At 35.9% G+C, this 288,358-nt stretch overlaps 6 protein-coding genes across 13 annotated transcripts; 3 read left to right on the forward strand and 3 right to left on the reverse strand.

The window, feature by feature from the left end:
- The first annotated feature begins 265 nt into the window (after nucleotides 1-265).
- LOC142340938 (uncharacterized) lies at nucleotides 266-1,546 on the forward strand. The gene has a single exon (XM_075391717.1). It carries the CDS (start codon nucleotides 294-296, stop codon nucleotides 1,467-1,469), a length of 1,176 nt encoding a protein of 391 aa, XP_075247832.1. The 5' UTR covers nucleotides 266-293; the 3' UTR covers nucleotides 1,470-1,546.
- Nucleotides 1,547-4,763: 3,217 nt separating this feature from the next.
- Nucleotides 4,764-29,008, forward strand: LOC142341624 (F-box only protein 8-like). The gene is made up of 5 exons (XM_075392718.1): nucleotides 4,764-5,421; nucleotides 14,282-14,417; nucleotides 21,493-21,611; nucleotides 27,863-28,047; nucleotides 28,420-29,008. The coding sequence occupies exons 1-5, from the start codon at nucleotides 5,027-5,029 to the stop codon at nucleotides 28,713-28,715; spliced, it is 1,131 nt and encodes a 376-aa protein (XP_075248833.1). The 5' UTR covers nucleotides 4,764-5,026; the 3' UTR covers nucleotides 28,716-29,008.
- An 8,626-nt stretch (nucleotides 29,009-37,634) lies between these two features.
- On the forward strand, nucleotides 37,635-39,630 carry LOC142340939 (lysosomal proton-coupled steroid conjugate and bile acid symporter SLC46A3-like). Of its 2 annotated transcripts, none has more exons than XM_075391718.1 (2): nucleotides 37,635-37,824; nucleotides 38,106-39,630. In XM_075391718.1, the coding sequence occupies exon 2, from the start codon at nucleotides 38,154-38,156 to the stop codon at nucleotides 39,615-39,617; it is 1,464 nt and encodes a 487-aa protein (XP_075247833.1). In that variant the 5' UTR covers nucleotides 37,635-37,824; nucleotides 38,106-38,153; the 3' UTR covers nucleotides 39,618-39,630. The 2 variants fall into 2 exon arrangements, with proteins under 2 accessions (XP_075247833.1, XP_075247835.1); XM_075391720.1 differs by having other exon boundaries at nucleotides 37,635-37,786.
- Nucleotides 39,631-57,404: 17,774 nt separating this feature from the next.
- LOC142341625 (T-complex protein 11-like protein 1) lies at nucleotides 57,405-100,828 on the reverse strand. The gene is made up of 12 exons (XM_075392719.1): nucleotides 100,660-100,828; nucleotides 99,771-99,936; nucleotides 98,855-99,037; nucleotides 98,334-98,523; nucleotides 90,504-90,624; nucleotides 89,936-90,162; nucleotides 77,023-77,159; nucleotides 61,536-61,673; nucleotides 61,234-61,358; nucleotides 58,272-58,447; nucleotides 58,040-58,200; nucleotides 57,405-57,743 (listed from the first exon to the last, which is right to left on the reverse strand). The coding sequence occupies exons 1-12, from the start codon at nucleotides 100,717-100,719 to the stop codon at nucleotides 57,538-57,540; spliced, it is 1,890 nt and encodes a 629-aa protein (XP_075248834.1). The 5' UTR covers nucleotides 100,720-100,828; the 3' UTR covers nucleotides 57,405-57,537.
- An 8,982-nt stretch (nucleotides 100,829-109,810) lies between these two features.
- Nucleotides 109,811-185,672, reverse strand: LOC142341626 (sodium/potassium/calcium exchanger 2-like). 7 transcript variants are annotated; one of them, XM_075392727.1, is made up of 7 exons: nucleotides 185,421-185,672; nucleotides 167,510-167,713; nucleotides 163,688-163,847; nucleotides 162,688-163,455; nucleotides 160,818-160,982; nucleotides 142,807-143,040; nucleotides 109,811-111,765 (listed from the first exon to the last, which is right to left on the reverse strand). In XM_075392727.1, the coding sequence occupies exons 3-7, from the start codon at nucleotides 163,826-163,828 to the stop codon at nucleotides 111,568-111,570; spliced, it is 1,506 nt and encodes a 501-aa protein (XP_075248842.1). In that variant the 5' UTR covers nucleotides 163,829-163,847; nucleotides 167,510-167,713; nucleotides 185,421-185,672; the 3' UTR covers nucleotides 109,811-111,567. The 7 variants fall into 7 exon arrangements, with proteins under 7 accessions (XP_075248842.1, XP_075248835.1, XP_075248839.1 ...); XM_075392720.1 differs by lacking the exon at nucleotides 185,421-185,672 and adding an exon at nucleotides 173,767-174,669 and having other exon boundaries at nucleotides 167,510-169,005; XM_075392724.1 differs by lacking the exon at nucleotides 185,421-185,672 and adding an exon at nucleotides 173,658-173,756 and having other exon boundaries at nucleotides 167,510-169,005.
- Nucleotides 185,673-197,905: 12,233 nt separating this feature from the next.
- On the reverse strand, nucleotides 197,906-259,876 carry LOC142341627 (uncharacterized). Its single transcript, XM_075392728.1, has 13 exons — nucleotides 259,194-259,876; nucleotides 251,401-251,619; nucleotides 250,675-250,848; nucleotides 244,586-244,707; nucleotides 243,454-243,719; nucleotides 237,506-238,193; nucleotides 234,720-234,850; nucleotides 234,194-234,482; nucleotides 216,034-216,414; nucleotides 201,273-201,394; nucleotides 200,224-200,466; nucleotides 199,574-199,843; nucleotides 197,906-199,362 (listed from the first exon to the last, which is right to left on the reverse strand). Exons 1-13 carry the CDS (start codon nucleotides 259,259-259,261, stop codon nucleotides 199,177-199,179), a joined length of 3,159 nt encoding a protein of 1,052 aa, XP_075248843.1. The 5' UTR covers nucleotides 259,262-259,876; the 3' UTR covers nucleotides 197,906-199,176.
- Nucleotides 259,877-288,358: the final 28,482 nt, after the last annotated feature.

The following is a 288,358-nucleotide window of genomic DNA, read 5'->3' on the forward strand; positions in this document are numbered from 1 at the left end:
ACTAGTACAACTGTGCTTTTGAGAACATTGTCCGCAAGAACTTCATCAATTTGTTTTCAATTTGGCCAATTTATTCATTTTTGGCATTTTTGCCTATATTTGTATCTGCTATGTGCTCACAGGATTCTGCTAAACTGCAAGTTAGTTATTTTGTATATTTTTAGCAACGAAGAATTGGTTTTGAATACTTTGATTACTGCTGGTCAGATAGTGGATTATTCGTTTTGCATTCATTTCTTTGGATTGTTTTTCAGGACTTTGCCTGCTACGTTTTTTTTTGTTTCAAGGTTTGAATGTCGACAAAGAAGCGAGCTAGGTTACTTAGTGATTCGGAATCAGAAAATGGCGAAACGGATGCTCCTCCGGTATGGACTTCTCCAACTTCACGGAAAATGGCGGAATTGGGAGATGAGGAGGATTCCGATGATGACCTTGTGATTCATCGCCGCCGTGACACTACTACTCACAATGCAGAAGCCGAGGTTTCACCCGTCCCAGGAAATAATCCCAATGCAAATCATACAGAAGGAGGTAGACGGCAAACTGAGAGGTCAAATTCACCTGAGATATCTAGGCGAACAATCTCGGATGGGGTAGACAGAAATCAGGATGAAAACCCAGATGATGATTTGGAAGAAATATTTGCCGATGAAGAAGAACTAAATGCAGCAGTTGATATGAATGTAGGAGCCGAGGAGCTTCTAAATGCGGAACAAACCGATACTGCAGCTGCTGTGAAGAAAAAGCGCGTGATCAGAAAGCGACAGACCTTAAATGCTAAATTGATGATTGACAAAGACAGGGGGTTGCTAGCGCTCAATAGATCCTGCCGGAAAATTAAATTCAAAGGTAAGGGTTACGAGGAGCAGGATCTTGAAGCCCTACTGTGGAGTGTCGAACATTGGGCTCATAGTCTGTGTCCGCAAATGAAATTCGCAGATTTTCTCGAACAATCCGAACGCCTAGGCAAAAAGCAAGAAGTTAAAAATTTCATGCGTTCTGTCAGATCTGGTGAGTTAGAGTACGGCTTGCCCGATATTGACTCAGATCGTGAAAACAAAAAAGATGATAAAAAGAAACAAGATTTAGATTTTGATGATGTTTTGATGGAGGAAGAAGAGCTTATTCGCGAAATGTCAACGATGCAAGACGAGTCGTTCGCTAATGAAAATGAAGTTAATCATCGTTATAATGAAATTAGTCAAAATGATCCACAGGGATCGCAGAACAATTCAATGAATACAACCAATATTAACAGTTTCCACGCATCAAGATTAATCACCTCTACTCCCTATCCTAAACATCTATTGACAAACAATGAAGCTGTGAACGTCGAGAAGTCACCACTAAGTGACGAAATTGCCAGGAAAATTGAAGAAAAACGCCAGCTTGCCCTGGCTAAAAGAGCTCAGAGAGCTTCAATGCAGCCTCCACATGTACCTGAGGCCACCGTATCTGAAACTTCTTGAGAATCATTTTGTCATATTTTGTTTTTTGATCGTTTGAATTGACATTTCTCAATTTTTAATTGAGCTTTTATTTCGCATGGTTGTTCCGGCCTTACTTAGTGGGGGGAGGAAGTATATGCTCAACTGATTTTTTTGTTCAGTCAATTTTGGCTGATCCATATATTCATCGCAGGGAGTTGTGAGTGGTATCATTAGAAAAACCGTCGAACGTATAACGATTGAAATTATAACGATTTTTTATAATGAATTTCCTGTTTTTCGAGGCGTTATTGAGGTTTTAAGTTTTTTGAACATTTTATATTTGACGTGATTTTGTTTGCTTTTAGTGTCATACTTGTTCAATTTAAGATTTTTTTTGTATGAAATTGCTGTTTCATTATATTTTTCGCTAAATTTTGTAACTTTTAGGTGTTCTTTACATATGGTTAGTTTTAGTCTCATTGGGGAGTTCAAAATTCTATTGGAGCGCAATGATGTTTTTAAGCATCTACCGAATTTATTTATTTTCATGTCAATTATATCGACAAGTCATTTTCATATCAAAATTCCATGAAAGAAATCCCATTTATGTTCAAATCAGGCCCATAAAACATATTTTGTTTCTAGGGAAAAGCTCTCGGCTTTCATGGCTGCGGCCTTGTTTTTGTAAACTTTTAAGAAGTTTTGTCTTCGTTTGCTCTACTTTTAGTAATCTTATGACTGAGTCTCATTAATTAAACATGCAAATGGCTTCGCAAAGAGGACTAAGTGAACTTATCTTATGCTGTAAGTTGATAACTGATAGATGTTATCACCTTGTTTTAAGTGTTTTTGAGCTTTACTTTTTGGAACAATTATTTGTGAACTTCTATGTCAGTAGTACTGATGCCAGCTCGCATTTTATTTCTGTTAAAAAATAATTAATCTCTTTGGCGGTTTTATGTTTTAGCTACCAAATTCATGGCTTTGAAACTACGATTTTAAGAAATTTTTATGATTTTTGGATGATTGCTTATAATTTTGCTGCTTTTTTGAAGTTTTGTCCCAATATCACGATATGGACAGTTTCCATGGGCCTTTCAAAGACGATCGATTGAATTAATATAGATAAAAAATTCAGTGAATAGCTTATGGTTTGAATGGCTTCAAAGCTTCCTTCTTGCGATTTTTTTTGAATTTGTGGTTTTTTGTGTTTGTCCTTTTTGTAGTTGTAAGACGTTTGTGGTTAATGACAGGCCTCAATTGCATCCTGGCCTTCTGCAAAGATATTACTGAACTTAACTTATATTTATTGCTTTTCATTGAAATCCATTAGTTTCACTGGCTTTGATACCACGAACGTTTTAAAACTTCTGGGATTGTATTTTCATATTTGTTAATCTTCGGAAATGAAATTATCACATTATTGAGAGTTCACATTGTGTTGAAAGGAGGCTAAATTAAACACATCCAACAGTAAATGGCTTCGACACTTCTCTGGCATTTTTAATGGTATTTCTGGTTTTTGTTTGTATTTGTTGTTCTTTAGTAGTGTACGATCTATTCTGATTACTGACAGGTCCCACAAGCTTCCCATTGAGCAATTGAGATGTAAACGAGCATTTAAATGGCCCTCAATCGATAGCTGTTTTTTTTTTACTAAACTTGCTTTTATTTTTGTTTATAAATTTGAATATTTTTTGAACTTTGCCCCCTTTTTGTCAACTTGTAACGTAGTTGCATCAATGAGAGGTCCTATCCACTTTTTTGCAAGGTAAATTTTAAACTGTCTTTTAGTTTTTGAGTTAACTGTTTATGACTGAGGTTGTGCGTTTTCATAAAAATTGCCATTGGTCAATATTTTTTATGTCTTTTATCATTTTACCTTTGATAACAGGTCACATTGATTTTCAAATAAGACCCAAGGGAAAATATACAATGTTTAAATTTCATATTATTAACTAACTATTTAATATAAAATAAAATTAATATAATGTTTTTAATAAAAATATTTAATTTTTATTTAACTAAGTAAAAGTAACAGCTGAGGTAATATAAAATATTCAATTAATAGCTAATGATTTTAATGGCTTCTGTAGTTGGTGTTTTTGTAGCTTGTTTGTAATTGTTTGTGACTTATTTAGTATCTAAAAATTTAATGGCTTTTATCTTCATCCCCTGTTTTTTTCTCAACACATCTTCACTTTTTCTCAACTTGTTACCTTGTCGCATTTGTTTTCTATTTAAAACAAAAAGAAATTGTGTAGAACAGGTTTTATTGGATGGTATTTTGACTTTGCTACTCAGCGCTTTTAAACTTATATTTTGCCGTAGAGTTTTTGCCGTAAATAATGCTTTGGTTTTTGTTTATTATGTTGCCGCTAATCTATTAATGACAGGTCTCATGGGCGCTCTAATGCGTAATGGAATTATTTATATCATTTTGTAATAAATATCCGCCCTCATCTTCTCAGCCCGCTATTATAACGATCCTATTGTTTTTTATACTTTCGAACTTTTTCGCTCTACCCATTTTGCCACTTTTTCGACATTTTGCGTGAATCTTTTTGACTTCTCTAGGCTAGTTTCACTCTTCTGTCATTCTGTTCAAAGTCCTTTTAAACAGCAGCTGCTCAGCAAAGCAATTCAAAATGAAAAAAGTCAGTATAAAAAAATCAAAGTAAAAAAACGGTATAAACCCATAAAGCCCTTTTTTAGATGCCCGGTACTTGAACTTTGTTCTCATAAGTTTTAGTTACTATCTATAATGCTTATTGGTATTGATACTAGACCCTGTAGCCTCTCACTGAGAGACAAAAGTATGTTCAATTACGAAATGACATCAAAGTAAATCGCACATAAAAATGTTTTTATACAAAAATCAATTTTTGTTGATATTTTTTTTTCTTTCAATCCCAATAGAGTTATGGGAATCAACGGTGGCTATTTTCCGGCAATCTGCCGGGTATGTTATTTGTGTTTGTAACTCGTTTTGAAAAGTCAAACATCTATTTTTGAACATCTGTTCATTTGGTAGACAATTCAGTTCAAAATTTAAATGAGCAGGGTGGGAACATTGTGCAAACGCACATTACCGAGCCTCCTTGTTAGTTTTGAGATAGCGCTTTGAAATCACGGTTTGATGTTTAAAAATCAAGAGATACTTTTTGAATGCCTTTATTTTGAAGTAGAATTACGCTGTTTGTCTGTCTTGTCTTGGCTTGGTACGAAAATTGGTATACAATATGATTTGTAGCTTAGATGAACTGCAAAGCAACTAAATTTTTGCGCCTTCAAAACAGCTTCGAGCGTTGTTGGATATAAATACAGCACGTCGATTGCCGTGACGCGTACAATTTTACGTCGCACTGAATGATGTATTATTGTATAAATTGTAGCATTTGATTGATCGGATAAAAACATTGTACGTTTTAACCTTCGTTCGCGCTACTTGTTTTAGATCAATCAATGTTATAGTTTGTAACTATTTCGGAACATTATGCTGGCGTAATGTTGACTATTCTACAAATTTCACGATAGATTGATATCAATTCGAACTGAGATAAGTTCTGCCTTTCAATTAAGAAAATTAAGAAATTATGGGGCAGTTGCTAGTTACCCAGCAATCGGCGACTTTCCCACGACTGGCTGAGTTTGAATCCAACCGATCGAAGAGTGCAAAACGACGTTCCAAAGGATCCCGAAGGTCAAATGACAGTGACAGTGAGAACCAAGAAGAATCAATACAACGCCGCAAAATCGCCAACGCCTTCATGAACAATGAAACGTCTCTGGAAGCAATTCGAAGATCAAATCTAGCCTATCTGTCCAGAGGTCTCTTCAGGTCTTCAAGATCATTCCCGGATTTGGCTAAGCTACCGGCAGCTATAAGTCTGACTATTTTGTCTCATTTGAATGAAACAGATTTGTGTTTAGCTGCATGTGTCAATGAAGAGTGGAGGCAGCTCGCAGATGATGATTTGTTATGGCTCTCGTGAGTAGAAACTGATTTTGTAAATTTCTATAAAAATTTCATAACTAATGATTTTGTATGGTTAGCTATTGTTGTTGGCTTTGTCTTGATTTTAATCTCCACCGCGTAGTTTGAATGCGTTATTCTCTCATTGACAATTTTTGCTTTATCTCACTGAATAGCGCCAAGTCGGCTGTGTCAGTTATAACAACGACCGGGTATCATAAGAAAATTGCAGGGGCACCGGTTTCATTGAGATACGCAAAAGGTTTGGCTGCAGCCAGTGCTTGTCACTTGGATAGTTTCGTAGCAATTAGAAAACATCACTTAATACTTTTTTGAAAGCAATGAAAATCTGTTCTTGAAAAGATAGGACGCTTTTTTTCTTGGAACTATTAAGCATATATTAGGAAACAGATGCAATTACTGTAGAAGAGATCTATTTGTCGCAAAAGATGCCGAAATTATTTTTTTGCTGACATTACAAGGGAAAATAAAGTCTCACAATTATTATTTCCTTTTTTATTTTCTACTGGGAGACAAAAAAGCTTTCATTCAAAGATCATGTTTGAACAGGTTTTCTCACCAAATATAATTACATCATCACTTCTCTTCTGCGTGGAAAAGTGCAGAAGAAACAAGCATTTGGAACTAAGTGATGCGTCGCCTACATATTCTTATTTTCTAATTCTCGGGAAATTGGTGCCCAAATCAGCTCAAATTAAATAATATTTTTATTTTCTGTATTATCCAATATTCTTAAATAAAATTATTTTCATTTTCTTCAATATCCTCCACGTATGTTCAATGCTGCGAAAGCTATTGAAAACATTGTTTTTTAAATGACTGTCGAACAAAGTTTGCAGTAATTAATTGAGTCATTTCGGTCTTTTTTATTTGCTCTCAAATGAATTTTGTAGCAATTATATTAGTCCTGTGGTTTTTATGCGACTATTTGCTTGACTGATTTTTGGCCTGACTCTTTTAAGTTTTCGTCCTGAAAAACAGGATAAACGGTTAAAACTCGGAGGGCATAAGTAGCTCAGCAGCTCTCTTTGAGCCTTACTACTCTCTAAGTCTGCGATAAGCCGAAACTGCTTGGAGGAAACAATTTAATGGCGTGAAGGGCGGTTCTTAATCTTAAAACCTCGATCCCCCTCAATCTATTCGCTACTCCTACAATTTTGGTCTGACTGATTTTCCTTTCGATCATTAACTTCACGAGCTTATGCGATTTTTCTCTGCACGGAGTGCACTATGCATGCTTACAGATGTATGCATCACTTTTAATTGTTTTAGGCGTGCCTTTTGAAAAAATTTTCCGTTGACTTCGCGAGCGCTTATGCAAAAAGAAAGTTAGGATCTATTTTGTTTCGCCCCCCCCCCCTCCCCCCAGTGTTTTTTATGACCCCCAGTTACAAATTACAAATGTTATATAGCACGTCACTATGTAAGAAAATAGCACGTGCGCCTGGGGGTCATAAAAAATTTTTGCTCACTAAGCGGGGGGGGGGACAGAATAGATCCGATCAGCTTTTGCTCGATCAGCTTTAGAATTTTTTTACAGCCTAATTTATTTTGCAATAGATATTAACAGGAAAAAAACGTGCGACGCTTTCAATGATTATCGCATGGATAGGTAGTGTGATGCAACACTACTCTGCTAAGTTTGTCAGTCGCATCAGTCACTGGAATCGACATGCACGCTAAGAATGGCCTCAGTTTTGTTTTGGAAACGGTATGTTTTTATGAGTATAGGTCAATAAAAGTCTTTTTTTCACAATGCTTAAGTATGCTCTACGACTCTCTCGGATGGGAAAATTTAGCTTACGCGTTTTGACAATTGTACTAAATGTTATACCGACCTTGATATTTTCGTAGGAATATTACGAGTTGAAAAATTTCAGTTCGGAACTGTTGAATAAAAGAGAATATCGGCTGATAATTTTCAACGGAGTTTCAATAAGTATGTATTGACACAATAATAAATCACTAATTTTGGCATGAAATTCTTAGAATTTATTAATCTGAAATTTAACCAAATAAAGGGTTTTTTACGTGAACGTATTGAATGACCTCCGGAAACGTACTTTAGAAAATTCATTTTCCCCACCCGATAAATTTGTTTTTATTTGCTCCTGAACGAAGTTCATAGCAAACATTGTAAACATGCTGGTCTTTTTTATACAAGTTTTTCACTTAACCGTGTTCGCGCTTTTCTTCTAGAACTTTCTTTGATTTCTCAAGGGACTTTTTCACGCTTTCGTTCTTCATTTTTGAGTGATCTCTATTGCTCTCGCTCCGAAGTAAAGCTTGCTGCTAAAATAAAGTCGGCTGCAGCATAGCGGCGTGGTCAACTTTTCCGACCCGCCTGTCAATCGAGAGCAATTCTTCCGACATTAGTCGATTTATGTTTAGTAAAACTAAAAATCGCAGTTTATATGCTGCTGAATTTTAGCCCATTTTTCACACAATTGTTAGAGTATTACTTGTTACAATAGCTTATTGTATACTTGACCTTTTTGTATACTTAATAGTGATTTAACGGTTCTCCTTACAATTTTGTATTTAATAGTATTTGTTTTGATAAGATTGGGTTCGGGCACGCACTTTTTTAAGCACTAAAACTTAATTCGATTAATTTACTGCGCATATTTTTTTAAATATGCCTCTCAAACTGAAATTTAAGTGGCTGTTCTCAAAGCACAGGAAGACAGCATTTCTTATAGTTAGGTAAACTTTTAACTGGTTTTGAAGTGAACTTCTAAGAGTTGCCTAAGAGATTATTGGGTATATGTTAGCATATGAATCATAGCGACCCGAGGGGGGCTAAGATTCCTGTGCTAACTTATTTAACTTATTTTTATACCCTTCTTTCTTTAGACTCAGAAGTGTACTGTTCCGTATTAGGTGTAAAAATGTTCACTGAAAAGAAATGTTTTTAAAGCTGATTTGAACTGATCAACTCCATTCTGTTCTCTGATCCTCTTGGGGAGTTTGTTCCACAAGACAGTACCTTGGTAATCAAAAGAATCTCGTCCAAGTTTTGAAGACTTTTGGGGTACAACCAATACCACTCCATTTCGGTAAGTTTTTGCACGTTTTTCAAACACGTCTAAATAGTCTGGAATCAGATCTTTGTGAAAAAGGCTTTTGTAGACAAACAGAAGTATTTTAAAACGAATTCTCATGTAAATCGGCAGCCGGTTAAAGTCATGAAGGTGAATTGATACAGAGCACCAAGGATGTAGCCGCCGGTAAACAAATCTACATGCCCGATTTTGGACCTTCTGGAGAATGGACAATTTTTTCATGCCAAGTCCGTTAAGGATCGAATTGCAGTAGTCTAGGCGACTCATGATTAAGCATCTAACCAGCACTATGAGTGTTTCGAAATCAACAAAATTTGGAAGAGACTGGAGTATTCGGAGATAGTAAAAGCAGTTTTTGGCAACAGTTTTTACTTGCTTATCCATGTCAAGGTATTTCAGGGAGTTAGATAGCTTTACTTCGACGTTTCCGACTTTTATGGAGCTGATACTTGGCGCATTCTTTACGCTTGAAATGAGAATGGCTTCTGTTTTACTTTCGTTAACTTGTAGGCCAGCATTCGCAAACCAGTATAAAACTTTCTGAATGGTAAGTTCAACGGAATTTGCATTGAAGGTGTGTTTTGAAGAGCATTCAAAGTAGAGGAGGGTATCATCAGCATATAGTTGATAATTTTCTTTAATTATCTTTGAGTAGGTCACCCAACTGTGTAAGATAGACGCCGAAGAGCATAGGCCCAAGAATGGAACCCCGAAGTTCACCAGAATCGAGAAGTGCTGGTTTTGAGACTGAATCGTTGACTAAAACAAGTTGATTTTCTTCCCAAGAGATAAGACTGAAGCCACTTTATGGCTGTATACCTTATGCCAAAACGATCTTCACAAATATGTAAGAGGTTCAGGTAACTTCGTGGTTCAGGGTATCAAAAGCCGCTTGCAAGTCAAGAGCCACTGTAAAAACAAACGAACGTTTATCAAGCATCTTTCCTTTCGTGTGTTCATGAAAGTATGCAATAAGGCAGTTTCTGTGGAGAAAGTTGCACGGTAGGCGGATTGCTGATCATCTAGGAGTTAGTTCACATTAAAATAGCTTATAAATTGCTCAAATGCAAGACGTTCACGGACTTTGGATAAAAAGATTAGGTTACTAATAGGTCTATAATTTGATAGAATTTCAGGATCAAGACTTTCATTTTTCATCTTGGGAAACACTATCGCAATCTTAAAATCATCCGGAAAACTCCTAGTTCAAATGACGTATTGAAAAGTAGGATTAATGAAGGCATAAAAGATGCTGAGAAATCTTTAAACATTGTAGATGGAATTACGTCACGGTAGCTAGTCGATGCTGATGTTTTCGCTAGGGTCCTCGTTGACAGCTTTGATATTTGTAAACCGAGGCGAGACCTTGTTGCAGTCTACATAACCAAAGGGTACGAAGGGGGTTAAACTTTAATTAAAATTTGAAATTAAGAGTAGTTTTGCAAATTATTAAACGAGAAATTTTAGTCAATTTGTAATTTTTCTTGTTTTTCCTGTTTCCTTACTGCGAGTGGGCCGCTAAGTTATGGCGGCAAAACTTAGCATTCCACTTTTGCACGTGCCTCCAAGTTCTAGCGACCGAAAAATTTGTACCCTGGGTTCTCTAATATTACTAAGGTGCGGCTTTATTAACAAATAGAGACTTGTTGGTGGACACTTGATTTGGTACGAATATTGCGAAGGAAAAAAAGCACCACAAGACTACAGCAGTGACTAGTGTTTCACAAAGATTTTTGGTTCTCAGAGTTGCAACCGGCCGCGCTCCTTTGTAGGAGACGAATAGTGAAGCCTCTCTGAAGTGTAGACACTAATACAGCCTGCAATTATGATGGGAAAAGGGTTAGCATTTTATTCAAGTGGTTCGGTTCTGTAGTCTTCTGAATGGGTTCAAGAGTGAACGACAGTATGTTCACTTCGTTAATTTAAGGATATTGGTTGGTCACGGAAACCTTTAGTTGAGAACCTGGTATAGTTCTTAACCGAAGAGTCAACAACTAGTGTTCTTTCTGTTGGATTTGTAGTGTGTTTTGACCAAAATAAGAAGGCGCAAGCTCATTTAGCAACTTTAGACCTGCTTTTTTCCTTGCTCTCAAACGGAGTTCGGAGCAATTATATTAGTCCTGTTGGTCTTTTTTTAATGCGATTTTTTGCTTGACCGATTTTTCGTCTGACCCATATGACTTTTCGTTCTCAAAAACGGGATAAACAGGTAGCGCCCAGCGGGCATTAAGTTCTCTTCGAGCTTTTACGCTCACACCCCCAGTTCAAGGACTTTGTTCTTGAACTGGGAGAATGATTAAAATCGAATAAGAACATAGTTGAGCGCACTTGGGTACTACAGATACAATAGTTATAGTTGAACTTTTGTTCTGATGTTTGCTTCTTGAGATTAATTTTGGCGAAGTCGGAAGGAAAATTTAGTTTGTTTGAGCTCCTCTGATTTTCTTTTTTATAACTGCGAATCTGTGAGCTGAGCGGAGCTATATTGCGGTGTCATTTGTTTTTTTTACGACTCGAAGAGGAGTATTGGTTTTCTTACCGGAAGTAGTATTCGGTCAGACTTTGTTTTGACCTTAAAGCGAAAGAGTAAAATTGTCGTATGAACCTTTTTTTTTGTCGTCTCACTCTCTTTTTCGTTTTGCATTTGTCCCCACAGCAAAGCTAGAGAAGTCAAATTTTCTGGATTACTTGTTCCTCTCACTAACGGTGTTTGCGCTCGTGGTGTCATTTTCACTTTCTTTAGCCAGCGCTTTTAAGCCATTTGCGTGATTAGATTTTAATCATACGTGGCTTACCTCACTCAATAAAATGACTTTTGCGCTTTAAAACTCAAATTTAATTTCCGGTAGGTCAAAAGAACTCGTATGTGCAGTAGAGTTTACTAATGAGAGGCTCCAGTAGAATGAATTTTTACAAGCTTTATAAATTATCCCTGAATGTTTTTTACCTAGATTTTTGAGAGATGTCGATTTTTTTAAATTTAGATCTGTATCTGTTTCTATCTCTATTATATGGCACGCAAGTCTATTCTTTCGCAGCTATTCCGGCAATCTGGTGGCTATGTTTTAGCCTTAAAACCTCCAATCCCTTCAATTTTTTCTGTTTAACCCCATAGTTCCTCTGTTAGCACACTGAATTTTTGATTATTACTTTCTCAAATGAATGTTGAACTCCTGGTCTTTAATTGAACTTGAACTTTTTTAAGCAGTGATTTTTTTTAATGCGATTTTTCACTCGACCGATTTTTCGTCTGACCCATTGACTTTTTGTCCTCAAAAACGGGATAAACAGGTAGCGCCCAGCGGGCCGTAAGTGCTTTTAGAGATTTTCAGCTCACAACACCCCCCTCCACATCAACCCCCCCCCCTTTACCCCGATTCCAGCCCATGCACATCAATGAGGCCTTAAGTGCCCCGTACCGCTAAAGACCCACCTCACCGTTCCCCCCCCCCACTGCTGCGACCATCAGCCTCACGGTTCAACCTCCCGCTGCGCTCACCTCACGCACTTAACCGTAGATAGCTACTGACAACGCCAACCGCTCGCCGGTCGTATGAAAGCAATTCGTCCGACCTTAGTCGGCTATGTTTCAAATATTTCGGCACACATAGGGATTGAACGAAGAGCTTAACCTTTAGCCTAGTTATGATCAGTAGGCCTTTGAAGTTACTACCCCTCTCAGAAGTTTCTCCCTTCAGAAAATATACTATGAAGACTTGTAGCATTGTGAATAGCATAGACCTTCATCCTAAATGTTCAAATTCTATGGACTACTTTTTTGATGCTAGTCTTACATGCTTGGAATAGATGTTAATTTTTCTACCACGTCTTAGGTGGACTTTGTTCTTGAACTGGGAGAATGATTAAAATCGAAAAAGAACATAGTTGAGAGCACTTGGGTACTACAGATACAATAGTTTTTGTTGAACTTTTGTTCTGATGTTTGCTTCTTGAGATTAATTTTGGCGAAGTCGGAAGGAAAATTGTTTGTTTGAGCTTCTTTGATTTTCTTTTATATAGCTGCGAAGCTGTAAGCTGAGGGCAGCTATATAGCGGTGTCATTTTTTTACAACTCGAAGAGGAGTATTGGTTTTCTTAATTTTTTTCACTGGAAGTAGTATTCGGTCAGACGTCGCCATGACCTAAAAGCGAAAGATTGCCGTGTGAACTTTTTTTGTTTCGTCGTCTCACGCTTTTTCGTTTTGCATTTGTTCCCACAACAAAGCTGAAAAAGTCACATCTTAATGACTTTTCCTCTCACTAACGGCGTTTGTGCTCGTGGCGTCATTTTCACTTTCTTTAACCAAAGCTTTTAAGTCGTTTGCGTGATTAGATTTTGATCATACGTGGCTTACATCACTCAATAAAATGACTTTTGCGCTTTAAAACTTAAGTTTAATTTCCGGTAGTTTAATTTCCGGTAGGTCAAAGGAACTTGTATGTGCAGTAAAGTTCACTAATAAGAGGTTTTTGTGGAATGAATTTTAGCAAGCTTTTCTAATTTATCCCTGAATGTTTTTACCTAGATTTTTCAGCGGTGTCGATTTTTTTTTTCAATTTTGATCTGTATCTGTTTTTATCTTCGCAGCTATTCCGACAATCTGACGACTATGTTTTTAACCTTTAAACCTCCAATCCCTTCAATTTTTTCTGTTTTAAGCCCATATTTCCTCTGTTAGCACACTCTGAAAATTTTATTATTACTTTTTCAGATGAATGTTGACCTCCTGGTCTTTAATTGAACTAGAACTTTTTCAAGCATTGATTTCTGTTTTTGAACATGGGAAAATAACTTTTTAATAGCACGCTTATTTTTGTTTTTTGGTAAGCATGTGTAATATAATTTCGTTTATTTTGCCTTTCCCATATTGACTGTGCACCATTGTTTCATTGCTTGGTTCATAACTCACAATTGCTGAACAGGAACTGCTCAATGTGAAATGTAAGGTTTCAGGGGTGTTTCAAATGGGTGACGTTTAAAATGGACGACACCGACATTTTGTGCCAAATGGACGACAAAAATAATTAATACATGCAAACTTGTCCTAGTTGACGGGCCATTTGTGAAAGATTGGGGCGCGCTCACACGTTCGTTTGTGATAGATTGATATCAAGTCCCACGAGCCGCTGAGGGCATGGCCAGATTTGGTAAAATAAATAATTTTTCCTTGCTCCTTGTTTAAATTAGTCATTATGGATACTTGTGACTACTTTATGGATAAATGGTCAAAATTTCAATGTTTAGCGAGGATTAACATTGATGTCGTCCAATTGAAATAAAATTCAGTATCGTCCATTTGAAACGTCATCCTGTTGATCGGCCCCCTAATGTTGCTGTTTTTTTAGATGTTAAGATCGTTGGTAGTCTTAAATCGCCCCCATATTAATTTGTGGTTACTTGGACCAGGTAATTATATTCGGCATTTTTTGTGCAGTGTTTTCGAGAAGTGCCAGTTTCTCTGTGCTCTGATATCGTATGAATTGGTTGATGACTCTTTGAGTCGTTTGCGTAACATGGTTCTTGTTTCTATGTTTGTTACATTCCCATCGAGGTCAATTGAGGTTATTTTCGACCATCCACCGACCGAATTGTTCTTTACATTATAATACATTAGTGGCTGAGTGCTACCCAGCCCCAGCTGAAACTTAGATTGACTCGTTTACTTGAATTCTAGCTTTTTTTCGGTTGATTTTTATCTGAATATGCGTTCAGAATACGCATTCAGATGGCGCAAAATTTTCCAAAGCTAATTTTTCTAACACGTTTATAATTTTGGTCTTTCTATTAGGTTGTGTAAGTCCAGTTGGGGGTACACGAGTGCCTATGGCCGACCTCTGCACAAATTTTCACCATTAAAGAACGTCTTTCTACTGCTGGACGAAGCAACACTCACATTCAACTCCCATGTAGATGGACCCCACATGGTTAGTGCAATCAAATCTCAACTTACAAGGAACATTACATTTCTACATTGAAACCACCCCCAAAAGAGGTTGCTACTGCGTTATAGTCTCGATCATTTTTATTGCAATTATTTGTATTCATTTGTAAACTGTTGGTTACTAAAGAACAAATAATTAATTCAAATAACAAAAAGGTATATCCATATGAAATATAAACCAGGAGGATTCATTTTTTCATCATTATTTGGCGCTCTTCTTTTTCCTACAATTCAAATAATTTCATTTACATTGGGGTGCCTTCTTTTAGGATCTGTTCACACGTGTTTGGGAATTTTTATTGTCAATGAGAAGTCAAGTTAGAGTAGTGATTAATAGCCGCCCTCATCCCAGCCGGCTAATAAATTTTTCCTAAATTTTTTACGACTCGTAGGAGTATTAGTGGAGCGTCTTTTTATCGTAATTTTTGGAGTGTATTTGAAACAGGAATTAAAAGTCAACGCAGCATGTGAAAACTAAATGTTTAGGTCAAGCGGCTGAACGAATTGAAGAGCAGAGACGAGATTGCTTCTCTGTTGATGTCGTTTTTAGAGCGAGAAAAGTGTGAACAAATTTTCGCTAAACTTGCGTATTTTTCAAAGCAGTTATTTTAATTTTAACTCCAAATTTTCAGTCACAGATGTTCGATTCAATTCTCTAATCTAGTAATAGTAAGTTTGGAAGCTCAATTAACCTTCTGAAGTAAATATTGCACATTTAGATTCAATTGTCAGCTATTTTTACCATAGATTTAAGGTTTTTTAGCATTTTTTAGTTCATCTAATTTATAGCAATTGGGAATTTATGTGGTCGAAATAAGTTGTTCTGGAAGTTTTGGTGGTCTTTCAATTAGATTGGTATTTGTTTCGTTGGTTTTTTGAAGAAAATTAAGTAAGTTTGAGCAAATATTTGCCTTTTTTAATTTTGCCTATTTCGTCCAATTTTGTTTCTTGCTTTGGTTTTTAATTGTATCAAATCAGGTTTTAATTAGGAGCTATTCTATAGGTTTTGCTACTATGTAATGACACTTGAAGGTAGTTTTCACAAGGTAGTTTACTTCACTTGAAGGTAGTTTTCACTGAAATTATTTATAAACATTATTTGCCTGTTTTTTGTTTGCTTTTAATTGTTGTTTTATATTTCTCTGGTGAATTTTAAGTGAGTTACTGATATAGCAGATGTAATAAAATTTTTCTCGAATTGTTGGAAATTTGCGCTTTAGCAGTTTTTAAGAGAATTCTAATGGGAAATTTTATAGAAAACGTTATTCGATTTTTTCCTTTGTCATCTACTTTCTTGATTTTCTCTTTTGGAACCCATTTTGTTAGATTGTTTGTCAATTGGTAATAATTTGTCTATTGCCAATAGGTCTTTTGCCAATAGTGTTTTGAATTGCAACTTGAAGTAAATTTATCAGATACTATATCGGTTTTTGTCAGTTTCGCCGTTTTGTTCTTAACGTTTAATATGTTTAGAATATTTATGGGTAATTATTTGTATTCATTTGTAAACTGTGGGTTACTAAAGAACAAGTAATTAATTCAAATAACAAAAAGGTATATCCATATGAAATATAAACCAGGAGGATTCATTTTTTCATCATTATTTGGCGCTCTTCTTTTTCCTACAATTCAAATAATTTCATTTACATTGGGGTGCCTTCTTTTAGGATCTGTTCACACGTGTTTGGGAATTTTTATTGTCAATGAGAAGTCAAGTTAGAGTAGTGATTAATAGCCGCCCTCATCCCAGCCGGCTAATAAATTTTTCCTAAATTTTTTACGACTCGTAGGAGTATTAGTGGAGCGTCTTTTTATCGTAATTTTTGGAGTGTATTTGAAACAGGAATTAAAAGTCAACGCAGCATGTGAAAACTAATTGTTTAGGTCAAGCGGCTGAACGAATTGAAGAGCAGAGACGAGATTGCTTCTCTGTTGATGTCGTTTTTAGAGCGAGAAAAATGTGAACACATTTTCGCTAAACTTGCGTATTTTTCAAAGCAGTTATTTTAATTTTAACTCCAAATTTTCAGTCACAGATGTTCGATTCAATTCTCTAATCTAGTAATAGTAAGTTTGGAAGCTCAATTAACCTTCTGAAGTAAATATTGCACATTTAGATTCAATTGTCAGCTATTTTTACCATAGATTTAAGGTTTTTTAGCATTTTTTAGTACAAGCTGTTTTAAAATGCCCACTACTTGAACTTTGTTCTTATTATTCTTAGTTACCATCCCTAATGCTTATATAATGCTTCTACATAGCCCCTGTGTCCCCTCATTAAGAAACAGGTGTATGTCTAACTACAGAATGACATCAAATAGTTAAAACTTTACGCTATTTTTGTACAGAAGTATTTTTTTGTCCTTTCAATCCCAATCTGGGTTATGTGAATCAATAATGGCTTTTTCTGGCACACTGCCGGGTAAGGGTAAGTTTTTAGTCACACTGGAGTTGTAAAAGGGGCGAAAAGCGAGTTGTTTTATGAGTTTTTCTAACTGCTTTTAGAATGAGAAAACAGTATCTGAACAAGTTTTCCGTTTCTGAAAAAACTTTTTTGCACGTTTGTTGTTGTTCTGTATCTGTAATGAGAAGTGTAATAGACTTCCTACTTAAAGAGAGTTAGAAATATTGAATATTTTAGTTATTAGCTAATGTTTTTTTGATCATTTGTTTTCAAAAAATACCAGTTATGGTTTTGACCGTGGTTGTTTATTTGTTTTTGCTCTGTCTTTTTTGGAAAGGTCTTATTGGCTTTTTATCGAAACTAAGATATATCTATTTAATGGTTCCATTTTTTCGTTTGTGGTTTCTGAATTTGATCACCTTAATTTTGACCAAGTTTTGTGATGCTGCGTTTAATTTTTTTTACGCGATGCCCTGATTGTGTTTTTCGAAAATGTTTTGTATGTTTTGTGATGGTTTTGTTGTCTACAGATTTAAAGTGTTAAGTGTATAAATAACTGTTCTGCCACTTTTCGAAGTCATAGTGAAATTTGATTTTCGCCAAGTATCTTATTTGTTGTCTTTTTATACTGTCTTTCATTTCTGTTCTAAAATATTTGTTTTTAACCACTCTATTCCATTGTGTAAAAGTTGAAGTATTGCGCGGTTATTGGTTTTGGAAAAACTAGTTTTATTTTAAAAATGTTCTATGTAGTATGTGCTATGATGACTTTGAAATGAAAGGCAGTTTTTTTTGGTTTTATTCTGTGTAGGCTTGTTTGATTATTGAGGGTTGTTTTTATAATGAGGCTGAATTTTAGTTTTGAGTTTGCTCGATTTTTTGGACTGCAATTCAGGACTTGCTGTTTTTTTTAATATTACATCTCACATATTTTTCGTGACATTGATCTTTTAGAACATAATAGACATGTTAGCCCAGTGCGCACTAATTTTATTCGATTTCCTCCGCTTGCTTCAGTGGTTTTTAAGTGCTTAATGTGCTGAAGTTGCTGGGAAGGAATGCAGAAAAAGGTTAAAGGCTTTAAGAGATTTTAATCTCATTTAGTTATTTCTTTTGTCTTTTTAAAGTTTTTGTAAAATGGAACCTAGGTTAACGTGAGTCATGTTTCATAGAGTAGAGGTCTTTTGTAAGCTATCTTTTCTACTTAATGACTTTTTGTTGAGGTAAATTTATTATTATTGCCAACGTAAACGCCAATTTTAGGCGAATTTTTAGGCCAATTTTAGGCGGATGCTTTCTTAAAATTTTGCCATGGAATCTAAATTAACGTGCGAGGATTTTTGCAGCTATAGTATCTTTTCAGGTATGTTTTTAGTGAAATTATTTGCAATGCCAATGTCAACACAATAGTAGTGAAGTTTTTGGATGCTTTTTGAAAACTTTGCCCCTTTTTCGTTTATGGGCCAATAAAGCTTTTTCAAAGCTCGAGTTTAATAGGCAGCCTATCAGCTTCTGCCATCTTTAGTTGATTTTAGTAGCACCAATTTGATTTTGAGTACATTAGATTCACTAGTGTTATCTACTTTTTTAATTAATTTTTCAAATTCGTAACCGTTTTGCCTGTTTGTCGTTTTTGCCATTTGTATTTTATATGTCAAACCAGATTTCTGTCAGTCAATTTTGGCAGAATAGAATTGTTTTTATAAACACGTTTGAAGATTTAAGACAGTTTTTCAATGAATTTTGGTAGAATAGAATTGTTTTTGAATACAAGTTTGAATATTTTAGACATTTTTTTATTGAATATTATTTTCAAGTTAACTGAATTTTTGGTGTCATTTTCAAATTTTTGAGCTGTTGTAGTAAATAAAGTTTCTTCGAGATAAGTGCTTATTCATGAAGAGATTTTACTACTATTTCACTACTAGTTTTGGTTTCAAATATATGTAAACCAGAAAGGCCTAGTGAATCTATCAGCATTTTTGCTGTGTTTTTTAATAGCCGCACAGCGATAGCTGAGGCTATTATTGGCCTTCTCTTGGTTTTTTTTTTATTTCGTCGTCATGATTTTTGTTACGACCATATGACGTCACAGCCATTTTTTGTTCATTCGTTCATGCAATTTCAACTGAATTGCATGTGTGACGTCATTTTTCGCTCTTAGTGGAGCGAGTTTTTTTGTTCATGCGCGTGATTAAATTTTTGGTCACACTTGACTTACCTCACTCTCAAAAATGACTTCCTCACTTTGAAATTGACTTTTATTTACTTTAATTCAAAGAGATAAGGTCAAATGGGTGTGTATCACTCTAAATGAAGGTTATTTGAGATCAGCTAATAGAGGCAGCAATAACTTATACAGATTTTTAATCAAAATATAACAGATCAGCCTTCAATGAAAAGACGAATTTTTTTGGTCTGTCTTTTTTACTGTTTTTTTTAGACTGCCGATCTACGAATCTATTGCGGCTATTTTCTGGCAATCTGCCAGCTATGTTTAATTAAATATTGTTTATTGCCCCCCCCTCTAATACGTCAATATTGCCAAGCGAAGTCTTTGTAGATAACAAGTTTTTCGCTCTCTTTTAATTGTTTTTGATTGAAAGCTTCAACAGGCTTATTTCCATTTCTTTTTTTGGTTTTAAGATTGCAGAAACTGTTTGCTGCTCGGCTCGTTGATTTCAGCTTGTCTGGTGGTCATGTAGAAGAGTTTATAGTTCTAATTTTTCATTCAATTGTTTGAATCGTATTTTAGACTTGTTCTGGTTTGTTTTCAGCTAGTTCAACATGTTTTTTTTTTATTTTTTGTTAATGAGAATTTTTGTTAATGAGAAGTCATGTTATATTAGTGATTTTAGTCAGACTGGAGTAGTAAGGGGAGCGAAAAACTCTTCGTTATAAAGAATCTCTTTCACTCTCTCCTGAGGCTGAATTATTTCTAGTTGAAGTTCCATATATAGGAGTTCTTACTTGGACTTTATTTTTTCAACGTTCTGCAGTTTTTAGTTCTGACTACCTGTTGTTCCTACTTCAAGCTTGTTGCTTAATTTGAAAAATGACAGGTGTCATAGACTTTCTCGTTGAAACAAAACTCACGATTTCTTGTGGTTTCTGTTGGCAGCTAATTGTTTTACTTGTTTTGGAGATCAAAATTTGTTTTGAAAAAAAATAAAAAAAATACATCTGTTTGAGTTTTGGCCGTGCATGTTAATCTATTTGATTTTCAGTCTTTTGTTTTAACTTTTACCTGGTCTCATTGGCTTTTTCGATTGAGGCAAGATTGAATCTAATGAATTGGTCCAGTTCAAAGGTAACGCTTTGGACTTTGAAAGCATTAGTTTAAAAAAAACTTAAAATTTTGAGTTTTGTTGACGTCATTTTGTTTTGTTTGCTAATGCCTTGTTGTGTTTATAAACGTTTGATTATAATAAAGTGATTATAATAAAAAATTTAGTCTAAAAATAAATATTGTTTTAGTTACGTGCTTTAATGAATTTGATGCCACTTAATTTCAAGACTTTAATAAAGTTCGAATCAAGTTCTTAGTTGGTGCCCCTTTACTTCGCCTCGGATTTTTTTCGCAAATAAAATTGGTATTTTTTTAATCTACGGATAGTTTTTGTAAATGTTTTTAATTGCTCTCAAACGAAGTTTGTAGCAATTATATTAGTCCTGTCGGTCTTTTTTATGCGATTTTTCGCTTGACCAATTTTTCGTCTGACGCTTTTGACTTTTCGTCCTCAAAAACGGGATAAACAGGTAGCGCCCAGCGGGCATTATGTGCTCTTAGAGCTTTTCATGTCTGTTTCAGCTCAAACTGTCGTGGAGACTTATACTTATACTTATGGTGTGAGGGGCGGTTCTTAGAGGTTGACACCCCCCCCCCTTTGTCGACCCCCCCCCCCCCCCACTATTGACTCCACCCCCCCCACCGCGCTTTTGCCCCCCCCCACCCAGTGCTGCCCCCATCAGCCCCCGGTCCCCCCCCCCCCCCCCCCCCCCCCGTGGCTAGCTACTGACCAAGCCATTTTTCGCTTGACCGATTTTTCGTCTGACGCTTTTGACTTTTTGTCCCCAAAAACGGGATAAACAGGTAGCTCCGACCCCCACCCCCACTATTGCCTCCCCCCAACCGCGCTGTTGCCCCCCCTCCCAACCAGTGTTGCCCCCATCAGCCCCCGGTGCACCCCCCCCCCCCCCCCCCCGTGGCTAGCTACTGACCAAGCCAACCGCTCGCCGGTCGTTTGAGAGCAATTCGCCCGACGTTAGTCGGTTATGTTTACATTTCTTGTTAATTGTTTTGATTGACTTAAACAACACTTCGTTTGCAAAACTTTTCTGCGAAATGGGAAGAATTCTATAATTGTTTTTGTTGTTTCATTATGCTCTCTTGACTTAAAAGTTTTTGTTCTCTCGAGGCTGACAGTCAGGTCAGGTTAGCTTGTTTACTTGAGACTGTAATTCAGGGCAAACTGTTAAACTGGAGTAACATGTCTTGACAGTTAGAAGAAAAATTGACGGCTTCGTCATTTTTTCTAGTTTTCTGTAACTGATTCAATCCCAATGGTGGTCAGTGGGGTCAACGTTGGTAGTGGTGGCTATTGTTATTTTTGTTTACTATTCGTTGGGATATGGATGTTCGTGTGTGTTGCAGGGAATTGAGCAATTGATAGAGGGTGAGCTGTTGGAGAGGAGTGCGATTGAGATTGCCAAGTTCATCAATTCCACAGACAAGCTACGCTCCAAACGAGTCAGACAGTACCTCGAGTCAAGGTACCCTCCTTCTCTGCTACTCCATGTCATATTATTAATTGCTCTTAATCAAAGTTCGTGGCAATTATTTGGGGGTCCGATGGTCTTATTGTGACTCGAAGAGGAGTATTGTTAATTGCCTCTCAAACGAAGTTTGTAGCAATTATATTAGTCCTGTCCTCTTTTTATTATGCGCTTGACTGATTTTTTGTCTGACGCTTTTGAATTTTCGTCCTCAAAAACGGGATAAACTGTTAGCGCCCAGCGGGCATTAAGTGCTCTTAGAGCCTTTCAGCTCTGTTTCAGCTCAAACTGTTTTGGAGACATACTTATGGTGTGAAGGGCGGTTCTTAGAGGTTTAAGACACCCCCCACTGTTGACCTCTCCCCCCACTATTTTTCCCCACCCCACTGTTGCCCACCCCTCCCTCCCCATCAGCCCCCCGCCCGGTGAACCCCCCTCCCCCTTCCCTGTGGCTACGTTCGAACAACTGATCGCTAAAAACACGCAATTTTATACTAATTTTTACAATTTTTTTCAAGCTTTAAAATTTTTGTCATTTTTGAGTTCTTTCAGCCCTAGGTATCAAGGAACCTCCTCTAACGTTTTATAAAATGTTACTGCATAGTTTTTAGTGGTAGTGGAATGGTTTCAACATTTTAACATCACGAGTTTTAGCATTTTGACAAAACGTGCAAATGTTTTCGTTTTTTTGACCTTTATTGTTTATTAATCACGTCTTCCCAGACGCAGGGGCCAGAAAACGTCCTTGAGGATTTGACAATAGATTACTGAAAAAATTGATATCCCATGGAATAGCTTTCAATTTTTTAATATGACAAATTTTAGCGATTTTTTTGATAAAACTTGCATTTTTTTGCAAATTTTTGTCGGTTTATAGGTTTCTCTAGCCTCAAGAGTTTTTTGAATTTTTATTTTTTTTGGTTTCTCCAACCTCAAGAGCCACATAACCTCCTCTTTGGTTTGATGCGTAGCTTCTAGATGTAATGGAATGTTTCTTAAGATTTTTATATCAATTTTTAAAGATATTTGCAATATTTTCAAGTTTTTTGAATCTTTTTGAATTTTATCATTTTTCCGCCACCAGGGTCCTAGGGATCTCCTCTAATTTATTCAAGTTTTTTGAAAATTTTTGTCGGTTTTTAGGTTTGTCCAGCCTCAAGAGACGAGGAACCTCTTCTATGGTTTGACAATAGGTTACTGTATAGTTTCTGATTGTAATGGAATGTTCTTCAAGATTTTCAACAGCACGAATTTTAGATTTTTTTTCAATTTTTTTTGACATTTATTGTCCTTTATTCTGGTTTTTTAGACTTACAAATAATTTCCGTTAGATTTCGTAACTAAGTTACTGGAAAATGTTTTTTGGCCATGGAATAGTTTCCAACTTTTAATATCACAAATTTTAGCAGTTTTTTATGCAACTTGCAATTTTTTTGAAATTTTGTTCATTTTAGGTTTCTCAAAACTCAAGAGCCACATAACCTCTTCTAGGGTTTGATAATAGATGAATGAAAACTTCTAGATGTAATATAATGTTGTTCAAGATTTTAATAACAGAAATTTTTAAAAAATACTTGTAATTTTTTCAAGTTTTTTAATCTTTTTGAATTTTATCATTTTTCCGGCACCAGGGTCCTAGGGACCTCCTCCATGAATTGATGATAAGCTGTCGCATAGTTTCTAGAGCTAATGGAAGGGTTATTAGTTTTTTAATGAATCCAGCTCTAGCAATTTTTTAATTTTTTTTTGATGAAATTTCTGGCAGTTTTTTTGATGAAATTATTTCCATGTTCCAAGTTTATGGATCTTTATTAGCCAGTGAAACTATTTAAAGCTTGAAATAGGGATACCGGATAGTCTCTTGAGACAATGAAGAGGTTTTGAATATTTTAATATGCTGAATTTTTGCAAGATTTTGTTAAAAATTGCAATTGTTTTCAATTTTTTTTTCTTTTCTGAATTTAACAATCATTACTGGCCAAGGAAGCTTTTCAAATTTTGCAGATGGGTTAATTGACATAACTCCAGAGACAAAAATAGTTTTGAACTTTTTCATTGCGAAATCTAGAAGCTTTTCTTTTAAAATTTGCAATTTTTCGTAAATTTTTAAAGTATCAGTTTTTTTATCTATTTACTAACAAGGCTAGAAAACTAAAAGTGCAGAGTTGAATCAAGCTAAAGCTAGCATCACTAAACCCTGGCTGGCGACTGAAGAAGCCAACCGGTCGCCGGTCGTTTGAGAGCAATTCGCCCGACGTTAGTCGGTTGTGTTTTTCCTATTTATTATCACAACTCGAAGGAGCAATGGTTCTCTACAGGATTTTTTGACCCAAAAAAGAATATTGGTTTTCTACAGGTTTTTCAAAAGATTTTGGATTGTATTGGTGCTCTCTATAAGCTCTGTTCATAAATTTTGAAGTCAATTAGTAAATTATGGGGTTTTCAAGGTGTAAAATTTTTTTTAACTTTTGAAATTATTTTCAGATTTTAGTGGCTTTCGATTTTCAAATAGTTCGAGTGGCAATTTGACTGCTGTTTTTTACGATTTGATTTTTAATTAGTGTTGTTCAAGTTGATACATGATTTTTAATTAGTGTTGTTCAAGTTGATACATGTGTTCTAATGGCACGTATTGCATGAATCTTTCATTGGCCAGCTGATGACTTTGACGCTATTTTGAATACTCGATCTGGTTAAAAGTTTTCAAACGTTAACTGTTCTTAAAGTTCTGTTGTCACTAATTTTCTTCTTGCCTGCATTTCTTGTTCTTTGTCCAGGCTTGGTTTTGATAAAATTTGGTTTCTGCTTTCTAAAAATTGTCAATTTGAACATTTTGAGCATACATGTTTTGGTTTTGATGAGTTTGATACCAATAGCTTTATTAAAAGTGAATGCTTTTGCTTTTTATCTTCCTTTCTTAAAAAGTTTTTGGTTATATGTAGGGCCATATGTGTCGTTGAATTTCAAAGGCTCTTACTGTAATCAACTTAGGTGGCCAGGTGTTCAGTTTTTGAAGTTTTTGGACTGCACTTTGGGACGTGGCGATCGAAACTGGAAGTTTATTGTGTTCAGGGCAATTTTGTTAGGTTTTGATACCCTACCGCCTCCCTACCAAATTCAAAACATAAGGTAGCCTCAATCAAAGCCTGCGCCTCACCGAACGTTTGATGCTTCCCTGTTGTTATCTGTGAACCATACAAAGTCTCTGCTGTGATGACAATGTCATAGTCAAGTTTCTCTTGTCCGGAATAACGACTGAGACTTTGACCATACAAGGAAGCTCGGTAATGTGCGTTCGCACATAAAGTTCCGACCCTTTTGGCATAAATGTCTACCAAATGAACAACCGATAGTATTTCAAGTATTTTTCAATTAATTTTCAAAAAAATGTATGAACAAAACGATTGCCTCCAACGCAAATAACTCAGTGGAGTAAAAAAAGGTCGCATAAGATTGATGAGATTAGCCATTTTTAAGAAAGCAAGTAAAGACGAACAACAAAATCAAACAAAAACAACAAACATTAATTACATCCAAAATTTATGTCCGATTTAAAAAATATATTGACAAGGTCAAAATGGCGTCAGATAAAACTGAAACTTAAGATATTAAGTCTTGGTAACAATAAGACAAAAAGAACAGAAAACAGCAAAACTAAAAAAAAATGCGCTTATTTTTTTTAAAAACAGTTAATTTCAAAGTGATAAAAACCATTAGATAGCAATTGAAAACAACTAATATGTTTATGGTAACATGCGCTTCTATAGGAGGGCATTAAGGCTTGTCATCATTTATTTTTTATTAGGTTACAAAAAGAACAACAATAGAGAAAACAAACAAAAATTCAATAAAAATTTGCGAGAAAAGGTTTCCAAAGCGTAAAGCCATATTTTGGCCCTCAAAATATGTTCAATTGAGCCTTCGTCGAACGCTGAAAATGTGGATGTGGTATGCGAACTCTCATTATTGAGAATATGTAACAAGTAGACAAAAAAAAGAGAAAAAAGGGGCAAAATTAATTAATACTTTTGTGTTTTTCGAAAACAATTATTTCAAAGTCATCAAAGCCATTAGATATCAATTTTAAACATCCAACATTTTTATGATTACATACGTTTCTATAGGAGGGCATAAAGAGTTGTCGTTATTTAATTATGTAAGCGGTTACAAAAAGAACAACAAATAGAGACAACAAACAAAAATTCCAACAAAAATTCCGAGAAAACGCTTCGGAAGCTGTAAGACCATATTTTACCCCTTCACAATATGTTCGGTTGAGCTTTTCTTGAACCCCAATAAGAAAGAATAATGATGAGAATAATGAAAATAGGTAACAAGTGGACAAAAAAGTGAGCATAAAGAGGCAAAAATAAGTAAAGGTTTTGTTTTTTTTTTCAAAAATATTTTTCAAAGCCATGAAAACCATTAGCTAGAAAACGAAATAATTAAATAAGTTTCTTTTTTGTCCAAAGGAAGCCCTTGACACTTGTTATTTTTCTGAATCTGTCTTGCGTCTACAAAAAACACCAAATATAGACAAAAATCAAAAATTACATGACTCTTTTTTGCGAAAAACCCGTGTTGTAGCCAAGAAATTCATAACGAATTCTTTTAAAATAATGGATTTTGTACACTGTAACCTTCCCCTTAAAACAAGAATGTCGTATTAGACCAGTAATTAACAAGACTAGGTAAAAAAGATTAAAAAGATAAAAAAAAAGCGAAGTTAAATTGTTTTTTTTTTATTTTTGAAAACAATTCTTTTAAGTCATGAAGCCATCAGCTATCTACTCAATTCAGAATATTGGCTCATTTGTCTCCATAGAAAGCCAATGAAACCTGTAAAATCGAGGAAAATTCATATGAATAAAATGACAATTTAAAAACGACAGTTAAAGACATGGAAAAAATTCCTCGAGGAACGGGTGTCGCAGCCATGAAAACCATACTCTATGCCTTTAAATCCATCTCTATGTTCAATTGTGCCTTATTTTGAACGCCAATAATCTAAATTGTTCACTGTCAGAAATGTGATAATGTGACAAAACGAGAAATAAAAACTGAAAAATGAGCCAATGCCTAAAATCGAAAAATATTGTGAAATCTAGCAAAACCAGAAAACCAGAACTTAACCTGTAATACACGCAAAAAAATAAAAGTTAATTCATTGAAAAAGGGAAAGAAAAAACATTCTTTCTTTGCTGACACTAAGCTACAAGTTGACCAAATTCAGAGAAAGTTTGTGGCAAATTTCAACAAGCCGTTGTTTATTTAAAAAACAAACATTTTTAAAAGTCAAAACAACCACAATCTTTTGAGTAAAGAAACAAAATACAATAATTTGGAACTGCTTAGGTAGCCAATTGAACCTATCAACAGTGAGCTTTGGTTTGAATCGTTCCATTCTTTAATTAACCTTAAAAAAAATCAAATTTGTTTAAAAAATACCCGACTGATTACAACCCGAATTGTTTTTGGAATGTGACAGTCCAAGAATTAACCAACACTAGTCTTGCTATTGCTGTTCGTCCATTAGGAACACTCAATTGTTTCGAGTGGATTAGATATTGATAATTTGTTATTTAAAAGATCAAAAATAAATGATGCGTTTTTGATATGCGTTTTTGATAATCATAGAGTAAAGTTGGCAAAAAACGGCAAAACTTTAATTCCAGACTACTCTCAATGGAAGTCGAAGTAGAACTGGCTCTTTTTCTAGTTTACAAAGGTTGTGTTAGATGTTTTTGGGTGTGTACCTCCAGAAATTTTAATCAAATTGGACTGAAGTAGCTTACTTTGGGCAATTTTTTGTTGAAAAATAACGAATTTCGAAACAATTAGCCAAAAATTTTAAATAAGTAATCAACAAAATTTTATTGTCTCTAAAAATAAATCAACAGTACTATTGTTAACAATTTTTGCATGTTTTACCAATATTGACGAAATTTTAAGTAAAAATTCCGGAAAATGTGAATAAAAATCGGTCTAATATTCACAAATCGGTCTAATCTCACAAAAATTTAAACAACGATAACTAGCGTTAGAAAACAAAATTAAAAAAATCTTTCTAATGATACTACTCACAACTCTCTACGATTAATGTAGCGATCGGTCAAAATTGTCTGAACAAAAAAATACCCGTTTGATTATATAGTTCCTCTCCCCTAAAGAGGGGTCGGAACAATTAGGAAACTTTTGCTACGTATTGTAATTGTTGGCTTTTTATTGATGTTGTGATTGTGTTACAGACCAGATGTGCTGGGTTGCCTTATTTCCTTCCAGCACTTTCGAAACTCTTTCCTTCCCAATGCACTGCGGAACCTGTTCAAAAAGATAGAGGCACCCACGATCAGAGGAGACTTCCTGGAGACACTTCTAGACTGTTTTGCCAACCGGTTCTGTGAATGCAACCCAGAGGACCAGCTCTCTTCCGGTAATTACTATTCAAAAATACAAATGGTGAAAACTTGAATATTTAAAGTACCGTACAATTAGGTCAGTCAATTAGTACATTTTATTACGCTAATCAAAACTTGAACGAAATCTCAGTGAAGCTGTGGATTCATAATGCGGTTGATAAGCGATCCCGCATTTGCTTTAATATCTGAAAGTTTTATGGGTATTGCTACTTGTATAATAGATACCTCTTCTGATATCAAAACTTTTTCATCGATATTGCTGTTTTTGGTCAATTTTTTCGCGATGAAATTTGGAGGTAAATCTTCTACCGTTTTGCTCGTGAAACGAGATTTCCCACTGAATTTAATTCCATGAATCCTCTTAAGTATTTATTCTATTGTTACAGATGACGTTTATGTGCTCTGTTTCTCTCTGATACTCCTTTCTGTCGATATGCACAGTCCACACGTCAAGACCAAGATGTCGAAGCGAGAGTTCATCCGGAATGTGAGAGGGGCTATGACGTCACAGGAGGGCAGGAGTGGACACTACGACGAGATGGTGGGACACATGTACGATAACATCTACCTGATTGGACACATTGCTGCTTACTCGACCTCCTCCGAGGACAATTACAACATTAATAATCATAACCAGCCTCGTAATAACAACAACAACCAAAATCATCCTCATCCTAGATGATTGTCCGTGTTCAGGGTGCTTAGGTTCTCTCAAAACTCGCCTAAACTTTTATGTCTGTAATCTGAGATTCGGGGAAGAATTTCAACCCTTTTGAAGGGATAGCTCTATACGTAACGGAATTAGGAATCTGTTCGTGGATCGCTGAATTGTTTCAACTGTACCTTCGAATGCCGAATTCGGATAATCTTGAGCCTTTCCTGAGCATTAGTTAGAGTTTAATTTGTGTACATAAAATCTTATGAAATATAAATAAATGGAAAATAATTAATTCATTAATTTAATTTAGTCAGCTCTTCCCGTTTTTGAGCTTAAAGAGCAAGAGCAGTCGTTTGAAATGAGAAAAGAATTCAACTCTCCCCTACCCACTACGGTAAACAAACAATGTACCCGAAGCCAAATAATTTGGTATAATAACCAAGCCTTCATTGAAAAAAAAACTTGATGGTCGCTCTCTTGGGAGTCGCTGTTAATTTTTGGGAGTTATTAATGACTGCTTTTAAGTCAAATTTATAGCAACTATCTGGGTTCTGTAGGCCTTTTGCCTCACTTGTTTGACGTGCTCCGCAAATTTTTGCGTCACTGTGTTTTTTCGAGTGTCTTATCACGCTTGACTTCTTGATTTTTGCCTAGTATAAATAACTCTGATTCACAATTTTAAGTAGCTGAACTTCAGTGCCCGAAGACTTATCAAAGTTGGTTTCATCTTTTCACTTCAAATTTTACTATGGCTTACATATACCCTAACAACGTCATTTAAGGGACCTTTGCAAACCTATCGACCCCCTGTTGCTTGCCCCCACCCTGCAAAAGGAGTCAGTTTAAAAGACTGGTCAGTTTTTCTTTTGAGCGGTTTTCAATTTCTAATCATTCATGCATTCAGAATCTGGAGAGAAATGCTCTATGATTGGCAGCTGTTAACATTCAACAAAAGTGAGCTAAATGTAGTCTGAAAACTCGGACTGTTCCAACAAATTAATTCGGATTGCATTACGGTAATTGTTCTGTTGTTTCACGCCATTCTAAACCTCAAAATTCTAAGCATTTTCATTTTGATTGATGAATGAGAAACATGCCATAATCTTGGCATTCAATGTTGCTGGCAAATTTTTACCGTTACCAAATTGGTGGCAAGATTTTGGATGCAAATTAAATTCCTTAGCTCCTTTATGAGTCTTTAATAGCCGCAGAGAGATAGCTGGGGCTATTATTGTCCTCTTGTTTTTTAACAATCCAAAGTATTTTGATTGTATTGGTGTGCTGTCGTTTGACGACTCGAAGAGGAGTAATGGTGATTAACTGCTCTCAAACGAAGTTTGTAGCAATTATATTAGTCCTGTCGGTCTTTTTTATGCAATTTTTCGCTTGACCGACTTTTCGTCTCACGTTTTTGACTTTTCGTCCTCAAAAACCGGATAAACAGGTAACGCCCAGCGGGCATTAAGTGCTCTTAGAGCCCTTCCGCTGTTTCAGCTCACTGTTCTGGAGACTTATACTTATCGTGTGAAGGACGTTTCTTTGAAGACACCCCCACTATTGCCCCCACCCTCCCCCACCGCGCTGTTGCCCACCCCTCCCCATCAGCCCCCCGGTGCACCCCCCTTTCACAATTTTTAAGCTTCTTGAAAATTTTTGTTGTTTTTTGAGTTTTTTCAGCCATTGGTGTCAAGGAATCTCCTCTAGGGTTTTATAAAAGCTTACTGCATAGTTTCTAGTGGTAGTGGATTGGTTGAAACTTTTTAACATCACGAATTTTAGCATTTTTTTTACAAAACGTGCAAATTTTTTCAATTTTTTATGATTTGTTTTTCATTATCCACGTCTTTCCAGACTCAGGTGCCAGAAAAAGTCTATTAGGATTTGATAATAAATACTCAAAAAAATTTTATTTGCCATGGAATATCTTTTTGAATTTTTTTGAATGTTTATCATTTTCTGCGGCACCAAGGTCCTGGAGACCTCCTCCATGGTTTGATTATAAACTGCTGCATAGTTTCTAGAGTTTATGAAATGGTTATCAATATTTTAATAACTCCCGCTAGCAATTTTTTGATAAAGTTTTTTTTCAAATTTTGCGGGAAGTTTTTGTTCCAAGTTAATGGATCTTTATGAGCCAGTGAAACTATTTAAAGCTTGAAATAAGGATACTGGATAGTCTCTTGAGACAATGAACTGATTCTGAAGATTTAAATATCTTGAATTTTGGCAAGATTTTGTTAAAAATTGCATTTTTTGAATATTTGTCTTTTTCTGAGTTTAACTATCATTACTGGCCCACGAAGCTTTTCAAGTCTTTCAGATCGTTTACTTGACATAAATCCAGCGACAAAAAATAGTTATTAACTTTTTCGCTGCGAAATCTGGAAGCTTTTTTAAATGTTGCAATATTTTGCAAATTTTTAAACTATCAGTTTTTATTTACTAACAAGGCTAGAAAACTAAAAGATGCAAAGTCAAATCAAGCTATAGCTAGCCTCATTAAACCGTGGCTGAATACTGACGAAGCCAACCGCTCGCCAGTCGTTTCAGAGCCCTTTGCCCGACGTTAGTTGGTTATGTTCTATTTTTTTAGAGAAAATCGTTTACTTTATATTAGTGTGCAAGTCATGCCGCACGTGAGAAAAAGTTTTTAGGTCAATCTGCTGGAAAAAGTCAAAAGCAGAGAGAGAATCTAGAGTGGTTTTTGTTCATTCATTTTTCTGAGAGATGAAGAAGACTTTTTTGAAGCGGTTTTGTGTAATGTTCTGTGACTGGAGTTGCCTAGTGCACTGATCGAGCAGAAAAATTTAATAAAGGCTTCCCGGAGTAATACTCTAAGAGATAGCACTTGAACGTTTGCGGAGTATTGTAACTATTTCCGTTTTCCATTTCCACGGTTTTCTCTGTATGTAGCGTTCGTTACTCTTGTTTTTTTATATCAAAGTTCGGTCGGTTATTGAATTAAGATTACTTGTGTTGCTGGTTGTTTTGGCAATAATTGTTTATGTGGCGCAAATTGGGGTAAAATGTCAGATATTTGGGATAAAATCAAATATTTTCCTGGATATCATTTTTATCCTTTCTCATGTCATCTGTCCTCTGTTGTTTCAAAATGATTAGTAGATTTAATTATTAGGCTCGTTTTATTCATTGAATAGTTGCCTGGGGCATAAGGGAATGTACTTCAGGTCGGTTCCGGAGTCTTCCAGCTCCGTTTTTTTAAGATCTCACACATTTTTCAGCTTTGTCACGTTAGTGAGAAGTATAATTAGAGCGGGGTTTTTAATAACGTTGGACTATTAAAGGGACCGAAAACGCGAGTTGGCTTGAAGCATGATTTTCCCCAAGTACCCTTAAAGTGGAGTGAGAAGTTGCTAATTGAACAAATTTTTTGGTTTTTTAATTATGTTTTCACCGTTTCTTCTCTTGATTGCTTTTAATACGATACATATGTTTTAATGGTGCCTCTTTGCATATTATTGAACTTATCGATGGGCAGCAAATACTGTTTTTTTATAATTGTTTTTTACCAAGTAACATCAGTGAGGCATTGGTTGCTAATGAGGCATAAAGGAACCTAATGAAGTGTTTGTGTTTTCATGGCTAGCTGTTTTCATTGCTTTGACGCTATTTGTTTTCAAAATGTTCAAATGATTTTTTTTAGTATTTATTGTACGTTTTGTTGTCTCATCTTTTAAAATTAGAAACGGGTCTCAGATGTTGCAACAATGAAATATTTTTATCGATTTAATTGTTTTCAGTTAAAATCTCTATTTTTGTTCTATGACTTCCGTTGTTTGCAAAGAATTTTATCGAATTTTTAAGGTTTACGAGTTTTCTTGCTCAATTTGTCTGATCTCTTGTTCTCCTTATTGACAGGTCTCATCGGTCGCTAAGGATGCTTAAGTTATCGGAATTACTCGTTTCAAATCCGCCGAATTTTTGAGTTTTGCTAGTATTTGTTGTTATTGAGTTTATCGGTTCTCAATGAGTAAAATATGAATCTAAATAGTGGCTTGAGTTCATAGCAATCCTTTTCAATATTTTGACACCTGCTTTTGAAAAATTTAAAGTTGATGTTTTCCTTCTTGTTGTTGTTTTTCTTGTTTTCTAGTGGTCTGATGGCCTGGTCTCAAAAATAATAAATTATAATTAGTCGGGGTAGTTTTGGTCAAATTTTTGGCTCCAGGGTTTAGCTGACGTTTTCAGTCACTGCGATACCATTTGTTTTCGAAAGGCTCAAGTTAATTTGTGAATCTTGCCTTCATTTGTAGAATCTTGCTCTCATTTGAATTTTGCTCAGTTTTATGATTTGCTGTGGCTAAGAGTTTCTGCATTTATTTATGAAGTTTTCTTAGTTTGGCGCCACTGCTTTTTTTGCTTTGTCTGTCATTAATTCCTACATTGTTGTTTTTACTGATTGTAAGGACGCATAGTCAATTTTTTCAGAAATTGAATGTTTTTAGAGATTCATTAAACACTAAACCTTTTAAAACGAAATTTTCTACTTGTTTTATATTTTTTGTTCATATAGGGTCGGGATTTTATTTAGACTGTCTGATTTTGTTGTAAAAATATTAGTTGTCGGGTCATTACTTAATTCAATTCTTTGGATTGTAGTTCAGAACTTGTCCTGCTGTTTTCATCTCAAAATTTTTGATACAACCATATGACGTCACAATCTCTTTCAATCTGCGTTTTGTTCATTTGTTCATGCAATTTCGTTTGAACTGTTTGGGTGACGTCATTTTTAACTCTTTATGGAGCGATTTTTGTTTCATTCGTGTGATTAATTTTTCGGTCACGCGTGACTTACCTCTCTTAAAAATGACTTCCTGATTCTCAAATTGACTATTCTTTATTAATTCATGGAGATAAGGTCAAGTTGGTGTGCTTCATTCTGATTGAAGGTCATTTAAGAGTAACTAATAGAAGCAGGAATAAGTTATGCAGATTCATAATTAAAATAACATCTCAGCATTTAATGAAAAGAAATTTTTTCTTCAGTTAGTTTTACTTTCATTTTGAGACTGCAGATCTACGAAGCTATCGTGGCCATTTTCTGACAATCTGTCAACTGTTTTGATTATCTCGGACAGCTTGAAAAATTGTTCAACTTGGTAATTTTATTGAAACGTTGAATTATTTAATTAAAAAAATAATCTCGCTCAAAAATAGCCGCGATACACTAATTTCCCACGAAAACTTGAACCAATACAATGCTGCAGCGAGTGTCTTTGTTTACTCGCCTGAATACTTTTTGGTCACTCTGTACGCAGCTCACCCTCAAAATGATCTTTCCTCTCTTGAGAGACTTAAGCTTACCTCAATGCGATAATTGAAAGTTATTTGAAGGCTAAATAAAAATATCAAAATAAAGCAATCCAATAAAACGTCAAAAAAAATAGAGCCATCAAATAAAGACATAAAAATTTGAAAAACTTGAATGTGGTACATGCATGTAGAAACTTTGAGCCTCAATGCCGCACCACTGAAGAGAGCAGTTTGGTTACTGTTCTTCATCTTAAACTGCACGAGGTTACCGTGGTGATCTTAGCAGGAAAAAAATACCGAAAAGGAACAGTGTTCTTGAGCAGTAATGTTTAATGTTAACCCAGCGCATCGCATCGCTAAACTCGGCAATCCGTAAATTATTGTGTTAAAAAACCAAACCACGCCACGTTAAGCAAATTCAATTCAATTTTCACGGCTTTTTAAATCTCTGACGCTGCAGAAAACAATAGGTGCTCCCCTGAAGAGTGCAACTCAAATGTTTTTCCTTATTCGAAAATCGCTTAAAATATCATAGCCAAAAACTATGACAAAGAAGACGCAGTATCTTTGTCATAGTTTTTGGCTATGACAAAGATACTGGCTATGACAAAGATACTATGACAAAGAAGACGCAGTATTCTTTGTCATAGTTTCTTTATCAAAAACTATGACAAAGAAACTATGACAAAGAATTAGCGAAGATGAAACTAAAAACGATTTAATCCGTCAAAAAGAAAAACAACTTCTTTCAAGTTTTATGGAGTTAAACAGTGAAAAAGCCAGATGGAAATTCATTCAAGATCTTCGTAATAAAGAAAAGACTCAAGCAAGAATTCAATCTTTATTAAACAGTTTTGGTGATAAGATAACAAAGCCCATGGAAATCGCAAATCTTCTAAATTACAGATTTTCGACTCTAGGAGAGTTCATTGGCTTGCAACAAACTAACAACATTCCTCCTAAAACTGCTCCGAGAAAGTGTTTCAATTTCCGATATAACAACCAAGGAAACAAATGTGCTCATAGATTCATTGAATACAAGTAAACCAGTCGGTCCTTCAAAAATACCAGCTTGGGAAATAAAAGATGCTAAAGCAGCGGTAGCGGAACCACTATGTTATCTCTTTAATCAATTCATTACAGAAGGAAAATTTCCAGAAGATCTTAATTCTCAAAAGCTTGTGTAACTCCACTCTTCAAAAAAGGGAATCCCGAAGACCCACTCAATTATAGACCTATTTCTGTCACTTCTGCTTTGTCAAAAATTTTTGAAAAGGCGTTCAGTTCACAAATCACAAGTTTCCTAGAAAGGGAGCAATTATTGTCGGCCAGTCAATTTGGTTATAGAAAACAAATTTCAACAATTGATGCTATCCTGAAATCGACAGAACAAATAAGATTAGAACTCAACAAGAAAAAAAATGTTACAGGGGCGTTTTTAGATCTTTCAAAGGCTTTTGATTCTATAAACCACAAAATACTGTTACGGAGACTTGAAAATATAGGTTTTGATGAACATGTTACCAATTTAATAGAGAATTATTTGAGTAAAAGAACGCAAAGAGTTGTTCTGAATGGAATTGAATCGGACTGGATAAATTTGAAGAGAGGAGTTCCACAAGGTACTATTTTAGGACCTCTATTATTTAACATTTACGTCAACGATTCAGCAAAGATTGTTGAAGAGGATTGCACGGTTGTCCAGTACGCAGACGATACATTTCTTTTTACATCCGACACATGAAATATTGGCAAAAACAAAACTTGAACATAACATCTCAAAAATTATTGATTTTTTTGCAAAGTCCCAGTTAGTAGTGAACAAACAAAAAACAGAATATATTGTGTTCAGCACCAGGAAGAGGTTAACAAATACTGTTCTGAATGTTGACAATGAAAGAGTAGCAGAATCAAATAGTGTGAAGTATCTTGGCGTAATTATAGACAGCAAACTAAAATTTGATGGAGAAGTGAAAAAGACTCTTCAGAGAATGGCTTGTGGAATAAAAGTTTTGAATACACTAAGTAAAAGTTTACCAGAGAAAACGAAAGTCTTATTACTTAATGCAATAGTAATAAGTCATCTACATTATTCCGCTCTAATTCTAATAGGGTTGCAAAAGTCATTACTCACAACTTTAGAAAAACAATTGAATCGGGGAATAAAATCCTTATTTAGTAGGAGAAAATACGATCGGTCTACAGATCTCAAATTTCGCAACAAAATACTACCAGTTTCTTTTCTCTTGAAATATCGTTGCTCAAAATATTTTATTCGCTTACTCAGCAACGATCTTCCAGCATATAAAATTGAACCTCTCTACCATGAGAATAAAACAACATGACAGGTCAAAAAAAGTAACGTTCGATATAAGAAAGAACAATAAGTTTTTAACTGATTCTTTTATTGCACATGCCATTCCAATTTATATTTATAATTTATACCTTCTAATATTAGACTGAAAACAACATCGAAAGCTCCCTTAAAAAGAGAACTTAAAGAATATTTTTGCAAAGAATTTTTGAAGGACCCAAAAGTAACAGATATAAAAGATGACATTGAGAGCATTAGATTTTAATTTTTAATAGCCGCACAGCGATAGCTGGGGCTATTATTGGCCTTCTCTTGGTTTTTTTTATTTAGTCGTCATGATTTTTGTTACGACCATATGACGTCACAGCCACTTTTTGTTCATTCGTTCATGCAATTTCAACTGAATTGCATGTGTGACGTCATTTTTCGCTCTTAGTGGAGCGAGTTTTTTTGTTCATGCGCGTGATTAAATTTTTGGTCACACTTGACTTACCTCACTCTCAAAAATGACTTCCTCACTTTGAAATTGACTTTTATTTACTTTATTTCAAAGAGATAAGGTCAAATGGGTGTGTATCACTCTAAATGAAGGTTATTTGAGATCAGCTAATAGAGGCAGCAATAACTTATACAGATTTTTAATCAAAATATAACAGATCAGCCTTCAATGAAAAGACGAATTTTTTTGGTCTGTCTTTTTTACTGTTTTTTTAGACTGCCGATCTACGAATCTATTGCGGCTATTTTCTGGCAATCTGCCAGCTATGTTAATTTTTAATCTTCACGATGTACATATAAAATTGTGAAAACATTTTATGCTCGCATTTTAGGCCGTTTTTTTAATAATGTAAGGTCAAATTTTTAATTAAGTAATTTAATGATTTTATAATTTTACATAATGTTGTATTCTTAACTTTACATTGCCTCTTTTACCATTTGCTTTTTATACTTATGTGTACCAGAGGAAATTAACAATGTTCCTTTTTTGTATCATGCATTTTTTCGTTTAATTATAATGCGATGTGTTTTGATAGGTACCATTGTGTCTCAATATTATATAGACTTTCTATCCTGGAGCTAGGCTAATTTTTTTGTTTAGAGGAATAGGCTTGATTAGGCATTGATTTAGTCGGGTATAGTAAATAGTAAGTGTTTGGAAATTAATTGTAAAGTGCTGAGGAGTTCATTAATGATACGATAGCAAATATAATGTTTAAACTCGTAGAGTATGAGTCGAGTATCCTAAATTTTCTGAAACCTGTAAATAGCAAGTTAATTTCAAGTTTATTGGCGGGCGCTTCAATTGGGCTGCGAATGCATTCCCAAATTGTAGACTTGGTTTATAAGTTAAATTCGAGAACACATTGTAAGACTAAATTCGAGACTACATTTCAAATAGACCGAAGTTCAACAATCACTATCTCGAAATACTGAACAAACGTAAATTGAGCTTGCTTATCGTGAGCAAACGTGTTCACTGCTGAAGGTTGAATGGCTGTAATGTTAGGTGAGTTTGTAACAACACATGAAGACTAACACCAAACCGTAAGTTGTGCATGTCTAGTTATTTCTATCTGCTTTTGTAATTATTGGTGAAGGATCCCTAATTGAAGCCTCCCAAGTTCTATAATTCGATTAATGCAAATAGGCTAGTTGACAAAAATATTACCAAATACTGCTGGAGTCCAAGTTAAAAATAGTTGCTACAAGATTATTCCCCTAAGGAACACTTTGCATGGAAATCTTTACTGAAACATTGTAATTGCTTTTGTTTTCTATAGCTGTCAAGATCAACTTTGTTTAGCAAATTTCATTATTGATTTTAGAAAAATAGCGTTTCTCTCAATAGAAAAGTATTGACACATTTGTCAATTATGGCGGAAATTCTTGCAAACGCGAGGAGCTTTATCTCAGTTGAGGTATACATGATATTGATGTCCCTGGCCTCGAACATGAACTATCCATCACAACAAGGCTTGATATTTTCACGCGTCTGTCGAGACCACTACCCTGATGTCTACAATATTTCGGCCACATGCGACAACTTAACCGATTCCCAGGAACAAGACGTATCATCAATTGCTTCGTACTGGAATTTAGTTCTGAACCTTCTTTTCTATTCGCCTCAATTAATTGCGTTGATAGTTTGCGGCAATTTAAGTGATCGATATGAGCCCAAGCTTTTGCTTCCCTTCCCTTCTGTTCTTTGTTTACTTGCAACTGGAGTGTACTTATTCGAAGCGTTCGACGATGAATTGCCAATATGGCCGTATCTTATCGGAAACTTCTTACAAGGTGCTGGAGGTGGATATATTTGTAGTTTTATGTTGGGCTATAGTTACCTCAGTCTGAAATCTTCGGAAAGTAACAGAACTGCTAATATGGCGTTTGGAGAGACTGCTTCAATACTGGGAATTTTCCTAGGACTGATAATTTGCGGTCCCTTAATTGATCATGTTGGTTACACATCGGTATGGATTGTTAATGCAGCTTTGTATTCATTCTGTATTATTTACTCTGTTTTCTGGATACCATCATTGAGCGCAGCAAGAAATCGACATTGTTCAACTTATAGACGCTTTGAGAACGAGATTAATGAATCTGATTCTTGTTGTAGTACCACATTCAGCTTTGCTTCTGTTTTTTCGGGGCTTGAGTTTTGCTTCGGGTCAGCTCGTAATGTCAAATCTGCTATTGTAGTGGTGGGACTGGGTTATGTGATAATGATTTGTGATTTATCAGGTGTGGCCGATGGATCTGTTTCATATCTGTATACGAAAAGCGAACCGATTAACTTCAGCCAATCAGAGTACAGTTATTTTCTAGGATCAAAGTATTTAGCCGCGTGTATCGGATCAATGATAATTTTACCACTCTGTTCGAAGTTCTTAAACCTTTCCGACATTTCATTCGCTTTAATTGGAATTACCGTCAGAATGATTGTGGAAATTTACACAAGTTTGTGTAACTCGAAGCTGATGTTATTCTTGGTTCCTCTAATTGCGGTATTGGCTAATATCGTGGCGCCGAGTTGCAGGTCATTGATCAGCAAAACAGTTCCCAGTCATCAAATCAGTTCCGTGTTCTCTCTTGTCGCATTCTGTGAGTGCCTCATCAACATTGGAGGGTCCACACTCTTCAGTGCAATTTACCCATCTACTACAGAATGGTTCAGTGGGTTTTGTTACACGCTCATTGCTGCAATTCTCTTCACTGGCTTCTGTGTGTTGATCTGCATGAAACTTAAATTAACACGCGATCGTTTTGAGTCTTCAGGTGATTATACTATAAATTGTGATAATGAAGTTGTCGACGATTATGATCCAACGATGAATTAAATTTTGCAAATTATTTTTCCCATTTTGTGACAAAATTTCAGAAAACTGAAGGGGTCTTTCCCATAACAGCCCCGCTTCCCAGCTTAGTGGTCAGATAGCTATATCCCTACCCCCCCCCAAAAAAAAATGAACGGTGACAGTAACTTTGCACGTGCGTTTTTCAATCAATTTGATGGAATTAGGACAATTGATATATATCGCCAGTAAAATCCCCTTTAATCCTCTCAACCGAGTGAATTTTGTAACTTCAACATGCAAACTTCAAGCTGATAAGTTCCGTGTAGTGGAGCAAAACCCTAAGCACAAAATTTATCGCATTTTTTAAGAAATGTAATCAAAGGTAATGTTCTTTGAGGAACAAGGAAGATAGCGTTTTTAATACTGCAGCAACTTCAATTTTTTGTAAGAGGGAGTTACGAAACCAAATGGCCGGCTAAAACGTACCAGTAGCCCAATGACCAACTCCATTGCGCGGAAAGTTCAAAAATTTTCAGAGATCCTGAGTGGTCCCCAATCTTGGGTGGTAACCAATCCCGTTAATTTTGGTCCCCAATCAGCTTATTTGGGGAGGAACTAGCTCAGCTGGGATTTTGTTCTTCCCTGAATTTTGACTGATGGATATATTTCACGTAGATACGAGTCCGTTCTTTAAGAGGTCGAGCGTATTATACTTTTTAAATTGAAGCATTTTTTATAAATTTCTTTATTTCAAGGAGGTATCAGGGTTTAAAGCTTTCATAATTTGGCTTATTAATAGCAGCCTCATCAACTCCAATCGACATTCTTTACGCGCTCTCCTATTTTTACAGTCCAAAGAATTTGATTGTATTGGGGAGCTGTCGTTTTTTACGATCCAAAGAGGGTTTAGTGTTTTTAGGACTCGAAAAGCTGCATTGGAGAAGTGTTTTTTATCAATGATTTTGTTAGATTGGTTTTTAAGCGGGAGAAGCCCCAAGTGTTAACATTCATGGTGGTTTTACTGCTCCACAAAATTTGATATTACCTTTAAATGAAATTTTTGAGCTAGTTTAGTCATTCTCTGGTTTCAGGCGTTTGAGCAGTTTTGTATTCCTTTTGAAGCGTTCGCGTTCTATAGGGAGTAATTCATGCTGCAATCACAATGTCTGGTTGTTTTGGTGATCTTTTGATTTGAAAAAAGCCCGAATCAATTCAAGTCAATTTTTTGTCTATTCGATTTTACTTTAAAAAAATTTCTTGGTTATTAACATGAGATATTTTAATGTTTGATCAGCCAATTTTCATTCGACACATTTGTAATTTTTACCATGCTTTTTCTTGTGTTATCAGAAATGAACTGGAGAAAACTCTTTGCTAATTCAAAATGTGTTCTAAGAATCAACAACATAGGGGAAAGAAACACAGACGCACTAATGACCAGAGAATTTTGGATAGAATAAGGCGTTGGACCAACGGAGACCTTGAGGGACTGTGGAAGAATGCTGCGTCACTGAAATAGACAAAAAGAACAGTTGGATTTTTTCTGTTTGTACCCCCCTCCCCAGCTTAGTGGGTGCATATTATTTGCACCCCCAGACGCATGTGCCATATATTTTTTACATAAGGATTACTGTAATGGCACGTGCTCTGTAATTGGGGGTGCATAACGTACTGCGTAAAGATGTGAACAGTTAAAAATATTGAAGTTATTGTGCAGCGGGCCGAAGCTTTGTTTCCAAGGACAATTCGGGGGGGGGGGGGGGAGGGGGGAGGGGTGCAGCAAAAGTTTTGGCATATGAGGGCCTAGCACCAGTTGGCAAAACATTTTTCGAAGATTTGAAAGTTGCATAGAAAGGTACACGAAAATACTTTTATTCAGAGGCTTATCATTTTCCGGAGGAAAAAGTTTTCGAACAGTTAGTCTTTTCCAAAGTATACAGCAGCGGGCCTATCGGAAATGTTCCCCGCCCATTTGTTAAGGACAGTGCGATTCACTGCAACCGATCAATCCAAGCTGCGATGAAAGAACTAAGTTCGCGAAAAAAGGATGCAGAGAAGGTTTCTCTGAGTTTATTTCTCAAGCACTGCCCTTTGCAGTTCTTCATTAACAGCTCTTGAAAAGAGCGGTTGTCCGTCCCTTTACAGTAGGGGGAGTTTTTAGGAGGCTAACGGCAAAATGCTTGGTCACGGAAGCCAGAAGCTGTTGGACAATGTACAACTCTCTCTCTCTCAGCGTTTTGGGTGACCCAGAAGCAATTACTCTCAGCAAAAGATTTCGTATTAAACAATTTTAAAACTCTCGGGTAAATTAGGCATATTAAATGTTGATTTTCAAAACGCTTTCAATTCTTGAAAATTCAGTCATCTGCAAGCGGTTAACAAAAATTTACCATGTATAGCTGCGTTCAAAAATTTACTACTCACATAGCAGTCAACTTCTATTACAAATTTGTATCTAGCGAATCAGGTGTTCAGTAAGGCAACACAGGCCTTTTGGTGTTTTCGCTGGCGCGCTGGTCTGTATCGAAAAAGATCCATCATTTGGTGCGCAACCTGCATCAGCGTATATGGTATCGTGATGATGGGCTCATCGCAGGTTCTCAAGAACTACTTGTTGAAAGTTTGAAAATTTTGTGTGCTTCGCAACAGAACGTGGACTTCTGATCCGATACGACAAGTGCTAACTCTGGTGACCAATCGAGATAAAGAGCGTTGACAAGGAAATAAAACAAAATCCAGTCGCAGGATTACATGCTAGGAGCTGCCATTGGTTTCAGAATATGCTTCAAGTAATACCACGAAACGCATAGACCAAATTTCCAATGTCTTGGAAAAACTTTGTTACCTTCGATCCACAAAGTTCCTTGGGAATCCTACGTCTCTGTCTAGGGGCTCCAAAAATTGTGTATTATTAGCTTGATCTACAAATCCGACGGAAATTGTTCTGAAAAACTAAAGAAATTTGACGGTAGGTGGCAAACACATTCTGGGTATCCTTCTTAGTTTATCAGGTTTTCGCGTTTGCCATTTTCGGGACCAGTTTAAACCTGCTTTTGTTGGCTCCGTAATGTTGCTTGACGAGCTCGTTTCATGTGTCACTGTTCCCAGTCCAAAAGATGACAATATTTCCAGTAGAACTAGAACAGCCGCAATCAGAAAGTGCTTGACAAAAAGAAGTACTAATTGAAACAAATTTACGAGAGAAAAAGCGAGGCTTCCATTATTATCTCGGGAGCGTGGCTATCAGCACCACCAATACCCGCTTTAGGTCTTAATTTGACTCCAAATGATTTTCGAGTAAGCGCAAAGTACAGATTCGCTTTAGCCGCTCATAATTGAGAGAGGAAATGACCGTACTGCAAAATTGGCATCCTGGACATTTATGGTGACCAGGCTTTTTCATTTCATGGGCGGGGTGATGCAGTAGTCAAAATGTGCGATAGTTGTATCAGCTTCCTCCACGGCAAAAGTAAGTTCACGGTAGTACAAAAGAACCTTATACCAGACAGCAACTCACGCCCGTGCGACATCTATGTTCCACCTTGGCAAGCAATTGGACGGCTGCCTTTGATGTGACTATGATTTCATCGTTGCAGTCCAACTGAATTGTAAATGCTGCTTTGAAGGCTGGTCATGCTCTTGAAGCAGCAGAAGACCGGAAGTATGGCGTACATGAAAGCAATTGTACAGAGAGGTATTCTTTTTGAACCACTTTCAACATACTATTGCAGTTCTCGGTGGCTTCTTACTGACATTCAAGAAGACGCTGAAGAAAATTAATGTTGTTGGTGACAATAGCTGCTTTATTTCTGAAGGTCAACACTGAAATGGAAATGCAATGAGTAATTTGATCACCTAATGGGCGGGGGAGATTGAAATTAATTACCAAACTACAAGGTCAGCCTGATCATGTGCAGCATTGAAACCCGATTGCGTGGGTTGCAATTTCAAGATGTGTCAAAATGAAAAATTGACCTGTTCATGATTTGAACTGTTTATAACTTTGCGATTAACTAAGATTCCAGACAGAGATGTCTATCTAACGAGTTAACTTAATTTTTATTGTAAAAAATTAATGCTGGTGTAGCATGTGGTGTATGCCGGGAGTGGTAATTGATCAAACACACGTTATGTTTATGTCTTTTTTGGGGACAATTTATGATTTTTAAAAAAGTGAGTTCTTTTGGTTCTTTTTCCTCGACACGATTTGTTTTGGTTGTTTGGCCTATTATGTTGCTTGTCTTTTATCAAGCGAAAAGTACTGTGTTTCATGGTCAATTTAGTAGAATTCTTCTAGAGGCGGAAGTCCTGACGAATTACAGAAAATGTCGTAACCTGCTTCTAATTCTTCTGAAGTTTCAATTTTTTAAAGATTTAGTATAATGAAGTTAATAGTTTATGTAGCTTAGTACGTAGGAGATGGAGAGATAAATACCTTTTTACTTATTTAATCATTCGACTCCGATTAATCGCACTTCCTTAAATAAATTTTTGGTATTTAGAAGGTTTTCTGAGCGAGTCTTTTGCTGACGCGTTGCTCGGTCGCAATAATGACAGTTCTTGACGGCTTTATAATTATGATTAACGTGTTTCAAGTGATAGCAAATGGTTTTCTGACTTTCGCTCTATTTCTTTCCGTAAAATACTTTAATCAATTCTTTAGTTTTGCCATTGAGTTCGAACGCTGTTTCGATTTAAACCTATGTTTCTGCGTTATTCACTTGCAAATTCACCGAAACTTCATGTCAGATTTAAATATTGATGTTTATTCAGTTTTTCGTAGTTGTCTTATCCGCAATTAATGCGAATATATGCTTATTGAGCGGAAGGAAACAGTCTGTGAAAAGTTTCCGCGTTGTGCTGCTTTTGGATTTTGAAAGGAGAAACTTCCTGTTTTGGTATTTGTTCTCTACATTTTTACTGCTGAAATTATTTGGTGGGTATTTTATCTATATTACCTCAACCAAATTGTCTGCTTATGAACACTCTGAAATTTCCGATTGTCTATGCAATTTTAAAATAAAATTTTAAAATGCCAGTGGATCAATTCCCTATATTCGAGAAAACTGAATATTCAGCTACGCCCGTAAGATTATGTCCAGTTCAAACCCTACTTGCTCATCGCCAAAATACAATGGCTGTAGTCAATTGACAGAAAAATCGCATTTTGGGGTTGAGCATATTTACCGGCTAGGTTGATTCTTCGAAGGGCATGCTATTCGTTGTTTGAATTTTTGGCTACACAATCAGCATCAAGAAATTGCGTAACTTTTCTTTTTCAGCTGTGGCTGGATGTGTCACAAAATCAGTTTGATGATGTTTTAGGTATCAGTGTTATCGCTTGATTTTCGGTTGTGAGATACAAGAGTACTGAACGTAAATAAACCCTTTGATTTATTTTGTCACCTAATGAAAAAGCCAATCACTTGTAGCACCATTTGCTTGTCAGGCATTGTCGGTTTATTTTGTTCCCTAGTGCGGAAAAACAATTGGGTCAAAAAAACAAGCGAAGCGCACTAAAACGCCGAGCAACCGCCGAACGTCGGGAGAAATTGTAATCTGAGGCTTAGCATCGGAGGGGGGGGGGGGGGGTTCAAATGGACAGCGGAGTGTTGGCGGGGAGGGGGGACCGAGGAGGGGTCTTACTTTTAAGATTAAGAACCGTTCTTCTCACTAAATTGTCTCCTCAAAACAGTTTTGATGAATCGCATACTTAGAGACTAGTAAGGCTCATCCACTTGATGCTCTCCGCGCTTTACCTGTTTACCCGTTTTGAGGACAAAAAGTTAAAGGGGTCAAAAAATAGGTCGAGTAATATAATTTTTAATAACTTTTGGAACCAAAATATAATATAACAAGGATGCTCGTTGATGTGCGTTCGCACATGATGTTCCGACCCGAGCTCATCTACATGTTTGACATAATTGTCAACCTAATGATGAGATAATTAAAAATAGATGTTTACGAGTTTAAAAGAAATCGTTACACAACCAAACTACTAATTGAAATACACAACACCATGCCTCATTACAGAGCTCAGAAGATCTGCCATTAGAAAGACTACGAGAAAAAAAAACAAACGACAAAATATGCCAAAACATAAATTTTTTAGCGAATGTGCTAAAAGAAGAGAAAAAGAAACACAAATATTGACCACTCACAAAACTTATATAAAAACGCATATTGTCCAACAAACATAACATCAGTTATGACATGATATCAGTGGAAAATTGGTTTTAAATTACAATGAAGTGGATGGAACCTCTCAATGATGAGAATAAATTACAAGTTGACGAAAGGAACAAAAACTGAAAAGTATAAAAAGTCTTTGAAAACGAACAATATCATGAACTTTAAAACTATTCGCTATAAACTGACTGCATTGAGTAAAATCATTCAATTAATCCTTACTTAGAAGCCTATGAGACCAGTCAGCATTTCAAGACAACATGAAGAATTTCAGAAAATTTCATTAAAAAATTGAGCGAGAAAAGTCTCAAACCCAATAAAAGAGAAGTTTTTGGTAAAAAATTTTCTTTTTTCATATACTTTTTAATAGCAATGGCGTTGTTGTTTCCTTAACAACATGACTTCAAAAGTATAAAGAAATATAATAAAACCACGAAATTTTTGAGAAAACCAGTCAATAACGCCATTAAATTCAATGGCTTTCTGAACTTCCATTAGCGTACTTTTTGAACTTCCATTAAGTTATACCTCCTGAGAAAGAAATGATGTTTGTCAACCAAAAGTAATCAACGGGACATCACAATAAGTTTTATGATTATGGAAACAACAACAAATACATGCAAAAACCAGAAATTCATTAGAGAATGAAAAGAAGAAAGTTTCGAAGCCATTGAGATCATAATCGTTTCTCTGAAAACTTTATCTATGATCCATTGGACATCTTCTCTAAGCCAATGGGAACTATTAATGATGGGATAATGAGATAAGATGTCAAAAAGAACCAAAATTACAAAAATCCGAATTTTTCTTTGAAATTACGAAAACTCGTGGCATCAAAGTCATCAAACCAATAGTTAGTAGTTAAAATCAAGTATGCTACAAAAAGGAAAGGGTTCATGTCATTACTGCGATTTACTTATTCATCATGGAAATAGGTTTAATAGAGGTTAGCGTTCAAAAAAATTTTGAAATGTTAACAGCCACTCAATTCAAAAGCTCTCAGCAGAAGTCAATAAAAACGCAAAGTTGTTCCCCGATAAAAACATAAGGATGTTTGTCATTCTTAAGTCATCGAAAAGACATCACAATAAGTCTGATGATTATGAAAACAACAAAAAAAGCAGGCAAAACCCAAAAAATTTAGTAGAAAAGTGTAAGAAAGTGTCGAGGCCATTTGAATCATAAACTTTTCTCTGCGAACTTTATCTATGATCAAATGAAAGTCTTCTCTCAGCCACTGGGAAGTATCAATACTAGAATACTGTGAAAAAATGAAAAGTAACCAAAATTACAAAAAAAATATCCAAAATTTTTTTAAAAATTTATGAAAACTTGTGGCATCGAAGTCATAAAACCAATAGTTAGAAGATAAAACCGCTAACCAGATTCGTTTTAGATGCAGTAACAATGAAAGAGGTCCTGTTATTACTGAGATTGACTTACAGTTCACAAAAATAAGTCTAAATCTGGTTAATGTCCAAAAATTAAATTTGAAGTCTTAACAGCCACTAAATGCAAGAGCTTTCAAGAAAATCCAAAAAATACGCTACCTTATGCCGCGATGGGAAGAGTGGGATGTTTGTCATCAATATATTATCAATAAGACATCACAATAAGTCCTATGATTATGAAGACAATGACAAATAAAGGCAAAAACCAACAAAAATGCATCCAAATTTTCCAGAAGTGTCGAAGCCGTTTAAACAATAATCTTCATGAAAATAAGTTTAATATCGATTAAAAGTTCAAAAAAATTCGAAAATTGATTTTTAAAGTCTTAGCAGCCATTAGCTGTCCGCTCAAAGAACTATAGAGGTTTACTTAGTGCACAATAGGAAGTTGATGGCACTTTTAGATCGCGAATCTATGTCATAGGACTCCGAAAGTTTTGTGAAATCTCAAAAGAAAATGAAAATTTCATTAAAAATTTCGAAAACACATATTCGAAGACAAAAAAACTTGACTGATTTTGTTCATTGGGTATCAGTTGACCATAAATTAGGTTTGACCTTTACAGAACCTCGATATGAAATATGACTGGTCTCTAAGTGATTAAAAAACAATAAATAGTAAATTTTTTAATAGCCAACTGAGGCTTAGCTTCGGGTCGGGGGGCTTCAATTGGACATGGGAGTGTTGGCGGGGAGGGGGGGGGGGGGGTGACTGAGGAGGGGTCTTACTTTTTTAAGATTAAGAACCGTTCTTCTCACCATAAAATTCCTCCTCAAAACAGTTTTGATGAATCGCATACTTAGAGACTAGTAAAGCTCATCCACTTGATGCTCTCCGCGCTTTACCTGTTTACCCGTTTTGAGGAAAAAAATTTAAAGGGGTCAAAAAAATAGGTCGAGAAATATAATTTTTAATAACTTTTGGAACCAAAATATAATATAACAAGGATGCTCGTTGATGTGCGTTCGCACATGATGTTCCGACCCGAGCTCATCTACATTTTTGACATAACTGTCAACCTAATGATGAAAAATTAGAAATAGATGTTTGAGTTTAAAAGAAATCGTTACACAACCAAACTACTAATTGAAATACATAACACCACGCCTCATTACAGAGCTCAGAAGATCTGCCATTAGAAAGACTACGAGAAAAAAAAACAAACGACAAAATATGCAAAAACATAATTTTTTTAAGCGAATGTGCTAAAAGAAGAGAAAAAGAAACACAAATATTGACCACTCACAAAACTTATGTTTGTTGGACAATTTGTGTTTTTATATAAGTTTTGTGAGTGGTCAATATTTGTGTTTCTTTTTCTCTTCTTTTAGCACATTCGCTAAAAAAATTTATGTTTTTGCATATTTTGTCGTTTGTTTTTTTTCTCGTAGTCTTTCTAATGGCAGATCTTCTGAGCTCTGTAATGAGGCGTAGTGTTATGTATTTCAATTAGTAGTTTGGTTGTGTAACAATTTCTTTTAAACTCAAACATCTATTTCTAATTTTTCATCATGTGTTTTTATATAACATCAGTTATGACATGATATCAATGGAAAATTGGTTTCAAATTACAATGAACTGGATGGAACCTCTCAATGATGAGAATAAATTACAAGTTGACGAAAGGAACAAAAACTGAAAAGTATAAAAAGTCTTTGAAAACGAACAATATCATGAACTTTAAAACTATTCGCTATAAACTGACTGCATTGAGTAAAATCATTCAATTAATCCTTACTTAGAAGCCTATGAGACCAGTCAGCATTTCAAGACTACATGAAGAATTTCAGAAAATTTCATTAAAAAATTGAGCGAGAAGTCTCAAACCCAATAAAAGAGAAGTTTTTGGTAAAAAATTTTCTTTTTTCATATACTTTTTAATAGCAATGGCGTTGTTGTTTCCTTAACAACATGACTTCAAAAGTATAAAGAAATATAATAAAACCACGAAATTTTTGAGAAAACCAGTCAATAACGCCATTAAATTCAATGGCTTTCTGAACTTCCATTAGCGTACTTTTTGAACTTCCATTAAGTTATACCTCCTGAGAAAGAAATGATGTTTGTCAACCAAAAGTAATCAACGGGACATCACAATAAGTTTTATGATTATGGAAACAACAACAAATACATGCAAAAACCAGAAATTCATTAGAGAATGAAAACAAGAAAGTTTCGAAGCCATTGAGATCATAATCGTTTCTCTGAAAACTTTATCTATGATCCATTGGACATCTTCTCTAAGCCAATGGGAACTATTAATGATGGGATAATGAGATAAGATGTCAAAAAGAACCAAAATTACAAAAATCCGAATTTTTTTTGAAATTACGAAAACTCGTGGCATCAAAGTCATCAAACCAATAGTTAGTAGTTAAAATCAAGTATGCTACAAAAAGGAAAGGGTTCATGTCATTACTGCGATTTACCTATTCATCATGGAAATAGGTTTAATAGAGGTTAGCGTTCAAAAAAATTTTGAAATGTTAACAGCCACTCAATTCAAAAGCTCTCAGCAGAAGTCAATAAAAACGCAAAGTTGTTCCCCGATAAAAACATAAGGATGTTTGTCATTCTTAAGTCATCGAAAAGACATCACAATAAGTCTTATGATTATGAAAACAACAAAAAAACAGGCAAAACCCAAAAAATTTAGTAGAAAAGTGTAAGAAAGTGTCGAGAACATTTGAATCATAAACTTTTCTCTGCGAACTTTATCTATGATCAAATAAGTCTTCCCTAAGCCACTGGGAAGTATCAATATTAGAATACTGTGAAAAATTGAAAAGTAACCAAAATTACAAAAAAAATATATCCAAAAATTTTTTAAAAATTTATGAAAACTTGTGGCATCGAAGTCATAAAACCAATAATTAGAAGATAAAACCGCTAACCAGATTCGTTTTAGATGCAGTAACAATGAAAGAGGTCCTGTTATTACTGAGATTGACTTACAGTTCACAAAAATAAATCTAAATTTGGTTAATGTCCAAAAATTATATTTGAAGTCTTAACAGCCACTAAATGCAAGAGCTTTCAAGAAAATCCAAAAAACACGCTACCTTATGCCGCGATGGGAAGAGTGGGATGTTTGTCATCAATATATTATCAATACGACATCACAATAAGTCCTATGATTATGAAGACAACGACAAATAAAGGCAAAAACCAACAAAAATTCATCCAAAGTTTCCAGAAGTGTCGAAGCCGTTTAAACCATAATCTTTGACCTGAGACTTTATCTCTGATCAATTGGCCGTCTTCTCTAAGCCAATGGGAATTATCAATTTTAGGATAATGGGAAATTATTTCAAAAGGAATCAAAATTAAAAAATCAGAATTTTTTTTTGAAATATTGAAAACTCGTGTTATCGAAGTCCGAAAACTAATAGTTATCAGATAAAACCACCTACCAAATTAATTTTGGTTGCATTAAAAAGGAAGGTGGTCCTGTCATTGCAGAGAGTGACTTACTGTTCATGAAAATAAGTTTAATATCGATTAAAAGTTCAAAATAATTCGAAAATTGGTTTTTAAAGTCTTAGCAGCCATTAGCTGTCCACTCAAAGAACTATAGAGGTTTACTTAGTGCACAATAGGAAGTTGATGGCACTTTTAGATCGCGAATCTATGTCATAGGACTCCGAAAGTTTTGTGAAATCTCAAAAGAAAATGAAAATTTCATTAAAAATTTCGAAAACACATATTCGAAGACAAAAAAACTTGACTGATTTTGTTCATTGGGTATCAGTTGACCATAAATTAGGTTTGACCTTTACAGAACCTCGATATGAAATATGACTGGTCTCTAAGTGATTGAAAAACAATAATAAATAGGAAATTTTGTTAAAAAAACAGCTCTCAAATTGAATTCGACATTTTTTGATGGTAAACTTCCTCATTTTTAAATAATATTTCTATAGAAAGGCCTTAATTTGAACAAAAATTTCGCTAAAAGTGAACAAAATCATGCAAATATCACGTGTTCACACAAAATTTTAAACCTAGATAACTCATCGAAAAACACGAAATTAAAAAAATCTGAAATTTTGAATTCTGCGCTGGACGAGCTTTTTAATGATACCACTCACATTTCTCTACGATGAATATATCGATCGGCCAAAATTGACTGAACAAAAAAAACCCATTTGAGTATATAGTTCCTTCCCTCACAAAAGGGGTCGGAACAATAATAATTGCTAAAATATAATAAATGCAATCATTAAAAACGCAACTGGTACAAACTGCGGGGCAGTAAATTACCCTAGAGAACAGATACTCGTAATTGTTACTATTTTATTTAGGCGTCGGATTGAAAATTGTTCACAGCTGTTAATTAAAACTTGAATTTGATACACAGCTGTCTGATTGCTAGAAAATAATTGCTATAGCTTCCTTCGTTGACCTGCAGTCTCACAGGGCTCAGGCAAAAAAAAAATGAAGCGAAGAAGAGAATTTATAATTTTTTAAAGTGAGATGGGATAATTGGACTTAAGAGTTTGCATAATTGATGTATTGATTCTATGCGCGGCCCTTAAATTGCCTTCATTCAAAGTGAGATGTCCGTAGTTGACCATATCTCCTTTAATTAAATTAAACAAAATTTTGTTTTGAGAGTCTTGTGCGACCAACAAAACTCGCTACAAAAACTTAAAATTACGTCAACCAGGCAATGCAGTCGAAATTGCATGAGCGATTGAACAAAAACCGATTTGGAATTGAACAAACAATTTAGAATGGGGAAAAGGCTAGAAAAAACTTTTGTGTTGCAGAAACTTCTGACTGTGCAAGGGGTTCGAACCCGGTCAGGAATCCTCGAGGTCAGGATGAAAGTCGAGGACATTAACCTCTGCAGGGCCATCTACGGTCACTGCTCACAATCGTTTTTTTTAAATTTTAGCGGCAGACTTAATTTCTGAATGCGTGCAATTCAAATCCCTCAAAAAATAGAACGTCAACCGCAAAAAAATCACTCTAGAAGTGAAATTAAAATGTTCTGGAAGAAAACGGGCAAGCAAAAATTTTGCATACAAAAGACAGACGTTTACAATAATTGCTTCAAGCCTAAAATTTTACGGAGAAATGCTGTCCAAGAATTAATTAAAACTGGCTGCGGAACTCAGCTCATTCTATTTTAAGTTGAAAAACCAACTAAAATTCTTTAAGATGGGTAAAACTGACGAACTCAAATTAGACGGCCGGGCTAAAGATTCTTCAGAAAACCAGCCTCCAAAACTCAGATCTCCTAAACTCACTCCGTAACCCGAAAGGCACAATAGGAAACCACAAGGCACCATCGTAGGAATTGAATGGAATTTTAAGGTCTAAAACTGCAATTATTTAGATAAATTTATAACACAAAAATAACTTCTCATGACTTAACAGAATCTCAAAACATTTAACGATAGTGCTCTTTTGATATGATTGAATAAAATATCAAGATAACATTATCAGAAAAATTACTACAGAAATGGATTGAAACTCCAAATTAAAAAGTTATTTCAAAACAAAGCACAGTCACAAGAAATTGTTCAGAAGATAAATTGGTAAACTCTAAGACCTGCATTTTGATAGAAGTCAACAAAAGAATGAATCAAAAAAGCTGAAATCTTGATTTCAACGATCAAAATCGAGGAAAAAGAACTAAAAATTGTGCGCAAAAATTTACAAGATGCAAAAGCCCCCCTCCCCCCAAAAAAAAGAAGAATAAAGATTTAGCGGACTAAACAGCAACTTCAAAAGTTTGAAAAGGCCAACAATACAAAATTCAAATAGAACAAAATAATTATTTTTATTATTTTCAAGTGCATTTTTTGTCGCAAAAACAGTGAAAAGTCCAAAAAGCCAGCCATTAAAACTAACACATGAACGAAAAACATGCAAAAATGACAGCACACGGCATTTGCGGTTAGGTCAAAAAGCTGCCTGAAGGTCAATAATAGCAGGTCAGCTATCGCAGCTTTTAACCATAACAGAATGACATCGGGCGAATTCCTTTCAAACAACTTACAACAGTTGGCTTCTTCAGTAGCTAGCTTCCGCTTAGGGAGCCTAGTTTATCTCAATTGAGGGGTGAGGAGTGCTCATAGGAGAGAGGGGTTGAAAAGGTTCAGTTCGAGTGGGAGGAGTTCAAACTTTAAAAACCGCCCTTCACAGTTCGTTTAACCGCATACTTATGGACTAGTAAGGCTCTGAGAGAACTGCTCAAGCAACTTAATGCCCTGCGGGCTTAACCTGTTTTGGGGACAAAAAGTCAAAAGCGTCAGACGGGAATTGATGAGGTGAAGATGGCATTAAAAGACCGACAGGAGAAATATAATTACTACAAACTTCGTTTGAGAGCAATTTAATAGCAAAACAAAAAACTTTTAATTCAGCATTGCAATCTGGTTCTCCAAGGTAACGTTCAAGTTTAAATGCTTGAATGACGACTTGTTTTTAACACCAAGGTTAATAGACCCATAAATTGCCGAATTAAATGTTTGCGTTTTTCTATGTCCAGTACCCGAATCGACATTTTTAAAAAAGTTTATTATAGAATGAACAATTTTCGATTTAGCGCCATTGCTGTTAAGCATGCAAAATTAAGAATCTAACAAATGTAGGAAGCAGACCGAGGCAATATTGAGCCAAAAGAATTGCTCGACTTTACCGAATTAAAATACCTTGCGGGAAATTTTTCTGGCAGTCCACTGTGCTTGATGCTGTCAATTTTTCTTGCTTCAAGGAGGTATCTTTAAGCGGTCTGCTGTGCAATTTCTAACCTCAAAACAATATTTGCGGTGATCGTGATCGAAATTAAACTATCAAACCTTTGCACTGTCATTTGTGCATAAAATTTGGTACGGTAAGTTTTTAATGATTTTACCTTAACAATGAGAAATTGTTGTTTTGCTGGATTCTGTTTGTTGACGTTAAAATGGTTATAACTAATAATTATTTTCGATTAATTCAATTGACGCATATTTATAAAGACGGCTCGCGTAATTATGTTCGTGGCTAAGAAAGAACACACAAAAACATTAGCAAATTTATACAAGGAGAATGTGGCAATGTGGAGAGGAAAAACAACGGAGCGACTGGGGCTCTCATGCGTTTTCCCAGGCTTAATTTCCAGAAACAAAAACAAATTTTCAGGGAAAATTTTCTGTGTTTAAGGTATCTCGGCTTCTAGAAAGTTTCAGACGATCTTATGTTGCATTAGAAATCCCATGTAAAAAAGGTTGGTGCAGGCCCCGAGGGGCCTACACCGCCAGAACTTCATTTTCAAATATAAAATTCACTAGCTGATAATTGTCCATAACGTAGGAGTATTTAATTTTATGTTAGAATGAAGGGATATCTTCCGTGATGCGCTGGTCAAGTCATCAGTAAAAATGCTTTGACGTTTAGGGATGCTGTACAATCAGTTGGCTCTATACGGCAAGTATTTTTTCGTTTTTGTTTTACATAAAAGCTCTGAGGAGCGGGTTGATCGAAATGACTGATACGTGCATTTTATATACCCTAAGTATATGTGTGAGGAAAAGCTCCAACAACATTTTCTGTTTAAGATTGCGTATCAAGGAAAAACTGCTGCAGCCGTACACCAGGATTACAAAGTGTATAATGAATCTGATTTTGAACAGGCGTTTTGACATGCGTTTTGACGTGAGCATTCGTTTTGACATGCGTTTGCATTTTTTTGATTACGATTGTAACAGTCCTTTGAAGTTAATTTTTTCCGTATATGTTATTGACTGCGCTTCATCCGTTGAACATAACCGACTAACGTCGGGCGAATTGCTCTCAAACGACCGGCGAGCGGTTGGCTTCGTCAGTAGCTAGCAACGGTTTAAGGCTAGCTTTCGCTTGATTCGACTCTGCAACTTTTTGATTTATTTACTAACAAGGCTAGAAAACTAAAAGAAAAAAATGACATTTTAAAAATTTGCAAAATATAGCAAAATTTAAAGGAAAGTTTCCAGATTTCATTGTCCCAGGAGACTATCCAGTATCCCTATTTTAAGCTTTGAATAGTTTCACTGGCTCATAAAGATTCATAAACTTGGAACTTGATTTTTAATTTTGTCAAAAAATTGCTAAAGCTGGAGTCATTACAATATTGATAACCATTCCATTAACTCTAAAAACTATGCAGCAGCTTATTATCAAACCTTGGAGAAGGTCCCTAGGACCCTGATGCCGGAAAAAATTCAAAAACATAAAAAAATTGCAAATATTTTTTAAAAATTGCTTAAATTCGTAATATTAAAATCTTGAAAAACATTCCATTACATCAATAAACTACGCAGTAACATATAATCAAACTCCAGAGGAAATTCCAGGGCTCCTGAGGCTAGAAAAAACCTTGAAAAAATGACAAAATCTCAAAAAACTTAAATGCAATTTTTTTTAAAAAATGGATAAAACTTTTGATATTACAAAGCTGAAAATTAATCCAGGACCAACAAAAATTTTCCAGTAACTTATTATCCAACCATAACGGAACTTCTCTGACCCGTGGGGCTCAAAAAACCTAAATAATGACCATAAATGTCAAAAAAAATGGAAAAAGGCAAAAAAAATTGTCAAAAATTCTCAAATACGTGATGTTAAAATCTTCAAAAACATTCCATTACTGCATAGTTTAAACTCCAGAGGAAATTCCGTGGCTCCTGCGGCTAGAGAAACCTAAAAAACAGCCTAAAACCTAAAAAAAATTTCAAGCAAAAAATTGCTAAAATTTGTGACATTAAAATTTGAAAAACTAATGGCCAATAAAAAATTGTCAGTAACTTATTATCCAATCCCTTTTGGCTAAAAGGATTGGATAATTTCTGGCCCTTGTGTTTTCTAAAAATTGTGTTTTCTGGCCCCTGGTTCTGGAGAGACCTGAATAAGGAAAAATAAATGTCAAAAAAATAAATTTGTCAAAAAAATGCTAAAATTCGTAATGTCACAATGTTGAAACCATTCCATTGCCACTAGAAACAATGCAGTAACCTATAATTAAAACCTAGGGCTAATAAAAATGAAAAAATGTCATCAATTTTCAAGAAAAAATTGCAAAATAATATAAATTAGCGTGTTTTTAACGAGTGGTTGTTCGTCAGTAGCTAGAAACGAGGGGTGGGCAATAGGGGGGGGGGGGGGGGGGGGGGTCGGGGGGTCAACAAAGGAGGGGTCTTCAACCTCTAAGGATTGCCCTTCACACCATAAGTATAAGTCTTCAAAACAGTTTGAGCTGAAAGGCTCTAAGAGCACTAAATGCCCGCTCGGAGCTACCTGTTTATCCGGTCAGACGAAAAATTGGTCAAGCGAAAAATCGCATAAAAAAGACGGACAGGACTAATATAATTGCCACAAACTTCGTTTGAGAGCAATTAATCCCTTCAGGTAGACATTGGATAGTTAAGCGGTTTTAAGGTTGAGTGGAATTGTTTCTCAAGAGAAAGATCTCAAAAAATTGTTTGGGACCACCCGAAATTTCGATAAAAAAGAACCCAAAACAGCGGTTATTTCTGGAAAAAAGCTGTAATTTTTCAATTTCAAAAGGTTTCTCTAAATTTGATTTGCACGACTGAAAGGCTCTAAGAGCACTTAATGCCCGCTCGGAGCTACCTGTTTATCCCGTTTTTGGGGACAAAAAGTCAAAAGCGTCAGACGAAAAATCGGTCAAGCGAAAAATGGCAGAAAAAAGACCGACATGACTAATATAATTGCTACAAACTTCGTTTGAGAGCAATTAAAAACTCCCAAGAACCAAACAGAAATTTATTTTAAACACCTTTTGCATATTATAAAAGCTGAACATTATTTTGAAAAACTGTAATTAGAAAAAGTTTGGAATGTTTGCATGATGCTGATCTAATCTCTGTCCTTAATTACTTAATTACAAGCGATACTAAGCTATTGAAACAAAAACTGTATGTCTGCCTCAAATAGTGTTGTAATTGCCCGATAATGGGGCAAAGAGGCCATTTTTATGTATCACATTTTTTAATATTGAAATTGATTTGTAGTTTTCCTTTTTTGAAAAAAGTGGAGGGGGGGGGGGGGGGGGGTGTGGGTCACATTTAAATTAGGTATAGCAATTTTCTTGAATGAATTTTCGACCGCTAGCTGCTGCCACCATAACTCATTTTACAATCGTACTGATAAAGAGGATTTTTCAGTTCTGAGTAGTAACTACTGAATATCAAAACATTGGACCGTTAAAAATTTATTAAACATTTCACAATACTAACAAGACAACATTCGTTTATATTCAAGTCAATCTTTTCCAGCATTTCAAAAATTTGTTCAGATCATCATTAGAAGAGCAAAGAAACCTTGGCAGTCAGTCTATTGTCATCGTAAAGTCATCTATAATATTTGTGTAGTGAGGTCGGAATACTTCTCTGTTGTATGAAGAAACTTTTAGAAATTGAGCTGTAAAGCGAGAAAGTTCTTTCTGCACCGGCACCAGGGCAGCAGGCACAGCTGCTGGGTTTGAGTGGGTGGCCGAGTCGAGACATGCTTTCAGGTAACGCTGGATCCTTTTTTCTACAATAGAACAACGCTGTAATGAAGCAGGGCGTAGTATCAATGTGCATACAACTGTGGCTGCTGTCATATAACAGCAAAAAATTTGGCAAAAACAAGTAAAATAGATGTTTGAAGTTCCTCTCTATTATCGACCTCCCTGGCTTAATTATTTCCATTTACGTTCAAAGCTCTCGCAATTATAACAACCATGCTAAACTGAAGCGACACCTAGGTCAGAATCCATTGACCTATAGCTTTAATACGCTCGCTTGGGTTTTAACTTAATGGGACACGCCATATATCAATATTCTTACGCAATAGCTTTTTGACTGCATGATCACTGTCGGACAGTTGAGTGAGTTGAGTTTGCAGAAATTTGGCCTTCTCCTCTCCCTCAATCACCTTCAAATCAGTCTGCAAAAACTTTACCGTCTGCCACACAATACCCTCCAGTACGTCTTCCGGACTTTTCAATCTAAACTAAACAACGGTTAGCTCAAATAATCTCAAAACTCCAATGATAGAAAGATGTTGGTGTGAAATTACCCGGGTGACTGTGAGAGGACATCGTTGATGTTCTTCTTGATTGTCTCCACTAGCTGTTGTCTCGTGTCGTTTACTCCTAGACTGTTAAGAGATACCAGCAGTACAGATGCAGTCATCACCAGCGTCTTGTACTCGAAACTAAGATCCTTGAACTTGCCAACATCCAAAATACAAGTCTAAAATGAAACTCTAATCAGCTAACAATGCTCATGCCGTCGCTTTTCATTCGCACAACGATGAATTATTTAGTTCACAAAAATCCTTAAACGAAAAAAAAAATCCGTAAACCCGATTGCCGAAAAATAGCCTAGTGAACATAGCCTGCACGACAGCCGCCGTTGACTGCACTGACCAACTTTGGGATTGAAACAGTTAGGGAATGAAAAGACAAACTCACGACAGCCTAGTCTTTCAAAGTGCTCTAATTTGGTCTGCAGCTTTATTAGATTTGATATGGTAAATTCAGCCACTATATCGGAGGACAACCTTAATAGTAAGAGCAGTATACTCCAACAAAATTTGAACAAAACTGGCAGATTGTCAGAAATTAGCTATGATAACTTTGTATATTTGCAGTTCCAAAAACATACTACAAACGGAAAGAAAAAATTTCGTTAGTTATTAATTGAGATATTTTCGTTAAGAATTTGAATATTTTATTATATGTTGATTATAAATCTGAATGACTTATTGCTGAAATGACGCCACGAGAGCAAATAACGTTAGTGAGAGGAAGGAGTCACTCATAAAATTTGACCTTATCAGCTTTGCTGTGTGAAAAAATGTAAAACGAAAAAAGGGCGCCAGAGGACGAAACAAAAACTTAAGAGAACCGCAATATAGCCTCGCTCAGCTTACAGCTTTGAAGCTAAAAACTTCGGCTAAAAAGAGTGAGAAATGACGTCACGGGCACAAACGGGCTCAAACACCTCTCAGCTTTCATCTTCGCAGCTATAATAACACACTATTCGCCACCTAACTCCACAAAACAACTAATATTAAGGTTAGCAGGAACCGAGTAACTCAAATGCGACATTTAACAACGTTTGATTTGCTCTTAAATTTCAAAAAAAACTAAAATGACAAGAAATTTCAAAAACGCTTTAAAATGATAGAATTGAAATAAAACTTTAAAACCGATGAAAAAATGATTGATGTCAATAGCTTCAGAAAAATCTATCCGTTCCATGAATCTACCAATCAACCTTTATTCAATTTGCCGCTAAAACTGAAAAATTTGAAAAATTGAGAAACTGTAAAATTGAAAAATCACAAAACTTTTCAAAAAAACAAATCAGCAACAATTACTTAAATTGTTGGTGTTAGGGTAAGCCTATACCACAGACATACCTTAACATTAAAAAGACATTAAGAAGATACTGATAACAACTAACCCACAAAAAATAAAGACAACTTCATCAACTTTTTCAGCTTACATTTAGGCCTTCCTAGCTGCTTCAGCACTCTAATCACTTGCTAGAATACTAAAGCCAGCTAAGGGCCCCCTTGGCGTCACCTGTTTGTTCAGTTTTGAAAGCTCAAATTCATCAAAAAGCGTGTGAAAACATCTTACGAAAAAAAGAGAGCAACAACACAATCCATTTCTTGGATTCTAAAAAGCAGAGCGCTTAAATGATAGCCATTGAGAGGCTGACGGTGGCTATAATGAATCCATAAATTCTCTTAGGAATATTAAACTGCTCACAACATATCAGGCAAGCCATTATAGGTTCAGGTTCTTATATTCCCCTAATTTAAGAATTTTTTCATATTTCCCAATAAAAACTCTTTTGTACGCAAAAACTGCAATTCATTGGTTTCCGATAGTGCTTACGAGAAATAGGCGTCTTTTCGAAAATGTAAGTAAAGGCAATAAAACAAAACAATGGGAAATATCAACCAATTGCTGAAATAGTCTAAGAACGGCAAAATAACCCAAAAACCTCCAAATTTGCTTCAAAATCTTCCTTAAGAACAGACTTCACAATGCTGCCAAAAAACCTCAAAAATATTACTATGATCTCCTGATACCTTTTAAGCAAAAATATTAATTAAAACCAGAAGTCAGTGAGAAAATTCGCTCGCTCGGAGGACATTTTTTTACTCTTCAATTTCTCGGTCTCCCGAAAACAGGTGAAATCACTATAACTTATCTTTGACTGGTAAAAAATTTAGCGGGGAAAGTACTGCAATAGAATCCAAAGAATTGAATAAGCAATCTTTGAAAGTCAACATTTGATACAAAAACTACACCCATATAATCCAAATTACAAAAATAGGAGTGCAACAGCAGCCCGGTGAATATGGCGTGGCTGTTAAAGACCAGGAAAGAATTGAAAAGCATTGAAGGAATTGAAAGAATTGACATTCGTAGAAATATAAAATTATGGCAAGATCAATCCAGAACAAACTTTTTCACATAAGCGATATTTCATCAAAAAAATACTGCTCTAATTGTGCAAACGCAGTGATTGAAACATAACCGACTAAACGTCGGAAGAATTGCTCTCGAACGACTAGTGCCTGCTGCAGCCTGCTTCAGTTGGGGGGAGGGAGGCAGCCTAAATGGGACTAAGAAGTTCAATAGTGGTCTTCAAATAACCACATTAGAGGTTAACATATACCACTATTAAGATTTAAAGTAAAAAATGACACCAGTTTCGGCGCACTTTTCATTTGACTTTTAGTATTAAATTGCCGCCAATTGAGTTCAGCTGCATGAAATTGTGACTGAGAGAGAATTTTAGATCACGCGAAACGCAAAAAGTCAGGGGCGTAAAAGTCACTCGAAAAGTCAAAACGGTCAAGCAAAAATTTTGCATAAAAAAGACACACACGTTTACAATAATTGCTATGAACTTCGTTCAAGAGCAGTTAAAAAGATAAGTTTGGAAAAGAAGCCATTAATATTTAATGGAAGGTCAAAAACCATAAACTGATTAAGTCTAGCTTTGAATGTTACCTCAGGAAACTTTTCAACTGGCTGCCTCCAGTCTAGCAATTCCATGAATGCCTCGTGGAGAATCTCTCTTCCCGTCGGACCAGATGAACTGGAAGCGCTCGAGGGCCGAGAACCAGTCGAAGGACCTGTTATGAACACAGAAAGCTGAACAAAAGGTGTTATCTTCTCGTCAGAATATCTAAATGAACTTTACTAGACGCTGCTCTTTTTGGTGACATACTGAATCAAAAGTTTCATTTGTGTCACTGTCTTTGTCCAAAAAATGTCAGAATAAGTATCAACAAAAAAGACATTGCGAATACCTGTTGCAGATGAAGTAAGAGGCGATGGCGAACTGACTGTGATTGGATTGGCTGGGCTTTTATTTGACAATGAGGGATCGTTAATAAGTCTCTCCCTAGCATGGTATAGCCACTCTTTAGTGTACTGCAGCTTTTCGTCTAAACGGATGACAATTACTTTTAAAGGTTTGGAGCACGCAAAATTAATGAGGTGATCGTTGATAAACAGGAACTATATAATGACGTGAACTGTATCCTGTGAAAAATTATTGAACGAAGGAACGCAATCATACGATAAAAATCACCCACATCCCTGGTTCTTTTTAACTGTCTAACAGCAAACACTTATTTTTTTCTTCCGCTAACCAGCCTCTTGAGAAGAGCCATTTGACCTGATAGCGATCTTGCTGGTGATCTCTCTTTATAAGCTGTGGCCATTTCGAGCATATTTGCAGCTCACAAAAGCTGTTCAAGACAAACTTTTTGGTGATACCAAACAAGCTTACTGAAAAAGGTAGTAAACTAGTCCCCAGAATTTCGATTATATGTTTGGACTCAATCACCGGTAAGTTTAAATTGAAATATGTATCAGCTCCAATCACTTCAATTACTTTCGCCATAATAAAATTTAAATATCTTGTTTCCAAATGCTACATTTTGTTAAGGATAAAGCTTTCTCTACACAGCAGAAAGTTTTCAATAATTTGAAATTTACGGCAAAAATTAGGAAGAGGTCACTAGAAGGTTTCCGACGTTGATTTCATCAACACCAATAACGAGCTACTTAAATCTATCCAATAACACGCTTACAGTTTTTGTGGCCCCTAAAATTTAAAAGCAAGTGAAGTGAAAAAAACATCCAGAAACTTGAAAAAGTGCAAAATCTCTACAACTTTTGTGTTGATGCCGACATTACCTCATTACCGAATAAATGGTCCATTCAATACAAATTATTTAAAAAGAACAAAATGCTCGCAAAGTAGCCATATAACCAGTTTATCACGTTTGAAAGCTCAAGGTTATTTAAAAATGTTGCACATCTGACACACACAAAAAACTAAAAATTCACTGAAGAATTCTGTTCAATTACTTTGGACTGTTGGTTCATCCGTTGCTATCATTTTCTAATTTTGTGATGCTTCACCAAATTTCAGTTAATTGTAGGCAAAATCAGGCGGTATTACAACTTTTGTACAGGCAGCAGCTTTACAGTTATTGTCAAAAGCAGAAAAAATGTTTTGACCGAACTTCAAACTTTGTTGTCGTAATTGTCTCATTATGTAACCATTTCCTTGATCCTTATCCTAATTGTTGTTCTAAACTTATTAAATAGTTTTATGTGATATGTTTCAACGAACTCTGTGTGGAAGACCCTCAATGGAGGGATTTTAGAAACAGAGTTGATGAGATACCATATTGCTAAGACGTCACCCAAGAAGAACCTTATCATAGCCGATTCTCAACTCAAGGATTTGACATTTACCAACTTCAATATCGTTTCTATCCCTGGTGCCAGAGTCTGCCACGCGTTAGATTTCCTTACAGAGAGGAACGAATAGGACATTGTAGTTGTGCTTTTGGGAGCAAACGATCTGTTTACAAAGGCTCGAGAACCCTCACGCGCGCAGGCTCACAGCGTTGCCAAGGAACTAGACAAATTGGGACAGAGGTTAGCGGCACTATCCAGGAAGACCTATATTCTTGGACTACCTCATCGATTGGATTAACCAGAGAGAACCCAAGCGGTAAATTCTTTGTTAAACACCTTGCAGAAAGATTAAGCCTTAGACTACAGAGGTATATCCGAGAATATCTACTCCAATAGAACCCCTGGTTGTACTAGTTAAAGTCGCGAACCTGTACCCGCTCATGAGGACAAATTCTTGCAGGGAGACCAACTACACCTGTCGCAAATTGCTCCCAGCGGAATTGCTTCTATTCTGAAGAACAAGATCTTGCAGAAGAAGTATTGCCCGAGGACTGACAAAGAAGGGAATACAGCTGTGATCAACTGCAAGCTGACCTGTAGCTTCTCTTTCAGGAAAATTTCAACAGCACCTAATTAGGTACTATAGAACCTTACTTTCCAATATCCCCCAACATTTTTTATTTTACTCCAACGGCTCCTATTTAGGTACCACAGGAAAAAACTGACGACATGTTCGATGACGATAATGTTGACAGCATTGTGATTAATTGTGGATCGTGTTCGGAATCCTCCGGAACGCTTACCATAAGCCTATGGTGCAGCAGAACTGGCCTACGCAAACAGTGCCTTGCACCAAGTGCTTTACCTTATGTTTGCGGTGCACTGAAATGGTGTTGCTCTACCTGCTCCAAGCTGAATCTGTCTGAATACCTTTGTCTAATTTCCTCAAAACTCAGTGAACTTGACAAAATTGAGACTGATGTGACTGAAATTAAGCAATCGCTCAAACAAACCACAGATGCCGCCACCGAACCGGAACAACTGTCTAATCATATGATAATGCCCACGAATGGATCATATACCAGAGAATATTCCAGACCACTGTCTAATTATATGGTAATGACTACGATTGGATAGTATTCCGGAGCTGTAAAAACGTCCATGGCTCTGAATCCTGAAAAACGAATGTTTGAGAAAAGCAACAAACCCAGACGTGAGAGCACCAATTAAATAAGTAGCGATGCTTCAAGGAAGCGAAGACGAACTACCGTGACTGAAGTAGTGGTGTTGCAAGGGAAAAGAAATGACACTGTCTTTAAAGGAGTGAAACCCACTCCGAGGAAACCTCCCAGGAAACACTACTTTCTCAGTAGGGCTCCGCCCTCGATTGATAAACCAGCCTTGATGGATTTTTGCGACTCACAGAATGTTGATTCAATTGCTTGCCGCGAACCTCCAAGTTGGAACAAAAATTTTAAATCGTTTCATATCGTTTGTCCAGAAGAAAAAACGGATACGATAGAATGTGCAGATACATGGCCAGAGGACATCATCTTACGGCGATACTATCTGAATGAGGAAGCGAGGATAAGGCTGAATACGCTGAATGTAGAACAGTTGAGTAATACATGACTAAATAAAATTGTTGTAAACTGTGCTCTGTGGAATGCGAGATCCCTTTCTAATAAAGCAGAAAGAACAATTGATTATCTATACGGAAATTCGTTTTCGTTTTTCGCAATTACAAGCCGATAGAACACTAAGTCATGGTGGGGGAATAGCACTGTTTTACAAAACAAAACTTAAGGCTGTATTACTGTTTCATCAAATAACGGTGCACGCTGAAATGATGGGCGTTTTATTGAAGATCAAATTAAAATTTTATTCTTATTGGTTACAGGCCGCCAAGTGGATCGTTCACTCCGTTCATTGAAGACGTCGGTGACTTACTAGCCAAACACTGCGCAAAATAAGATGTCTGTTCTTGGAGATTTTAATATCCCCTTCAACAAAGATGCCTCGCACAGAAGAAAACTTGAATGAACGCTCAAAGAATTTGGATTGGTGAACCAGGTTTTTGAGCCTACTATAGTTTTGGGCAACGTTCTTGCTCTGGTCGTTGAACAGAAACTTGAATGAAGAGAAACATGTTCGGTGTAGAGTTCTTAAAAACTTTGTCTCAGATCATTACTGTCATTTTTTCCTTCACCACTGAGAAGTACATTCACAAAAGGAAAGCAAAAGTTTTCAAATGGGCAAAAGTAAACACAGACTTTTTTGTTTCGAAAAGTTTGAATCGGAGATTCTTTAACTTAACTTATACTCATCCGAGTCAGAAGAACTTTTAATTAATGATTTTTTTAATCAACTGGACTTTACGTTAGTGAAAGTTAGAGATCAGCAAGTCACCACAGGAAGTCATTTGCAATGTGAAGGCAAACCCAGGTATTTTGATAATGAATATCTGAAAATGAAAAGACGAAAAAGAGTATTAGAACAAAAACTGAGGAAGTACCTCACATCGGAAACTGAAGTGAAGTTTGAAAGCTGTCTGAGTGAGTACTACGAAACTTTAAACTTAAACCGATGCAACTTCTTATCTCAACGACTGAATGACTCGGCTAGCAAAATACGATATCTAACATTTGATGAAATTTTCAAAAGGAAAACTGCAGCACTCGCACAATTCAATGACGCTCAGAAATTGGCTGATAATTTCAACATTTTTTTCGCTGAAAAGGCTAAATCGGTATTTGCAACTTTGGGTCGAAAACGTAGAAACCAGTGACTACGAATGCATTTGTATGGGGAGAGTTTAACCCAGTAACTATTCTGGAAGTCAAACACACGTGCAGGCAAATTTCTAACTCAACAACCAATAATGACACAGTGCCAACCAATATTATCAAAGCCATGATATGCTCGTATCCAGAGTGTTTTGCCTCACTGATAAACAGCATTTTTTAAGAGGCATTTTTTCAACGTCTCTTAAGGAAGGCATAGTCAAGCCTCTCCACAAGAAGGGCGACGTTAATGAGATAAACAATTACAGACCAGTAACAAACGTAAAAACTGTCTCGAAATTGGCTGAGAAATTTATTCTGAAACAACTAATGTCTCATCTTACCATAAACTCTTTATTGCCTGTCCATCAATCGGCATACCGCACGGGCTATTCAACGGAGTCTGGAATTCTTTTCTGCTCTGAAATCATCGCAAAATTACTAAGTGAGGGTAAAATTGTGCTCCGGATAGCACTTGATTTGAGCTCAGCATTTGATACTGTCGATACTATCTCACTTTCAATTTTAAAACATTGCCTTGGAAAAAAAGGCACCGCACTAAAGTTTTTTTACTACATACCTGCATAACAGGAAAACACGTGTAGTAATTGAAGATGAATGGTCCAGAAGCATCACAACGCACACTGGCGTACCACAAGGTTCAATACTCGGACCTGTATTATTTACCGTTTATTTAATCCCGTTGTTTCATTTTTTGGATGGTTTGATCATTTACTATCACTTTTATGCAGACGATAGCCAGTTAATGTTCGATTTTAACAACAATCAATCTGAAATTAGCGAAACAGTTAGAAAAATCAGCTCACTCTTTGAGTCCTTGAAATTAAAAATTAACCAAGAAAAAACAGAGGTCATTTTCTTTAAAAGCAAGAGATCAACTTTTCGAGTTCCTTCTGAAATGGACGTTAATGACACTAAAGTGAAGGTTTGTGTGGAAATTCGACTACCAGGGATTACACTGGATGGTCATTTCAATTATTCAACTCAAGTGAATAAAGTTTGTAAACAATGTTAGATATGAAAGCATGTTAGATATGAAGAGCGGAAAGAACTTGCTATATGCTTTCTCTTGTCAGCTCTGGACTACTGCAATTCAATGTATATCAAACTTGATAAAGGCCTCCTACGAAAATTGCAAAGAATCCAGAATGCTGCAGCAAGGTTCGTATGTGGATACACAAGTTCCAAAAGCGCCACTGCTCTGGTTCCAAAACCAACTACATTGGTTACCCGTAGAGTTCAGAATATCATATAAGATCCTATGCATGATGCACAAGGTGGATAGCACAACAGCATTCTCGTACTTTTTGCAGTTTTTTTCACGAAACGTTATATCACATCCCAAAAGGAAGGAGTTATTGAGACTACCGAAATGCAAGAATAAAATAATAAAAAGAAGCTTTAGCTACCAAGGAGCGAAACAATGAAACGAGCTACCTGAATATCTACGACAGACCAAAGACTATTCGACTTTCAAAAATTGCCTGAAAACCCATTTGTTCTGCCAAGCTTTCTGAAACTGACAATGATCTCCAACAACGACCACTCTTGAGAACGGAAAGAGTAGTCAAGAGCCCTTTCATCATCATCATCATCATCTATATTCTTTAAGGTGTTTTCTGATTTTGGAACTTTTTTCTCTGGATAAATATTAAACTTGTGGAGATCTAACACGCTAACCGTAGAAATGCTATTGAATATGCTTTAATAAAGCTTTTCATTCAAAAGATTTGAGTTTGAACTCAATCAACGGTAGTTTTAAGGGAAAATGATAATCAATTGCAAGAATTTCACACCATTTTATAATAAAACCATATTATGTTTTCTTACAAAAACTACAAAAATTAAAGGTTAACAGAAACCTCTCCTTACAACAAAAAGTCAACAAAGAAAAACAAAAAATTTTGTAGCAAAAATTCCAGCAGAAACACACTAAAAATATGTTAATTGTAATTTTTATTAAACTTATTATTGTGTTGGCTAAATCTGCCCAATTTTCCGTCTTCAAGCTTATACTCTGAAGCTTATACTTGTCCCTAAAATTAAACGTCACCGGCAGACTGCCGGAAAATAGCCGCCCTTGACGCGCTTGATGCACATCGGGATTAAAAAAGAAAAGACAACTTGACCAATTTTCTTCTGTTTCTTTTTAGGGTCAACAACTTTCTTAATTTGGCGTGCAGTTTCAGATAGATTCTAAAGACATACTTAATTCAGCTTCTAAACTGACAGCTAATAAGCTTAATACCAATGTCAGCTAGCAAACACTAATGAACTTTGATAACCTAATTCTCAATGACTTAATGACCGTGCTTTATCGGTTTATCCCGTTTCTTTTGGTTTCGCTCTCATGACTTTGACTGTATTCACTACATTGAGTAATTCAATGCGCGAAAGAATTTAAAATCCATAAAGTTGAAAAAGTGACTGAAGTTCGTCAAAGTCAAACGTGAAAATCGTGACTTAAACGGAAAACGCGATCAAAAGGTAAAGCGAAATGAAAACAGGAGAGCTCATTCCTAAATAATAGCCATTGAGAGGGTGACGGCGGCTATTAAGCACAAACCGATTAATGTCGAAGAATATCTCTCGAACGACAGGCGGGTAGCAAGAACATGCCCCGGCGTGATTTGAACCATTAACCTCCCAATGCATTACCACATGCACTAACCTCTCGGCTATCCGCCCCATTCGTGCTATGCTGCAACCGATTTTAAATTAGCATCAAGCGTTACTTTGAAATGAGAGCAATAGCGATCACTCAAAAATGAAGAACGAAAGCGTGAAAAAGTTACTCTTGAGAAGCCAAAAAAATGTTCTAGAAGAAAAACGCAAGATGGTCAGTTGAAAAATTTACAAAAAAGACCAACATATTTACAATAATTGCTATGAACTTCGTTCAAGAGCAATTATACATAACCGACTAACGTCGGAGCGAATCGCTCTCAAACGAACGGCTAGCGGTTGGCTTCGTCATTAGCTAGCTACGGTTTAGTGAGAATAGCTTTAGCTTAATTGAAGGTTTGTGAGGTGAGCGCAGTGGGGGTCAGCATCTAAGACCCGCCACTCACATCATAAGTATAAGTCTCCAAAACAGTTTCTGTGAATTGCATACCTTGAGAATAGTGAGCTCAATAGCTCAAAGACAACTTAATGCCCGCTGCGCGCTACCTGTTTCTCCCGTTTTTTGAGGGCGAAAAGTCAAAAGCGTCCGAAGAAAAACGGTCAAGCGAAAAATCCCATAAAAAAGACCCAAAGGACTAATATAATTGCTACAAACTTTGTTTGCGAGCAATTAATTACTTCAGGTAGACATTGGATAATTGAACAGTTTCAAGGTTGAGTGGAATTGTTTTTCAAGAGAAAGACCACATCGTTTGGGACCACATGAGATTTTGATAAAAAGAACTCAAAACAGCTGTTATGTCTGGAAAAAACTTATTTTTCAATTTCATAAGGTTTCCCTAATTTTGATTTGCACGACTGAGGCAAGCCGGAACAACTGCTACAAAGTTTTTGTAAACTTCCAAGAGCCAAAAAAATTATTTTGCTCTCTGACCTTCAAATGCACCTTTTAGGAGCAAAAGCTGTAAAATAGCTCCAAACTAAAGATAGAACAGCAGCGAGAAGTTTAAAATGAGCAAAAATATTCAAAACATAACCGACTAACAACGGGCGAATTGCTCTCAAACGAGCGGTTGGCTCCGTCAGTGGCTAGCTGTAGCTTAATTGAAGGGGGCATGAGGTGAGCGCAGCTAGGGGGTACAACGGGGGGCAACGGTGGGAGGTCAGTTTTTGGCTGCACGGGGGCCTTGCAGCCTGAACGATGTGCAGAGGTCAGCGGTGATGATCTGGTGTGAGGGGGGGGGGGGGGGGTGCTGGTGAAGTGAGAGTGGGCTGATGTGGGGGTGTGTTTTGGGGGGTCTACCTCTAAGAACCGCCCTTCATACCATAAGTATAAGTCCCGAAAACAGTTTCTGTGAATCACATGCTTGGGGACTAGTGATCTGAAAGGCTCTCAGAGCACTTAATACCCGCTGGGCGCTACCTGTTTATCCCGTTTTTGAGGACAAAAAGTCAAATGGGTCAGACGAAAAATCGGTCCAGCAAAAAATCGCATTAAAAAACGACCAACAGGACTAATATAATTGCTACAAATTTTGTTTGAGGGCAATTAAAAAGCAGTTGCGAGAAGAAAGAAAGTTAAAACATAACCGACTAAAAGTCGGAAGAATTGCTCTCGAACGACTAGTGGGAGCTCTAATGATTTGCAGCCTGCTTCAGTTGAGGGGGGGGGGAGCTTAAATGGAACTAAGAAGTTCAATAGTGGGCTTCAAATAACCACATTTGAGGTTAACAATTAATATATACCACTATTATACCACTATTAATATTTAAAGTGAAAAATGGCACCAGTTTCGGCGCACTTTTCATTTCATTTGACTTTTAGTATTAAATTGCCGCCAATTGAGTTCAGCTGCTTGAAATTGTGATTGGGAGAGAATTTTAGATCACGCGAAACGCAAAAAGTCAAGGGCGTAAAAGTCACTCGAAAATTCAAAACTGTCAAGCGAAAATTTTGCATTAAAAAAGACACACGTTTACAATAATTGCTATGAACTTCGTTTAAGAGCAATTAAACATTAAAACAAATGCAAATGCTCCTCTACGCCTAAATCTTTTGTGTTGATGTTAGCATTACCAACACATCTACCGCATAAAAATTACATAACAAGGAAGGAATACTTGCATGCACACTGGCTATATGAATTACCGCCGTTAGTAAAGACCATTTTGTCAAAAGAAACCTGAACAAAAGCTCAAAATCTTTTGCAATCATTTGCTCAAATTCAAATACTGAACTTTCCACCTTGAAATGACGCCTGAACTGCAATTCCAACACACTTAGACCATAACTTAGACACCATGTTGTTACTTAACGCCCTTGGGTTTTACCTGTTTATCACTTTTCAAAGCTCTAAGTCATTGAAAAAATATGTAAACACATCTCACACAAAAAAGTCGGAACAGGTACCAATGTTTTTATGGGGGAACTTTTAACTTTCAAATCATTAACTAAATAAGACTTTGTTTCAAAGGTTTCCTTTCGTTAGTTACAAAAGTTAAGTGATCTTTTCTTAATTCGTAAACGCTCTATTAACGAGCCTCCATTTTATTTTTTTATAATGATCTGGTAATGCTAACTTAGCTTAGCGTATTTCGCATTAGCGTAGTTACCCGTCCTCCGGCTACTTGAGAGGAAATAACGCAGTAAAAAATTATCCAATGTGTTCTGAATTGAAATGCATCCTTTCCAATTAAAGATAGATAGCATAGTAGGCAAGCATGTTGTGATTTGTCAACATTGATACATTGTATAATATTCAAATTGAAACCATTGATAGCTTCTCAAGTACAAGGTTAACAAAATTGACTAATTTCTGGGCACAATTTGGTACTTTTTCTTTATATGAATCACAGAGAAAAAGCAATCAGGTCAGTAGTACTCTCTAATGAGAACCTAAATATTTAGGTCAAGTGCCTTCAAATGGACAATTTAATGTACTAATTATTAATGTACTACGTACGAATAGAATCAGTTTCCTAAGATAAATTTCGCTCTGCATTTTTTTTCCAAAATAAATCAAAAGAAAAACAACACTTCGGATAGATTTTGAGTGGGATTCCAATTATTAAACTCTGGAAAAAATAACCCGGAGATTGCAGGAAAAAGAACCGATTGAAAAATTGACCTTTCATTGGGACTAAAACAGACAGGGAAAAAACAGCAAAAGACGAACATAGACAGCCTATTGTCAAAATATTGGAGCGTTCTAATATATTATACATATATGAACTAATGAAAACATAGTACTGATACCAAATAGCTATTATCTTTGTAAACTGATGCAAAAAGTATTTTTCGCCCTGCGAAACTAGAAAGTAAGAAGCGTTCATTCATGGAATACAAATTCGGTTGAAAATCAATTCTGTAACAACCGAAATTAAACTTCGGAGAAAAGAAAAAAAAATTGACAATGCCATTGAATATTTTAACATTGTTTTCAACTTTTCTGACATTAAAACTTTAATTGTAAGAATCAATTTTCAGTTGATTTAGTATTCTGTGAACAATGTTTCTTGTGTGAATCTGTTTTTGACCCCTATTTGTTTAACACCCTATCATTTCACACCGATTTAATCCTTTCTTTAATTGGAACTATTAAAATCGGCCCGTGTGACTTGACATGAAAATATCACAATCAAACATTGGAACAAATTATTCGCCTAATTATGAGAAAACATGCTTGTAATGCCGAGTGGTTATTTGAGGGGTGAAATGATATGTTATTCTATACGGGGTTAAATGAATAGGGTTAGAAGAAGTAGAACCGTTTCTAGCAGATAATACTCCAATACCTTGTTAATGCAATCTCTCAAAGCAACAATAACTTTGTGCGAAATTTCAAATCTGAAGACAAGGATTCTCGATAATGTAGTCTTCAAAGAAAAGTACATGAGATAATTTCTGAGATAAGATTTGCAAGAAAAAAACTTCTAAGAATTTCACATCCCAAAACCTCCAAGCTTGCATAGATATGAAAACTAAACTAGTTCAATGTCATTTTTGAAATGAATTTACGCCACGAGACATCATGTAAACCATTTGGAAAATCTATCAAATGCACATACAATTGCATTAATGCAAGTATTAAAGAAGTCACTAAAAATTGAAAGCAAAAAAAATTAAAAGCAAAAAAGCCGACGTAAACCAAGTATGTTAAGCACATATTTGCTAGTTCACATAGTTCACATATTTGCTGAGCTATAAAATCACACGTATTATAAAAAGTAAACTTGAAATATGTAAAAATTTTTTGGAAAAATTTGGTCAGTTAATCTTTGTCAGCTGATAACTTTTCAGCAATCGGCGGGGCAATGTTTTAAAATAAAGTTGCACTGATTAACCATAGTATGGCGGCAGATCACCAATGCCGGCAAATTGTATAAGGCTCTTCCCGTACCTAACTCCAAGTGCGTTTCATTACTGGGCCAGTATAAATGCAATTCCTTATCATTACTGAATCATAGACTGATTCATGTCACTTTTTTGACTTGTCGACTTGCGTTCAGTCTGATTTTATAATGGTCAGACTTGGGCCAAGTGCAAAAATAAAGTTCCGTAGGGGGATCGAACCCACGATCGAAGCCATAGAGGTTTGTCCTCCTTTCTGCGTCATCATAACTGTTGAATGTTTGGCTTTTGCGCCGTTTATATACGCCAGAAGGAAGCAAATTTCAAGCGACAAAGCGAGCAAAATCTATTACATGAGAGATTTGCATTTACAATTACCCAGTACTGATTTACACTAGGAGTTCGGTACGAGTTCTCAATTTTTCAAACATACCGCTACGACAAGAATTAACAACTATCAAAAGTAGCTTAGTTGATCCGAAAAAAGAAAACATAAACCGACTAACGTCAGATGAATTGCTCTCGAACCACAAACGGCCCAGTTAAATTGAGAGGGCGTATTCTGCATGGGTGCAAAAAACTCGACAAGAGATGGGTTTGAACCCGCGACCTCCTTGGTGTCAGTCTGCCACATTAACCACTCAGCTACAACGGTTTTGCTACTCTCTCGATTGCAATAGCCATTATGCTTGCAACTTAATTTCGGAATGAGAGCAATTTAGCTCACGCAAAAATTAAGAAGTCAAGCGTGAAAAAGTCACTTGAGAGCACAAAATGTTCTAGAACAGCAGCGTCAAAAGCGAATTTCAAAGATTTTGTATCCAAGAAACAACTTTCAGGCAAACCAACACTACAGTTATTTTCAGTTACCAAAGTGAAGTTTACAAAGCGGCTTCGTTTAACGTATATGAGAACACTTTTGATTATCATTTTGGGCACAATGAGAACACTTCAAATTTCAAAAAAAACTAAAATAATCTAGTTTGAGTGAATCTGATTTTTCCTTTAACGTTTACATTGAAACAATAAAGAGGACACAAATTTTTCTATCTATTGGAGCATAAGCTATAAAAATCTTATTGATATACATAAAAGTTGGGAAATATCCAAGATGGGAAAGTCTAAAACAGATGAAAAATAGTCGAAGATAATTTAATACTGTTAAAAAAAATTAATTCGACAAAACTGGGAGACTGCGAATACCAGGAAAACCCCTCCAGAAAAACATCTTATTTTTGCAAGCGGCTTTAGAGGTATTCCTGGGCAAAATCTTGAATGTTTTGCTAAAATCAGCTTATTTGGGGTTCAAAATATCGGGTATTTTACTTAGGAACTGCAAAATTTGCGAAATTTAACAAATGGTCAAATTAATCAGGCAGTGAACAATTTACGGTTGCTTGATAATAAAACCAACAAAGTATTATAAACATAGCCGGCAAATTTCCAAAAACTAGCCGCCGTTGACCCGCTTGACACACATTTGGATTGAAACAAAAAAAAAGAAGTTAAGAGATAGAAATTGACAAAATTTTTCTAAGTGTCAAAGTGTTCTTATTTGGTGTGTAAATTCTAAAATTACACTTAATTCAGCTTCTAAACCGAACTCTATTAAGCATAATACTAATGCCAGCTTGCAATTGCTTTAATAAACTTTGATAACCTCATGCACTTAGAGTAAGACTTAATGACAGGGCTTTATCGGTTTATCCCGTTTCTTTTGATTTTGCTGTTTTGACTTTGACCGCATTCACTCCATTGCGTAATTCAATTCGCAAAAGAATTTAAAATCCATTTAGTGATAGGCAAGTCAGTAGTCAAGCGTGAAAAATCACGACTTCTGTAAAACGAAAAATATGATCAAAAGGTAAAGCGAATTAAAAAACAGGACAATTCCTGACCTACAATTCAAAGAATTTTCATTGACTTGACAAAAAACTAGACCTAGAATGGACTGTGACTATATTGAAAAAACCATTTAGAATAAAATCCTATCAAAAATCGAAAAAAAAAACAGTACAAATAAAAGCAAAAATGCATGCGAACAGAAAACCACTAGGAGAAAGCGAAAAATTGTCCATTCACTGTTTTCTCACTCTGCTTAAAAACTAGAATAAAAAATTTAACGACGCAAAACCCCCTTCCTTTTCGGCCCACTTCCTGTTTCCGCGTGACTAAAATCATCACTCCAATTTGAAATCAAAAATCATGAAAATGTGTGATTAGAGCTTAACATAGCCGCAAGATTTCCGGAAACGACTCGGGACAGAAAATTGACTACCGTAACTAACACAAATTGCCTATGCTAATCGAATTGTAACAGTAACAGGCAACATAACAATGGAAAAGTAACTGAAAAAAAAACTGATAAATAATCTGATAAAGAATTTCATTACAAAACAACTACTGGCAAAACCCTTTCGACACAGGCAGTGCTTTTTCAGTAAAGGAATACCAATTGCTCGAAAAAGTGAAAAAAAAAATTAAATAGAGAAAACCGAAAGGCAAAAAATTAAAAACAAGGTAGAAAGAAATATTTTCGACTAAACAATTGAAAATTATCCACAAAATGCCAATATGCTATTTCCCCACTAAGTATTTGGCAAATAAATTTTCATTACTGCTTCTGCTCAGGCACTTACCCGCCCGACACCTGTCATTAAACAATAAAAAATGCAAAGAATGAAAAAAAACCCAAAGAAAATTGTGTTAATTATCTCAATGAAAAGTGCCCTCTCTGACCTTCAATTGCAACTTTTAGGAGCAAAAGCTGTAAAATAGCTCGAAACTAAAGATAGAGCAATAGCAAGAAGTTTAAAATGAGCAAAAATATTTAAAACATAACCGACTAACATCGGGCGAATTGCTCTCAAACGAGCGGTTGGCTCCGTCAGTGGCTAGCTGTAGCTTAATTGAAGGGGGCATGAGGTGAGCGCAGCGGGGGGTACACCGTGGGCAACAGTGGGAGGTCAGTTTTTGGCTGAACGGGACCCTTGCAGCCTGAACGATGTGCAGCGGTGATGATGCGGTTTGGGGGGGGGGGGTGAAGTGAGAGTGGGCTGATGTGGGGGTGTGTTTTGGGGGGTCTATCTCCAAGAACCGCCCTTCACACCATAAGTATAAGTCTCCAAAACAGTTTCTGTGAATCACATACCTGGGGACTAGTGAGCTGAAAGGCTCTCAGAGCACTTATTACCCGCTGGGTGCTACCTGTTTATCCCGTTTTTGACGAAAAGTCAAATGGGTCAGACAAAAAATTCGTCAAGCGAAAAATTACATTAAAAAACGACCAACAGGACTAATATAATTGCTACAAACTTCGTTTGAGAGCAATTAAAAACTTAAAAAACAGACAAAAATAGACCAAAATTTGCGTAAACTTACTGAAGTGCCTTTAAAAAACTACTCAAAATCAACAACAATTGTATTTAAAGCCAACCAAAACCACTAGAGAAGCTTATTTGAACCACAGAACTCCCACAAATACTATAAAATATTGAACTAGAGTACAAATTGCTTAAAAACGTACAACGTGGCAAAATGGTAAAAAATAGCTCAAAATTGAACCTTAAACTATTATTTAATTAAGATAGTCAAAAAGCTTTCAAACGCACTATTACTAGTTTGGGTATGCGATGCAAACATCTTTGATAGAAAAATTGGAGTTTAAACTAAAAAACTGATTTGAAAATGCCACACGTGTTCAAAAAAATTTCGCTCGCTCAGCGAAAATTTTTTTGCACCTTCTTTTCTCGCTCTCTCTCTCTCTCAAAAATACAACGTGAACAGAAAACCACTCTCTCTTCTCTGTGCTCTTCAGCAATTTGACCTAAACACCTTGTTTTCACGCATTTCATCTATTTCAAATACTCCAACAAAATTACCGATCAAAAAAAAGACGCTCCACCAATACTCCTCTGCGATTCGTAAAAAAGACAGCGCCCCAATACAGTTAAAAATCTTCGAATTGTAAAAAAGGAGAGCGCCTAAATAATAGCCGTTGAGAGGCTGATGGCGGCTATTAATAAATTTAATTTAAAAAATCAAATTGTCAGACAATGAAATCTCTCAATAACTTTAATATGGCACGTCACCTCTTAACTTTCAAAAATGCATAGCCATTGTTGTGAGCATAACGCAATGAAAAAGGACAACATGGTGTGTATACATTCGCCATTTTTAAGGAAAAAATTTTCAAGCGGACATTATTAACCGTGCAGCTGTGCTGTTACCTTAACGAAGACAGAAACTATGTACTGCTGTAAATTAACATTATTGAGCGTATAATTGGAGTAAACCAACCTTTCTGAGTAGCTAGCAGTTTCTCGAATTTCTCTCTCTCATACTCGACTGAATGTTGCTGGAGTAGTGGTCTGGTCTGTGCAATTAGGAAGTTGGCCATGTCTAATTTCATAAGATCCAAAGTCTTCAATATCTCCCTAGAATGAAGCAAAAAGCAAATAAAAAACAATTTAGGCCAACTACATTCAGAACACATGTCAAAAAATAATCAAACGTTAAACAAACTAACCTCATTTGGAAAAAAAATCAAAAGAATTTTTAGTCACTTGAAATATCACAGCCAGCAGATAAGACATCCACAACTCCAATTGCGGCAAAGCTCTTAGGTGAAAACCGTATAGGCATACGAGGCAACCAATCAGGGGTTCATGAAACCAGGTAAATTAAGATACCATCAGGAAGTGACATGTAACTTCATTTAAAGGCTCTACAAGACACATGGCAGCGGACCATTTTTTCCAAAAATGGCTGACTTCAATATCAAATTAAAAAAGCTGATATATGATTAAAAATAAAGTTATCGAATACTTAAAGTCCAAAAAATAGTCGGCAGTTTGCAGAGATGTAGCTGCCATTGAGCCCTTTGACATTAGGATTGAAACAGAAACGATAAATTGACATCCTATTTTTTTCAAACTGTTGAAAACGTTATTTTTTAGTTAGACTTCAGCTTCGCAACTGAAGGCTGGTAACCTATGACACCAACACTAATCCAGATAGGAATTTGCTCCAAGGAACTTTGATAACCTAACGCTCTTCGACTAAATGATCGCGATTTATCGGTTTGTACAGTTTATCTGAGTTTGCTCTTTTGACCTACCCCGTATTCACCATACTTCGTAACATTGTTGAACGAAATCTAAATTTCATTCAAATGAAGAAGTGACTGAAGCAAATGAAGTAAAACGTCAAAACCGTGGCCTGTGAAAAAAAGAAAAACGTGAACGACGAAAGGTAAAGCATAATAAAAACCAACAAGACACGTCCTGAATTACAATTCAAAGAACTGAACAAACCAAAGACCTGACATTGAACCTCCCTAAACAGCCTTTGATAGTGAACAGAGCGTATACCAATAAACACAAACATGACGGCACAAATTTCAGAAAACTCACTGTTTCCCATTTTTCAAAACAATTTTTGTTAAAATGACTGGTTTAAAAGTCAAAACCCATTAGCTAATTGCTGGAAACTGAAACAGATTCAATCGTATCTCATTAGGAAGCGGATGAGACCTGTATATGCGGAGACCATGAGAGCAGAAACCAAATTGATAAACAAGAACAGTAAAAACCTGAAAATAGCCGTTTCAAAGTAAATGAGACGATAAGATGACAAACAGTCTCAAAGTAAATGAGACGATAAGATACAATCTGAAACCGTGAAAGAGCTTCGAAATTTTCAATCGGCAAGTTTATGATACGTGTGAGACATAAACCGACTAACGTCGGAAAAATTGCTCTCAAACGACAGGCGGTGCAATTTAATTCAGGTGGTAGCCTACATACATTTTTCTTTATGGGTGCAAAAAACCCGCCAGGGTGGGATTCGCCAATAACCTCTGGAGTCCTCGACAAAACCATTAACCACTCGCCTTTCAGGCGCCTGTGATTCCCTGCGCTACAATGGCGTCTATTTTAGCAACAAACTTAACTTCGGAGTGCGAGCAATTGAGATCACTCACAAAAGAAGACAAGCGTGAAAAATTCACTGGAGAAGTTGGTGAATGTTCTCGAACAAAAGCGCACAAACTGGCAATCAAATTCTTGCATAAAAAGGCACATTTACAATAATTGCTTCGAACTACGTTTGAGAGCAATTAAACTGTAAGTTGTGTTTAAACGAGCAGGGCCATATAACAGAAGCCGAAAAAAATAGTTGAAAATTGAAAGAACGGTTGAACAAAACATTGTTGAACAAAACTGCCAATCAATTTTTCAAAACTGCTGATCAACATTGTTGAACAGAACTGCTAATCACTTTTTCTTTAAACAACCATCCGTCTATTAAGTACACCGTAAATTCTATTTTGTTTTTACGTTGTTAGCTTTTCATTTGAAATCCGCAGATGATATGCAATGACCTGCAATTAAAATTTTAACATAAACCGACTAATGTCGGAAGAATTGCTCTAGAACGACAGGCGAGTGCAAAAACATTTTACCCCACCGGGATTCGAACCATTGACCTCCCGTTTTATAACCATATCCACTACCGACGGTGCTATTTGGCCCTTACTATTGCTCAACTTCAACCAACTTTATACTAGCAACAAGAGTGAGAGCTATACAGATCACTCAAAAATGAAGAAAGAAAGCGTGAAAAGTCACTTGAGAAGTCAGAGAATGTTCTAGAAGAAAAACACAAAATGGTCAAGTGAAAAGTTTGCATAAAAAAGACCAACACGTTTACAATATTTGCTATGGACTTCGTTGAAGAGAAATTAATCATTCTTATCAGGAAGAGTCGAGTCATTGAAGTTATATCAAACAAAAGCGGAGGACCCAATAAGGACCAATGAGGTAAACAATATTCACTGGCAACAACAGAGCAAATTTAAGTGTTGTTTCTCTTGACAGATAACATTTTTCTGATCTGATTTAAAGTTTTCGGTACCAAATTCTTTCGCGAAGTCTTTAGAAAACCAGTAGTTTTGTTGAAAATTAAAATATTTTTATTGTCTCAGCCAGAATATGTGTTGCATAGAATATGCTCCTTTTAACACATCATCCACATTGGACTAAAAATTGAAGCTCTTGAATATTGTTTTCCTAATTTTTCCGAACGTCAACAATTTTTCATATATTGGGCAAAATTTGGACATCAGTATTAAACTACTGAGCTTAACATTTGCACTTAAGGCATGTGCGCTAAATTAAGTTTAAGACATTTTCAGTGTCTGTGTTTAAGTTTCTGTGTGTAAACCATCGACTAAAAATTGTTTAAGTTTCTGTGTGAAAACCATCAACTAAAAATTGTTTGATCAAGAATCAGGCCTTTCTTAAGCGTCAGCAACTTCCCCTGCATCAGAAATTAGACTTTGACTCTATCCATGCGCTACATAATTAGACTGCGTGACTTTCACAGCAGTATCTCGAAGAAAAATGGGTTGCCATGAACGAATGAATAGCTGCGGAATAGACCTGCGTGCCGCATAATAGAGATAGAAATGGATACAGATACAAATTGAAAAGTTATCGACGCGGCCAAAAAAGCTTGTGTAGAAAAATTCAGCAATAAAATTAAAAAGCTTGGTAAAATTCATTCCTGAGAAGCCTTTTTAAGACCTTTATTACACATATGAGATCTTTTGACATTAAACTAATTCAAATTGAACTGAAGTTTAAAGTGTAAAAGACATTTTATTGAGTGAGTTAAGCCAATTATGATAAAAATCAAATCACGCAAACGATCTGTAAACGTTTGAGTGTGCGAGAGAGAGAGAGAGAGAAAAAAAAACGAGAGAGTGATAAATGACACCACGCGCGCAAACGACGAGTGACAGGAAGACAAACAAAAATTTGACTTTTCCAGCTTTGCTGTGTGAACAAATGTAAAACAAACAGACTTGAATCATCGACTTTCCCAAGACTGAATCGATTGTATTTCATCTCAAAACCATTATTCTTTGGCTCAAGATAGCTAACTACAAGATTGTAAAAATAAAACCCGTCCGTCGTAACGAGAAAAAATCAGCATTGACATCATCGAAGCCAGCAAACCACCAATTACGACGTCAACCAGAAATGATACAATTATTCAAGATAGCTTAAAAAATATTGCAAAAAGCCGAAAACTAGAAACAAAATTGAGAAATACGAGCCAATTTTGCACACGAAACTCATTGTTGGGCTCTCAAAAGCTCCGTAATATCACGTACAGAGGTTTCTATATTAAAACAGCATCGATGAAAAAAATTCTAAACAAAAAAACCAGACTACTAGCAAGAAAATTGAGCCAAATAGACAAAAAACTACTAAAAACGGTTATCTATATGCGCAATTCTGTTAGAAAAGAAGCGTTTTTCGAAGTCGAAAAGTCATTCACTGAACACATTATGTGATCAAAAACTTTTCTGGCTCAGAAAAAAGTTCACATGGGGTTTTTTTTACCGGAAGTACTATTCGTTCAGACGGAGTTCTGACCTAAAGGCGAAAGTGAGTAAAATTGCCAAGAAAAACAATACTCCTCTTCGAGTCGCAAAAAGAGCGTCGGACGACGAAACAAAAAAGCCAAGAGTACCGCAATAAAACTTCACTCAATTTACAGCTTCGCAGCTATAAACACAAACCGACTAATGTCGAAAGAATTCCTCTCGAACGACAAGCGGGTGAAAAAACAATTGACCACACCGGGATTCGAACCATTGACCTCCCAATCCCTAACCAGAAGCACTGCCCACTCGACTATCAGTCCCTTCCTGTTGCTATCCTACAACCGAGCTATTTTAGCAACCGTTTATTTTAGCAACAAGCTTTACTTCGGAGTGAGAGAAATAGAGATCACTCAAAAATGAAGCACGAAAGCGTTAAAAAGTCACTTCAGAAGTCAAAGAATGTTCTAGAAGAAAAGCGCAAAACGGTCACGAGAAAAATTTGCATAAAAAGACCAATACGTTTACAATAATTGCTATGAACTTCGTTCAAGAGCAATTAAATAGCATCAACGAGCTGCCTATGTTCGAAAAGGCAAAACAGTACAACGCCCAACGAAACGAAACGTATCCATGAAGACGAACAGCTGCGGTTAACACTATAGTTTTCTTCCCTGGCAAGAATAGATTTCACAACCTGCAGCGCGAGAGCTTGAAAATTATAACGCCTTGCGACAAGATTCATGGTTTACGAGAAATTCCTCTTCGAAGCCAAATTCACTGTGGGTTTTCTCAAAAAGTTAAATAACGAACAATTACAGCCACGAGTAAGATGAGGTGCATTTTGCAAAATCAAAAAAGGTTTCAGTAAACGTTTGTTTTAATTTAAATTTATAGATTCATTTAAAACTTTTCATTTAGAAAGCAAGTTTACATGTCTGGAAAGCATTTCAAATTAATCAGCCGTTCGTGTTTTGTCCCCTCTCGTCCGCAGCGGTTGGCTTCGTCCGCAGCTAGCCACGGTTTAGTGACCTCTGTGCCCTACCTCTTTATCCAGTTTCTGAAGACGAAAATCAAGTGCGTGTCAGACGGAAAATCGGTGAAGCAAAAAAATGCAAAAAGAGACAAACAGGTTTAATATATTTGCTACAAATTGCTTTTGAGAGCAATTAACAATGATTTCGTAAAAAGTGCCTGCTAGATCGTTTATGATTTTTAAATCATTTCTACTATCACTCATAAATCTACTATCAATCATTTCTGTTAATGAGGATCAGAGATGATGGTATTACGCCACATAACAGCAGTTCTCTAGCCTTGTTAATAAAAAATATATAAAAAAGAACTGAAGAAGGCAAAATCCAAAAAAAAAAATATTCAATTTCGCAGTAAAAAAAATTCAAAACCATTTTTTTTGTATCCAAAGTTCCGCAAAATGTTGCTAAAATTCAAGATATTAATTTATTAACAACCATTTCATTGTCTCAAGAGACTATGCGGTATCCCTGTTTCAAGCCTTAAATAGTGAAATTGTTTCACAGGCTCAAAGATCCATACACATGGAACAAAAAAATTTTCCAAAAATTTGAAAAGCTTAAATTTTATCCAAAAATTACGAAAACTGGAGTAAAAAAAAGTGTTGATCACTATCCTATTAACTCTGGAAACTATGCAGCAGCTTATTATCAGACCATGTAGGAGGTCCCAGAGCCTCTGGAGCCGGAAAAAAATTCAAAACCAGTAAAAAAAATGCAAATATTTTAAAAAAAAGTTGCTTAAATTCGTGATATTAAAATCTTGAAGAAGATTCCATTTTATCTATAAACTGTGCAGTAACATAATATTAAACCCTAGAGGACGTTCCATGACTCTTGAGGCTAAAGAAACCTAAAAAATGAAAAAAAAAATGACAAAAAGACAAAAACACTTAACAAAAATTGCAAGTTTTATAAAAAAAATACTAAAACTTGTGATATTAAAAAGTTGAAAATCAAGCCATGACCAAAAAAAATTTCCAGAAACTTAACGATAGTTTTCTGACCCTTGAGTTTCAAAAAACCTGAATAATGGCTATAAATGTCAAAAAACTGAAAAAAATGGCGAAAATTGTAGAAAAAGGCTACAATTCGTGATGTTAGAACCTTGCAAGAAATTCCATTTAAACTAGAAATTATGCAGTCACCTATAATGAAACCCTAGAGGGTTTTTTTTTTGGCTCTTGAGGCTGAAAAAAAAACCTAAAAAACGACAAAAAATTTTCAAAACTTGAAAAAAAGCAAGTTTTATCAAAAAATTGCTTAAATTTGTAACATTAAAAAGTTGAAAAACTATTCCATGGCCAACAAAAATTTGTCGGCAACTTATTATCAAACCTCTTAGGATGTTTTCCGGCACCTGGGCCTAGAAAGACCCGAATAAAGAAAAAAAAAGTCAAAATTTGAAAAAAAAACTGCAGATTTTGTCAAAAATTGCCGAAATTCGCGACGTTAAAATGATGAAACTATTCCACTACCACTAGATACTATGCAGTAACCTATTATTAAAACCTAGAGGAGATTCCTTGACACCTAGAGCTGATAAAAATCAAAAGTCAACGGGGGCTGATGGGGAGAGAGGGGGTGGTGGGGCAACACTGGGGTGGGGGGGCAACAGCGCAGTGGGGGGGGGGGGGGGGGGGGGGTCAACAGTTGGGGTGTCTTCAACCTCAAAGAACCGCCCTTTACACCATAAGTATAAGTATAAGTCTCTAAAACAGTAAGGGCTGAAACAGAGCTGAAAGGCTCTAAGAGCACTTAATGCCCGCTTGGCGATACCTGTTTATCCCGTTTTTGAGGACGAAAAGTCAAAAGCGTCAGACGAAAAATTGGTCAAGCGAAAAATCGCATTAAAAAACGACCAACAGGACTAATATAATTGCTACAAATTTTGTTTGAGAGCAATTAAAAAGCAGTTGCGAGAAGAAAGAAAGTTAAAACATAACCGACTAAAAGTCGGAAGAATTGCTCTCGAACGCCTAGTGGGAGCTCTAATGATTTGCAGCCTGCTTCAGTTGAGGGGGGGGGGGGGGGGGGGGGAGCTTAAATGGAACTAAGAAGTTCAATAGTGGGCTTCATTCGCTCTAACCATTGCAAGTATTCATTGCAAGTATTCGCTCTAAAAGGTAAAAGGTAAAAAGGTCGATACGGGGGGGCAATTTGATTTATGAGTGATTTAGCTGAGAAATGTTTTATGGGTGTCAGTCTGATACTTTAATCAGTAAGCTACAATGGCTTTGATTATCTTTCGCTCACATTCGCTTTTACATTATCAACAAACTTTTAAGATTAAACCGCCCTTCACACCGTGAAATTGCCTCCTCAAAACAGTTTCGGTGAGATACATACTGAGACTAGTACGGCTCAAGAGAGCTACTCAGACACTTAATGCCAATGAACTTATCAACATGAAAACCGAATTGAAAGAACTATCAGAACAATTACATCTGATGGTGAGACAGGCCATGAAACTACTACAAAAAAGCTACACAAGCTTCACAGCCGTACGGACATTTTCCGGGCAGACATGAAATAAGAAATTGTATCCCCGTCTAATCTTATCGCGGTAGATGAAACACGACTAAAACTCATTTCCTGATAGTTTTATGGCTCAAAGCGCCTCCAATATCAAAAGAGCCTTTATCCCTCGAGAACTGAAGCGCAAATTAACATACAGAATTTCTATTGCACGCAAGCCAACATACCTTTTATTGTTGAACAGGGAAGCTTTCAGAGGACGATTATGATATTCGGGTCATGGTCGGTCGTTGCTGTACATTAAAGACGACAATTTCCTTTACTTCCTCTATTAATTATGAAAGGGTCACCTTTGATAAATGCGCATAGCGACTTTCTTTACAAGTCTTGACAAATAATTAAAAAAGGCTCCCCTGCGCCAAATTATCTGTCTATTCTTTCTTAAAAGCAAAAACTGCGTTTCAGAGAATTGATGCTTCTAATAAAAAAAATCTCCGAGAGATTTAAAACTGTACAATAAGTGATTACCATAACCATAAAACTTTAAAACACCTTTAAAAACATACAAAAACTAATGGATGCCTTGGTAACTAGTCAGTCAATGATGGCTAAGTATCATAATTTAAAGTATCATAAGATTTGTTAAATATCACAAGCTTATTATAACTTTTATATTGGTATACACAATTGGAACCAATCTGACAGACCTGCGAATATTAGCCTCGAAATAGACTGCTGAAACCTGTAGCAAAAGGAGAAAACAGAACGAAATTCAAACAATAATGTCGAACGAAGCCCTGCAACTTATGATAATTTTAAGTGAACTATTGTGACATTAGTTCATGCTTAAAAGAAGCATTAGAAATGAGTGAACAAGTCTCCTTACATAGTAAAACGTAATTTACTTGCTTTTGTCGGGGTTTTTCATGGCCCATATTTCAATATCGACTGCTAATTTGTAGTCCTTTTATTGAACGAAATTACCAAAGTGCACTGGGTTTCGATGAAAAATTTATAAGTACACTACCTGACCATCTGATCAATGCCAGCCAAAACACAACCAAACTCTTCAAAAAGTTGAGAAGTTAAAACAAACAAACAAACTAAACAAAAATATACTCATTGTTAAAACTCTTGAAGTTTTTAACCCGACGGCAAAATTTGATCCCTTTAAATATACCTATGTCAAAAAATGTTCAAAACCAATTTTTGTCTCTGAAATCAGTTCAGTATTATATCTGCAAGACCTGAAAAAAACTCATTAGCCCTTGAAGATCAATTAACTCGAAAATGACCAAAATTTTTTAAAAAATGAAACCAATTGCAATTTTTAATAAAAAACGTTGCTAAAAATTGCGATATTAATAACTTCAGAATCATTTCTGTGTCTCTAAAGGCTATCCAGTAACCCAACGCCAAGCCTTAAAAAATTCAATGGCTCAACGATCGATATTGCAATAATTTTTAGAAAATCAAATTTCAAAAAATAGAAATGCCTTCTATTAATAAGATGAAAACCATTCCCGTGCCCCCTTTCAACTATGTTATAACATACTATCAAAATCTGGAGGAGATTAACTGGCTACGGAGGCAAGAAAAACTAAATTAAAAGACAAATATTTTCAAAAAAACTTTTCAAAAAAAAAGTTGCAAATTTTATCAAAAAATTTTTAAATTTCGATCTGCTAAATTGTTCAAAAAAAAAAATCCATTGACACTAACAACCATGCAGTAACTTTTTAAGAGACCGTGGAATAGGTTTTCTGGTTTTTGAGACTCGACAAATATCAAAAATTGACAAAAAATCAGGAAAACTTAAAAAAAAAATAGATTTTGTCCCAAAAACGCTAAAATTTGAGACATTTAAATGTTGAAAACCAATCCTTTGTTACTAGAAACTATGCAGTGCCCTATCATCAAACCTTAAAGGAGATTCCCTGGCCCCTGAGGCTTAAAAAACTCAAAAAATGACAAACATTGTCAAAAAACTTGAAAAAATTGCAAAAACTAGTATCATTTTGCGTGTTTGTGTTTGTAGTACCTAAACATATAGCTCATAAAATGGTCATAACAAGTAATTTTCTCTCGCAAAAGACCTTATCGTTTTTTAAAAACTTCGACATCAGACCAATAGAACAAAAAACTAAAAAAAAATTACAAAAGAAATATGAAAAATTGCACCATTTTGAGCCCAAAAACACCAAAAAAATGACCTTTTAACCTTATATTAAGGCCATCCCAGCAGCTGCACCACTCTAAGCACTTGACTACTAAAGCCCACGTTGGGCCTCTAATGAAAGTTACTGCCCGCTGGGCTTTACCTGTTTATCCCGTTTTGTAAGATCAAAGTCATTCAAAAATGTGTGAACAGATCTTAAAAAAACCACAGCGCCCCAATACAATTCTAACTCTTTGAATTGTAATAAAGCTAAACTACTATTGAAGCTAATCGGCTAGAATCATGTTTTTTATCAGCGTCTCCGATCCACAATAAATGATTTTGTTGCAGAGCAGTCTACAAACAAAATGGGGAACAGAATTATAAATGGGTTAAATAGCGCTACCCATCATAGAGCTATTCCTAAATGATGGGGAACGCATTTCTGATTTTCACGTCACGACACAAACATAGCATAATAAGTCCAGGCGTACAATTCAAAAAATTTTCATTGACAAAACAAAAACTAGACCTCGAAAGGACTATGAGTGAATTGGGAAAACAATTTACAACAAAAATCAGATCAAAAAATTTTTAAAACATAACCGACTAACGTCGGGCGAATTGCTCTCAAACGACCGGCGAGCGGTTGGCTTGGTCAGTAGCTAGCCACGGGGGGGGGGTGCACCGGGGGCTGATGGGGGCAGCACTGGGTGGGGGGGGGGCAAAAGCGCGGTGGGGGGTGGAGCCAATAGTGGGGGTGGGGGGGTCAACAAGGGGGGGGGGGTGTCAACCTCTAAGAACCGCCCCTCACACCATAAGTATAAGTATAAGTCTCCAAGACAGTTTGAGCTGAAACAGACCTGAAAGGCTCTAAGAGCACATAATGCCCGCTGGGCGCTACCTGTTTATCCCGTTTTTGAGGACGAAAAGTCAAAAGCGTCAGACGAAAAATTGGTCAAGCGAAAAATCGCATAAAAAAAAGACCGACAGGACTAATATAATTGCTACAAACTTCGTTTGAGAGCAATTAAAAACTTAAAATCAATGTCAAATGCCGCATGTGAAAAAAAAACACTACCGAGAAATATAAATTTTGTCCAAACAAAAAACTATGCCTAGAATGAACTATGAATGGCATGGGAAAACCATTTAGAAAGAAATCCGATCCAAACTATCAGAAAAACGGTAAAAATCAAAGTGAAACTGCCGCACGTGAACCACTAACAAGAAAGCGAATTTTTGTTCAAACACCGTTTTCTCATTCTAGTTTAAAATTGGAGTGCAAAAAAATTTCACGCCACAAAACCACTCCTGTTTCGGCGTGACCAAAATCACTAATCCAATTTGACTTCAAAAATCATGAAATGTGTGAACAGATCTTAATAAAAGACAGAGCCCCAATACAATTCAAATTCAATGAATTTTAAATACCAAGAGCACCGCACTATAGCTCCTCTCAGCTTACAGCTTCGCAGTTATAACACAATTTGCAATATTTTCCTCTGATTTAAAATATAAACCGATAAACATTAGACAAATTGCTCTCGAACGACATGTGGGGAAAATTATATCAGGGGGGGCTGTATAACCATGATAATTTTTTGTCTATTAGAAATTCCGGCCAAGGAAGTGTTCGAATCCCCAGCAACATGGATTGAAGCATCACCGACTCTGATAACGTGGTCTTGAGATAAATTATCTTACAATCGCTTTTGTTTTAGCAACAGACTTAATTTCTGAACAGGAGCAATTCAGGTCACGCAAAAATCAAGAATTCAAGCGTAAAAAAATCACAGGAAGTGAAATCGAAAAATGACGGTTAATTGAGAGCAATAAATGAAGGTTATTTGAGAGCAGCTAATAGAGGCAGCAATAACATACAGAATCGTAATAAAAAATTACATCTCAGCCTTCAATGAAAAGACTAATTCTTTGGTCTGTCTTTTTTACTGTTTTTTTGGGACTACAGATCTACAAAGCAATTGCGGCTATTTTCTATCAACCTGCCAGCTATGTTATGCAAGTTTTTTGCTTGACTGTTTAGTTCTAAAACAAAACGGTCAAGCAAAAATAAGAAAAATAGTTCCAATGTTTGCCATTTTCTGTCATGTTTCTTAAAAAAGATGATTCATAGCAATAAAACTGTAACTAATTGTTATCTAAAATTTACTCAAGTAGAAGGAGTCTTTTCAATACCCATTTGGGCCAGTAAAACAAAACAATCCTAAAAAAAACCGCAAAAATTAGCCCGAAAATCTGCAAAATACAGAAAAAACCTCCAAATTAGCATGAAATTCATATGAATTGCCAGAAACCTTCAAACCACTACCAAAACCAGCCTAAAACTAAAAGAAGATCATAACCAAACCTCTTGACCAAAAAAATGAAAAACAAATACTTTAAAATGCCTCACGTGAACAAAAAATTTTGCTCGCTCACAGAATTTTTGTCACACCTCAATTTCTCGCTCTCTAGAAAACAACGATATGAACAAAAAACCACTCTCTGTTCGCTCCATTCTTCATTTTGTTCAGCAACAAAATCACTCCAAATGTTTTCACGTGTTTCATTTCCCGCTTCAAAATTCACTCCAATAAAATTGATTAAAAAAAGGACTTCTCCAATACTCCTCTTCGAGTCGTAATAAAAAGACAGCGCCCCAATACAATTCAAATTCTTTGAATTGTAAAAAAAACCAAGAGGAGGCCCCAGCTCTTGAAAAAGAATAGCCCCAGCTCTTGCTGCGCGGCTATTAAAAATATACACACGTTTACAATAATTGTTTCAAACTTCGTGCCAGAGCAATTAAAGCAATTAATGGTAGCCAAAGTAGATGACAACAGTTAATTATCACAGTTTGTTATATAGCATGTTTTTATGTGAAAAATAGCATGTGCACTTGTGGTTGAATATTATAGAATGTATTATTTTTCGGGTGCAGGGGGATTATTTAGATTAACAAGAACATTGTGTAAGCTTTTTCAGTAAGCTTTTGTAAATATATAACAATTTACAGTTTATTCTTGTTGGCTTTCTCTACGCCTGAAACAATTGAATTTGATCTGCCAAACGCGCGTCAGTAATCATTTCACAGTCATTGTTACACTCAGTTTCCTCCTCGATTGAAATTCAATTGGTTAAGTTTACCTGAAGAGCAGGACAACATCAGTGGTCTTTCGCAGCTCTGCTATCCTTGCATCTCGGCAGGGTGCACACAGTTTAGCCATGACGTCAATGATGTAATTCGAATACTGGTAGAGGTCGAAGCTTTTGGTGTCAATCTGCTGCTTGATTAGATCCAGATCTATTTTCTCTCTAAACTGTTGGGCCATTCCAGCACAATTCTGGGGTTTCAAAAGGCTGTCCAACACTGTCTAAAGCAGAATCAGGACGGTGAACAATTGAATGAGCTCCAGTTCACTACTACTGTTCAACTTCTTTCATGTCGTCGTTATTCAGATACTTTTCAATTGAAAATGAATAAAATCATTTGCGCAAAGTAAACAAATCGCTTGGTTTGGTTGCAAGAGATTAGTTTTTATGCTACTGTCAGAAGCATCAAAGATGTCTACAATTTAAACGTAACGCCAGGTTAGTGATCATTGCAACCTAATTATTTACGGCTCAGCTTTAGTTTACTACAAAACTTATATTGCTGCTTGGGGGTTGCAACAAAGTTTTAACATTGAAGTCTGATTGCAATTGAAGATAAGACCTCTTTGATTTCCGCCAGAAGACCCAGAGCCTGTTCGTATGTGGGGTCTCCACTTTCTAGGTCATCTCTCAGCATGTCCCAGAAGGCTTTCTCCATCATGGCTTTGATCCTACCCTCCAAACTGAAAAAGAATGCCGACATTAAGTCTACTGGACACATACATTGCACTATTCCTTGTACCAGACTTATATACCAGTAAAAGCCAATAACCGCCTGGTTATGTTTTCTTTCACTAGAACATACAAAACAAAAACTGAGGTGAGTAGCATATTTCACGTTCAGTTGTAAAAAAAAATCAACATCATTAAAATTTCTCGAGCAGAAAAAATAACGATTTGATCAAGAATACCTAACAACAAAAATGGGTTCTGAATTCGATTTATATCGTTTTGAAAACCAACTTTACTCATTAAGGCCCTCTCAAGAAACAAAGCTTCATGATTACCCAGTTAACTCCTATTTAAATTATTTATATTTTGCGTTATCAAAAAAATTATCAAGTGCACTTGAAAAATTAATCAAACGATTGACCAAGAACCAATACACCAAAAATGAGGCCGATATAATAAATTCAGCAGCACATTATCAGAATTCGGCAAAAAAAGTACCACGTTGACATCGTGACGCATGATCCGATGGTCAACCTAAAATCAATGAAGAAAACTGATGAAGAAAAAGATACGGGTACAAGGCCGCATGAAAATCCGAAGACAAGAAGCAGCCAATAAACCCACTTTAAATTATTTCCGGTAACCTCAGCCTTTGATATTGAGAAAAAATCAGGCGAAAAACACGAAGAGACACAAAAAACTAGACAACGGAAAACTCCATTTTTCCAAAACAATAACGTTCAATTTATCCAAACCAATAATATGTGGAAAAGGGTAACATTATTTAATAAAGACAAGGAACAAGAACATATATTTCGCCAAACGAAAAAGTTTTTGAAAAAAGTTAAAAACACGTAACCTCATATTAGAACACGTAACATAAAACAATCAACAACAAATTTACACAGTTCGCAAACTGAAAAAATCAAATACTGCCTGTTTATTGCAGTTAGCGTGTCCTCGTCAGTAAATACAGCTATAAAATCAAACCACTAGAATACTAAGACTGCATTCGAAATCTGATCAGTTCTGTTATTATTGACAAAAGACGACACAAAATTACGGGAAAAAAACAGTCCAATGTATTTCTTAAAGACAAGTATCGAAGTCAAAAAGTTTCAGTTAGATCTACAGGCACTTAAACTGTTCCATTAAAAACAACTAGGGGTTGTTATTAACGAGACTGACATACAAGTCAAAAGAAAAACGATAAAGATGGGGAAATTAATTTTTGGGAAGATAAAAGAACTCAAAGCCATCAAAATCATAATCTGTTGATCTCAAGCAATATAAAACCTCATTGATGGCTCCCTAGAATGCCCACTGGTCCTCGGTTTCAAAATTTACTCTTAAATTTTGTTAATAAGTGTTTGTAAAAATACCACAAAAAGCCACAAATACCAAAAATTATCGACTGAATATAAAATTGCTTATGGACAATCAGAAAACCCAATGGTAGCTTTCATTAATGAGATTTAAGAGGAAAACAAAAAACCACAAATTACAAAGCGCAGAAATTCACTAACACTTCATGAAAAGTGTCACGAAGCCATGGAAACCATATACTATCAAATAACATAGCCGGAAGATTGCCGGAATAGCTGCGAAAGAATAGACCTGCGTGCCATATAATAGAGATAGAAACAGATGCAGATTTAAATTGAACAAAAATCGACGCCGCTCAAAAAAACTAGGCTAAAAAAATTTCAGCGATGAATTAATAAAGCTTGTTAAAATTCATTCCACAGAAACCTCTATTAGGGACCTTTACTGCACATATGAGTTCCTTTGACCTTAAACAAATTCAAATTAAACTTAAGTTTTATAGTGCGAAAGTCATTTTATTGAGTGAGGTAAGTCACGTATGATCAAAATCTAATAACTCAAATAACCTAAAAACTTTCGCTAAAGCGAGTGAGAAATGACGTCACGCGCGCAAATGCCGTTAGTGAGAGGAAGAAGTAATTCAGAAAATTTGACTTTCAGCTTTGCTGTGTGAACAAATGTAAAAAGAAAAAAGAGCGTCAGACGACGAAACAAAAAACATAGCAGGACAAGTCCTGACGTACAATTCAAAAACCACTACCGATAAACCGAACTTTTGTTCAAACACCATTTTCTCACTCTACTTTAAAATTAGAGCGAAAAAAATTCACGCCGCAAAACCACTCGCTTTTTCGCTCTACTTCCTGTTTTGGCGTGACAAAATCACTACTCCAATTTGACTTCAAAAACCATGAAAATGTGTGAACAGATCTTAAAAAAAAAGACAGCGCCCCAAAACAATTCAAGTTCTTTGAATTGTAAGAAACCAAGAGCACCGCAATATAGCTACGCTCAGCTTACAGCTTCGCAGCTATAAAAAACAATATAGAAGTTTACTTGGGCCTCCGTGGAGAGCTCAATTCATCCTCTCATTGACCCACTTTTGTGCTCAGACTTCAAAACAAACACAAAAGGCAAAATTTCAAAAAATAGTCACAATTTTACAAAACCCTAATAAAAGAATCAAACAAAATGAGATGCTCGAAAAAATTAGATAAATTCAAGTTATACCTTTTAAACAGACAATGGGATCTTTCCTAAATAAGACTAAAAGAAAAGGGCCTGTGGATCACGTGAAATCCTCAAAATTTCTCTAATCAAAAACACCAAATTGGGCATCCCCTTTTCAGCCTCATAGGGAGCTATCCCAACACTTATCGCAGATATGGGGTCACTTTTTCATCAACACAGTCAAATGAAAGTTGTTCCGCAAGGTTCTTTCTCAGGCCCTCTTCTTTATTCCTTATGCTACTATACGAACATTTATGAGACAGAACGTGAATTACCACTTAATGCAGATGATACGATTGTTTAGTTTGTTCACAAAAACAAAGTCAATCAGGAAGCTTTTGATTAAGAAATGAGCTCGCCACAAAAATGGCTTAACGGAGCAAAGCTTCGACTAAACGTCAATAGAACAGACCTCATGATTTTTGCACAAAACAACTTAGTGATCTGTTATCTCGAACTTTCAACGGATTATAAGTTGCCAGAGGGTTATGCCGAGAATTGGTGTTTCATATTAGATGATAGATTCTTTCTTTCCAAGCAAGATAGTCCAAGCTATTTAAAATGATGTTATTTCTTGCATACTGATGTGCTGCTATTTTTTGCATACTTAGTCCATACTATTAGACAATCCAATACAAAAGATTTGTTAGTTGAGTTAGCGAGAGTATTGATTCCCACTAAACTGGACAATTACAACTGTAACTCGTTTATTATGGGTTACCCAATATTTTAAGTTACGGCAGATAACAAACTGCATGCCGGTTAATTTTTCGACTATCACTTGGAACACTAACAGCAAGTTGTTTCTCAACGGTTGCACTGGTTATCTGTTCAAAAACAAAATAATATGTACCAAAATGAATTATCTGAGTTCACCGATATCTAGAAAAGAACAAGTGATAACATGATCTCAAAACCTTCACAACCTCCAAACTCCTGCTAAAAAGACTGAATTCAGAAAAATAGATAATTCAGCTATGCAATCCATTAGCACAATGGGAAAAACTGCCTTTTGAGAAGCTGATAAGTTTTTTGTTCTGACTAAATATAGTTCGCTCCCTTTTGGAATATATAAAAGTTGTTTAAACCAATCATAATGATAATAGTATTAACAAAAAACTTAAAAGAAGAGCGAAAAATCCATGAAAACAGAGTCAAAGCCATAAATATCATCTGCTGTCCATTAATCAGTTCAAAAAGAAGCATCTATGCATCATTAGAACAAATGTATCAGTTTTGAAACTATTTGCAGAAAAATAGCAGTCAATTGCCACACGCGAAAAGAAAATTCTCTCACCACTTTGTTGAAGTAAAAAACCTCTCTCAACCATCGAAGCACTTTCAAAAAAGAGTTACACTTCGCGACAACTCATTCATTTGCTTCCTTAACTATTCTGGCTAGACCCATCTCACTGCTTCAATTTGTTTTGTCATTTACGTTGAAAAAAAGCAAAGACCATAAAGAGATGGCTTGCCAATATAATCCACATTCTTTCTGTTGTAAAAACAACAAGGAGACTAATATCAAACTCCTCGCTATTCGGTCACGCCCTTAATGACAACATGAACTTGTCGCTTTAGTAACATATTGGGCAAAAAATATCCAAAACGGGTCGAAAATTACGCTAAATGTGAAGAAAATTACTGTAAAATGGCGAATGTTCACAAAAACTTTAAACCCTGATAACTCCTCGAAAGAGATAAATCTTGAAAAGAAAATTCTTTTTATTTTACAATTCTACGCTCGATGGTTTTTTTTAATGATACATCTCATGTCTTTTCATGTCAAATATATCGGTCGACCAAAATTCACTAAACCCAATTGAGCATATAGTTTCTTCCTCTACTATGTGGGATAGGAGCAAATAAAAATCGACGAAGACACGAGATGCACCACCTAATAGTTCGACAAAAAAATAAGGAGCAAATAAAAATCGACGAAGACACGAGATGCACCACCTAATAGTTCGACAAAAAATAATTGGGCATCCCCTTTTCAGCCTCATAGGGAGCTATCCCAACACTTATCGCAGATATGGGGTCACTTTTTCATCAACACAGTCAAATGAAAGTTGTTCCGCAAGGTTCTTTCTCAGGCCCTCTTCTTTATTCCTTATGCTACTATACGAACATTTATGAGACAGAACGTGAATTACCAATTAATGCAGATGATACGATTGTTTAGTTTGTTCACAAAAACAAAGTCAATCAGGAAGCTTTTGATTAAGAAATGAGCTCGCCACAAAAATGGCTTAACGGAGCAAAGCTTCGACTAAACGTCAATAGAACAGACCTCATGATTTTTGCACAAAACAACTTAGTGATCTGTTATCTCGAACTTTCAACGGATTATAAGTTGCCAGAGGGTTATGTCGAGAATTGGTGTTTCATATTAGATGATAGATTCTTTCTTTCCAAGCAAGATAGTCCAAGCTATTTAAAATGATGTTATTTCTTGCATACTGATGTGCTGCTATTTTTTGCATACTTAGTCCATACTATTAGACAATCCAATACAAAAGATTTGTTAGTTGAGTTAGCGAGAGTATTGATTCCCACTAAACTGGACAATTACAACTGTAACTCGTTTATTATGGGTTACCCAATATTTTAAGTTACGGCAGATAACAAACTGCATGCAGGTTAATTTTTCGACTATCACTTGGAACACTAACAGCAAGTTGTTTCTCAACGGTTGCACTGGTTATCTGTTCAAAAACAAAATAATATGTACCAAAATGAATTATCTGAGTTCACCGATATCTAGAAAAGAACAAGTGATAACATGATCTCAAAACCTTCACAACCTCCAAACTCCTGCTAAAAAGACTGAATTCAGAAAAATAGATAATTCAGCTATGCAATCCATTAGCACAATGGGAAAAACTGCCTTTTGAGAAGCTGATAAGTTTTTTGTTCTGACTAAATATAGTTCGCTCCCTTTTGGAATATATAAAAGTTGTTTAAACCAATCATAATGATAATAGTATTAACAAAAAACTTAAAAGAAGAGCGAAAAATCCATGAAAACAGAGTCAAAGCCATAAATATCATCTGCTGTCCATTAATCAGTTCAAAAAGAAGCATCTATGCATCATTAGAACAAATGTATCAGTTTTGAAACTATTTGCAGAAAAATAGCAGTCAATTGCCACACGCGAAAAGAAAATTCTCTCATCACTTTGTTGAAGTAAAAAACCTCTCTCAACCATCGAAGCACTTTCAAAAAAGAGTTACACTTCGCGACAACTCATTCATTTGCTTCCTTAACTATTCTGGCTAGACCCATCTCACTGCTTCAATTTGTTTTGTCATTTACGTTGAAAAAAAGCAAAGACCATAAAGAGATGGCTTGCCAATATAATCCACATTCTTTCTGTTGTAAAAACCACAAGGAGACTAATATCAAACTCCTCGCTATTCGGTCACGCCCTTAATGACAACATGAACTTGTCGCTTTAGTAACATATTGGGCAAAAAATATCCAAAACGGGTCGAAAATTACGCTAAATGTGAAGAAAATTACTGTAAAATGGCGAATGTTCACAAAAACTTTAAACCCTGATAACTCCTCGAAAGAGACAAATCTTGAAAAGAAAATTCTTTTTATTTTACAATTCTACGCTCGATGGTTTTTTTTAATGATACATCTCATGTCTTTTCATGTCAAATATATCGGTCGACCAAAATTCACTAAACCCAATTGAGCATATAGTTTCTTCCTCTACTATGTGGGATAGGAGCAAATAAAAATCGACGAAGACACGAGATGCACCACCTAATAGTTCGACAAAAAAATAAGGAGCAAATAAAAATCGACGAAGACACGAGATGCACCACCTAATAGTTCGACAAAAAATAATTCAACAAAAAAAATCAGTCGTTAAACATACCCTTAGCGCCAATCACGCTGACTGGGTGAACTAGCAACGGGCAAAAAATGTAAAAATTCATTGCATTGTGAAATTTTCCACAGAAATATTAACATACCCGGCAGATTGCCGGAAAATAGCCGCCGTTGACTCCAATAAGCATGATTGGGATTGAAAGAACAGAAGATATTGAAAAAAAAGATTTTTGTACAAAAACATTTTTCAAGTCCGATTTATTTTGATGGCATTTCGTAGTTGAACACAACGTACTTCTGTTTCTTAGAGAGAGGCTACAGGGGCTACTATCAATACCAATAAGCATTAGAGATGGTAACTAAGACTTATAGGAACGACGTTCAAATAGCGGGCATCTAAAATTGGGCTTTATGGGTTTATCCCGTTTCTACTTCTGACTTCAATTTTTTATACTGACTCTGTTCATTTTGAATTGCTTTGCTGAGCAACTAATGCTCAAAATCACTTTTAGCAGAATGAGAGAAGAGAGAAACTAGCCTAGAGAAGTCAAAAAGATATCACGCAAAATGTTGAAAAAGCGGCAAAATGAGGTAAAGCGAAACATTTTTTATTCGACGAAAACATAGTACAATTCAAAGAATTTTCATTGACTAAACAGAAAAACTAGACCAAGAACGGACTATGAGTGGATTGAGACAACCATTTTAAAAAAATCAGATCAAAAAATAAGAAAAAAACTGAAAATCAATGTCAAAATGCCGCATTTGAACAAAAAACCACTAGCGAGAAATGAAAATTTATTTCAAACAAAAAACTAGGCCTAGAATGAGCTGTGAATGGATTGGGAAAACCATTGAGAAAAAAATTCGATCCAAAAAATCGAAAAAACAGTAAAAATCAGAGTGAAACTGCCGCATGTGAACAAAAAACCACTACCGATAAACCGAACTTTTGTTCAAACACCATTTTCTCACTCTACTTTAAAATTAGAGCGAAAAAAATTCACGCCGCAAAACCACTCGCTTTTTCGCTCCATTTCCTGTTTCGGCGTGACCAAAATCACTACTCCAATTTGACTTCAAAAATCATGAAAATGTGTGAACAGATCTTAAAAAAAAAGACAGCGCCCCAATACAATTCAAATTCTTTGAATTGTAAAAAAAAGACAGCGCCCCAAAACAATTCAAATTCTTTGAATTGTAAAAATTCTTTGAATTGTAAAAATAGGAGCGTTATAATAGCCGGCTGAGAAGATGAGGTGGGCTATTAATAAACCAAGAGAATATCAAAAAAAGGATTAACTGATGTTAATAAACCTGTTAGGATCAATTTGTCTGGGACTGAGTTTGAAGTCCGAGTCAGTGGCAATGTCGTGTGCCAGTTTGTAATTGGATGCTGCCTCTGCTGCCCTCATCAGCTCCTCCAGCGATTGCTGGCCCCCAGGCGGTGACATACTGACAGGCGATTGTCCAAACCGAAGCGGGGACATCATTACATTGCCTGTTCCTAGACGAGAAAAAATATCGTTCACTCACCATTTATAGCTCATAAATTAATATAGCTACCATAAATGAGACATATTAACATATTAGGGATCGTAAAATTTTAAATCAAGGTTTGATTTATCACAATCTCATTTGTTCTAAATTTCAATTGCTCCCTCAATGAACTTCTGTGTTACTAGTTGTAACGGCATTTTCAATTCTTCCACGAGATATAACCAACAGATAAGCTTTCGCTTCTCGATAAGACAGATTGATTCTGCTTTCTTAAATCCGCATAGTACGCCGACCTGCTATCGACTGAAAGATCACTGAAAGAAGTATTTATTTCATACCTGGCGATCCAACAACTGGAACTGGCGAATGTTGAGAAGCACCTACATTGGCAGCACCCGGAAATAGTTGTACTCTAGGGGAGATGTTGCTTGGAGAATGTCCACCAGATGATGTGGCCTCGTATATCAAGGTTCCCGGATCTCCTTTCCTGGGTGACTGATTGACGTAGCGTGGAGAACGACCTACAATCATCCAATAGATATAAAACTTTATATCCTTATTGATCATTTTTTATGTCACGATTAACTCTATGATCTCTTTCCAAAGCAGGCGAGAACGGAAGGCTAGAATTAAAGGAGTGTATTGTGCATTAATTATCGAACATCTGCAAAAAAATCGATATCGAAACATTAATTGTGACAACTCCAACTCAGGAGCTGTATATTCAAAACGTATGCTTTTTGTTCAGTCAATACAGGCTGATCAAAATTGACCTGACATTCTACTTCCAATAATAGATATAATAAATTACGGGTTGAGCAATTTTTGTTCCGACAAGTTCTCGAGCGTCAAGAAGTGTCCATTATGTTGGCGCTATAGGAGAACATTTTTGGCTACAATTTCTGCTTTCAATACGATCTTCGGGTTTCACAACAATCTTTTTCACGCGCTTCTTTTCCTGCTTAAAATTCACTCAAACAAAATTCATGCAAAAACAAAAATACACTCCTCCGATAGTGTTCGTCGAGTCGTAAAAAGACAGTGTTGCAAAATTATTCAAATTCTTTGAATTGTGAATACCAAAGGTACCGAAATATATCCTCTCTCAGCTTGCAGCTATAATTAGACAAACCAATTTCCGATTCAGACTATCACATGCTCAGCTTATATATGTTGGCTTTCTCTTAACCAATAATCTTCAAGATGTATTGATAATTTATATCAATTTAGATCACTAAGATAATTTATATCAACCTGCAACAAAAAGGGGAGCCCTTGGGCTCTCTTGGGCTTTTCCCTCATCATCTTGCAAGTCGAACTGAATATCCCCCTTGTGCTTAGCTGATGATGATGCGGCTTCTTGGACAGCATCTGGACGGTCGTCAACTTCCGATAGGTCAAGAGGCTCGATTACGTCTTCCTGTACAACATACATAATTGTAATTGCGGCTGACAGTGAACAGCGTTCGATAAAACTTCAAAGGCAATCAGCAGCCAGTATTTCTGATGCTACCACGTGAATTTGTTTTACTTAAGGGTTTACGCAGGCTAATTTATCATAGGTTGAGTACATTCAGTTTATCTAAATCAATAAAGTTTTCTAATGTTAGTCAACGATAATTAAACTTCCTTATTCTTAGACTCAGTACAAACGAACAGACGGCTAGTTCCTGTTTGAACACCTGTCGCTCAGTTTGATCTTGATACACAATGCGAACTGCATACGTAGAGCTTTGCCCTGAGTTTCAAAATTTAATCAATTGGAGTAGCGTAAATAAACCATGTAGCTGAATTCTTAACACCTACTACATGCTATCATACAAATTTATTTTCTTAAATTCAACGAAATACTGAAATTTTTTGCGCAATTCATATCAGAAGTATTTTTTATCACGAATGCAGAATAGCCGATGTTACAGATAGCCATCCTCAACAAACTTTTTGGAAAAAGAGGACTTAAGCCCAGCAAAACAAAAAACACGTTTCCGAATTTTTGTCAAATAGTATTTGCTGTTAAACACAAAACTGTTCCATGAGACAACAAGAGTCCTCTGCGGTCCTATAAATCATTACAAAATATTCGATTCGCATAAAGGGAATCTCTTTCAAATGAAGTAACAGCTAATTTATCAACTAAATATACCTTTTCATTTGAGTTAGCTGCGTCCGCTCCTTTCGTTTCACTCTTGTTTGATTCGTCCATCCTCACTTTAATGGAATGAGCTCTACTCCCTGTCGAACGGATAATCAGGAAACTTGGTTTCTTTTCTCAAGAAATATTACCAATATTTACATCCATTTAACATATTCACAATCTAAAAAGAACAAATTAAGTCTAAGAATACAAAATTGTTAGAACATCAAATATTGCATACTTGAAAAAGCGCGCACAATTATAATAACAGCCTGCAGTTCACTGGGAAAAAAAGTATACATGGGTTGAATCAGGAAGAAAAATTTAACTAGAAACGTCCAGCATGATCTTAGCTTTCACTGGATTAGACCAAACAGCAGTAAACTGCATGCAAACTAGCTAAGAATCGCTTTTTCTTTTTAAAACCTTTCTGAGAAAGTATGCTCTTTCAAAAAGACCATACATAAATAATTCTAACCATCTTATAGAAAGTTCCAATTTCAAACTTCAGAACGAGCGGAAATATATTTACTGCAATACACAAGTAGTCTTTAAAAAACTTTTAATTCTAGAGAGAGGTAGCTAACGAAAGGAGATTGATCAAGTGAAGTCTTGATCGAGTATAGTGATCCAATTTCCAAAAGCTAAAGCAACGTGAAAATTATGAAAATGCGTGCGATAAAACAACCGTTAAACGTTCGAGTTTTATGTGGGAAACTAAACGAAGCTAGTGTTACGTTGGAAAATAGTCCCGATTGAACAACAGTGCGTCTGACAACCTATTTTTTAAAAGAAAAATGTAATATAGTCTTCGAATTCTAGTTAATTATGTTAAATGCTAGTTTAATATATTTATTGACAAGCATAACTAAGAGTCATTAAAAATTGCGTTAACTCGAAATTAAATCTGTAATTCCATCAATTGAAAAATTGATCAAAATAAGATAAAGTCAATTGCGGCGCAAGGTGCCGATATACGCCATCAGAACGAATAGTAAAAGGAACGGTAAAAAAACTGAAAGAAGAACGCTGGCGTCTAAATAAAAGCCATTCGGGTAACAGAAAGAAAAAATTAATTTCGTTGCTGTATAAAGATTTACATACAAACAACGTGGAAAAAAAACAAGATCATGGAGATCTTCTATTACAAATTGCATCCAAGAATTTTTCAGTTATTGCAAAACCACTCTTTTGAAAACCAATTAAGGACTTGAAAATGTGATTAATTCATAAAGGAACAGTTAATAAGGAAAATGTCTTACTTAGGAATGTCTTAAGGAAAGTCTTCTTCTATAGAAGAATTGCTTTAAGTGCGGAATAGCTGCAGCAACAAGACGCTGAAGCACCGTATTAAATAATTGGTGTTATGTTGTTGTTGTTGTAACTGATTAACTGAGACGTCGGCACAATGTCAATTTTGAAAGAAAACCGCATTGTTTTCTTAATTGCTTCTTGACATGATTGATATGAGCTGGAAAGCGGCCCTTTAACCTATTAAAGCCCCAGGATATTTACAAAGTGGCTCAGTTTTTATATCACTGACTGAAATGAATTTCTAAATTGGCGCGAACTAACTAAAGATCAAGCTGCAAAGTTTTTTTGAGGTGAAGCACCAGCTTCTACGTTTGTTTATCAACAAAAAGAATGACTTCAACACCTTTGCAAACTAATGGTAGGTAATAAATGTATATGAGAAACAAAAGAGGAAGTAAAATATTCTTGTTGTACACCACAATTCAGTTTACACCATTGCGAAGCGTCATTAACAAGAACTCGTTGGTTTCTGTTTCCTAAATAGGATCTGAACCCATTCAGACAATTTCCACTAATTCCATGTTTTTAATTATCTCTGGTAGTATTGAATGATTACTTGTATCAAAATCTTTTGTTAGATCCATGCTAAAACCTATTATAGTTCATAGTTCAAGAAGAGCATCGATTATACTATGCTTGTTTCTGAAACTGAATTGGTTTTCAGAGAAAAAAGAAAAACTTTCAAAGTAAAATTAGAATATGCTAGGTAGATGATGATATTATGAAACAAACAAGAATTTCAATAATCTTGACCTGACCAACGCAGCCCAGTAACCATTCTCGAAATTGAACGAAGTACATGACAAAACAAATAACTCTTGACAGTCATCACTGAATTTAGAAGATCAATTTAGGAAAAAGAATGAAAACATTAAAAAAGAGCAGCCCAGATAAGAATCAAACTATGTCTCGCTTTAAAGGTGCACTTAAACTATTTTGGCGACAGTGTTTTCTTCAACAAGCTCTGTTAAAATTCGGTATAAAATATAATTGTGATAATAAAAACATAAAAATGAAGTGAGGTTTTTCGAGCCCAAATTTTGAAAATGTTCAGTCTTCTAACACAGATAAATTTACAATACCAAGTACATTTTGCCCCAAAATAGCAAAAATATATATATACCATTTTGATCATCAAAAATTCAACAATTTGAACAACAGAAAAATACCAGGACGGAAAAATGACAAGTTTTGCATGAAAATTGAGGTCTTCAGATCTGCAGAGACAGGCAATATTTGATATAGAGCCCTTAGTCACGTAGAAAGCTGAAGTTTAACAGAAACATTCAGGAAAAATTAAGAAACAAAAATGGCACAAACAAATGGACAAATATAGGAACAAAAGGATAATTAGTGAACCATCAGTGAATCAGCGCACGTTCATGCGTCCCTAAACTAAGAAAACCAAAAAGTAGACCAGCTGTTGCCATTTCTTATGGTAGATATCAATTCGAATAGAACAAGAAATGGTTGAAAAATTCTATACAGTCTCTAGTTTATAAGAACTAACGAGAGACGATATCAAATTTACACAATAAAAGCTTTAGTTTCTAGCAATATTGAACTGCCACAAACTGATAGTTAAAAACTGAATTTAGTTGGACAAACACAGTTAAATTTTTTTGTCCTCACAGATTAACACAATGACAACAATGCCAAGAACCGTCGAAGTATCCATAAATATATCACGACGCAGAATCTCGTTATCCAAAGAACACAGGAGTACAGAAAAAACTAGCGCTAATTCGGCTGATTAACAGAGTCATTGAACGTAATTAGCGAGACAAAATTATTTTCACACATTTCATTAAGAACTTACTTTATCATTGTCTTATTTCTGTTGTTCTGCTTTTAAATCAGATATTCCCATTGTCAGACAAAAATCAACAAGGAGTCCCGTTAATGTGCAATTGCACATAGTGTTACAATCCCTCTCATCCGAAATCTTCTTTCAATTGTCTACCCATTTTACTGATGCAGAGATAGACTGTCTCTAAAAAAGTAGATCAAATTTTATTTAAACTTCGATAGATTCCTAAAATAAGAACAGACGTCTACACAAGAAAGGTTCATACCAATGAGATAAAATTCTATCATTTCACTCGAAGAAGCAATCGAGGAAACTGAACGACAGACATTAAATCATCTCTACCGCAATTCTTCAGGTAAATTTAGATTTATAAGCGAGTGCAGCTATTAATTAAAACGACCTCTGCACTCACATACTTATATAAACTGGGAATCCAAATTCGAATAGAGGTCACCCAAGATTGAAAATCAAAAACTAAGTCGTGAGTGACTCATGCCATGTTTGTTCTTGGAGCTCATCCAAAGTGTGTTCTAACAAATTATTTATCAAAACATAAAACCACGTGCAAAAAAAGAAAATCAGTCAAACCCCAATTTCTTACAAATTTTGATGTTAAAAGTTAAAAACTAAATACAATCTCAGAGAAAATTTCAAAACCTAATTGAACGTCCGAATCTAACAAAAAAGAACAGACGAGTGAAAACCAAATATGGACAAATTCTACAAATTTTTACAAAATTAAATGGCGTAAAAATTATATCTGTGATTAGCCATCAATTGAAAGAAAAATTTGGATTCAAATGGGAATCATAATCAACTTAAAAAGCATTTACTGAAAAGATAGATGGGCAAAACATAAAAAAGAACAAAATCTATAAAAAAAACTAATCAGAACAAATCTTATGTTTTTGAAATCATTTAGTATCCAATCAAAGAACCATTAACTATAATCCAGAGCAATCGACATGCATCTTTTTTTGCACTTCTGAAACTATTGAAACTTTTTGTTACTAAAGCTCTGAAAGAATTACATAAAAAGAAAATTAAACCAAGTCAAAATTTTGTAAAAATTTTTTTAGAAAAAAACGGAGATTCAAAGTATTAAATATGACAAACTAAAAAGAAGGATAATGTTCAGACTTTTAAGACCTCGTTAAAACAATCAGGCCGCTCATCATTGGGACTAAGCATCAATACAATATAAGAACAGTAAAAGAAAGCAAATTTTGAGGAAAATTAATTTTTATTAAAACAAATAGTTTTAAAGCCTGAACATTATTTAGGTTCTATTAGATTTCGGTGATACCTGTCAGTTTTGGGAGTAAAAAAAAAGACAACAAAAAGAACATAGATACAACAAAATTTGGTAGAATTTTTATGAAAAATTTTGGTGTCAAAGTCAATAAATTAATATCCTGAAAGGTGCTATTTTTATAGAAAGATTTTAGATTTGTATGTCAAAACTGTTTTAGATTCTGATAATGGTCTATAAGACGAAAACGTTCAGTGAAACTTTCGATCCACAAGTGTTCAAACGGATTTATTAGTTACCCAGAGACCACATCAGAGAACTGCATACAATCACCATTAAAACAAACGCATTGCATTCAATATATTTCACCAGAAAGTCAAAAGAGAAAAACCCAAAACAGCTGACAAATGGCCGCACAAAATATAAACAAAAAATGACCAAAACCAAAAAAATTACATCCAAATCAAAATTGCTTTACTCTAAAAAAACCACCAAGAGACAAAAAAATAGCCTCTTTATTGCTTCTAAACACCCCAAATATTCAAAAATGAAAAGATAACCGGGCATAAATTATCAAAAACAATTAAAAGAGACCAAAAATGTTAACACAATCAGTGCAAAAACTGAAATGTTCACCAATTTTAAACCTCGATACCTCCTCGAAAAAGACGAAAATTTGAAAAAGCTTTTTAATTTCACACACTAGGCTGGACGGGCTTTCTCGTGATACCACTTACAACTAACTCTCCGCGATAAATGCATCACTGGGCCAAAATTGACAGAATAAAAAAACATTTGAGCATATAGTTCCTCTCCCAACAAGTGGGTTCGGAATAACCAAGCGAAAAACACTCATCATCATCTTAACAATTAATATTATTTGCCATCATTGGTATTGACATAAAAAAACAACAAAACACACGAAGACGAGGAAAATTGGGCATATATGTAAATATGACCTGAAAATTACTGTAAATTGTTTACCGATCTTGGCGGCAACTTTGTAGCCTATTTTCCTCAATTATACTAAATTACAAAAGCTATGAAATGAAACAATACTTTTCAAGATTTCAAAATTCAGTTTTCCTCAAAACTGGAAAATGCAGAATATTTTGGGCTATAATCCCCCGATGGGCTATAATCCCCCGAGTGCCCAGCTAGCACTCGGGGGATTATAGCCCAACAAATTATTAATTTTCTCCTCGAGCATGGGTTATTCTTAAAGAGGAGGACAATAACTTGCATAGTTTAACGCTAAGGGCGAAAGCTCGCTCATAATTTCGATTATTGTGGAAAGAATCGAACTTATGATCATAACCTATTGAGGTAAGACGAATTGTTCTCGAACGACAGGTGGGTTGTAAGTTGCTTCAGCGAAGAGGGGAAGGTTTTAATTGTAGCTTCCTCAGGCGAGGGCAATAACTTGCTTCAAGTATTAGAGCTTAAGACCACTAAAAAATTAAAACAAGGAAACCAATTTTCGAACACTTTAGGAAACCCCCACCAACTCGGATTATTAACCCGAAGACCGGTTTTTAACTCTGAGTGCTTTTTCTTTGTCAATTGGACCTTAATAGGGATTCAAATACAACGGTAGTAATTATTTCGTCAATTTTGAGTCAATTTTTGTGTCAATAATATTTGTAACCTGTAATGCCAATGTCACTGAATTCAAAATTCAAAATATTTTTGTTACAACCGGAAAATAAACATTTCTTATTTGATTCAAGGAAAGAAATCGAAGTTTCATTTCACCCTATTATTTATATATCCCAAAAAATAATTATTAACCATAAACCGACTAACATCGGACAAATTGCTCTCGAACGACAGTTGGGACAATTTAATTCAAGGGCTGCTGTAGCCTAGATAAGTTTTTGTTTATGGGTGCAAAAACATCCGCTCAGGTTTGATTCAAACCCGCGACGTCCGGAGTTCTCGACAGAAGCATGAACGACTCGGCTATCAATTCCTTGTGATTAGGTTTTATTGGTTTTTCTTTAAAAAAAACTTTTAACAAACTTTACTTTGGAGTGAAAAAAAGAGGCGTGAAAAGGTCACACGAAGTCAAAGACTGTTCTAAAACAATGGGGCAAAAACGTTGAAAAGCAAAAAAAAAAAATTAAATAAAAAACACACGCATCCCTGTGTTTGACTTCTTGAGTGACCTTTTACACTAATTGATTTGAACTTTTTAAATATGCCACAGAGATTGGAAAAACAAAAGAGATTGGGTAAGAGACGGGTGGACGGCAGATAATTGGGAGTGGCAGGTATATATTTGGGGGAGATGTCCAAACCTCCCAAAATTCAAATTTCCCTTCAAAGCGTGAAGTTCTGCTTCCTTAGCAGCTTTGGTGATCCATATATTCAGAGACTACAAAGGCTCAAATAAAGCTAAATAGAGACCTGATGCCCACCCATGACCTTTACCAGTTTCTCAGGTCGAAAAGTCAAATCGTTCATGAGAGCAAAACACTATTCTAGAACAAACAAGGCGGCTCGGTAATGTGCGATCGCGCATAAGGTTCCGACCCCGCTCATCCACAATTTTGGCATAATTATCTACCAAACGAGGAACAGATGGAAAAACAGAAAAAATTCAAGTACTTTTCAAAAAAAAAACTGGTGTATGAACGAAAAGATAGCCTCCAAAGCAAATAACTCAGTGGCGTAAAAAATTATGCATTAGATTGATGAGATATGCCGATATTAAGAAAGCGAACGAAGACGAACGGCAAAATCAAACAACAACAACAAACATTAATTACATCAAAAAATTTATGTCCGTTTTAAAAAACAAAACTTAATAACAAAGTCAAAATAGCGTCAGATAAAACTGAAAATAGACAAAATGACTTGTAATTCACCAGAAAAAATGGTTATTCACCAGTTCATAATAAAGCTTGGTAACAATTAGACAAAAAAGAACAGAAACGTTAAAGTTAGAAAATTCGCTGAATTTAAAAAAAAAACAATTCATTTCAAAGTAATGAGAACCATTAAAAATCAACTAAAATATCCCATAGGTTTACAATTACCAATGCTTCTACAGAAATGAATTAAGAACTCTTGGTATTCAATTTTTTATGCAGTTACAAAAAGAACAACAAATAGACAACAAACTAAAAATCAAACAAAACTTGCCAGAAAATGCTTTGAAGCCTTAAAGCCACAATTTGGCCCCCAAAACATGTTCATTTGCACCTTCGTCGAACACCGATAATGTATTATGTGGCCGCTCATTAATGAAAATAAGCAACAATTAGACAAAAAGTGCAAAATTATGTAATACTTGTTTTTTTTCGAAAAAAATTTATTTCCCAAGACATAAAAGCCATTAATAACAAAATGAAAAATTTGAGTAGGTTCGTCCATTCTTCCAAAAGAAGCCCTTGAGACCCTCAATTATCAAGAATATGTCTTACGTCTACAAAAAGAACGTCAAATATGACAAAAACCAAATATTAATTTACGTTTTTTGTGAAAAACCTGTGTCGAAGCCAGTAAAGTCATAACGAATTCTTTAGAAACATTAGATTTTGTGACACCAATCCCTTTGGACACCTTCCGCTGACAAAAATAATGTCATCTTTAACCATTAATTAACGAGACCAGGTAACAAACAGACAACAAAAGGAACAAAATTGCGAAAATTAAATGTTTTTTTTTTTCATTTTGGAAAACAATTGTTTTCAAAGCCATTATCTATCTTCTAATATCAGAACATCGGCTTATCCACTCTTCCGGGAAAAGCCAATCAAGCAATCAACTAGATAAATGAATTTCTAGCTAATTAGGAAGCCAATAGGACCTGTCACTAGTGAGCTTTGATTTGAAATGTTCTGTTATTTAATTAATATAAAAAAGATCGATTTTTTTAATAAAAAACCGACTGACGACAATCCTAATTATTTTTGGACTGTAACGGTCCAAGATTGGTACAGAACTAGTCCTGCTAATGCTGATTGTCCATTAGGATTATTTTATATTTGGAATGTCATTGATATAGATATTTTGTTAGCTAAAAAATCAAAAATAAATGCTGCGTTTTTGATAATCAACGAATAAAGTTAGCAAACAACGGCAAATTTTTATTTACAGAGCACTCTCAACGGAAGTTGAAGTGGAATTAGCCCCCTTTTCAGTCTACAAAGATCGTGTTAGTGGTTTTTGGGTGTGCGCTTCCTGCAAAATTAATCAGAGTGGACTAAAGAAACCTATTTCGTGCTGTTTTTGATGAAAAAGTCTGAATTTTGTGAAATATTTAGCCGGAATTTGTGACAAAAAAATCATTGAAAATAGCCGACAATATTTTTTGTCTTTAAACGTAAAAACAACAACATTTTCTGGAAAAATTTTATTAAATTTTATCAAAATTGGCGAAATTTTAATCAAAAATTCCGAAAAAAGGTGAATGAAATCAACGGAATTCACTCTATTTTCTCGAAAGTTTAAACCTCGATATCTCCCTGTCAAAAACGAGAATCAAAAAAATCTTTTTAATTCAATATTCTACGCTGGACAAGCTTTCTAATGATACCAGTCTGAACTCTCTACGATGAATATATCGATCGGCCAAAATTGATTGAACAAAAAAAAACCCATTTGGGTATATAGTTCCCCCCCACTCAAGAGGGGTCGGAACAATGATCAAACGGGTCAAGCGACAATTTTGTATTAAAAACACACGACTGCAATAATTACTCCAAACTTTGTTGTTGGAGAGCAACTCTTTACCGCAAATTGGTGGCATTCTGAGGCAACAGGTGCTAGAAGACAGATTTTGACATAGTTTTATTATCAAAAATAGTTGTTTTCATTTCAAATTAATAAACATTCTATGGAAAGAAAATAAGAGAGATTTGGAATGGCACGGCGTTCAAATTGGATTTTAGTAATTACTGCTTTTTGTAATACTAGATCAGGTGCATCAAAACCAAAATACCCACGAAATTTATCCAGCAAGGTTATGTGAATAGCGTCATCAAATCAATCCAATTAGCGTGACGATTGCGCCTATAGCAGTTGTAAAAGCCATTTGAAGTCAGTAGTAAAAGGAATATTTGCATAGACTGATCAATATTAATTGGATTTTGGTCAATAACAGGTTGTCTTAGTATCTCTTTTATTTCGACTTCAAATAACACAACCTCAGTTCTCGCCTGATAGTTCACACCAATTCATTTCGATGAAGCACAAAACTTAATTAGAGATGGTTTGAGAACAATATCGGAGGAGCAAGGTCATTTAAACCGTAGATTGTACAATTATAACTAGCATCATTTGTGGTGAAGGACCTTTTGCGAAAGCCATATTTCCTAAACGCAATTAGAGGGGTTATTAGAGGGCTGCTAGGTAGTTCTTTTCGATCACGTCATCAGACAGAAATAAATCGGTAAGTGCTCTTTAAATGGTGAATATATTATGACTAGAACACACTAAAACATCGGTGCAAATTGAATTCTAACCAATGGACAAAAATTATTCAGGAAGGTCGCAAAATCAAAATAGGTTTTCAATCTCCGCAATCAATGATCCGCAAAATTTAAATTTTGAGGAGGTCGACGCGTCTATTTAATTAGAAGCAACAAGGCTTTTGAAAAATCTATTACGTTATCGTTAACCTCACAAAGGCAATCGGTGATTCAGAGCGAAAGAGGAGCAAACAGAGTCCATTGTAATGGAAGAGGGATAGGGAGCACACAATAGTAAAGCCAGAAAGCAAGGATCGCGATCTTCCTTTTGTCAGTATACTCACAGCACACACTTTAATGACCAATGCACTAAGACTGAACACAACAAAAATCCAGCACTGATATCGAGACTAAAAGATTGTTTTAAAAGAAACTGTGCGCCGTAAGCACTAATCAAATCAAATAAAAGCCCAGATTTCCATGCTTTGTCTGCTCAATTTTTCACTTTGATTTGAAAACTTGCTCAACCCAATTACATCCCACGTTGCTGATAATTAGCACTGACTTGCTAGAACAAAGAAGGACTCAAAACACTAGCTGCTTAAAGACAGAAGACATACATAAACAACATTCGAACACGCCATTTAGTGCATTAAAATAATTACTTAAGCAACAGCTAATTAATATTCACTGCTTGATATTGGTAGTTAGTTGAACTCCACAAAAAGGTTAGTTGCGTTCAAGATTCGGTTGGTACTGTGCACACGTCGAAATAGAGCAGAACAGTAGAACAAGCCACTTTTTGCGCTTCAAAATCTTCGATTTTTAAAAATATTTTTGGTCCAGATTGTTTTCAGCATTTTCTGCGTTCACAACTTATCCATTCTGAAGTTTGTGGCTGAATGGGATGCAATCATTGCAGTTTATACGGCATTATAGGTTTCAAAATAGCAAGTTTTGCATTTTTTATGTTCTATGATTCCTTAGAATTGAAGAAGCTCCGATGGTGAGAGAGAATCCGCAAAGAAAAGGTAACAGGAATCCCCAAAAATCTTCAAATACAGCCGAGACTGATTGATGGTTTATATTTGGATGTCTCCTCGGGGTACACAATGTGATTAACGCTAATCCAAGATACACGGCATCACGTCCTGGCCAATGAGAATGGCGAATACTAAGAAGACGACGTATAGAATCATCATGGCTATGCCCATGAACAAGTTCAGCCTCCATTGCATGACGAGGATGCAAATGAAGACTGCAATGAGCATCGCAAACAACATTAGAATGTAGCAGATGAGGCCCGTAGAGTCCACTGTAACCTGAAACATCATGCAACACATGTTTCCTTCGCAAGACAAGAGATAAAAGATACAAAAATGACTGGCGGAAAAAGCGTTTGTTTCAATGCCTTACCGCATATCAAGCGGTAAATAAGCGCTGAAAAAGAGATCATACTTTTTAGAGCAAACAGAAACTACAGAACTTAATTTAGGTTAGAGAGAGAGAGAGAGAGAGAGAGAGAGAGAGTGTGTGTGGGGGGGGGGGGGGAGGGGAGGGGTTAACTGAGGAGGAGTACAACTCTAAGTACCACCCTTCATATCACAAATTTGTCTTTTAAACCGCTCCGGCCGGTAAACCGTATACTTAAAAACTAGTGAGCTATAAAGCTCAACGATAACTCAATGCCCTCCGATCTCTGCCTGTTTATCTCGTTTTTGAGGACGAAAAGTCAAATGGTCAAGCAAAAAAATTGCATAAAAGAGACCACAGGACTACAATAAATGCCAAAAACTCTGTTTGAGAGCAATTGAAAAATTGCTTCCTTTCCGATGAACTGATATTTTAAGATCTAAAATTTAAAATTGTGCTAAAAGCGACAAAACAAATTTGTATTTTGTTTTAGAGGACTTTCCTTTCATGCGGTCAATTTGCTTTCATAATTTCAATGAGTCTGCTATTTGTCAACTGTTAGCTATATTTCAGAATTAGTCTTAGGATTTCAATCTTAGGATCTATTACGTTAAGCAAACTCAAAGGTGTTGAAGATTCGATATTCATTGTTTCAAAACTGAATGTTCCAATGTTACTCTTCCAAGAAACTCTTTTCACTGAGAATATTTTATTCTATTTCGGAACCTTGATTTCAGATGTGATTAGTTGAGGCCTTATGTGCAAACGCACATCATCAAGCTCCTTTGTTTCAAAAAAGCAAATTTAGGTAAACCAGCAACTAATAATCAAAAATGACAACAATTGGCTAAATTCAGCGCCCAATTATTTAGTGTAAAAGATTAATCAACAGGTATGCGGGATAAAATTTCAGTAATATCAGATTAAAAATGGTCAAATTTACGCAAAACAGGCACATCAATTATTTATCAAAACAGACCAAATTCAAAACTTCTCAAATTAAAGTAATATACACACATCAGGCTGTCCAATGATACCACTTACATGTTTGCGCAAAACATATTGATCGACCCAAAACGACGGAAAAATACCTTCCGAGTAGCTAATACAAGGTTGGGAAAAATTCAGTTAACAACAACAACTTTCATATATTGGTGACTTATTAGTTACCCACTGAGACGACATCCTTTACACATAGCCGTGGAGTTGCTAAAAAATAGCCACTGTTGACCCCACTGACAGACGCCAGGATTGAAACAGTTTAAGACACAGTTTAAAGAGAAAAAATTGAAGACAGCCTAAACGTGTCAAAAAATGTCACTTCACTTTAACAGCTTAAAGTTAAGCTATAGTTACTAATATACTTGAAACTACTATAAGAGTGATACTAAAACCAATTCGCAGTAAATTCTAAGGAAATTCGATAACTTAATGCAACAGAACTTGACAACGGATAATTTTTTTTTCTAATTTTCTTTTCAAAAAAACATTTTAATTTTGTTCGCAGGTTCATTAGAACAGATAAGCGAATTCATTCTCTAAATTGGGGGACAACAAGCTTACTACCAATACCAGCTAGCAGTATATTCTAAAGAACACTAATAGCTTTATGCAATAAGCCAAGCCCTTAAACAAAGTCAAGTCTCTAAGTTACGTCTTAGTTCCCGGGCTTTATTGGCTAATCACCGGCTTTATTGGCTAATCACGTTTGATTTTGCTCTTTAGAACTTGACCTTAGTCACATTATGCAATTGAATGAAATAAAGAAACTAAACTCTATTGAGTTGAAACAGTGAGTGAGGTAAGTCAGAAATCGAACGTGAAAGTCGTGACTTATCTAACACTAAAAAGGTAATCGAAAGATTAGACAGATTTAAATATAGCACGACAAAACCTGAAATATAGTTCAACAAGAATGCCATTGACAAACATTAGTCATGGAAATGATTACTGATTAATTCGGAAAAGCATTTGGAAAAAAGATTAAAAACCATGCTGAAAAAGTAAAAGCACAAGTCAAAATGCCGCACCTGAACAAAGAACCACTATCGAGAAAGTGAATTTGTGTTCAAACAACGTTTTAACACTACTTTCGAATTAGTGTGAAAAATGCACGCCGCAAAACCAATCGCTTTTTCGCTCTAAATCCTGTTTAGGCCTGAGCAAAATCACTAATCCAATTGGACCTCAAAAATTGCAATGTGTGAACAGATCTTGAAAAATAGCATAGCCAATGGACTCGAATCAAAGTAAAATTATTTTAAGATTCAGCCGCGCACTAACTAAACTAACAAACTTATTTACTTCAATAAACAATCAAATCGAAAAAAAAGAAACAAATTAGAAAGGAACAGCAGATTGTGATAACATTTTCGTAGAAATTTTTCACAAGTTACGCTTGCAAAAAACAATTTTTGATAACAGATTGCCTAAAACACTTAGCTTTTGTTCGATAAACCATATCTGATAGAAAAAAAATAACGAACGACCTATCTCGAAAAAGGAGAAGGACTGGGTAAAATGAAAAGAACCAAATCGAAAAATCTGTAATCTTTTTTATAACATTCTCCAAAAATTGCAATTTGTCAATAATTGTTCTCTAAAACGTGAAAAACTATTACTGCTTGTATATGGAGCACTCAAGCCAGACCCAAACGCATAGGAAACCACTTAAAGCAAGAGGAAATATAAATTACAAAAACTGCACAGCTGGTTAAATTACTTAATAAAAATCTAGTTTCAAGAAAATTGACTCTGTTTCATTTGGTAACAATACCACAAAGACAAATTTAAATAAACGATTGAATAATAAACAATTTAGTTCAATTAAAACGAATTCAAAGTAATATTAATCAAACCAATAGGTCACCACAACAAAAACACAAAGTTCAACCAAAAATACCATAGATATTTAGAAAACTGTAAAAAAAACCGTGAAAAAAAAACCGTCTCAAACAGCGAAATCAAAATATCTCAAGACTGCATCTTAAAACAGCTCAAGATTGAATTTTGAACCCTTATAAATGATGGTCAAGATGGTTAACTAAAGTAAAGTTACTTATTAATATAGATTAGGAAGATCACTTCACCAAAACAAGCTGAGTAAAAACTAAAAAACAACTCCTTCGAATTTTTTCACACCTACATTTCTCGATCTCTCTCTCTCAAAACTGAGGTAAGATCAGAAAATTACTTTCTTTTTGCTCTGCTCTCTTAAATTTTTCCACCGTTTAACGTTAACCAAGTGTTTTGACGTGCGGCATTTATTTTTACATGTTATTTCAAATACAATACAAAATTCGATTAATTGAAAAAATTATAGCCAGACAGATTTCAGAAACGACTCAAAGATTCGTCTCTTTCAGGAAACCTTCAATTAACCTTTTCAATTAACCGGCAACTTCAATTAACTGTTACAATTACCAAGTTTTTACTTCAAGTTTTGAAAGACAAACCGTTAAAAGAAAAACAGCCTAAAAACTAATTGAAAAAAAATTAAATTACTTCTGTATATACTAGAGGTACACAAACAGAAATCTAAGTCTTCTTTTCATTCAGAGAAACGCACCAAACTTCTCACAGAGCAATCGAAAAGCAATTTCATCCTCACAAACTATTCTTTTTTTGATAAAATTGAGTAACTACAAGAAATTGGCAAAAATCAATGTGGTTATTTTCTGAAAGAAACAGTGTTTTACTCAACTAAAAACTGATTCAACTCAAAATAATTGTTTGTACTCAATCGTTTCAGTTCTCACTGAATATAAAACAATAGTTCAGTTGCTTAAAACTTCGTAAAATAGCTGAAAATCCAAAAAAACCATAGAACTTTTATTACAGAAAGACTTGTATTACAGATTGCCGGAGATTATCCGCCATTGGTTCCCATAACCCCGATTGCGATTGGAAGAACAGAAAAAAATGATTTTCTTAAGTGATTTGAAGTGCAAACTATTTTGATCCCATTCCTTAGTTAGACATACTACTGCTTCTTAATAGGTGATACCGGGGCCATATCAAAACCAATAAACATTAGAGATGGTTAAAAAAACTTCTATGAAAAACTTTAAGTAGCGGGTATCTGAAATCAAATTTTATGGCAATTATCTTGTTTGTATTCTTGATGACTTCTAGAGACTCCGATTATTTTGAGATTGCTTTGCCTAGCGATTGCTGTTTAAAAGCGCTTCGAGCAGAATGAGTGAAAAATAAGAAAAAGCCAAAATACGTCGACAACAATTCAAGCAAGGTGTTAAAAAAGCTGAGATTTGATAGAGCAAAACAAATTTTCATTCGACAAAAATTAGGGCCGCTATACTTGTCGGCTGAGATGATCAGGGCGGCTATAAAACAACTTAACTAAAAGACATTGGAAAAAAACTAATAGAAAAAAGCCGCATGAAAAACAAAAAAAGCGTCGATTACAGAGAGCTTTTTCACAGATCAGTTTCTGGCTCTCTCAAAAAGAGTGGTATGAAGAAAAAACTCTTTTCGCTCCACTCTCAAAATTGTTAAAACACAAACCACAGCAAAATTTTTCAAGTTTCAACGTTTCAATACTCCTCTTCGTGTTGTCAGGAGTCAGCCCCCTAACACAATTCAAATTCTTTGAATTGTATAAAAGGATGGGTCCCTAAACAATATCCTTTGAGAGGCTGACGGCGGCTATGAACCAACTATAACTCATGTAAATAGGCATTGACCATCATTTTAAGCATTCAATTTTTCTGAACGCAGCACTTCATACAATCTATTAAATATATTCGATATCCTTTAAAAAGCTATTGAACTTCGAACTCACTTTTGCTGCCTTAAAGTGAGAATTCGCTTTCACTGGTCATAATTTCATCTCAAAGAACATAAAAAGGGAATAAATTAGACGTTTATAGTCTTTTCAATAATAAAATGATCTTTCCCTTAGCTCAGTTTAACAAATTCTAATAAATGTTTTTATATCAGATTGAAATATCGTCCTTATTTTTGAATTTGGAAGCTAAACACTGTAAACACAACAAAACAGCGGAGATTTGTTACATATTTAATAGAAAACAAACAATTACACCTGCTATATACCACAATACAATGACGTTACGCAAAGAAGGGATTCAAAACGAGTAAAGAATGAGGAAGAATAGTTCTCATTGTCATAACGAAAAGCATGAACAAATTTAAAGAGAATAGCACCAAAACAAACACAGAATAGCTCAGCACAAGAGAACGCATTGTGCAGCTCCTGTACAACATCAATCAATCAATCAAGGATGGATCAGTGCATTTGAAAACACCTTTGAGACTGTCGTGCACCTCAATTACGCAATTCACTATTGGTGAAATTGACCGCTGAACAACAAAAATTCTGCTGCGGTCTGTCACCGTTATTCCCAAAACAACAAACTCCTATTTCCGATGATATCGTGGGAAAGAAGGAACGTCCTCAATAAACAATTAAAAATTTTCAGCCAAATGTCGGGGCGAATTCGCTACATTAATTTACCTTTTGGAAGATCTTGTCAATTACAGTTCTACGAGATCCAAATTTAAACATACTCGGCAGATTGCCGGAAAATAGCCGCCGTTGATTCCAATAAGCATGATTGGGATAGAAAGAAAAGATATTGAAAAAAAAATTTTTTTGTACAAAAACATTTTTTGAGTCCGATTTATTTTGATGGCATTTCGTAGTTGAACATACTTCTGTTTCTTAGAGAGAGGCTAGAGGGGCTACTATCAATACCAATAAGCATTAGAGATGGTAACTAAGACTTATAGGAACGACGTTCAAATAGCGGGCATCTAAAATTGGGCTTTATGGGTTTATCCCGTTTCTATTTCTGACTTCAATTTTTTATACTGACTCTGTTCATTTTGAAGTGCTTTGCTGAGCAACTGATGATCAAATTCACTTCTAGGAGAATGAGAGAAGACAGAAACTAGCCTAGAGAAGTCAAAAAGATTTCACGCAAAATGTAGAAAAAGAGGCAAAATGGTAAAGCGAAAAAAAGTTCGACGAAGTAAAAAAAATAGGAGCGCTATAATAGCCGGCTGAGAAGATGAGGGCGGCTATTGATAAATTTTATCAAATTTTGGCAGAAAATCTAGGTTTAAAGTAGATTGAGACGAATTCTTTTGTTATAAAGTAGCCACAATAGCTTCACCTAATTCGAAAAAAGCTAACCGAATATTATTTATTTAAAACAGTAAAACAAACAACTGACTAACGTCAGGCGAATTGCTCTCAAACGACTGTCGAGTGGTTGCCTTTGCCAGTAAGTTGCTAGCTTCAGGGCTGAGCTTTAGGTTAATTGAACGGAGGTGGGGGCCTCCTCCGAGGCAGTTTGAGCGCGCTGGGTTATGCGTGAAGATGTGCAGGTGTTGGGATTGGGGGATGGAGAGACTCTGATACGGGGGACGGGTGAAGTTGGAGTGGGGGCTCTAAGAACCACCCTTCACCCACACCTTGAAATTATGATTTCTCGAAGAAACAGTTCCGGTGAATTTCATAATCAGAGTCGGGTATACCGAAAGGCTCTAAGAGCCCTGAATGCCTTCCCGAGGCTACCTTTTGAAGGAAAAGTCAAAAAGATCAGCCGAAAGATCAATTAAAGCAAAAAAATGCATTAAACAGACCACAAAACAATATAACAAAACAATGTAAAAATGAAACAAAGCTTGTTTGAGAGCAAGTAAACAACCACAAGCTCAGAACAACAGGTTTACCCATTGCTCAACATCAATTGAAGGATGAATACAAAAAATTGTTTTTGTTATTAAATGACTTGAAGTGCGAACTATTTTGATATCATTCGGTAGTTAGACATACGCCTGTTTCTTAATGAGGGGATAGAGCGGCCAGTATCAACACCAATCAGCATTAAAGATGGTAAAAATAGACTTCTGAGAACAAACTTCGAGTAGCGGTTACCTGAACAATATTTATGGGTTTTATCCCGTTTCTATTCTTGATGACTTTTGGAGACTCCGTTTATTTTTAAGATTGCTGTGCCTGGCAATTGCTGTTTAAAAAAGCTTTGAGCAGAACGAGCGAATAATTAAACTAGCCATGAGACGTCCAAAAAGTCACGCAAAATTAAATTTTTATTCGACAAAGTAAAAAAATAGGGCCGCTATAATAGCCGGTTGAGAAGATGGGGCGGTAATTAAACAGATAAACCAAAAGCAATCGAAAAAAACTGCTATAAAAAGCAGCAGGTGAACAAAAAAATTTGCTAGATTACAGAACACTGTTTCACAGATCAGTTTCCGGCTCCACCAAAAACAGCAGTGAGAAAAAACAACCGCTCCCTTTTCCCTCCACTTTCAATTGTTCAATACTGTTCAATACTTAAATCACTGTTCAATACTTAAATCACTCCAAATTTGTTCGCTCGTTTCATTTCCTGCCTTAAAAATTACTCAATAAAATTTATTTAAAAAAGACACTTCTCCAATGTTCCTTTTCGTGTCGTACAGAGTCAGTGCCCTAATTCAATTCAAATTCTTTCAATTGAACAAAGGAGGGCCCCAAATAATAATCTTTGAAAGTTTGACGGCAGCTATTAACCAACTATAACTCAAAGTAAACAGGCAATGTAAAAACTGCTGCGTTCTGTTACCGTTGTTCCCAAAACAATTAGCTCCAATTTCAGACAATATCTTGCGGCAAAGGAACGTCCTCAATAAACAATTCAAAATTTTCCAGCTAAATTTTGGGGTTGGATTCGCTATATTAATCTACTTTTCGAATTATCTCCACAATTACAGTTCTACGAGATACAAATTTAACAAACAGAAAATTTTCGCTGTCATTTACTTAGGCGGAAAAATAGATTTAATGTAAATTTAGTCACAATTCGCTTCAGCTAATTCGAAAAAAATTGACCGATTATTATTCATTTAAAACAGTAAAACAAAAACAACTGACTAACGCCAGGCGAATTGCTCTCAAACGACTGGCGAGCGGTTGACTTCGCCAGTAGCTAGCTTCGCGGCTTAGCTTTATATCAATTGAACGGTCGTGGGGGCTCATCCGAGGGGTTTGAGCGCACTGGGTTACGCGTGGAAAGATGTGCAGGTGTTGGTATTGGGGGTGAAGAGGGTCTGATGTGGGAGAGGGGTGAATTCGGAGTGGGGGCTCTAAGAACCGCTCTTCATACACTCAGAGTCGGGTACACCGAAAGGCTCTAAGAGCCCTATATGCCCTCCCCAGGCCTGTATCCCTTTTACCCATATCCAGTTAGTAGCTAAGGATTAGATTTTAAGGGCTCCGTTGATGTTAATGATAATGAGTAACTTCTTGGTTTATAGGTTGATTGCCCGCCAATTACAGTCAATCGTGATTTTCTTGCCCAGCAATTGAGTTACAACAGTTAATTGTGGATGTATACAGGAACTGCAAATTGATGCGATACGTAACGACATGAAAAACGAATGGTTATTGAAACTCAAAGTTAACACATACGAGTCAGGACAGATAACGGTTAAACCCCTTTCCAACTGCGCGGACCATTGGAGCAGAAAATTATCAACACACCCCTTGTGATGATCCAAATTTGTTTATTCTACTAATATACAACCAGAACTCGAGAGGCGCTAATTTAATTTAAAAGCGGCAATATGTTAAAATTACTCCTCGGAAGTTACAAAATGCCAAGACAGAAGAGCAGCACAGATCATTGAGTTGTCATAACCTTTAACATCATATCCTCTGTTAGTGTTGACACTAAATGTATCCTTTCTTTCATTATAAGCAAAATTCCTTGATCGGAGTATACAACATACCGGGTAGATTGCAGAGAAAATGATTAGATTTTGATACGTTTAGCAAGCTCTGACTAACAAGCAAGCTGTGAAATATGTTTAGCAAGCTGTGACTAACGGTAAATCGAAACAGAAGTTAATTCGACAAAAAAATGATAGCAGCCCAATTCCAGAAATGCAATCCACAGAACTGACTGAAAAAATAATAACTGTACCTGACCAGCAGCCCAATTGAACAATTTCAGCCAAACAATCTCACAAAACAGCGATGCTAATTTTGTTGAAATTAATATCCTCAAGGTCAAATTTTATCCAGTTAACCCCTACATTGAAAAACTAGAAAAATGACGAACACTTGCAAAAAAAATTCGCTTACAAATTTTAATTGCTGATAAATTTTGTGATGAAATTCTCCGCAACTATTTCATTGATTCTATTTTTTGTCAGTAGCCAACCTTCAAGCCATAAAACAGGTTTCACCGGCCCTTAAAGATTAATAAATTGAACAAATGACGAAAAAAAATTTAAAATGATATTGCAATTTTTTGGAAATGTGATACAAATACCTTCCAAAAAAATTTTGTTGTCTCGACATTATTCAGAAAATCATAGACAGGCCATAGAAGAGTTTCATCCATCTCAAAAAATTTTAAAAACGACCAAAAATTTCACTAAAATTGAAACCAAATGCAAAACATGTAACACAACAAAACAGACATAAAAACGAATAATGGCTCGCAAAAAAATTAAAAATTTCACAAATTGTGAAAACATTAATTTAATACTCATCTAACAAACATTAAAAAAAATGGCAAAAAATTGAAAAATGAACCATTTTGGGCCCAAAAACTTTTAAAAACAGACGTTTTCGCCTTGCATTTAGGCCATACCAGCAAGTTCAGCACTATTAAAACTTGAAAGACTACTAAAACTTGCTCAGGGCCTCTAATGTAACCTAATGTCCATTGGGCTGGGCGTTATCAGTTCATACCGTTTTGAAAGCTCAAAGTCATGAAAAATGTGTGAGATCATTAAACATAGCAGGATAAGTCCTGAAAAACAATCAAAACAATTAAAAGAAAAACTTAAAACAATCTGACCTAACCAGCAGGCCAATTGAACAGTGCCAGCCAAACAGATCAACAATCTCTTAAGCTTAGAGAAAAACAAAAAAATAAGCATTGCTAAAATTCTTGATGCATTGATGTTTTAAAAAGAATATATCCAGCCAACAAACTCAAAAAAGACCAAAAACGAGAAAACTGAACCATTTGGGCTCAGAACTACTAAAAATGACCTTTTCACCTTCAAGTTGAGCCCTCCCAGCAGCTTTAGCACTCTGAGCACTTGATAGACTACGAAAGCAAGCTAAGTGCCTCTAATGAAACTTAATACCCAGTGACAATTACCTGTTTATCTCGTTTTGAAAGCTCAAAGTGATGAAAACATTTTACACAAAAAACAGAGCACGAATACCAATCAAATTCTTTGGATTGCAAACAAATATGGCCAGCTATAATAGCCGGTTGAGAATACTATAAATTTTTCACTCATTACTTGAGGTCTTAATAGGTAATAAAACTACAACCAATTGTCATACAATCCTTCCAAAATACTCCGGGAAAAATTCTCAACATGCTTTACATCTTATTGTAAACAAATTCGAACTAATCGATCACAATATGCAAACGGAAAATAAACGTGTATCTTTCTTCAAACAATTTGAAATTGGTTAGCCATATGGAACTCGGGAACAATTGTTTCGCACACCCGCATGACATCTTCATTAAATAAAGTTTAGCAACGAATGAAAAATCATTCAATTTTTAATTTTTACAATTATTAAACCAACATTATCGCCGTAGGAACAAAATCTTCAATTGTATCATTCATAAAGTCAAACACTCAACCACTTAAACTAACATAATAGCTCATAACATGCTGTGACACGATGGTACTGAGTTTACTTCTGGCTCCAACGTGCATTTAATCAGTCTGCTGTAGCACGGCATCATATAAACAGCGGCCACAAAGAGGAGTAACAGGAGGAGTTAGGAATGAATTCCTTATATAAACTATTCTCAGATGCCTTTTACAGCCGCTTACGCTAATTAAAATATTCGTAATAGTCAAAATGATCACAAATAGTGAAAACTAAAGTTAACTATTTTAAGTATTAAATAGGACATTTCTTGCTCTCTCCAAGCAAATATGATGCAGTCGAAACAAAAGACCTGTTCTGCGATAAGAACACCGTGTTTCAATTCAACTGGAAAAGCAAATAGACAAAAAAATCTGATAAAGTAGACGTTCACAACACAGAGGACAATTTTTCTTTATAAAAACAGATTTTAATTAAAAGCAATGATAAAATGTTCTGCCTCATTAGCATTCACATTCAAGCGATTGAAAGGCATAAATTAGATGTACACAACGGCGCCAAAAGCTTCGCACAGAATGATTCGGGCTCAGTATCCAGTGACATGGGTGTTCAAAGAAGGACCTGCTTTTCGAAGAGAAGGAATGAGATTTCTCAGAAATTGACTCACACAAGCGTAAATTATGTTTTGGGCTGCTATACGATCAGATGGACGAATAGTTAGATGGCCAGAGGAACTAAAAGCTTTAGGTTACTTTGAAACCTTGAAAAAAGTAGGAACAAAAATTTGCATTTTCAGGACCTATTTTCAACAAGATAATGCTCCTGTGCATAAATTAAAGATTGCCAGCAATTTGCAATTTCTCCAGAGAAAACGAGTGGAAGGTACTGGAATCACCAGCCTATAGCCCGAACTTGTATTTTTGGCAGTGCGCAATATTTGGAACGAAAATTACGCAGGCATTAGAAACTTAAACAAACCATCTACTAGAATTTTCAAAAAGTACAAGGAGCAGTGACTCGTTTCCATAGAATTGATTAAAAATGAAAATTTTGTTTAAACGTCTTCTGACTTCTTTAAAAAAGTTCAGGTAAATGTAATTTTTTGAAACCATAGTTTACAAGACACTTTATTGGCATTCATTGGCTTTTTGTGAAGAATAACCACCATTCAACCTGTTTCAAAATGTCAACAATACGAAATTAAAATAATTCTGAAAAACAGCCTTTTCGAAACGATTCTAAACAAACAATAGATTGATTTCTGGCAGATAATTTGAAAATTCTAACCTCACTGAAATCATTGTTCAAAAAATTTGACGCAACAAAAAAAACATAGCCGGCAGAGTGCCAAAAACAGCCGCTGTTGACTCCCTTAGTCCCATCAGAATTGAAACAGAAAAAGGCAGAAAAACATACAAACTAACAGGCATTTATGGAAAAGTGCACAAGAAAAATTGATGGGCAAATTAAGTTAAATTACAAAACTATACAATTACGCTGCCAATGTCCACAAACTCGAGTTTATATACTTGATTTTGCCGGGCTTTTTCAAAACCCATGTTTTAGGATTAGAACTGTAAGCAAGTATGAAAACGCGTGAGACTAGGCTCATTTCGTTCAAATTTGTGAGTGACACTAAGCTAACTTTGCGAGTGACACTAAGCTAACAAGTGACACTAAGCTAACAAGTGACACTAAGCTATTATTATAATATCCAATTAAAAGAAAAAGCGTAATTGGTGATAAATTTCCGCAATGTCCCCCTCGCTACTAATTATGGAAGGGGACATGTAGTGGTTTTGAACTTACCTATAGCACTTTTCACAAAAACAATCAATTCTTTGAATTTGGCCTCAAGTAATTACAAAAAAAATTCACGCAAAAGATTTAAGCTAATTACATGGTCAAAAAAGTTTTGTTTCCACAAAATGCAAAATTTGAAAGTTGCATTTTCCCTCATTGGCCACGTATTGCTTTTATTTGGCTTCTCAACTGAAGGCTTCTCAATTAACTTGATACGACTCCCAGCTGAGAATTGCTCTAATGAACACTTATAACCTGATACACTTTTAATTAATGACCAGACATTATTGGTCTATCCATTTTCCTTTGATTTTGCGCTTCACCGCTTTCACTGTATTTAGTGACTTAATTTGAGTTAGGAGTTAGTGCTAAACCAGGAAATTAGGCTGAATACTAATAGCAGTTAGCAGTATACTCTAAGAGACTTTAATAACTTTGTCAGGGCTTTTAATGTCAAAAATGCCCGGCTTTATACAGTCCAACAGATCTAATCGAAAAACATACCCGGCAGATTGCCGGAAAATAGCCACCGTTGATTCCAATAAGCATGATTGGGATTGAAAGAATAGAAGATATCGAAAAAAAAAAGATTTTTGTTGTAAGTTGTAAGTTGCTTCAGCGAAGAGGGGAAGGTTTTAATTGTAGCTTCCTCAGGCGAGGGCAATAACTTGCTTCAAGTATTGGAGCTTAAGACCACTAAAAAATTATAAAAATATACCCGGCAGATTGCCGAAAAATAGCCGCCGTTGATTCCCATAACTCTATGGGGATTGAAAGAAAAGAATATCAAAAAAATTGATTTTTGTACTAAAAAAATTTTAAGTGCGATTTATTTTGATGTCATTTTGTAATTGAACATACTCCTGTCTATCAATGAGAGGCTACAGGGTCTAGTATCAATACCAATAAGCATTATAGATAGTAACTAAAACTTATGAGAACAAAGTTCAAGTACCGGGAATCTAAAAATGGGCTTTATGGGTTTATCCCGTTTCTATTTCTGATTTTGATTTTTTAATACTGATTCTCTTCATTTTGAATTGCTGAGCAGCTGCTGTTTAAAAGGACTTTGAGCAGAATGACCGAAGAGTGAAACTAGCCTACAGAAGTCAAAAAGATTTCACGCAAAATATCGAAAAAGCGGCAAAATGGTAAAGCGAAAAAAAGTTTGACGAAGTAAAAAAAAAACATAGCAGGACAAGTCCTGACGTACAATTCAAAGAATTTTCATTGACTAAACAGAAAAACTAGCCCTAAAATGGACTATGAGTGAATTGAGAAAACCATTTTTAAAAAATCAGAAAAAGGAAAAAAAAACAAAAAATCAATGTCAAAATGCCGCATTTGAACAAAAAACCACCAGCGAGAAATGGAAATTTATTTCAAACAAAAAACTAGGCCTAGAATGAGCTGTGAATGGATTGGGAAAACCACTTAGAAAAAAATCCAATCCAAAAAATCGAAAAAACAGTAAAAATCAGAGTGAAATTGCCGCATGTGAACAAAAAACCACTACCGAGAAACCGAATTTTTGCTCAAACACCATTTTCGCACTCTACTTTAAAATTAGAGCAAAAGAACTTTACGCCGCAAAACCCCTCGCTTTTTTGCTCCATTTCCTGTTTCGGCGTGACCAAAATCACTACTCCAATTTGACTTCAAAAATCATGAAAATGTGTGAACAGATCTTAAAAAAAAAGACAGCGCCCCAATACTATTCAAATCCTTTGAATTGTAATAGGAGCGCTATAAAAGCCGGCTGAGAAGATGAGGGCGGCTATTAATAAGAGAAAACTGACTTCTAGCAATGCACAGAGCCTTTTCTGAAAAGCAGAGAAGATGAGGCTTTTCTTAAAAATTAAAACGAAAATAGTTCTAAGGATCTTGTTAATAGAATAGAAACTTAAGAACGAAGAGCAAAAATGGGGCGCCATAATACCCAAAAATAGCCACCAAACTTGGTGTGCAGAATTGGCGATCTAATTTGTTGTAGAGCTTAAGTTAAAACTTGAAAAAACTAAACTGAGTTAAACTTCTTAACTGAAGACTATTTAACTACGAATGCCAGCAAGCAATCGAACTAATGAATTTTCATAACCTAATGCACTCTGACTTAATGACCAGGCTTTTCTGTAACCTTGAAAGTATTAACTATATTGGGTAATTAAGTGATTGAAAGAACTTGAATTCCATTCAATTGAAACAGTGAGTAAGATGAGCCAGAGGTAAAGCGTGAAAGTCGTGACTTGTTCAAAACAGAAAACGTGATCGAACGGCCAAAACAAATATTCAAAAGGAGAGCATCTGAACAATAGTCTTTAAGAGGCTGACGGCGGCTGTTAACAGAAATAAAAGTTTTGATTTGAAGATCGAAAACAACGACATTTTAGAATAATGGATTTTTTTTCAGAATGTATCAAGAAGTTGAAGGTTAAAAACCTAAACACAACCGACTTACGTCTGACGAACCATTCTCAAACGACTGCTGAGCAGTCCACTTCGGTGTGCATAAGGAGGGATGCGTGCTTTTAATAGAACTGCTCAGCTGCTTAATTTCTTCCGTGCTTTGACCCACTGGACTATATATTTGCTACAAACTTCACTTGAGAACAAGTGAAAAAAAAAAATCAAATTGACTGCATTAGCAAGCGGCCATATCGTTGAAAAGTCATACTGTGATATTCAAGCAAGTCATCACCTAGTGGCGGGGATAAATTTTCAAATTTCCGGTTTTTTCATTCCATCTCCTTTCCAATACCATGACCTCATATTTTTGACTCGGAGAAAGAGTATTCGGTGAATTAGACTCAGAAATGAGAAAGAATTTTGATAACGAAAAAAAAACACAATCACGTCGCTAATAAGGCAATCATTTCGCGCCCTTTAAAAAGCGACACAAAAGAAAGAAGAATTATCAAGGCCAGCAATTAATAAAATTAATAAAAAATATCCACATTGTATAAAACTAAATTATTATATAAACTTACTTGATCTAAACCTTACTATGATAACTCTCTTCTTAGTTTGCTTCTACCTTTTCTATCTTTTTAGAGGCGGCTGTGTAGGTGCTAGTGCCAAGTGCTATATTGTATGGAGACGAGTTATCGTTGCAATATCCTTTCTAATAAAGGCTTTTAATTGCAAGTTTTTGTTAAGTGCTATTCGGAGCGCGGGTTCGGTAAAAACGCTCTTTTTCTGTTACAAGTTTTCGATTCAAGTAATTTATTAAGCAACTGAACTGTACTGAGCAGAATCGTCTGTATGAATTTCAAGATAATAAATGCGTGCTGTTTGAATTTACAAAAGTCTTTTTCAACCAATCAAAATTTAGCATCGTCATATTACGGCTCTTCAGAAAAAGCGGAGGCGATGGGTTTCGAACCTTTAATCTTATGATTATAAACAGGGTTGTCTAGTGTGCTGTGCCAAGTGGGTCTTGATTAGTGGTATTGTCAAAGTCAAGGAATTTACTGGGTGAATTAGGTATAAATGAAAAGCAACATCAATAGTGGTTTGTTCTAAGTTTTTATTGATTATTCCAGATCAAAATGCTGAAAGTTTACTTTGTGTTTGCTCTTATTTGGCCTCTTGTTTTCTCATCTGATGTATGCGAAGAAATTGAGCTGGGGAACGCGACTGCTGTATGTTGTGAAAAGAATACTACATTCCGCGTTGGCCAAGTGGATGTGAGTTTCGTGCCATATCGGAGCCATATTTGTCCAGTTGGTGATGGAGGGATTGGTGATTTGTGTCCTCGATTCTTGCCAAGTCTTTCAATGATGTTCGTGTTGGTCGTGGCAGGCGTAGTACTCATGCAGTAGAAAAATAAAATCCTGCAGTTTTGTAGAAAAATAGATTCGTGCAGTAAAAAAAAATAACTAGATTAATTGATTTGTTGCTCGTGTCAGGTTCATCCTGAAGGCGCGTGTTCGTCCCCTGCAAACTTCATGAAGTTTTTGTCCGTCCTCGCTCCTCTTGACGACGAACACGCGCCGTGTAATTAGGTCCAGGTTGTGCGGTTGCCCTGGCCAGATGTATTCCACGATAAAGTAGCTGGAATAGATCAGGTTGTCCGATGCTACAATTTTCGTTAGCAGTGCCATTCTGTTATTCAAATTAAATGGAAGAGGGGGATCGGCTGCGAATAGAACAGGCATGACTGATTTTAAAATTGATTTTTTGGGAAGTGCGTTTTGTGACTTTGACTGATGTGGATCAACAGAGATCTATGCGAGTTATTAGGTGTAGTTGATTGGTTCCTCTTCTGGGTTCATTTGCATTTTTCCCAGGAAGATTAATGTAGTAGTGATCTGTCACGTGTGGCAGTTCCATTTGCTCCGCGTTGTGAGGGGAGTAAAGTAATGAAGTAAATCCCTCGGCATGGCAGTAAATGACAGTCACTAATGGAGTTTTCGCAAGTAATTCCCTCGGTATGGCAGTAATTGACAGTCACTAATGGAAGTTTTGGAGGAAAGTAAATTGAGAACAGTGTGATTGACTGCTCTATTGATAAAGTTATTCAGAATACTTTTTACTGCGAAGAGGTCAAACTTTAATAGCGGCGTTATTCATCGACTGTTGGATATTTTATCGAAGCTTTGCAAAAACGATTAATTGTAATAACGAAGAGACGGGATATTCTATTTTATCAAAGTATGGACACTAAAAGGTTCGTTAATTACTTATAACAATTTAGGATTTCATAAGCTAGCATTAATATTTTTTTTGTAATTTTAAACAGAATTATCGTGTTTAGAACGAAACGAGGCAGACAAGATTTGCTAATCCAAATGAACGAGTTCAAACATCAGTACTACGATCGGAAAAAATTAGTAAGTCTCGGATGGAAAGAAGTGGAAACAGTCGATGGGCGGGGTATAAATAGTTGGAACTCCTTAAAGAATAAGTTAACTATAGAAGGTAGAGGGGGACTGGTTGGAGAGAATGGTTGGCCAAAGGTACAATTGGCAATAAATAATGAAGAAATTGTGGGATTACAAGAAAGTTTAGTAGAAGGGTTCCGGGGCTGTAGAGATCAGGGCGATGTGTATAATTATGTTAGTGAATTAAAGTTGGAGAGTGGTGATAGCAGGTTGTATCAAGAAGTTGGGTCGTATGCTGGTTTGTGTAATTCAATAGGTTGGACGTTTTGTGTGGATGGTTTGATGAGTGGTGTTTTGCCTGATGGTTTTACTGGTGTAAGGAGAGATGCCATGGTACAATGGAATGAGTGGTGGACGGCGGCACATGTTGAGATTGGGGGTAATGATAGTGTTTCGAAAACGCCGTGTGGTGAGAAATTGTTTCTGATTTGTGGAAGTTATCAGACATCAAGGGATTTTAATAATGTTATGGGTACTCCGCAATATTTTATGGATTTAATTAAGAGGGGTCCTTCTGCAAGTGGTTTGGGAAAGGATGTTTGGTTTTTCATTCCGACGAAAGATAATGTGTTGTGCCAGCCTTCGTTGTGTGCGCATGCTGTTTTAACTTTTACAAAAGGTTTGTCGTTAGTGACGGGTTGGGAGGCGCGTGATCAATCGAATCAAGTTGTTGTTGATCGGACTTTGGGATCGTTTTCTTATGGTGTGCGTAAAGGTGCGGTAAAAAGAATTGTAATATCAAATAAAAATAAAAAGGCAGTGTTAGACTGGGCGAAAGAAAGAGAAGTATCAACTGGTGGTGCTAGTGATGTGACTGATCATGTGCAAAGTTTCGCTAATAGTGGTCTAATTTTAAAAACAAATAACAAACGAGGTAATCGAAGAAAATGGGGTGGGAAACGGGAAACGGAAACGCAATCGAACGAGAATATTGTGTATTCGTTTCTTCCTCCAAAGGATCCTTCAATGGAATAAGTGAGTTGTTCGACTTTAATTTACATTTTTTAAGGGTTGGAACTATACTGCCAGGTTTTTTTTTACTTTTTTTTTTGAGGTTTTATTATTTCAAGCCCGTGCCCTTTCAACGTATTTTGAAAGGATTATTTTTTGTTGATACTGGGCAATCGGTAAGGGTCCTGTCTGTGTTAGTTTGGTGTTGTTTTGAAAAAAAAAGGTGTTTCGTGAGTTTTTTGGGTCGTTGTTTTGCACAGTCGTATGTAGTGTAAGCAATTAATATTTTCAATCGCGTGCCCTTCGAAGTGATAACAAGGTGGGATGTTAATTTTTGTTGATAATGGTTGGGAATAGATTGGTTAATAATAGTTTGCTATGTGAGGGGTGCTTGCTCATTGTGCTCACGAGTTATGACTCACGAGTAATTTTTTTGGTCAGAAGTAAAAAAAATAAATTGGTAAGAAATTAAAAATAAGAAGAGGAGGCGTTACATTTGAATAATTTGCGGTGTTTATAAAATAAGTACTACATTAAATTAATTGCGACTCATGAGAGAAAAGATTAAAAAAAAATATTTCGAATAATAAAAAAATTAAAGAAGTTTATGCAAGTCTAAGTGAATACACGGATGCCAACAGGGTCAAACTCAATGGGGTCGTCATTGTCCATTTGAATAAAATCCCAGAATTGGTGGGTGAGTTGGGTGCCTTGGGATGAAGTAATGAAGTGGTAAATGTAGGTGTAGTATTCCCAGGTTGTGTAGAAAAAACATTTTTTCGTGAGAAGGCCTGTATGGGAGTGTGCCCAGATCACGATGGTTCCATTTTGTAATATGACATATTCATTGAAAAACATTCCCTGTATTGGATTCCTACTTTCACGCAAACAATGATGTTGTGGTTCGTGTGTAATTTTGGGGCGATGTCTTCTGGGCCGACGTAATTTCGGATTTGGTCCCAGATGCTTGTCATGATTTTTAAGAAAATTCAGAATTGCTAGGTTTTGAGATTTGGAAATATCAGGGAAAGAAAAAGTAAATATGGTTTTTAAAAAAAGAAATTACAGGTCAAATTCGCCTTCTAAAAATTCGTCTTTGGTGTTTTGTAAGAAATTCAAAAAGGTAAGAAAATTTGGATGATCTGGTTCCAAAGTGATTTTTTTGTCTTGATTATTATCCAAGAAGTTAATCCAGAAGCATAAGGTGTTGCAGGGGAATATGAAGTATTCAGAAAAGACTGCAAGTTTTATATCAAAATCAGTAAGAAAGTAAGCATAAAGTGGAAATTGGGTTGGAATTGGAGAGATGTAAGGAATGGTGTCTTCTGATTGGTCAATTGTGGTGAAAGTTGGGGTTGGTGGATAAGACATGAGATAAAATTTTTAATGGAATAGAAATGCAAATATTTGAGGAAATTTACATGGAGTCATCTGAGAATGGAATGGGTGATGGGGGAGAAATTGGAATATAATTTAATTCAGTTGAATTGTGGTCTGATGTAGGGTCAGGGCTGTCGGGACTTTCAGAAATGGTTGGTTGCGATGGTTCTACTGCAACTGGTTCTCCTTCTGAGTTAAGATAGAAATTCACATTAATATAATTATTTCCCGATTGTATGCATTGTAGAATTGTTTGCCATACGGCTGATGTCTCATTCACTGTAAGGGGGATAAAAGAAATTGAATAAATATTGTTGACAATATTGTCCTGTTGCATGTTAATACTAATTATTGCTTCACGATCTGTAAAAAAGGCAATGCTGTATTCAGTAATATAAGCTGGCTGGCCGTTGAATGTAGTGTTAATGCGCGGCTCAACTTTAATTCTGAAGTGATATACTGGATTCATTATAAAATGTTTGAAATAGTGCAAAAGGTAAAATTTTAGTTGTAGGAAAATTGTTTAAGTTGTTTGAAATAAATTCCAAGTTTCTATCCGCGAAGAAATTGTAATAGGTTGAGAGAATGAACAGTTAGCAATGAAGAGTGTTGCTGGTAGTTAGCAGGCAGAAGGTAGTTTGAATGATTGATAGTGTTGCGGGGGAAGTGGGGGAAATTTGACATTTTGATTAATTGGGATTGTGGGGAATTATCCCTGGTTGGATTGACTAGTGTTCCATTATAGGCTGTCATTGTGATTGATGGACAGTTCGCCTTCCGGGTTAATGGATTTCCTTCTTTTTCTCGCTTTGACAGATAATTGATAAGTTTCCTTTAGGAGTTGCATCTTATTACTCCGTTGTTTAGTGCGTCAGTATAAATTCTTTTTAAAAATAAATTCGTCGCTGGATAAAATGGTAGGGAGCAAATCCCCGCCTTTAACAATGGAGGTTTAGGGGGAATTGCTCTGTAATTTTTCCTTGTTGATTTTTCTCAAAGAATAATTGCAAGTAATGAAAATTTCGGTTTAATACTCGAGTAATATCAAAATTTTGAATTAAGTTTTCGCAAATATAATGGTAGGTACTTTCCAGATGGAGGATGGGTCTCTCTGGTTTATTTAGGGCTATTATAAATGTTGTTAATTAATAATTTTTTTAAAAAATTTTTATTTTCAAGTTTTGTTTTCCTTGCTCACTGCTAACACAAAATTTCTAATTTGCGGCAGAGTAGAAGTGAGTGTAATTGATAACTTTTAACAAGTGACTTAGTTCAGTGGTTAGTATCTCTGGCCGTTGAGCTGGGGTTCCGGGTTCGAATCCCGGCGGGTTCCCGGTGCTTCCATAATGTGGGAAAATCTGGGAAAGGGCAAAGGGGTGTAAGGGTAAGCTAGGGTAAGGGTAAGGGGGTAGAGAAGAGGGGAAGGGTAAAAAAATTTAACTTTTTTTTCCTTTTTTTTATTTATAAGCTGTTTTTACGGACCACGCGGCCGTCCCACTTAGCGCAGTTGGTAGCGCGCTGCACTCTCATGCTGAAGTTGAGGGTTCGAGTCCCGGTCAGGTTTTTTTTTTAAACGTTTCCTGTATTGATTGTTCTGAGAGGGTACGCTCCGTAATGGGATATCGGTGGGTGTTCGGGTATATGTGTATAGATGGGCTGACTCGGAGCGGCAGGCCTGTTGACATGATCAATTTTGATAGTTGGTTCTTCGTTACGTTTTAGTCTCCTGATGTAGTCTCTTAGGAATGTGTAAGGAGTGCGGGGTTTATTTATGTTTTCTTCGTTTTGGTTTTCGAACTCAGTTTTAATTTCGAGTGGTAGTACTAGTGAGCATTTGTGCAGGGGATGTTCTGGATGTTCTTGTAGGTATTCATAGTCATTCAATGCGACAACTTGTACTGGTTTTGTTTTTATTCGCCGTCCTTCGTGTGTTATTCGGAAAGGGAAACGTCGGTGAAGTTTTGCCCATTTGTGTAAAAGATGCGAATAAGTTAGATGTAGTAATACGCTAATCAAGAAGGATAAAAATCCGAAAAGAAGAGACATTTTCCATGGTATGTACTGTTCGAATCGGTGTTCGAGTTCGGGCTTGAATGCTCTTATTCTTTCTAAAATTGGTTCGGCCATTTCTATTGATTTGCTGTTGGTTCGTCGTGTTTCCATTTGTTTAAACTCTGGTTGAATTTGCTGAAGAATTTGAATTTGTGCCTCAGATCTTGATGAGAAGTTTGGTAGTTCATCCAATGGGGGCAGTAGTTTGAAGAGTGTACTTATTGGATCTGGTAATTGAAAATCTAACCGTATTGCCGGTACTGTGTCACAAGCAGTGAGGTCTGAGCGAAGATGAACATTTGGTCCTCTAAGCTGTTTTCCACATCCCAGTGTGATGATACACACTCTGCACCCAGGATGCTCAATTAATTCTTGCTAATGGATTGCTGCCATTACCAGCGCTTTCGATGAGTGTATAATCGTCTTTGGACGATGTTATTAACCAACGACCGAAGCCGAGATTGCGTGCTTTTTCAGTCAACGGCAATTCTACTACATCCAGTTGACAGCGTTGCAATGCAAGTAGCTCGTCATCGTGGTAAAGTAAAGTAGCCATACAGGACTGATAAGTCTGTTCTGTTGGAATGGCTTTGGTGCATATTGCGTATTTTTGGGATCCGATACAATTTGCGAGCTCGTCTTCATCGATAAACGCTAGTTCTTCTCCGTCGTCTGAGACGGCCATGTATTTGGCTTCAAGTCGCCAAACTAAAGCTTTACCCGTATCCCCGTCCGGCATTGGGATCGGAATGGCATGCAATACGTTCATAACTGTACTTTTTGAAGCCATTGGAATTGCAAGTGTAAGTATAAGACCTGCGTCAATTGCCTCGACTTGTGTGACTAATTTCGTTTCATAGTACGAGAGAATCTCTTGGATTGGTACGGCTAGAGATAATCGATCCTGTTGTCCATTTTGTTGCAAATGAACAATCGTAAGAATTTCATGCAACTGCTCCCTTGGGACTAATGACATTGGTAATAGTTGATTCATGAGAGGCGTCAAGGCATTCAGTATGTTGATTCGAAACGTATAAAGGGCCGATCGGTATGTTTTGATGTTAGCAAGTATTGCTTGAAAAATATTGCTAAGTACAAGACTATGTTGATTGATTTGTTCTATTACGTATAAGTATTGGATGCAGTTTCTCATGTGGTGCACGTTTTGTCGTAACGCCTTGAATTGTCCTTCAGCAAGTTCCCAGTTCCTGTTTTGTGTCTCTATTATTTCGTTCTGGGCTTCTTTGATGGCTTTCAGTTCACCTGATACAACATAGAATTTTTCATTGTTTTGGATAGTTATTTGTTCGACATGATCGGTTAGGTATTGAAGATAAGCCATTGCTTGTCTGATGTTTTTCTGGTTTCTAGCCACTCTTTTGTCGCTTCCTCCAAACACTGATTTGATGAAGCATAGTAATTTGTCGCCTGTTCCTATTCCAATTCCCAGCACTGCGGCTGCTGCTGCGGCAGCCGCACCGCGGGGTTGTCTTTGCAGTGTTGTAGAAGTTTGAGTGTTTGCTCTTAGTAGTGTATTCATTTCCAATTTGAGGTTTACAATGTCGTGTTGGGCCTGTTGGTTTTCTATCATTGTTTGTTGCGCTATCCAGTGGAGGCCTGCTGTCGAGTCAGTCATATTTGTGAAGTTCAATGGGCATCCATAATTTTCTGAAGTCCACATTTTGTCTATCTCTTTTGTCAGGTTGATCAGTTTGTCTTCCACTGTTTTGTTATATATTGGGTAGGGGACCAGGATTTCAGTTTTGACAAATTTTTCTGTCAATAGAATTTTCTGATGAAGGTTGAATAATACTCCATCTTTTGTTGCCACCGATGGTTGGTTCGTTTTCATCAAGGGTAAAAGTTGTAGTAAAAATAGTACGATATTGAGCATTTTGCTAACTAGGTTTGTTTGTGAAATTGAATTAGAGTCTTTGTGCGACCGATTTTGAGGTACAAAATTTTGGAAAATGATTTAAGCTGTGTCTTTTTTCCTTTTAAATTAGGATTTTTTTTGGAGTGTTTTCATTGGTTGGTGACGTATTTAATGTGTATGTATAATAGAGAATTGGTGCTCAATTCCTATTGGCTGTCATCTTCGAAGCCAAAAGTTTGGTGAAGGTTTCCGTTGATCTCCCGACGGTGAAGTGTTAGCGGAACAATTCTTCGTCTGTTTTGAAGCGTTGGGCCAAGGTCCGCTAGTTCTCTGTTGGATACTCTTTGAGGAAGTGGTGAAGATGTTCTTGGGTTGTGTTGAGCAATAGCACTATTGCTCTCGTTATTTTCAATTTGTGAAATGGTGCCTCCTATAAGGGAGTGCTCATTGTTCTCGTCGGATCTCGGTTGTTGGACATCATCGCTTGAGGTTGTATTGTTGTAAATATCGTTGACCGAGTTGGTCCGGTAAAAGGTTTCGCCTGTAGTGTCTAATATTGGGGGCGTGTAGACGGGGCTATTAACGTCATCAAATAGATCGCCAAGATTTTCAGATGAATCGACCGTGAAGTCATTGAGACTCTGGTTTCGCGACTGTGAGCTTGTTGCTTGTGAGTCTGCAATGCTCTCATCGTGATCAGTTTCTGTTGTATCAATTGTCAGGTTGGGGTCTGGGATGTGGTCAAGTGGGAAGTGAGTTATTACTTTGACCTGTTCTTCCTTTGCTTTTTCTGATTGTTGCAAGAGGTTATATAGCGAGTTTTCTCGGGCCAATGCCAGATGATCATTTCTGCGGAGGTTGTATCGTCGATTTGAGCCAAAACGACTGTCGGACGGTAAGAAGTTTGAGTTATTTGAGAAGACGTAGTCTCCTGTATCAATTGATTCTGGTGTTTCTTGCGTGTTTGCGCTCCGAACTGAGCCTTCCACGAAGAATGCATCTTGGTCAAACGTCGGTTCGTGTGTCATATCATGAAATTGTATTGGCGGGTCTTCAGAAGAAAAATTAGCTGTTTGGATGTTTGAGTTGAAAGAAACTGACTGGACATCTAGTGTTGTTATGGGTAGCTGCATGTTGTCTTCGTTAATGTGGTGCCTGACTTGGTTGTCGAACAGCTGTGGTTCTCTCTCTTCTTCTGGTATGGTGGGATCTGCTTCAAAGTTTTCGGGGTCTACATGTTCGAGGTCTTCTACTTGATATTGAGGTTTCACAGGTCGAAGTCTCATTCGATGGATACATTGCGTGTAATTTGTGTTGGTATTGCGTACAATGTAGTTTGCATTCGTGAGCAATTTTTCTACTCTGTATAGTGGTATCCACCTGCTTTGCTGTTTATTCATCACTGCTACTTGTATTGTGCTTTTTGGGTCAAGGATCAGGCAGTATGATTTGGGTTTTAGTGGTGTGGCGTTGGCTTTTCTGTCATAGTACTTTTTATATTTCAGATAAGACGAGATAAGGTTGTCTTTTACGCTGGAGAAAAGCTCCGTAGTTTTGTCTTGTAGCTCTTTAATGCAGTCGTATTTTGGGTGAGACTCCCATAATTTTGTATTCTGAAATCTGAGGTCCAAAGGATTTATCGGTGTTCTGCCGTGAAAGACGTCAGATGGCGTGCACCCAAGAGCTGGTGCAAATGTTGTGTTGTGTATGAATACTGCAATGTCAACGTATCTATGCCAGTCCGAGGAAGTTTGGTTTTCGTTAATTCTCAAGATTTGTTTGAGCGGTGCGTGGTTTCTTTCAAGTAAGCCAATGGTTTGCGCATGTTTCAGTGTGCAATGTTTGAGCTCTACCTCCAATAGGTTTGCTAGTTCGCTCATTAATTCGGATGTAAACGCAGTTCCAAGGTCACATATGATTCTTGAGGGAATGTAGGAGTGTCTCAGAAAAATTGAGACAAGGGCTCGTGCTACGATGTCTGCGTCGCCTTTCATAAGAGGTGTGGCGAAAAGGTACTTCGAGAACACGTCAATACCTGAGAGAATGTACGTGTAGGGAGAAGGGTGCATCTTTCCCACCAGATCTATTAGTAAAAGGTCTGCTGGGAAGTTTTGTAGAGACAAAAGTGGTTGTAATGGAGGTTTCAATGCAGATGTTGATGCTGGTTTTGTTTGCAAGCATGTGAGACAGTTTCTGATATATTCTGTTAGGCGTTCAGTGAAGTTCGGGAAGTAAAATCGTTTTCTAAATTCTGCTATTGTCAGTGAGACTCCTTTGTGCCCACTCCAAACACTGTTATGAATTCTGTAGAGTACTTCCTTCTGTAAGTGCGACGGGACGCAATATTGTTTAATAAATTGGTTTCCAGTGTGGTTATAGAACTTGCGATGAAGGACGCCTTCTGTTATCGATAGTCTTGGGAACTGCTTGAGATACTTTTTTAGGTCACTGGATAGATATTGTCCTGTAGTTGGTGAACCTCTCTCAAACCAGAGCAGTACCCGTTTGATATCTTTGTCTTGTTGTTGTTCGGCACGGAGGTCTAAAGGTCCGTGCCCATGAGTGATGAATTCATCCAATGGGTTTTGTTCATGCATGGCGTTTATTTGTTGCGTTTCAGGTGCAAGAATTTGCAGTTGAACGTCAGCTCGAACATTCATTGGATCTTCTCCGCTGGTTTGTTTTCTCTCAAGTAAGTATGTTTTCATAATTTTGGGGGTATCGTCATTTTCTGAGCTGCTCAGATAACTGATTGAATTGTCAGGTGTATCTGCTGCTGTGTTGATTTCGATTTCGTGCATCGGTATGCGTGAGTTGATGCGTAGCTCGAGCTTCTCTTTCGGGTTTATGTGTATTCTCGACAGATAGTCCGCTGCTAAATTGGCTTTTCCGGGTATGTGTCCCAGTATGATGTCGAAGCTGAGTACATGATCGAGAGCATTCCAAAGTGTTGGCGGTATGATTTTTGTTTGAAAGAACCTGGTTACTGATCTGTTGTCTGTCAAAATGAGAATTGGTTTTTTACATCCCCATATAATATTTGCAAAGGTATCTAGGGCAAAGTGAACTGCGAGGAATTTTTTCGCATATATCGAAAGTTTGAGTTGGTTTGGGTGGAAAATTCTAGATCCAAAACTGACGGGTGCATAAATTTTCAGTTCCTGATTGTCATCATTTGTTGTGTAGTCTTCTATCATTAGTACGTATCCGGCTGCGTAAAAGGATGCATCAGCCATTATTACATATTGCTGGTCAACTTTGGGTAATCTGAGTGAAAGGTCACAGGCTGTTCTTAGATCATTTGTGAGCTTTTCCAGCATAACTTGGTGTTCTTCTTCTATCACGAAATTGGTGTCTTTCTTAAGTAGACGATAGAACGGTAAAAGTTTTTCAGCAAGTTCAGGGATAAAGGCTTTGTAAAATTGAAAAAATCCGATCATTCGTTTGACTTGTTTTGGGTTTCGCGGCATTCTGAATGTTTTCAGAAAGGTTGTAATCTTCTGTGTAATTGGTGTGAGACCCTCAGAGGTTATCGTATTACCAAGGAATTGTATTTCTCTGAGTCCAAATGCGCATTTGTCTGTTGCGAGTTTCATTCCTGATTCTCGGATGCATGTAAAGACTGCTCGAAGTTTTTCCAACATGTCGTTTGTGTCATGTGCTCCGATGCCAATGTCGTCGACGTACTGAAAGCATTTATCCGCTGTTATCACGGGGTCCAGGTTTTGACGCATGAATGAGCTAAAGGCGCTGACACTTCTGCTTAGTCCTTGGGCTAGTCTTTGAAAAGCATATGTTCTCGATGCGAAGTTGAAGGCCAGTAACTGTACTGATTGTTCATCTGCCATTGGTACAGAGAAGTAGCCGTGGCTGCCATCCATCTTGCAAAAGAGTTTCTTGCCGGCTAAGTGGGTGCCCGCATCTGCTAGTGTAGCTATCGGGAAGTTGTTATTGTTGTAGTCGTTTCTAATGAGATGGTTTATTTTTCTTAGATCTACTAATATTCTGAGCTTCCCGTTTGGCTTCCGTTTTGCAAATATTGGAGACGAGTAGCGGCTGAAGGGGAGCGTTGTTATGACTCCGTAGTACTGGAGAAGGGCTAGTTCAACAAGCAAATCGTCTTTGAGATGGATTGAAATTCTTTGAGTTTTTGAGTATACAAGTCTGTTTGTGTCTGGTGTCAATTTGACTGAGAATTTGTGAGTGTAGCCAATGTCAAGGCGGTGCCTTGTGAATATGTCATTGAATTCGACTAGAAGCTGTTCTGTTCTTTCTTTATCTTTGTCAGAGAGTACGCTGTCGCTCCATTTGAATGCGTTAAGAAAAGTTTTCCTGTCTTCGTTTTTCGAGAGTGGTTGAATTGCTTCAAGATTTTTAAATTTAACAAGTTCGTCATATATGCGTTTTTCAACTTCACTCATCTTCGATGTGTCGGGATTGGTTTCTGGGGTCGGAAACCAGAATCCGTTTTCGTGTTTTATTGTTATATGATTTATTTCGCCTTTTGCTGTTCTCTCTATAGACTTTTCTATTTGCTTTATTGTTTTCTTTGAGTCGCTTGATGGGAGAAGTTTTGGCTCAAGTGGTATCAGGTAGCGTGCTTGCTCTGGTGTGATGATTTCGAATGTTGCTACTGGAGAGTCTTGTCTAATGTGCAGTGGAACTTCTGTTGTATTGATTGCAAGTAGGGTGGTAGTTTTGTTTTTTGTAAGTTTGTCAAGCGTGCTTGTTAGACCAAGGCCCAGTTTTTCAAATTTGACAGTAGGCTCTACGAGTCCAATTTGTTCTTGTGCATCAGTTTCCTCCGATGGGATTAGTTCCAGAAATTTTTGTTCCCCAGGTGATAGCGTATAGGTTGTTTTGGTTTTGAGCATGATTTTTTTTCGGCTGTTGAGACGTTTTTGTTTGTTGTTGCCTTTTATGTGCATTAGATTTAGCTGAAAAGTAAATTCTGGTGTTTGGAGTAGTCTGTTGTGGGCATCAATAATAATCTCATTTTTATCAAAGAAGGGAAAGCCAAGAAGGATAGCGGAAAGTGTTTCAAACACCATAAACTGTTCCTCAAATTGTAAATGGCCAATTTTGAATGTCAGTTGGACTGTAAATAAAATGGGTGATTGGTGTAGGAAAGCTGTAGAAACGTTTATTTCAGGAGGATTTGTTTTTTCTGGTTTTTGGTAGAGGTTTCTGCTTATTTTATCAAAATGTTTCTTTGACATGGCGCTGCTGAATGCTCCAGTGTCTGCTACTGCTTTCATTATTAATGTTTCGAATTGCAGAGGTATTATGAATACATTTTCGCTATAGTTTGTCATGCTATCTGGTATATGTTGTAGAAAGACATGCAGGTTATTTAGTTTTTTGATTGCTGATTGAATGGCATGTTTCCATCGCGGTATGCTGGTTGACGTTCTGGACAATCTCGGGCAGTGTGCTCATTGCTAGCACATGTTCTGCAAAATGTTCTCATTGGTGTAGGAGATCTTTCGGTACGTCCATTACTTCGGTCGTTTCGTTGGAAGTTTGACCTTCCTCTCGGATAATTTCCTCGGGCTCTCTGAAAGCTTCCACGGTTACGTCCTCTGCTGTTGTAGTTGTTACTGTATCCTCGGCCATTTTGGTTTCCATTATACTGGTATGTTTGTCTGTTGTGGTTGTAGCCTCTGTAGTTATTTCCTCTTCTGTAGCTAGGGTACTGAGTACTCTCCACGCGCTGATGCGGTGGCTGTGCTACTTGCATTGATGCTATGCCTGCCGCCATTATGCTTTCTATGGCTTGGGCCACAGCAGGGTTTCCTGATGCGTTTAGTGTATTGAATGCCGTGGTGTATTGTGGTTCGGGTTTTATCTGATCAATTCTGACTCGTCGTTTGATGATAGCGCATAGTTCGTTTACAGTGATGTTGTCATTCTCTTTCAGCAACGCTTTCTTGTACTTGAAGGGCATGCCTTGAATGAATTGTTCTCTTATTCGTTTTGTTCTTTCGTCAGTGCGGTCTATGTGAGCTGCAGGATCGTCCACAATTGCGAGGTTGGCGAGGCGTTGCAGATCTGTGAGGAAGTCATCTGGTTGTTCTTTCACTGGATCAAACTTTCTCGATTGCAGATCGAGTTCAAAGTTTCTTCTTTGGTCTGCTCCTGCATATCGGTTGCGTAGTTGTTCGAGCGAATCGTCTAGATCGTTTCTTGTGTTTTCTGCGAGTCGAAGGTAATAGTTGAGTGCATTACCGGCTAAGTGTAGGTGGAGATATCTTGCACGTTGGTGGTTCGCTTCAGGAATTCTAGATACAGCAATGCTTGCTCTCAGTAGTCCTTCAAATTCAGGCCAGTTTTCGTTTGGTAGTCCTGAGAATCTTTTCAGATGTACGTGAGGCGGACTTGGATCTGCCATTTTCTTTTAGTCAGTTCGTTTTTGAAGTGTTTTTGTGGAAAGAGCAATTTGTGCGCTTCTCCAATTTAGCTGTGTCACAGATTTTGCAGTTTAGGCTATTTGGTTGGTCTTTTTTGTTCTTCGCTGCAAGTTTTTGACGTACTTTTCTGTCGATTGTTTTGTCGTTGAAGAATACGAACGGGTTTCTAGGATGATAGCCTTCCAATAGTGTCATAGAAGTACTGTTGTGGCTTGCGTTGTATTTTCTCTTTGCTAGCAAAACAAAGAGGTTGATGCTCAAATAATTTTGAATGGGTAAAGTTGGTTTGTGCTTGTGGTTTGGTTGATTTCTCGAATTCGGTAGTTTTGAAAGAAATTGTAAAGTTCTGAGTCTTTTGTAATACGGATCCGTTTGATATCGGTTTGATTGTCTTCTTGTGCGATAAAATAAAGGCTAATTCCGGTGTTTGTTTTTCTAATGATTCGAAGATTGTAAGTTTTTCCGTTAATGGCTAATTCCATCAGTTGCAAATTTTTCTTTCTTTTTAACAGAAGTAAGCGTTCAACATCTCTGTCGCCATATGATAACTCTCTTCTTAGTTTGCTTCTACCTTTTCTATCTTTTTAGAGGCGGCTGTGTAGGTGCTAGTGCCAAGTGCTATATTGTATGGAGACGAGTTATCGTTGCAATATCCTTTCTAATAAAGGCTTTTAATTGCAAGTTTTTGCTAAGTGCTATTCGGAGCGCGGGTTCGGTAAAAACGCTCTTTTTCTGCTACAAGTTTTCAATTCAAGTAATTTATTAAGCAACTGAACTGTACTGAGCAGAATCGTCTGTATGAATTTCAAGATAATAAATGCGTGCTGTATGAATTTACAAAAGTCTTTTTCAACCAATCAAAATTTAGCATCGTCATACTTACTTATTCAAAACACTAACTTTATTCTCAATGCTACACAAAATAGCAAAAGTTGAACTAATAGATAAAAGCTTACTTTGATTGAAGCTTCGATGGCCAAGTAGATGAGCCACGGAATTGGCAAACCCACGCAGATGTCAAAAAGATTGCTTCCAATGGAGCTGCTCAGTGCCATGTCTCCGAAACCCTTGGATGCCACGAGGTAACTCGTGATCAGATCTGGAATGCTGGTCCCGGCGGCCAAAAGGGTCAGTCCCATGATTGAACTTTCTATGTCCAGAAGAAACCCAATTCTCTCCACCCACCACACCTAATTTACATAGAAACAATACCGTACGTAATTGTCCTCGCCTTTTCCTTTGATTAATTAACCAACTTTCTGTCTTAGCACTTCTCAATAGAAACAATTAGCAATCAAAACATCGATTCAAATAGCGTACAAACTGATGATGAGATTCCCTTTCTCTCAAAGGCAGATGAAGCCTTCTTCTCAAAGCCAAGAAAGCACATCTAATTTTTTGTGTTTTCCGACGTAATATAACATAAGTAAGTCAGAGTCATGTTTTAAACACATAATCGCCTTTTCATCCGTGTTCTAGATGCCGCCTTTTCTTCAGACAAAACTAGGATATGATTTATTACCCACACGCAACCAAACAACTCGGTTGATTTCAGTCCAATCACCCATATGCGGATAGTCATAAGAGAACATATAAACAATGTTAGAAACAAATCGGTTCTAATTCTTCACCTAATAAAATTACCGTGGAAAAAATTTATTTCATTGACGCCCTTAGAAGACTGCACTCAGACGCCAGATTAAAAGCATCACTTAACAAGCAGTCAAGGCAAGCCCATTTTGTTTCCGTCTATACTGTTGAAGAAACCATAACCACTCCCCAGCAGAGACAACAGCGTTCGTCATATAACAGTTGAATGAACAGTGAATTCACCAACCAAATGACAATCCACAATTGATCTATTATCCCCAATTGAAACAGTTGTACCACACTGATGGATTAAAAAGAAAGATCGTTTCAAAGCGAGTGAGAGGAGGTTCACAATTTTGACATTGCAATAACTCATGAGGCTCTGAGAAAATCTCACTATTTTGTGATATATTATTGATATCCAGTGAAGAATTTTCTGTTCAAATAAAATAATACTAAACCGCTTTAATCGGAAACAAGAGAACCCCAACAATGCAAAGAGTGTTTTCAGGAAAGCCAAAAAGATCAGAATTTTTGTTAAAAACTGGCATTTCGTCAAAAGTAGCTGTGAGGATCTTGATTATATAACAGAAACTTCTGAAGCAAGAGTAAACATATCCGGCAGATTGCCATAAAATAGCCGCCGCTGACCCCCTTGGGACCAATTGGGATTAAAACAAAAAAGAAAGCCAGAGATACAAATTGGCAGCCTTTTTTCTAAAAGGCAAAAGTGTTCGATGCGAATTTCGTGTGTAGCTAAAGTTAGAATATAAAATTATACTTAATTCAACTAACTTTATTCAACTTAACAACTAAAGTGAAGGCTAATAAGCTTACGACTAATGCCAGCAATCAATCGCTCTAACGAACTTTGATAAACTATTGCACTATGACCGGGCTTTATCGTGTAATCGCGTTTCTTTTGGTTTTGCTCTTTTGACCTTGACGGTATTCACTATATTGCGTAATTCAATGAGTAAAGAGAACCCCATTTATTTGAAACAGTGAGAGATAATTGATAAGGTCAAGCGTCAGGGTCGTGACTTAGGTAAAAAAAGAAACAAGCTCAAAAGGCAAAACGATAGAAAAAATTCATCCGCAGTCAATTTCCGTCGCATTGAAATATTTACTTCATTGAACTATTTACTTCGAAAAAAAAACTGGAGTCAGATTTTTAAAGTTGAAAAACCTATATGTTATTCTTAGCTTACTGTGGGACATCATGGATATTGAATCCATGACCAGCTGATTGGTATACAAAATAATAAGAACGAGAAATACAAGGAAACGCAAATAAAGAAGAAAAGGAAGGATAGAATGCAAAAATTTGAAATCCTTAAGTAATTTTTTCAACAAATTCTCTGCAAGTTGCGCTACGTTCTGACAATTGTTCTGCACAAACAACTTAGATACAATTTCAGTATTTTCCGTGTAAAAAACACGAGGGAAACAAACTTTTTCAAAAAACACGAATGTTCTATTTAGTTGGGTAACATAACGCCAATAAAAATTCTATGCTTCCATAATAGTAAAAACGCACATCAAACACATAAAAATAAGCATTTCAACTCATAAATGTAACCAAAAAAATGCACAAGAAAGAGGAGAAAGTCAGAAATATATCTTTGACAAAGTTATTATTGATATCAATCGAATTAAATAACATCCAAAGCCACCGTAAACACTAACTGCAACCAACACACTTGAAGAACAAAACCGATAAAAAATACGGCTATATCGGCAAAATGACAAACATACCCGGCAGATTGCCGGAAAATAGCCGCCGTTGATTCCAATAAGCATGACTGGGATTGAAATAACAGAAGATATTGAAAAAAAAAAGATTTTCGTACAAAAACATTTTTTTAAGTCCGATTTATTTTGATGGCATTTTTTAGTTGAACATACTTCTGTTTCTTAGAGAGAGGTTACAGGGGCTACTATCAATAACAATCAGCATTAGAGAGAGGTAACTAAGACTTATAGGACCGACGTTCAAATAGCGGGCATCTAAAATTGGGCTTTATGGGTTTATCCCGTTTCTATTTCCGACTTCAATTTTTTATACTGACTTTTCATTTTGAATTGCTTTGCTGAGCAACTGATGTTCAAAATCACTTTTACCATAATGAAAGAAGAGAGAAACTAGCCTAGAGAAGTCAAAAAGATTTCACGCAAAACGTTGAAAAAGCGGCAAAATGAGGTAAAGCGAAACATTTTTTTATTCGACGAAGTAAAAAAAAAAAAATAGGAGCGCTATAATAGCCGGCTGAGAAGATGAGGGCGGCTATTAAAAATATCTAAAAATTGCATCTAAATGTTTAATATAAATATACCTTCAAAATCGTCAAAAAAATCCTCAGCGTACCATTCTTTGTTATTAAAAGTGCGAATATCCATTTGGGCTGATCAAGTTAGCTATTGAACGTTTTGAAAATGTCGCAGCACGAGGAAAAAATATCTACTCAGTTAATGAAAATTTTCTGACGCCCACTTCTCTCGCTCTCGCTCAGAATGCATCAACAAAAACCACTCTAACTTGCTCCCTTTTTTAACTTTAGTTCAACATTATGACTGAAACACTTGATTTCACGTGCGGCATTACTTTTTACACCCGTTTCAGTGACTTCTAACCAATCAGAAGAAACAAAATAAACATACCCGGCAGATTGCCGGAAAATAGCCGCCGTTCATTCCAATAAGCATGATTGGGATTGAAAGAATAGAAGATATCGAAAAAAAAAGATTTTTGTACAAAAACATTTTTTAAGTCCGATTTATTTTGATGGCATTTCGTAGTTGAACATAACGTACTTCTGTTTCTTAGAGAGAGGCTACAGGGGCTACTATCAATACCAATAGGCATTAGAGATGGTAACTAAGACTTATAGGAACGAAGTTCAAATAGCGGGCATCTAAAATTGGGCTTTATGGGTTTATCCCGTTTCTACTTCTGACTTCAATTTTTTATACTGACTCTGTTCATTTTGAATTGCTTTGCTGAGCAACTGATGTTCAAAATCAGCTTCAGCAGAATGAGAGAAGAGAGAAACTAGCCTAGAGAAGTCAAAAAGATATCACGCAAAAAGTTGAAAAAGCGGCAAAATGAGGTAAAGCGAAACATTTTTTTATTCGACGAAGTGAAAAAAAAGAGCAGGACAAGTCCTGACGTACAATTCAAAGAATTTTCATTGACTAAACAGAAAACTAGACCTAGAACGGACTATGAATGGATTGGTAAAACCATTTAGAAAAAAACCGATCCAAAAAACGAAAAAACAGTAAAAATCGAAGTCAAATTGCCGCATGTAAACAAAAAAAACACTAGCGAGAAAGCGAATTTTTGTTCAAACACCATTTTCTCACTCTACTTTAAATTTGGAGCGAAAAAAATTCACGCCGCAAAACCACTCGCTTTTTCGCTCCATTTCCTGTTTCGGCGTGACCAAAATCACTACTGCAATTTGACTTCAAAAATCATGAAAATGTGTGAACAGATCTTAAAAAAAAGAGACAGCGCCCCAATATAATTCAAATTCTTTGAATTGTAAAAAAAATAGGAGCGCTATTATAGCCGGCTGAGAAGATGAGGCGGCTATTAATAATCACCGTAACTCCTCTTTGAGTCGTAAAAGGAGCGCCGACAGCTCTAATAGCTTTTGAGAGGCCGATTGCTATTTAAAACCGACAAATCCAATTTAATGGAAAACCCGTTAACTGAACCTCGCGGTCAAATGAATTGGTCTGAAGTCACTGGCGTTCCTTGAAACTAGCTTAGAATTTGAGAGGATAGCATCAGTGGGCCTCATGTGACCGAAAAGTGAGGTGAATGCGAAAAATGTGGTTGGAGAAATGGCAAGTTAAAAAATACCCTTTACGCCCTGAATTGATGCCACTTCAGCAGTTCCGGAGAAGTACACCCTTAGAGAATAATTATTTGCTGGCGTAAATGCAGACAAAACCAATCAACCAAAAATATTTTTAAAAATCATATCCCAAATAATTCTCACTCATAATGGTCTTTCGAGCAATTATTAGTTTGAAGTGACGCTGAATAAAACCTTAAGCAACAGTCCAGAAATTAAACTGCATTAACTGGTATTACCTACTTTTTCATGACTGCAGCACTAATCAAAACTATTTATGAAACCATGCATTAAAACACTCCGTAGCTTCCTCGCAAAAATCAACACTCAAATTTAATTTTAATTGACTTTCAAAGTCGGCAAACGTGCTAAAAGAGCGCCCCAATATTTAGGCTAATAGAGCTCTGATAGAGCTGGATTTCCCTATTTACAGAAAGTAGAAAGTTGCTAGAAAATAGCCACGATAGCTTCGTAGATCTGCAGTGTAATATGTAAGTCATGTAATATTCGTTCACGACTGACATTAACACGGTCAAACGGTACTACACTACCAACACCGAGTTTAGGACTCCTCAACAGAATCCACGAGCATCCATGAGTTTTAACGACTTTAATCAAAAAAGGTTTCCAAACAAGCGTAGCTTTAAAAATAGATTTAAAGAATTGTCTTTGACATCTCCTAAATCATGATTAGACAGTCGCTAACTTCAACTGCTTCAGATTTAAGATTCAGATGCAGCTTAAGATTTTGAACAACTTTTTTCTTAAGTTGTCCACCTGGCCTTTCAAAGTCGGCAAACGTGCTAAAAGAGCGCCCCAATATTTAGGCTAATAGAGCTCTGATAGAACTGGATTTCCCTATTTACAAAAAGTAGAAAATTGGTAGAAAATAGCCACGATAACTTCGTAGATCTGCAGCTCAAGATTTAAACATAACCGGCAGGTTGTCGGAAAATAGCCGCCGTTGATTCCCATAATTCTCTTGGGATTGAAAGAAAAGGAAAAAATCGACAAAAATTGAATTTTGTATAAAAGCATTTTTAAGTGCGATTTATTTTGATGTCATTTCGTAATTGAACATACTCCTGTCTATCAGTGAGAGGCTACAGGGTCTAGTATCAATACGAATAGGCATCATAGATAGTAACTAAAACTTATGAGAACAAAGTTCAAGTACTGGGCATCTAAAAATGGGCTTTATGGGTTTATCCCGTTTCTATTTCTGACTTTGATTTTTTTTATGCTGACTCTCTTTATTTTGAATTGCTTTGGTGAGCAGCTGCTGTTTAAAAGGACTTTGAGCAGAATGACAGAAGAGTGAAACTAGCCTAGAGAAGTCAAAAAGATTTCACGCAAAATGTCGAAAAAGCGGCAAAATGGGTAAAGCGAAAAAAGTTCGACGAAGTAAAAAAAAAACAAAATAGGAGCGCTATAATAGCCGGCTGAGACGAGGGCGGCTATTAAAAACATAACCGAAAACGCCGGAAGACTTGCCCTCGAACGACTAATGGGAGCTCTAATCTATTGTAGGCTGCTTCAGTCGGGTGGATGGGGACTAAAATTGGTGAGGGGGCTTCAAATGACGTCATTATAGGCTATTGCCATTATAACCACTAATGAAATTTAAAGTGTAAAAATTGATACCAATTTCGGCGCACGTTCCGTTCAATTTTAGTAGTGAACTGCCGCCACTTGAGGTCAGCTGCTCAAAATTGCTAATGAGAGAGAAATTTAGACCACGCAAAACGAAAAAGTCCAAGTGCTCAAACGTCATTCGAAAAGTCAAATCGGTCAAGCGAAAATTTTTCATAAAAAGACCAACACAATTACAATAATTGCTTCAAACTTCTTTCGAGACCAATTAAAAATTGAAGTTATTCTGGCATCATATGGTCGAAACAAGAATCTTGATGAAATAAAAAACCAAGAGAAGTTCAATAATAGCCCCAGCAACCACTTTGCGGCTTTTAAATAGTACCCTAACAGTTTTTCAGTTCCCAATAGTTTTTACCTTCACTAAGATTTCAAGCTGAATTTTTCAATTTTAACCTCGAAACAGATCTGAAGAGCACCAACGCATAATAACTGTCCATTTAAATCACAGAAGTGCATCGGCTGTAACAGAAAAACCTAAAATTGAGCATCCTAAATCCCAACATAAATACTATGAAACATAGTGACGCGACGGGTTACAGTTTGAAATTTATTTTTAGAACGCAAGAATTAATTACATGAAAAACAAGAAGACAAATGTAGGCATAAAAAGAGGAAGTTTTTGCAAGCTTCTAATAAGACCAAACAAATTGAAAAATTCCAATTAGTGTTCGCCTTTAATTTATATTTGCCCTAATTAACATCAAAGCTGGCAAGTCAATAATTGTTGACAAATTTTTCAACTTAAACTTGTCTCCTTTCAAGCTAGAACAATTGGGCTTACCAATTTAACATTGAGCTAATCTAAGTCAAATTTTCTCCGTCAAATTGTTTTGTTCTCACATAAAAACCAAACCAATCAAGGAACAAAGGCCTTTTGTTCACGTTTGAAAACAAACAAAGCACAAAGGACGCATTAGTCAAGATTACGTTTTGTACAGCGGCTCAACTTTTCCTGTTCGAGCGATCGCCTCGGTCGCGTCTGATCTGCAAGACGGCAGAGGGGAAATTGGCGTAGTTTTGATTTGGGATTAATTTTTAAGACTAATTCAGCAGTTGAACATTCAAATGAAATTGATGTCTAGCTCTTTACAGCGGACAAAAGCCACGGCTGCTCTGTTGCTACATTAGCTTGCACTCTTTTAACTTCTTTGTCAAATGACGTGCGTCTTTTGTGTTCACATCTGGGTCTAAATAAACTAGCTACCCGTTAAGAACAACCTCAATTTTGATAGATCAATATTCGATGAGCATAAGCCTTGAAAATAAGAGTTAAATCTAAAAATTGATATTCGTTCAACCAGAAAGCAAACTTAGAAACATAACCAGCCGGAAAATAGCCGCCGTTGACCCCACTGACGTGCGTTAAGATTGAAAGACCACTATAAGAGAAAATAGGTGCTACTAAAAATGATTGGAAATTCTATCCTTATTCTTAAATAAAAATTAGAACATCAATGTCTTGCAACTAAAAGAGCTCGTTAATAACCTAGCTCGGGTAACCTATTAAAAAATCAACTAAAATTCATAGTCCCAAATTATATTTAAGAAGTGTGTACAGAAGTAATTTTCTTGAGAGGTAAGTCATGTAATATTCGTTCACGACTGACCTTAACACGGTCAAACGGTACTACACTACCAACACCGAGTTTAGGACTACTCAATAGCATCCACGAGCATCCATGAGTTTTAACGACTTTAATCAAAAAAGGTTTCCAAACAAGCGTAGCTTTAAAAATAGATTTAAAGAATTGTCTTTGACATCTCCTAAATTATGATTAGACAGTCGCTAACTTCAACTGCTTCAGATTTAAGATTCAGATACAGCTTAAGATTTTGAACAATTTTTTTCTTAAGTTGTCCACCTGGCCTCGTCATAAATAAAAATTTCCATTATTCAATAGCAAACGGTGATATAAGCATTCTGCTTTTGACGTTCGATGGTTATACTGACCAACACTACAAACAGCAATTCTGTGATTTCCACAGAGGGAGCTGTAACCTAGAGCACTTTTTTGTTCTGAATCGTTTTTTTTTCGCAATATTTTCTTTTCTTTTTAAAATTTTGAATTTTTTTTAAAAATACTCTGCTTATTATTGTGTTTTATCAAAAAGCGAGTGATGCAAATACAAGTATAAAAAGCTTGGAGAAAATTGGCTATGCTTTGCTGCAGTCGCGCTTTAATAAATTTTCTTTCATACCTGAAAGAAAAAGAATGACGTTAAAAAAGAAATTAACACTGTTTTACTACAAAACATTAGATCTCTGTCCAAAAACTATGACGAAATCAAAATATTTGTGAGCGACGAACAACAACCTTTAGTTTAATGCATAACGGAAACATGGTTAAATAACAATGATAGAAAACAATTGTTTATTACTCCAAATTATAAAACCATAATAAGCGCAGAGAGGGAGAAAAGAGGTGGCAGGGTTGGTATTTAAGTGTAGTGCTAAAGCGAAATTCTTTGGAAAGCTGGAGAAAAACTCTGTCTAGTCTAGCTCTATACTTATCAACCATAGAGAACTTGAAGCCGTTGTAAGCTGTATTTACATGCCCCCTAGTTGCTCTAATGAGATAACTTTTCATACATTGGGAAATTTGTTGTGAAATTGTTGTGAAACGAGATGTGAAGTCTGTGGTGACTTCAATGCAAATGTTCTTTCATAGAGGAAGAAATCAACCAGCTAACATCCATCTTGCAAGCAAACGAACTAACACTGGCGGGACCTAATACTGCAACTCGGGAGACAAAAATAACACAAACCTTACTTGATCTGTATTTCACAAATTTCCGTTCCCTATAAAAAGTCAAAAATTGCGGTGAGTGATCACTATTGCGTTGAATGGCAGATGCAGGAAACGAACGCACGGGATATAGGTAAACAACTCTGCAGTTCGCACATATGGTCAAAACTGCAAAACCCCAGAATCATTAAAAAATTAAGAACAAATGTTGAGGCCTACGTTGAAAAATTTTTAGCAGACGGACTACACAGTAAAAAATCCAAATTTCATCTAAAAGAATTACAGGAATTCTTGAAAAGAGAATAGGCTCAAGTGGTGCCAGTATAGAAACTTTCAGTCAACAAACAATAAAAATTGGATTGACAATGAAGTTAAAAACGCTGCTTCCAAGAACAGCCATTCAACACAATTGTACCTCATAGAAAAATCTGACAGAAGCCAAAAAAGTATTACGAACAATCAAAGTTAGTAAAAACCTAGTAAGGTCAAACATGAGAAAATTTTACCAAAAAATGCATAAGAATGCCAGCAGCGGCAATAGAAACTTTTTGAGATCGTAAGAAAGCTGTCGGGTGACCCAAAGCCAACACAACCATGTATTACTGAAACAAACTTGGAAAAATTCAATATTTTTTTTCCGAAATAGGCGAAAAATTGGCAGCTAAAATTGATAGTGACTTGATAACAAGCACAACCAAAATATTTGTACGTAGCATGTTTCTGTGCAAAAGAACATATGAAATGATAAAACTTCTCAGGCAATTAAAAAACAAATACAACGTTGATGCCTTTAATCTTAACAACTATTTTCTAAAAAGTATTGCTTCCTCAATAGCACCTTTACTATAAGAAATTTTAAACAAATGCATGAAGTTAAGTTACTATCCCAAACGCTTGAAAATAGCGAAAAAAATTCCAGTTTTCAAAGATGGCGATAAAACTGAGCCATCAAATTACAGGCCAATATCCATTTTACCTGCAATTGGAAATATTATACAGCAAGAGTTGTTTCTTTCGTGAACAAAGAAAATGTCCTAACCAAAAATCAATTCGGCTTCAGGGACCAAAGCAGTACAATTAATGCAATCGTAGATCTTGTTGAGAACCTGAGAACAAACTGGATAAAGAATACAGCGTGAGCTATATTCACCCTCCTTGACCTCAAAGAGGCCTCTGACATTGTTGACCACACAATTTTTTGAAAATCTTCGAATTGCGAATTAAGGGGGCCTGTCCTAGAATTACTGAAGTCCTATCTCAGTAATAAAAGTGCAATTTAACAAAATTGGGGTAAAAACAGTCATTATCACAGAATATCAGATTTGGCGTACTCCAGTGGCTCGGTCTTCGGACGTTTGTTATTTGTTATCTATATGAATGATATTGATTTTGCTACAACGCGAACTGGCACTATTTCGTATGCAGACGATACTGTGATTTACACCAAAGATGACCTAAAAACCAAAAGTGACGAGCATAAAAAAACTGGAAAGATTTGCAATTGGGCTCAAAAGGATCACCTCACATTGAAAGCTGATAAAACAAAGTTAGGTTTTACAAAAACAAAAAACCCATCACCTAAACACTCTAAAGATTGGTTGACAACACGGAAATACACAATGTGTCAGTGAATAAGTATCTTGCGATCCTACTTGACAAAGACCTTAGTTTCCTACAAATTGCTCAGTCAATGGGGGAAAACTAACAACATTCTGTTCCTTATTCTGCCGTTGGAGTAAATTTTTAAGCACAAGGGAGCTTGTAAAGGTTTATACAACATGTGTGCTGCCAATTGCTCAGTATGGAGTTCTAATATTTGGATGTGAAAATACAAAATACTGAAACCACTGAACATGATGATAAACAGAATTGGTAGAATCTTGACTTTCAAAAGGAAAAATGAATCCATACAACAACCAGGAGAAAACTACTCATTTACAATGTACAGAGCTACACCTCTATGAAATTTTGAAAACAGCATTAAAAATAATAAGGTGCGAAAATTCAGTTTCATGTCTAGAAAATTTAATTCCCAAAGATGAGTTTTTTTAGAATTACGAATTCTCGAACGAGATCAAGGAAACTTTGTCTACTCAAAAATAAAGGACAAATTTTCTATAAGACCTAAAACCAGGCAGATGATAAACTGCTTACTAGCATATTTTCCAATCTTTGTAAATAACATTCGTACTAAACCAAACTAACTAAATCTGTATTTTTTGTCAGCGGTAACTTTCCTGTTTTTCTTGTCAGCAACTACCATAGTCATTTCTCTTCCGCTTGAGACACTTGGAAACAAGCCTTCATAGCCTAATAGTGATCTCCCAGGTGATATTGATTTTCTCTCGATGTAAATATACATAATTAAGATATTTTTTTTCTATTGACCTCTGGAAACAATTTAACATAACCGACTAACGTCGGGCGAAGTGCTATCAAACGACCGGCGAGAAGTTGGCTTGGTCAGTAGCTAGCTACGGTTTAGTGAGGCTAGGTTAGGCACGAGTCGACTGAGCAACTTTTAGTTTTCTAGCTTTGTTAATAAATCAATCAAATAAAAAAAAACTGATGTTTTAAAAATTGGCAAAATATTGCAGAATTTAAAGAAGCTTCCGGATTTCCAAGTAAAAACGTTCAAAACATTTTTTTTGTGTCTGAAGCTATGTCAAGTAACCCATCTGCAAAAATTTAAAAGTTTCAATGGCCAGTAATCATTGTTAAACTCAGAAAAGCTCTAAAAATATTCAAAACTTTTGAAAACAATCGCAATTCTTAAAAAAAATCTTGCTAAAAATCAGCATATTAAAATCTTCAAAACCATTTCATTGTCTCAAAAGACGATCCAGTATCCCTATTTCAAGGTTTAAATGGTTTCACTGGCTCAAAGATTCAGAAACTTGGAACAAGATAATTTTCCAAAAATTCAAAAACACGTTTTAATTTTATCAAAAAATTGATAAAGCTGGAGTCAATAAAATAAATATTCACAACCATTCTCTCAACTCTAGAAACTATGCAACAGCTTATCATCAAAACTTGTAGGAGATCACTGGGACCCTGGTGCCGAAAAAATGATAAAAAATTCAAAAAATTTTTTTATTGGTTATATTAAAATCTTGAAAAACATTCCATTACATCAAGAAGCTGTGCAGTAACCTATAATAAAACCCTAGAGGATGTTATGTGGCTCTTGAGGCTGGAGAAACCTAAAAATTGACAAATTTCAAAAAACTTGGAAAATTGCAAGTTGCATAAAAAACTGCTAAAATTCGTGATATTAAAAGTTGAAAACTAATCCATGCCCAAAAAGGGAGGAGGAGGAGGGGGATGGCAACAGTGTGTTCGGGGGGGGGGGGGCAACAGCGCTGTGGGGGGGGGGGGGGGGGGTGCGGGCTCAAACTGTTTTGGAGACTTATCAAGCAAAAAATCGCATAAAAAAGACCAACAGGACTAATATAATTGCTACAAACTAGCACTCATAATTTATGATTAAATCATACACAAACTAGCACTAAAATCATAATTTAGGATTAAATTATACTCAAAAATAAATCTTAATCACACTTATTAAAGATCAATTGCGTCAGCTATCGACACCCTACCATAACTTTAAACGATAACCATTTTGGCAACACATAAATTTTGATCGTGTCTAGTTTGCGTTTGATCAATTTTGAAAAACTTTGAACATTGAAAGAAACTGATTGTGCATCTTGGAACGCCAACTGATGTTAAGTTAGGAATAATTTAGCACTACTGTTTCTTCTAAAACGCTAATACAATTGAAGAAGCCTCTTTGAAGTCTGATATCGGATTTCAACAATTCAGTTCAAATTTAAGAAACAAAGCCATTTTCCGGACGTTTCAGATGACTCGAACTTAAATAGACGCTTTTTGAATTTCTAAATGAAGATTTTGAATGACTTAGCATAATTTGGTACACAGTACCGACGACTACCTTGAAAATAAAGGCGGAATGTACAAAATATGGAAATATGAAAGATACGCTTAAATTAGCATGAAATGGAAATCGCAAGATTAAGTTTGGAAACAGTTTTTTATCAGTTCAAACAAATATAAATTCAAACAAATATAGGGAAACTTTTAGTTCTTTTAACAGAAAGACAAATAAACTGAATTCATCAAAAAAAAAACATGAAAACGTTGGTTTTAAATGGTAGTCTTTGAACCAACAAATTTAATCTAACTTAGAGCGACGGGTTTATTATACCTTTTAATAATATATCAAAAAATATAGACAAATAACGCGAGTTTTTACATCGAATTGAGAGCACAAGCACTTGAAAAAGACAGGCCGACAATCGTGAACTTCAAAAATAGAGGCTTTTGAGAAACCTATGAAGCATACTTGATCTTTGTACTGTTCAAGGACCTTGCAGAAGAACTTGAGAAAAGACGTTCTCACTGGCGGCATGCATACAAATACTGCATTTTAATATTTTACAACTGAATACTTCAGGATAAAAACTGTTGCATCTTTGATCCGACAAACGGTTAAAAACATTGTCATATACACAGCTATCAGGAGAGTTTGCTAACTCGTAAATTCTAGCCTCATTTGCGGGAACTGGCAAAAAAAAATTATTTCATTGTACCGATATGGTATTAAATTGCACCATAACACCATTTCAACTTCGTTTGAGAGCATTTAGTTATGTTAAAAAAGACTAATTGATTATTTTCTTTATAAATTTGAAAATCATTGTCAAGTTTGAAAATCATTGCGTATAATTTGACATTCAATTAATTCAAAACAGATTATTTGCTAAGGAGTCTAAACTGAACGCTCCTCGAGATAAATTAGCCAAAAAAATTACATGATAAAAATTCGCATATTTGAAAAATTTGCCGTATTAGGCAGTGAACGCATAAATAGCCCTTTATGACTGTCATATAAATAACTCATCAGTTTTTGATCAATGCTTTTGACGAATTCGAACAGACAGAAATTTTGGCTGTTTACCCAAGATTCCATGAATGAAGCTAATCTTCGACAATACTTAAGCTTAAATGATAGCCGAAAGAGTCAAATCAAACAAATCTCTTTTATCTTTAAAAAAAAACCCAGCGGAGTTACGATACGCAAAATGTTTTAGCAAAAATTTGAATGACGAATAGAAAGAAAAAGTGGACAAAATTAGTAAATATAAGCAGAAGGTTTGCTAAGCTCTAAACCTTCAATAACTGCAATAACAGTTAGGCGGCCGCTAAAATGTGAATAACATAGCTGGCAGATTGCCAGAAATTAGCCGCAATAGATTCGTAGCTCGGCAGTCTAAAAAAAGTAAAAAAGACAGACCAAAGAAAAATCGTCTTTTCATTGAAGGCTGATCTGTTATATTTTGATTAAAAATGTGTATAAGTTAAGGCTGCCTCTATTAGCTGATCTCAAATAACCTTCATTTAGAGTAACACATACCCATTTGACCTTAACTCTTTGAATTAAAGTAAATAAAAGTCAATTTCAAAGTGAGGAAGTCATTTTTGAGAGTGAGGTAAGTCAAGCGTGACCAAAAATTTAATCACGCGAATGAACAAAAAAACTCGCTCCACTAAAGCGAAAAACGACGTCACACATGCAATTCAGTTGAAATTGCATGAACGAATGAACAGAAAGTGGCTGTGACGTCATATGGTCGTAACAAAAATCATGACGACGAAATAAAAAAAAAACCAAGAGAAGGCCAATAATAGCCCCAGCTATCGCTGTGCGGCTATTAAAAATAAATGTTATATCGTACTGGTTAAAACATTCAGAAACTTAAGCAGAAAAAAATTACCAAAGTAACCCAAAAAGTGAACAAATCTAGAGTGAAATGGTCAAATGTTTACCTAATAATCCTGTAAAAAATAATTTGAAAGACTCTCAGTTTCAAATTAAAACTTGAATGACGAATTGAAAGAAAAAGTGGACAAAATTAGTAAATATAAGCAGGAGGTTTGCTAAGCTCTAACCTTCAATAACTGCAATAACAGTTAGGCGGCCGCTAAAATGTGAATAAAATAAATATTATATCGTACTGGTTCAAATTTTCAGAAATTTAAGCAGAAAAAAAACTACCAAAGTAACCCAAAAAAGAAACAAATCTAGAATGAAATGGTCAAATGTTTACCCAATAATCCTGTAAATAATAATTTGAAAGACTCTCAGTTTCAGTATTGTCCGCTTAAACAATTAAGCCGATAAATTTATTTCAACATTAGCAAAAAAAATGCTGGCTCAGCATCAAAAAGCTGAAATTTATGTATTTTAGCCCCGAAAAAGTCGACATCTCCAAAGTTTTAAACATCGAAAACTCCGAAAGTATGTCAGATGGATCATTCATCAGGCAAGAAAATGAGCACACTTTCTTATGAGCAGAATGAGTAGCACAACCGTATGATATCCTAAAGACGCCCTTTTGAATTGCTGTTAGATGAACGTAAGTCCAAAACATACCCGGCAGATTGCCGGAAAATAGCCACCGTTGATTCCCACAGACAAGATTGGGATTAAAATGATGTTTGTACACAAACAATTTTAAAGTGCAAACTATTTTGAAAGCATTTTGGAGCTGAACAAACTCCTGTTTCGTAGGGCGACGACAGAGGGGCTATTATCAATAAAAATAAGCATTAGAGATTGTAACCAAGAACAAAGTAACGGGCATATGAAATTGGGCTTTATGGGTTTATCCCGTTTCTATTTCTGATTCCGTTTTTGTTATTGACTCGTTTATTGATTTCGTTTATTTCGAATTCCATTGCTGAGCAACTGCTGTCTATAAACACTTGTAGCAGAATGAGAGAAGACTGAAACTACCCTAGAGAAGTCAAAAAGCCTTTTCGTACAATTCAAAGCATTTTTAGTGACTAAACAAAAAAATTGACTTAGAACGGACTATGAGTGAATTGTGAAAACCATTTCTGAAACAAATCAGATAAAAAACAGAAAATCAATATCAAAATGCCGCATGTAAAAAACCACTCGCGAGAAATTTGTATTTGAATCTAACAAAAAACTAGGCCTAGAATGATCTATGAATGGATTGGGAAAACCAATTAGAAAAAAAAACGATCCAAAAAATTGAAAAAAACAAGGTGATATTGCCGCATGTGCACAAAAAACCACAAGCGAGAAAGCGAACATTTGGTCAAACACCGTTTTCTCACTACTAAAAAATTAGACCAAAAAAATTTTACGCCGCAAAACTACTCGCTTTTCGCTCCATTTCCTGTTTGGGCGTGACCAAAATCACTACTCCAATTTGACTTCAAAAACCATGAACATGTGTGAACAGATCTTCAGAAAAAGACAGCGCCCAAATATAATTCAAATTCTTTGAATTGCAAAAAATTGTAGCGCTATAATAACCGGCTGAGAAGCTGAGGCTGCTATTAATAATAACAATTTACGCTAGAAGGATTTTCTAATATATATCGACCGGCTAAAATTGACTGATTAAAGAAATCAGTTGAACATATAGTTCCTCCCTCTACTCCCCACAAGTGGGGTAAAGTCATCACTCTTTTGCCTCTGAACCCATTGAGGCAACTGTATGTGTTTCTGTTAAACAAGAAACTCTGGTTTTCGAATATCTATAAACATAGCTGGCAGATTGCCAGAAAATAGCCGCAATATATTCGTAGATCAGCAGTCTAAAAAAATAGTAAAAAAGACAGACCAAAAAAATTCGTCTTTTCATTGAGGGCTGATCTGTTATATTTTGATTAAAAATCTGTATAAGTCATTGCTGCCTCTATTAGCTGATCTCTAATAACCTTCATTTAGAGTGACACACACCCATTTGACCTTATCTCTTTGAAGTAAAGTAAATAAAAGTCAATTTCAAAGTGAGGAAGTCATTTTTGAGAGTGAGGTAAGTCAAGCGTGACCAAAAATTTAATCACGCGAATGAACAAAAAAACTCGCTCCACTAAAGCGAAAAACGACGTCACACATGCAATTCAGTTGAAATTGCATGAACGAATGAACAGAAAGTGGCTGTGACGTCATATGGTCGTAACAAAAATCATGACGACGAATTAAAAAAACATAGCAGGACAAGTCCTGACGTACAATTCAAAGAATTTTCATTGACTAAACAGAAAAACTAGACCAAGAATGAACTATGAGTGAATTGAGAAAACCATTTTTAAAAAAAATCAGATAAAAAAATTGAAAAAAAAAACAGAAAATCAATGTCAAAATGCCGCATGTGAACAAAAAACCACTAGCGAAAAATGAAAATTCAATTAAAACAAAAAATATGCCTAGAATGAGCTGTGAATGGATTGGGAAAACCATTTGGAAAAAAATCCCATCCAAAAAATCGAAAAAACAGTAAAAATCAGAGTGGAATTGGCGCATGTGAACAAAAAACCACTACCGAGAAATCGAATTTTTGTTCAAACACCATTTTCTCACTCTACTTTAAAATTAGAGCGAAAAAAATTCACGCCGCAAAACCACTCGCTTTTTCGCTCTATTTCCTGTTTCGGCGTGACCAAAATCACCACTCCAATTTGACTTCAAGAATCATGAAAATGTGTGAACAGATCTTTTTAAAAAAAAGACAGCGCCCCAATACAATTCAAATTCTTTGAATTGTAAAAAAAAACCAAGAGAAGGCCAATAATTGCCCCAGCTATCGCTGTGCGGCTATTAAAAACAGACTAACGTCTGTCGAATATTGCTGGCGGATGGGGGTCCGTTGTAGCTTGCTTGGAGTGGTGGAACCATATTGTTCGCAGAATGGCCATTGTGAAGTTGAGAGCTTGTATAGACCACAAGAATGGCCACAGATTTAAATCGAAAAATAAATCCAAACTTGATTTCTATTTTAGCAGCGAGCTGACGCCAATTGAATTCAGCATTAAAACTCTGAATGAGCGCAAATTAGAGAACGCAAGATACAAGAAGACAAGGGAGAAATATTTTATTGATAACTCAATCGCTCAGGCGAAGACCACAACAATTGATACAAATTCCACAGGAAAGGAAAAGTTAATTATATGCCATATCGACGTTGATAGAAGGAAACATAGTTTGCCCAAAGGTTAATTTCGACAAATAATCTTTTCGATCCTGAGAAACACTCGACTCACCATGAAGTATGAGTAGACTCCGATCCAGAGGATACTCATGATGAAAGTGATGAAGAAAAGCGAGTGACCCCACCACCAGAATCTCTCACCCTCCTTGTCTATCTTCCCACTTTCCTGATCTGGAACTCCTCTTCTTACATCAGGAACAGTGAGCATCAACAGCACCTGATCATGACAAAAATAAACACATAATAAACACATTGAATGATCTGACAGAGCCATATTTAAGCGTTCTCAATATTTCAGTACTAAACATAAGCAAACTATCTCCAATTTCTCATCAGATGGATCATTCAACTGTCGAGAAAATGAGCGAACTTTCTTATGAGCGGAATGACTAGCACAACTTAAATATACCCGGCAGATTGCTGGAAAATAGCCGCCGTTGATTCCAAAGAGCATGATTGGGATTGAAAGAATAGAAGATATTGAAAAAAAAAGATTTGTAGAAAAACATTTTTTAAGTCCGGTTTATTTTGATGGCATTTCGTAGTTGAACATACTTCTGTTTCTCAGAGAGAGGCTAGAGGGGCTACTATCAATACCAATAAGCATTAGAGATGGTAACTAAGAATTATAGGAACGACGTTCAAATAGCGGGCATCTAAAATTGGGCTTTATGGGTTTATCCCGTTTCTATTTCTGACTTCAATTTTTTATACTGACTCTGTTCATTTTGAATTGCTTTCCTGAGCAACTGATGTTCAAAATCACTTTTACCATAATGAGAGAAGAAACTAGCCTAGAGAAGTCAAAAAGATTTCACGCAAAACGTTGAAAAAGCGGCAAAATGAGGTAAAGCGAAACATTTTTTTGTTCGACGAAGTAAATAAAACATAACCGGAAGAACTCCGGAAACGACTCGAAGGAGAAAATTGCCCATACATTTGACTGAACACCTAGAACAGCTATTGTGAACCCTAAACCTCCACAAATGCTCTAAAAAAATAAGGAAGAATAGAAAAGGCATTCAAAAACAAATTGAAAAAAAAACTATAAAAACTAAGAGTTTTTTTAATAGTTCAAGGAAACATAAAGCCGAAAAAAAAGATCCCTTGCAATTATAGCAAGGAAAAGCTCGCAAAACAATTGACAAGTCATAATAGGCTAAGAAACTACAAAAAGAAAGAAAAATAGTTTAAAATTTCTCAACTTTTCTCTGAATTTTCCTAAGAAAAAAATGATTCATACCAATAAAACTTTATTCAATTGGTATCTGAAAATTCTTTAAGTAACAAGCTTCTATTCAAATTCCACTTAAAGCAGTAAAACAAAAAAAAAACAGGTAAAGTCATTAAATTTCGTCTAAAAATCAGCAAAACTGATCAAAAACATCCAAATTAGCATAAAACTCAAATTAACAACTTGAAACCTTCAATTCCTATCAAAACAAGCCTAAAACTAATACCATATCATAATCAAACTTCATAACCCTCAAAAGTTGCAAAAAAACTGCTTTTAAAAGCCGCACGTGAACAAAAAAATTTCGCTCACTTAGAAAATTTTTTCACACATCAATTTCTCGCTCTCTCAAAAACAGCGATATGAACAAAAACCACTCTCTTTTCGCTCCGCTCTTCACTTTTGTTCAGCACCAAAATCACACCAAATTTTTTCACGCGTTTCATTTCCCGCTTCAAAAATCACTCCAATGAAATTTATTTTAAAAAAGGACTTCTCCAATACTTCTCTTCGAGTCGTAAAAAATTAGGAGCGCTATAATAGCCGGCTGAGAAGATGAGGGCGGCTATTAATTAATAATCTCTTAACAAAGAGACACCCTTTTTAAATTGCTTTTAGGTAAACACAAGTCCAAACAAGGTAATCACTTAGCAATCCTTAATATAAAGCAATGGACATTCAAACGCACTTTGATTGGGAAGCTGACCACATGCAGCACTTTGTGGTACCACTTCTTATCACTGGGCCAGCTGAGATCCATTGGCCCATCATCCTCTTCATCTTCATCATCACCACCCTCCCCGCCGTTCTCCGCTGGAGACATGCTTCTTTTCTCCTTGGCATCAGGAGTGCTTCCTTTCTCTTCGTGCTCGTCGGGGTGTTCGTCTTTGGAGTGGGCTTTGGTCAATGTCTTTGTTGGTGTCGCTTCTTTTTTCTCGTCTGTGCTCTTAACATCTGAATTTTTCTCGTAAGCTCCTACTTCTGGACTCGGACTGGCGGCATTTGAAGATTTTGGCTGAATTTTTGATTTCCATTTTGATACTTTGCCTTCAATCCAGGCTTGGAATCGTTCGTTCACAATCATGAATAAACAGTAGAACACATACCACACGAACAGAATCGATGCCTCGTACAAGTAAATTTTAGAGTCTGAGAAAAAACCGATTAGCAGTGCTAGGCCGATTGAATAGAAGGTGACATCTCGAGTGAAGGGGTACCAGGTTAGCTCCAAACTGGTCTTATCAGTTGGTCCAAAATAGGTGCCGAAAGCACAAATGGCAATGACGAAGAGGACGTTGAATACGGCAGAACCCACGATAGTACCGATTCCGACATCAACGGAATCTGAGAACATGATACCGCACAAAGAGGTGAACAACTCAGGTGCTGAACCTCCGGCGGCCATAAAGGTGGCCCCCGCGACGTCTTCTGGCAAGTGGGTTTTGTCAATGATGACCTAAAACAAACACAAGGGGTAAATCAGCCAAACAGGTATTGCATACATCGTTGAAACTTAAATTCATCAAAAATATAATGGGCTGCAATAGCTATAATCCTATAACATGGAACTGACATATATTGAGACAGATTGAGACTACTTCATTGGAAAGTCGATTCATTCTATATACGTAAAACTCTTTGTACAGAGCTATTTGAATGCATGAATGTGAGTGGTAAATTGTATTCACCTCAAGAGAAGGTACGAAGAAGTCGTCGCATATGACGGCCAGAGCAAGGAACATGTAGAGGGCCCCAATGAGGTAGAGAGGAACAAATGCTCGCTGGTTGCAAGTTGACAACCAGCCATCCCCATCACCCAAATAGAACATTTCTGTTGGGTAGGTTACCCTGCAACACATCAACAACCACTTTCAAAAATTAGAAGACAAACAACGAGAATCATTGCAGAGTTGCATCCAATATCATTCATCAATGTGTTTTTTCAGTAAATCATAATGCAGATGGCCGGAGCTATAAAAGCAATTTCAACAACAATCCAACCTGTTGAAAAAAAAACCATTTTTTTAACTTCCTCGAATACACATAAGAAAAAAATGCAAATGGTGATAAGGCAATGTAGTGTTAAGAATTTATCATTAGGTAAAATTAAAAACATAGCTGGCACATTGCCACAAAATAGTCGCAATAGCTTCGTAGATATGCAGTCTAAAAAAAGTAAAAAAAAGACAGACCAAAAAAATAGACTTTTCATTGAAGGCTGGAGATGTTATATTTAGGTTGAAAATCTGTATAAGTTACTGCTGCCTCTATTAGGTGCTCTCAAATAACCGTCATTTAGAGTGACACACATTCACTTGACCTTATCTCTTTGAATTAAAATAAATAAAAGCCAACTTTAAAGTCAGGAAGTCATTCAAGTGTGACCAAAAAATTAATCAAGCGCATGAACAAATAAACTCGCTCCACTAAGAGCGAAAAATGACGTCACACGTGCAATTCAGTTGAAATTGCATGAACGAATGAACAAAAAGTGGTTGTGACGTGATTTGGTCGTAACAAAAATCTTGACGAAAAAAAAAACAAGACAAGGCCAATAATAGTCCCAGCTATCGCTGTGCGGCTATTAAAAAACATTGAAATAATTATTTTAAGTTATTTAAAACTTGACCATCAATTTTGGCCCATCAAAAATTCTTTCCAAAAATTTTCTTTGTACTTTTTCATGGAAGCTCTCGATGTTATTTTCAGTCTAATACTAGCATGCAGGCTATTACAAAATGGAATGACATGTGCAACAAAAGAACGAGCTAAAATCCTATTGTTCTTTTCATCAAAACAATTTGTTAGGCACTAACTTTTAAAGTTATTATCTGATTGTTCTTCGAGTTAACGTTTGGAGTAATCGACTACAATTATCGTCATTTTACAAGGACTCATTATGGTTGTTTCATAGTAAGATTGTAACGAAGAAATTTCAAAAATAATTACCTAGTATTAGCCTTTATTTCACCGGTCCGAATGCGTGATATAACCACTAGTTGCCTTGTATTTTAATAGCTTTTTACTGCTATAATTAAAGCGCCATCAGCGTCAATCGTGACTTTGGAATTTGGACAAAGTTTTCCAGATCAATCTTTAATTAATATAATCAAATTTTTAACATAGCTGGCAGATTGCCAGAAAATAGCCGCAATAGATTCGTAGATCGGCAGTCTAAAAAAACAGTTAAAAAACAGACCAAAAAAATCGTCTTTTCATTGAAGGCTGATCTGTTATATTTGGATTAAAAATCTGTATAAGTCATTGCTGCCTCTATTAGTTGATCTCTAATAACCTTCATTTAGAGTGACACACACCCATTTGACCTTAACTCTTTGAATTAAAGTAAATAAAAGTCAATTTCAAAGTGAGGAAGTCATTTTTGAGAGTGAGGTAAGTCAAGTGTGACCAAAAATTTAATCACGCGCATGAACAAATAAACTCGCTCCACTAAGAGCGAAAAATGACGTCACACATGCAATTCAGTTGAAATTGCATGAACGAATGAACAAAAAGTGGCTGTGACGTCATATGGTCGTAACAAAAATCATGACGACGAAAAAAACCAAGAGAAGGCCAATAATAGCCCCAGCTATCGCTGCGCGGCTATTAAAAAGAATAGTTTAAGAGAAAGAATAAGAAGTTTCGTAAATTATATCAATGTTTCAAAACGAAGATATCCATTGGCTGTCAGGCTGGTTCTCCGGTTCTCCTGAGATCGTCGATTTCGCAGTGTTGTACCTCAAGCTGTATTAGTCCATCGCAAATATTTACAGACCTCCAAGTTGGACAACTTCACCGAACTTCAAAAGGCAAATAATGAGGCTTTTGGGTACGTAATATGTTTATCAGTAATCTATCAATCTGCAGTTGTTTTTAATAAACAAACAAATTAGAGGGTACAGTCCTAGAAGGAAATAAAGTCTAAACAGGGCCTTGAGAACAATCTGAATATGAACAAATTTAATGCAATTTATATGGATATTTAAGGACAAACATCACGTAACTATGAGGCATGAAATAGGCGCGTGACACATTTTTTGAGATGTTTAATTCTCAAAGTAAAGAAAAATCCAAATTTATAAGTTTAAACATCGTTAATAAGTAAACGACACAAACAATTTGCATAACAACAGTTCAAGAGAAAAGAAACAGGTAAAACCACCAAGTATGCGATCTGCTCACCGACCGTACTTTCTTCTATTAAATCAGGCATCAATTCCCGACTTCAAATGTATTTCCACCGCTCGTACTTTAATGCACGTTTTGCCAACTTCACCTCTGTTGTGTTTTGAATGATAAAGATTAACTAATTACCAAGGTAAAATAATAAGAAATTGTTTTAATTGAAACAAATAGTAATTAACAAAGGTAACAAAAAATTGTCAGAAATAATAAACGTTGCAAATTAGTGATAAAATCTAGAAATGATTTAGAGAATTGTTCATATTTTGATCAATTATGAAAATGATTCCGAAAACCAGGAAAAACATCCAAATATATATCTAAAAAAGTACAAAAATAATTGTTGACTAAAATTTGACTCCAAATTTGATTGCAAATTTTATGCTTCACCCAACTAACCTCTGATAATTTGCTCTGAAACGATAATAGCGCAATTTAATTCAAAGTGGTTGTAGCCTAATAATTTGATGTGTGGAAAAAAATGACACCTGAGAGGTTCAAAATCTCCGTGCTCACACTCTGCAACTTTAACATCTAAACTATAGACTTTGCTACCTCCTCACTTACAATATCGCCTTTATTTTAGAAACATAATTAATTTCGGAATGAGAGCGATTTAGATCAAAAACAAATAAAGAAATCAAACGTAAAAAAATCACCTTTGATTGCAGAATGTTCTAGAAAAAAGCGCAACAATAGCAAAAATTTTGCATAAAAAAGACATCTTCATAATAATTTCAAATTTCGTCTCTTCAAGGTCTCTTCAAGGATCGATTCAGTTTTTCAAGAACTTCTTTATGGCTTCCTTTTTCTATATCACCGGAAAAGATATCGATCGGCCAAAACTTAATTAAAAATTCAGGGTAGAATAAAGTTCCAAACGCCAAAATAACTTTGAGGTTTGGAAAAAATAAATTTAAAGCAGGGAACTGTTTCCTGTGCCCTTTTGAATATAATTACTCGTCACTAATACAATTACATATTAATTACATATCAATCCTATAAGACTGCATCTACTTTCTCTAATAGTGCCTTTAAAGAGGCTATAGACTACTTCAACTCATCAAAGGCAAACATATATCAACAATTTATTTAGGTCTGAGGAAACAGACACATCAACATAGATTTCCCGGTAGGAATATGACCGTCTACAAGCTTTTTTGCCCGTATATTTGTATATTTAATCGTGATGGCAAGTCGAATCTTTTAAGCTACTTTATCCATAATCAATTCAAGCACTTGCATTGGTTTGTTCAAAGAGGCATATGAAAAAAAAACAAACGAGATATTCGAAAATACAAAAACGGTCTGAATTACTTGCTCACCTGTTTTCCCAGGCAGCTTGGTTTGGGCAGTCATCATTGTTGGCAGATCTGGCGACTCTAGAATGGAGCAGTGAGGCCTCTAGTCCCCCACTTCTGCTGATATCCAACGACTCTCCAACTTGCAACACGTGGTCACCCCTCCCATCAGGTGCAAAAGGAGCGTGACTATAGGAGTCTCTTTGTTGTGAGAGGTGAGGCTGTGTGCTATAGAAAAGGTAGTTTTTGTACATTTTGGAGGCAAATATTGAGACTGCAAAGAGTGCTGATATGAGTAAGGTGAAGTGTACACTGTGTTTAGCACCGTTTCTTCCATACAATTTGCGCCTTTTCCTCCCACACTTTTTACTAATACTACTAGCTGCTGTTTGAGACCTTATGGCGGCCTCAGGCTGAACCAGATTGTTGGTACCGTAAGTTGGTAAGACTTCGTCTCGGCCTCGATTATGGCCGGCCGAGGTAATTGATTGAGTGAAATCTGACAGCTGTCGGGGAGTGTAATGAACGCAGCCATCTTGAGTGGCAATTACTTTCGAGGACGAAAGGGAATCGGAATCTGAGGAAATGCTAAATCGCGATCTTATCCGACCCCGACATTCGGTGGTGGGCACGTCACGCAAACCAACACGCGACAAGTTTAAAAAACGCATCGATACTACTAACTCCCAAACTTTCCTGCACGTTAGATTACGTTAACTTCTAATCGTAGTAAATTGCAACGAGCAGTAAAATTAAGAGACGGCAGGATCGAGATCAATTTTGGTTTTGCCGATGTAAACAAGCTTATATATGCATAGCAATGCCTCAGGCTGAAAGTCCTGTTATTGAAATATTAAACAGTGGGAAGATCTGTCTCATTAAAAAGTAAAGAGAGGAGAGATAAAATTTAACATATGAGAACAGGAATCCTACAAGAAGCTGAACAAAGAGAAACAAACCTCAGAATAACTATTTCAAGACAGCTTTTCAACTACCAAATGGTATCTCAAATATGTACGCGAACTGTACACTTGTGTATTATTTGTCCTAGCGAGCGCGGACAATTTACGTTATGTTGAATTTCAGGCACTTTTTCAACAGCTTATTCAAATGCAATTAAAACCAGGTGGCGTTTACATAATTAATTGGCTGAAATAAGAATCAAAACAAAGTAACATCTTTTCGTATAGACTGTTTAGCTATATTTTGCAGCCAAGGCAGCCAAAATACACACAAAGTGAAAATTTGAAAGTTTAACTGTAGGCAATAAAATATGAATTAGATTTTAAAGAGCTGCTACAGCAACCATAAAACAGCATAACAAACTCAAAATCTCCGGTTTTAAATTCTGGCAGGAAATCGAACGTTGTTTGAGGGAAATTTATTCCCAATTACTTCCTGTATTTCCAATTAATGACGCAGCAGATGAAGATTTTAATCGGTCAACAGCAAGAAAATAAACAATGATCTAAAGTAGGTAAACAGTAATTGGCGGCAATCAGTTCCAAAGTAATTCCGAGCTACAGAATAGAAATCCTTCAGTTTAATCTTTCAAAAATTTTCAAGACGCGTTTTGACTGAAAAATAAACAAACCAGTCAAAATAGCAAAAAGGAGTTGAATTTATTTATAAGTAAACTGCGATGAAGGAAATCTTACCGGAATTCAATTCAAAACAGCTTTTTCTATTTCAAAAAAACTATAAATCTCGAACTTAACTCAACTCGAGTATTTAGAGGTTGACTATCAGCTGCTCAAAATAGATTCGGATGAAATGTCATTTTAGATACCATCCAAAAAGCAAAACGACAGCTCTGTATATTTTCCATGAAAAAACAACAAAAAATATGACACCGGAAATAGGTTTTGAGACTGAACAAGACATTTAAATGAGGCAATAAACACCCACAAAATCTCCTACTATTCGGAAATATCAAACACCACAATGTATCGGTTTTAAATAAGGTTTCATTGCTTTTACAGTGGAGGTATGTGGCATTAACAATTACAAGAAGCTGTTCCCCCTTAACCCTTAGTAGTAACGTATTCGATATACGTTAAAATGCTCAGGACGCCCCCTCAACTCCCTGCTGTAATTGCCCCCCCCCCCCCAATCCACCCCTCGAAGGTCGAAGGTGTATATCCAGCTTAATGACTCGGCAAAAACAATTGAAGCATTTATGTTTATCATTGCCAATAAGAATACTTGTTTTTTAGAACATTTTTTGAGAACAGTACTCCCAGAGCTACTGAATCAAATCAGGAATAGGATATTTAAACGTTAAGGGGGGTTTTGTGCTTATCATTTTTAAAATCTAAGCATAATAGGAAGCTTTTACTAAAGTCGGGCAAAATAATATTTATAAGCTGTAATATCCCTGATGCGCTCAAAAATAGGTAGAGGGGTAATGATCAGACAAATAATTCTTTTCTCATCTCGTTCTCTTCTCTTTTTAATCTGTTTCATCAATGGCATATGAGGATGGAAAGTTCAAAAGAATTGATTAAACATAGCTCAGCTGAGGTACGCATGCACTATCTAATGGAAAGAAAAGTAATTTCCTCCACTTTAAACAGCTCATAATCACCAATTCGAGCTCGTCTGTCATTTATTTTACGATAGAAGCTTTTGAATCCCTCGACAATCGTTTACAAATCAATTAAAAAGAAGGCAGTAGAGGACATTGCACAGAAGTCAACAGTAAAAACGAAACACGTAAACAAATTGTTTACTACCAAGATCTACGCTGCCATGACATAAGCTAACCCTACCACCGACAGATTTGAAAAATTGCAAGAATCTAGCAGGATTTTAAATTAGCTGGGAGTTTGATAAGATACTTTTTTCGCACACAAAGTTGCCAGGCAAAAGTTACTTTAATTTGAGAAATTGCTACAATGAATTTGTTACAAGCCATTTTTTAAGTGGAAGATATATTAAAAATTAAGTTGATGTAATAGTTCTCCATAAGAGTTTAGCCAAATTTTTTTTGCTAGATTATTTCCACTATAAGCAATTTATGTTCAATTGTTCAAAACCACGTATTTAATAAAACTGAAATACTGATTGGCCAGAAAATGTGAAGCAACCTTCAAAATGAATTCAAAATCCTGCAAGATTATTTTGAAATTTGGATTCTGGACTTACAAGCAAATTAATGAGCAATATGCCTGTATTCATTTGACGCATTACTGTTTTGAAGCAACAAAAGAATAAAACATAGACAGATTGACCACCAGTCCTTCAATAGACCACTAGAATTTTTGGGTTAGGTTCGGACTCATTTTTATGAGACACAAACGCTCTATAAGGAAAAAACACTAAGAGTTTTTTTTCAAAAATAACATTTAAAATCAAAAACTCAAGACGCTAATACTCAAGAATTAGGGCATATATGTTTGGCACTACTTAGATGCACACGATTGATCATTAACAAGTAAATGTTCATAAAATTTAAAGTTCATTAAGTGAGTTCAGAAGCCATTTATTTGAGAAAGGTAAGTCCAGCAATTGACCTAAAACCCAAAAAAATGACGTCACGCACACAAATTTTAACTAAAAAGAAGTCACTGAAATTGAAGAATTCAATGGTCACAAGAATCATCGATGGAGACGACGAAATAAAAAACATAGCAGGACAAGTCCTAACCCACAATTCACAGAATTTTCATCGACTAAACAATAAACAAGAGATAGAATGTACTATTACTTGATTTGGAAAACCGTTTAGAAAAACATCCCCACAAAAAATCGAAAAAAAAAACAGTAAAAAGCAAACCGAAAATGCCGCATGTGAACAAAAAACCACAAAAATTTTGTTCATACACCGTTTTCTCACTCAACCGAAAAATTCGATTAAAAATGTCAGGCCGCAAAACAACTCGTTTTTTCGCTCCACTTCCTGTTTCGGCGTGACCAAAATCACAACTCCAATTTGACTTCAAAAATAATGAAAATGTGTGAGCAGATCTTTAAAAAGACAGCGCCCCAATAGAATTCAAGTGTAAAAAACCACGATGTCCCCTATTAAAAAAAATCAAAAATTTCAATTTTTACTTATAAACCATTGTACTAAACCATTGTAATAAACTATTGAAGAGACTAGAAATCATTTTCAACTGAGAAGCGATATCTCAAATTGAGTTGCACAAAAATTATAGAATGAAAACTTTAGGGTGAGCAGCAAAGAATTCTGAACGAGAGCAACATAAATAAAACAAACCCAATGGCCGACAGTCATTTTTTAATCGACCAGACAAAAATCGCGTAAAATGACCAGTAGGACTAAAGATAATTTCTTCAAATTTCTATAGAGATATTGGAAAGATTTAAGACCTACGACTAGAATATGCTTGTTGGGTCATTAAATGATTTTTCATGTCTCTATGCTAGTTACTTGAAACACTTTTTGATCCCTAAATATAAATCGGACAAAAGCATGAGTGGTATCATTCAACAGCCCTTGCAGAGTAGAATAGAGTAGAGTTTTCTTAAGCAAAAAATTTGACAAAAATTGTTATATTAACATATTAACTAGCTCGCAAACTACTTTCATCGTTGAGATTCTCAATTTTCACTCAATATTAAAATCTTTAGTCAAAAATAGGATTTGTATTTTTATATAACAGCTATAATTTTTTAATACATTTTTCAGAATTAATCAAAAACTCGGTCTCAATTTACATCAATCAATCAATCACATATTCTTCTCTTTTTATGAAATAAAAACAATATGACCAAAGCTAGACCAAAGGCTAAACACGAGTGTACAGGCACCAGTAGGTTACCTGTGTGCTGAAATAAAAAGTTCTGAAGTTGAAATTTAAAAAAAAAGTACTGAAATATTTCATCTCCTTTCGTTGATTCTGTTTTCTTGCAGTTTAATTTGGACACAACCTTTTTTCTTCTCGCCAACATTCTCTTAATAGAAATCATGACAAATTTGCTCAATTTTCATTAAAAAATTTTCCTATAACTTCCCAACGCATTGTATAATTATAGTCCTAAAACGTCAAATAATTCATGTTTTGCTGTAAACATTTGTTTTTGTGCCCTAGTCGCTAAAGAATCGAGCAAACTTTGAAGAAAAAGGGCTCGAAACATTATGTGCGAAATGCACTTTACAGAACCTCCCTATAATGTTTGAAAAAATTACAGGATAATCATCGTGCGTTATGCGAGAAATTGAACTATGAAAATTTAGACTTTAAAATTTTTGCGCAAATATCAAACATACCGAATGCCAAATACTCGAAAAGATAGCTGAAAATGAAAAATTAACCCCAGCAGCCGCTTAGTTGATATACACCCAATATTCGGGTAAAATAATTATTACCAAATGGATTTGCATATTAAGCAACAAAAATCTTTGTTTTCAAACCCAGAAAATAGCAATCACGAAGAACTTAGTAGAACAGCTATCATAATCCCTGTACCTCGATGACTTTTCTGTTGTCGTAAATCAATAATTCAGTAAACAAAACAAGTTTTCAAAAATCTGGAAAATCATAGTTTTGTATGATGGCAAAAAATGATTTTGCGTGCTTTCTAGGGGTTGATTTGAAAAATAGTTTCAGTAATGGCTTGGGAGCGAAAGCTAAATCCCGAGAAATTATGTCGAGAAGTACGAGACGCACGTTCTTTTTATTCAGTGCCTCATATTATTCTTTTCTCGATATTTTTTAACACTAAATGACACACACTTTGATCAACAAACTGAGATGAAACTAAATAAAGATAAATAATAAAAATTGCGCCAAAAAACAAACATCGCACTGCAGTTCAAAGTTTGTCAATGTGTCACATGAAAAAAAAATCAAACAAAAATTAATTTTAAACAAAGAACTTATGCAAAAAATAGTTTCAATTGCAAATAAGTTTCAGAAACTACTCATCACCATTTTGCAGAAGGCTCAAACTGCTCTGAGCTCGCAGCTACGAAAGCATCAGCAGAAAGATGAAGACTTACGTAGGCTCATCAACAGTCACACAAATCGCCACGCCACGGATTTATCTCACTATGATCTGCTTAAAAAGATCTGCTAGAGTACCAAAAGAGATCAACATCGTTATGTTAAAAAACAAGTGTATACAGTTCAACTCACAGCAATGTATTAAAAATACCTGTACTATTCAACATCATTCGAAACAAATAAATGGAAAATAAATTCACCCAGGAAAAATTGTCAAAGCAATAATTCAATACATCCACAGTAGCTGATTTGAAGCAAAAATAAATGTTAAAATCATCGAAAAGTGAAGGATTTTAGGAGAATGGTAACCAGAAATTAAGTTATCCTTTTGAATGGCGACGGAAATTGTAAACATGTCAAAGAAAATTTAGCTACAATTAAAATCCATGAAAACAACATCGACCAGTAAAGCCTCTTGATCATAAAACACGTTATACTGCTCCAAAACAGCTGGTATACGTCTATAACTTTGTAACCAAAATGCAACTTGTGCATAAAAATATAATTATCAATTATTCAAAATAATATTTTTAACAATTTACATTGAGTTGCTTACGTACTGCTTCTTGGAGCCGTAAATCTAAACCAAGTGAGCGTACCTTTATATCCAAGTAATTACAATTGCAGTTAGTTTGTTCATGAGTCGTGAAGTATTTGGTAATTTAAAAGCAAGTCAACTTAGTCAAGACCTCAACGTTTATTTTAAAAATTCTTCTTTTGTCTTCAAAATTTCATAGTCACAGTCTGAGCTATCAAATCGAAGAAAACGATGTTTCACTAATTACATTGTAAAACGTATTCGGTCAGCTTACAACAAAATTAACAAAGCAACCATCAGCAAAGAGTTCACGTTTTAATTATTTTAGAAAACGTACTAATGAACGGAACAAGGTATAAATTACTTCAAAAAAGTAATGCTTGAACAATAAAACCATAAGTAAAATTCGAAAAATAATCACAGCACAAAACTACAGGCAACTCTAATTGTGATAGATAGAAAGATAGTAGCACTGCGGCGTTTTTCCGACCCATATGTGTAATAATTCACCTCAATTTTGACTTGAATATAAAATCTGTATATTGAGTTATTGATGGCTATTCCTGTGTAATAAATACAACTACTGTACGTTTCACGGTTTTTCTCTAGTTAAGCACAAGCAAGCACAGATTTTCTTTAGTTTCACTTCAGAGGTGATTCTGATTGGATAAAATTGGTCACAAAGCCAAAGAGAAAAACGCTTCAAAAAAATCAAAAAGACAGGAGAGCTTTTTGGAGCTTTTGTTTACAACAACACTGCATTTTGAATCTTTCATTCAACTGGTGCTCGGAATGACGTCTGTTGTTGGTTTGACGCTAAATTAGTTTTGTGTTCTATTAAACGATACTGAATTAAGCTTTCATTGAACAAAAGCATTGAGAGATATATTGACCATCCGATATATGGAATACTAAATTATAACAAGCCAGCTTGGTAAAGGTAGTCCGCACATAAAGTTCCCACCCCTGGCCTCCGCAATTTTGGCTTTATTGTCTACCAAATGAAGAAGAGATAGGAAACTTCAAACATTCACATACTGTCCGAAAATAACGGTTATATGATTAAGAGAAATCGTAACATATTACAATCACTGTATGAATTTAATGATGACGCAATACAGATCCCATGAGAGCTGCCATTAATGAGATTACGAGTCAAGGAAAAATAACAATCCAAAGCAGCAAAAAAATAATATTTATTTTTTGAAAACACCTAATTAATAGCATCAGATAAAACCTAAACTCAAAAAATAGTGTGCCATTTACTAGAAAGCAGATTGAACCTGTCCCTAATTAGACTAGGTAACAAGTTAAAAAGTAGAAGAGGCGGAAAATTTAAAAAACCCGTTGAGTTCTATTGAACACAAATAAATTCAAACATCATTTAAAACTAGCTTTTAACGCAAAAGAAACGGTTCACTTTCTCAGAAGGCCAATAAGACCTGCCAATGATGAGACTCAGTCGAAAGACTACAAAGTAATAAAAAAACAAAAAAAAACAATTATAAAGTCACAATTAATTTCCGAAAACGCAGTGTTGAAGTCACGAAAACCATGACGCTGTTAACTGAGAACATCATATGTTCTCCTGGACCTGGTTTGAAAAATGGCACCTAAAATTGGTATGAATTAGTGCGAAAGTCATGCAATCATCTAATAAAACATAAATCGAATAACGAGATTAAAGTTTGCTTCACAAGACAAGAAAAAGGGCAAAGTTAAAAAAACGTATTTTTTAAAAAAGACATATTTAATGGCATAAGAGCCATTAGGTAATTAGGCATCGATTGAAAGCATCAGATAGGTTCTCGTATACCTTTGTGAAGCCATTTGGACCTCTGATTACCGTCATAAGACACAAAAAACAAATGCAAAGCGACCCATTAAACTCCGAACTCTTTTGATTGCTAAAATCCACAGAGAAAAAGCCCTTCTATAAATGGACGTCCATTAAAGGCACATAATTGTTCCGAAAAACTATAAACCTCGATATCTCCTGAAAACGAATTTGAAAAAAAACAACCATATTCTACGCTCAAATTCTATATTCTCGCTTTCTAAAGATGCCACTCGCAAGAGTGTACGATGATTATATCGATCACCCCCCCCCCCCCCCCCCCCAAGTGGGGTGGCAACCATATTTCTCTAAGCAAATTCTTTTTAAGTAGAAAAGAAAACTTTCAAAACATGCTCATGAGCATCTCCAAAGTACTAGAGAATGAAAATTTAACAATTTATTTCATAGGAAATTCAACAACCAAATATTAATTTGTATAAAGAACTAAAAAAATTATTTGTTCAATAATTTTAAGTTCCATAACAATATAAATTTTTATTTCATTTAAAAAAATATACATGTCGCCTTGGAATTTCGTTTTGAAAAATTACATTCTGAGGATATTGAAGCATGTCCACTCAAAAGTGAGGGCAACAACTTCAAAATATGACAATCGATCGTGAACAAAAAGAAAATTATTAAATTCATCAAAAATTTCAACCAAAACAAAAAATAGCTTTGACTCCTATGAAGCAGCCACGAAGACGAAAGTGTTACTGTTAAAAATCGAATCACTCGGCAGTTTCCCAGTTTCCAGTAGTGAACAAAGAACGAACAATCAAACAGAAGGACAACTGGAAACTAATTCAGGTGAAACTTGTTGTTATTGTTAGCTGGTAGTAAAATGGTGATTCTACATTATCTTAACAAAACCAGAAACCAATTCTCATATTTTAATGACAAAGCAACCAGGAATTCAAAAAAACAGTTTTGAAAAATTAGGAAATTTGAAGTATTTCAAATTTTTAGTTTTATAGATTACATCGGGTGAAACCAAAATACGAGCAAAAAATGTATAACACTCATTTTACTGAGTAGAACTCATGAGCAGAATTTGCTACCGAAGAGGTAAACATCCCTTGTTTTCAATTAAATACTTCCAGTGCCTTTAAAAATAGTGAATGGTACAAAAATGGAGAATCATGCACAGTTGTTTCTTTTAGGTAATCACAAAACTACAAAAATTAGCCAATTATCATATTGCAATTTCTTAAAATCAATTGATCTTTAGCGGAGCTTTATCCCGAAAGAAGAGGATTAAAGCACCCGGTCTCTCCCAAACAAAAACCCCTAATTGCAGCGATAACCACATCTTTGGTCTGAACAACAATATTTTCTGCTTCACCAGTCAAAAACAAAAATTGCTAAAAACTTAAACCCCTGTCGTACCAAAATTTCAGCATTAACATCATTGTAAGTAAACATCAGAGTAAGCAAAGATTTACATGGAATTCAGAGAACAATCAAAAACATTTAACTCCGCACAAAAAGAATTTGACAGAAAACTCACTGTAAAAACTGAGACGCCAAAATTTGTGTATCATTATTGACCAACCTGGTAACGTTGAAAAATATCCGACAAAACTTTCAGATGGACAAAAACTGTTCAGCTCAAAAATGAACGGATTGACATCCAAGAAATAACCAGTCTTAGAAACTTGGAAATCTGCGGCCCAAAAGACACATTGGGAAAGTTCTCGGAATTTTAGACAATCTTAGACATTCAGACATTCTTAGAAACTTAGGAAATTTCGATTTCAGGAAAAAATGCCCAGTTTTGTCATCACAGCTTTTCAATAAGATGAACAAAAACTTCTCATTTACTGGAGATATTTGTGTTAAAATGACATCGAATGGATGCAAAATTGAAATTTATCGGGAATCAGAAAACATTAAAACAAAAAAAAACGTTTATTAGAAAGCCTAGATCCAAAAAAAGGTCAAACTCTAATAACCGCCATTTACACCATGAAAATACGTCTCCAAAACAGTTTCTGCGAATGGCCAAGTTGAAGACTAGCGAGTTAAAAAAACCTCTCAAAATAAATTGCTGGTCGCTACCTGTTTATCCCGTTTTTGAGGACGAAAAGTCAAAAATCGCATAAGAGAAAGACCACAGGACTAATATAATTGCTAAAAACTTCATCTGAGAGCAATTAAAAACATAATAGTCATTTCAACAAACTCCTTTAGCTGCATAAAGTAAAAGCATAGCTGGCAGATTGCCAGAAAATAGCCGCAATAGTTTCGTAGATCTGCAGTCTCAAAAAAAAACAGTAAAAAAAGACAAACCAAAAAAAATCGTCTTTTCATTGAAGGCTGATCTGTTATATTTGGATGAAAAATCTGCATAAGTTATTGCTGTATTAGCTGATCTCAAATAACCTTCATTTAGACTGACACACACCCATTTGACCTTATCTCTTTGAATTAAAGTAAATATAAGTCAATTTCAAAGTGAGGAAGTTATTTTTGAGAGTGAGGTAAGTCAAGTGTGACCAAAAATTTAATCACGCGAACAAAGAAACTCACTCCACTAAGAGCAAAAAATGATGTCACGTACGCAATTCAGATGAAATTGCATGAACGAATGAAAAAAAAAAGCAGATTTGAAGTGGTTGTGACGTCATATGGTCGCAACAAAAATCACGATGACGAAATAAAAAAACCAAGAGAATGCCAATAATAGCCCCAGCTATCGCTGTGCGGCTATTAATTAAATCGACTGCAAAGACAAGGAAATTCAAAAAAAGTCAAAAAAGTGAAATCTTGAAATTTTAACAACCCATAAAAGCAGGGCAAATAAAAACTATAAGAAAATCCACATAGGTGCTTGCGAGAATAAAAGGTCAAATACTAGTATTACTAGTATTAGATGTGGAAGTCGAGGACACAATGAACTAAAAAGCATCTTCACAATTGAAAAATTAAATTTAAAAATTCATTTAAAGTTGAACTTCAATTAAGAAAATGTAAAAAAATAGTGCATTTGATTATTTGCAATCAGAGATTCAGTAAAATTTTAGCAGGCTTCCCATCAAAAAAAAACAAAACCAAAAAAAATAAAATTCAAACATTCTAAACATCGAAAAAATTCAAACAAAAAGCAATATAGAAACAAACTGACTAATGTCGGAAGAGTTGCTCTCAAACGACAGGCCATGCAGCTTAATTCAGGGGTTGCAGCCTAGATAAATTTTTCTTTATGGGTGCAAAAAATAGTTGATCATTCGAACCATTGACCTCCCAATGCCTCACCAGAAGCACTGCCCACTCGGCTATCAGGCCCTACTTGTTGCTATGCTGCAACCAATTTTATTTTAGCAACAAGCTTTAATTCGGAGTGAGAGCAATAGAGATCACTCAAAAATGAAGAACGAAAGCGTGAAAAAGTCACTTGAGAAGTCAAAGGATGTGTTCTAAAAGAAAAAGGCGAAATGGTCAAACGAAAAATTCGCATAAAAAACTACACGTTTACAATAATTGCTACGAACTTCGTTCGAGAGCAATTAAATAAATTCTCATTGAATTGTCAGAGACTTAAGACCAAAAACGACTAGAACTATCAATAACAAAACTTGAGAATCATAGCGATGCAATGAAAAGCCTTGAAAAACCTTCTGGCAAATCAAACCAATATAGAAAGACAATTTGGACAAAAACTTCAAAAATTGTATTAATTTAAAACAAAAAATTGTTTTTATAACAAAAAAGTCCTCACATCAAAAAAAGCAATGCAATAGTTGTCAAAGGAACAGTATGATATACACTGATCACAAAACAGTATGCTCAAAGATCCAAAAATTATTGAAAAAACAATCTGTTACCAAAAATGAGAGAAATGCGAACTGATTTTGCACTTGTTAGGCCACAAAATCATTGTAATACCAATTTTAAAGGGTTACAAATTGATGCGGAGTTGAATAAAAAATAAAGCTACAAAAATTAAACAACTACGCGGAAAAACAGCAAAATCGACAAAAAACGGCTTAAGACGATTATCTATATGAGCCATTCTCTAAAAAACACTTTTCTAAAACGAGAAGTCAATCTATCAACGCAAGCAACGCATGAAAAACTGCGGACTTCTCTCGCATGGCAATTTTTCTAACTTTCGCTTTTAGGTCAAAACGCCGACTAAATAAATAGTACTTCCGGAAAAAAACCTAAAGAAAACGAATAATCCTGTCGTAGAAAATCTGAAACTCATTTCTTTTAGCTGAAAACAAAATTGTACAAATGTTTGCTGGAAACAATTTACAAGGGTCTTTGGAGGATACCATTAAATAGAGAAAAAAATTATTAATTGGCAAAAACAAGCAAATCTGCGACGTAGCCGTCAAGAAACACTGAAAAGTTGTATAATAAAATTTTTTCCGCAGACTTAGCAAACAATTGCGCTTTCAAATGTAATTGATAATCGACAACCAACGTCCTATAAAAACAGTTTGTAAGTAGTAGTTTTCCATCACTTGAAAAAAAGAAGTTGCTTAATAAAAATGACAAAACCAAATAGGAAAAATGAAAAACCCGGCTAGCACAAATGCCCTGCACAAAAATCACACGTCCAAAAATACCCAATAGATTGCCAAAAATTGGACCGATTGATTTCCATGGCCCCGAATGTCAATGAAATAAAAGGAACCAAAATAAAAAAACGGAAAATGTGCTTGCATTTGGTAGATATGCCAAATCCTGGATTTTCGTCAGAGGATAGAGGCATTGGTACTAAAAACAATGATCATGAGATCTGATAATTTAACAAACTCAAACAAGACTAAGTACAGTTTTAACCAATTTCTAATTAAGATATTGTTTTTAATGACGCTGTTTATTGTATTCTTTTGCTGTGTAATAGCCGTTTAAATGCAGATTGAGAATGAGCTGAGAGTGAAACTAACCTAGAGGCAAAAAATGATGAAAATACGGCTAAAATATGTAAAGCGAAGATTTTTCTCCGACTTATTAAAAAAATAGCTGGCAAATTGACAGAAAATAGCCGCAACAGCTTCGTAGATCTGCAGTCTCAAAAAAAGAGACACACACCCATTTTACCTTATCTCTTTGAATTAAAGTAAATAAAAGTCAATTTCAAAGTGAGGAAGGCAAGTCAGGTCAATTTTGACAGTGAAGTAAGTCAAGTGTGACCAAAAATTTAATCACGCGAATGAACAAAAAAACTCGCTCCACTAAGAGCAAAAAATGACGTCACACACGAACTTCATTTGAAATTGCATGAACGAATGAACAAAAAGCAGATTGAAGTGGTTGTGACGTCATATGGTCGTAACAAAAATTGCAACGACGAAATAAAAGAAAACAAGACAAGGCCAATAATAGCCCCAGCTATCGATGTGCGGCTATTAAAAATTAGCTTAATAAAAAAAACCAAGAGAAGGCCAATAATAGCCCCAGCTATCGCTGTGTGGCTATTAAAAATTAGCTTGAAACAGCTGGAAGATGATTAACAAGAACAGCTCAGAAGCTGGTTATTTCTCTCGCATGGCAATTTTTCTAACTTTCGCTTTTAGGTCAAAACGCCGACTAAATAAATAGTACTTCCGGAAAAAAACCTAAAGAAAACGAATAAACCTGTCGTAGAAAATCTGAAACTCATTTCTTTTAGCTGAAAACAAAATTGTACAAATGTTTGCTGGAAACAATTTACAAGGGTCTTTGGAGGATACCATTAAATAGAGAAAATTATTAATTGGCAAAAACAAGCAAATCTGCGACGTAGCCGTCAAGAAACACTGAAAAGTTGTATAATAAAATTTTTTCCGCAGACTTAGCAAACAATTGCGCTTTCAAATGTAATTGATAATCGACAACCAACGTCCTATAAAAACAGTTTGTAAGTAGTAGTTTTCCATCACTTGAAACAAAATTGAAAAACAGAAGTTGCTTAATAAAAATGACAAAACCAAATAGGAAAAATGAAAAACCCGGCTAGCACAAATGCCCTGCACAAAAATCACACGTCCAAAAATACCCAATAGATTGCCAAAAATTGGACCGATTGATTTCTATGGCCCCGAATGTCAATGAAATAAAAGGAACCAAAATAAAAAAACGGAAAATGTGCTTGCATTTGGTAGATATGCCAAATCCTGGATTTTCGTCAGAGGATAGAGGCATTGGTACTAAAAACAACGATCATGAGATCTGATAATTTAACAAACTCAAACAAGACTAAGTACAGTTTTAACAAATTTCTAATTAGGATATTGTTTTTAATGACGCTGTTTATTGTATTCTTTTGCTGTGTAATAGCCGTTTAAATGCAGATTGAGAATGAGCTGAGAGTGAAACTAACCTAGAGGCAAAAAATGATGAAAATACGGCTAAAATATGTAAAGCGAAGATTTTTCTCCGACTTATTAAAAAAATAGCTGGCAAATTGACAGAAAATAGCCGCAACAGCTTCGTAGATCTGCAGTCTCAAAAAAAGAGACACACACCCATTTTACCTTATCTCTTTGAATTAAAGTAAATAAAAGTCAATTTCAAAGTGAGGAAGGCAAGTCAGGTCAATTTTGACAGTGAAGTAAGTCAAGTGTGACCAAAAATTTAATCACGCGAATGAACAAAAAAACTCGCTCCACTAAGAGCAAAAAATGACGTCACACACGAACTTCATTTGAAATTGCATGAACGAATGAACAAAAAGCAGATTGAAGTGGTTGTGACGTCATATGGTCGTAACAAAAATTGCAACGACGAAATAAAAGAAAACAAGACAAGGCCAATAATAGCCCCAGCTATCGATGTGCGGCTATTAAAAATTAGCTTAATAAAAAAAACCAAGAGAAGGCCAATAATAGCCCCAGCTATCGCTGTGTGGCTATTAAAAATTAGCTTGAAACAGCTGGAAGATGATTAACAAGAACAGCTCAGAAGCTGGTTATTTCTCTCGCATGGCAATTTTTCTAACTTTCGCTTTTAGGTCAAAACGCCGACTAAATAAATAGTACTTCCGGAAAAAAACCTAAAGAAAACGAATAAACCTGTCGTAGAAAATCTGAAACTCATTTCTTTTAGCTGAAAACAAAATTGTACAAATGTTTGCTGGAAACAATTTACAAGGGTCTTTGGAGGATACCATTAAATAGAGAAAATTATTAATTGGCAAAAACAAGCAAATCTGCGACGTAGCCGTCAAGAAACACTGAAAAGTTGTATAATAAAATTTTTTCCGCAGACTTAGCAAACAATTGCGCTTTCAAATGTAATTGATAATCGACAACCAACGTCCTATAAAAACAGTTTGTAAGTAGTAGTTTTCCATCACTTGAAACAAAATTGAAAAACAGAAGTTGCTTAATAAAAATGACAAAACCAAATAGGAAAAATGAAAAACCCGGCTAGCACAAATGCCCTGCACAAAAATCACACGTCCAAAAATACCCAATAGATTGCCAAAAATTGGACCGATTGATTTCTATGGCCCCGAATGTCAATGAAATAAAAGGAACCAAAATAAAAAAACGGAAAATGTGCTTGCATTTGGTAGATATGCCAAATCCTGGATTTTCGTCAGAGGATAGAGGCATTGGTACTAAAAACAACGATCATGAGATCTGATAATTTAACAAACTCAAACAAGACTAAGTACAGTTTTAACAAATTTCTAATTAGGATATTGTTTTTAATGACGCTGTTTATTGTATTCTTTTGCTGTGTAATAGCCGTTTAAATGCAGATTGAGAATGAGCTGAGAGTGAAACTAACCTAGAGGCAAAAAATGATGAAAATACGGCTAAAATATGTAAAGCGAAGATTTTTCTCCGACTTATTAAAAAAATAGCTGGCAAATTGACAGAAAATAGCCGCAACAGCTTCGTAGATCTGCAGTCTCAAAAAAAAAGAGAGACACACCCATTTTACCTTATCTCTTTGAATTAAAGTAAATAAAAGTCAATTTCAAAGTGAGGAAGGCAAGTCAGGTCAATTTTGACAGTGAAGTAAGTCAAGTGTGACCAAAAATTTAATCACGCGAACGAACAAAAAAAAAACTCGCTCCACTAAGAGCAAAAAATGACGTCACACACGAACTTCATTTGAAATTGCATGAACGAATGAACAAAAAGTGGCTGTGACGTCATATGGTCGTAACAAAAATTGCAACGACGAAATAAAAAAAACAAGACAAGGCCAATAATAGCCCCAGCTATCGCTGTGTGGCTATTAAAAATTAGCTTGAAACAGCTGGAAGATGATTAACAAGAACAGCTCAGAAGCTGGTTATTCGACAGGCTGCTTTTGGCGAAGACATTTTCGAGTCTTTTACGGAATTCTTCTCTTCCGGCTATGTTTTTGACTAGAGAGCGATCAAGAAAACTGTAAGTTCAGGGAGTGAGTAAAATTTGAAGTTGTTTCGGTGAACAAATTTGAAAAGCAGAGAAAAGGGGAGAGTTGTTATTTTGCGCATGCCTGCTTTTGAAAAAGCGAGAAAAGAAAGTGGAAACTTCTCTAAGCGAGCGAATTTATTGTTCAGGAGCAATTTTTTTAGCTGTTTTTATTTTTTTTTTGGAAAATCTAAGAGATTAGGGCAGACTAAAGTTAAAATTTATAGGTGGTCTTACCGTTTTGAAAAGATTTTTGAAATTTTGAGGGAATTTTTCGCTGATTTGAAGGTTTCTCAGCAAATTTGCTGGTTTTTAAGCTGCTTTTTAGCTATTTTTGGCCCGTCTTTGAGTTTTATTGCTTTTGAATTTTAATTGAAATTAAGCCTAATGCTCGTAATCAGTTTTTATTAAAAATTAAACACAGGTTCTTTGCTACCAGACTTTTTTTTGGATTTTCACAAAACTGAGAAAAAAATTACATTTCATAATTTATTACAGGTGTCTGTTTAATTCAAAATTTTGATGTTTTTCTGTGATGAATTTGATGTTTTTCTGCTGGTCCAAAGCAATTCTATTGGCTCGGTTGCATGTAAAAGTTTTTTTTGTTTGTATTTGTACTTGTACAATTTGAAAACTTAAATGAATTTTCTTAATTTTTTTGGGCTATTTTACCTTTTGCTGTTTTTAGTTCTTCCCTTTAAGATAGCTGTTTTATCTTCTTTGGCATAAAAAAATGGTTCATTGCGACTGATTGTTTGCCAAAATAAAACTATTCATTAACTATTCAAGTCTTCTGTACATGGTGAAGCCATACTTAATTTCATTTCGTAATCCGTTTTTAAGGTTAGCTAGTATAGCGCCGTACATAAATGCAAATTGAATTAATAGTACTGGTCGCTCTGAGCCAGTTCATTTTTACTTTAATAGTCAATACAAAAACTGTAGTAGACAACTCCTAAATTTGCACATTATTCCATGACCCAAGCAAAATTTCCTACATCAGGACAAAGTTGAGCAAAAAGGCTGTCATTCGAAACCCTTTCAAATTGCAAGACATCTAATTGACCATGAACTTGTCAATCCATTCAACGGCATTGAAACCTTAACGTTAGTAAGCCTACGCAATATGTTGACTAAAAGGCTTTATGCGTCAATGGCGATCAACTCTTTAGATGTAACGTAATCTAAATTTAATATCAGGATAACAATCAAAGAATTAGAGACATGTAAGTTCACGAACCTTTCATATCCACCAAACTCTTGCGACCAACAGCACTCAGGTGACACTTTTGGCCATTAAAGTACCTTTTGGCACGTTTCGCAGCACATTGAATCACTCTCTTCATCATCATAGACCTTAAAATTGGCACGGAAACAAGTTCGTGAAATGAAATCCCGTTGCATCCCAAGCATCAACTATTTCTGATTCTGAATTGTTGAGAAATACTTTTGAGAGACTGCTGTAGAAATTCAGAGAAGCGAGCAGATCAGAATCAACCGCTTCAATGACCTAACCAAATGAAGCTATAAAAGTGCTTGAAAATTGTCCAGTATTGCACTTGGGTTCAAATTTTCATAATCTTGCTACATGGCCACTTGTGTAATGGTGAAGTGATTCTGCTTGAAGTCACTGAGAACTTCATACGTTTATCGAGAACCGCGAAGCTGTTCGAGATATTGAGTCAGAATTTGACTTCTGCAGAGTCACGTAACCATGCTTAAAACGCGAAAATCGCACGTTTTAAAAAGACGACAATCAACTTCTGGCTAAGTAACAACTACTGGCATTTTAACTTCTGGCACTGCAGACTTTCGGCATTTTAAAATGTGAACGTGAGTGTTTTAAGTAACATTATGCATTGTTTCTATTGAAGAAAAGGCAAATGATAGAAACATAATAAAGTCACCTTTCTTGTAATTTTACTTACTTTTCTAAAAAAAATTTCAAAAATGTGGTTACGGGTTACATGACTTTCTAGCCAAAGCCCAAAGAACTAAAATCTGTTTATCTACGTTTTTACAGAAACATAGCAGGCAGATTGCCAAGAGAAAGCTGCGCTAGCTTCGTAGAACTAGCATTAAAACACAAAAGAATCAGACAAATAAGACAGAGTTATACACCTTTATTTGATTTTTACTCCTAATATTATAATATTAAAAGTAGGCAAAATTCAATTGGAGATAGAACAAGTCATTTAGAGTGAGATAACTTGATAAAAAATCATGAATGAAACAAAAACTCGCCCCATGATATGTGAAAAGAGCCCTCACGCATGAAACTCAGTCTAACACTGAGAATGAATGAACAGAAGCTGATTTGAAGTAAGTGTGACAACTCAGATCGTAACAAAAAATGACGAAGAAAAACACTAAGTTAAGTCGGGAATTACTATCCAGATTACTGTCCGGAATTTTTATCCAGAAAACAAAAAACTTGAACTAAAAAATGAATAGGAATGGACGTTGAAAACCACTAATGAGTAAAACTGATAAAAGACTGATAAAACACTGAAAAGCAAAGACAACATTCCTAACGTTAACAAAAACTGACATCCAATGAGCACTTTTGTTCGGACAACGTTTTCTCACTCTACTTTCCAATTAAAGAGGAAACATTCCACTGGCAAAACCACTCGCTCTACTTCATGTTTCATAGTGGTCCAAATCACCACTCCAATTCGACTAACAAATCATCAAAATCAGTAAACAGGTCTATTTTTTGATCCAAAAACATGAGCGCAACACAATACAACCTAATCAAAATTAAAATTTGACTTGAAAGCCAACCAACCACTTAAATATACTGCCCATTTTTAAAAACGTAGCAAAGACACTTGAAAAAAGCAGAGCCGGATCTGAATTTTCTTTAAAACTAATTAAAGAAGGTAGTGCATGAAGATAAGTCTTCTTTCAACAAACAACTACTAATTGATTAGAAAAACCCACAAAAAAGTTACATGCAATGAAAACTGAGTAAAATTAGAATCAACGCAGAAAGAAAAACACCTTAACAAATGAGTCCATATTCTCTACAAAATGCAGCGCAGGTTCTGGGAATAACATCTCATAATGTTTCTGTTCAATCAGTACTCAACACAACACCAAAAAGACCAAACAAAAATTAAAAAGCAAAAACTGACAAAAAAAATTAGGGAATCGTTTAAATTATGTCCGTAAAAACTGATCTATCCAGCAATCAACTGTCTCCTTTCGGTAACAACACCAGTTGGATCAAATAATTTCAAATAAGCGTCACAAAATGAAAAATTAATGCGTAAATCGCAGAAACAATACAAATAGGCATAAACTGGCACAAATGGACCAAACTTAAATTTATTTAATCAATTTTCATTAAAAACATCTAAGATTGGTACTAGCGAAAATAAAAGGCCAACACCACTAGAAATGCTAGGTGGAACAAAAACTACAAAAAAAATCTGAAAGGGGACAAAACTATTGAAAAAGCACCCAAAACGGCAAAAAGAATATTGAATATAGGGGTATAATATATGCCTAAGACGGTCAGAATGGCTCTCAAACGTCAAACGTACATTAACTGGTAAATATAATTGCACAATGCGACTTTGGTCGAAACACTTACAATTAAAACTGACAACTGCTATGAAAGTGACGCACGTAATCAAAACACATCGCTCGCTTAGCGAGGCATGTTCTATATCTTTCAATGATCAGCAAACACAGAGCGACTACTCTCTGCTTGTCAATGTTGTTCAATAACAAAATAATTTTCAAATGCGACAGGGACTTTTACCTGTTTCCCAAACACTTTGAAAACAGTTTAAAAAAACGGGTCCCAAACACTTTGAAAACAGTTTAAAAAAACGGGTTCCTTTTTCCACACGCCATTAGTTTAGAGAATAATCAAAACTTTGATATCACCTGAAGCATTTGAATGTAAAGATTAGCGAAAATCTTTGAAACAATTGTAGATATGTCCAATATTATTCCACTTGGATTCAAACACAAGCCAATTTTCACTTGCAAGGGCCGATGTTTGCATTTACACTAGTAAAGCTATAAGATAAACATTACCCACTAACGTCGAGCAGGATCTTTTCCGTTTGTGCCACCGCAATACGTTATGCGCCCCCAGTTATAGATCACGTGACATTACATAGTTATGGCTTATAGCTTTTGTAGTCTAATTGTAAACATCGGCCCTTGCAAGTGAAAATTGACTTATATTTGAATCCAAGTGGAATACTATTGCACATCTGTACAATTGTTACAAATATTTTCACATCTTAAATTGTCTCCTCAAAATAGTTTACGTGAATCGCATACATAGACTAGAAATGCGTTAGTCTCTCAGAGAGCTGCTAGGTGACTTAATGCCCTCCTAGCGCTACCTGTTTATGCAGTTTTTGGGTACGTAAAGCCAAATGGTAGAGACGAAAAATCGGTCACAATCACAGCACACGATGCGCCTGAAATCTTCGGATTTAAGCAAAAAGTGGTAGTTCTAGTTCACCTAAGTCAAATTGAAAATGTTTAAAAAATCGATCAGTAATTTCGATTTCTTGAGAATTTTTCCGTTCTACAGGATCAATAACTTCAGCTCGTTGTAAGCACTGAAAACTTGGAATTATCGGTGTCTCTTTATCTCAATCTATAAATCTTCAATTAGATATCAATTAAATCTTCAATCTATAAATCTATTGAACAATAGATGAATTGGTCTTAGATGAAATCAGCTTAACCGATTCAAACAGCAAAAATATAAATAAGAGAACGTTCAGGCATTTTAGAGAAGCTAAAGAAAAATATCCAATTTTGGTAATGATTTCAGAATTATGAAAATCTCTGAAAATTTAGCAGCTGTCTAAAACCAGAGAGCTAATAAAATTGAATTTTTCTGAATGATATTATTTATTATAATACGGAAATAACCTTCATGAAACTTCATTTTTTCAAAACTTAACTCGATTTCCGTCCGGTTTGATTAGAAATGACTTAAGTTAGAGGTTAAATTAAGACTAATGGCCCTCAGTATTTATCAACTTGTCCCTTTACAAGCCTTCAGAACACCTGTAAGTAGATTTTGTTGGATTAAAACTTTATTAGTCTAGGCCGATGCAATCATCTAATCTAATTTAGGCAGCTTCTGTAAACTGTAGATTCAATATTTGCTTTTAATATCTATACCTTTGATTTTAACCTTCTTCGGTCGCCAGTCTTTGTTCTGTATCCTCTTGGTCCCCATATTACCAGTCTTGCACGTTTCGTAGAAGACGTCCTTAAAACTTCACACAGAAAATCTACAACCTTAAACAAACTTTGATCATTCGATATTACGCAGAACTACGGGATTTTGAGACGTTGTACGAGAAAATTGCTCAAAAAGGTTTATGATTTTTGCGAGAACATATATTTTTTACTTCTCTCCTCAAATGTTTCAAACTTCAAAGATATGGTTTGAAATCTCATGTTTACATTAAGAGTTCTTGAAACCGAGACTATCTACTTTATTCAAAGAGAGCGGAAAAACTGATAGCATTAGGTCAACAAAAAGTGAAAGCATAACAAGTTACTTTTCCACGGGAGCGGCTCAGTTTACTAAACAAAAACAAAAACAAACAATGGTTCGATGACCCGATGAACTAAGATAAATTAATTACAGCAAAGAGATCAAGTAATTTAGCTAAAAATTGCCTAATACTTCAAAAACATAGCCGGCAGCTTGCCGGAAAATAAGCCGCGATCGACCTCTTGACCACCATTGAAATTGAAAAAAAACACACAGAACATAGCCGTCAGACTACCGGAATAACTGCGAAATAGACTTGTGTGTCGTATAATACAGATAGAAACAGATACAGATATAACTTGACAAAGTTATCGACGCTGCTCAAAAAACAATGTAAAAAACACTCAGTGATAAACTACTCGGGCTTGTTAAAATTCACTCAGCAGATGCCTTTGTATTAGGGACCTTGAATACACATACGAGTTTCGTTGGCCTTATTCTAAAGAGCAAATGAGACATTTTATTCACTGAGGTAAGCCATGTATGATCAAGTTATAACCAATCAAATGCCTAAACGCTTTTGCTAGAGTGAGAAATGGCATCACGAGCACAAATGAGATCAGTGAGAGCAAGAAGTCACTGACTTTCTCAGCTTTGCGTTGAAAACAAATTTAAAACGAAAAAGAGCATCGGACGACGGAACAAAAATACATCAGGACAAGTCCTGAAATAAAATCCGAATAATTGAATGAAAAATTTGGAACTACTGTCGCTGACCAAAAAGAAGAGCACTCTCAGAATCTAAGAGAAATTAAGATAATCAAGCAAACTGAAAAATACAATCATTGCTTAAACTCTTGACGCTTTAACCTGAAGTCCAAATTTCATGCATTTAAATAAACTCATTAATCCGTGTACAAGTCTTGAAAGATGTTTATTGGCCAAGGAAGAGAAACATGACAGATACTTTAAAATTGAAAAAAAAATACTGAAAGTTCCTCATCTTCGCAATAATACATTGTTCAAAAAACAATGTATCTTGTTTGTATCTTTTAGGTTTTTTTGTATCTTGATACTGTACAGTATTTCATCTGCAAGACCCAAAAACTGGCCCATAAAGATAGATAAACTCAGAAAATGACAAAAATAATCAAAACTGAAAACAAAATTTGCCAACTTTTATGTGATGTTAATTTCACTGTCTCCAGCGACTATCCAGAAACCCAGTTTTCAGCCTTAAAAATTTTCATTGGCTCAAAGATCAATAAACTAGGAACAGGACAACAATTTTCAGAAAATTTGACAAAAAATGAGTTTTATAATTTTTTTTAAATTCCTGATATTAAAATGTCGACAACTATTTTATTGTGGCTAAAAACTATGCAGTACACAATTATCCAATTCTAGAGTTTTTCTGGCCCTTATCTTGCAAAAGTCCTTTATGAACTTTTACAAACGTCAATTCAAGACTAAACAAACAAATATCTTGAAAAAAAAAACAAAAAAAATGAAAAATGCACCATTTTGAGCTCAAAACTTCAAAAAATGACATTTAAACCTTGACTTAGGGCCTTCCCAGAAGCTGCACCACTAAGCACCTGGACAACAAAAACCAGCTATGTTCCTCATGAAAGTTGATGTCTTTACCGGTTGTTCCTGTTTTGAAAGCTCAAAGTCACGGAAAAAGTTGTAAAAAAATATCACACAAAGAAACCATAGCAGGACAAGTCCTGAAATACAATTCGAAGAGATGATTGAAAAACTTAGAGCTACTGTATTTGATCAGCAGATCAATTGGACAATGCCAGCCAAAAATACGCAGTCTCAGAAGTTTAGGAAACCTAAAATAATAAAACAAACTAAACAAAAAAATTATTGTAAAAATCTTGATGATTTAGTCTAGAAGGCCAAATTTGATCTAATAAAGTATATGCATTACCCTTGGGCTGGTAAAACTGAACGTTAATAACAACCATTGTCAAAAAATTGGAGAAAATTATTAATTTTACGTGTTAATATTTGCAAAACTGACCCATTTAGCTCACAAAATGGTCATGAAAAGCATCTATGTCTTGCACAAAACCCTTATCAACTTTTAGAAGCGTCAATTAGAGACAAGTCAAACAAAAAACTCCAAAAATGCCAAAAAACCTGAAAAATTTAGCATTTTCGGGACCAAAAACTCCCTAAAATGACCTTGAATTGAGGCGTTCCTACCAGCTGCATCACTCTCAGTACAAGTGTTTAGATATAGTGTTTCACGAAACAATAATAAATTGTAACCCTTTATATGATACTTCATATATACTGACACTTCGCATCCTTTGATTGAGTACATGATACATTAGTTTAGTAAATCAACGACAGATAATTAAAACTGAGGCAAAACTACGGAAACGGGGCGAAATTTGAAAAATTACAAATTCACGTAATACAATTCGGAAACAAACAGTGTTGCAGTCAATAAAACGATACTTAGAACATGAAGGAAATGAAATGACCAAAATCACGCCGCACTAAAACGCCAAGAAGAAACAAATTTTTTGTGAGTCCGTGAAAAGACCAGGAAAGATCAAAAATTCAAGAAAAAATCAATTTTCAATTTGCAGCATCAAGTTTCAGAATCAAAAAATCAATTTCTATTAACTCATGCATTTAAATCGACGCACTTTTCCTCATTAGAAACTAATGAAACCTGTCACAAATGAGACCAATTAATAAAACGAAAATCAGATACTAATTAATTTAAATTAATTATCCCTGGTAATCAAAGAGACCTGTATTTAATGAGAATAAGTGCATAGACAGCAACAAGTACAACAAATACATACGTAAATCAAAAACTCACAAATACTTTTAAAAACGAACAGCGTATAATTCATAAAACGCAATACCTATGACTTCTGACAATTAACTCGATTCGTAAATGGATACTTATCAGCTGAGGAGAAATGTCAGTAATGAAACTAAGAGATAAAACAACAAATTGACAATAAAAAAACTCAAACAAATGAGAACATTTCTTGAAAACAATTAGTATCAAAGTCAGAGCAATCAACAGCGCTAAAACGACAATCTAAATCGAAAAAGAAAATCACTATTGGGAACTTATGAGACATGTCTCTAATGCGATTAAATGATAAGACAACAAGAAAATCAAAAAATACACAAAAAATTAACAAATTTTGAGAACAAATACTTTGGAAGTCATGATTACCACTAGCTATGAACTAACACCATTAACTAGATTCATTTATGTCTGATTGGCAACCAGCAAGACCTGTTATCAAAGATACAGTGACAGGACATGAGTATTATTTTGAAAAGTGTTCAAAATTCAAATATTCACTAATATTTTTTATCACAAATAGTGTCATAATCCCTTAAAAAACCTATAGCTGCCCATTGATGAATTCAAGCAATTGAAAATAGGCGCAGTTAGAATACATATATATCATTTTAATAGGACAAAATAAATCATTTTAAAAGAGATGAAACACGGAAAACAGAAATTAAATTGGCGCACGTGAAAAAATTCCCTCTGAAAAACTAAAATTTGTTCAAAAACCAATTTCTCACTCCACTTTAAAAGATGGGGAAAATCACGCCTGACCCTTCGATTTTTCGCTCTCTTTACTACTTCAGCGTGACTAAAATCCCCACTCCAATGTGAAAAAACCAAAAAACATCTGAAAAAGTCAGAACACCAACACATTCCAAATACTTTGGATTCCAAAAAGAGAACCAATGCAATCCAAATTCTTTGGATAGTAAAAAAAACCTAGAGCACCTAAATACAGCTCCATTCAACTTACAGCTATAAATAAGATAATTGGACAGCTTGTTATTCTCTAAAAATTAGAGCCAGAGTGTAATTTTTAATGCAATATTTGAGATACTTCAGGTGAAGACTAATAGAGCCTAAACTTTGGGGCTTAATTTAGGCGCAATCTATTGCCCTTTATTGTTGAATGTCAAATTCAAAGGTATTTTTGCGAGTGAGTTAAATAATTGACCTAATGTCTGACGCAGAGAGTAAGAAATAACCCTGAAATTCAATTGCACAGCGGTAGAAGTAACTAAAACATGGAAAGTCAAATGGTTATAAGAATCATCGATGAAGGCGCTTAAAGAAAAGATAACTAAAAATCGTCGAGCGAATCGCTCTCCAACGATCGTCGCGAGGTTGGCCTCATTAGTAGTTACACGGGCCCTAGGTATGTAGTATAAACTTAACTGAGAGAGCGAAAAGGTAGAAATTTGAGATGAACTGAGGGGACGCCTCCCTCGCCATCAAATTATGTCCTATCAATAGCGTCGCAGATTTGCAAATTTACACTAGTAAAGCTAAAAAGAAAAACATAACCGACTAACGTCGGGCGAATTGCTCTCAGATGACTGATGAGCGGTGGAGTGGGGAGATCAAGTGATGGGGGGTTGCAGGAGAGCCGAGTTGGAGGACGGTGGACGAGTGGTTTTTTTTTGGGGGGGGGGCGGCGGCGGCGGAGGAAGGGGGTGACAGACGGTCAGACATTCAAGACTAAGAACCGCCCTACACACCTTGAAATTGTCTCCTCAAAATAGTTTCCGTGAATCGCATGCTTAGAAACTAAAAAAACGTTGTGCTCTAAGAGAGCGGCTAGGCAAATTAATGCCCTCCGGGCGCTACCTGTTATGCATTTTTGGGTACGCAAAGCCAAATGGGAGAGACGAAAAACCGGTCACGATCACAGCACACGATGCGCCTGAAGATTGAAATCTTCTGATTAAGCAAAAAGTGGTAGTTGTAGTTCACCTAAGTCAAACTGAAAATGTTTAAAAAATTGACAAGGAATTTCGATTTCTTGAGAATATTTCCGTTCTACAGGATCAACCATTTCAGCTCGTTGCAAGCATTGAAAACTTGGACTTATCGGTGTCTCTTCACTTCATTCTATAAATCTTTAAGTAAATGCATTTTGAAATGGGTAGAAGAATTGTTTGTAAAACCGATTCAAACAGCAAAAACATACATAAGAGAACGTTCAGGCATTTTAGAGAAGCTAAAAAAAACATCCAATTTTGGTATGCATTTATTTTGCATACCAATGTTTGAATCATAGTGACGAATTAGATTTTCAGAATTACGAAAATCTGAAAATTTAGCAGCTGTCTAAAACCAGAGAGGATCTTTGGCCAGTAATGATCGTTGAACTCAAAAAAAGAGGAAAATATACAAAAACTTTAAAAACAACTGCAAATATTAACAAAATCTAGCTTAAATTCTTGATATTAATCTGATTCAGAACCATTTCATTGTCTCAAGACACTATTTAAGGCTTGAAATATCCCTATTTCAAGCCTTAAATAGTTTCACTGGCTCATAAAGATCCATAAACTTGCAACAAGATAATAATTTTCCAAAAAATTGAAAAATTAAAATTTATCAAAAATTCGAGTCATTTAAATATTGGTAACCATTCCATTAACTCTAGAAACTATGCAGCAGCTTATTATCAAATCATGGAGGAGCCCCCGAGGACCCTGGTGCCGGAAAATAAAAAAAAAACAAACATTTAAAAAAATTAAAAATTCAATATTTTTCGAAGAAGGCTTCAATTCGTGAAATTAAGAACCAAAACATTTCATTACTTCTAAAAACAATACTGCTGACATTTGTGGTATTAAAAAGTTGAAAAGTACTCCATGGCAAATAAAAAAAATTCAGTAACGTATTATCAAACCCTTACGAAAGATTTCTGGCCCCTTGGTCTGGAAAGGCTTGAAAAAGAATGTCAAAAAAATGAAATGGCTTGAAAAGGAAATTAGGTGAAAAAAAACCTAAAAATCGTGATGTTAAAATGCTGAAACCATTCCACTACATCTAGAAACTATGCAGTAACCTATTATTAAGACCTAGAGGAAGTGCCCTGACACTTAGGGCTGATAAAACTCAAAAAATGACAAAAATGACAAAGGCTGATGGGGGGTATGGCGACTGTGGGGTGTGTGTGGGGGTAACAGCGAGGTGGAGGGGAGTGGGGACAAAAGTGGGGGGATCAAACGTGAGGGAGTCTTCAACCTCCAGGAACCACCCTCCAAACCATAAACTTTGAGCTGAAAGGCTCTAAGAGCACTTCACGCTACATGTTCATCCTGTTTTTGAGGACGAGAAGTCAAATGGGTCAGACGACAAACCGGTCATACGAAAAATCGCATACAAAGGCTAGAGGACTAATATAATTGCTATAAACGTCGTTTGGCAGAAATTAAACAGAAACCGACAAATGTCGGAAGAATTGCTCTTGAACGGCAGGCGAGGCAATTGAATTCAGGGGCTGTAGCCTAGATCAATTTTTCTTTATGGGCGCAAAAAATCTCTCCCCCGCCGGGATTCGAACAACTGACCTCCAGCCCCAAAGCCTGAAGCACGCACCACTGCGCTACAATTCACTTACCACATCTATTCTGCAACCGATTTTATATTAGCTTTACTTCGTAGCAATAGAGATCACTCAAAAATGAAGAACGAAAGCGAGAAAAAGTCACTTGAGAAGTCAACGAATGTTCTAGAACAAAAGCGCAAAAGCGTCAATTGAAAAACTTGCATAAAAAAAGACACACACGTTTACAATAATTGCTATGAACTGCGTTCAAGAGCAATTAATAAACATAGACGGCAGATTGCCGGAAAATAGCCGCCGTTGACGCGCTTGATGCATATCGGGATTGAAACAGAAAAAAAGGAGATAAAATGACCAAATTTTATATTTTTTTTCAGTGTCAAAAAATGATCTAATTCGACGTGCGGTTTCGGTTGGATTCTAAAACTTTACTTAATTCAGCTTCTAAACTGAAAGCTAATAAGATTAATACCAAAGTCAGCAAGCAAAAACTCTAATGAACTTTGATAACTTAATTCTCAATGACTTAATGACCGGGCTTTATCGGTTTATCCCGTCTCTTTTGATTTTGCTCTTTTGAGCCTGACTGTATTCACTATCTTGCGTAATTCATTGAGTGAATGGATTTAAAAATCATTCAGTTGAAATAATGAGTGAGGTAAGTCAGAAGTCAAACGTGAAAGTCGTGACAAAAACTGATCAAATGGTAAAGCGAATTAAAAAACATAGCAGGACGTACAATTCAAGCAGTCCTGAAGTACAATTCAAGGAATTTATATTGACTACACAAAAAACTAGACCTAGAGCGCACTATGAGTGAATTGGGAAAAACCATTTCTAAAAAAAACAGTACAAAAAAATTTAAAAAATCAACAGAAAATGGAAAATTGGTTAAAACAAGAAAATATGTCTAGAATGAACTATGAATGGATTGGGAAAACCATTCAGAAAAAAAATAAATCCAAAAAATCGAAAAAATGCGGTACAAAAACGAAGTGAAATTGCAGCATGTGAACAAAAAAAAACTACCGAGAAAGCGAATTTTTGTTCAAACACCGAATTCTCACTCTACTTTAAAATTAGAGCGAAAAAAATTCACACCCCAAAACCACTCGCTTTTTTGTTCCACTTCCTGTTTCAGCGTGACCAATATCACTACTCCAATTTGACTTCAAAACTCATGAGAATGTGTGAACAGATCATAAAAAAAGACAGCGGCCCAATACAATTCAAATTCTTTGAATTGTAAAAAAAGAGAGCGCCTAAATAATAGCCGTTTGAGAGGCTGACGGCGGCTATTAATTACTACAAACTTTGTTTGATAGCAATTAAAATCCCTTTTATCCCTTTTTCGAGGACAAAAAGTCAGACGAAAAGTCGGTAGCACGAAAATCTCATCAGACCAACAGGACTAATATGACAGTTCCAAACTTCTTTGGAGCAACTAAAAAGAATTCACCTTCACGCCAATACCATATGTCTTCAGAGCTGGGGTGAATCACCTAGAGAAAAAGGCTCTAAGAGAACTGTTCAGCGAATTACAGCACTCCAGTCTATTTATCCTTTTTAAAGAGAAAAAGTGAAATAGACGAAAAAATCCATCAGTTGTTAGAAAATGCATTAAAAAGACCTAGAGGAATAAAACAATTACAACAACCTTCACTTGAGAGTAATTAAACATTGTTGACTCCAAAATAACAACAAAAACACTGCCGAATTAACAAGACCCAAAAGACTTAGCAACGTTGAGGTCGATATTATAAGTTCAAAGGATGAAGTCACGTTCTCAATCACCGACAGGACGAAGAATTAGGCAAAATTTAGGCTATTCTGGCTGACACAGTAGAGAAAAGATCGATCTAACAAGTTCTAGTTTGTATGTAACACATATGCTTTAGCATTTCTAAATACATCCACCAGTTTATGAACAGTTATGGCTAGAAGAATTATCCAATCTACACATCTATCAATCTAACTATCAGCTATCTCTTCTAACTCGTCATAAGTATATCTATTGCAAGGAATAATTAACTTAGTTAAAAACTATAAAACTTTGACAAAAATAGATCTTTGGGCATAAATTAGGAGCATGAGTACCAGGAGTTGGCGTTTCCTCACATCAGTCAAATCACCGCTGATAATAATCCAAGCAGCTGATTTTCACAGTGGTTGGGAAACACCAACTCCTCCTAGTCAAAATGAAAACTGATCGAAATCCAATTCACGCTGAGTGACTTCTGAGTGGAATATCTGTTTAACAGGTCAGTTCCCCATTGACTAGATACTGAATGCAATTCTGGTTAAACTTTCTATGATTCTTATAATCACACAGTAAGTAAGCATCTAAGGGTTTTCTCGTTATTCAATTATTAACTAAGGGCAACATGAATGACTACCTAACACAAGATGCTATGGATGATCACAAAATAAACTTTATCAAAATAGATTTCAACAACAGACAGGAACAAAAATTATTACTTTACAAAACCACGTAAGATATTAGCGCAGTCGAAGATGGGGTTTATTACCTATTTTTAAAACTTTAACGCTGTCCGATAAGGAGATATTTAATATTTTACTGAAATGTATGCTAACAATTGGTATCATAGATTTATCAACGAAAGGACATTTAGTTCAGTTCTCTGGAAATAGTTAATTCATTGTGGATAGAAGGATAGAGTATTTAGAAGCTCAATAAATGTTCAAAATAAATAGGTAGAGTTAGCAAGTTAGTAGGTATAAATGTACAGATTTACAAGTTCATTGGTAGTCACAGCAAGCCAGGAGGCATAGAGAATAGATTTTCGATTGATTTTTTCCCACTCGTTTCCCAGTCATCAACAGTGTAGAAATAATCGCTCAATTCGATTGAAATAGTTGCATTTGACCGACCGCAGCCGATTATTTTAACTTCTATAGGTAACTTCCAACAAAATGTTCGAAAACATCCAATATTTAACATTGGGTGAACATCTAAAGTACTTGTCATCTGCATGAGAGTCAGGTCGAATATGAATTATAGATTTATACGCAAAAAGAGCTGGCATCGTTTCAATCTTCGACATCTTAGTCTCAAATTATGGCTCTGTGGGGTTTATGTTCATGTTTAAGTCTGCCTTGTAGCTTCAAGCGGATTGGGTTGAGATGATGAGCTTGGAGCACTGGTCGATGCTGGCTCCACACTTCGGACACTCCATGATGTCGATTGCACATGCCTCGCACACTAGCATACAATTACAAGGCTGAAATGCCACAGATCTCTCTACTCGTTTGCACTGAACGCACAGCACCTCTTGGCGTCGGTTTATCATCTGAAAACAAAATGCAAAAATAACGAACTGAAAACAGTTTACAACGTAACTTCCTCACTTAACTACATCCCGAAAAATTTATAATTTTTTATCTCTTGACAGCGCATCGGTCGATATGAAACCAAAACATTTCGAAATTCCTGCTTACCCTTCAAAAACTTTATACTTTGGAGATTCCAGTGAACTTTTTCATTGATTATAATGTGCTTACCTCTTCAATTTTTCTAATATCGTACGACAAGATATCTTTCATCTCTTGCAACTGGTCCAACGAAAGCGTCTCCATCTCAGTTTCCGGAATTGGTAGCAACAATTGCTGTTGGCTGGACAGCGAGTACTGGGAACTGCTTCCTGGACCTCCTCCCCCTCCCCCTGTCCCACCTGCGCCAGTGGGCGACGTCATCATCACAGAAGCCGAGGGCGGATAGCTAAGTCGGGACGTATTCACTTGAAGCGGGCTCACTCCGTCATAGCGCAATGTCTAAAATCGAAAAGACTCAAAATCTGCATTTAATTTTAAAAGAGTTGTACTATTGACCGATTGCAAATGAAATTAAGCTTTTCATTTTGCTTCAAACAACTTTATTCTGAAAGTGTTACTACCGAAATGTACGCGACTATGAATGTTAAGTACGGGCTAAAAAAAGTATGAACTGCTTTCATTGCTGAACTTCAATACGAAAATGAGAAAGAGAAATTATTGATCTAATTTGGCATTTAGCACTGGCATGAAGCAACCAGCACTATTTCAGTTTTATTTTGAAATTCCCTCTTATCGCAAGGTCCTTTTTTACCATATCATTCCGCGGTTCCACTATTCTCAGTCCATTTTCCCAGTGCCAATAGAAGGGTTAGACTTACCCCACCCGGATGGTTGAGTGCAGCCAGCATGTGTTCTCTGGTCAAGTCTTCGTGACTCACAGAATGGTTTCCATCGAACGAAGATGGATGGGAGAGGGGACTCTGTGAAGATGGCGACGACAGAAGACCATAAGTGAAACTGCCTCGGTTACCCCCTCCAACTCCACCACCCACAACTCCACCGCATGGAACGGCGACTCCTCCTCCGCCTCCTCCACTAGTGCTTCCACTTCCACCATAATTCTAGTTAAAACATAACTGTTCAAATTCGCAATTAATTAGAGCTCATATTAGACCACAAAAAAGATTCAGATGGATTTGAATGCAGTGATGGTACATTACGAGCACTTATGATTTATCAATTTTAAAAACGAAAAGTATCGCCGCTAAAGTTGCGTATTTGCGATTAGCTTACTATAAATTAGAATGAGAACCATTTAGATCATACAACACTTAGGAGATCAAACGAGAAAAGATTAAATTGATCATCGGAACACATTAGTATGTTTTATACCAACATGCAATTGTAGTTAAAAAGATGAGTTCCAGGGTAAATTAGGCAAATGAATAATGGGTAATGCCACATTCAAAGAAAGGGCGACCTTAATATTTCTGTTGCTTTTTGACAAAGTTTGAATGTGTTGCTCGAGAAATCTTCGAATTTGTCAGAGCGAAGTTTGTAAGAAAGAGATAGAAAATGTGTTAAAAGCATTTGTGAAACAGCATAAACTGATTAGTGGTTCGGCACGTAACTAGTTAGAAACTGAATTTTCGGAAGGTTAAATTTAGCTTTTTCCTCAGCATCAATTTTTTAACACATATTATACAAGCCCAAAGCTTTGGGTAACAATTCGAGATATTTAGTGTTAGAGAGCAATCCAAGCTTTTCGTATAGCAGATTCAGAAACGCTGTTTATTTTGTAGGTTAAAAAAATCGAACGCATAAGGGCCACGAAAAATGTTTAAGAAATAGTCACTAGAAGTAACATAACTTTCGAAAATTCAAAAAATCTCATTATCTTGAGAGTAATGATTGAAAAATGCATTACCACTTGGTCGTTGTCCTGTGAGAAAGGGTAGAAGTTAGCTCGGAATACCCTTGACTCTGGGTCTGTGATCGCCGACAGACGAGGAATATTAACGGGTTGCGTTGCCTTCGTGTTCACCATACCTATTGCATTAAAAACTATATTAATTTAAACACAATTTGATAAACAGTTTTTGTTTTCAACAACTGACAGCACTTTCTGCAATGAAAGTAGTGCCTCCGTTCATTAAAACCGGATTGAATCGAACATTTCGTATCATTAATCACATAATACATATAATCAAAGATGGATCTCAATTTATGCACAACCAACTGCAACTGAACTGCAATGGAAAACGTAACCGACTAAACTGCAATGAAAACGTAACCGACTAACCTGCAATGGAAAACGTAACCGACTAACATCGGGCGAATTACTCTCAAACGACTGGCGCGAGCGGTTGGCATCGTCAGTAGCTAGTCACGCTTTAGTGAATTAGCTTTAGCTTAATTGAAGGGGCGTCAGGTGAGCGCTGCGGGGGGAGGGGGGGGGGGGGCAAGTGGGGGGGGGGGGTTGAAACGGTGGGAGGGGGGTCTTTGGCTGCACGGGGGGGGGGGTCTTACGGCCTGAACGATGCGCAGGGGTGTGCATGGGGGGCGAAGTGAGTGGGGACGGGTATGTGTGTGTGTGAAAAAACTAGCTGAAATGAACAAAAAAGTTTTTGTTTTCATCAGCTTGTGTGAATAAACGCATGTGTTTTGCACTAAAAATGGGTTCTGTAGTATAATAATAAGAGTTGCAATTAATCATTGTAACAGTGGAAAACAATGCGAAAGATATTCAGAACTGATAATATCAAGAGTTGGTATATCAAACTAAAACAGATTTAAAAACAATTGAAATTAAATTTTGTGACGCTCACTAGTGTGTCTCCAGTACTCCAGTAAATTGATGTCTTCAGACTAACGAAAAACCCAATTAAAGTAAACAAGAACAACTTTCAAATACGAAATTAAAACTCCACAAAAACAAAAAGTATTCAGACCGCTCAGGCCAAAGACTAGCGCCATCAGTAAATTTACCCGAAAACTTGGTAAAAGTGAACAAGTATCAGTTTTAAAAGGCGGATAAGTGTCCACAAACCAAGAACTAGCAGAAATTCTGAACTTCAGAGAATAGTAGCAGGCCTACTATATCCGAGAAAGACTAATTAGAAAACAATAAAAATTTCTGGAAAAATCTATTCTCACAATATTTAAGCCGACGAGTAAGACATTTACTGAAAACTGCTTTACGTAACAACCTCAGCTCATTCAAAAACACTCACGATAAATACACAAATGAGCGCAGTGATTTGAAAAATCTGAACATAGCAGGCAGATTGCCGGAAAAAAGCCGCCGTTGACGCGCTATACGCACATCGAGATTGAAACAGAGAAAAAAGAATAGATTGAAATTGACAAAATTTTCCTAAGTTTTCCTAAATTTCAAAAATTGTTCTAATTCAGTGTGCCGTTTCAGTTAGATTCTAAACCTATACTTACTTCAGCTTCTTAACTGAAGAGTTTTAAGCTTAATACTAATATCAGCTAGCAATCGCTCTAATGACCTTTGATAGCCTAATGCACTATGACTTAATGACCGGGCTTTATAATGCTTATCCTGTTTCTTTTGATCTTCTGATTTTGATCTTATGACTTTGACCGTATTCCCTAGGTTGTGTAATTCAATGCGTGAAATAATTTAAAATTCATTCAGTTGAAACAGTTAGTGAAGTAAGTCAGAAGTCAAACGTGAAAATCGTGACTTATGTAAAACGAAAAACGTGATCAAAAGTTAAATCGAATTAAAAAGAAGAGCGCCTAAATAATAGCTGAGAGGATGGCGGCGGCTATTTAAAAAATTCATAGCCCTAAATTCTTGAATACTTTCCCAAAGAATCTAGAGGAAGCTGCATCAATCGATTCCAGTTGTTTTCTGTTGTCTGACTGCACACTAAGCTTTCTTGTGATAGTCAAATTTCCACCCGTTCCTTTCAAGGTTCAGAGGTTTAATGAACAGCGAAAACATGACCAATCACAAGAAACCTATGCGTATAGCTAAACCAAAGAAACTAACTGTTCTATTGTGTCTAAGCGACCAATTGATCTCAACTGTACTAGGAGGCCCCGTAACGCCATTCGAGAAAACCGGCTTTAAAGATTAAAAAACTGTGATACATGCCGAACTCTGATTTCAGTGTAGAAAACTGAAAATTTAGGAAGGGGGGCCAGCAGAGAAACAGAGAGAGAAGGGGGAGAGAGAAAGAAAGAAAGAGAGAGAGAGCGAGAGAGAGAGAGAGAGAGAGAGAGAGAGAGAGAGAGAGAGAGAAGGCAAAATATCAGGACAAAAATATTAAAACAAATCCAAAGTAAGAATGAGAGAAAGAAAAACAAAAGAAGTAGAGAGATAAAAGGTAGACAGAGTTAAACAAGCAGAAAAACGTATAAAGAGATAAGAGGAGAAACAGAGAAAAAGAGAATAAAGAAAACAAAAAGAAAAGCAAAAGCTTAGGAAAGAAACATGACCGAGTAACGGCGGGCGAATTGCTCTCAAAGTACCTTTGAGCTTTGACTTAAGTAGAAACCAAGAATGCTGGCATTTGGGGGCAGGGGGTTGAGCGGAGTGGGGGAGAAGTCAAGAAATAAGGGGGTGGCGGCAAGGGTTGGGATGGTTTGACAGTGGTTGGGTGGGGGTGACCACGGGTTCGGGTGACTGAGGGGGTCAAACTTTTAAAATTCAGAACTGCCTTTCAGACAATGAATTTGTCTCCTCAAGTTAGCTTCGGTGAATAGCATACTTAGAGAACGAAAAGTCAAATGGGCCAGAGGATAAATCGGTGAAGCAAAAGATCGCATAAAAAGACACATAGTTGCTACAAACTTCATTTGAGAGCAATTAATAATTGCTAGAAATTTCGTTTGAGAGCAATTAAAAACTCATCAGCAATTTGCTGACTTTTGGCCTTTAGATACTTATCCGGTTTTCGAGGACAAAAAGTCAGACGGAAAGTCGGCAGCACGAAAATCTCATCAAACCAACAGGACTAGTAAGACTGGTACGAACTTCATTTGGACCAACGACAAAGAATAGTCAGTTTCTTTGAAAGTTATAAAGAAAAGGAAAGGACAACAGAGAAGAAAGCGAACAAAATAGAATGAAAAGGAGAGAGCAACCAAAGACACAAAAAAGAAAGAACAGAAAAAAAGAGATGGAGAAAAACAAGGGAAACAGAGGTAAAAAAATATCGAGATTTAGAAAGAGAAAATAGAAAAAAAACAGAAGTATTAAAATGACAGGAGAAAAGCATTGAACAGAACAGCGAGAAAAAAAACAAAACACGGCTTAGATATTGTCGCAGCGAATTCGAGTCATGTTTAATATAAATAGAGAGAAGATAGATACAGACTAGATAGAAGATTAACTGAGAAAATAATAACTGCCAACAATTACAAAAACCTAATTTCAAAACGTTTTATAAAAACGATCAGAAAAATTGAAGTAATGAAAATATAAGTCAAATTTCCGTAAATAAGCAAACAGCCATTAGATTGCCGAAATAGCCGCGGAATAGACTTGTGGCAACTAGATCATATATAGCAAGAGGATCATAACTGTAATGACGGAGATGCCACCCTAATCTACACAAACTTGAAAAAAAAAATGGAGAGACCACTTAAAATCTGCCTTATTTATTGACTGTCCAAACTTTTCAGCGCTTGGAAATTGAAAATTTTCTCTTTAGTCAAATTTTATAAATTCAACTGCAGGATAAAGGAATTCAAAGTCAAGAGTAAAAATATAATGCTTAAGAAATTTAATTGTTACTTCTGTTTTTCAGCCTAGATAAAACTCGCGATGGCAATCACAAAGACGACTCAGTAATGAAGTCACGCAACTCCACAAGTAAATTTTCGTATTAAAGTGAAGTACTATCGGCCAACTTTGAACTAAAAATGTTTAACATAACCGACTAACGTCGGGCGAATTGCTCTCAAACGACCGGCGAGAGGTTGGATTCGTTAGTAGCTAGGCACGGTTTAGTGAGGCTAGCTTTGAATTAATTGAATGGGCGTAAGGGGAGCGCAGCGGGGGTGCAAAAGTGGATTGGGGGACTGACGTGGGGGCGGCGGGTGGGTCGGGTGTCGGATTGAATACCAAGAGCCATCCTTCAGAACATAAGTATAATTCTCCAAAAAAGTTTCTGTTAATCGCATACTTGAAGACTAGTGGACTGAACGGCTCTAAGAGAACTCAATGCAAACCGGGCGCTACCTCTTTATCCCGTTTTTGAAGACGAAATCAAATGGGTCAGACGAAAAATCGGCCAGGCGAAAAATTGCACAAAAGAGACAAATAGGATTAATATATTTGCTACAATTTGCTTTTGAGCGCAATTAACAATGATTTCCTAAAAAGTGCCTATCAGTCAATTATGATGCAAACATTTTTACTATAACTCACTGTTAATGCGGATCAGAGATGATTACATTACGCCACATAACAACAGTTGAAATGCGGCATCAACAAAAAGAGATAGTGTGTGAGAGAGACATAAAACGTGAACGAGGAGAAAGAGAAGGAAAAAACCCTAACCAACAGAGAGAGAAAGAGACATAGAATATTTTCCATGATGGCATTCGACTCTGCAACTTCTAGACTTTTTAGTAAATAAATCACATAGAAAAAAGCTGAAGGCAAAAGTAAATTAAAAAGACCTTTTCAAATTCCCAGTAAAAAAATTTCACAACCAATTTTTGTCTCGAAAAACCTGTCAAGTAATCCACCTCCGAGCCTTACAAGTTTTCGTTGGCCAGTAATGGTTGTTAAACTCAAAAAATCTTGAAAAATTTTGGAAGAAAAATCTTAAGAACCATTTCATTGTCTCAAGAGAATATTCATAATCACTGTTTCAAGCCTGAAAAAGTTTTACTGGCTCATAAGGATCCATATACTTGGAAGATTTTAAATCTTATCCAGAAATTACTAAAACTTAAGTCATAAAAAATATTGATCACCATCTCATTAACTCCAGAAACTATGCAGCAGCTTATTACAAACCTTGCAGAAGGTCCTAGGGCCCCCGGTGCCGGAAAAAATTGAAAACATGAAAAAATAGCAATGTTTTTTAAAAAAACTACTTGGAAAACAATCCATTACATCTATAAACTAGGTAGTAACATATTATCAAACTCTAGAGGAGGTTCCGTGGCCCTTGAGAAACTTAAAAATGACAAAAAATTCAAATATCTTAAAAAGATTGCGAATTTTGTAAAAATTGCTGGAACTCGTGATAGATATTAAAAAGTTGAAAATTAATCCATGGCCAACAAAAAATTTCCAATAACGAACGGAGGTTTTCTGACCCTTATGGCTCAAAAAAACCTGAACAATGTCGATAAAAATGGCAAAAACAATGGCTGAAAATGGCAAAAATTAACAAAAAATGCTAAACTTCCTGATGTTAAAATCTTGCTTACATCTAGAAATTATACAGTAACCTAATTTCAACCTCTAGAGGAAGTTCCTTGGCTCTTGAGGCTAAAAAACCTAAATTAATAAAAATTTTAAAAAACTTGAAAAACATGTATAAAAAAATCCTAAAATTTGACATTAAAAAGTTGGAAAATTATTTCATGGCCAAAAAAATATGTCGGTAACTTATTATCAAAACCGTAAGAATATTTTCTGGCCCCTGGATCTGGAGAGACCTGAATTAGGAAAAATAGATGTCAAAAAAATTTGAAAAAATTGCACGTTTTGTCAAAAAAAAAACTAAAATTCGCGATCTTAAAATGTTGAAACCGTTCCATTACCACTAGAAACTATGCATTAACCTAATATTAAAACCTATAGGAGGTTCCTTGACACCTAGGGCTGGTAAAAATCAAAAGTCAATTTTCAAAAAGCTTGAGCAAAATAGTAAAAATTTGCATGCTTTTAGCGAGCTGTTATTCGTCAGTAGCTAGAAACGAAGGGTGGGGGGGGGGGTGCACTGAGGGCTGATGGGGGAGGGGGTTATGAGGGACAACAGTGGGTTGGGGGTAAAAGCGCGCGGGGGTTGGGTCATTAGTGAACGGGTCTTAAACCTCTAAGAACCGCCCTTCACACATTAAGTATAAGTTTCCAAAACAATTTGAGCTGAAACAGAGCTAAAAAGCTCTAACAGCACTTAATGCACGCTGGGCGCTACCTGTTTATCCCGTTTTTGAAGACGAAAAGTCAAAAGCATCAGACAAAAAATCGGTGAAGTGAAAAATTGCATAAAAAAGACCGACAGCATTAATATAATTGCTTCAAACTTCGTTTGAGAGCAATTAACTACAAGCTTTGTTGGAAAATTTGAAAAAATTGCACGTTTTGTCAAAAAAAAAACTAAAATTCGCGATCTTAAAATGTTGAAACCGTTCCATTACCACTAGAAACTATGCATTAACCTAATATTAAAACCTATAGGAGGTTCCTTGACACCTAGGGCTGGTAAAAATCAAAAGTCAATTTTCAAAAAGCTTGAGCAAAATAGTAAAAATTTGCATGCTTTTAGCGAGCTGTTATTCGTCAGTAGCTAGAAACGAAGGGTGGGGGGGGGGGTGCACTGAGGGCTGATGGGGGAGGGGGTTATGAGGGACAACAGTGGGTTGGGGGTAAAAGCGCGCGGGGGTTGGGTCATTAGTGAACGGGTCTTAAACCTCTAAGAACCGCCCTTCACACATTAAGTATAAGTTTCCAAAACAATTTGAGCTGAAACAGAGCTAAAAAGCTCTAACAGCACTTAATGCACGCTGGGCGCTACCTGTTTATCCCGTTTTTGAAGACGAAAAGTCAAAAGCATCAGACAAAAAATCGGTGAAGTGAAAAATTGCATAAAAAAGACCGACAGCATTAATATAATTGCTTCAAACTTCGTTTGAGAGCAATTAACTACAAGCTTTGTTTGAGAGCAATTAATAACACAGACAAGTAAGCTTTGAAATGCTGAAAGTCTTCAGTGCCCGAAAATTCTATCTAGATAGCCAAAAAATAAAAGGCCAATATTTTGAAATTTTAAAACTGTCAACTGCTTGTTTTACCCAAGGTTACTTTACTCTGCAGGTATTATTTAGAACGGCAGCGCGATTCTGAGTAAAGCCAGATGTTATTGAAATCAAGCAGAGTCGAGTTACCTACCCTAAAAACCATACGAACCCGTACAAGATGCAGCTATTGTGGAAACTCCTATTTCCAAAATTGTAGCAAGACAAATTATCATTTTTGAAGGCTTTGTAAAACATCAGCCCATTTATATTCAAGGACACTTCGATTTCCGTTATTTGAAATAATTCATAGATTTATCGAATGGGCAAGAAAAACTCACAAGGGAGTTGCCTGGATTTGCTGACAAAAAGACAGCTGAGATTTTCGACCAGTTGAGCCAAAGATCCAATGCTTGGTTTCTCTGACTAATTGCTCTTAATAAATGGTTGTGATACTGACTTTGGTTAATCTAGCTTAAGATAGATACGATACTGCTTGGTTTAAGGCCGGAAAAAATATCGGGCGTGGGTGATATTGAGGGCAGAGGCTCGGGTAAGCCTAACGAAAATGCCCTAACACCGTTAAATTATACTTCCTCAGCCGTTTTGATGAACCGTGCAAATTTATCAACTTTTAGAGAACTTTTAATGAACTCGTGCACACAAAACTCTAAAACCAAAGATAACCAAAAATGGGCCTGGCTTTGGATTAGCAAAATTAAACATGGGTACAAAGTCACTGGAAGTTCAGATGAGCAAGCAGTTCAGATATAAAAAAAAGAAATGGTGCAAATTTAACTCTTAAATGGTGCAATAGCTAAAATATCTGGCTGTATAGTCGTGAAAGGAAAAGGTTGTTTAATGGTATATAGACGTGGGGGAGTGTTGGTATGTGGTTGGGTACGATAAGATGAGGAGACGGAGTGTATGGGGATGCAGAGGGTACAAGTGGGACTGTTTAGGTAAATTTTTCTCAAAATCTTGTTACTACTGACTACTGTATACCAGAAACGAATACAGCGTTCTCTTGATAATAATCCTATATGTTCAAAAAGAAAGTTTAAATCGCGAGCAGTGCTACAGCTTAAAAAATCGGTAGACTACTAAAAATAATTCCAAATCGCGTGCTCATTATGCTCAAGAAACAACCAACCTCCAAAACAGACAGATAAGAGAATCAACAGAACAAGCAAAAAGTATATTGCATGATTTCAACCCACAAATGATTTACAAGAATGCAGATAAATCTCCTTAAGTCTCAATAATAGTAATAATAATAATCATACCCGGCAGATTGCCGGAAAATAGCCGCCGTTGATACCAATAGGCATGATTAGGATTGAAAGAATAGAAGAATTTGAAAACAAAATTTTGTACGAAAATATTTCCGATTTATTTTGAACATTTCCGAACAAAAGTCCGATTTCTTTTGAGAGCAGGGGCTACTATCAATACCAAAAAGCATTAGAGATTGTAACTAAGACTTATAGGAACCACGTTCAAATAGCGAGCATCTAAAATTGGGCTTTATGGGTTTATCCCGTTTCTATTTCTGACTTCAATTTTTTATACTGACTCTGTTCATTTTGAATTGCTTTGCTGAGCGACCGATGTTCAAAATTACTATTAGCAGAATGAGAGAAGAGAGAAACTAGCCTAGAGAAGTCAAAGATATCACGAAAAATGTTGAAAAAGCGGCAAAATGAGGTAAAGCGAAACATTTTGTTCGACGAAGTAAAAAAACATAGGACAATCCCTGACGTACAATTCAAAGAATTTTCATTGACTAAACAGATAACTAGATCTAAAACAGACTATGAATGGATTGGGAAAACCTTTTGAAAATCAATTCCAAAAACCAATTCAAAAAATCGGAAAAACAGTAAAAATCAAAGTGAAACTGCCGCATGTGAACAAAACACCACTAGCGAGAAAGCGAACTTTTGTTCAGACACCGTTTACTCGCTTTTTCGCTCCACTTCCTGTTTCGGCGTGACCGAAATCACTACTCCAATTTGACTTCAAAAATCATGAAAATGTGTGAACAGATCTTGAAAAAAGAACATAGCCGGAAGAATTCCGTAAACGACTCGAAGGAGAAAATTGCCCATACTTATGATCAAACAGCTAGAACAACTATTCTGAACACTGAACCTTCACAAAAGCCATAAAACATTAAATGAAGAATAGAAATGGCAATCAAAAACAAATTGAACAAAAAATACTAGAAAACCTTAATTCTTTCATTACAGTTTCTTTTAATAGTGCAAGGAAATATAAAAACGAGTAAAGTTCTTTTGCAATTAAAGCAATGAAAAGCTCGCAAAACAATGGGCAAGTCATAATAGGCTACGAAACTTGTCTAAGATATAAAAAGACAAGCAGCAAAAATAACAAAAAAATGGTTTAAAATTTCTATTTTTCTGTCAGTTTTCCTCAGAAAAAAATGATTTATAGCTAGAAACCTTTAGTCATTTGGTATGTGAATATTCCTTAAGTAACAAGCTTCTATTCAAATCCCACTTGAGGTATTAAAACAAAAAAAACAGGCAAAAACATAAAATTTCGTCAAAATGAGCAAAACTGATCAAAAACCTCAAAATTAGCATTAAACTCAAATTAACTACTTGAAACCTTCAATTCCTATCAAAACAAGCTTAAAACCGATACCATATCATAATCAAACCTCATAACCATCAAAAGTTGCAAAAAAACTGCTTTTAAATGCCGCACGTGAACAAAAAATTTCGCTCGCTTACAGAATTTTTTTCAAACCTCAATTTCTCGCTCTCTAGAAAACAGCGATATGAACAAAAAACCACTCTCTTTTCGCTCCGCTCTTCGTTTTGTTCAGCACCAAAATCACTCCAAATTTTTTCACGCGTTTCATTTCCCGCTTCAAAAATCTCTCCAATAAAATTGATTTAAAAAAAGGACTTCTCCAATACTCCTCTTCGAGTCGTAAAAAGACAGCGACCCAATACAATTCACATTCTTTGAATTGTAAAAAAAAATTGGAGCACTATAATAGCCCGCTGAGAATATGAGGGCAGCAATTAAAAACGGAGGTAAATGCTCGAACAGAAAGAAGTCAAAATTCAAGTCATGAACAATCTTGCTTTCTGCTAAAAAAACTGTAGAATCTCAATACTCTTCTTCGAGTCGTTAAAATTAGAAGAAGAGGGCGGCTATTAATAAACATACCCGGCAGATTGCCAGAAAATAGCCGCCGTTGATTCCAATAAGCATGATTGGGATTGAAAGAATAGAAGATATTGAAAAAAAAAAGATTTTTGTACAAAAACATTTTTTAAGTCCGATTTATTTTGATAGCATGTCGTATTTGAACATAACGTACTTCTGTTTCCTAGAGAGAGGCTACAGGGACTACTATCAATACCAATAACAAAATTATAACCAAACCTCTTAAGCAAAATAATTGAAAAAACTGCTTTAAAATGCCGCACGTGGCATTTTACGCGCTTAGAAAAATTTTGCGCGCTTAGAGAAAATTTTTTCACACATCAATTTCTCGCTCTCTCAAAAACAGCGGTATGAACAAAAACCACTCTCTTTTCAATCCGCTCTTAATTTTTGTTCAGCACCAAAATCACTCCAAATTTTTTCACGCGTTTTATTTTCCGCTTCAAAAATCACTCCAATAAAATTGATTAAAAAAAGCACTTCTCCAATACTCCTCTTCGAGTCGTAAAAAATTAGGAGCGCCGGCTATAGTAGATGGCTGAAAAGCTGAGGCGGCTATTAACAAGGAAAATAAATCAATTTACTATAGAGATAGAAACAGATACAATCTAAATTGAAAAAAAATCGACGTCGCTCAAAAAACTTGGTAAAAAACATTCAGCAATAAATTAGTAACGCTTGTTACAATTCATTCCTATACAGAAGCCTCTTATTAGGGACCTTTACTGCACATATGAGTTCCTTGAACAAATTCGAATTAAACTTAAGTTTTAAAGTGCAAAAGTCATTTTATTGAGTGAGGTAAGTCACGTATGATCAAAATCTAATCACGCAATTAACTTAAAAACTTTTGCTAAAGCGAGTGAGAAATGACGTCACGCGCGAAAATGCCGTTAGTGAGAGGAAGAATTCATTCAGAAAACTTGACTTCTTCAGCTTTGCTGTGTGAACAAATGTAAAACAAAAAAAGAGCGTCAGACGACGAAACAAAAAAACATAGCAGTACAAGTCCTGACGTACAATTCAAAGAATTTTCATTGACTAAACACAAAACTAGACCTAGAAAGGACTATGAATGGATTGGGAAAACCGTTTAGAAAATCCGATCCAAAAAATCGAAAAAACAGAACAAAATCAAAGCGAAATTGCCGCATGTGAACAAAAAACCACTAGCAAGAAAGCGAATTTTTGTTCAAACACCGTTTTCTCACTACTTTAAATTTAGAGCGAAAAAATTTCACGCCGCAAAACCACTCGCTTTTTCGCTCCACTTCCTGTTTCGGCGTGATCAAAATCACTACTCCAATTTGACTTCAAAAATCATGAAACTGTGTGAACAGATCTTAAAAAAAAGACAGCGCCCCAATACAATTCAAATTCTTTGAATTGTAAAAAAATTGGAGCACTATAATAGCCCGCTGAGAATATGAGGGCAGCAATTAAAAACGGAGATAAATGCTCGAACAGAAAGAAGTCAAAATTCAAGTCATGAACAATCTTGCTTTCTGCTAAAAAAAACTGTAGAATCTCAATACTCTTCTTCGAGTCGTTAAAATTAGAAGAAGAGGGCGGCTATTAATAAACATACCCGGCAGATTGCCAGAAAATAGCCGCCGTTGATTCCAATAAGCATGATTGGGATTGAATGAACAGAAGTTATTGAAAAAAAAAAGATTTTTGTACAAAAACATTTTTTAAGTCCGATTTATTTTGATGGATTATATTCATTTCGTAGTCGAACATACTTCTGTTTCTCAGAGAGGGGCTACAGGGGCTTCTATCAATACCAATAAGCATTAGAGAGAGGTAACTAATACTTAGAGGAACGATGTTCAAATAGCGGGCATCTAAAATTGGGCTTTATGGGTTTATCCCGTTTCTACTTCTGACTTCAATTTTTTATACTGACTCTGTTCATTTTGAATTGCTTTGCTGAGCAACTGATGTTCAAAATCAATTTTAGCAGAATGAGAGAAGAGAAAAACTAGCATAGAGAAGTAAAAAGATTTCACGCAAAATGTTGGAAAAGCGGCAAAATGAGGTAAATCGAAACATTTTTTTATTCGACGAAGAAAAAAAACATAGCAGGACAAGTCTTGACGTACAATTCAAAGAATTTTCATTGACTAAACAGAAAACTAGACCTAGATCGGACTATGAATGGATTGGAAAAACCATTTAGTAAAAAATCCGATCCAAAAAAAAACGAAAAAACAGTAAAAATCAAAGTCAAATTGCCGCATGTGAACAAAAAACCACTAGCTAGAAAGCAAAGTTTTTTTCAAACACCGTTTTTTCACTCTACTTTAAATTTGGAGCGAAAAAATTTACGCCGCAAAACCACTCGCTTTTTCGCTCCACTTCCTGTTTCGGCGTGACCAAAATCACCACTCCAATTTGACTTCAAAAATCGTGAAAATGTGTTAACAGATCTTAAAAAAAACATAGCCGGAAAAATTCCGGAAACGACTCGAAGTGAAAATCCATTTAAACGCCATCCAACTACTCATCAAACAAAACGTGTCTTCACTAAATGATGATTATCTTGAAACAAAGTCATGAAACAAAAGTAAAAACAATAAAATCTGTCAAAATATGATATAAAATCTGATCAAATTTTGTTATAAATTGAGATACCGAAAAAAACTATCTCTGCCAAAATAACTTCATCAAAACAACTAGTGCTTACAAAAACCACTTATATGAACTTTGAAAAAATACTTCAGGCTAAATTTATGAAAAAAAGCTGAAAAAAACTTAAACTCACTGAAAAACTGGAAAAAGTTACTAAATTTTTATTACATTTCAAAAACATATAAATCGAAAGAAAAATTCCCTTCAGCCAATAGGGTATCCAGATGCTTGCAAAACAATAGGCAAAGAAACTTAGCTAAAAACAGAAAAAAAAACGAAAAACTGCAAAAAAATTAAGAAAAATAGTTCCAATTTTCGCCATTTTTTTTTGTCATATTTCTCAACAAAAATTGATTCTTACACAAAAAACTGTAACCAATTGTTATCATAAAATTGCCCAAGTAGAAAGGGTTTCTTCAATACCCATTTGAGCCCGTAAAAAAAAACAAAATTATCGTCAAAAAAACGCAAAAATTAGCCCGAAAATCAGCAAATTACATTAAAAACCTCCGACTTATCATAAAATTCATATTAATATCCAGAAACCTTCAAACCACTACCGAAACCAGCCTAAAATTAAAACAAAATTATAACCAAACCTCTTAACCAAAATAATTGAAAAAACTGCTTTAAAATGCCGCACGTGAACAAAAAAATTTTGCGCGCTTAGAGAAAATTTTTTCACACATCAATTTCTCGCTCTCTCAAAAACAGCGGTATGAACAAAAACCACTCTCTTTTCAATCCGCTCTTAATTTTTGTTCAGCACCAAAATCATTCCAAATTTTTTCACGCGTTTTATTTTCCGCTTCAAAAATCACTCCAATAAAATTGATTAAAAAAAGGACTTCTCCAATACTCCTCTTCGAGTCGTAAAAAATTAGGAGCGCCGGCTATAGTAGATGGCTGAAAAGCTGAGGCGGCTATTAACAAGGAAAATAAATCCATTTACTATAGAGATAGAAACAGATACAATCTAAATTGAAAAAAAATCGACGTCGCTCAAAAAACTTGGTAAAAAACATTCAGCGATAAATTAGTAACGCTTGTTACAATTCATTCCTATACAGAAGCCTCTTATTAGGGACCTTTACTGCACATATGAGTTCCTTGAACAAATTCGAATTAAACTTAAGTTTTAAAGTGCAAAAGTCATTTTATTGAGTGAGGTAAGTCACGTATGATCAAAATCTAATCACGCAATTAACTTAAAAACTTTTGCTAAAGCGAGTGAGAAATGACGTCACGCGCGAAAATGCCGTTAGTGAGAGGAAGAATTCATTCAGAAAATTTGACTTCTTCAGCTTTGCTGTGTGAACAAATGTAAAACGAAAAAAGAGCGTCAGACGACGAAACAAAAAAACATAGCAGTACAAGTCCTGACGTACAATTCAAAGAATTTTCATTGACTAAACACAAAACTAGACCTAGAAAGGACTATGAGTGGATTGGGAAAACCATTTAGAAAATCCGATCCAAAAAATCGAAAAAACTGAACAAAATCAAAGCGAAATTGCCGCATGTGAACAAAAAACCACTAGCAAGAAAGCGAATTTTTGTTCAAACACCGTTTTCTCACTACTTTAAATTTAGAGCGAAAAAATTTCACGCCGCAAAACCACTCGCTTTTTCGCTCCACTTCCTGTTTCGGCGTGACCAAAATCACTACTCCAATTTGACTTCAAAAATCATGAAACTGTGTGAACAGATCTTAAAAAAAAGACAGCGCCCCAATACAATTCAAATTCTTTGAATTGTAAAAAAATAGGAGCGCTATACTAGCCGGCTGAGAAGATGAGGGCGGCTATTAAAAAGAAAGATTGCCGGAAATTTGCCAAACTGGCTGCTACTCCATTAATTAATCCACTAATTAATAGATGAATTCCTCTAACCCATTGGCCCCATGAACTCTCCACTGGACAAGTTTCCGCCCGGCTGGTTGATTGAGTTCGAATTGCTAGAAGACAGATTCCACGATGCACTATTGCTACTTCCGTTAGTCCCAAGGGAATCGTTCAAATTGCCTCCTTTCTGTTGTAAACCGCCACTAACAGAAAACAGACTTGCATTGCCCGAGTTGAACAATGAAGCACTATTGGCTTCCATAGAGCTTAGTAGACTATCATTTGTAACGGGAGCCGTTGAATCGCCAGGAGCTCCTCGACTAATTCCAGTAGCACTATCACTACGTTGGTCTAGCCCATATTCCAACTCAACTGATGAAGACTTCTCTCCGAATAGATCTACATTGCTGCTCGGAGTTGCTCCCATCACTATAATCAAAAAACAACATTTCATCACATCTTCCAGACAAATGAAACGGCACCGTACATTTGGTCAGTCCATTCATTGAAAAACTATACCCTCAATTACATGCCGCCATACGAGTTGACATCCGGACTTACGAACAGAATTAGACTTACGGACCTACAAATAGAAAAAAAGACCGAAATATAGAAACAGGTACAGAACTGAGCCGATGAAGTTAACGTTAACACTCATGAAACCACGGTATATAGCCGGCAGGTTGTCGCAATAACTGCAAAAAAGACTAACGTGCGGTAGAATAGATAGAGCAGGAGATACAGAATTGAGGTAACGGACCTGCTGATACAGAAAATAATAATTAATTTTAAATTTTTCCAAAAAGATCAAACCAGCTGATTGCCGGAAAAAGCGTCTATTCATTCCGATAGCATTGATAGCGATTGAAGAACAGAAGATTGATTTTTGTACAAAAATATTTTAAAGTGCCACAAATTTTGATGTGATTCAACAGTTAGATATACTCCTGGTTCTTAATAAGGAGATAAAGAGGCTAATATCAATGCCAATACGAATTAGAGATGGTCACAAAGGTATCTAAAATTGTGCTTTAAGGGTTTCTATGCTTGATTTCGTTTTTGTCTCCGTTCATTTATGATTGTTTACCAGAAACTGCGTTTTAAGCAGAATGAGCAAAAAGCAACACTAGCCTAGAGAAGTAAAAAAAGACTTCATGCAAAATGATGAACAAGCATTTTCACGATAAACAAACTTTTATTTGACTAAGTAAAAAAACAAGAGCACAAAGACTAACTAAGGGCCTCACAATTAAAATTTTGCAGCAACATTAAACAATGACAGTAAACAAAGCCCATCCCCAATATGGGCAAAAATGAACCAGTCAAAAAACAAAAACATTTTTTCAACATCTATTGTTTTAATAATCACCAAAAAAAACAAAAGATTATGAAAATATGGACAAACTGGAAAATAAGGAGAAAAGGGGCAATCATTAGAAAGCTTACACCAGATTACAACCTTGTTAGAATCAATGACAAAGTAAGACAAACTGAATAAATTGGTCAAAAACCAGAATTAGTAGATAAGTCAGGGACGTCAAAAAAAAAGAGAAAGCCACATAGCCACAAGCCAAAATCTTTAGCCACAGAAAAGACCTTTTAAAGTAATAAAAACACTTCAGCGGTCCTAGGGGCTGGAAAAGTGACAATATAACTAGAAATGAAGGCAAGTATCACAACTTCATTTAAGAATACGAAAACAGCATCTCAGTCACTAAAATCATTAGATAAAATATGAAGCCAAACATACGCCACACCAGGAGGCTATGAAGCCAAACATACGCCACACTATAGAACAATAACGTCAAAAATTTCAAATTAAAAAATCGATTGCCATGCAAAAAACTAATCAAATTCACTGAAACTTCAATACACGCAAAAGAAAACCAAGGAAAGCCGTCACTAATGAGACTAATGATAAGAAAGCAATACGTACTCAAAAAGCAGAATTTCAAAATTTTATTATTCTTTGAACAGTGAACTCAAACTATCAATTCCACTAGTTTAGGCATCCTCAGCAACCGATGAGTTCTCTAACTGATGAGGCTAAGAGAAGGCAACAAAGTAAACAAAAAAACTCGCAAACCTCGCAAAATTCCATCATAAATTAAGGAATTAAATAGTGTCAAAGTCACAGAAAGCATTAGCTTTGCACTGAAACAATAAAAAATAAATTAATATCAATCGCAACCTATAAGACGTGTCTTTAAAAACCAACCAAAATCTCATAAAATAGCTCAAAAAATAGAGTTAAGGTCATGAAAACCATTAGCTGTGAGCTCCAGTTAAAATTTATTCGCCTCATTCATTTACGCTAAATTAGCATCAAATGACACCTGTCATTAACACTACACACTGTCAGAACTTTTAAAAAACGGTAAAAGATATCAACATTTAATGACAACACGGTGTCAAACACACAAAAATCATTGGCTACCCCGTTGAGGAACTCAGGCAATTGCAAATTGACGCAAAAAGGACACATCTACTATACTAATAGCATTCAAGAAATCAACCCTCTCAAAAACAAAAATCTGTTCAAACACAATTTTCTGTTCAACAATATCATTTCGAGACAATAAACCGTCAAGATACGCCGGAGTTTTCCACGGAAAATAAGCCTATCAATGTCCAAAAAATAGAATTTTGCAGAGAACATGCTTTCTAATGGGTAGCCAATGACACTTCTTGATAATGTTTTTTGCAACTGCGGTTAATACCTAAAAATGAGGTGGCATACTGAGTTGAGAATAGGCTGTACCTTCTGTATAAAATCGACAGGTAATCGATAGTACAGCGAGCTGCATAATGCTAACCGCCAGAGAACGCTAAACTATATTCACTTTCGTGCTGAAGTTTGTAAGTCTTCAGCCAATTGCTAGAACTGTTGCTAACTTCTCTTCAGGAAAGCTCAAAAAATAAAAATTGAAAAAATTGTAAGATCTATCAAAACTTAGCACAAAAGACTGAAGTTGGTGAAGAACCCAATTATGGTCTATTCTGAGAGCCAACAGCGTTTTGTAACAGTTTCTAATGGTTCTGAACAAGATACAATATCACTATACAAATAAATGGATTAAGGTAAATAATAAAGTGAATATCATCTATCATAACTCGTTCCTGATTGGTTAATCAAGTGATTTAGGTCAGTATTTACTCTGTAAGGTCAAAATACTGCAAAATGTGTTTTTGTTGACATAAGCACGGATAGCTATTACGTAGCACTAGATGCCTTAATTATATGGCATTTGTCCTTAAACAAATGAAGTGTTCACAAAATTAACGTACAAGGAAAATAAGCTATAAATCATCAGCATATGAAAATTAGCCCTTTTGCACCAAATTAGTATTGAAAGCCACACCTGTGGGTCTGATTCAAGAGCGTTCCCGTGCTCTATGGGTAGCTTAGAATTTACCCTAAACAAGTGCTAAGACCGTTGCTTGTTCAGGTTTTCCGCTCGTAAAATCGGGGGTGGACAACTTTGGAGTCCCAACTTGAAAAAATTTTCAGTTTTAGTCATTTTTGAGTTTAAGTTTTTCCAGTCTCAGGGTTAATTTTTGCTGTATAATGGCTCTTGCTTCTGTTCAATAGTGGTGCCAACATCGCGAGCCCTGTTTTTGATCTAGGAAACACCACCATAGAATACTGGCGCCAATTTCAATTCAACTCTGTTGAATTCTCCATGTGCCAATTTAACTCTCGCTGATTTCACGACGCCATCGCTCCCTTTGAGGATTGCATGCCTCTTCCTATTTTGTATTCGTATTGTTTCATTGAATCATCTAACATCCAAACAAGTTCTCCTTTCAGTATTCGCGCATGTTCTTTTCATCACTTCGATCTTGTGGACGATTCCATTGTGGACGATATTTACTAGTCCGTCTTTTCCAGCTCATGTCTGCAAATACTTGAGCTGTTTTGAAAAATTTTCTCAGGTCATGGTATTGCTCTCTGGATGGTATAACTGGTGCACTCGCGTTTTCACGTCCTAATAGGAAATGATTTTAGTGTGAGCTGTCAAGGGTTCTGGGTCGTCACTTAGTGCTGTCAGGGGTCTAGCGTTGAGAGTTTGCTTTACAAGTTATGTTGATGTGCTGATTACCTCAACCTTGAGGCTTCGGTTGTCAAAGACTGCAATAATGACTTTCTGAAAACTTCGTACCGTTTTTTCCCAGATTCAACCAGAGTGGCGCTCCGGGAGGGTTTAAATTCCGAACAAACAAAAAGTCAATTTAAAGCTTAGATTCGTCCCATTCGTGCAGGAATGCCTTCCGTTCCTTGGCTGCTCCAATGAAGTTTGTGCCGTCGTCGCTGATAATGGTACATGGGTAGCCATTTCTTGTTATGAATCTTGTCGCTGCAGCTAGACATGACTCGGTGTCAAATCACTGTGCAACTTCGATGTGTACTGCTCTGCTTGTTACGCAAATGAAGAGGCAGCACCATCTCTTCAACTTATGTCGTAAGAAATTGAATTCAAACGACCCGAAGTAAGCAAATCCGTTATGGGTGAATAGGAACAGATGTTCATCAAGTCGTTCTCGTAAATCTTGCATCAAGTCGTTCTCGTGGTGAAGCTTTTGGTTTGAACAAATCGAAACAATATTGGTGGATGTCGTCTGCTTTGAGAGGTCTCTTCTGTTTCGTCTTGGATCTCATGCAGTAGACGATAAGTTTCTGATTCTATTGCAGCTTCTGCAGCGGTTCCAGTCAAATGATTGCTTAGCTTGTGTTTCTGTTGCTAGAGAATTGATAGCTCGCTCCGGGTCGTCTACGTTCTCTTGAAACCACGGCTTCGGCCAAAATTCTTCACTTCTCTGGAGCCATGCCGGCCCATTTAACCACTCGGATTTCTTGAGCCCTTCAATGCACATTCCTTTGATCAATTGAAAAGTTTTCCACAATTTCTGCTATTCTGTCGGCAAAAAAAACCTGTTTATTGTGTGCTGATTGCAACCATTGAAACACTAGAAGAATCAGTCCAACGATGAATTTGGTCGATTTTCACATCATGCTCTCTCAATACCTGCCTCCTCAGGCAAACTCGGTATACTGCGGCCTGAAGTTCTAACTTCGGAACTGTCGTGTGCCTGATAGGTGCTACAAGGCTTTTCCCTATCACATTGGCCAGCTTTGACGACAATTGCACGTTGCTTCTTTTGAGTCATCTGTAAAAATGTGAAGTCTCAAGTTTGTACACCCATTTTCGAAATGAAGTCCATTTATCGACATCGTCCTTATTTCTCAAATCAGAGCAACAATCACTTTACGGTTTTGGGGGTTCGAAAGACCATATTTGTCCACGCTTGTCTCATTGCCATCCAAAGGCTTTTAAGCAGTAACCGCATACGTATCGTGAAGCAAACATATCCCAATTGGGTCAAACCCTGCTGAGATAAACGATAGGACGATTCTCTTGAGTTATTTTGGCTAGAACTTCTCAGTTCCACGACAGAAAATGAGACCATCCGTTTTCACGCTCAAGTTTAGTCCAATGATTGAAGATGATTGTGGTTCAGCTTTGAAAGTTTTCGCAAATTTCGTTGGCCTGTCTGTCTCTGGGATCTGTGAAATGACTTCATCATGGCTTGTTATACATTTCGTCAAATTAAATACACCTTCGCTGAGGATGTTTCTGATTTTTGGTGGACTTCAGAAATGTGCCGTGAGTGCTCGTAAACTGCTATCTTCTGCTCTGGGTTTTTCTCCCGAGAAATTGTAGACATCGGCTGTCATCGCTTGGGACAGAAACTTGAAGAAACCTGGCTTCTATGTCGGCTGATAAAGCTATTTGGCGTTCTCAGAAGCAAAAAATAATTCCGACTAGACTCTACAGCAGGTCTAGTCCAGATAAAAATTTGTCGTTAAGGGCTACCTTTTTATACTTTGCTGCAGCGTGGCAAACTCTTCTCAAAATCTCGGGCTTATGTGGGTTAATGACAGGATGATGTGGCAAACACCATTGCAGTTTCTTTGGTCTGATTCAGTTCGTTTTGGTCAAATATGCAAACATCCTGCTTTGGCACCTGTGTCAGTGGTTTCTTGACAGCGAATTCTTAGAGTTTTGTCTTTCTGTAGGCGTCGTTCTAGAGACTTGAGGTGCCCAATTGCAGAGTAGAAGTTGTTCGGCAACTTCACTACGTACTCTCACCACAGAAGTCCTACTTCATATCTTTCACAGTTGAATCGCGTTGTTTGCTCCATTGTGTTGATTGTTCGATGCACCTCTTTTGAATGACCGGTGAAATCGCAGTTTGAGGCATAGGACTCGATATCCCACCACTTACTCAACTGGTTTTCTAATTTATCATCTGCAATTGATGTTGTTAATGTGGCGAGGGTTGCTGCTTGCTTCGTTGGCAGCGGACCACTTAAAGCCCAGCCAATTTTTGATTTCACTGCCCATGTTGCAGCTTTGTCTTCTGACTTCTTGAAATCTAAAGGGTGATGGATGCAGAAACAACCTTCTCCAAGAATCACTTGAACATCGTTTAGATTGTGTCTGATTTGGCAAGTTCCTCAAATGTGGGTAACGGTCTTTCAACTCTTGCAGCTCCACAGTCTGGTCACCCAACTTCAGTTTCTCGTGCAAATAGAGTTGCACTGTTTTCAGTGGTCGAAACTTCTCATGGGCTGAAACAATTATTAGCACTATTCCAGTCTTGACATCCTGTGAGCCAAGGATCCCTGCTACTGATAAGGACACTTTGCTGCCTTGATATTGAAATTTAGATAACACTGATTTTTCTAATGAGATTGAGGATGCCGAATCACACATTTCTAGGATATTTAGGCTTAGGTCGCAGTTCCTCGGTTTGAATCTCACCACTGGGAGTCCTGCTTCCTTGAGTGATGGTGGTTGCTACTGGCGTTGTAGCGTCTGAGACACTTGCTGCAACTTCCTTCATTGAGCGGTCACTATGCAAAATGTGCTGAAGCTTGCCACCGTTGGGTACACTATATGTCCTGCTTTTGCAGTCCTTCGACAGGTGACCTGGTCTCATACAATTGAAACACAGTGCGAACTTCTGAACAAGCTCTAGTCGTTCAATTACTTTCATTGATTTGAACTTTTCACATATCCTAGTAGGGTGTTCTCCGTCTTTGAAGGGCCACTCGAGGTTCTTAGGTTTGCTTAAATCTTCAGCGTTTAAAACAAAAGTACTCGTCTTCGGCTTGTCGCGGCTTTGGAATTTTTTTCTGTCTAACGACGAGTTTCTCTGTGCTAACAAGTTCTCGTGAATTACCGCTTTGGAGGCAAGCCACTCTTTAAAAACCATCCGATTGCCTCGATAGTCAACGATCTTGCATATAATACAACCATTGTTCACAGATGCGGAAAAAGTTTTCTCGTTGTTGAACTTAGCGTTGCTTCTGATTGTAATTCGGATGTGCATCCAAGTTGACCGAGCGTTGACTATGACGTCTTATCTGCCATACTTCTCACAGAGTATATCCCAAGCATGATAGTATGTTCGTGAGCTGACTCCCCTTCCCGATATTGCTGATTTCGATCGATCCGTGGAACTAGTCTTCAGGTATTGCATCTTTTCAGTATCGCTGATTGCTTTTTGATGAAAAACAACATCAAAAAGACCCCACCACTCAAGCGTATCTCCTGAGAACTCAGATAACTTTAGTTTTGGCAAGCCATTGGCACTACCGCTCGGCACTGATTGCTAAATCACTTGGGGAGTAGCTTGGTTCACTGTGCTCCTGTTTCTGCTCTCGGCAGACCTGCTTCGAGAGTTGTTAATGGGACTCTGACTCCTGTTTCTGTTTTGAAATGCGGACGTTCCCTGCTTCTGAATCTTCGTCCTTGTCAACCGAGCTGGTGGGTCCGTTACTCTAATTGTTTTACGTATTTCTTTTTTCTTGAGAATGCTCGGTTCTGTCAGTTGCGTTGAGAAAAGTCTGTCACCCGGTTGGAACAGCTGGGTCGTTTTCGGGTAGGTGCTGAAACGTTGGTAGCCTACGGCTTGTGTGACGTTCTTGGGAGGGTCGATAACACAGTCTGGAGACAGTGGCCGCCTGGGGACGGACCGTTGAGCAGCTGATTTTTCCCACGCTTCTGCTCTTTCATGATTGCGATTTGATCCAATACTTTCGATCTTATCTGTCACTGATCCAGATGATCTTGAGCTTCCTTTGGAAAGTCTGCGTTCTTCGTCGGCTTCAGCTTTCTTTCTAACCATTTCCAAGGCTCGCTCATGCTGTCGCAGACGCAGCTCGTCTTCTTGCAACTTTAGAGGTAATTCTTGTTGTTGATGTAAACGTATTTCTTCTTGAAATCGACGTAGTTCAATTACTTCACGTTCATATTATATTTGAATTTGCCGTTATATCAGCTGCTGCTCTGCTTCCTGCTTAGCCATCAAGTTTTCAAGTTCCATTTGCTCGACTTCACGTTGTCTCGAAGAGCGGGACTTGGCAACAATGAGTTCTTTTCTCAGGTTGGTAGCAGACTGCTGAGAAAACTCAACAATTTCTCCCTCTAATTTGAGGCGTCTTTATCGTTGTCAACTACCGTCTGGTTTGGATCATTTTTACTACTCGATGGGGATTCAACTAGGGACGTTTGGTTTCCAAAATCCTTGCTGTGCCTCTGCTGCTTGGTCAGGTCTCGGCAGTAACCCCTATTATCACTGACATTCATAAATCATAGGGTGCAATCTTGTATTATTATTTGAATCCATTCCGCGTAAACCTAATCTAGCGTTCCTAGTAGCTCTTCCAGTTGATTAGACAATATCTGTTTTTCGGAATCGCTTGAATTTTCTGCCTTCAACGTCTCCAATATTGATAGTCCATTGAAAATTGGAGCATCAGCTTCCAATAGTTTGAATGCTCGCAATGTATCTTTCCATCAGTCGGCGACGTCTGTGGGACAACGTTCAATGTCTCGGAGAAATGGCACTTTGTGAACTACTCATTGGAAAACTCTTAACATACGCTTGGTGTCATTATCGAAATTTTCAAAATACTATGATTTCAACAGTAAGCTCTGCTGCTGTCTGTTGTCTTCTAAGTGTTCGTACGCCTCGACAAAGCATCAATAGGCACATTCGGCTAACATAGTTTTGCTTTGTGCCAGGAGGCCTTTTAGCTCGCTTAGGTGTCTGCAGAAAAGCTCGAGTAGGTCAGCTTGCTCCTTCTCTAACGTCTTGAATTGACCACTAGACTTTCAATCAACTGCTTTCCAGTGTCTAATGAGACTTGCGCTGGTCATCATTACTGGTTGCGCTTTGGTCCACCTAATTGATCTGAAGTATCGTTGCTGTTTGTGTCACCGTATTGTTCGCGTCGGCGGACCAACTGTTGTGGTTGCTCAGGAATCTCAAAGGATCCCAAATATTCGAGCCTGGTTCTAGACCCTTACGCCGGCCTGGTTCGTCACCGGGTTACAACTGACTAACAATCTCGTCGAAACTATAAGTCGCTCCGTTGTATTGAAGGACTGCAGCTTTAATTTATTGATTGAAGTTAAGAACACCCTTAGAGATAAACTATATTCAATTTCATGCTGAAGTTTGTAAGGCTTCAGCCAATTGCTAGTACTGTTGCTAGCTTCTTGTCACGAAAGCTCAACTAAATTAAAAACTGAAAGATCTCAATATCTCGCAAAACTTAGCATAAAAGGACAACGTTGATGAAGAATCAAATTATAGTCTTTTCTGAGAGCCAACTGCTTTTGGTAAGTTTCAAATGGTTCCGAATACGCTAAAATTTTACTATCCACAAAAAAAGGTCAAAGTAAATGATAAGGTAAGTATCGTCTATAACATCATCATAACCATCAAGAATCCTACAACCTGAATGCGTTTTCTTTCAGAGTAAGGCAAAAGCAATTATTTCTTAAGTTTTATACCGAACAGAGCGAATACCAGGGAGAAAGATCTTCACTTCTCTTGATTCTCGGTGCAGTTTCTGTGGGTATTAGGAAGTGCACAGAAAAACTTTCAGGCCGGAAATTGGGTAATTTAACATTCTAATCATCTGACTTTAAAACGCAATGAGACGATTTTAAGTGAGCTTCTGGCTTTGAAATTCGACATATATGAGACACCAGTTCTGGGGCTTTCTGATACCTCTATACCGATTCCAATTCGGACTCATCCCCCTTGCTGTTTGTGATTACTGTCGCACTTTGACAACTGGAAGAGCTGTCATTTCACTTTCTTGAAGTTCTTTACTGGCTTTTTATTTCTGGCTATCTCATTGCGTAGCATTGTCACTTCACCGATCAGAGAAACAATTTCATCAAGCTTTCTCAACGGTAGTAAATCTGTCCAGAGTAGATTACTTTTGGACGATGAACCTACCAATGTCCAGAAAAAAAGGAATTTGTAGAGAACATGCCATCTAATGGGTAGCTAATGAAGCTGTTTAATATTGTTTGATGTTGTTGTTCCAGTGTAAAGTACAATTGGCAACCCGAGTTTAATATACGCTGTACCTTCTTTAAGATAAACAGCTAATCCATAATAAAGCCAGCTGAAAAATTCTGTCCGCGAGAGTTGTTACTCGAATCTACCCGGTCAGCGATTTTCTGTTCGCTGTATCTCGGATGGAGTCAATTTATTGGACGAAATTAAAACATATTTGACATAACTAATATCAGGAAAGCTGCATTCCATTAAAAGTTCAATATCGCTATTTAGAATTTTCTTTCTACTAACCAACAAAAATTTAGTTTTATTAAACGTCAGTCGGAGCCATCAAATCACATTTGCAAAGTCTGAATCGAAGCCTCATAAGTTATCTCAGCATAGTACACAAAATCAATTAGAGTCATACAGCAAAAAATGATGGTTTTCAAGTTAATCAAATGGTTCTTCCAGAGCAACACGAAAAAGGAACTATCCCTTGAACAGATTCTTTAGACACACACAATTTGGCATTGAATATTCATTAATTAACATAATCAACACAAAAAATTTAAAACATACCCGGCAGATTGCCGGAAAATAGCCGCCATTGATTCCAATAAGCATGATTGGGATTGAAAGAATAGAAGATATTGAAAAAAAAAGATTTTTGCACAAAAACATTTTTTAAGTCCGATTTATTTTGATAGCATTTCGTAGTTGAACATAACGTACTTCTGTTTCCTAGAGAGAGGCTACAGGGACTACTATCAATACCAATAAGCATTAGAGATGGTAACTAAGACTTATAGGAACGACGTTCAAATAGCGGGCATCTAAAATTGGGCTTTATGGGTTTATCCCGTTTCTACTTCTGACTTCAATTTTTTATACTGACTCTGTTCATTTTGAATTGCTTTGCTGAGCAACTGATGTTCAAAATCACTTTTAGCAGAATGAGAGAAGAGAGAAACTAGCCTAGAGAAGTCAAAAAGATATCACGCAAAATGTTGAAAAAGCGGCAAAATGAGGTAGAGCGAAACATTTTTTTATTCGACGAATTAAAAAAATTGGAGCGCTATAATAGCCGGCTGAGAAGATGAGGGCGGCTATTAATAATTAATTACAAAGCTCAGACTTTAAGCTATGAAATTTAAACACTTCAAGAGCTAAAAGAAACAAGTTATGATTTAGCGTGACAAAGGAAACTGTTAAATCAAGACCAACATAAAAATGCTCTTTTTAGTTCTGCATTGAAAAATAAATCATTCATAAACATATATAGGGCTGTTTCTGTCAAAATAACCTAGTGGCACTTTGGTAACTAATAAAAAGTTTATGCAATTTCATAAAAAACTCGTTCTATTAGTTTCGACAAGTAATATAGGTTTTAGACAGTTCGGAGGATTGAAAAATCTTCAGCATTTGCTTCGCTTAAACGTGGCTTAAATATGTCATTAAATATCACTTTGGAAAACATCCCGCCTTCAGCGAAATATTAGGAAGTTTTATTAGGTTGAGAAGACAGCAAGGTGACACGAAATTAAAGCTGTCGAGTGAAGATGCACTAACTGATGGCCCCGAGAGCAAAGCTTTCAGCTAATTTTTTTTTGAAAATTCTGAGAACAAATACCATCAGTTAAATTTGATTTTCGGAATTTCAGTAATAGTCATACTGGGAATTGATACAAAATATACAGTTTTACATAAAAATTTCGGAGTCATTGTCATGCTGGTTCTTGCACAAACTTCGGAGTTTAAAGCCAACTTTTTACGGCTGCAATTTTCCATCAATGCATTCTCAAAGTGCAATTTACTCTTCCATAAGAACTTCAAAAAAAATTAGTAACATTATACAATTCAGACTTTAGTACGGGAGTTTTCAATTTCCTAGATTTACTCCACAGCTTTTCCCTTTTAATTAAATTAAAAAGCTCACCATCGGAAAACGAACACGGATATTAAAACAGATTTCAAGATGCTCTCCTCGCACCGAGATACACAACCCAAGCTTCATCAAAATTTTGTCAAACAGAAACAAAATTTAAACAAGGCGTCAATAAATTGACAAAACTTTGGGTGTCAACTCGTCCAGTCTCCATATGATACCTGGTATTTTGAGGTTCTTTTAGGTTAACGAGTTAGAAGCAGACAAGAAAAAAGTCAGGAAAAAAGTAAAATAACTCAAATTAAAAATAACTTTAAAAATCTTGATGCTATAACATGCTCAAGAATCCCACCACCTTTATGCGTTTTCTCGCAGATGGGCTGAGTAAGTTAGAATTCATGAGCAATTCATTCTCCACAGCACGAATAGCATGTAGAAAGATCTTCACTTCTGTTGATTCACGTTGCAATCCCTGTCGGGATTAATAAGTGCAAAGCAAAACTTTCAGGCCAGAAATCGGGTAATTCAACTTTCTCATCGTCTGACTTAAAAACGCAAGAAAAACATTTCAGGTGAAATTCTGGCTTTTATATTTGACGAAAATGAAGCAGATCAACATTTTTAGCACAATGCTGCTCCATGTCCGATATTGCTATGCTGTTACTCAATCGACCTACATATAAGACGCTCTTTCGGGGGCTTTCTGGTACCCTTACAGACGGCTAGATTGGTGTTTGTTCCTGCTCCCTTTTCTTCGGTTGATCTTACTTTTAGCTACTGACTTAAATTCGAACTCATCTGCCTTTCTGTTTTTGTTTACTGTCGCACTGTGATAACTGAAAGAGCTGTCTTTTCAATTCCTGATTAGTCCATTTTTCCAGCTTTTCTCTGGCTTCTTATTCCAGTGAATAAGATGGCCAAACTTCTTTCAATAAGAACCGAACTTTACACCCTGCCATTCTCTCAAAGCAAAGCAGTTTCGGTGAATCGCACACTTATGGACTAGCAAAATTCCACTAAATGTCCTCTAATCGCTACCTGTTCATCTCGTTTTTAAGGACGAAAAGTCAAATGCGTCATAGTAAAAATGGGTCAAGCGAAAAAGCACAAAAAAGACCACAGGACTTTTATTGATACAAAATTCGTCTGAGAGCAAATAAGCACACGTTTAAAAAACAAAAAACCAGAATCATTTGGTGAGTCGTTTAAGATTGGAATTCAATAAAGATAACGGACTAAATATTGTAACCAGATAGATGAATGGATGGAAAGAGTGTGCGTGTGTGTGAGTGATTGAGTGAGGAGAGAAAGAGAGAAAATTAAATCACTAAATTAATTGTCCTTAATTAGAGGAACTCATTTAATAGAAAATCAATTTTTAAAAGTAAAACTTTCAGGCCAGTAATCGGGTAATTCAACTTTCTCATCGTCTGACTTAAAAACGCAAGAAAAACATTTCAGGTGAAATTCTGGCTTTTAATTTTGACGAATATGAAGCAGATCAACATTTTTAGCACAATGCTGCTCCACATTGCTATGCTGTTACTCAATCAACCTACATATAAGACGCTCTTTCGGGGGCTTTCTGGTACCCTTACAGACGGCTAGATTGGTGTTTGTTCCTGCTCCCTTTTCTTCGGTTGATCTTACTTTTAGCTACTGACTTAAATTCGAACTCATCTGCCTTTCTGTTTTTGTTTACTGTCGCACTGTGATAACTGAAAGAGCTGTCTTTTCAATTCCTGATTAGTCCATTTTTCCAGCTTTTCTCTGGCTGCTTATTCCAAGCTATCTCATTGCGTAGCATTGTCATCAGAGAATCAATATTATAAAGCTTTCTCAAATGTAAATTTTTGCAGAGTAGATTGCTCTGCAGAAGAGATTGGCGTGCATGAGCATTAATCCTTCCATTGATAATGGTGCCACTCTAAAGTCCCAAGCATCCAAAAAAAGTATCCTTACTCATATTTGACGAAGAAAGCACTGACTTGTAGGTTCCATTAATCTATACACAGATTGCAATACGATTCAGGGGGTGGCGGCAGTGGTAGCGGAAGCAGCATTGTGACTTGGGGTAAAAGAAAAACGTAAAAGCAGGGATTACGGGCAGTATTGGAGACAGTAGATATTGACGCAAGGAACCTGTGAGAAAATTTTCAAAATTAAAGTAGAGTGGTATTAGGGTTCAAATCACTACAAACTTTGAAGCACCATTCCAAGTTCAATCGCACATAAGTTAACTGAAGAAAGAGAAGAAGCAAACAAGCAGTAAAAGAGAGGCATTAACATCTGAAGGCCTGAAAAAGCGTCAAAAGACGTAACAAAGAAAGCACCATTGTGCAGGTTTGCTCGGATTGCATCTTACAAATTTTTAGCAATAATAAGATATTGCTGGTTTGATTTCATTCCAAACATTTTTTTAGCATAAAAACCTTCATTACAAAAATTACCCTAAATTAATTATAATTAGGAATAACCGACTAACGTCAGGCGAATGGCGCTCAAACAACCGGCGAGTGGTGGGCCGATAGAAGCCAGCTGGGAATTAGGGATGCTCGCATTGGGGGGAGGGGAGTAATTCGACGAATATGAAAATTTCAACATCTGCACAAGGTCCTCCATGTCTGATGTTGATATGCTCTTACTCAATCAAACAACATATATAAGACGACGCTTCGGGGGCTTTCTGATAGTCTTAAAGACTGTTGGATTGGTGTTCGTTTTGGCTTTCTTTGGTTGTTCTTACTTTTAGCTACTGATTCAAATTCGAACTCACCCGTCTTTGTTTTTGTTTACTGTCGCACTGTGATAACTGGAGGATCTTACAAATTTTTTGCATTAATAGGATACTGCTGGTGTGAGCGAATGAGGGGGATCGAATGATGGGGATGGTAGCGTCGAGGGAGAGCTGGACGAGGGGTCCAAGTTAGAGGAGGATTGACGGAGATGTCAGGGGGTTGATGGGTGACGAGTGGGGAGAGGGTGAATAAGATGGTCAAACTTCTTTCAATAAGAACCGCACTTTACACCCTGCCATTCTCTCAAAGCAAAGCAGTTTCGGTGAATCGCACACTTATGCACTAGCAAAACTCCACTAAATGTCCTCTAATCGCTACCTGTTCATCTCGTTTTTAAGGACGAAAAGTCAAATACGTCATAGTAAAAATGGGTCAAGCGAAAAAGCACAAAAAAGACCACAGGACTTTTATTGATACAAAATTCGTCTGAGAGCAAATAAGCACACGTTTGAAAAACAAAAAACCAGAATCATTTGGTGAGTCGTTTAAGATTGGAATCCAATAAAGATAACGGACTAAATATTGTAACCAGATAGATGAATGGATGGAAAGAGTGTGTGTGTGTGTGTGTGTGTGTGATTGAGTGAGGAGAGAAAGAGAGAAAATTAAATCATTAAATTAATTGTCCTTAATTAGAGGAACTCATTTAATAGAAAATCAATTTTTAAAAGTTCAAGAAACCAAAAAAGAACTGTAAAAACGAAAAACCGTGCGTGAACAGAAATCTGGGTAATGGGAAAACGAATTTCGGTTGAAATGCCTTTTTGCCAATCTCTACAGAATTTCGAGAGAAAAATTTCACCCGTAAAATCAGTCGTTTTTTATCTTCACTCCCCTTGAAAATCAGCACTAACTCAACTTGAAAAAACATCAAAATGACTTTAAAAAGCGGCGACGTACCAATACAGTTGAAATTCTTCAAAACATAGCTGGCAGATTGCCAGAAAATGGCCGCAATAGATTCGTCGATCGGCAGTCTAAAAAAAACAGTAAAAAAGACAGACCAAAAAAATTTGTCTTATTGAAGGCTGATCTGTTATATTTTAAAAATCTGTATAAGTTATTGCTGCCTCTATTAGCTGATCTCAAATAACCTTCATTTAGAGTGACACACACCCATTTGACCTTATCTCTTCGAATTGAAGTAAATAAAAGTCAACTTCAAAGTGAGGAAGTCATTTTTGAGAGTGAGGTAAGTCAAGTGTGACCAAAAATTTAATCACGCGAATGAACAAAAAAACTCGCTCCACTAAGAGCGAAAAATGACGTCACGCATGCAATTCAGTTGAAATTGCATGAACGAATGAACAAAAAGTGGCTGTGACGTCATATGGTCGTAACAAAAATCATGACGAAATAAAAAAAACCAAGAGAAGGCCAATAATAGCCCCAGCTATCGCTGTGCGGCTATTAATAACTAAAACGTTAACCAACAACGTTGGACGAATTTCTGTCGAACTTCAGGCCGGATTATTTAATTTAGAGGGGGTGTAGCTTGAAAACTTTCTATGGGTGCAAAAATCATTGAGCCCACGGGTTCATATCTCAGACTTCCAGGATAATTGTCCAACCTCAACCACAACGCTACAATTGCATTAATTATTTCTTGCTCACAATCACTTTTATGTTCGCAGCAAACTTTATTTGAGAAAGTGAGCAAGTTCGATCACTCAAAAATGAAGAACTCAAGCGTGAAAAAGTCATTCAGGACGTAAAAGAATGTCCTAGAACAAAATCACAAAAACAGTCAAGCAAAAATTTGCATAACGAAAGAGACAATCGCTTTTAAAACCTGCTTCAAATTTCGTTCCGGGGCAATTAAAAATCCAACAGCTATATAGTTATGATCAGCTTAATACTTCGCAGCTACAATAAACATAACTGACTCAAATAGAATGAACTGCTTTCCAATGAGGGCTTGCAGCTGCAACTAAGGAAGCATGCCGAATATTATAGAAGAAACTAGATAGACCGCTAAAATGATGAAGGGCAAAAAATTTGTGAGATGGTGGGTTAGAAACAGACCTCCTGAAATTTTCCCTACAACATAAAATTGGACCTCCTTACCCTAAAAATCCTACTTTCAGTAATATCGTTATCCTAAATATCCTACCCTTAATATGGTAGCTACCCAGGCACTTAATGTCCTTGTCCCTGTGGTCTATCGAATTTTTGGAGGACATAAAATTCAAGATGTTAGACAAAAATCCATCAAGCAAAATTAAAAACAGCATCATAGCCAAAATAAATGATCAAATAGTCTTTGAGAGGAATCAATTAATTCGTGCAAATAAAGCTGAAAATGGTTTCAAACACTCCTATTCTAGATTTTTCTAGTGACATCATCAGTCACGTATCCAATACTTCCATCACACACTTTGCTATTATTTTTTATTTCTGGAATCTGGCACTGTATGAAGGAAAATTTTTAAGCGCTAGGCATTGTGGCACCTGGCACTACATAGATGTGGGATAAGTTGGCTCGAGTTATAGAGCTTACATAACTCCGACGAAATCATTGAGAAAATCTCGACATTTGTCGAGAGTCGCGCAGCGGTTCAAGATATGAGTCAATTGACATCAGCAGAGTCACGTACTTGACTTGCAACACGCACTTCGCGATTTTTAACACTTGGTACCAGTACCATTTATAGGAAAATCTGGCTCTCTAAAATCCGGCACCACGGAGATCTGGCATATTGAATTTTGGATCTATTCTGTCCCCCCCCCCCCCCCCCTAGTGTTTTTATGACCCCAATGACAAATTATATGTTGTTATATAGCACGTTTCTATGTAAGAAAATAACACGTGCGCCTGGGGGTCATAAAAAATTTATGCTCACTAATCTGGGGGGCCGAAAAAGAATAACAGAACAGATCCAGAAAATCATTATGTAAAAATATGGCACGTGCTTCTGGGGGGTACAAATACTATGCACCCACTAAGCTGGGGGGGCACAAACGGAAAAGATCCAATTTTTCCATTGAGTTTTGCAAGCAGGATTGTTTGACTCCGTTAAGGTCTTTTTCGAAACCTGGCTTAAACCTGGATTTTCAGTGATTTCATAAGAGTCACGTAACTTATAGTGGCATTAAGTAAATGCGCTGAATTATTCAGAAGTTAGGCTTTTTTGCGGATAAATTTAAGACTTACACATTGGACTATCGTAGAAGAGGGGACTACCAACTAATCCTAATGAGTCTCCAATATTTCCACTACCTCCTCCAGAACCACTTCCTCCGCCTTTGCCCATGTCAAACAGACTGCCCTGTGAGCCTTGCATCTGACCTCTATGACCTACTAACCCCCCAGTAGAGGGCGCTACGGAGGCGGACACTATAGGTATGCCTACAGTGGTTCCTCCCCCTGGAATAGTCGGAGGAGATGGCGTTGATCGAGAAGATGCAAACAGAGCGTGACCAAACCATGGGTTGCTACCCGTCTGAAACAAAACAAATTTGCTCTCAGTACGGTACACTTACAACAATTTACGTATTTATTGGAGTAGCGCAGTACTGAATGAACGACAAGTAGACATTTTAATTGTTTAAGCAGCGGTTGAGATCTGTTTAGTCAAGGTTTAAACAGTTAAAATATAAATTTATAATTTGAAATTCAATGAACCAAACAACAGGTAGCCAGTCGTGACTAATTTCAAAGATTTGATAACAGAACGAACCTGTTTTCTAGGTTGCTGAACGGCGGCAGTGGTAGTGACAATCTTCTGTGGACTTGCGTACAACTCTACATTCGCCTCTATTGTTCCATAAAACTCCTTGCTGTTGGAACGACTTCGAAACTGCAGCTCATCTGAAAAATACACTGTCTCAATCTATTTTTTCCTGTGCGATGATTTAAAAATTTCTTTCCGCAAGTTCTTTTCTGCATGTGATCAAGTGGTGTTTTGATTTTGGCGAAATATCCCTCCTGTAAACTTAAATCGAATGGTGATAAATCTTTTCTTGAGACAAAACAGAATGTATAGCCTCATTGTGTTGACTCATATTTGGTGCTCAGGACGTATTCAAAGTTTATTGCTAACTATTTTTTAAACCAATCTGAAAACGTATTTGATTATTATCATGGATTGTAAGTTTTTTTTAATTGTTTCAAAAAGTCAACCAACCCAGACTGCATAGTTAAAACATAGCCGGCAGATTGCCGGAATAGCTGCGAAAGAATAGACCTGCGTGCCATATAATAGGGATAGAAACAGATACAGATCTAAATTGAAAAAAAAATCGACGCCGCTCAAAAAACTAGGCAAAAACATTCAGCGATAAATTAGTAAAGCTTGTTAAAATTCATTCCACAGAAGCCTCTTATTAGGGACCTTTACTGCACATAAGAGTTCCTTTGATCTTAAACAAATTAAAATTAAACTTAAGTTTTAAAGTGCAAAAGTCATTTTATTGAGTGAGGTAAGTCACGTAGGATCAAAATCTAATCACGCAAATAACCTAAAAACTTTCGCTAAAGCGAGTGAGATATGACGTCACGCGCGCAAAAAGCCGTTAGTGAGAGGAAGAAGTCATTCAGAAAATTTGACTTTTTCAGCTTTGCTGTGTGAACAAATGTAAAACGAAAAAAGAGCGTCCGACAACGAAACAAAAAACATAGCCGGAAGAATTCCGGAAGCGACTCGAAGCGTCAAAATTTCATCAACCGTAGATGCAGCCGAAGCCACTACCTTTTGTATTAAACCATTAACTCAATGCCTCTCCAGGTCTGCTCTAAAAATTGGTGAAACTTAAACCACTGTCACCAACAGAAACAAAATGCAGCAAAATTTTATATTATTGAAAACGTTTGGTAGCGTTAAAAATTCAGAAATAATTGAGGTCGTCATAAAACTGCGAGGTTATCAATTGCCCTCAAATAGTTCATGATTCCAATCTGAAAAAGATCGCGAAAGCAAACCGCAGATAATAATCTTAGAAACTAAGATAAATCTTTTAAATTTTTCAAATTTAAGAACAGAAAACACCTATAATTACACTTGTAATCACTGCAATTAAGACAAAATACAACAAACACTTGTTCCTTATTGTACATATGCTAGACAAAATCATACTAATTAAAAAATTAAATTGATCATAGAAAAGACAAAAGCAGCAGAAGAATATTCAAAGGCAAAAAATCGTTTAAATTAATACCAAGGCCGGAAGAAAGTTGAAGTAAATAGTCATAAGTGGAAATTTTGGAAAAGGCTTGCTATCAAACACCCAGTTTTACCTTGAGTTGAATGAAATCAATTGCAAACCAAAGAAATGAAGAAAATCTAAGAAAAAGCTGAAATCATTCATTTTTAACAACTGAAAAAATCAATATAACGAAAAAAATTTAGGTGCCAGGACAAAGCTAGAATGATACTAACTAGAATGTGAAGAATATGGGCACAATGTAAGGAACACCGTAACAAAAAGACATCCTTGATTTTTGAAAGTTAAAAATCAATTTAAAAAATTCAAGAAAAACAAACACATTTCACTGTTCGGCATTCAAGACATAGAAAAGATAACTAGACATCCGATACAAAAATCTATCCTCCTGACGAGAAAAAAATAGGAGAAAGCAGAATCAAAAACACGAAACATCAAAACATTTTGCAAAAAAATGGTCAGAAAACTTTTAAGACTGCATTTATGAAAAAGTTTTAACTGTTTTTCAAAAACTTAACGACAAAAAATGATTGAATTTTTATTCAAACGCAATTGAAGTCCCTCACGTTGAACAAAAAGACTATTTCTAGCAATTACAACCAAAATACAAACAAAAAACTGACGAAAATCGGGAAAAAAACTACCAAAATCGTGTTAGCATATGTACAATTTTATAAAACAAAATTACATCGAGGTAAAAAGAGGCGCTAAGTATATGAATTATCAAAGAGAAGTTGGCATATTAACTGATTTCTGACCAAAAGACTGTTAAAAGATCCAAAAATGAAGAAATTAATAGAAAAAGCCAAAAATTAACTAAAAAATCAAGAAATCTGGGCTAATTTTCAACTTGAAACGCATTTTCAGGCTCTGCAAAACACTGTGGCATCAATTTCCGAGGTTGAAACTTCAATATAGTATCAAATGAAATTTATTTCACAAGAAACCAAATTAAAAGCAAAAAAATTGGGCCACTTAGACGAAAAAACGGCTAAAAACGGTTATCTATATGTGCCATTCAGTCAAAAACTACTTTTCAAAGCCAAAAAGTCATTCACTAAACGCAGCGCATGATCAAAAAACTTCTCTCGCTTAGCGAAAATCTGTTCTCCAAGACAACTTTTCTCACTTTTGCTTTTAGGTCAAAATGCCGCGTGAACAAATCTACTTCCTGTAAAAAAAAAGACCGAGAGAAAACCAATACTCCTCTTGGAGTCGTAAAAAAAACCAAGAGCACCGCAATATAGCTACGCTCAGCTTACAGCTTCGCAGCTATAATAATATTTCTTTTGCAAATGTTAACCTTTGTAAGATGGGCTCTGCAGCTGCTCCGGCATTTCTATGTTTTTCGAACCATATCTTTCTTCTTTTCTATTACTGTCAGAAACTTTATCTTGACTTCCACCACCACCATCGAATTCAAAAGTCGAGACGCTAGATCGTTTAGGTTGGTTTGACACCATCGGAACTCCAACTCCAGACATATTCGTCACACTATTTATGCTACTCGAGGTAGCAGATGGGGTAATAGTTCCCTTGGCTGCCATTGAGAAATCAATTCCAGACTCAGTTTTAGATCTTCCCACTTTTCTTGAGTCTCTGGTCGGATGTGCCCCAATCTGAGACCCACCACTGGACAGCACATCGCTATAGAACCCTTTAGACGCCGTGGTTTTAGAGACCCCCGGTTGCTGGATGCTTGGTGGCATCGATGTGTTGATAACTAAGGGCGAAATTGTCGGCTCCCTTTTGGTGCCGGCTGTTCTAAGAGCATCATTGTTGTTCTTGTCTTTGCTCTCCGAAGCTGGGCCAGGCTTCGCGCGTGAGTTCACATGGTCGACAGTTGCATTACTAAGGGCTGTGCTAAGGGTACTTGCTGTCGCGTTACCAATGGATGCCCCAGTATTTTCTTGGTGAGAAAACGCACAATAGACACCCCTCGGACATCTTCCGGTCTGTTGAAAGTCATGACACTTGGTCGTCTTGTAAATCTAAATAAAAAACGTAGTGCTATTTATCGGTTGCAAACCGTTATTCGTTATTCATGTAATCAATCAGTTGACACCAAGCGATTACAGGAAGAGAGTATCGATTCACATATCAATATCGATATCAATCTGTATTTTTAACTTAGTTCAGAGCTTCAAAAACTGCTCTTTACACGAGGGAATTGCTACAGACCGATCACAGTTCAAAATTCAAGGCAACAGAAGCTTAAAACTGCACCACTGCTTATTTACCGAATGTTTACTGCGTTTCTTCGACAAAGGTCAAATCGGTCATCCGAGAAATGGATGCGAGAACCTTCAAAGGGTTAACGCAAAAAGTTGAAATATCAAACACAAAACTAAAATCCGTGACCGTGCACAGAAAGACTTTCTCAGAAATTAAACCCAAAAATAACATCACCAATAATTGCACAATTTTATAGAAGAAAAAGATCTCAGTTAGGAGGAGAGAGGAGTCCAATGCATGAAATGTTGAAGACATATTATTACAAACGATTTTTTTTTAGAAAAAAAAGAAAACATAGCCGGCAGATTGCCGGAATAGCTGCGAATAGAGATAGAAACAGATACAGATCTAAATTGAAAAAAAACGACGCCGCTCAAAAAACTAAGTAAAAAACATTCAGCGATAAATTAATAAAGCTTGTTAAAATTCATTCCGCAGAAGCCTCTTATTAGGGACCTTTACTACACAAAGGAGTTCCTTTGACCTTAAACAAATTCAAACTAAACTTAAGTTTTAAAGTGCAAAAGTCATTTTATTGAGTGAGGTAAGTCACGTATGATCAAAATCTAATCACGCAAATAACCTAAAAACTTTTGCTAAAGCGAGTAAGAAATGACGTCACGCGCGCAAATGCCGTTAGTGAGAGGAAGAAGTCATTCAGAAAATTTGACTTTTTCAGCTTTGCTGTGTGAACAAATGTAAAACGAAAAAAGAGCGTCAGACGACGAAACAAAAAAAAACCAAGAGCACCGCAATATAGCTTCGCTCAGCTTACAGCTTCGCAGCTATAATAAAGAAATTATGCAAAGGCCAAAATTTTACTAAAAATTGCATGAGAAACACGTGCCGATTTTGCACTAAGACGCATCATTAGGCTCTCGAAAACTTCGTGGGATCAATTTCAGAAAGATACACGTTAATTCAGCATCATTTTGGAAAACAATTCTACAAAAAACTACGAGCAAAAAATTGAAACAAGTGAACAAACCGATTATCTAACTGCGCAATTCTAGCAAACGTAATTTTAGAAGTCAACAATTCATTAACTGAACGCAGCGGATGATCAAAAATTTTCTCTCGGAAAGAAAAAATAAGTCCACATGGCAATTTAATTAACCGTTGTTTTTAAGTCAAGACGCCGTTTGATCAAGTAGTACATCAAGCGAAAAAAAAACATAGCCACAAGAATTACAAACAACGCACAAAAAAACAACCCGTTCAAAAACTAGTACCTACTTAAACCAATCATAAGACTTCAACTATTTAACGCCAATTCATGAAGAAAAGCTCTTACATACAAAATTAAAACAAGAAAGTAATTTTTTTAATGAGAAGGGTACATAAAGCCAAAGAAAGTTCGCTTCGACAAACAAGAGTATATAAAAGCTCGCAAAACAATAGGCAAGTCAAAATCGTCTATGAAACTTGTCTATTTAAAAAAAAAACGAAAAACGCAGAAAATTAGGAAAAAGTTGGAAAATTTCCCAATTTACTCTCGACTTGAGTAGAAAACTGTACTCATTTGGTATACAAATACTCCGTGAGTAATCAGCGTCTTTACCAATCCCACTTAAGAGATTAAAACAAGAAAGTAAGCTGAAAATGGCTATAATTCGACTGAAAAACGGGAAAATAGCTGAATAACCCCCAAATTGGCATAAAACTTAATTTAATTACAGGAAACCTTCGAACCACTATCAAAGCAACCCTGAAATTAATCTAAAATTGTAATAAAAAACCAAAAAGATCGAAAAATTTTGCTCGCTTGAAGAAATATTTTACATCTCTCGAAAACAGCGGTATAAACAACAAACCACTCTATTTTCGCTCAGCTCTTCGGTTTTGTTCAGCACCCAAACAACAAAATTTTTCACGGGTTTCAGTTCCTGCTTCAAAATTCACTCCAATTAAAAAAGAAACTTCTATTCGAACAGAATTTCTAAAACAGAAACCCATAACGCTTCATCGAGTCGCAAAAAAGACCTCTCGAGTCGTAAAAACAGACACACGTTTACAATAATTGCCTCAAGCTTCGTTCGAGAGCAACTAAAAATATATGTTGCTAAAAATAGTAATATTGCTAAGCAAAGCAAAAAATGTATACAAAAATCTCGAGCAGAAATTCCCCAAATTGCTGCCACAATTTTTTTGAGAACAAAAATCACAAAACAGTTCCCTAAAACTTTGCTTGATTTTTGCAAATCAAATCCTTGAAAATCACAAAAACAGTTCCCTAACACTTCGCTTGATAATCGGTGCGATGTTGACCCAGACGCTTCAGTATTCTGTCCTAGTGAAATAAACTTTACAGCTATTACAACAGTAAAATTACAAATACTGCACAAAATATACACTAAGCAAAGCAAAAAATGTATACAAAAATCTCGAGCAGAAATTCCCCTTCTAGTCGCAAGAAGAACGAGCGGGCCAAATTGCTGCCACAATTTTTTTGAGAATAAAAATCACAAAACAGTTCCCTAAAACTTTGCTTGATTTTTGCAAATCAAATCCTTGAAAATCAGAAAAACAGTTCCCTAACACTTCGCTTGATAATCGGTGCGATGTTGACCCAGACGTTTCAGTATTCTCTCCTAGTGAAATAAACTTTACAGCTATTACAACAGTAAAATTACAAATACTGCACAAAATATACACTAAGCGAAGCAAAAAATGTATACAAAAATCTCGAGCAGAAATTCCCCTTCTAGTCGCAAGAAGAACGAGCGGGCCAAATTGCAGCCACAATTTTTTTGAGAATAAAAATAGCAACGAAATCTGAAAATGAGTTTATTTGCTCTGGACCAATCAAAGCAGTGCGTTTTTGCGGAAAGTTATTATTAAGTACCGTCGGATGTAATGAAAAACGAAATGATATTGATGATTGTACACACAGAAACGAAAAATATCAAAACCGGCCCAAATTTACCGCAAAGATCTTGATAAAAGGGTGCATTTATTCTTCCGATAAACTTTTTTGAACCGACAGCAGAGAAGATCCAAACCAATAACTTGTGTGAAATCCTCTTTCGATGAGAAAATGTTGAAATTTCTTAGAAATCAAACGATTTTCATTCTACTGAGTACTTCTAACCACGCTGAATCTAAAGTGAACTTGAGTGCTGCACACGCCTGTTATGCTTTGCGCGTGAGCTATTCAACGAAATTGGGTTTGAATATTTTTTTTCAGTTTCCAGAATTTTACATCGATCTCTTGCAGCTGTCCAGAGAGGTCAAAAGACAATACAAGGCAATCAATTCTTTTCAAAAAAATACCTTTGAAAGACTCTGAGGTGATGGACTCAAGTTACCACTGAAAGAGAATTTTCCTGTTGTTGCATTTTCTTAAACGTTTTAAAAATGTATGGATCTGATATTTTGGCCTACTTTTGACTGATATCATTCAAACTCTCTCGTGTAGTATTGGTGACATATTTATGTAACTTCGTAGCATAACCGCAGTTGCATAATTTGTAGATGGTTAAATGGTAATAGTCCGACCAACTTCTTAAAAATCACAAAACAGTTCCCTAAAACTTTGCTTGATTTTTGCAAATCAAATCCTTGAAAATCACAAAAACAGTTCCCTAACACTTCGCTTGATAATCGGTGTGATGTTGACTGCTGCGCGCGCTTGTTATGCTCTGCGCGTGAGCCATTCAACAAAATTGAGTTTAAATATTTTTGATTTTTCAGTTTCCAGAATTTTATATCGATCTCTTGCAACTGTCCACGAGTTCAAAAGACTATACAAGGCAATTCTTCCTTAAAAAAACCGTTCCTATCAGAATATGAAAGCTGAAACGTTACCAATTTACAAGGACTTCTCTCCAACAAAAGTGAGCTTAAGATTTGGCGTAAGAAAACGCAACAAAAGGAAAATTCTCTTTTACCGCTAACTTGATTCCAGCACCCGAGAGCTCATTCAAAGGCATGGCTAAAATACTCAACAAGATTCTTTTCGTATGCTGAAAATAGAAAATGAGACCCAATTTTAGAATTTCTCTGATTTCTATTCTGCACAAAATTGTGAAAATTTTGCTAACTTTGTTCTCTAATGACGGTGAGCATTTGAATGCAAAAAAGAACATAGCCGACTAACGTCAGACGAATCGTTCTCAAATCACCACCGTTCGGTTGGCTTCGGTAGTTGTCAGCTGGGGCTTAGGGATGCTAGTATTAGGGCGTGCGTGCATTATGGGGATGGGGTGAGCCGGAGCCGAGTGAAGGGTCTCGGGGGGGGGGGGGGGGCTGGCTCATAACAAGCGACGGGAATTGGGTTGGGAGGGTTGGAGACTTCAGTCATAAGGCTCTAAGAGAGCTGCTTATCCACTTAAAGTTAAAAGCGTGAAAAATTGGTTAACCGAAAAATTCCATAGAAAAGACCAGATGACTAATAAGAACTGCAACAAACATAAGCAATTAAACAAGAGAAACAATTAAACATGATAAGCAATTAAACATACTCTAACAATTTCGAGAATCTCTTCTAGTTAATTTTGGACAAAATTAACCCAAATTATTTCCTAAAATCTCTAATGATTGCAAAAAAAAAATAAAACTGACGGATCATACTTTCAGAACTGGTTACTATTCCAGCGAAGAAAATGATGTTTTTGCGTATGATCAAGGGGTTAAAACATCTATCACGCGCGGCCAAGAAACATGTTCAAATCACTAAAAAGCGATAATAACTTTAAACAACCATTAATATAATATGCCAATGGAATCATCGAGTACACATTAAAGTGAAATTAAATGCTGAAACTCTACTTTACTTTTTGGAAGGCAGTGTAAGCACCTCAACATTTTCAAATTATTCTCTCATTTAATTTTTTTCCATTAATTTTTTTCTCATTTTCTCATTTTATTTTTTTCTCATCATTTTCTTCTCATTTAATTTTCTGTATTCTCTCAACTTCTGATTTAATTGTTCTAACAACAAGAAGATCCGATGAGTGACATTTCGGAAGGCAGAGATTATTCTACAAATTAGTTAGCAATTGACAACACGCTTACATCTGGGTGAAACTGTTGCTCTACTCTCGTGTGGCAATACCCACACTTGTCCCCCTCCCCACACACCCCTGGATCGCACCAGTCATCTCCCTGCTTCACAGATGGACAGGGAGTGTTTCTATAGCTATGGGTGTATGGACTCCTGCGTCTATCTTTAGCATTGTGGTACAGTGGGCATGCGAAGCCCTGTCTACAAGACCTAGATGAGTTCTGGTTGTTGCGTTTGCATTGCTGGCTTTTGTAGTGGCGCAGAATGTAGTCGCGATCTGAGAACAAACACGTTACCATTTTGCGGAACTCAAAAAGTTGATAATGTACAAAATGCACCATTTTCTGTCGAGTACTCTAAACAGAGTAATAACCGACTTATGTCGAATTAAGTGGTCGAGAAAGCAATTAAAAGCTAGAAAAAAAATATAATTGTATTTGTTCAAACATTTTTTTAAGTATTATTCAAGTAACTATACCAACCGCAAATATAAAGAGTTCGCATAAAATTTATTACGCAAAAAAAACATCGATTACCGTCTACTCGAATAACCCAGGGACAAAATTGAAGAATTTCGATTTGGAAAATAAGTAACCTTAATTAACAGCACCGTCAAATTATGTCACTATAATTGTTTTTTATAATAAATTGTTTTCAAATAGGTTATGTGCATTACTGTAACTAACCAAGCTACAGCAGAAACCCCACCCAATTGCCATGTCATTAAAAAGGTTCTTATGGTCCTAGTCGAATGATGTCAAGTAGCAGCACTAAGATTTATTGGAGAGTGTGAAGAGTGGAGAAAAATCAGGGTATATAGTTGGGAATTCTTCGTTATTGACAAAATAGTTATCTTAAAATTATTCTGGTTTTCCCTCGTTTTACTTAAGTTTTTGCACTTTTTTAACGAAATCAGGTACGAATTTTAGTGTGAAGTTTAGTAGTTTTCGAATTTTAACACCAATTTTTGTAGGGATTAAACCACTTACCGTGTTGGTTACTTTTACCTGTCGCGATTTTGTTCTTTTTGTCTGAATAGTTTCAATTACTTGTAATTCTAGGCACTTCTTGTACACTCTCTATCCACTTCTATGAACTTAGATACTAATAAAAACTGGTGAGATGTAGTAAATGCATTCTTACCTATCCACTTGTTGTTCTCGTTAGCCTCATTTCTCTCCTTGTCTAGTGCAGAGGGGAAACTACTGTCGGGAGATAATGAGTTGGCCACTTCTTGCTCCTCCCTCATATCCACCACAGGACTTCTAAACCATAACCCAGATTTTTTTTCAACTTATGCACCCCAACCTTGCACTGATTAGCCCGCATTCATAGGACAACAAAAACAAAGCGGCAACAGTTTTTCTGAAAAGCGGCAACCCATTCACTTGACCATATCTCTGAATTAAAGTATAGAGAAGTCAATTAGAGTGAGGAAGTCATTTTGAGAGTGAGGTAAGTCACGTGCGACCAAAAAATCAATCACTTTAATGAAAAAACATAGCAGCACAAGTCCTGACGTACAATTCAAAGAATTTTTTATTGATTAATTAAAAAAAACTAGACTTAGAACGGACTATGAGCGAATTGGAAAAACTATTTCAAAAAATCAGATCCGAAAATTCAAAAAGCTGGAAATCGATGTCAAAATTCCGCATGGGAACAAAAAACCACTGGCGAGAAATGAAAAATTGGTTCAAACAAAAAACTATGAACTGCCTAAAATAAACTATGAATGGATTGGGAAAACCATTTAAAAAAATCCGATCAAAAATATCGAAAAACAGCAGAAAAAGTGAAATTACCGCATGTGAACAAAAAACCACTAACGAGAAAGTGACTTTTTGTTCAAACAGCGTTTTTTCACTCTACTTTAAAATTAGAGCGAAAACAATTCACGTCGAAAAACCACTCGCTTTTTCGCTCCACTTCCTGTTGCAGCGTGATCAAAATCACTTCTCCAAATTTGGTTTCAAAAACCATGAAAATGTATGAACAGATATTAAAAGACAGCGCCACAATACCGACTCAAAATCTTTGAATTGTAAAAAAAAACCAAGAAAGGCCATTAATAGCCCTAAATATCGCTTTGCGTCTATAAAAAAAGAGGCAAACATCAAAGTTAAAATTAGAGCTTAATAGATTCAACTGAGCCTCATAGCAAAGCCAAAAAGACCTGTAACTCTTGAGCGTAAGAAACGAATATAATATAACCGACTAACGTCGGGCGAATTGCTCTCAAACGACTGGCGAGCGGTTTGCATCGCCAGTAGCTAGCCATGGTTTAGTGAGTCTAGTTTTGGCTTAATTGTAGGAGCGTGAGGTGAGGGTAATGGATGATATATTAAGACCTTCAGAACAATTTCATTGTTTCAAGAGACTATCCAGTATCCTTATTTCAAGTCTTGAATAGTTTTACTGGCTCCATGATCTTGGAACATAATTTTCCGGAAAATAAATTTTACAAAACTGCTAAAACTCGAGTCATTAAAAAAAATCAAAAACCATTCCCTTAACTCTACAAACTATGCAGCAGCTTATAATCAAATCTTGGAGGAGGTCTCTGGGCCCGTCGTGCGCAAAAAACCAAAAAAATTCAAAAATTATCGAAAAAAATCTTGAAAAAACTGCAAGCAAATTTTTTAAATTGCTCAAGAGACTAAAAGCTTGCACAGCAATCCATTACATCTAAAATATGCAGTTACTTACTATCAAACTCTAGAGGAGGTTCCTTGGCTTTTGAGGCTTTTTCAAAAAATGCAAAATTTATCCAAAAATTGCTAAAATTTGTCATATTAAAAGGTTGAACACTATTCCATGGCCAATAAAAAAAATTTAGTAACTTATACAATCTTAACGGAGGTTTTCTGACCCTGAGACTAAAAAAACCTGAACAGTAACAAAAGATGTTAAAATTGAAAAAAATTGCAAGTTTTGTCAAAAAACGCTAAAATTCGTGCTGCTAAAATCTTGAAAAACATTCCATCACATTTAAAAACTATACAGTAAACTATTATCGAACCCTAGAGGAGGTTCCTTGGCTCCCGAGGCTAGAAAAACAAAACTGACGAAAATTTTCAAAAAACTTAAAAACATTTTGCAAGTTTTATCAAAAATTGCAAAAAAATTGTGATATTAAAAGGTGGAAAACTATTCCATAGCAGATAAAAAATTTTCAGTAACTTATTATCAAACCCTTAACGAGGTGTTTTTGGTCCCTGTGTCTGGAAAAACTTGAAAAACCAAATTAACAAAAAAAATAAACTGAAAATTGCAAGTTTTGTTAAAAAAAAGTTAAAATTCGTGATGTTAAAATGTTGAAAAACATTCCATTACCACTAGAAAGTATGCACTAATCTATTGTCAATCCCTAGAGGAGGTTCCTTGACACCTAGGTCTGAAAAAAATCCAAAAAGGACAAACTTTCAAAAAGCTTGAAAAAAATTGTGGCAGTTAGTATAAATTTGCGTGTTTTTGTTTGGATTACCAAGACATATAGCTCTTAAAATGGTCATAAAAGATTTTCATGTCTTGCAAAAGACTTTTGTCAACTTTAACCAGCTTTAATTTTACACCAACAAAAATTCGAAAAAAAGACGAAAAACTAAAAATTGCAACATTTCGGGCTCAAAAACTCCTAAAAACGATCATTTAACCTTAAACTACAGCCTTCCCAGTTGCTTCACCACACTAATCACTTGAATGAATAATAAAAGCGGCTAAGGGCCTCTAATGAAACTTAATGCCCGCTGGATGCTACCTGTTTCTCCCATTTTTAAGGACGAAATGTCAAATGCTTCAGACGAAAAATCGGCCAAGCGAAAAATCGCAATAAAAAAGACCAACAGGACTAATATAATTGCTACAAACTTCATTTGAGAACAATTAATAAGAACAGTAATTCAGGGCAAAGCTCGAATTGTATGTTCTAAGTTTTTAAAGGTCTTTAAAACCCATAGCTATGAACTGAAACCATTAATTACTTTCGTTAATGCAGCATCAGAAAGCCTATAAGTCTGATCATTGATGATTCAAACTGAAAAGACAGCAGAAAGATCAACTAAAACGGTCAAAACGCAAAAGTTTACCAATTATTTTATGAACATAAGTAGTGTTGAAGTCATGAAAACCAATAGCTATCAACTGCAACAATTGACTACTTTTTTATGCTTGTCAAAAAACCTATAAGACCGATCATTACAATCATTCTTTTTGCTTCTTATCTTTCCTAGCGAGACTGAAATCGCTACTGCAATTTGACTTGAAAAGTTTTAAAAATGTGTTGAAAAGTTTTAAAAATGTGCGTGAATAATCTTAGAAAGCCTATAAGTCTGATCATTGATGATTCAAACTGAAAAGACAGCAGAAAGATCAACTAAAACGGTCAAAACGCAAAAGTTTACCAATTATTTTATGAACATAAGTAGTGTTGAAGTCATGAAAACCAATAGCTATCAACTGCAACAATTGACTACTTTTTTATGCTTGTCAAAAAACCTATAAGACCGATCATTACAATCATTCTTTTTGCTTCTTATCTTTCCTAGCGAGACTGAAATCGCTACTGCAATTTGACTTGAAAAGTTTTAAAAATGTGTTGAAAAGTTTTAAAAATGTGCGTGAATAATCTTAGAAAGCCTATAAGTCTGATCATTGATGATTCAAACTGAAAAGACAGCAGAAAGATCAACTAAAACGGTCAAAACGCAAAAGTTTACCAATTATTTTATGAACATAAGTAGTGTTGAAGTCATGAAAACCAATAGCTATCAACTGCAACAACTGACTACTTTTTTATGCTTGTCAAAAAACCTATAAGACCGATCATTACAATCATTCTTTTTGCTTCTTATCTTTCCTAGCGAGACTGAAATCGCTACTGCAATTTGACTTGAAAAGTTTTAAAAATGTGTTGAAAAGTTTTAAAAATGTGCGTGAATAATCTTAGAAATACAGCGCCCAAATACAATCCAAATGTGTTTAAAAATGTGTTGAAAAGTTTTAAAAATGTGCGTGAACAATCCTAGAAATACAACGCCCAAATACAATTCAACTGTGTTTTAAAATGTGTTGAAAAGTTTTAAAAATGTGCGTGAACAATCCTAGAAATACAGCACCCAAATACAATCCAAATCTTTTGGATTGTAAGAAAACCACGATAAGACCAATAACAGCTTTGCGGCCATTTAAAACTTTTGAGAGCAGTCAAAAATTGTATTGAGTTCAAAAAAGATAAAAAGTGATATCAGGATGCTTCAAAACCCTTCATACGTTCTTTAATAAGTCTAGCAGTTAACTGATAGAAGTTTTTCAACATTTTGATTAATTGCGGCCACTGCAAAGATAAAGAGCCATTCAATGTTAATATCAGATGACAAAAACAAAAATTGTGAACAAATATGCTCTTCTATATCACAAATATGCTCCACTATAATATAACACGCACAAAAACCAAAGATCTATCTGAGTCGTAACCAACATCAGTGAGATCATTAGCAACCTTTGGTATCACTTCGTTCGAGAGCATTTGATAAAACTTTCTGCACATCGATGATTTGGCCTTTGCAGTAGTCGCTGCACGCTGCCGAACAGATAAATTCTGCTGCTAAAAATTCTCAACACGAGCGAATGATATCTCGAGTACTGCATGTATGTAGTATAAGTCCCCTCGTATAAGTTACTTAAATTTATCTGCCATGTATCAGTCTGACAATCAGCCATGCATTGCCAAGTTGAAACGAAATAACAGCCGAGATTACATTGCAAAGTTGAAACAAACGAATTAATGGGAGAACTGTTATGCGTCATCTAACTTTTTCGCATCAACTGAATGACTTTTGCATCAACTGAATCAAGAATTCAGAAATGAGATTGTTGATTGCACTTGAAAAAAAAAGAAGAACTTTATGCCAGCCCCTTTTTCGATCAAATTTTGATTGAGGGCATCCCAGACTAACTTATGTGGTATCATCTTCAAGCGCTCTGCCTCTAGAATTCCACTGCAAAGCAATTTTTAAGAACTCACAATTTTTAAAAAGTTAAGTTATAATTAAGCAATAAAATTAAAAATTCCAACGTTTCCGTCTTATTTTTGATAATTTTCGGCGAACTTCAACATCTTTGGCAACTTTTGATCATAACGTCTTCCAATTTTGTGTATTTGCTTTCCCCCATTTGTTTCGAGCAACACTTGTTTCAACCGAGCAAAAACTTGAACAAAAACTTGCTTATTTTGACAAAGAGAGTCGCCAGTTTGTCGCAAAATAGCCGCCGTTGACCAGCTTGACGCATATCGTGATTGAAACAGAAAAACTAAAAAAGAAAAAAATTGACAAAATTTATTATATAATTTCCCTTACTATTTTGTCCAAAATTATCTCTCATAATTTTCGAGGGCTGTAGAAATGTAATAAGTTCGAATAAAAAGAACAATTTAGAAAAAAAATTATAAACACATTTGCATGTAAAGAGAATTACGGGACACTTGCTTACATTATAGCGTCAAGTGGATTTCGGGCTCTTTTCTGTTATTGCCCCCCCCACGTCCATTTGCGCCCCCCGCTTATACATGTTATAGCATATTGGTTTCATTTCATAGAATTACATATACAATTTTATACAAACGGCATTTACAATTTAATTATGCAGCTACGTTTAGACGTATACGTTAATTGAACTTTGCTTATAATGTACGCAGACAAAGAACAATGTGTGTTTTTAATATTTTTGCGCTTTTCTTCCACATGAATAGCTTTATGGCACTGATTTTTTTTGACAACCGCAAGCAAAAATTCATCCATTCGTCTATCGGTACCGGCAATTTATTATGACTAAAATAAGGGATCTCTAAGGACCAAAAAGTACATATTTGGGGGGTGCAAATAGACTGGCTATATAAGGCTGGGGGCAATAACAGAAAAGAGCCGATTTCAACCATCTGCCAGTGTTTTAATTGGCTTTCGCCTAATTTTCACAAAACCTTAGTTGAAAATGTTAGCCCAATAACTACAAAAATTAGCATAGCCTAATCGAGCTTTCGCCTAATATCCTACACCCCCACCCCAGCCATTGCAGTTTTCATTTCCTGCTTTACTCCAATAAAATTGATTAGAAAATACACTTCTCCAATACTCATCGAGACCTGAGAGAGAGCGCCTAAATATTAGCAGTTGAGCGGCTGACAGCGGCTATTAATGATGAAAATCATCAATATGGACATTTGATTAGATTACCTGAGATCAGATGGTCCGTGTGCATATGGACAGTGGCCTCTCTCCTTCTCAAGTCTGCAGTGGAATTTTCCATCTTGTCCTCTGACTAAGTCATAGGCACAGATACTAGTTTTGTAGAATCTAGGGTGAAACTTCCTCTCCGTGTCTCCTGCGTTGTGGTGCACGTTCTTGCAGCTGCAACACATGCACAACCCCAAGTAAATAACAACACTCAATCAGAGTTCGCAACAGTCGCAGTTTCAAAAGTCTTCAATGACAACACTTCGATCAATTCAAATACTCAGTAAATTAGCTCAATGCGTTTAGTACTATAATAATATGATCATTCTCTTTCTTCTCTCTCTCTCTCTCTCTCTCTCTCTCTCTCTCTACATTAGCCAAAACACTGACTGAAATACAGATTGCAAAACTTAATTTCCTAAGAATAAAAGACATTTATAGAAAATTAGTTCTCTACTGAAATCATGCCATCAACTACATCGCTCACTGCTAACAAAACCTTTTCGCCAGCAATCGGTCGCAAAATCAGACTCAATTCCACGATGATTGAGAGGCTCGCTAGCGTCGTTAAGACGTTCCATCAACTCTTCTAATTACTCTCATTAAAAGGCTTTAGGATCGCTGTTGCAAACATAAGGTTCCGTTCCATTACAAATAGGAAACGCGCATTATATTTTACGCTTTCAAAAGTATCCGAGAGGAGACAACCAAGCATAAAAAACTTACTTTTCGCCATCCGGACACTGGCCAGAGTCCAGATTGTACTTGAGACAGTACACGTGGGGCGAGTAGGAGAAGTTTCCATCTTTCTCCAACACCACTTTGCGTCTCTTCTGGGCCTTGAAGTGCCAGAAGAAGCAGGAGAAGGGCTTGTGGTGCTTGCACGCTGTCACACCTCCACTTGCAAAGTCCGGACACTGTTTCACACGGAATTGCGTTATGTATCTGTCAAAAGTTTTTAAAATGTAAGTTTTTTGAGAACAAATTTTCGCGGAGAACAGTTTTTCTTCTTATATTTTAAAAAAGTCCTTTGTTTTGCGAAATCTAGTGATATACTTTTTACACTGAAAACATTTTGTTTGAAAATCTCAAAAGATCATGAATTCGAATTCTTGTCTTCGAAATTAGGAACTTTTGAATTCATCTATAGATTAATCAACTATGGCGAGAATAGGTAACATAAAAATATAAAAGTTACCCTTCAGGATGGAAAGTATTCGGGAAATTTTAATTATTGAAACTTTATTTCCCCTAATCTGGGGACTACCAAGCTGGCTGTAACTGTGTTTGGTTGAACTCATTGTTATTATTATTATTATTATTATATTATTATATTTTCGCTATTTGTCCCAAATACTTTTTTACCATACTATTCTGATCACACAGTTGGGGAAGTATCGGATGTTCAGCTGTGTTTTTGCTCAGTCAATGTCGTTCAACCGAGATATATATATATATATATATATATATATATATATAATATATATATATATATATATATATATATATATATATATATTTATAGCAGAAAGTTTAGTAAACCCATCGATTTTTAGTTGAAGCAATTTTCGGCACTTAAGTCAGTCGTCAATCAGCAAACTTTTTCCTCTCTTTTAGTGAATGAGAGGGGTGGAAACATTAGGCGCAACAGCAAATCACCGAGCCTTCACCATCAAAAATCACTTTTGCCTAAAGAATAATTATACAGCTGACTTTGGCAGTGCCAAGCTCACCGCTGAAAACATGACCCCAAACTTTCATACAATTAATCGTATCTATTAAAATAATGCATGATCCCAAAAAATCACGTTTCAATCGGAGAGTTGTGAACTTGAGGAATTGAGAAAAAAATCTACGAAAAAAAAGCTAAAATTTGAAAAATGAAAGTAGTCAAATTGCTGCATGTGAACATAAAAACTAAAAACGAGAAACTGAATACTGGTTCAAACACCATTTCCTTACTCGGCAGTAAATTCAGATATGAAACATCACGCGTCACAAAGCTACATGCTTTTTTGCCCCTCTTCATCATTCGGCGTAGACATAATCAGTACTCCAATTTGACTTTAAAACTCAACAAAATGTGTCAGCATGTCAGCATAGCAAATTCAGATCATTAACACACTCACGCAACAATAGAAATGCCATAATAGGCTCACGAAACTCTAATTTTGAATGCAAACATAAAAACTACAAATTAACGAAGATTCAAAATATATCAAAATAGCGAAAAAAAATGAAACTTAAAAATCATTTGAGCAATAGCCATCATATTAGCCTCTAATGAATGCAATAAAACTACAAAACTGCTGAGAAATCTAAAACTAAGGTTATTAGCCATAAACATAAACCGACAAATGTCGGAAGCATTGCTCTTGAACGACAGGCGAGGCAATTTAATTCAGGGGCTGTAGTCTAGATCAATTTTCATTTATAGGCGATAAACCTTTCCCCAGCCGTGATTCGAACCACTGCCCTCCCGATCCACAACCACACGCACTAACCACTGCGCTACGAATAACTATTCTGCAACCGATTTTATAATAGCAACACGCTTTACTTTGGAGCAATAGAGTTCGCTCAAAAATGATGAACGAAAGCGTGAAAAAGTCACTTGAGAAGTCCAAGAATGTTCTAGAAGAAAAGCGCAAAATTATCAAGCGAAAAATTTGCATAAAAAAGCCGCACACGTTTACAATAATTGCTATGAACTTCGTTCAAGAGTAATTAAAAACTTGAAAACACTATCAATAGAAAGTATCAAAATTATTAATATAGCCTGTTCAAACCTCTTAACCAAAAAAAGTCAAAATTGAAAAAAAAATCCCTGGAAAAGCCGCACGTGAACAAAAAAAAATTTTGCTAACGTACAGAAATTTTCTACTCATGAATTTCTCGTTCTCTCGAAAACAGCGGCATGAACAAAAATAACTACTCTAGTTCACCCCAATTTTGCACCAAAACTATCCAATTATTTTCAAGCGTTTCATTTCCTACTTCAAATTCACTCCAATAAAATTGATTTATAAAATCACAAAAAATAGGGGCGCTAAAGCCGTTGAGACGATGAGGGCGGCTATTAAACAAACAGAAAATTCAAAACACTGGAATGTAATTAGCACTGCAACAACGAAGTGCTTTGCAGCATTAAATTTTGGTGTACCAAAACCCCGGCGAATTGTGTGCACTTTTAATATAGAATCATAAATTTTAGAATCCAGACGGCTGGCAGCCCTCCAGCATTCTTGGTCTAGCCGGTTCATTGTGGGCTTCCCGGACTAGTTAAGCTGAGGTCGGTTCAAATTATTGGAAATATAGGAGCTCAGTCAACTTCGCGGAGGCATGACAATGCATGGCCGATCTGCTATCTGAAAGTGCAAAATTAAAGAAGGCACAGAATGACACAAAATTCTTCTAATCAACCTCGTGTTATTCAGGAACATTCAATGTGATTAAAATGAAGTGGCTTTCTCAATTTCACATTGAGGTGAAAGACGGGTACGGAGCGGAGGCCGTCATAGACATGGCCAAGTGACTTTTGCCGGGAATGTAAAATGAAGCCGAGCAATTCTGGTAAAGCATAAAATGTCGAAATACAAAATGCCAAACAGCATCTACAGTGACATGAAATTTAAAAATTGAGTAGCGCATGAAATCTTAAGCACTAAAGTATAATAAAACCATGATCATGGATATCCATTAGAGTTTGCAAACGATTTCCCGCTAATAAAATTGAAACCCAGACTAACAGTTAGGCTCCAGTTGAACACCCATGAAGCCATAAAACAATAATTCATAGCAATACCTTTATCAGGAGATTTGCCTTCACCCTAAAGTGACGCACACATTAGTTACCTGCGTAAAAAATCGAAAGTGTTGTACTGGCGTTCAAAAAACACAAACACCAATATCTTTAAAGGCTCATCGATATTCAATGATTAAACAGTGCTCGCAAAGTTCGCAGGATTTTCGTACGACTAATAGCGTACAACTTTGAAAGACTTTCCTTAATAACAATTACATTGATCTTTGCTAAATCTAAAGATCGAAAAATACACAAAACGTTAAATTTTAGGAGACGAACAATATGAGATAAACTTATAAAACTAGGATTGAAATTATGACAGTTCCTACAATCCGAACCTGGTACTATACTGGATTGTGGAAACCTCAACAATGGCAACACGGAACGGAAACGACGCCAGACCGAACAAGTGAGTGAGCTACTTCGTCAAAAATTGACAAGTGAAAATTTCTCAAAATCCAGATTAAAAATTCCAGGCGCAATATTAAGCAAGAAGATTAAACTAATCTGATCGTTGACGGATTCAAACAGCCTTTGTTACTCCATTGATAAATTCTCATTATGTTATTGGAAAAACAATGAAATAAAATATCAAAGACATAACCGACTACGGTCGAACGAATTCCTCTCAAATTACTGGTGAGAGTTTGACATCGACACTAGCTGGCTTCAGTTTAGAGAGGCTAGCTTTAGCTTAATTGAAGGGAGCGCACGGGAGGCATGTTTGCGTGCGCTGAATTACGGGTGGAACGATGTGCAGGGGGTGATGTGAGGGGCACACCACCTGTAAATCGGATATTTAGACTAGTAAGCCACAAGGCTCTAAGAGAACTAAATGCCCTCTGGGCGTTTACCTGTTTATCTCGTTTTTGAGGACGAAAAGTTAAAATGGCCAGATGAAAATCGGTCAAGCGAAAAAAAATCACATTAAAGAAAGGACCACAGGAGTAAAATATTTGCCCGATGTCTTATGTAAAGTGGAGTGTCATCGTTTTGCTACTGATATGAAATTAATTACTTTGCTTGGAAACAGCCTTTGTTAATCCAGTGAGCATATGTCATGTTGTTGAGGAAACCATGAAATAGAATGTCCAGAAAAGTCTCACGCTAAACAACAATTGTCGTTTTATTGCGAAGGAAACCGATGTTCAGCGTGGACTGTGCCTTCTTTTGCCTCCTTGGACACAAAGTTTGGAATGAAATTGCTCAATACGTAAATGCAAAGCCCTGAGTGCACTTTTCCAGATTATGCATAACATTTCAAAGCAGCGTTAAGCTGAATGTTTATAAAGCCTACGATAGCAGCATAAAGTCTACGATCGTCCCAATAGAAACATTTTGGTCCTCAAGCTTGGCTTCCAGGCAAAACCAAGACGCATCACATAGAAAAACTGTGGCAACAAAGTGGTTACTGGGAAACTCAAGGCTAGAGAACAGTCTGATTGAAACGCATGACCTTTACATTGAAACGCATGACCTATTCTGCCGCGTAACGTTTTGAAAACTCTGGTCGAAATGGGACAATACGGGGAAATAAAGAAATAAATCAAAAAAGGACAGACTAAGCCGTACAAACGACAATTTTATCCTAAGACAATTGCATTTTTTTTCCGGGCTTTTTTTTGAACGGCACGAAACCGAAATTAACATATGGGATGAATTTACTGGAAGCGCATCTACTCTGTTTCGCCCGCCCCCCTCCCTCGTGTTTTTTATGACCCCCAGTTACAAATTAAATGTTGTTATATATCACGTTACTATGTAAAGCACGTGCGCCTGTGGGTCATAAAAAATGTATGCTCACTAAGCTGGGGGGGGGGGGGGGGGGGCAAACAGAATAGATCCCTGGAAGCTCTTTATATCGAAATACTCAGAATCAGTAGCGTGAGCATGGATATTTCCATACAGATGTGAAAATGGCAACTTTAAGAGCTAACTTGGACTGAAATTTGGTTTAAAAAATTGGGTCTTTCCCATTATAATCCCCTGAAATTAAATCCCCATTATGGTATAATTACCATGATTGGGGGGCTAAAGGTCATCTGAACACTCAGCTGGGAAGGTATAATGGGAGAGACCCAAAAAATTAATTGACAGAAAAAGGTCAAATATAACCGACTTTAGTCGGGCGAACAGCCCTCAAACGACCGGCGAGCGGTTGACTTCATTAGTAGCTGTCCACGGTTATGAGGCTAGCTTTAGATGAATCAAAGGGGCGTGAGGTGAGTGCAGCGGGGGTGCACCGTAGGGGGGGGAAGCAACAGTGGGGGCAACGGTTGGAGGGGGATCTTTGGCTGCATGTGGCCCTTACGGTCTTAACTATGAGCAGGGGTGAGGATTGTGGTGGCTGATGGGCGCGCGGTGGGGCTGTCGGGTCAATTTCTAAGAACCGCACTTCACACCATAAGTTTAAGTCTCCAAAACAGCTTTGAAGTCTCCAAAATCGCATACTTGAGACCACGGCGCTGAAAGGCTTTAAAACTTAACGCCTACTGGCCTCTACCTGTTTTTCCCGTTTTTGAGGACGAAAAGTCAAATGGGTCTGACAAAAACCGGTCAAGCGATAAATCGCAGAAAAAAAGACCAATAGGATTAATATAATTGCTTCAAACTTTGTTTGAGCAATTAACAATGATTTCTTAAAAATGCTATTAAGTCATTTATGATAAAAAAATATGTTGATACATTTCTACTATAGTTACCATGAGGGTAACAGATGATGACATCACGCTACATAACAGCAGCCGAAGTGCGGCATCAACAAAAGAGTTAAGGAAAGAGAGAGAGATAGTGTGAAACAAACAAACCATGAACGAGAAGTAAACAAACCCCAATCGACAGAGAGCCTAATATATTTTCCATGATGATATTCGACTCTGCAACTTCTAGTTTTCTAGCCTTGACTGTAATTAAATCATATAGGAAAGTGCAGAATTTACAAGAAAGGCTTCGCAGTGGAAAAATGTTCAAAACCATTTTTGTATTTGAAGGTGTGTCATGTAACCCATCTTCGTTGGCCAGTAATGATCGTTAAAATCAGAAAAGGACAAAAATATTCAGAGAGCTTCGACACAATTGCAAATTTGAAACAAAATCTTGCCCAAATTCAGGATATAGATATCTTCAGAACCATTCCATTGTTTTATGAGACTACCCAGTATCTCTATTTCAAGCCTTAAATAGTTTCACTGGCTCAAAGATCCAAAAACATGGAACATACAATTTTCTGAAAGTTTGAAAAAATTCTATCAAAAATTGCTAAAACTCGAGTCATTGAAATATTGGCAACAATTTCATTAATTCGAGAAATTATGCAACAGCTTGCTATGAAACTTTGGAGAAGGTCCCTGGGTCCCTGATGCCGGAACAAAATTTAAAAATATTTAAGAACTTGAAAAACTAATATTTTTTAAAACGCTTATACTCGCGATACTAAAATCTTGAAAAGCATTCATTGTAATTAGAAACTATACAGTAAACTATTATCAAATCCTTGAGGAGGTTCCATGGCACATGGGGCAGGTGAAACTTAAAAGTTGATCAAAAGTTTTGAATCAAAAGTGTAAAACGATAAGTTTTAGATAAAAAATGCAAAAGTTTGTGATAACAAAATAGTGAAATTTAATCCATGCTCAAGAAAAATTTTCAGTAACTTAGCAAACCCTAACGGAGATTTTCTGACCCCTGAGCCTAGTAAACCTGAAAAATTACTGTAAAATGAAAAAAATGCAAGTTTTATCAAAAAATTGTTGATAAAAAAGTTGAAAACTATTCCATGACTAATGAAAATTTTTCAGTAACTTATTATCAAAGCCTTAAGGAGGTTTTCTGGAGGTTTTCGGGTCTGGAAAAACTTGAATAGTGAAAATGTCAAAAAATTGAAAAAAAGCTGCCAGTTTTGTCCAGTAAAAAGTTAAAATCCGTGATGTTTTAAAATGTTCAAAACCATTCCATCACCACTAGAAACTATGCAGTAACCTATTATCAAACCCTAGAGGAGGTTCCTCGACACCTGGGGCTGAGAAACCTCAAAAAATGACAAAACTTGAAAAAAAATTGTTCAAATTAGTATAAATTTGGGTGTTTGGTTTGGATTACCAAAACATATAGCTCTGCAAAAAACCTTTATCAACTTTAACCAGCCTCAACTTTAAACTGGTCCAACTAAAAACTCAAAAACTGATGAAAAAGTCAATACGAAAAAAGGTCAACATTTTGGACTAAAAAACTAAAATTGGCCTTTTAACTTTAAACTACGGCCTCCCAGTAGCTTCACCACACTAAGCACCTGAAGGACTACTAAAGGCGGCTAAGGGCATCTAATGAAATTTAATGCCCGCTGGGCGCTACCTGTTTATCCCGTTTTTGAGTTGGAAAAGTGAAATGGATCAGACAAAAAATCGGTTAAGCGAAAAACCGCATAAAAAGACCACAGGACTAACATAATTGCTAAAACTTCATTTGAGAGCAATTAATCATCATTATCACTTGTAATTCAGTTTCTTGAATTCAAGGTTCAGCACCAAACTTTGCAATGCAGACAACTACATTCCTCGTTGGCTATATAACGAGTTAAACAAATCTGTGCCGACTATCTGTCTACTAGGTAAAATAGGAACTCTTCCAAAAATTTATTTATTAAGATTGGGACGCTGCCGACCATTTCATGTAAGATGATTTTGTTTTCTGAATAAAATTAAGCCCATCAACTTACCTGTTATGTTTTGTATGTTCGGAGTTGTTTTGCTGGTGAATCCTCATCATTCCAGTATCGGCCGTCATGTTTCAGGTACCAGCAAGGAATATAATAAATAAGATTTTAACTAGACTTGCAACTTTTCGTCCTCAAAAATGAGTAAAATTTGTACTATACGCAAGCTAAATAAAGTAACATATGATAGAACGCTATACTAAAATATTGTTCCGAAATAAAGTCTAAGCTAATAACTAATTGATTAATACAATAAACTTCTGGGTAAAAAATAAATTAACTATTTCAACTCTTTCCACTCATGAACCAGTCATGAATGCAAGTCTTTGCTTGCTAAAAAAGAGCAATTTCTATATTTCAATCACAATTAAATACAGCGAAAATATAGTTTAAGAAATAAATATTGACACAATATGCGAACTGTAACCACAAAAAATCAATCAAGATTGTACATGACAACCTGAAAAAGTATTTTTAAAATTAATTCAATTCGCAGCAACTTCAAGCAAATGTTCGCGCGGTTGTTATATAATTATAAACTTTGTTCAGCTATTCACAATTCAAAATTCGCAAATTTTGTTCAGCAAATTTTTTCAGCATTTAAATATTGTTCGTATGACGTTTAGAGACCTTTGGTACACAAAATACAGCTCTATTTATTAGCAATATTCGATCTACATTACTCAGCTTGAGTTGTACACGGTCCGCAGAAGTTTCAAACCAACGCGATTATTCAGCTACGTCACATGACGTCATTATTTATTAAGCGGAAAATATTCCGTAATTTATTTGTATTTGAACAAATACTGATCGCTAGAAAATTGAGTAAATGAATAGGACCAAATTCACCAGACTCAATATTTTGCATGCCACTTAGATCTAATTCCGATTGACCTGTCTGCTTTCAAATGAGCAATAAAGTAACCACGAGAAAAACCTAAGGCGTGTTGTGTTAATCAGTAATCTGTTCTGTGACCGCAATTACATCCTGAAAAACTTCCCGCAATTATTTTTGATCAGTAGTAGAAGAAAAGAATTTGAAGATCTTCAGGGTTTTGCTCCCATTCAGTAGTCCAGCAGCATCTCTATTGAGTACAATACCATATTTGTTTAAAGAGCCAACTGTTAGTTTAAATATATAATTAATAACACTCCTCCCTAACAATGGGCGAATATTGACAAGCTATATACATATTGAGATACCATATACAACAAACTAAGATAATAAAATATAAAATCTGTAAAAAAAATATAAAATTAAACAAAAAGCCTCCCTTTTCGAAAAAAGAATCAAAGGATCTTTTCCGTTTGTGCCCCCCCCCCCACCAGCTTAGTGGGCGCATATTATTTGCACCCACAGATGCACGTGCAAAACATTTGCATAATGATTTATTGTAATGGCCCGTGCTCTGTAACTAGGGGGCGCATAACGTACTTAGGGCCACAAAAGAAAAAGATCCGAATTAAATATATTCAAGTTTTTGATCATGAATAGCAAAGGTGTAAAATAATACAATAACCTTGAACCTCCCCTTCATCGACTAAACTTTTTGCAAGGAAGACCCAAAGCACTAAATAGCTCAAAGAGTTAATTAATGTGAATCATTTCAGATCAGTAAACAATCTTTTTGGTTCGAAATGGTTCGGCAAAATAGAGCCCAGCCTGGAAAAAGTTTGTCAATCTTAGTAGAAACTTTGCGTACCTCATACATACTTTGATACATACTTACATACACGCTTCGTACTCATACTTTGCGTACCCTGAAAGTTGGACTTCCAAGATAATCAACGCTTTACAGCAAACCATAAGTAAAGCTCAATTGAAAAATGAAGGAAAGAAGGTACAATTGAGGGGACAAAAATTGCCAGCCAAAGATGTTGAACCATTTTTTTCTGCAGTATCGAGGTAACATCAGCCTGCAATTGAAGCAAAAATTGGGGAAAAAAACGTACGAATTGAAAACCATATTCACAACGCAAAAACTATGAACTTGCCTACCATCCCTGAAATCTACATTTGATAGCAATCTGAAGTCTGATGTGGTCTACGAACTCAGCTGTTGCGGATGCAGTTCCACCTATGTCGGACAAACGTGTCCACATTGGGCCACGAGAATTTCTGAGCATCAAAAAAACCAATTCACCGGTGGTACATGTAGTGGAATGCTGTGGGGCTCTAACGGCTTTTAATTATAAGATAATTGATCAGTGCCAGGATAGCGAAAAATCGACGACCATAGAAGCTCTACACATTAGTAGACGCAAGTCACACCTGAATACGCGGGACGAGTATAAAAGTAGGGATTTAAAATTGAAAAATAAGTGCAGAATGCTTGTTCTGCCTAAAAATTTTCGAATTGCCATGCGAGCAACCTTAAATTGTGGATCAAAACAAAAATCTCCTATTCATAACGCAAACAGAAAAAGCCTCATTTTTAGAGTTTTAAAGTTCTTTTAACATATTAACAAACTTTAAGTTTGAAACCGGAAAAAATTTTAGAAAAGTTCGAAAATGTAGAAAAGATAATCAACACACGTTGCTGTATATATGTATATATGCATATTTCTAAACATTTAATTAACCAAAAATTTAAACTCCTGACGATGCAATTTTTGCGAAAACGTTCGAGTAATTTAACAATTTTATATCGACTTTTAACACTTCTTAGCTGTAACTCTGACATACAGGGACTTCAGAGGATTTAGTAAAGAGATATATTGTTTCCGAATACCACCTAGGAAACGACGTATATCTTAACGGTTTAGCCCCTTGGAAGTGTGTGCTCGATACTAAAGAAAAAAATCTTCGAAATAAATTCAGCAGTACGACTAAAGCAATCTTCAAAAATATATGTGCAAAGATGGTGTGTGTAAGTGTGGTTGTTTTCAAAATTAGAGCCGACGGTTCCAATATTGGATCCATAGGTCTCATACTTTTCCCCAAATTCTTCATCAAAGTGACGCCGGTATTGGTTCCACGGGTTTTTCATAACACAATAAGATAAACAAAAAACCGCCAGTTACAATAGCAATTTCAATAACAAAAACAATAATATATCAAGAAAACAATAAACAGATTGCTTAGAATAAAACCCAAAATGAGGAGAAACAAAATCTTTGTACATATCGTAAACAACAGCCCCCCTTGCGACAAGCCAGTTTCTAACTTTTGAAGCGTCTGTTGCGTCACAATTATGCACATGCACACCCAGTAAACGAATTTTAACAACGAGGTCATTAACCCACTACATCAAGTCGACCAAAATTAATTTTTATGTACAATAAAACACGAGTCACCGAATTAGGGAAAAGCCCTAAAAACTCCCGCTTTCATTCAACAAAGCTGAAACCAATACAGAAATTGAAAACACTATTGAAAAACAAACTAACACTGAAAATTTTGAGCTCGATTACAAACTGACGCAACAAATCGACAATTCTAAGAAAATCAAAACCACCGCTGCAAAACCCATTTCTAAACAAGAAGGCCCTGTTTTAAGAAACCTTGGAACAAATGAAAGTAATGATAATGACGCTAGTACAAGAAATGAGCAGGACAATGCACAAGTGCATGAAATCCCAAAAATTCCGAAATTGTAATTGCAAACTATCTAACTGCAGACAAAAACGTTACTATATGCGGGATAAAACCTGAACAATTCTGGAAACAATGCCGAGCAAGGATGATAAACAACTATTGCTGCTATCACTATCAAAGCTGAGAATCTACACGACAGCCATATAAATAAGTCACAAAAAGAGAGCCACAAAAATGAAATGTTGAGAACATGCTTGAACAAAACGAAAGCACTTAATAGAGATGTTTCCAGAAAAGACCTAAAAGATGGAAAGATTAAACTACTTAGATATGAAGATGATGGCTGGATTGACATCGACCTTGAAATGGATTGACTTTTAAATCAAGACCAAGCTAACCAAATTAAAATCTAATTATGATTGCTCCCAGCCTAATTGACCTACCTGGACATTCTTAATTTTCAAACAAATAGTGCCCTCTAACTTCAATATCTCAGGTCTAACAGCAACCTGGTTAACTTTTAGCATACCCAGTGACGCCCTCTTTTTTTATAAGTTACAACATATTTCGAAATGACTGCATGAAAGAGAATGGCTGTAAAAACAGCAGTTAAAAAACACCTTGAGACCAATTTATCGAACGTCCCAAAAAATAAGAAATTCTACAGACAACCTCGAACAAAAGAAAACTAGAATTATTTCGCGCATACAACCCTTTTAAAAGGAGCTCCTACAAATGGGGCAGAGGATCAAGTGTAGGTTGAAAAGGAACATAACCACTGTTATCACAGGAGAACTCAATGTTTCGTGCGTAAACTTAAAAACGATAATATTAGCTGACAAGAAAAAATCAATTAGTAAGTTTCTTCCTAGAAAACTTTTTGATAAAGCCTAATTTTCTCCGATGTGAACCTCAATTTTGAGTGTACTTCATCAGTGATACAAAATTAAGATCTTTTACATTGTAGCCCCCAGCTTAGTGATTACATAACCTATAGCTTCCCAAACGTGGGAATTATAACATTATGAGGAGGCTATAAAGAGAACGACCCCAAAATTGAGCCGTTTAATTAACATAGACTACAAAAAATTCTTCTGACCATAGTTCCTATTCCGTCACTTTTATCAACAGCCATCACTTTTATCTATACCTCGGAATTTCCGAAAAAAGATTATTAGATGCCCGTACAATATAAATTCTTTCCATCGATAGTCAAAAAATCTTTCAATCTTTTTTGCTTCAGCAAAATCCACTTCCTTCGATAGCAATGATTTATCTAATTCAACACACTGCATCAAAAACACATCAAAATTACATCGAATCGTACGGAGTTACTCACCTTGATATTAGACTCCAGTTCCCATCTTTTCCAAATTTTAAAAATTTTTTGTTTGAAAGTAAGCAAATCCAAAGTACAATCAGGAGCCACAGTAGATATAAACTTGCTCTCGGACATCAAAGTCCAAAGTAGTTGAGATAATCTAGAACAGTTTGAATATGATAATTTCGGCTCTCGTCAGTTTAGCGAAATTCAAAATTACCTCATATCAACCCCGATTTTTTCACCTTTTCATAGCGAAATTCATCTACAAGGAAATTAAATCCATCTACAAAAAATTACACCTACTAAAGCCAAACAAGCAGAAATTTTCTGATCAAAATTTTCAAAGTTTTATAAATCCAAAGTGCAAACATGTCTTCACTCAATCGACCCCTGTCACAATTAATTAGAGAAATACAACTTTTTCGAAACCGATATCATTAACATAATGGAAAAACTAGATGACAACAAAGCAAAAACACCAATTGGCATAAACATCTTGTTTCTTAAACATATTGAACGGACATTTTGCAAATTGCTACACCTGCTATTAACCACTTTTGTCATTAAAGGAAAATTTCTGCAAAACCAGCAAGGTTACGCCAATCTTGAGATACATGCAAACAAGTATACCATGCTGTTCTCTCGTATGTATTTGACAAACTATTATTCATTAAAACCAACAGAGCTGCGAGTCATGTATTTCACGAATCAAAATACAAATTTGGAAAACAAATATCAACCATTATTGAAAAATTATGCTTTCTGAAAAAATTCTATCAGTATAATGATATAAATGGAATCGATGAGCTTTTCGTTTTCTACATCCATTTCCAAAAAAAAAATCACACACTACCACACTATTGGGTAATGAAAAAATCGAGAAGTAGGGATTGCGAGAAAAACGCTTCAACTAATCGAGGACTATTTTGGAAACCGGAAGCAATGTGTCGACAATAAAGAGCGATAAGTCACAATTCAGAAGTGTAACGAGTGGATTACTACAAGGGTCTATCTTAGGTGCTTTCCCTTGCTTTCATCATCAATCCGGCTGGCTGCCATTTTTAACCATTTCTATATTTTTGTTACGCAGATGATTACAAATTCATGTCAATAAACTCAACACAATTACATGAAGAATTCAACGCTTTCCACAAATGGCATCCTGAAAATAAGATGAGTATGCATGATAGCAAATGTCAACAAAACATTAAGAAGAATGCACGACATTGCTTAAATGATAAGAGAATCACAAGTGCAACCTCACAGAAAGATCTCGGAAATATTGTTTGCGAAAACCTCAAATGGAAGGATTGTGCAATAAGAACAAAATCGAGAGCCCAAAATTCCCTTTGGTTTCTGAAGAGGTACATCCACTACAAAACAACAAAATATAGAAATTAAATGTATGCGTCGGATACGCTGTCCATTTATATGCGTACGGATGTCGACTTTGGTATGCATGCAAAACAGATCTACTCGCTATAGAAAACGCTTAATTCAACTAAAAATCCTACTCGCTATAGATATAGAGAAACGCTTTAATAAACTAAAGATACTATTTTTCTCCTTATGATTTTTGCAAAAATCCGTTTTACTTTTTTTGTGTCTAACTGACGATAGATACGATTTTAATTTCAGTCACCTTATAAATTTTAATGAAAACAAATATATGAGACAATGAAGAAGCAGCGAGATATCAAATGCTGAAAACTCGTCTCAGTAGCAGTGACAAAAACTTTCGGTCACGCAGCTCCCAGTAATTGAAAATCGACAGCAATTCTTCAAATATTTATTAACCAGAGCAGAAGAAATCAACATTTAGTGATCTCTTCTGGCGCTAATTTCTACTGAGATATGTCGAAAATAACATGTGCGGTTGGATAATATTATGTCTACGCACAAACTGTAACCCTCCAGCAAAATCTGGCAGATAAAATTTATTTGTAAGTGTGAGGTACTAGTTTTTAATCTACTATTACTAATAGTACTTCTCGAGACACTGAGGCTTTGCAGCAAACATTTTTGATCGCACAGCAGGTTCAAAAAATTATTGCAAAACATTCCATTAGGAGAGAAGAAAACGAATTCTGAGAGGTAAAAAATGTAGAGATCGTACACACTCAAAAACCAGAGCTCTGAGAACACTGAATGAAACTATCACGGGGCGCTCATTTCTGTCGGAATTTTTTTGTACTTTTAAAATTGGCTCAAGAACAGATTCATTGATTCATTTCTTAGGAAATGTAAACAAAAAGTAAGATATTATTCGTTGAACGTATGTTTTTTATTGTTTCAGAAGACCATCATTTTACTTCCAGCCTGGCGTATAATCAAAAGCAGAATAACATGACAAAACATAAATGATTTGAGTACAACAATAGTAAGTAAAATTTGAGCGTCAAACCTCTCTCTATTAGTTTACCAAGATATTTGATATTTTGATATTGTGCTATTTTTTCATTTTCTCAAACAATAGTTTTTGTTCGCAAATCACATGAGTTTTGATTGCTTCTCAGTCATTGATTTCGCTTGAATACTCAGCAAAATCAAAAACAGATTTTGCAAAAAAAAGAGTGAGCCAACTGTTGGAAGAGTCCCTTGACATTTTCCGGTATCTGTCCTAGAGATAGAAATAAACGCGCTGCTCTACGATAATCCATGCAAAACAAATACGATTGCTGGACGTTTGTTTGGAAATTTCTCGGCATAAAAGGAAAAAAATGGAATTTAATCCCATTAGCTTCTCTCAATTGCGAATGTGAAAGATCAGACGACAGTGCTTGCCACTTTTTTACGCTTGCAAGAACAACAATTGTGCGTGCCCCTTGCAATCACAGCTACTGTATTTCCTGTTGTATCTAGACTCTCCGCAACTTCCGGCGTTTATCACTAACTCGGTTAAAATGCACAACTAACCCTACTTTTCATCTGCTGTTGCTTACGATACTCACCTACAACTTCACCTACAACAGCCAGAACTTCACCTACAACAGCAAAATTGGCCGGAATCTTTGTCTTCAAATTTACAATGACAATGAATCTGACGTCCACCGAGAAAATTTTCCGCAGGGAAGACCCAAAGCACCAATTAAATTAAAGCATTCATTATTGTGAAAACATTTTCGTATCAGCTATAAATATTTTATCAAGAAATGCTTCAGCAAAAAAATCCCAGCGTGGAATTTTTTTTTAAAAAAAATCTTGGTTGTAAGCTTGCGTTGCTCATGTATACTTTTCAAGATAATGCGGGTTTGTTATTGCAGTACATTCCCCTAAAAGAGGAGATTACGAATTTTGACTGCTCAACAACGTAAAGATCGTGAACCTTTAAAAATCAGAGCTCTGAAAACGAAATAGATCGCTGTTCTCACATTTTCTTATTTTAAAAATTGGCTCAAGGAAAGATTTGAACAAAATATGATAAAAATTATGATAATTCTGGCTAAATTTATGACTTTTAATTTGTCAGAAAGACATTTCTACTTTCAACCTAGGGTATACCCAAGTGCAAAATAACATGAGAACATGAGACAACATCACCAATTTGAATACAACAATAGTACGCGAATTTTGAGCGTCAAGCCTCTATCTATGGGCCTACACAAATTTTTGACATTTGATGATAGTAAAGGAAGTCGAAGTAAAAGTAAGCCAACATAAAAGCAAGCCCATTTTTATGTAGTAGTTTTGCAATCATCCAGAAATAATACCTTATTATTTGCTACAATCAACACTTCGCATAGTATTGTAGTGTTTAATGTATTCCAATGCATCAGAGAAACAAAAACACGTCAATTTTTGGAGATCTAGTGGGTACGGGCCTCAGTGGAAAGCTGTCCATGGTCATGCCCCTCATCCATTGTGGAACGGAATCTGGAAACCTATGGCCGGTTTTTGCGGTGAACAAGCAACTTAAAATGTCGGTATCTCAAAATGGGCATATTTGACACCATTTTCAAAATTCGGCTTGCTTGACTTTCGGCTTGCTTGACCGTCACCTTGACAGTTTTATAGTTTGCTAAAATGTCAATGTATAAGGCATTGGTCTGGGAGATTTGGATCCCTAACCCCATGATATGCAATTCTACCCTTTTTATTTCGCTTTAACACTCAGCAAAATCAAATACAGATTTTGACCACAAAATATGAACCAAGAGATGGAATAGTATCAAGACAAGCAAATTTTCACAGAATTTCTTGAGATTTGTCTCAGAGATTGAATCAAAAAGCACGTTGCTCTACAAAAAACCACAATAAATAAACAATAGTGCAGAACTTTTGTTTGAAAGAAACACCATGGCATAAAAAGAAAAGAATTGGAAGTTAGCTTCCATCAATGCGGAATAAAAAGGATAAAAAAGTGCCTGCTACGTTTTTACGCTTATAAGAACCACAATCATACGCGCCCCTCGCAACCACAGCCACTAGTTTTCCTGTTGTATCAGAGCTGAAAGCAACTCGTGGCCTTTGTATATATGTAAGTTTGACAAAAGATTGGTATCTTCGGCACACCTAAAAACTTCAAAAACCCTGCACATTGATCTGGTAGATACTTTCAAGAGATTTCAAACAGCAATGGCCCAAGAATGAATCTTTGGGCACAGGGCACATAATTATTTGCTGACCTGATTGGAGCCGATTCATCTGAACCAATTTTTTTTCGAATTTCCAGATAGCTTGAAAACCAATTTTGTACCACCTCACTGCTATGCCTTCAAATTTCTGCAATAATTTTAAGTGAGATATTGCATCGAACGCGCAACCAAATTTAAGAGAATTGGAAAATTATTTTTTTTGAGATTTTCTCGCACCTTTTTGTTCGTCTTAACCAAGGCTAATATCTTTTTTAATGCCAGTGTTTCAAAGACTTTCAAACAACAACAAATTTGAGCCATCTTAGCGGCCTATTATAGCAAGCGCGGTCGCAATCGTTTATATCATATTTTTCACTTATTGAGCGTGGTACTTCTTGAAATTACAAAGCTGTATCCTAAATAAATAAATATATTGAGGTAGAAAAATTTATTAAATCAATGAGATTAAATTCAGTATTTTAATTTAACGGTATTTTTAATGGGTGAAAAAGGTCCTAACTTATGGCTCTGTTTCATAAACAAATCTACCACTGTGATAGTTACCTACGTCATCACTGATACCCGGGTCAAAATTTTTCGCCTAAAATGATGTAGGAGTGAGGCCGCAATGGGAGAATTTTTTAGGAAAGTGCAGATCAAAACTATTACGTTTTTTTTGGGCTGCATTAAGCTTCCAACGGGTGTAAAATGAATGTTGTTAGAACGAAGGGGTAAAAAATAAATTAACCCACCGCTCTTACATCTTCGTCTCTCAAGGAGGGTGAAATGATATAGGAGTTCGTGGTAGTTTTTCTATTACCCCCGAACTCTTACATCATTTTAGCCCCCTTGACAGACCAAAAAGATGTATGAGTGGGGGTTAATTTGTATTTGACCCCCTCATTCTTACACCATTTTACCCCCGTCGGAAGCCAAATGCAGCCCAAAAAGACCTAAGAGTTTTGAGCTGCGTTTTCCTAAAAAATCCTCCCATTGCATCCCACTCTTACATCATTTTCGCCCCCTCTGAACGGATTACCCCCCCCCCACTTTTACACCATTTTACCCCCTTGGCAGCTCAACTCTTTTACCCCCTCAATCTTACATTGTTTTGGCCCCCATATTTGAGGACTGCCAGTCTTGAACCCACAACCTCTGTACCCTCAGCTGGTTCTCCTTAACCTTCAGACCAACAAAACTTGTCCAGCTCTTGACGATCGATATATATATATATATATATATATATATATATATATGAATAAAACTTGTTTAAATTGCCCCCTCTCAACAAGTTACCCCCTCACTCTTACATCATTTTACCCCTCAGAACAAATTACCCCCAAACTCTTACACCACTTTACCCCCTGCCCCTGGCAGCTCAAATCTTACCTCATTTTACCTCCTTTGAACAAACTACCCCCTAACTCTTACACCATTTTACCATCTTTGGCAGCTCATCTCTTAATTCATTTTACCCCATTGAACAACTTACACCCTCACTTTTACACCATTTCACCCCCCTCGGCAGGCAGCTGTTACCTCATCTTACCCTCTGAACAAAATACCCCCCCACACTCTTACATCACTTTACCTCCCATACATAAATTACCCCCCACCCCCCACCCACCCCCCCCCCCCTACAACAAAATGGGAGGATTTGAGGAAGGGCATTCGACACGGGTACCTCATTTTTGTTACTATCCAAGCCCAATTTTTATTTCATCAAATGTGTTTTAGTTCTTTGTCATCTGTCAACATTAATTGAGTCAATTATCAAGTGCTAAATTTATAATTGAACATTATTGCCCCTGAAGCCCAAGAATTTTTTTGTCCTTTTTTACTCAATCGTGTGACACCCACAGTTGTAACTCTTAATGAAGTATTGAGTTCCTCTCCATCACTTTCTCAGCCTCAATCACACCAAAAACATTGTTTGCCTCTCTCTTGCTGCATCATTCAGTAGAAAATTAATTTCTAAATGATGCAGCAAGAGAGGCAGACATTGTACACTGTTAAAGGCCGTGATTAATTCCCTATCACCACAATGTCATTATGATAGAAGAACTCGTTTTTTGATGTTCTTCAATTTTTAGAGGCAGAACTATTTACCAGGATATTTTCAGAATATTTTTGGGTTCGAAGCTTGGCTTTTTAGCTTTTGAGAAACTTCTTCTGCCTTTCAATTACTATCTTCTTTCTTCTGCAATTGTTGACCTGATAATAGTTTTAGTTATATCTAGATGCGCCATTGTTCTCACATCAACTGATCGGCATCATATTTGAGTGCCTTTGACTGTTCTTTTTTCTTCGCCTTATCCAGTTCAAGACAGGCCACCGATTACTTCACAGAAGCAACCGTCTTTTTTTGCTCAGCATTTCTGTATGAAACTGCCATACAGGTTGAGTCACAGTGCCCCAGACTTGGCGCGCAGTTTATCTTTTAGCTCGACTAACTGACTTTGAACTAAAGGGTTTGTACTCTTCAATTTCTAATGGCATGTAGCGACTCTGCAACTGCACTTCAGTTTGTAAGGCTTGTGACCAAATGCTTACGGGTGCCAGAAGTTCGGGTGTAGATATTTTCCAGATCAGAGAAAAATAGACTCAATTCGCCAACAGTTTGGGAATTGTTGTCTGCTTGATCAATGAAAAACCGCTTTTGCTACCGTAAGGCTTCTGGCTCAAGCTCAATGCATCTTTTTCTGCTGTGTTTCCTTGGTCTTGAACACAAAATTTTCCTTTATTTTGTTCTTGCTGAGTTTAGAACTCAAAAAAATATTTACGCTAGACAGGTTTTCATGTTTTTTGGACTTGAACCACGGATAATTTTGGTATTCAACAAAACACAAAGTTTTTTCTATTTTGGTTTTGGTCTTGAATTCGTGCCAATCTCACTTATTGCCTTTTTTGTCTTAAACTCACAAATTTTTTTCAGTCTGTTTTACCCTTCTCAAATACCGAATATTCTCAATTTTTTTTTTTGACGTTCTCTAGTTAATTTCACTACTATTAAACATAAGTGATTCTGTTAAATAGTCAATATTCAACAATAAATTGCCAAGATTTTTCATTATTGATACATCTTGAATCATTAAAGAGTTCAGTTAATCTATCAAGAATAAGGAAACACGAGGTATATTGTTAAGACTCACACAAATAGTTCTTATTTTCGAACCAAATGAAAGAAAAGTTGATTTTTAAGTTACAAATTATTCTTTTATCAAAAAAAAAACAAAAATTTTCTGGAAACAGTTATTGCAAAAGAACAAAACTTCAAAACGGTATATTCAAACCAAATGGAAAAAACGGGCACCAGTTACTTTGGTTGCTAAAATGCTTCAGTGACACTTTATTTCCAAAATTGTACATTTTTCTGAATTGGTGACGTTTCGGTGCGCTGGTGATGGGTATTAATTGTATAATTATGATATAACATCTTGGTAACGGGGAACAGATAGATGATCCAGAAAAATTTCAAGTTCTATTATGTGGAGAAGCTTCTGTGAAAAAATTGCGCCTGTAATTATTGCTAACAATTTTGCGCCTCTAAGAACAAGAAAACAGGTTTTGTTCTTTCAACGTTAATTTGGTAACACAAAAAGCCTAACTGATGTACCTACTACACTTCGCACATGTCCAGCGTTTTTTGAATGTTTTATTTATAATTCTCCCTTTGAACATTAAAGAAACACACCATTATTGAAAAACTCAATTTAAAATTAAAATAAATCTTGAAAGAACTTTCCAATTGCGCCGGCGTGATTACCAATTTAAAGTACGGGAGTTTTCCAAGAGTATAATTGAACTTGAGTGGTGGTAAATTTAATCAACTTTCTGCGTAAATGTGCGTTTTCCTCCAATGTACCAGACGAAAATTTTTCTTTTTGTTTGAGTTAAGTTTTTTGTTGATTAAACTTGTCTTGATGTTTCCTAATAAATTTTTTTGGGGTCATTTTGTTTAAAGTGCTGATTGGTCTGACAAGTTTTTTTGCTACAATTTTCAGAAAAATGATTCTTTAAGTGGCTTTCAAAATAACTGTTTTTCATTTGAACATTTGTTGAGAAACCAGGATAGCCGCAACAAGTCAACCGTTTTTATACTTTACGTTAACTTTATACTTTTCCCCAAACCTCTTGTTTCTTTTGGCATTGATGACTTAAAGAGAAACGCACTATACAGTTTTGGCATACTAAGCACCCAAAACTTATGATATTGCACCCCACATATGATACTACACTTGACCAATGTTAAATTTGTTCGGAAATTGACTCGTTTTTTAAAAATGTGTGTTCATGTCCTGGTAGGACGAAATGTTTGTTTTCAATTTTTGTATGTAAAGGGGTCAATAAGTTCAAGAGACTACAATTTTTGTGACAAAGATAACATTGTCGGTCATTCTGCTAATTTTGAGGGCGGACAGGTAATGCGCAGCTTCATAGATACAAAATTTCAGTTTTGTCTGTGGTAGTGTCCTAAAAAATATACCGCCTTCTAACACTTTTAAGATTTGAAAACGAATATCATTTGATGCAATCCAGGAGATTTTTTGTTGAAACCATATGCTCAAAATTGTAATCGTATCTTTTTAGCAGAAATGGCCAGAAATCCCAACCACTGACATGCTGATTAATTCTCACATTATGCTCCAGATAAGCATTTTTCCTCTAGCATCTACTGTTTCTGTCTTAGTTTCTTTGAAACTTAGATGCTAGTTATGCAGGCAGCACAGTCTGCGTTTTACAACCCCGGGTTGAATTTTTCCGCCCAAAATGATGTAAGAGTGGGGCTGCAATGGGAGGACTTTTTAGGAAAATGCAGCTCAAAACTCTTACGTCTTTTTGGGCTGCATTGGGCTTCCAAGGGGGGCAAAATGGTGTAAGAGTGAGGGGGTAAAAGACAAATTAAACCCCCACTCTTACATCTTTTTTGGTCTGCCAAGGGGGGTAAAACGATGTAAGAGTTGGGGGGTAATTTGTCTTTTACCCCCTCACTCTTACACCATTTTACCCCCCTTGGAAGCCCAAAAAGATGTAAGAGTGGGGGGTTAATTTGTCTTTTACCCCCTCACTCTTACACCATTTTACCACCCTTGGAAGCCTAATGCAGCCCAAAAAGACGTAAGAGTTTTGAGCTGCATTTTCCTAAAAAGTCCTCCCATTGCAGCCCCACTCTTACATCATTTTACCCCCCTTGCAGCCCGACTCTTACTTCATTTTACCCCCTCTGCACAAATTACCCCCTCACTCTTACACAGTTTTACCCCCCTTGGCAGCCCAACTCTTACATCATTTTACCCCCTCTGGACAAATTACCCCCTCACTCTTACACCATTTTACCCCCTTGGCAGCCCAACTCTTACATCATTTTACCCCCTCTGGACAAATTACCCCCTCACTCTTACACCATTTTACCCCCCTTGCCAGCCCAATTCTCAAATTAGCTCAAATTGCTTCATATAAGTATCATTGTAAAGCTTTTGTAATAAACTTTAACATTTTGTTTGATAATTTTACTAAAATTAAACAATTATGTACTGCAGAAAGTTATTTAAAAAATTAAGGTAAGTTAAGGTAATTTTACCTTAACACAGTTCAGGTATTTTTTTTACCTTAACTCAAGTTAAGGTAAAATTAAGGTAATTTTTACCTTAATTTTACCTTAACAAAGGTTTACCTTAACTGCGTTAAGGTAAATGTACCTGAGTTTTTTTTAATGTGTAGTTATGGGGGGTAATTCCTGAAAAGTCCTCCCATTGCAGCCCATTGCAGCCCACTATTACATGGCAATTTCAGTCATGGGGGGTAATTCCTGAAAAGTCCTCCCATTGCAGCCCATTGCAGCCCACTCTTACATGGCAATTTCAGTCATGGGGGGTAAATCCTGAAAAGTCCTCCCATTGCATCCCAACTCTTACATCATTTTACCCCCTCTGAACAAATTACCCCCACACTCTTACATCAATTTACCCCCATAGACAAATTACCCCCCCCCCCCCACTCTTACATCAAAATGGGAGGATTTTAGGGAGGACATTCGACCCGGGATAGATGAATTCTCAAGGAAACAACAGGGGACTACTATGCACCACATAGGATAAACTGCACTTGATGATCTTAGTATTTGATGATAAAAAAACCATCATCCCTAAATTTCCATTCATATTGCCAGTGACCCGTATTTTATCATAGACTTTCTTATATTGTTCGTGGCGTTCTTTAAATTGCGGCGCTACTTTGTGGATGCTCTCAAAATGCGAGTTTTTGTCCTTTGTGTCATCAGTTTGCAGGAAAAATCTAAGAATTTTTGAAAAGGTCTGCGACTTTTGGTCACGTTTGAATTTACTGGGCAGCAAACTCTCAGTGTACAACGCTCAATAAATGACATGCAACATTTTTTGATTCCTAATTGGGTAAAGCAACGGCATTTAACCGCTTATTTAGACGTAACTCTGTTAACAATATGTACTTTGTTTCCCTGAGGGTCATTGAGTGGGTCTGTAACGTCTGAGGAGACCTGACAAAACGAATGCATAGTTTTCATATTTGTGATAGAAAGTTAATTCTTCTGGTTATTGCCTTCTTTTATCAGACAAAAATCACAGATTGTTATCCCATTTCTCACGTTGCGTCTAATTAATTGCAAATAGAATCCAAGACAGGTCCTTTGATGCACTCTTTATATTCCAGAGTCATCTTCGGAAGGATTATCATTTAACAGCAGCGCGTTCGGCACTCTTCCCTATGGTACTAGCGATTTGTAAACTGTTCTCACAGTTGGGTTGTTTTGTGTTTCAAAAACAAAATTTTTGCTCTCTTTGAATCAAACTTTTTGAATACGGTGTTTTAAACTCTCCGAAAATTACTTTTATATTTGTCATGGTACTGATTTTTTTTATCAACGCAAGAGACTGCGCCAATCGGAGGAAATCTTAATGCTGAAATCTAGCAATCTTAGTGTCTGTGGTTTTAATAATTTCAAACTTAGATTCCATTGGTCGTTTTTGTCCTCATCTCTGGCAACAATAGTGTGGATAAGCGGTGTGCAATTAAAACGTTTGACCTCTGATCACACCGTAGTGCGATCGAAGAAATGGTGCCACCATAGGGTGACCCAAAAGACTTCTGATCAGACCATAGTGCAACCCAAGAATTGGAGCGATTATATTGCAAACCATTATATTTTTAGGTTTCAAATTGATTTAATTGATCTGAACTTGGGATCGTCATTTTGATGCAGCTTTTTGGCGACTCAAGACTTAGCCATGGCAAAAAAATTTGTTCTTCAATTGTTCTTTTCTTACTCATGTTTTGCTTTGTAACAGGCCTGGATCAATTTTAATAGCCCATCCTCTTAGACACTAAATAATGCAATTATAGGTGATGTAAGTGAAAAATTAGCATGCCTTTTTTGTAGCAACACAATTTCAATGCATTTTTTTGTCAGAAGCAAAGATTTGATTTTTTGTTCAATTTCAAAAGGGCAATTTGGTGCTTGAGAGATTTTATATGTGCCAAGTTCATAATCGAAGTCAAAATTATGTAATATGGGTAGCTTTTAGAACGCTCTAAGGTTAAGTTGGTGATAACGGTTTTTGTCCCCACTCTATTTAGAAAAATAGACTCAAAATTATTACGTTGGTGGGTGGGTTTAGGGGGCCACTTTGAGCCTGAGACACAAACTTTGGGCTCAATGTGGCCCCTCTTTTTGGTCTTACTGTAAACGAGCAATTACAATCGTCATTTTGGTGCAGCTTATTTGACGATTGAGGACTTAGCCATGGCACCAAAATTTGTTCTCAAATTCCAATTTCGTATTCATATTTCGCTTTCTAAAAGCCTAGATCAATTTTAATTGCCCATCGTTGATCCGCTTAGGCATTAATTAAAACAATTACACTATTGAGTTGATGCAGGTGAAAAAATAGCATGTCTTTCTTCTAAAAAAAAACACAAATTTAAAACATTTTTTCCGTCAGAAACAAAAATTTGATTTTTTTGTTCAATTTCAAAAGCGAATTTCTGTGCCTGAGAGATTTAATATGTGCCAAGTTAAAAACCGTAGTCAAAATTATTTGAAAGGGTAAGCTTTTAGAACACTCTAAGGATATGTTGGGGACAACGGATTTAGTCCCCACTCTTTTTTAATATTGACTCAACATTTTTTTGTTGGTGGGTGGGGTTTAGGGGGCCACTTTGAGCCTCAGACAATTGCCCAATTTTTGCCCTTCTGTGAACGAGCAACTTTTTGGCGACTGAAGACTTTGTCATGGCGCCAAAATCTTTTCTTCGGTTGTTTTTTAATTTCTAACAGATATAGATCACTTTTAATTGCTCACAACTGATCCAGTTAGGCTTCAAATAATTTCAATTACACTACTAAAATAATGTAAGTGAAAAACAGCATGTCTTCTTTGGAAAAACACAATTTTAATAATTTTTTATTCTGTCAGAAATAAAGATTTTGATTTTTCTTTTCAATTTATTAAGCGCACTTCGGAGACAGAGATTTTATATGTGCCAAATGTACGATCGTAAAAAAACGTATATCAATTGGGAGCTTTTAGAACACTCCAAGGGTATGGTGGTGACAACCGGTTTAATCCGCACTCTGTTTCAATATGGACTCAATACTTTTTTTTGTTTGGAGGCGTTTAGGCGGACACTTTGAGCCTGGGAAACAAGCTTTGGGCTCAAGGTGGGCCCATTTTGGCCGTACTGTTAACGAGCAGTTACGATTTTCATTTTTGTGCAGTATTTTGGCGACTGAGGACTTAGTCAGGGCACCATAATTATTTTTTGATTTTTTATTTTCTCACCCTTATTTCGCCTTCTAACAATTCTAGACCCTTTTTTGTTGCTCATTAGTGATGCTTTTGCCTCATACAGTTGCTATTACACCAGTGATTTTATTTAGATAGAAACAGCATAATTTTTCATTAATATATTTTTTTCTCGTCAGAATCAATGATTAATGATTTTGCTTTTTTCAATTACAAAAGCGCATTTCCTTGCCTGAGCGATTCTCTATGTGACAAAATTGCAATTGCATTCAAAATGGTATCAAATGGTCAGTTTTTTAATAAAACCTAAGGGCATGGTAGTGAGAACGCACAAATTTTTTTGACTAATCATTCAAAACTACTTTATTTGATTTCAGTTTGCGTTTTCCGGTCGACTATCAATTGTTTGACGAGAAACAAAACTTGGTAATTTTTCAATTTTTTCTGCAATTATGAGACAAAAATGAGTGACAGCTCACAATGAAAGCAAAAAATTAAACTTTACATTGTTTTTTTGAAATGTTTTGATTAAATATGCTTTCGTCTATTCATTATGCCTTAATTGGCTTTAAAATGTGGCTCAAATTTGTTACCTAATTTAATTTTTGTTGGATTTCTAATTGTATGTTTTTAATTGTTTCAGTAAAAAAATTTTTGAAAATAGGTTTTTGTATGAAAATTTTCACGTTTATGCTAATTTTGTAATGGCAAACCAGAAGCGGCATGATTTCACAAAATCAAAGACCTAAAAATGTAACGATTGTAATTTAGTTTCTTGGAAACTAAAAAAAAACAAAGGTGGCCAAATGAGAGTCAAATACACACGCCCAGTTAACAAAATTTAAAGAAATTATTTGCATCATTCGTTGGACAGAAAAATTCGAATATTTGTTGAGGCAATTTTAAGCTCTACCGTACTTACGTACTCTATCGGATCAGTATGCTTATTGAAATGAACTGAAATGCAACAGAACCTGACTTAAAAGCTCACTAAGAAAACAGCCTTTTTGCTGCAAGAATACCAAAACTTCTACAATTTTTTTCTTATCTAAATCATTAATAGTTATATCTTTTGAGAACAAATATAGAGTCGTCATGTTGTTGAAATCAAAAAGTGAATGTCTTTCGAAACTATTAAGAGATTTTTTGCGTCGAAATGTTTCGACTAAACACACAAAAGCCTGATTTGACCTCAAATTGCGTTTTCCTGGGTAGTTTCAATTCTGGTGGATTAAGTTTTGAATGTTTTGAACAAAAACTCCTTCCGAGGGTCATCCCAATGCTTTGAGTTCAAGTTTGAATAGATGTAAACCTGAGCGCAACATCAAACCAGTGCAAGGTTTGGTCAAAACGGTGACAAAAAATCAGCTTTTTTTCAGCCAGAAATGAGTGGCAGTTCACATTGAACGCAAAAAATTCTATTATTGTTTTGTATATACATATACTTTGATTATATATGCCCAGTTCTATTCTCTATCAAGCAATCGCTAGAAAAGTTCAACTCTAAATTATAGGAAGTGTTTTAAGTTGTTTTGCACTTATTTGTCTCAAATACCATTTTTTTGAAAATAGGTTTCTGAATGAAAAATTTCGCGTTTTGACTCATTTGGCGCTGACCCACTAGAAGCGGTGTATTTCTCAAAAAACAGAACTTAAAAATGAATCAATTTTGGTTTGGTGTTATTGAAAACTGAAAAAGTGGCCAACTGAGAGTCAAATACAAAAGCCCAATAATCAAAATTTAGAAAAAGTATTTGAAACGTTTGTTGAACAGCAAATTTTGAAAATTTTTTCAGGCATTTGTAAACTACGTAGTCTATAGGGTGAGGATGCCTGTTAACCAAAACAAAAAATGCAACAAGATTTGACTTAAAAGCTCACTAATAACGAGCCTCTTTTGCTGCAAGAATCTAAAAAGTATTGCAAATTAACTCTTATCTAATCCATTAATAGTTATGTCTATTGAAATTAGATGTAGAGTTGTCATGTTGTTGAAACCATTTTTTTGCAAATAGGTTTTTGTTTAAAATTTTCACGTTTTGCCCCGTTTTGCGCTGACCAACCAGATGCAGTGTGTTTCTCTAAATGCGGAACTTAAAAATGAATCAATTTTGGTTTTGGTGTTATTGAAAACTGAAAAAGTGGCCAATTGAGAGTCAAATACAAAAGCCCAATATCCAAAATTTAGAAAAAGTATTTGAAACGTATGTTGAACAGCAAATTTTGAAAATTTGCGGTCAACATAAAACAAGTGCGAAACGGTGACGAAACATTAGCTTTTTTTGAGCCAAAGATGAGTGTCAGCTCATAATGAACGCAAAAAAACCAATAGTGTTTTGTATATACATATGCTTTGATTATATTTGACCGGGTCTATTCTCTGTCAGGCAATTGCTAGAAAAGTTGAGCTGTAAATTGCAGAAAATTTTTTAAGATGTTTTCTCTTATTTGTCTCAAGTACCATTTTTTTGAAAATAGGTTTTTGTTTTAAATTTTACTTGTTTTGCCTCATTTGGTGCTGACCAACTAGAAGCGGTGTTTTTCTCAAAATTAAAAACTTAAAACTGTATCAATTGTAGTTTAGTGTTGTTGGAAACTAGAAAAGACTAAAATGGCCAAATGGGAGCACCAATTTCCATGTCGAATTTCCGAAATTCTGAGAAAAAAAACAATTCAAACGTACGTAAAACAGCAAATTTTTGTGAAAAAAAAATAGCAGGACTGTACCAAAAGAATTGAAAAGAAAAATCTGACTTTTTGCTGCAAAAGTCTCAAGAAGAATCTCAACGGTTTTATATTAGCCCAGAAAGCTATTTACCTTTCTATGAAGATGTATTTTGACGTTAAATTATTGAATTTGAAGAGTGTCATGAATTGGAAACCATTGGGCTCGTCTTGAATCAATTAAAACCCACTAAACACCTCAAAGCGGAGAGTTTGACTATAAGGCCCTTTGTCCTGTCCAATTTGCATTTTTTTAGCTGAAAATTTCCTGAAACCAAAAAATTGAGTTTTGTCAAATTGATGAGAACAAAGAAAGTAAAAAAAGGTTATCCAGAACGTGTTCTGAGGATTCAATAACTAAGCTTAATGGCCAACAAACGTTTGCAGAAGTTTCACACGACATCGCCATTGAAATTTTGCTTGATTGCGCGGAAAATTATCACAGTCAGCCAAAAGTATTTTGTTTTTCTCTTCCATAATTTGTCTACAACACACGGAGATTTCCCCTTAATTACAGTAATTTTTGAAAGCATCTTGTTTGTTACTATGGGTTAAGATAAAACACTGAGGCCAATGTTTTCTTCTCTCCAGACTTTTTTACGCGTTTGTTACTTTTTTACCGAATGCGGGGTAGTGTCCCCAAAATATTGCCCCCAATGCCTATCCCCTGAATTCGGGGATTCGGAAAACTAACAAAAGACAAAAGACAGTCAAAGTGGAAAAAAGCAATTAAAATATAATTCATTGGCCAAAAAATATTCTAAAAGCACGCCCAATTTCCATAGAGCGTTTTCAGAGACCGTTTTTTCTCGCTTTTTGCAACTATTTGAGAAATAGATTTCGTTAGTTTCCTGCGTTGAATGACTTTTTTGGTAACCGCATGCAAAGTTTCAATGTTGTACGGTAATTTTTCCGATTTGACCTGATCTCGTCAAATTTTTTCGATTAAACACACAAAAGACCTGATTTGAAATTAAGTTGCATTTTCCTGCCCAGTTTCCATTTTTGATGGACAAAATTCTTGAATATTTTTAAACAAAAATTCCTTTCCAGGTTCATCCCAATGCTTGTAGTTCCAGTGTGAATAGATGTGAACCTGCGGTCAACATAAAACAAGTGCAAAACGGTGACGAAACATTAGCTTTTTTTGAGCCAAAAATGAGTGTCAGCTCATAATGAACGCAAAAAAACCAATAGTGTTTTGTATATACATATGCTTTGATTATATTTGACCGGGTCTATTCTCTATCAAGCAATCGCTAGAAAAGTTTAACTCTAAATTATAGGAAGTGTTTTAAGTTGTTTTGCACTTATTTGTCTCAAGTACCATTTTTTTGAAAATAGGTTTTTGTTTTAAATTTTACTTGTTTTGCCTCATTTGGTGCTGACCAACTAGAAGCGGTGTTTTTCTCAAAATTAAAAACTTAAAACTGTATCAATTGTAGTTTAGTGTTGTTGGAAACTAGAAAAGACTAAAATGGCCAAATGCGAGCACCCATTTCCATGTTGAATTTCCGTAATCCTGAGAAAAAAACAATTCAAACGTACGTAAAACAGCAAATTTTTGTGAAAAAAAATAGCAGGACTGTACCAAAAGAATTGAAAAGAAAAATCTGACTTGTTGCTGCGAAAGTCTCAAGAAGAATCTCAACGGTTTTATATTAGCCCAGAAAGCTATTTACCTTTCTAAGAAGATGTATTTTGTCGTTAAATTATTGAATTTGAAGAGTGTCATGAATTGGAAACCATTGGGCTCGTCTTGAATCAATTAAAACCCACTAAACACCTCAAAGCGGAGAGTTTGACTATAAGGCCCTTTGTCCTGTCCAATTTGCATTTTTTTAGCTGAAAATTTCCTGAAACCAAAAAATTGAGTTTTGTCAAATTGATGAGAACAAAGAAAGTAAAAAAAGGTTATCAAAAACGTTCTGAGGATTCAATAACTAAGCTTAACGGCCAACAAACGTTTGCAGAAGTTTCCACACGACATCGACATTGAAATTTTGCTTGATTGCGCGGAAAATTATCACAGTTAGCCAAAAGTGTTTTATTTTTCTCTTCCATAATTTGTCTACAACACACGGAGATTTCCCCTTAATTACAGTAATTTTTGAAAGCATCTTGTTTGTTACTATGGGTTAAGATAAAACACTGAGGCCAATGTTTTCTTCTTTCCTGACTTTTTTACGCATTTGTTACTTTTTTACCGAATGCAGGGTAGTGTCCCCAAAATAATGCCCCCAATGCCTATCCCCTGAATTCGGGGATCCGGAAAACTAACAACAGACAAAAGACAGTCAAAGTGGAAAAAAGCAATTAAAATATAATTCATTGGCCAAAAAACATTCTAAAAGCACGCCCAATTTCCATAGAGCATTTTCAGAGACCGTTTTTTCTCGCTTTTTGCAACTATTTGAGAAATAGATTTCGTGAGTTTCCTGCGTTGAATGACTTTTTTGGTAACCGCCTGCAAAGTTTCAATGTTGTACGGTAATTTTTCCGATTTGACCTGATCTCGACCATCATGAGGTACAGACGCACTCAATGATGTCAACTTATTTACTGAATCAAAAAATTGATCGACAAAATGAGTGGCTTCGACTGTTTTTTTACGGCCGGAAACGCCAGAAAGTATTTATACAGCGACGAATTAAAAAAAATAAAAAAAATACTTGAAGATATTGCCTTTAGAGCAACAAATTAAACTGTTCTACAAACTAGAGGATGATTACTGTCTCATCGTTTTGCAAACAAAGTTTTACACAATTAAAAACGAGAAAATGCAGTTTTTTTGCTTAAATTTCCATTTCTTTCCAATAAGAAAACCTCTGCCAGTTTTCATTTTTCTTGTGGGCACCTTGATTCTGTGCTAGAAAAACATTTTTTCTTACTTTCCTTTTTCTCAGGTTTATTTAAAAATGAGGGTGGAGCAGAAATTTTCCGGAAACCGCTTAAGCCCTACCCAATTTCCCTCAGGCCGATATAGTAGAACAGTAGTAGTAGTAGTAGTAGTAGTAGTAGTAGTAGTAGTAGTAGTAGTAGTAGTAGTAGTAGTAGTAGTAGTAGTAGTAGTAGTAGTAGTAGTAGTAGCAGTAGTAGTAGTAGTAGTAGTAGTAGTAGTAGTAGTAGTAGTAGTAGTAGTAGTAGTAGTAGTAGTAGTAGTAGTAGTAGTAGTAGTAGTAGTAGTAGTAGTAGTAATAGGAGTAGTAGTAGTAGTAGTAGTAGTAGTAGTAGTAGTAGTAGTAGTAGTAGTAGTAGTAGTAGTAGTAGTAGTAGTAGTAGTAGTAGTAGTAGTAGTATCCAAACTTGAATATAGTCGAAAATTCACCTATAATCAAGTTTGGCCCCATTTTTTCTTTACCCATATTTTTTGGCCAAATTCAAGCTGTGAACCCTTACCCAGTTTCGAGTTGAACTTGACCATATTCAGGTTCCAATTTGAGGACCATTTTAAAGTTTGACCGGACACCTATTTTCATTTGAATTCAACTGATTAAGAAAACAACAACTTAAATATGGTCAAAGAGTGCCATGTACCCCATATTATTACCGAAAACTCATAACGGCATTGACAGTGCAAAAATTGTTTGCCGGGATCAAAAAAATGTTCACACGGTTCAATAAACAAGAAAAGTGATGAAAACCTATTGAATCATAAATGGTAACGCAACAGACTTTAGCCGCAGGATCTCTTAAGAACTGAAACTTTTCGCATACTGGTATCTCCAATAGGCGGGTTAAGGTTTTCTAAATTGAACCGCATCAAACGGGATAACATCCGGAAAGATTTATTGGTCTGAAATTGTAAGAAAGCAAATACTGTATTGGCAATTTTTGGAATTGTTTCGCTATTAGAGAATTGATGGAACTGAAACCTGGTCTATAAATTGTTGAATGATGTTTTAACCGCACCCAACAGCGATGAAAAAATGCTTGAAGTTTAAATTATTAGACAACGAACCTAGTAGGAAACCTTGTTGAATTAATTTAAAACTGTGTTTGAATAATCGCTACTAGAGGCAAGATTCGAGTCCTTCATTCTTAGGTTTAGTTTTATTAGCTAAAAAAATCCACTTCTGAGAACAACGAATGAGAATAGCCAAATAGGAGACAATCTGTTTTTGAAAACCGAAAGTCACTTACTGGAGTGGCAAGCATAGGAAAATAGCTTGCATGAAAATCAGTGCTTGTTCAGTGCTTACTCAACTTCTTTTAAAGTTTTCATTATAAAGTATTGCGGTAAGCAACTCAATGAAAGTATTATCACGTGCTTGAAAGCTTATTATCCATGCATTAGATCTATGTATATAAATCAAATGTAGTTGTCGATTAAAATGGTTAATGTTTACGATTTCCCTTGAGTACCAATAAACATATTTGGCCCAATTGGAACAACCGCTTGATCCAATTGGTCTTCTCCAACTGGATCAAGTGGTTGTTCAAATTGGACCAAATGGAATTTCTCCCGTGTGTGTAGAGTGTCGAAGAGATTGAAAAAAGAGGTTCAGAATGGTAAAGATTGGGAAAAAAGTTTGTTTGATACTTTTTTTACATAGAAACTGTAATCCTCTTTACAACAGAACTCCAATTGAGAATCCCCATTCTGAAGACAATACTGTTTTAATATACAGACTGTATTAGACAATATATGTTTCGAAGGTTCAAAAGGCTTAAGTCAGGTCTCCGTTTTAGAACTCTTTTCTTGGGTTGGGGGAGGGTGAGGAGGGGCACTTCGATCATTATTTGTGACCAAACTTTTGTCAGTCTTGTACTTAGCGTTGTGTCAAAAACTTGAAGTTTGTTGGAGTTCCTTAAGTAAAACTCAGTATCTTGTCAATAAGAAATTGTTTTTTCTTACTTTCGTTGATTTAATTTGTTAACGGTTGGAGCATATGTGTGACCAACGAAATCATTTTTTTCATATACACCTTAAGAAATGCAGATGTATCTATCAAACTCAAGTTTGAGAAAAGAGGAAAATTGAGAATAAAATTTGTTTCATACTTTTTTTTACATAGAAACTGTAATCCTCATTACAAAAGAACTCAAATTGAGAATCCCCGTTCTGAAGACAATACTGTATTAATATACAGACTGTATTAGGCAATATAAGTTTCCAAGGTTCAAAAGTCGTAAGTCAGGTCTACGTTCGTTTTAGAACTCTTTTCTTGTGTTGGGGGAGGGTGAGGAGGGGCACTTCGATAATTATTTGTGACCCAACTTTTGTCAGTCTTGTACTTAGCGTTGTGTCAAAAACTGGAAAGTTGTTGGAGTTCCTTAAGTAAAACTCAGTATCTTGTCACTAAAAAATTGTTTTTTTTACTTTTGGTGATTTAGTTTGTTAACGGTTGGAGCATATGTGTGACCAACGAAATCATTTTTTTCATATACACCTTAAGAAATGCAGATGTATCTATCAAACTCAAGTTTGAGAAAAGAGGAAAATTGAGAATAAAGTTTGTTTCATAATTTTTTTTACATAGAAACTGTAATCCTCTTTACAACAGAATTCCAATTGAGAATCCCCATTCTGAAGACAATACTGTGTTAATATACAGACTATTTTAGGCAATGTAAGTTTCGAAGGTTCAAAACTCTTAAGTCAGGTGTACGTTTTAGAACTATTTTCTTGGGTTGGGGGGAGGGTGAGGAGGGGCACTTCGATCATTATTTGTGACCCAACTTTTGTCAGTCTTCTACTTAGCGTTGTGTCAAAAACTGGAAAGTTGTTGGAGTTCCTTAAGTAAAACTCAGTATCTTGTCACTAAGAAATTGTTTTTTTAACTTTTGGTGATTTAATTTGTTAACGGTTGGAGCATATGTGTGACCAACGAAATCATTTTTTTCATATACACTTTAAGAAATGCAGATGTATCTATCAAACTCAAGTTTGAGAAAAGAGGAAAATTGAGAATAAAGTTTGTTTCATAATTTTTTTTACATAGAAACTGTAATCCTCTTTACAACAGAATTCCAATTGAGAATCCCCATTCTGAAGACAATACTGTGTTAATATACAGACTATTTTAGGCAATGTAAGTTTCGAAGGTTCAAAACTCTTAAGTCAGGTGTACGTTTTAGAACTCTTTTCTTGGGTTGGGGGGAGGGTGAGGAGGGGCAATTCGATCATTATTTGTGACCCAACTTTTGTCAGTCTTCTACTTAGCGTTGTGTCAAAAACTGGAAAGTTGTTGGAGTTCCTTAAGCAAAACTCAGTATCTTGTCACTAAGAAATTGTTTTTTTATCTTTTGGCGATTTAATTTGTTAACGGTTGGAGCATATGTTAGACCAATGAAATCGTTTTTTTAATATACACCTTAAGAAATGCAGACGGATCTATCAAACTTAAGTTTGAGAAAGGGAAAAATTGAGAAAAAAGTTTGTTTCATACTTTTTTTTACATAGAAACTGTAATCCTCATTACAAAAGAACTCCAATTGAGAATCCCCGTTCTGAAGACAATATTGTTCTAATATACAAACTGTATTAGGCAATATAATTTCGAAGGTCCACAACTCTTAAGTCGGGTCTACGTTTTAGAACTCTTTTCTTGGGTTGGGGGGAGGGTGATGAGGGGCTTTTCGATCATTATTTGTGACCCAACTTTTGTCAATCTTGTACTTAGCGTTATGTCAAAATCTGGAAATTTGTTGGAGTTCCTTAAGTAAAACTCAGTGTCTTGTCACTAAGAAATAGTTTTTTCTTACTTTCGGTGATTTAATTTGTTAACGGTTGGAGCATATGTGTGACCAACGAAATCATTTTTTTCATATACACCTTAAGAAATGCAGATGTATCTATCAAACTCAAGTTTGAGAAATGGGGAAAATTGAGAAACAAGTTTGTCTCATACTTTTTTTAATATAGAAACTGTAATCCTCATTACAAAAGAAGTCCAATTGAGAATCTCTGTTCTGAAGACAAAATTGTTTTAATATACAAACTATATTAGGCAATATAAGTTTCGAAGATCCAAAACTCTTAAGTCGGGTCTACGTCTTAGAACTTTTTTCTTGGGTTGGGGGCGAGGGGGGGGGGCACTTCAAGCCTGTGCCTAAGCTTCAAGATCGAATTTCCCCCTCCCCCTATTTTTTGGCGCCACAGTAAATGCCCGTTTATGATCGTTATTTTTGACCCGACGTTTGTCAGCCTTGTACTTAGCGTTGTGTCAAAAACCGGAATTTTGTTGGAGTTCCTTAAGTAAAACTCAGTATCTTGTCACTAAGAAATTGTTTTTTTTACTTTCGGTGATTTAATTTGATAACGGTTGGAGAATATGTGTAACCAATGAAATCATTTTTTTCATATACACCTTAAGAAATGCAGACGTATCTATCAAACTTAAGTTTGAGAAAGGGAAGAATTAAGAAAAAAATTTGTTTCAAACGTTTTTTTACATAGAAACTGTAATCCTCATTACAAAAGAACTCCAGTTGAGAATTCCCATTCTGAAGACAATATTGTTCTAATATACAAACTGTATTAGGCAATATAAGTTTCGAAGGTCCACAACTCTTAAGTCGGGTCTACGTTTTAGAACTCTTTTCTTGGGTTGGGGGGAGGGTGATGAGGGGCTTTTCGATCATTATTTGTGACCCAACTTTTGTCAATCTTGTACTTAGCGTTATGTCAAAATCTGGAAATTTGTTGGAGTTCCTTAAGTAAAACTCAAGGTCTTGTCACTAAGAAATTGTTTTTTCTTACTTTCGGTGATTTAATTTGTTAACGGTTGGAGCATATGTGTGACCAACGAAATCATTTTTTTCATATACACCTTAAGAATTGCAGATGTATCTATCAAACTCAAGTTCGAGAAAAGGGGAAAATTGAGAAAAAAGTTTGTCTCATAGTTTTTTTAATATAGAAACTGTAATCCTCATTACAAAAGAACTCCAATTGAGAATCTCTGTTCTGAAGACAATATTGTTTTAATATACAAACTGTATTGGGCAATATAAGTTTCGAAGATCCAAAACTCTTAAGTAAGGTCTACGTCTTAGAACTTTTTTCTTGGGTTGGGGGCGAGGGGGGGGGCACTTCAAGCCTGTGCCTAAGCTTCAAGATCGAATTGCCCCCTCCCCCTATTTTTTGGCACCACAGAAAATGCCCGTTTATGATCGTTATTTTTGACCCGACGTTTGTCAGCCTTGTGCATAGCGTTGTGTCAAAAACCGGAATTTTGTTGGAGTTCCTTAAGTAAAACTCAGTATCTTGTCACTAAGAAATT

This window comes from Convolutriloba macropyga, chromosome 6 (assembly GCF_964194025.1).
Source record: "Convolutriloba macropyga chromosome 6, txConMacr16.3, whole genome shotgun sequence".
NCBI classification, from domain to species: Eukaryota; Metazoa; Xenacoelomorpha; order Acoela; family Convolutidae; genus Convolutriloba; species Convolutriloba macropyga.

What these genes read in the sequence shown, in the direction of transcription:
- LOC142340938 (XM_075391717.1), top strand. Translation starts at nt 294, where the DNA reads ATGTCGACAAAGAAGCGAGCTAGGTTACTTAGTGATTCGGAATCAGAA.
- LOC142341624 (XM_075392718.1), top strand. Translation starts at nt 5,027, where the DNA reads ATGGGGCAGTTGCTAGTTACCCAGCAATCGGCGACTTTCCCACGACTG. An exon ending in GATGATTTGTTATGGCTCTC is followed by an intron (nt 5,422 to 14,281) that starts GTGAGTAGAAAC and finishes TCTTTCTATTAG; the next exon opens with GTTGTGTAAGTCCAGTTGGG. An exon ending in AGAGGACCAGCTCTCTTCCG is followed by an intron (nt 28,048 to 28,419) that starts GTAATTACTATT and finishes CTATTGTTACAG; the next exon opens with ATGACGTTTATGTGCTCTGT.
- LOC142340939 (XM_075391718.1), top strand. Translation starts at nt 38,154, where the DNA reads ATGGCGGAAATTCTTGCAAACGCGAGGAGCTTTATCTCAGTTGAGGTA.
- LOC142341625 (XM_075392719.1), bottom strand. Translation starts at nt 100,719, where the DNA reads ATGGACGAATCAAACAAGAGTGAAACGAAAGGAGCGGACGCAGCTAAC. An exon ending in GTCCTCTCACAGTCACCCGG is followed by an intron (nt 58,201 to 58,271) that starts GTAATTTCACAC and finishes TGTTTAGTTTAG; the next exon opens with ATTGAAAAGTCCGGAAGACG. An exon ending in TGCAGTCAAAAAGCTATTGC is followed by an intron (nt 57,744 to 58,039) that starts GTAAGAATATTG and finishes GTTCTATTGTAG; the next exon opens with AAAAAAGGATCCAGCGTTAC.
- LOC142341626 (XM_075392720.1), bottom strand. Translation starts at nt 168,156, where the DNA reads ATGCGTTTTTTAAACTTGTCGCGTGTTGGTTTGCGTGACGTGCCCACC. An exon ending in CAAGCTGCCTGGGAAAACAG is followed by an intron (nt 163,848 to 167,509) that starts GTGAGCAAGTAA and finishes GATGTGTTGCAG; the next exon opens with GGTAACCTACCCAACAGAAA. An exon ending in GAGTCTACTCATACTTCATG is followed by an intron (nt 143,041 to 160,817) that starts GTGAGTCGAGTG and finishes TATGTAAATTAG; the next exon opens with GTGTGGTGGGTGGAGAGAAT.
- LOC142341627 (XM_075392728.1), bottom strand. Translation starts at nt 259,261, where the DNA reads ATGACGGCCGATACTGGAATGATGAGGATTCACCAGCAAAACAACTCC. An exon ending in CAGTGTCCGGATGGCGAAAA is followed by an intron (nt 250,849 to 251,400) that starts GTAAGTTTTTTA and finishes CATGTGTTGCAG; the next exon opens with CTGCAAGAACGTGCACCACA. An exon ending in CACTCAACCATCCGGGTGGG is followed by an intron (nt 199,844 to 200,223) that starts GTAAGTCTAACC and finishes TTTCGATTTTAG; the next exon opens with ACATTGCGCTATGACGGAGT.